A 268,885-nucleotide genomic window follows, 5' to 3' on the forward strand; every position below is an offset into this window, starting at 1 on the left:
AAAACTCATGGGGAGGTGATTCAGTGGCTTGGCAGTGCTGGGTTGGTGGTTGGACTTGGTGGTCTTAGAAAGGTCTTTTCCAACCTAAACAATCCTAAGACCTTAAGACAGAAGGGGCCTGGATGTCCCTCCTGCCTGGACTTTCAGGATCCTGGAAAGGGACCCCATAATTCCATAAATCATCACTGCTGCACTGAAGCCAAGGGAAACAGGACACTCCACAGCAGTTAAAGAGCTGCCCTCCAAAGTCTGGCACTTTGGAAGATTAAGTTAAAACATTTAACTCGTAGTTCAAGTTTGTTGCAGCTTCATTTCCCAAAATGGGATAGAGGGAATTTCACTCCAAACGCTGTCTCTGTGATCAGGTGCACAAGCAAAGCTCCCATAAGAGGGAACAAGAGCAGATATCTCCTGAACTGCTCTGCACCAGCCAACAGCAGGAATTTGGCTGAGGATGCTCTCACTTGGAAACAAAGGGCATCAAAGTCTTCAGGCAAAAGCTGCATTTCTTCTGTTTCCCTCAAATATTCTGGTTTTGACGCCAACCTTGGCAGTTGCACCTATTTATAACTGTTGGCCAACAACAACAACAATGCAATTTGAAAACCAAATGCATCCCAGTCCTTTGGAGACAGCTCTTCCTTCACCTTGAGCTCCTTAAACAAAGCTGAGTGAAAGAACAACATTCTGTAAGGCCAGAAGGGGACTGATGGCCTCTCATTTTCTACGCCATTCACTTTGCTCCAAAAATACATGAAAAGTCAAAGCAAATCATGCTGAGCAGCCCACCAAGGGTGAGAAGGGAGGTAGAGCCGTTCTGGCTCTCCAAATGTCACACTCCAGCTCTACACCGAGTTACTGCTCATCTCCAGCCCCGTTAGCTGAGGGTCTGCAGCGTTTGTTAGACATGAAATCACCCCAGAGGGATTCCTTTGACTGCCCACAGCTGATTGTTCCTTTCACACGTGGGCTCTCGTGGTTAAAGCCTGGCAGGAAGCTCACTAGATTTGCTCATCCCTGACCTGGGATTGTGATTTCCCCATGGATGGTTTCCTCCACAGATGCACAGCTCTGCTTATCCTCAGGCTCTGTCAAAGGCCGAGCCTGCCCACACCTTGCATTTGTGTTGTCTTTGTGTCTTATCCTCTTAATATCTTCCTTTTGTGACCCTTTGGGTCCCAGCAGTGCCAGAGAGAGAGACCTATTCCCTGATGTTCTCCTGGGAATGCCCTGATCCAGCAGATCTCAGCTCATTTTGCTTCCTGCCCCGTTTCCTTTGCAGAGATGCTCCTGCACTTGGACTGGGGAGGCTTTAAGGGGTGCACGTCACCAGTGATGCTGCTCATGGCAGGGGACTGGAACTGGATGATCTGGAAGGTCCCTTCCAACCCAAACCATTCTGGATTCTATGATTCCATGATTCCATGATTCCATGGTTCTGTGCTCTGGGCTAGCTCTCCAGGACAAGGCTGTTCCCTGTATGGCCTCGGAGTGGTTCTCCAGAACCACTTACTCGTTAAAAGGGCAACTTTGACTCCACTAAACACCAGGTTTTGTACCAGTGCACCAGTGACCCACGAGCAAAGCTTCCAGCTCAAGGATCCCTGCCCAGAGGGCTCGGGAAACCTGGTAAATCCCTGGAAAGCTTTTAATACAGAGTTACAAAATCCTTGTGCCAGCTCTGCTCCTTCCACCTGAAGGGCCAACACAACCCTGATGGCAGATGGCTCCAGTTCCAGCTCCAGGGAGGGAAGGCAGAGGGGGCAAGGGCAGGACAGGCAGCACCCTCAGACAGACAAACACACACTGTTGGTGTGGCAGAAAGTCCAGAAGGGTGAAACATGAGGAGAACTCATCTCCAGAGACAGGACTCAAGGAACAGGCAGGGAGCTGTGCCAGGGCAGGGTCAGGTTGGATCTCAGGGAAAGGTTCTTCCCCCAGAGGGTGGTTGGCACTGACCAGGCTCCCCAGGGCAGTGGGCACAGCCCCAAGGCTGCCAGAGCTCCAGGAGGGTTTGGACAACGCTCTGAGGGACAGGGTGGGATTGTTGGGGTGTCTGTGCAGGGCCAGGAGTTGTGCTGGATGATCCTTGTGGGTCCCTTCCAGCTCAGGATATTCCATGACTCTGTGATCCCAGTCTCCTCTGAGTATTTCAAACACGGGCACAGCCAGTCCTGCCCCAGCAGACCCATGGGCAGGGATGGGGTGCAGGGACCTGGCACAGACCCAGGGCCAGCCCATGGATGGTTCTCAACCAGCCTCAGTGGCAGAGGAGCCCTCAGCACTGCTCTTCCTAACGAGAGCTGATGGCCCCAGAAGCTCCAAACTAATTTTCTGATGTTTCTCCACCCTTGTACCCTTCAGGCTACATCTTCAGATAGGATGAGAGATGCTTTCCTCAGTTTAATTTTGCTCCCAGACAAGGCAAACTAAGAAAAGAAGCCATGACAAGCCCTGCTGTTCCAAATAAATGACAGAGTGAGACTGTCTTGAAGCACAGAAGTTACATGAGTATATTTTCTTGCCAGAGCAGAGTTTAATTTTCCATAAGGAAGTGGCTGAGAAATGTTTCTGGGAAGATGTAGGGAATGAAGGATTTATAAAGGCACATTTTTTCTGCTTCAGCTGCTGGATGCCCCTCCACCAACCTTTCCTTCCCTCTCCTCTGGGCCCAGCTCTCCAACTTTACCAGGAGCTCCAGTGCTGAGTTATCTCTGATGTGCAGCAGCAAAGCACGAGTTTAACAAGCTGGAGTAGGAAAATAGGCACATTTATTACTATTAGTGGCACTGCTGGTTAAAAGAGGGATGGGCAGAGTGCTGTGCAGAGTGAGGACCTTTAAAAATATCCTCTTCTGTGTTGCCATGCATTTCAGGAGTCCTTGTGCAGCACAGCAACCAAAGAGCACACTGAGGGAGCTGATCATCTCTGCCCATCTCTGCCTGTACAGCTGCTATATTTAACCAGGATAATCCATAACCATGCCCCTGTCCTCCAGGGACCCACAGTGGCAGCATCTCTGGGAGCTCCTGGGTCTGGTGTAGTGAACCCTCCTCAGCAGGTGCAGATCTTGCCAAAAAAGAAAGGTAGTGGTTTGTACCTGGCAGGAGCCTGTGCTGATGGGGATCCACTGGCACTAATGGGAGTTCCTAGGGAACATCCATAGGATTTGGAGTGGCCTGTTTCCCTTTCTCTGAAAGGTTCTTCTTGGTGGTCCCAACTGACAGAACAAGAGGCAAAGGGCAGAAAATGATGCCCAGGAAGTTCCACCTGAACATGAGGAAGAATTTCTTTCCTGTTCCTGTTCCTGAGCATTGGAACAGAGACCAGAGAGGCTGTGGAGTCTCCCTCACTGCAGACATTCCAGAACTGTCTGGACACGATCCATGTGCTCTGGGATGACCCTGCTGGAGCAGGGAGGTGGCACCAGATGCCCCACTGTGGTCCCTTCCAACCTGAACCATTCTGGGACTCTGTGTGTGAAAAGATCATCCAGGCTCTCCCTACAGCTTTTTTCTGGATTCCTTCCATTGTCACCCAGCTCCCAGTCAAGGATATGGATCATTTCAGCTTTTCCATGCTCTGCTTTTGCTCATTCCAGAATTAACAGCATGTTCCAGTGTGCCCTCCTACAACTGCCAGCTTTCCCCACTCCCACCAACACCACAGATAGGATTCCATCCAGGTTCCTTCACCCAGGCAGCAGGGCATCAAGTACAGCTGCAAAGAATTCCTCATGGAGAGGGATGAGACCCTCTGGAAACAGGGAGTCCAGAAACTGCATTTCTCCTCACTCTTGTGCAGCATCCCAGTTGTGTTAAGCTCTGGATTCTCCAGCTTGGTTTCTTTTCTACATGTCACTTTTTTTTAAAATTCTTTTGAATTATTCCATTTTCATGCTAAGCATAAGGAGAACCCCCATTCATTTCATATATTTAATGTATTTGATATATTAATTGTGTATTTCATATGCTAACTGTGTAGTTAATCCTCTCACCACCCCACACTAACAGCATCACTCCAGATTCCATGCTCAGATGTGTCCTGGTCCATCTTCACTGGGAAATGACCCCTTCCTGGTGCATCAGACCATAAACCTCCTCTTTCCAGTGATTCCCACTGCATGTGCCTTTCTCCAGCACATCCTGCAGCAGTTACTGAACACCTCCAGCCCTGTGCTGGGACAGAGGCCCCTCTGCCCTCCAAGGGGAGGGCACTGCCAGGCCAGGAGAGCGCAGTGATGTCGTGCCCTGCACAGCTTCACCCTTGGAGCATTTTAGGAGGTCTCAGTCTTGCCAAAAAGCACTTTATGGCCCGTATCTTGCACCCCTGGGCAGGGGAGGTGATGCCAGCACAGCTCTGGAGGCAGCACAGCCACACCACTGCATTTTTCCCTCTGCTGGAGCTGGCCCAGGTAAAACCCCAGTGGTGGATCCACTCAGAATTAACTCGATTTGACTCATGAGTAGCTTTGCTCTTCCCTGACTCACTTTCCTTATCCTTAAATGCCTCCCTCTCTCCTCTCCCACACAGACAACTGAGCTCCTGGGGTGTCTCCTTCTAGGCAGCTTCCAGAGCAGCTTGGAATTTCAACACAAGCTTTTGAGAACCAAAAGGAAAAGCCAACAGGAGTGGACTTTGCTTGGCTTTTTAACTAATAATTTCTGGGTTTTTTTAGTTTTCAAGGCCCTTATCACTGAAAAAAAAAAAGGAGAAGGCAGAGAAGACATCAAAGTCTTCATCAGATCAGTCCTGAAATCTCAGAATTGTATTATAAATAAAAAGAAATCACTTCTCCTTTCTTGAGTGTGCAGATTTAAGAGACTGAATAAACATTTCAGCTTTTAATAAAACATCTCTTTTCCAGTCTTGTGGTAGCACAGAGAATTTGGAATCACAGAAATGTTCAAAGCAGACAACTTCAGGGTTAGATCAGGTCATTCAGTGCTTGTCCAACTGTGTTCTGAAACCCTCCAAGAATGGTCAACCACTGGTGGTGCTTCACAACTCCAGGGGCTGAACAGCTTCACCCAAGTCTGTACCAAAGGTTCAGAAACCTGCAGGTAACCAAACAGAAATGGCAAAATAAATTGCTTTACAAAAAAAACCCATGTGATTAAGGGAGCCTTCATCAACATTTGCGTGTAAAGAGAGATGGCAAAGCAGGTCAAGCTGGTTCAGTTTTCCTTTGTCATGAGTAACTTCAAAAAGATAAATATCTGGTTATCTCACCAGTTAAAGTGCTTTAGCAGTTGGTTCTTCTGCAGTGTTTCATTTTCCTTGCAGCCCATACCATCTTGGCCAGTTTAGGTGGACACCTCTCCAGGAATGCCTTGGAATCTCTCAAAGGTATCCTCACTTTTGAGGAAGCACAAACAATGTTATGAGGGTCCAACTTCACTCTGAGAGCTCCTTGTCTGTCCCCCCAGCACAAGGCTCTGCTGAGGGGCCAATCCAAAGACCAAGGGGATCTGCTGAAAGGCTCTGCTGCCCTCAGAGATCCCTGGAAAAGCCACCCCTTGCTGGCAGCCATTCCATGGGGCAGCAGTCCCGAGCCTGTTTTGATGCTCTGATTAATGGCTTTGTTCTTTCCTTTCTCAAGCTGACAGTTCATTTTTCCCTCCCCCAGGTTCCTACCATCACACAAGAGAATATTCACAGCCATTATTCCCCATGCCTGTGCATCCTCCCAGACAACTCTTCATGGGACATCCACTGTCCCTGAAAGGAGGCAGAGAGAAATGGAAGCTGAGGAGTCTCTCAGGCTGCACATTTCCCTTGTGCCTCCCTTAATTTTCTCCCAGCCTCTCCAGTGTATGGAAAAAAAAGGAATACAGATTAAAAGATCTCAAAAGTCATCTCTGATGAGGAACCCCACAAGGTGGGGACAGCATTCAGGAGGAATTTCCTCATGGAAAGGGTTGTTAAGCATTGGATGGAGCTGCCCAGGCAGGTTTGGAGTCCCCATCCCTGGAGGTGCCCAGGGAATGACTGGACATGGCACTGAGTGCTCTGGGCTGGGGGACAAGGTGGGGATGGGGCACAGGTTGGATTTGATGATCTTGGAGGTCTTTTCCAACCTGAATGAGTCTGTGATTCTGGGACTCTGGGGCTCTCAACAGCCAGCTCTGACACAGGTGCAGCTGTATCCAGGTGTCAGGCTGTTGGGAAAGAGCTGGGAGGGCCCTTCTTGGAGCCTCTCACTCTGCTCCAGCCCTTGTCTTTGGCCCCAGCCTGGCCTAACCATGGGTAAGCCTGTGGTGCATGGCCTTGGGTCTGGCTGACCCGGACTTGGAGGGGACCCCAGGAGGGGTCTGGACCCACTGCTCTTGGCCAGGCCCCGGGGACTGCAGCAGGACACCACTCCTGCCTTCCTGCTCCCCACTCCTGCCTTGTGTTCCCCTGGGAAGAGCCCACTCCTGCTGCTCCCTGCCAACTTATAACCAACTCCATTTGTTGGAAAACACGGCTCAGAAAAGGGGGCAAACGTGAGAGAGGATCCCCTTCCCTCTTGTTATAAAACAGAACGTGGTTTTGCAGAGCTTGTTGCTGAAATTTTGCTTCCTGTGCTTTTCTTTTAGGCTCCTCTAGTCAAACCAAAAAAAGAATTCCACCCCTTTTGTCAGAAAGGAGCCAATTGCAGGGTGAATCGTGCCTGTGGATTCACACTTAGGTCTGTCTGTCACTCTGGTGCTGTCCTTCTAAGCTGGGAATTGGGATGTGCTGTTTTTAATGCAGGACAATCCTGGAAAAAGCCTGTTCTGCTGGCAGCAGTGACAGTGCTGGGACACAACACACCTCTGAGGACACCTCAGCCCATATCCCAACCTCTCTGCTGCTGCAGATAGGAAGACTGAATGGATGTTTTGTGCAAAATAGGACATTAATTTTACTGACAGGGTAATAATAAGGCTACTAAATCAGTACTAGGATTTTTGTGTTACATACACTATTTAAATTACTTGTCATCTTTACAAATTGTAACCTAGATTAATGACCAGCAGAATGTTTACACATGTGACTTGAAATTGAGACTTTCTAACCATGAAGTGGCATTACTGAAGAAAAATGTGCTGGACAGTGATAGTCCTCAAAATACAGCAGTGTGGCAACAGGATGATTCACTCCTGCTGAACGGGAACTGTCTCTCCTGAAGTGCATTAATGCTATAATCAAAATGTGACCTCCTGAGCCGCTGCTTAATCTACATCAAAAAGGGAAAATTAGGAAATGTGCTTCAGGATCCTATTTCTTGCACCTGGAAGCAGGTGCTTGCAGACCCCAGAGCATTCAGCCATGAGATGCCAGCTCCTCCTGTCCTCAGCAAGGAGGGTTTCCAGCAACCAGCACATTGCTCCAAGCAAGGTCCAGCCCCTGCTCACCTGCTTCAGGTGAGGTGCAGGGCTCACACTGGCTTTCCAAAAGCAGAAGCAGCACAGTATGTTCCACAGAAAGGAATTATGGTGGTGGGAGTTGCTCTCTGAGATCTTGAAGCTATTCTGACCTGTGGCTGGTTTCTGCCTTGCAGGGGAGTGAGTCCTGTGAGAAGATCCTCCCCTGCAGGAGTTTAGAGGGAGCACAGGCAGGTCCCACCATCCAGGGCTGTGTCTGTGGGCAGGTGACATTTTAGTGTGCAAGGCAAGGATTCCTGGCTTTGGAGGAACTACAGAATCACAGAAGGGATGAGGTTGGAAAAGGCCTCTGAGGTCATTTAGTCCAACCTATGACCCAACACCACCTTGTCAACCAGACCAGTGCCACATTCAGTCTGTCCTTAAACACCTCCAGGGACAGTGACAACCACAGCATCCTGCAAGAACAGCTCAGGGCAGACTGACAGAACACACACACAAGGACTTATCCCTTATCTTTTTGAAAGGTCAGACCTGTTCTTTCTTTTTTCTTCCTGTTGTAAAGTCCAAATTGTGAACTGAGCTCCCTTCCATCAGGGGATACCCAGGCATGATTTGGACACAGCAAACCAGCAGCTCTGGGGGCTGATCCTGCCCCACTCGAGAGGAGCAGTTTGTTTTCCACAGGAACAGATCCTTGTGGAGGGCAGAAAAGAAAAATTTCCATTCTTCCCTGCCTGCTGGACCAACAGCTCAACTAAGGGACAGGGAGATGTGCATGAGCTGACATTTATACCTCTTGATCTCTGTAATGCTCTCATAAAAGATCACGCCTTGATATCTCTCCTCGAGCACTTGGAGGGCATTAGATGAAAGATTTATGGGGGCAACACAAAGTCCTTTTCCATGGAGTGAGTTTTCTTCTATTTAGTGGCTGAGTTAAGTATTCCAGGAGGAGACCTGCTTGAAAAAGATGTTTCTTTCAAGCCTCCCATCTTAAGCCATGTGAAAGCAGCAAATGTAGAGAAAAGTGTGACCTGTCCCAGGGAGCACATGTTTGGTAATGAGGTCCTGAGTTCAAACAGTTTTGGCAGCAATGACCATGACCTGCAGTGGCAGAGCCCTCTCACATCCTGCAAAATAACTGTCATTTCAAGGTTCTTGTGTGGATAACACCTATTGCTCATTTTAAGTCACTTAGAGCTGTCACAGAGACTGGAAGGAATCACTCCTGGGACAAAAAGATACTTGCAAATGGTTTGTTGGCTCTGCTGAAAGGAGATTTGGGCATGTCCAAAGAATTGTGTCCAGAGAAGAGCAGCGAGGCTGGGGAAGGGACTGGAGCACAAGTCCTATGAGGAGAGGCTGAGGGAGCTGGGGGGGCTCAGCCTGGAGAGGAGGAGGCTCAGGGGAGACCTCCTGACTCTGCAACTCCCTGACAGGAGAGGGGAGCCAGGGGGGGGGTCGGGCTCTTCTCCCAGGAACCAGCAGTGGGACAAGAGGGCTGGGTCTTGAGCTGTGCCAGGGGAGGTTTAGGTTGGATATTGGGAAGAAATTCTTTACAGAGAGGGTAATCACCCATTGCAATGGGCTGCCCAGGGAGGGGGTGGATTCACTGTCCCTGGAGGTGTTTAAGAAGAGACTGGATGTGGCATCAGTGCCATGGGCTGGATGACAAGGTGTGCTGGTTTAAAGGTAAACCAGCAGGGGAAATGAACTCAATTCAAAGGAGAGACTATAAGTCAAAATAACAATTTAATAAAATAATACAATAAGTATGATTATACAGACAAACAATTGGTTTTAACCCACAAAACCCAAATGTATAACCCAGCACCCTGGGGCATGAACAGAGTGGTGTTAGTTGGGCCCCCCCCGAGTCCAAAGTAAAAGGAGAGGGAAAAACTTGTTGCTGAGAGTGCTGGTGCAGTCTGGTCAAGAGTGGTGGTTGCAGTCTGGTTGAGAGCGGTGACCTGCAGTCTTCCTCTGGATCCCACGAGTGGTTAAAAAAGTCCCAAGACTCCAAGACTGTATATCCTCCAGTTCAGGCAGGAATGCTCAGTACCTCCCTCAGGGCAGGGAGTTCCACAATGGGTATGAGGACAGGAGCATCCTCTTATCTTGAAGGCCTCTTAACACCCAGTTTATAGCCTGAGGAGTCAGGGCTGCTCTGGGCAGAGAGTGCAAGTAGTCTATTGATAACAGTTTCTGGGCAATGGCATGGAAGGCTCTAGAATCACAGTTTTGGGTTACACCTATACAGTGATGAACTGGTCCCAGCAGTTCTAACTAGGACACAAGGTGGTGTTGGGTCAAAGGTTGGACTTGATGACCTCAGAGGTCTTTCCCAACCTGGCTGACTGTGTGACTCTGTGTTTGGTGAAGCAGGTCTCCACTGGAAATTCCTGAGGGAGTAGAAGGCTTTGCTGCAAGCACAGCAATGAGGTGCCAGGATTGCCCTCCCCATCCTTGCCCCTGGCTCACCACCTCTGGGACAGCCCCATGGTGGGAAGTTCCCTCTAGTTTCCTGCCTTGCTCTGCCACTTTTCTGTGTGTGGCCATGCAGAAGTCACTGTCCTTTCCTGCCCCTTCACATCCCTTTCCTATGGGACACAGCTTTTGGGTATTCACTCCCTGGGCAGGGACTGTCTCCAACAAACAGCACCAGGGGGACTTGGCCTGATGAGGTGCAGCCCTTGACTGAACAGCAAATCCTTCCTATGGGAATCACTTCCTGACTCCTTTCTTTGCCATTTAAGAAATTTCTTTGCCAATTTAAGAAATCCTTACTCAGCTGCCTCTTTTGAGTAATACACAGTAACAGTGTGACTTCATGTGGACTCTGCATCTAAGACCTTGCTGGTTTGCTCCCTGTTCAGTCTCTATATTAAGCTGCAAATCTTTGATTCACCAGCCTTCCTGGGAAGTTTCCAAAGCTTCTTGCTTCGAGGCTTGTGCTGTGGCAGGGTTCCTGTTACCAGCCAGGAAGGTTTGGGAGTTCAGAACAAGGTAAAGTTACACAATCTGTATTAAAATAACACCACAGCAACAAGCTCTGCATTTCCAGCCTCAATGACAACCACTCTGTTCTCTTCCAAGAGAAAGTCTTGCTTAAGTTTTCTGGCTGCACGAGCCTGAGCCCCTGGTGTTAATCCCCAGCCTCTCCAATCCCAAATTTCAGGCTGTTGCCTTGTCTGGCAGTTCACACAGAAAGGCAGCAGGGATTTTTTATGGCCACTCAACCACTGTGCTCAAGTTCCTTGGAAAAGTCTGTTGCCCTGACTGAGACAGGAGCAATTCCTTTCCCTGCCTGTGTCCCCTCCAAGGTGGGGACCCAGAGCTGAGACTTGGCCATGCAGCACAGCAGGGACAGGCTCAGTCCAAGGGGAACATTTTCCTCCCAGTAAACCCCGAGGAAGCTGAAACACTTCAGTGACAAAACACCACAATAAAAAGGAAGGATTTGTCTTGCTGCTGTGCCACAAACCCAATGGAGCCTCTGCACTGAACAGCCACGAGTATCCACTGCATTGGACAAAAGATCACAGAATGTCCTGAGCTGGAAGGGACCCACAAGGATCATCCATCCAACTCCTGGCCCTGCACAGACACCCCAATAATCCCACCCTGTCCCTCAGAGCGTTGTCTAAACCCTCCTGGAGCTCTGGCAGCCTTGGGGCTGTGCCCACTGCCCTGGGGAGCCTGGTCAGTGCCAACCACCCTCTGGGGGAAGAACCTTTCCCTGAGATCCAACCTGAGCCTGCCCTGGCACAGCTCCAGCCCTTCCCTGGCTCCTGTCACTGCTCCCAGAGCTCGGTGCTGCCTCTCTCATTGCCTCACTTTCCTTTCTCTTTTTCCCCTCCCATCTTTCTTTCTCCTTTTTTTCCACCTCTTGCCTGCAGCTGCTTCACTTTGACAAACTCTGCACAGCTCGTGCCTCCCCAAGCCCCCAGCCCAGGCCAGCTCAGTGCTGGCTCTGCATTTCCCAGCCCTCCCTGCCCTGCCAGCTGCTCCCTGAGCACACCCCAACACATTCCCCAGCCCTCGCAGTGAATCGGGCCGGTACTTACAGGAGCATCATGTTACAAGCAACGGGGCTGCTGGCACCTCAGCTGTTGCTGCCTTAAAATAAGCAGAGTTGCTATGTCTGGTGGTTCTGCACCTTGTTGTGACAGTGGGGTATTAAAGAGAAGGTCCCAGCAAGGTTTGGATTCTGCTCTCAGCAAAACGCTGCAGGAGAGCTAAGCTTAGACATCATTTAACCACAGCTTTATGGACCTCTTAAAGCACCAGGAGAGAAATATGTTCCTTAGCCAAGGCAGTGCATTTTATTATGCTCATCCAACAGCACAACCTCAGCTTAACTCCAGGTTAATGAAACTTAGGGCAGCACTGAAGGAATAAAAATTGCCAATGAGCAAAAAGAATCCTAAATCTACATTTTTGAGGAACAACTAAAAGTTGTATCACCTTAGGTTTGACCTCAGGAACAGGGTTGCAAGAGCAAAAGCCACCTGAATTATAATCTTCACTGGAGAGTTCAGATTTATGCTGAATGCTGTGGGTGTGGACTTGTCTTTCACTGTGTAATGAACAGCTCACAATGAGACTTTATTTCCTCTCTTTACATCACAGTGTAGAGAGGAAATACAACAATTACCCACCAAGCAGGGAAGAGATTTCTAGAGCACCACTTACACTAAATACACTCACTCCTTCTCCACTAAAATATGCCAGAAAGACTTTCCATGAGAAACATTTCCATGGGCACTTTTTAAATGAGCACAGCTGTGGAAGCTGGGAGAAACCTGCCTGTTCTTGTCTCAGCCATGTGGTGACCTGAGGACTCTGGTGGTTAAAGGCAGGAGACCACATGGCTTCATGTCCTCTCTGTGTCTGTCACCATTGCAGAGCCTGTCCCTGCTCAGGAGCAACCCCTGGAGCCCAGAATACCCAGAGCTACCTGATTTCCAGAAGGAAAACAGAGCACAGGGAAAGCAGCCCTTGCCTTCAGGCTGAGTCCTGGTCCAACACTGGGACCACACTGTGCTGTGGTGTCCTTCCTTTGACGGGTCACAGCGTGGTTGGGGTTGGAAGGGACCTTAGAGATCAGCTCCCCCCTCTGCCATGGACAAGGATGCCACCACTAGATCAGGTTGGTCAAAGCCCCCTCAAAACCTGGTCTTGTGCTGCCCACAAGCTTTAACTCCCCACGCCTCTCCATCCCAGCTCCTCCCTGAGCCTCCATCTCTGAGACTGAGGATTCCAGAGCCCTAAGCTACCCTCTACTCCAGTCCCACACTCTCCTTGGCCACTGAAGAACCCAAAATGTACCTCCCAAAATAACCAAACCACCCTAAATACATCCCAGAGCTACTCCTGTCTTCCCACTCTATCCCAGATAACACCACTATTTCCAGCCTCTGGCCCCAAATCCATCTGTGACCAATGGAGTCCATCCCAGCAGCCCGGGGCACCAGCACCAGCTCAGCTCCAGCTGCAGCCTCCCCCTGGGAGCAGAGTGGCCATGGAACTGCCTCCTTAGGCCTGGGGACAGTTTATGTGAGAAGGGGACGTGAATTGTGACACACTTGGCTCTCAGCTGATGTCCCCAGCCTTGTGGCTTGCTGGGAATGAGGATCTCTTGGCTGACATTTCCGTGCAGGAATGCACAGCAGAGCTCTGGGCTCAGCTCACCAGGCTGTGCAGGAGGTGTGAGAAGATGTTTTGACTGTGGAGAGGCAAGAGTTGCTGCCCAGTTCCAGGCAGAGGAGCAAACAGCCCCAGCTTCGTCCTGACCTGATGGGAAGGGCTGTGGAGCAGAAAAGGAACCAGCTGTGGTATGAAGGGTGCTGAGCTGAGCTCTGCCAAGCTCCCAAGGAGCAAAAAGCCTTTCACAGACCAGGAGGTGCCTGCAGGAATCCTTTCTATATTCATGGAGACGAGGAGGCTCTGGGGAGATCCCTTTGAGGCCTTCCAGTACTGGAAGGGGACTTAAAAAAAGAGGGAGAGCAACTTTGTGTATGGGCAGAGAGTGATGGGACAAGGGGGGACAGTTTTAAACTAAAAGAGGAGAGATTTAGATGAGATGTTAGGAAGAAATTCTTCCCTGTGAGGGTGGTGAGGCCCTGGCACAGGTTGCCCAGAGAAGCTGTGGCTGCTCCATCCCTGGAAGTGTCCAAGGCCAGGTTGGACGGGGCTTGGAGCAACCTGGGCTGGTGGAAGGTGTCCCTGCCCATGGCAGGGGGTGGGATGAGATGATCTTTAAGGTCCCTTCCAAACCAAACCATTCTGGAATTCTATGATTCTACAATAATACCTTTGTTCTTCCCCTATCATTGCAACCCCCAGACTAACCATGACCCTGTTGGGGTGGTTTTATTTTTGCAGTGGGTCAGGATGAGCCACTCAAGCCCTTCAGCTCAGGACACATGATCTGCTGGGTAATTAGTGGCCATGGTTGGGCTGGCAGGGGGTTGAACCTTTCCCATCCCTGGGCTGCACTCCTGGGAGCACAGCCCAGACACCACAAACCAAAATCCCTGGGAACTGAGCTCTTCAGACAAGTAGCACAGGGCAGGGCTTGGGGAACGTGAAGAGGGCCCTGTTAGCACTTCTATTTCCACAAAATATAGAGAAACCTGGAAAAGGGAAATGTTTGCGTGGATGTGATCATTCCTGGGGCTTTGGCAGAGTCTGTGAGCAGGAGCCCAACCACAGCCATAAAGAACACAAGTTCCTGACCCCTTTCTCCTGTTGTTTTTAATTTTGCCTGACTTGTTTTCCCTGGCAGTGGGAATCTGCTTTACTTATTCCCACACATGAGCAGCATCAAATTTGGGAGGACGGTGCTTGTCACCCAGCTGAGTTCCTGTATCTGTGGGGTGCTCATGGTTTACATTCACCCTCAAATTACAGAGTGCCAACCCAAATCAGGGCTCTGTTGTGCTCCCAGTCAGGAACAAACCCTGTCATGCAGAGTTTACAACCAATATGTGAGAGACAGCACATTTCCCACTTTATAGAGTAGAAACAGAGTCATAAAGAGCCTGTTTAAAGCATATTTAAGCTCCAGGAAAGGCTCTCCTTGACTTCCCCAGGTTTTGGACCGTGCTCAGGGAAATTAAGCAAGGTGCCAAAATTCACAGAGTGAGTTTGCAGAAAAGCCAGAACCCCAAAGCTGGATTTGCCAAGTTCCAGCATTCCTGCTCAAACCATCCCCACACTGGAGGTGCTGGAATGGCAACAACAATCTGCTGGAGTGTGAAATTGGAGCTGCCAACCTGGCAATGCTCTTAGTTCCCTGACCTGTTCCATTGCTCACATCCAGGATTTTCCTTGAGCAGAGAAGAATTACAGAGAAGACTTGGCCAGGCTCTTCCACGTCCTTGGTAATCCATTAGCCACAGAGAAGAGGGAAAGAAGCTCATTTTCTGGGATTGAGACAGACATTTGGGTCACCAGGGGGCTTAATGGTGACCCAAGGATGCAGCTTTGTGCAGCTCAGGCAGCAGCTTTTCAGGCTGTGAGCTCCCTGATGGATTTGCCTTCCCAAAGGCTGCATCCCAAGGATATTTGCTTTCCCCTGTGCCAACCATGAGGATAACCAGCCTGAGGCAGACAGCAGGCATTCTGCTTGCTCCAGTGCCCCTCACCCCCACTGTGAGAGGATGAGGTGATGGACATTGCCTGGGCAATATATTAATTTCATGACACCAATTAAGTCCTGAGATTACCCCTCTCTTTCACCCACAAGTGAGTCTGGCAGTGTTCTGTTTGTTTGTTAAGCTGCACATTCCAGCTCAGGGGCTTTCCCTGAAGAAAAATAGCTGCTGCTGTGGACAATGGATTATTTGGAATCACTTCCTATATCGACAAGGTGCAGCCTTTTCTGCAGGGAAATGCAGCAGCAATTTAACAGCAGTGGCCAGGAATGAAGACAACTACAGCAGTGAAAACTGCAAAGAAAAGTGAAGGTACCTATGCACATGGAGACACTTGATTTTGGCCAAGGTATAAGTCAGTTGTTAGAAAAGCATCATTAAAGCTTTTCTGACTAAATGTCCTTTAGTTTTGGATCAGATGAAAACATCTTTTGGAGAGAAGGAGAGGTGGTGAATTTATTCGAAGCAACAAATTTGAAAATAGAGTATTCTGAGGGGATTTATTTAAAGATCTTGCCACTGTTCCGGGCTCTGAAGATCTATTTTTATGCCTTTGTTTTCATTTGAAAGAGAACACATTATTCCAACTGCCCTATGACTAGCAAAGATGATTATGAAAAAGAAAAGAAACGTGCAACTCCTTCTCCTCTTGGCTGAGGAATTTGCATGTTATAATAATGGGTGTAAATTTAACAGCCTAACAAAGCAGAAAGCCCAGACATCTGCAGGGTGTGGTGGCCTCTCCCCCCACCCCCCTGCCTTGTGTGCAGGATACAGGAGATCAGCAGGAGCACTTGAGAAAGGGCACAGATCTGGGGACAGTGTGCTGGGATTTGAACCACACAAATGGTGCAGAACCCCAGCCCTGCTTCATCAGGACAAGGCTGGCTTCAATCCTGATTTTAGAAAGATAAACCCAGTGTGGATTCCCCCCCTGCTCAGAGGAGCTCAAGGGATGTCAGAGCTTTAGCCTGGATGGGGCTGCCCAGGGGAGAGTCCTGTTTGAGAGGCAGCTTTAAAATCAATCATCTGACGGTGTAAATGTGTGTTATTTCTACAGTGCAATGGTATTTTACACCTTTTACTTCAACATCTTATTATTTTGGCTCTGTGGCCACAGGAATTGGGTGGATGGAGTGGGCAGCAGGTGTCACTAAGCAGTGCAATGTCCCAGTGCAAACCAGCACCTTCCCCCTGCCAGGACCTGCCGTGTTCCCTCCCAGCCCCACAGCACAGCTCCCACCAGCCTGGCACAGATTCCCAGAGCAGTGATGGGGAGGGGGGTTTTCTCCTCCTCCTACACAAAGAGAACAAAATCATGAATTTATCTTAGAAAAGGAACGAGCAGCAGGTTGATCAGAGTCCCGAGGGAGCCATGAAATGGAGAGAAAACACTTGGCTTTGCTGCTTTCCAACACAGGAACACGTTAAAAAAATAATAAGGGTTGAACTCAGGAGGGGAATGTCCTGTCCCAAATTGTGGCAGCTCTGGGGGAGTCTCAGAATCAGGGTGTCCAAGGCTTTGAACTTTGGAAACAAGACAAGACTTGATACTTTAATGAAGTGTGAGTTCAGCACTAAGGAGATTTTTTTTTTAATGAATATTAAATCTTGTTTACAAGATGCAAACATATCTCAGTTATTAAACTAGAGGGTTGAGCACTTCATGGGGTTTGTTTAGACTCTCAAACAAACAGTGAGGGAGCCTTGGACTTGCCTCTTTTGCAGAAGAAAAGATGCAACTGAAGAAGCCTCAGGAGTTCCCAGCTTGGGCTAAATCCATTCCTGGCAAAACCAGGCATGATGGTGCATCTATGTGTTATTTCTACAGTCCAATGATAAATTACAAGTTTTACTTTAACATCTCATGTTTTTTGGCTAAGAGGTACCAAGAGGTAGATGAGGTGATAACATGGAAAAGTGCTGAGCAGAACTAATTTGGGAGCAGAGGTGCCGCACCCCAGCGAGGTGGCTGCTCGCTGTCATCACAAGGTCTCTTTACAAGTTCTTTGATTTCTTTCACAGTGAGCAAATCCTTCTAATAAAGTATCTCAGTGAAGAACTGAGAGTATCTCAGTGAACAATCAATAGCCTGCAATGCATGTCAGTGTGGGCTTATCACTAAGAGATGCAAGCAAAATAAAGAAGGGTAATATTTGGGGAGAAATAATATTCTCATCAAACATTCTGGTTTAAAATAATCAGACCTACATGGACTTGGACTGCAGCAGCAACTGGTCCTGAAGAAAAAGCCAAGGGAGGTGGATATTTTGTTTCAAGCTTTTCTGGATTAAACAGTTTGATTTTTTTTCTAACTGGTTCAGAAAACATTCTTACATTTGACAGACAGTGGCAGAACAAAAGCACTGTGTCTGCTCCAGTTGGAAATGTGTGCTGTCAGGAAGGCAAGGGAAGGATACATTCTGATTGTCTCCATCTAAAATACTCCAGATTTGGGCCACAGAGTTAAAATTCCAGGATCTCAGCAGAAATGCAGATAAAAGAGTGGCTTTGGAGGGTTTTCAGAAGAATTTAATGCTTAGAAATAGCAAGTCACAGAATGGTTTGGGTTGGAAAGGATTTTAAAGCTCATCTTGTTCCACCTCCTGCCTTGGGCAGGGACACCTTCCACTAGCCCAGGTTGTTCCAAGCCCCGTCCAACCCGGCCTTGCCCTCACCCTTTCCCAGTCCTCCCTTGGAGATGTGCCCTTCAGAGCCCCTGAGGGCACAGCTGGTCAGAGAAGTGCTTGTGGGCACCCAGAGTATGGGGAGGTGGTTTTTACGTTTGGAAACACTTAGAAAAAAGCGGAATTCCCAAGTCTACCTCCCACTTCCCTGCGGCCTTGCTTGTGTCTCACACAGGGACTCTGCAACCAGGGAATGTTGTGTTCCTCCAGAACCATCCCCAGCCGACATCCCACACCAACCCCACCAGTCCACAAGGCTCTCAGCAAGGCAGAACAACGATGCTCAATCCTTCAGGCTCTCCTGTTTTACAGAATCCCTGAGAATCACACAGTCAACCAGGTTGGAAAAGACCTCTGAGATCATCAAGTCCAACCCTTGATCCAACCCCGCCGTGGTTCCCAGACCATGGCACTGATGCCACATCCAGTCTCACCTTCAGCACCTCCAGGGATGGAGGGTGGTGATTCCATCACTTCCCTGGGCAGCCCATTCCAATCTCTGTAAAGAATTTCTTCCTAATATCCAACCTAAACCTCCCCTGGCAGAGACTGTGCTCTCTTGTCCTGCTGCTGGTTCCTGGGAAAAGAGCCCGACCCCCCCCTGGCTCCCCCCTCCTGTCAGGGAGTTGCAGAGTCAGGAGGTCTCCCCTGAGCCTCCTCCTCTCCAGGCTGAGCCCCCCCAGCTCCCTCAGCCTCTCCTCACAGCACTTGTGCTCCAGTCCCTTCCCCAGCCTCGCTGCTCTTCCCTGGACCTGCTCCAGCCCCTCCATGTCCTTCCTGAGCTGAGGGCCCAGAGCTGGACACAGCACTCCAGGGGTGGCCTCACCAGTGCTGAGTCCAGGGGCAGAATCACTGCCCTGCTCCTGCTGCCACACTGTTCCTGAGCCAGGCCAGGATCCATTGGCCCTCTTGGCCACCTGGGCACACTCTGGCTCCTGTTCAGCTCCCTGTCCATCCCCACTCCCAGCTCCCTTCCTGCCTGGCTGCTCTCCAGCCCCTCTGTCCCAGCCTGCAGAACTGCAGGGGGTTGTTGTGGCCAAAGGTCAGGACCCAGCACTTGGCCTGGTTGAACCTCATCCCCTTGGAATCAGCCCATGGATCCAGCCTGTCCAGGTCCCTCTGCAGAGCCCTCCTGCCCTCCAGCAGATCAACACTCCCTCCCAACTTGGTATCTGCAAATTTGCTGCAAATTTCTCTTTGTAGGACAGGCAGAGTCCCCCAGGTTTTAACAGGGCAGAGCAAAGCCAAGCCACTGCCAGCACAGGCCTTGCTGTGGGTCAGGGAAAGGGACATTAGAAGGCAGAGACAAAAGGCTTTTACAACCACCATGTAAAAGCTTGGTCCTGAGGAAGGTAAAACACACCCCTTCCAAGCTCGGCCATCCTGAAAACCCAGCTCTGAAGGTAAGTCCTGATGCTTTCCAAGGCACAGAGTGACAGGAAAGATCCTGACTCACCCAACCCTTCTGCAAAGGGCTGCAACTCTCTCTTGGCTTTCACAGAGGCTCCTTTCAAAGCAGCAAACTTCAAAAGCTCTGATGAAGCACAGCTTAAAGGCTTCATCTCTTCCAGCTCTGGGTTCAAAATTAATCTGCTGCTGGTCTTCTTCCACTCCTCTCCTGCTATTTCCCAGCTGAATAGCCAGGAGAAACTAGAGCTCAATGCAGAAATGGGATTGGGATGGTGAAAGAAATCCAGCTATGTGAAGTCCAGGAAGGAAAGTGTATTCCCAGGAGAGAAAGGAGCCCTCTCAGGGAAAAGAGGAAACAGGGAGTGATTTTAATAAGGTGCATCAATCAGATGCACAGCAGAAGGAGCCAGAGCAGACTCTCACAGCAAGAAGAGCAGCAAAGGCATCTCTGGGGACTCTGAGGCCTCCTTCCTTCCTGGAGCAGGACAGCAGGACCTCAGGGAATGCACCCAAGAACCCACAACATTCCTGCCGTGCTCCTTCAGCCATGGCTTTCCCAGAGCTGAGCCAAGGCAGCAGGATCAGCTGGGTAAAGGAAAATGCCATGTCTTTGGACACAGAGAGGTCTCAGTTAATTCTCATGGTCATCCTGGCTCAAAACAGGGGCAGGATTCCGAGGACAATAAAAGATGTTGGAAATGTTCATAAAGGGGAACTAAAATGAACAAGGTCGTTGCTCAAAAAGAGACACGAGAGATTTAATTGCAAATATTCTGCTCTAAAGGAAGGAATAGGTGGGTAACAGAACATCAGGAAAATTAAGGAGTTCTGCTGGATAACATACAGAAAAGGGAGCAGTCCAAGAAGTCAAAGGTGGGAATTCTAAAGGATGCAAAAGGCATCCAGAGCCTCTGTTTCCATATCTTGTCCCAAGTGAGCTCGAGCACAACCAACACTCCCCAAGACAGGAGAAACCCAATGATTTGAAAGCAATCCTGATGTTTCCTTTCATAGAAAGTGTACTTAGAGGTATCAATCCCAGCAGCAGCACTGTGGAAGGGGGATTCATCTTTGTACATCAGGGCTGAAACTAAATGATAATTGTTAAAGATAGGGAAGATGGAACGTGTGGGCGAGTCCTTCCTTACCTGCTTCCATTAAGTTCTTACATTCTGCTCTAAAGAAGAAACTACTTTTAATTTTAGTTTTAAATCACAACATAAACCTCAGTAAGAAGGGTCTGATCCAGCCTGGCAGTTCTCCTGTTCCTTCATTGGTTATACTAATTTGCAAGGTAGCTTTTAAAGTTGCATTCTTATATCAGTCCTGAGCCTTTAGATACAACCATTAAGCAAATTATCTGTGAGAAAATCAGCCCTTCAGGTTTGCTTAAGTTACACTGTGCTCTGTGCACCTCTGTCCAAAAACATTTGCTTTCAGAATTGCATTGTTTGGTTTTAAGAACAGGGAAACCTAAAATGGGATGTACAGAGTAGCTGCTTGCCCTTTTTTTTAAACTTTCCAAGCAGTTCTCATTCCGTGGTGGCCTGCAAGTCATTTAGGAGAGGGCTGGATTGAAAGCCCAGGCCTGGCAGAGGAGAGAGGTGAGTGATCTGCTCTGCAGAGCCTCCCTGGGCTCTGTTTATTTGCTGCCAGTTCTGTGCTCCATCACCAAGGCAGTTTATTGACATCCAGGCATCTCCACAGACACCCTCACCGACTGCCCAGGACTGCAAATGAGGGGATGGAGATCCAGGAGACATCCTGAGCGAGGAACAGAGCACAGAGGAGCCAGTGCAGGGTGGGAATTCATCGAGGGGGGAGTCACAATTATCTCAGCACCTACAGCACACCAGACAAGTCCAGGACATGCTACAAGCTCCTTAAAATACCAAGAAATCAGTGTTATTCTTCTGTTGCATAAGTGACATTCAGATCACGCTCAGCTGCTCCAGAGGAGATCAGTGCAAGGACTGGTGATGATGTGACATCTGTCCCATCACACCCCCAGCACATCACCCACGGAGAGCAGCACAGGGAGCTGGTGGCTGGGGAAGGATTCAAGGACAGCACTTCCTGACCTTGCCTCTCTGCACATCTGCTCTCGGGAGATGAAGGAGAAAGTGCTGAGCAGAGCCATGGAAAAGGAATCAAGGAAGATCTGTCTCGGATTTGCTTCTTTTGAACACTCGGCGACAGCTGCAGAAGTTTCCATCCCTAAAAGCACAAGAACTCCAGTCTAGAGAAGCCTTTATTTCTGGTGACACAACGGGAGCCATTTCAGATGCAGAACTAAACAGGAAAAAGCCAAACAAATCCCACTGCCCAAGTTCTCAAGTCAAGTCTCCCCATTTTCTAGCAAAGCCCAGCTTCATCTTGTCAGATGCCAACAAACCCTAGAATTACCTACACTAAGGAAACAGGAACACCTGCAAATGCTGCCTCTTCCCCCCAGTCTGACACATCTCCTGGATCCAACACAGACAAGTCAGAGCTCCTTCCAGAGCTCCCATGGGATCACCAAGATTCCTTCTTGTTCTGCTGAGTTGTGAGAACAGTTGCAGAGAGGGTTGTCCTTACATCCAAATAAATGCTAAAGCCCTAATTTTGGAAGCCAAGACCATCCTGCCTGTCCCTGCTCTCCCACAGAGGTAGAACACACAAACACTTTGGTCTCCAAGGTCAGCAACCCACAGTCACCACCCCAGGAAGCAGGTTGTGCAATGCTGGTGTTCACTTGCTCTTCAGCACAGCTATTTTTAGTGGGTCATTTCTTTGAGAGCAAGCTCTGGGACATATCCACGTCCTGGTCCTGGGCAAATTGGGTTGTATTTGCTGCTCACTGATTTTCTAAACAAAATATCTCTGCAGGGAAAGGAGAAACGTGAGGGAGGCAAAGGAAACCAGCCCTCCAGGTCCCCCTGATATCACAGAGCTGTCACATTTTAATCTGCTCCCCTCCACCTCTGCATGAGTTCTGCGTGGCCGCTGACCACATGTTGCACCCAGGCTCATACTGCACACATTGAGGAGAGATGAAGCAAGCAGGAGGGACTGTGTGTGTGTGAGCAGGAAGGTGGGACATCAGTTCCAGTGTCTGACCCAAAATCCACAGCTGACTGAGCTCAGACTCCTTATTTCCCAGTACAAATCTTCAGCTGGAGGACAATGGCAGACAATGGCAGACTTGCAAACATCCAGGTCACACCACTTGGGCAGAACTGCCTCCTGCTTGGGAAAACCTAGCCTGTGCTGGGCCATGGAGGAGGGAACTGCACAGCAGATGTCCTGCAGCAGCACCCTTTGATGGGGAGTAATGGATTTACCTCCTGAACACCACCAGGAATTATTCAGACCTTCCTGCCATTCCAGCTGTCCCTCCCTTTGGAGCACTGAGTTGGTCTCTGTGCTCCACCTTGCACCATCTCCCTGCCTTCCAGCCCACAGAGGGACAAGCTCCCCGTCCATCCCTTACTACTTCCTCCCTCAAACATGTCTTCTCTGCTTCTCCAAGTCCTTCCCACCTCCTCTGAGGTTCTCATGAAGGACAGTCAAAGAGCTCCCACATCTCAGGAAGCCATTCCTGCATTCCAGGGTTCCTGCCTCTGCCTCTGCAGCTGACCCTGGGAGCTCCTCCACTGTCCCTGAGCAGCAGGAATGCCAGGGAAGGTACAGGGGCAGCCCCTTTGGCTGATCTTTCCCTCCCCTGGATTCAGTTCTGCAGCTCATTAGTGTAGTCAGTGAGATACACTCAGTGCTGTTTTTCTGAATCTTTGTGGGTAAAAAAAGAAGAGAGAAGAAAAAGGCCCAAATCTCAGCCATGGTTTTCTGATTCCACACTGAAACCAGAGCAGGGGTGTGGATGTAAAGCTCGAGCTACATCGAGGTTCAGTTTTCCATCACTCTCTGCTGCTTCTTCCTCTCCAAAAGGACTCAGCTCTGAGGTTTGCCACCCTGAGTCCCCTTTGGCTGGCAAACACAGGCACTGAATCCCACTGCCACCTCCTGTCTCACTGTCAATTCTGCATTTGTTGACAGGACAATTAGGGGAACACAGACTTTTTCAGACTCAGCCGAGGGCAGGAGATGTGAAGGCAGAAAACCTCCTGGACCTTTCCAAGGCAGAGTCTGCTCCTTGGACACCACAGCTCTTCCCAAAATCCCTTGTCTCTCATGCTTAAAGTTTCTGGGGTCACTGACATGTTGAAAATAAGGTCAGGTGCCACGTATGCCAAGTCCCTGCCACTTCCCTCCAGACATTTCCCACCCTTACCCCAACAGGAAATATTTAAGGCAAGCTTTCAAACAGCCTGTTTGAATAAAACTCCAGGATTTTCCTTGCTTTCATCACTGCTCACTTTGTTCCTTGCTGTGTGGCACAGACAGCAGGCAGGAGGGCGAGCTCAGCACCTTGATGCTCCCAGATCAAGAGGCATAATTTGAGCACATCAGTTCTGCTTTGTTACATGGGCTAATTGAGGAAATATATATGAATATATATATATATATGAGCTCCTATCCAAGGGAAAGGATCCCACATAGCATCTGCCTACAGTCAGTGTCCAGAAATCATAAAAAGCATAAAAAAAAAAGCAATGTAGATTTTGCAAATATGAAATCAAAATGCAACTAAGACAACTAGGGAGTCAAAGAAGAAAAGTCAAGGAGAAAAAATGAAAATCAAAATGCAAGTAACGACAACTAGAAAGTCAAGAAGATAAAGAGAAAATTCATACTTGATCCCATTTCCGAGGGATGGGACATCAAAAGAGAAGAAGTTCTGTAGAGAGATGAACAGGGACAATGACACCCCTCCAAAGGTTGTATTTCACATAACTCCCTTGGAATGTGTCCTGTAGACTCAGGGATATTTTGGTCTCCAGTCCTCCTGGGAGCAGCACTGGGGGCTGCAGGAAGGGTTCTTGTGCCTGAGGCATCTGTGGCTGCAGCTCTGTGCTCAGACAATCCCTGGTTCCTCTGTCCCATCCATTCCCTTCCATGTGTGGAGGGCAGGATGGAAATTTAAAAAAAAGACAAACAACCAACCCATGGCTGTATCACAGAATCCCAGAATGGTCTGGGTTGGAAGGGACCTTAAAGATCACCTCGTTCCACCCCTACAGGAGTGACTGTCCCTTCCTGCCCAAAGCCCTGCACCTCCAGGAGACACCTGCAGATCCTTCCCAGCACACACAGATCCATTTTGTTCCTCACAGACTCGGGTGTCCCAGCAGGAGATTGGTGCTGAACGAGCAACTCCCCTAAAATATTCCCATTTTCTGATGAGTAAGATGCTGCCTGCAGCTGCCAGTCAGTGCATCAGCCTCTTCATTGTGCTTTAAAATAGGAAATAAAGGAATCCACTGAAATGTCAGGCAGCAGCCTCTCATCCTGCCTGCTGTAGAAGAATAAGTTTAAAATAATAATAAGCAATAATAAAGCCCTGTCAGCTCTGGAGTCCCCACCCTTATGTGAGGCTGCATGTGACAGGAATTACAGAATGAAAACCCAGCCAGAGACAACACAGCCCAACCAGTGGCCTTTGGCAAAGGCTTTGTCACAAAGGGACCTATCAACACCTTCCAGAACCCCCTTATCACAGACCCCACTGTGTCCCTGGGGCATTCCTTGAGGATATTCCTGCTCTGTCTCAGTCCCAGCTCCCAAAACACCTCAGGGAACTTCAGAGCAAGGGGAGCTGCCAATGTCTGGGTGAGATTAAACTGCTGGGAGTCCCAGGAGGGGACATTAAGCAGCACAGTGTTTACAAATAGCCACACTAATTACCAGCCACTGGGACAGTAAATCAAATTCACCAGCTCCATATTTCAAAATTTGCACCAACACAGTCTTGGCAGAAAACCCCTTTCTTTGCTTTCATTCCAGTTTAATGAGATGAAAGTCCAGCAGGAAGGTCTCAGGACCTGATCCCGTGGTGCTGCTCAAGAGGGTATTTGCAGAGTCAGGGAACCATCAGTGGTTTGGACATTTATTCACTCAGACTGAAGCTCTCCTTGATCAGCCTTGAAAGGAATCAAGGTATTGGAGGTGCTGGGAGCAGATCTGAGGTACCACAAGCAGTTCAAGGGCTGTGAATTAAGCACATTAGTCTAGGATTCAAACCCCTAAATATCCCCAAATCGTTCAAATTACCAGAATGTTTAGATCAAACATCAAAACAGGCAGTGGAGACAATTTAACTTCTTTTACGCTTCATTTCAAAGCGCTGGGATTTTCAAACTGATAAAATTTGACCATTTGAAATTTGAGCTTTGTGCAGTACAGCAGCAAGCCATGCCAATTAAAAGATGAAAAAAAGAAAAGGGGTTTGTCATTTTTCTGAAGATATCAGAGTGGCAGCTTTCTGAGGAGAAGATGATTCGAAGCAAAAATATTATCAAAACAGCAATGTGGCAAAGCTTCAGCAGAACAGCCTCTGGCTACAGAAGCATCAGAGCTCCTGCTTTGGGGAGTTTGCTTTTCTAGAGAAGTTCAACTCCAGCCCAAAGGTCTGAAAGGGCAAGGACCTGACTAACACATCAGCTTCTCTTCTGAACAGAAAATGTCTTGGCTTGAGGTAGATGTTGACAAGCACAAATTTCAAATTCAGCTGAAGGAGAAAAGATTAAAAATAGGCCATGGAGGTAAATGCTATTAATCAGTGTTTTGTGTAAGTGGCATTTTTCACAGGAATTCCCTGGGTCTTCTGCCTTCAGTGAGAGGAATTCAGCCTTTGGTTTAACTACTTTATCAAGAAGACAACCAAGAAAATCAGCAGGACAGGACAGCACTGCCAGCAGTGACAGTGCCTGCACAGAACCAAGAGGAACCTGAACACAAGAAAGATTTGGCCAGACATGGCAATGGTGCAAAGGGAGGCAATGGCTGAAAAGAGAGAGGGAAGTACCAGCTTAAAAACTGCTGAGATTTGCAGCATCACACCTGAAGCTGAAAAAAAGAAAAAAGAAGCACTGCCCTGAAGCTGAGGGGAAAAAAAGAAGCACTGCCCTGAAGCTGAGGGGAAAAAAAGAAGCATTGCCCTGAAGCTGAGGGGAAAAAAAAGAAGCATTGTCCTGAAGCTGCAAAAAAAAAAAAAAAAAGAACTGCTTGTTACCAGAGCCATTTGAAAGTAGGAACACTGTCAATGCAAGGAAACATCTCTTTCATTGGGGTTATCTAGCACTGGTTGGGCATTAGCAAAAGGGGAGACATTTTCTTCCCCAATTGGATACATGTCCCGTGATTTATATTCTTTACAGCGTTTTTATGAGCTTCCTTAGCACATCATCCAGTGTAATAACAGCATGGTAATTGTGTTGGCTGCATGTCCTGGCACTTAATTATAATGCTGTCATTGTCATTTCCCAGCTTGTCTAACACAATAACCTTGCCACGTGGCTGACATCCAATTAAGGGGAAGGGGGGAGAAGGGAAGAAAAAAAATGTACAAATATTATATCAATATAAAAGATAGTTGTTTGATGGCTTTGTGATAAAGTCCTTGAGTTACAGCTCTGCACAGTGTCCCCTTCACCTGCAGGCTCCTCACATGGGTTTCTGTGTGCAACAAGGACCTCCTACAATCCAGAGGCTTCGTTTTCTTTAAGATGCCTCTTCTTCCTTTCCTTCTGGACCAGCACAAGTCAAGCTCCACCCTCATTTTGGCAAATGTTTGCTGTGCTCCCGTGAGTGGAGCTTTCCCCCTTCCCTAAGTGCAGGTACAGCCCCAACCTTTGAATACCTGTCTGAAAACAGGGGAAAAGCTGGCTGGAGAACGAAGTGACACCTCAGAGAAGTCTCAGACTGAGTCAGGAGGCAGTAATGAGTTAATCCTCCTCATTTTCTAGCTGAGGTTTCTGTTGTAGCTCTCCCTTCCTGCTCCTGCTGGCTAACACAGCTGATGGGGCTGGCACCCTCCTCCAGTCATCCTCACTCACCAGCTCCCACCCAAAATCCAACTGAGAAAATCTGGCAAATCTGCAATATCTCCTCTCCCACCTCCAGGATGCTCAGTGTGTTCCAACAGCCAGATCACCCTCAAGGCAGCAGCTCTCAATCAAAGCAGAACTGAATTCCCTCTGGTTATCCAGCCTGGCCCCTCTAGCACGGGTGTTCCAAGGGAGTTTGCTCTGGGATCACTCTGATGCCTTAAAGACCCTTTTAGGTTTTTTGATTTTGCTAATTTTTATAAGCTTTATATGTAATTATAGTAGAAGTAGATTTTAGAAGTAGCTATATTATATCCCTTACCATTTAGCACAATAGTTTATACATTCCTCTACCCCATCACCCCATTCTATGTTCCCCATATCAATCCTACCCCTGAATTCCAGTAGAAAATGTTTAGTCTTTGGTCAAGGCAGGCCTCTTCTGTTTGAAGACATCTAATCCTGGCCTGAACTGCAAAAGTACACTCAAGAACCAGGTGACCGTGCACCCTCTGTGCTCTGAAGAAGATGAAGGTGATGAAGAGGTGGCCCTGAAAAACACCCCAGACCCAATTTCCAGGGGGTGGGCTGGGGGTGGACCAGAGCAAAAGCTACGGGGTGGAAACACTTGGGATTGGACAGACACTATTGTAACACCTGATCTTTATGCCTGGGCACAAATTAAACCCTTTTCTTACCTCATCCCCAATTAACTGCTCCGGAGTTTTTTTCCCTCAGCTCCTAACAGGCAACAACTCACACAGGTAAGTTCCCAGCAGTGGTGCCCAGACTGAGCTGCTCCAGCCATCCCCGTGGTTGGACCTCACCTCCAACAGCTCTTACAACAGCTCTGCTCCTTTGGGGGAACTCCTTCGTGTGGCAGCCCCACAGCCCGGGATGTGCTCTCCAGAACAGATGGATGCAATGTTGATATCATCAGAGCCAGGTATTAGAAGTGCATTATTAAATGATCATTACCTGACCCCATAGTTGAGCATCACAGGAATTAAGGAGACACTGCAACTGCTTCCCAGCTGTAGCTATTCCAGCCCTGGAAACCTCAGCGAATGGAAGATTGCTGTGTTCTTGATGTCCTTTTCTGCAGTTATTATTCATGTAACTGGGATTAATAGACAAAAAAAAAAAAGCTGTTGGCAAATAAAATACCTATAAAATAACAAACTGCAGTGCTGTAAGATATTAATTAAAATTCCTCACTGCTGAGCAGTTCCTACACAGAAGTTTGCCCTGAGAAATTTCTGTAGGTATACAGGATAAAATTTCCTCTCCCTCTTTGCTCTGTGAACAAGAGGTGAGCACAAGGATGCCTTTCACAGGCTCCTCTTGCTCTTGCCTTCTCCCTGCCCCTGCCAGCAGGGCTGTGCCAGACTCTGCCAGGCCCTGGGACGTGGGCAGAGGGGAAGAGTGAGAGCAGTGTGGCACTGCAACCACAGCTTTGAGATTTAATAAGTTGTTGTGGCTGTGTTTATTCTTCCCAGCTGAAAAAAAAAAAAAATCCTGAAAACTAAATTAAAACAATAACTGAAGTGTGAGAACTGTGGGGTTTGGGGAGGCTGTTCCACTCACAGCACCCAGTACAGCTTTTGGCACATGGAGTTTCTGCAGGTGGGAGAAGGAGCAAACAGGTCCTTTTTCCTCCCTCCCAGGACTAGTCACAGCTTTACTCTGAATTTTGGAGCATTGGCTTCTCTCCCCAAGAAGCAGAAGAAGTCCCACAGTCAGCAGAGTAGGTGGGCTGAGGGGACTGGGAGGGAAACTCTGAGTAGGAAGGTTTAAGTGAATGAAGTGTGGCAGAGAAGAAAGGCTTGTTTTCTCCCTTTCCATCCAGAAAATCTCATAAAATCACTGAATCAAAGCTGGGCTGACAAGAGACTTGAGGTGAGAGCACCAGCATTTGGGGAAGAAAGGTGATGTGCAGCTGGCAGTGGCAAAGCTGCCATGGCCAGGGATCAGCACCTTAGAACAAGGTGGGACACCCCGGGGGGCTTTGGGGCACAGCCCAACAGCCCCGTGGCAGCTCCTGTTCCACTGCTGAGGCAGCTTTGGGCAGGACCCCTCCCCAACCCTGCACACAGCTCCTCTCCCTGAGCTCTCCCCAGGCATCCAGGGCTCATCCCTGCTCCTCTGGGGCTCGGCAGCACCCCAGTGCTCGGGCTTCCCTTCCAGCTGCCTTCCCTGCAGGGCAGCTCCGTGCTCCTGGTTCCACATCCAGCCCCTGCAGCAGCTCCACAGCAAACAGCCCGTGCTGGAGGGATGTGCCACGTCCCAGGGAGGCTGCAAAGGGTCACTGAGAATTGTTCCCTCTTGATTCCTGTTTTTGTTTAAAAGGAACTCTGCCGAAGTGCCGCTTTAATGTAAATTTTCCTACAACTCGCATTTAAATTGATTTACGAGCTGCACACCGAGGGCTGCACCAGCTTAACCGAGGCAATTAAAAACCTGATGTTGGCTTAATTGGTTGGAGGTTTACTACAAGCAGAGCTGAAATGCTGAGCTGCCTGTCCAGGAGCACAGCACACAGGCTCATTGGTGTGCTGCTCCAAAGGCACGTGTTCACTGCTGTCCTTGGGCCTTGCTGAGCAGAACTGAGACCAGACACCTGTGTGAGAGCTCAGGGCTCCTCAGGGGGGTCCAGTTTTTCCAGTAAGAGCCACGTGCCCCAGCTGGAATCAGTTCACCTATAACATGACCCCAAGTGTTGCCCTTTCCCGCTGTTACAGCAAAGCCTCAGTAGCTTCCTTAATACAAAGGTTAAGATCCAAGTTCATGAACATCCCCAATTCTGATCTGCAGAGGCTTCAAGAAGAAGCTTGTGATTTAGCCCATCTTTCTCAGCAGCTTGATAACCTGATTTTTTTATTGTTAATCAATTTTTTCTGTCCTGCAAACAACCTCCCCTTCCCTCAGCACAACATAAGCACCTTAATTAAATGGATCTGAACCTGTGGCAGGGGTGAGCACACCAAGCTGGGAGAAATAACATCCCGTGCTCCACTGATCTCATGCTCATTTGCAGAGCTGAACAGGAGCCAAGGCTTTCACAAACAAGCCTTTACTGCTGTTTCACAGCAATTGCTATGGAGCACTCACTAAGTGAGATCACTAAGCAGGCATTTCTCAACTAAAGCACAATGTTCTTAGCCTGAAAATATTTTTATCTGTGTAGCTAATCTACAGTCTACACATGAGACCATTTCCCACCTTCTTTGCTAATCAGAAGCATTTTCCTGAAAAAAAAAAAAAAAAGGTGATTATTTGATGCTAAGGTGGGAAGAAAGAAACTTTTAGTCTTGGTCAGGTAAAACCAAGGTGAAAGAAATCTTTATTAAAGCCAAATTCAATCTGATTTCTTTAAAAATTCCCTCATGAGCACTGTCTGATGACTATTTCCCATGTATACATTTCCATTTGATACAAGAATCCCATCTGATTTCATTCTGCTTGGAAAGATGATGGTACCATGTGGGGCTTTGCCTCCATCCAGGCACACTGAAAAATGAAACAGCCCTTCAGAGGCTCCTTCTTGAAGTACTTCTAGAAGTCCTTAAAAATCTTCAGCTCTTGCAGGATTGCCCATCCAAACTGTACAATCTCCAGCATTTTCTCAGGAAAAGAACTTGCTTTTCCCATATGCTGTCTTGATCTGCACCATCCCTCTATCCAGAGATCCCCAGCACAGCCCCATCCTCTCCACCCTCCCTACTCTGAGCTGCCTGTTTGTGGGAGCCAAGGCATTTGCCTCAGATCCATTTATCTTCCAGCAACCAGGAGGATTAATTAAAACACCAGTGACATCAACACACACACTTTGCTGGGCCAATTTGCAGGCACTGAGACAAGAAAGAGGAAAAAGAACTTAAGCAACCAAGGAGGAGGTAAAGCAGCAGCTCATCTGCCCTCAGGCAGGTGGGAGCAGTGAGGATGCAAACATCAACCCCCAGGAAAGAGCCAGGGAAGGACAATCCACCTGCCCATGATAAAGAAGTTTTGCCATTATTTTGCACTGTCTCATATCAAAAGCAGAAATACAGCTCCTACTCAAACAGTTATCAACAGGAATTGTCTTTGCAGTTACCATTTCAGGTTTTGCACTGAGGTTTTGTCTCACTCCAGAGCCATCACCTACATGTTTAGAAAGCTCTCCTTACCCTGGCCTTGCACTGAGGATTTGTTGTGTTTGTATCTCTTTGATATCTCAAGTATTACTATCCTCCATCACCCCTGCTTTTCTCTTTACCCTATTTATTTAAGGGGACTTTTTCCACCTGACCCAGGCAAAAGCCCTTTTAGCAGCTGGAGATCAAAGCTAATTTACCCATCTCAAAGGGCTTCACAAAAGCACAATTAAAGGCATTTTGTCCTGGTTCAAGCTGCATTCTCAGACCTGCAAACAGGGGAGACAGAAGCAGCCCAAGAGTCCCCTCCAGCAGGTTCCTGCTGGATGCAGGCTGGGATCCTGCTGCCAAGGCCAGCACACAGGGACAGGCAGAGGAGACCTCTGGGGGAAAAAAGTGATGGAGATCCCCCTCCATAACTTACTGCATCAACCTTCCATCACCTTCCCTCACCCCAGACCTGGATTCTCAGATGTGCCATTCCAGACCTGCTTTTCCAAGGACAAAAGCTTTATATTTTGGAAGACCTCAAGTTTTTTCAACAGCTGCCAGGGGTGTAACTCAGCCTCAGGTGAGGGCAGTGGGGCTGCTGTGATCACCAAAATCTGACAGGAGATTCTCAGGAAGTGCTACTGAAAAGGACTGTATCCAGTATGATTTGTGGCATGGAATTCTGCTTCCCAGAATTACTCCCAAAGCCAGCCAGGTGCTTTTTAAAATGATTTCTTAAAGTGAAATTTTCTCTTTTATTTCAATGATAACTCTTGTTTCATCTGATGTTGCCCCACCTGAGAGCAGTTTTGCAAGGAAACCTCTGCACTGGAGGGCAGAGAAAATCTTATCAGAACTTCCTTATCTTTTTATGCCCCAGAATCATGAAGGTCTCCATAATGGACCTCCCTTTGGTAATGATCCATGTAGCCAGGAGGCAATTTCCAGGCTTGAGTCCAAGCACAGAAAGCTCAACACTCCTGTCCAAACTTTTAGCACAGCTCTTACTGTGCTGCTCTCCTCAGCTCCCAGAGTTTTCAGACAAGAGCTACAATTTTCCAGGATCAAGAAGAAGGGAGAAGCCAACAATCCTGAGCCCTGCTTCCTTTCAGGCAAGGCCTGGGACTCTTCCCACCTGGTCCAAAGGCTCCCAGCAGCAATGAGCAGCCTCTCAGTTTGCCAACAGCTCCAGGATGGACAGTGCTGGAGGTGTCAGAGGATGAGATTTTAAGGGACAGTGAGTAGGGGCAGAATGTGTGGAGACTCACAGTAAAACCAGGCCTGAAAAGCTCCAGTGTTTCCACCCCCCCTGGGCTGTGGCCTCAAGAGCATCAGTTCAACATCAGGGGAAATTTGCCTTTCATGGAATTACAGAATCAAAGGTTTGGATTGGAAAGGGGCCTTAAAGCTCATCTTGTCCCACCCCCTGCCATGGGCAGGGACACCTTCCACCAGCCCAGGTTGCTCCAAGCCCCATCCAACCTGGCCTTGGACACTTCCAGGGATCCAGGGGCAGCCACAACTTCTCTGGGCAACCTGTGCCAGGGCCTCCCCACCCTCACAGGTAGATTAATATCTAACAAGCAGATTAATATTCAACCTAAACCTACTCTCTGTCAGTTTGAAACCATTTCCCCTTGTCCAGTCCCTCCATCCCTTGTCCCCAGTCCCTCTCCAGCTCTCCTGGAGCCCCTTTAGGCACTGGAAGGGCTCTCAGGTCTCCCTGGAGCCTTCTCTTCTCCAGGTGAACCCCCTCAGCTCTCCCAGCCTGGCTCCAGAGCAGAGGGGCTCCAGCCCTTGGAGCATCTTCATGGGCTCCTCTGGACTTGCTCCAAGAGCTCCACGTCCTTCCTGTGCTGGGCACCCCAGAGCTGCAGGTGGGGTCTCACCAGGGCAGAGTAGAGGGAGCAAAGTGTTCTCCTCATTAAAGGCCATGAGACATATAAGGGAAAAAACCCCAAACAAGCATCAGATGAACTGCAATGTGCAGAACTGACAGTCAGGCCATTGAATTGCCCTCCAAAAATCAGCAGCCAGGTGTACACTGTTGTTTTATCACTCGAAGGACTGTCCATTGCTATGCTGTGACACTCACAGGTTGCCAGCACAGCCCAGCTCTTTGGGAGAAGAGGGAATGGAGCCCTGGTTCAGGGCATGTTCACCATGTGGGAGCTGTGTTGGTGTCACTGAATGCCCTGAGCAACTCATGCCACCCTTGTGTGCCTCAGTTTCCCTCCTGGTGACTGGAAGTTATCAACAGCAACAAGATGTCCTGAGCTGGTGTTCACCACGAGGAATGCTGGAGGAAATCTGCTCCAGTTCCCCACGAAAATTAGGTCCTGACTGAAGTGAAGCAGCCCAACAGACTCCAGATAAACCACTATAAACCAGTCAGGGACAGGCTTGTCACAGCCACCAAAGCAGCCACTGCAGCTGTGTCACTGCAGGAGACAGGTCTGTCCATCCCCCCCAGTGACACACACCATCAGTGTTGTCCTTCCCTGCTCCCCAGCTCCCGAGGGATTCCCTCCAACAGGCACAGCAAAGGAAAGGACAGACCTTTTCCCTTTTCCCTCAGAGTACGGGCACTTGGGCTGGCACTTCTGCTTGTTCCTGGGCACTGGCACTGCAGGGCCCACAAGCACTGCCATGGACAGGTTCTTCTCCAGGGGGAAAAACCAGAAGCTTCTTTTGCACTTCTGAATGATACCACGATACCTCCTGGGACAGAGGTGTGGAAGACAGCTGATCCCACAATCCAGGGCATCCCATCTGCCCTGTCAACATGCCAGCACACCACCCCTGCCCTGTGCCAGTCCCTGATGGACACCAGCTGGTGGAGAACATCGACCTGCAGGAGAAAAGACCATGGCAGCCCTGAACTCCAGCTCCCAGGAGTCACAGTGCTGCCATCCCAGCTCCAAACCACCCCTCATCCTTCCTCGTGCTTCACTTTACAACCTCATCCCATCAGCCTGCTGGTTTAGTGCAGCCAGGTCTCCCTCATAAAAACATGGTTTATGAACATTTCGCATAATCAATACAATTTTCTGTTTCTTTCTAAAGGGCCTGACCAGCATCAGGATGAGGAATTGAGGTCAGGTCACTCAGTTCGCTGTCTATAACAGCAAAGTATCATCTTCAATAAATATTAGTGTACAGTGAGTGCTCTGGCAACCTCTGCCCCCGAATTTACAGCCCAGAGTTAATTTGCAGGTTGGTCCCTTTTCCCGTAAGGCTCTTTAAATAGGTATCTAATATTTATATCTGCATATACTGTACTTTGCTGGGAGCAAATAAGCATTTTTTTATGAGGCAACAACAAAGTGCATTCACTTTATTTGGTGCAGTAACTATTTCCTTTGCAATGATTTAGTTGATATTGTGATTTCTGTTGTCTGCTCAGGAGTTTCCACAGAAGGTTTGTTCATTAGTTAGAACGTGTTACCAGCAGGTACAAACAGGGAGTTCTGAAAATGCTCCCTGAGCAAGGCAAAGAGAAGGAACAAGGTCAAGATGCTGTTGCAGGGCTTCTTCTGGAGAAACGAGGTTGGTTTATTAAAGTCATAATCCGTGCTGGGAGTTTATATCAGCACCACCTCTTGGGTAAAAATAAAATGCCCCTTGCCATGAGTTCAGCACTGCGTGCACAGACATCTGTGTGCATCAGCATTGGGTGGGGCTGGGCACTTTGGGAGCAAAGGTGGCAAATCTCCCCCTGCAAATGTTCCTGCTGCAAACACGTCCTGGGAGCAGGACTGTGACTCACCAGGCCCTGTGTGAAAGGATGACACAAACTGTGCCCATGGCCTGGGATCAGTCTGAGCAAACAGCTGAGAGGGGACCAAAATAGAAGGAGGAGAAGAATGGACTGGAGGCAGGATGCTCTGAATTGAATCACTGGGCTCCTCGTCTCATGGCAGAGAAAAAGAGGAGAAATTAATAAATGACAATAATAATGTTCTACATAAACAATGTTAAAATCCTACGTGACTTCCCAGAATGCAGGAACACACATTTTGGGGGTGATTCTGACATGCTACAGATGGATTTCATGAGGGATGAAATCAGTCTCCACGTGGGCTTCTCGAGCAAGGACATGAGCTCCCAGAAATTGTCCCTTTGCCAGGAGATCATCACTAAAAACCCCAGTTCTGGGCACAGATTTCCATGGATTTCAAACAACACCGTGCTCCCGGTGCTGCTGCAGAGACCCTGGGTGAGGAGGGAGGGGCTTTGCAGGAGCACAGAACACAACAGCTGAGGCTTGGAAATAGATTTCCCACCCTGCTTTTGTGCTCAGACAGCACCATGTCACAATTAGTCATTGTTTCCTTCACAAAACTCGGGTCAGGATCCCAAAATACAAATTCTTGTGGTCACAGGACACTTGCAAGGCTTTTGCTGGCTGCTCTGATCTCCAGGCCTTTCCTTTCAGAGCTTCTCCTCTGGACAGGAATTTCGCAATGCTTTTCCTCTCCCCCTCCCACCTGTGTCTCTCCTCTTCCTGCTCTGGGACAGGAAACCAAGGAGCTTGGCACAGCCAGGCCCTGGGGAGCATCCCTGGACCCTTGGAGAGGCCAGAAGTTGTGGTCAGCTGGTGTCAGGGGAGTGCAGTGAAGATGCAGCCTCCTCTCTTGAAGGAGGAGTTTAGGACAGTGGGTTTCACGGATCTAGAAGGAGGAAAGAACCAAGAAGGAAGAGGTGACCTCACCAGGCAAGAGCAGGATAGAAGGAAATGTCTTCTGATGGTGACAGGCCCAGAAATGGGAGCAGAGCATTTGGGAGGAAGAACATTGGCATGCAAACAACATGCAGGGTTAGAAGCAAATGTTGTTGGAGAAGCCAGTCCAGACCTTGGTTGATTTATGCTCTGTGGAGTTTCCCAACATCAGGGAGGAGTCTCAGGCCAAGCCAGGCTTGCACAATCCCCCCATCCCCTCCCCAGCAAACACACCATGTGCATCCAAATGCCACCGGGCCTGGGAGCTGCTGCAAACCTACCTGGGGACAGCTCTGCCCTTTCCGAGCTCTGACTCACTGTTTGTCTGGCAACTGCATTACACAAGCCATGTGAGAGCCCCTCTGCAGGAAGTGCTGACGTGAGGGAACTGCTCTCTTCATTTTTCATGAGATGTCTGCCCAGGAGTGCTTCTGGTAACTAAAGGCCCCCGAGGAGCCAGGCTCCGGGAGCAGATGGGCAGTGTAAAGCACTGGGTGGTTTCTGCTGAAACATGTGTACAATGCTCACCTCCCTCTGTCCCTGAAGGCAGCTTAGCCCAGTTTCTTCTGCCCTGAAAGAAATATTCGTCTTCAAATGTATGGCAAGGGAAAAAAGGTTTTTAGAGGCAACCTGCAGTTTGGTACCAGAGTCCCACCACGTGGCAGGAGGAGACGGGTTATGATGCCTCTGTGTAGCCTCTGAATTTGCCTTTCTGTGATTCCTAAAACGTTTTTCCGAAGTACCACTTGGCTTTGTTACTTTTATAAAGGAGCACAGCTCGCCAAGAGTGTGGGAAAGGGAATAGCCCCACTATGTACTGTAATCTGAGCTTCTGAAGAATGATTTTTAGAGCCACCTTTTTATCATAGGTTCCAGGTGTGTATTAAGACATTTTACAGATGAATAATTTTCAATATTCAAACCAAACTCCACCAATTTAGCATTTGAGTAGGTAATCCCAAATAAGACAAATAACAACAGCAACTGTATGTTCTACCCAAATCCCCAGAGAAAACTAGAAGTGGGCAGAAAAAGGAAGGGTAAAAATGATACCATGGGCATTTTGGGCACGGCAGAGACAAAAGTGTTTAAAGCAGATCGACCACAGAATATACAAAGGCAGAAATAAGCAAACCTAAGAAGTTAGGATGTTCCCTTTTCCCTCTACTCTTGCAGAGAAGCTGTGAGATGTTAAGGAAAGGGAACACCCCCCATTAGGACACTCCACAGGAGGTACTGCAGCACTCATCTCCTGGAGCCCTGTGATTTAAAAATGCTGCTGCTGCTGCCAACACTCATTTTCCAGCGCTTGCAACTGCAAAGAAACCTTCAGAAAGCATTTCATTTTCCCCAGAATTTGAGGTCTGCCTCATGGCAAGCCCACAAAGAATTAGAGCAACCCTGCCCTGTGCCAGCAGCCACCTGTGAGTGATGGGAGAGCATTTCTGGCTGTGAGGTCAGAGCTGCGTGGAGCCCACAGAGCTCTGGGACCCTTCCACGTGGGAAGTGTTAATAAAGCCAGGTGGAGCAGCATTGTTATTATTTTCTGCTTTATCTCCTTAATTTAATTTCATGCTTCTCTTTTGTTTTGTTGGTGTTTCGTGCGCTGGAACATTTATAATCAGTCATTATTCTGGTTGATAGAGAATGCATAATGTTTTAGGAGTGATATGACATTTACATTCACTTGTGAGTTATTAGATGTCTTCTTATAAGCAATGAAGAATGTCAGATCTTGACATCTTGTATTTTGCATATCCCTAAGTTTCCTTCGTAGCTTCTTCTCAGTTTATTCACTATAAAATCACAGAATGACAGTTATTCACTATGAAATCACAGAACTCTAGAATGGTTTGGGTTGGAAGGGAGCTCAAATATCATCTCATTCCACCCCCTGCCATGGGCAGGGACACCTTCCACTAGCCCAGGTTACTTCTACCCTAGGACAGAGGCAATCACACCGACTTCATAGCATGGACAGAAATAATAATAATTACAGCATCCATCCAATAATTACATTTTGCCTGGACAAGACTAGATTCTGCATCTTTGTTTATGTGGCTGATGTCTTTAAAGTCAAGGAATCTACTCCTGTGAGAAAGTGCTACTCAAGGTTGTAAAAACAGATCTTGAATGTATTGTAAAGTAGAATTATAGAGCTACTTAACTCCCAGTTATAAGCTGGAGCCTACAGAGTAAGGAAAAGGGTAGCTTTGTCTCTTTATAAAATATTACTGTCATTACCAAGCCTGAGAATGGTTATTAAAATCCTTTTGGCACCACTAGTTACCTGCAGGTCCTGCTCTCCTCTGTGGCCAGGGAGAGCCACTGACCCAGCACAACTCCCAGGGCAATTTTTCCATGGGGGATCAGCCCTGGCATGAATCCGTGCCTGGTGTTGCACAGGGGCTCTGTGGGGACATCAACCATGTCCTGGACAAGGAGCTGCCTCTGTTCCTACAGGATCCAGGAATGAGGGATTAAACACAGGGAGAGTGCAAGATAGATGGAGAGAGATTATTTACATGGAGGGACAGGACAAGGGGGAAGAGCTTCCCAGTGCCAGAGGGCAGGGTTAGATGGGATAGTAGGGAGAAATCCTTCCCTTGAGGGTGGGGAGGCCCTGGCACAGGTTGCCCAGAGAAGCTGTGGCTGCCCCTGGATCCCTGGAAGTGTCCAAGGCCAGGTTGGACAGGGCTTGGAGCAACCTGGGCTAGTGGAAATGTGTCCCTGCCCATGGCAGGGGGTGGAACTGGATGAGCTTTAAGGACCCTTCCAACCCAAACCATTCTGTGATTCTATAATCCCTACTTATACTTCAGTGTTGACCTCCCATCCTAAAGTCTGAGAAGTTATTTTTAGAGTGTTTCTAGATGGCATTTTTCCCAGAAATTTACTTCTGAGAGAAAGTGAGATCTCCATTTTGATCCCGTGTCATTTCAACAGTGCAAAAAAACCCCACTGAGAAGGATTTCCTGTTGTCTGTAGAGTGTCTGCCTTCTCCTAGGGGTTAAACTGCATGAAATTTTCATCAGAAGCATTTAAACAGAGAGTGGCAGGAAGGAAAACCACACACCAATAGGATACACTGTCACTTTATCTCCCTCTGTTCCTGCACTGAGGAAGGAGCAGCGTCTCAGGCTTAATTGTGTATAACCAGGCTCCCAGACAGGCTGATAAAGCAGCTCAGTCCCCATCCCTGCTCCAGAGTGCCACCAGACAAGCTGCACTTCGACACAACTCATTTTTCTATGTCAAGCAATTTTCTCCAGCCTGCTCAGCTGCTCCATGGCTTTGATTTAAAGCACTGCTCCTCCTCAGGGGAGCAGCCGAGCGGCCTTTCCCAAGGCTGGGGATGCTCTGAGCACTTGGGGGCTGCATCCATCATGGATCCAGGCATGACAAACAGTGCTGGGAAACCTGCTTGGGAGAACAGCAGGCAAACAGGGAACAAGGGAAGGAAGCAGAGCACAAAGGAGCCAGAGAAGCAGCTCCATGGGTAACCTTGCTGAGCAGGTTGTGTCCAGGTGATCCCTCTTCACTGAAAAGGGGTTTTTTTCCCCAAGTCAGTGTGGCAAAAGCTCTCCCTAATTTCGTACCAAAAGGTGGCAGCAGTCTAACCACTTAAAGATTTAAACCAGTCTAACCATTTAAAATTTAATTTGGCTGTCCCTCACCCTGCTTCTCTTTCCCAAGGTGCTGTAGAGAAAAGGACCTACAAACCACAGCTTTTGGAGTCAAGCAAATGTTCCCGTGAACTTACACACCATTAAAGTAACTTTTTGTCCTGTCACAGGTTGGTGAATGGGGACCAGCACTTCTTTAAAATACTTCATTATTCAAAATAAGGAAAACAGATCAAGGACAAGCATCAGTTAAAAAGCAAACAAAGTTGCCCAGAGAAGCTGTGGCTGCCCCTGGATCCCTGGAAGTGTCCAAGGCCAGGTTGGATGGGGCTTGGAGCAACCTGGGCTAGTGGAAGGTGTCCCTGCCCATGGCAGGGGGTGGGATGAGATGAGCTTTAAGGTCCCTTCCAACCCAAACCATTCCGTGATTCTGTGATAAGCAAAAAGATAAAAGAACTAGAGAGCAGCCCAGAGATCTCACTAAAAATTCATCTTTAATTCAGATTTCGTTAGAAACTCAGGAGCAACCATGTGCAAGGCTGACTGAAACTGGAGGCAAAAGGATTAAGAACACACAGATTAATAATACAAACACCAAGAGCAGCTCAGTCAGTGTTGGGATAATCACCCCACCGACTGTGGGAGAGGGAGGGGGGATGAAACAGAGATTGTAACACCTTGGCATCAGAGCATCTGAGATCTGTATGCAAACCAGGAAAACAATCCAGAATTCTAACCAGTTGATTTTTATACTTCTATTAATACATATATCTCCATTCAGAGTCATTGCTTTGCCCTATTTGCTCCATTTTCTACTAAAGCAGCAGAGGCAGCAGTCCCTGGCCCCAGCATAAAATCCTGCACAGTTGTTCAGTCACAGGACTAAGAAATTTGGCTCTATTTTGTTCACAAACTGAGTTCACAAGTTCTGCTTGAAGAGTTTAAGGTGAAACCTGACACTGTTGGAGTCAGTAGGTGCTTTTTTCCCGCTGCCTACCCTAATGACATAATAAATATATTAATTTATTAATTTATTTATTCATGAACTAAATGTTGTAGGCAAAAGCCATCTAAGCCAAGGATTTCCTCAGAGTTCATTCGATTTGAATATCAGCTATTTATTGCTCACAGAGCTTTTTCAGTCAACTGAGACTACATTTGCACCCACTTTTGTAACTGGAGATGTTGCAAAACTGTGCCAAATCCACCAAGATCACATGCTGGGTACCTGAGTGCTTCTCCTCCAGCTTTTACACGTACACTTGCATGTCACTTCTTGTAATTCCTATTAATATTCAAATGCTCCTTTTCTCCCAGAACTTCTCACAAACAAGATTCCCTTCTATGAATGCTGATGAGGAATGGCCAGAAAGGATCAGAAAATGCTGGAAAATGTGTTGTTTTGATTGGAATAAGTGTTCACACACATCTCCTCACTCTCTCCATTCAGGCACACACTTGCAGAAGTCGTCCTTTTTATTATTAATTGGTTTTAGTTTCCTGTATTTACTGAAACCACCTTTTTGCCAAGCAGTACAAGCAGCAAGTCAACACGACACCATTAGCAATAATTACACCTCGGGTTTGGCACTGAAATAACTTATTACTCTGGCAGCTGAAGCAAAAATATGTCAGTCACTGGGAGTTTTACTTCCAAGGCACTGCAACTCCCCCCATCATCAAAGCACAGCAGCCTGTGACTGGCGTGGGATTCATGTTGTCACTTCAGCAGCCTCTGGTGACACCCTGCAAAGTCCCTGACACTGCTCTGTGTCCCTCTGAGATCACACACCATCAAAGGCTTCTCTGAGGTCACTGGGGAGGAAAAGAACCTGTGCAGCAGGATCATTACACTGGAAGGGTTGGAAGGAAGAAATTAGAGCTGATTAAGAGAGACCATCAGCAGTTCTGGGCAGGGACCAAACTCCTGTGCTGGGCAGGCTGTTGTGGCACAGGCTGTGGTGACAGATACTCCTCAATCAGCTCTTGAATAACTAGATATCAACTATTCTACTCCCCCTGGAGAACGTGAAGTTGCTCATGTCCCCTGGGGCTCCAATCTAGACCTCCTTTGGGACACAATTCCCAAACACATGCTGAAAGAGTTGTCAGTCAAGGACAGGGATGTGGGCTCTCAGTTAATCAGCCAGGCAACCTCCTGAAAATAGCTGATAGAAAATAGCTGATAACCAAAGCCCTGCAGGAGCTGTGCTGGCAGGAGGCAGCACAGGCAGGTGCAGGTCAGCTCTTGCCTGCACAGCTCATTAAAATGAATTGCATCATTCATAACCAGAGGGGCGAATCTGGGAGGTGCAGACAGTGCCCAGCTCCTGAGATCTTTGCTTTGCCAACTTACAAATGCCCCTCAGCTCGTGGATTCTCATAAAAATTAAAAGCTGAGAAGGAAAAAAATATCCTACAGTTCAGCAGCACTGATTTCTCCCACATTTAATCAGCAGGATTTGGATGTTCAGCCCCACAGCAAGTCCTTCAGCTGAGCTATAACGAGGAGCAGGAGGATGCTGCTGGGGCTCTCATGGACCTCCAGGACAGAGGGATGGAGATGGTGATTATCAGCTGTTTACTAGACAGCAGAGATAACTGCCTGATTAATGGCTCCAGCTCCATGTGCATTGGGAACTTCTCTCTCCAAAGTCCTCTTCACAGCCCCTGACCATCTCCCCACTGTGCTTCTCAGCAGCTCCTCCCAAATCACCTCCCACCTCTGTACCTGCTTTTTACGTGCAGCTCTTACCTATTCTCTCTTTCTCTCTCCTCTTCCTCAATAATCAAGCCCCAAGAGGCTGATTTTATTGGCAGCTTCCTCCACTGCCTGGAACAAAAGGTGCCTCCAGCCACCCAGCATCTCCAAGTCTAAAATGGCTCTCCTAAATATACATTTAATCTACTCCTTGTGCTCCCTATAACACAAATACAGCCCTTTGGAGAACGTGGCAGTGCTCACATACCTGTCACAAGGAAGCTGCTTTACCCACGTGCTGAGCACAAGCTTTCACTCAGCTCCTGCTGGATTTTAATGCCATATTTGGACTTTTCCCAGTTGGCACATTCTCCTCCTGTACCACCTTGGGGGTCTCCAACGAGCTTCCAGCAGGCCTTTGATGGGGAGCTGCCAGGCTGCTCATTAGCTGCTCATCAGTACCTCTCCCGAGCTCCCCATCACTCCGTGGTGCAGCTGCAGTAATTGGGCTGCAGGTTTGCCAGTCCTGGGTTTTTCTGGAGGTTTTTTCCGTCCTGGATTGTACTGCAGGTTTGTCAGTCCTGGGTTTTATTGCAGATTTTTCAGCCCTGGGTTTTCCTGCAGGTTTTGCAGTCCTGGATTAGCATGCCCCAAGCCAAACCCACCCTGCAGCACATCCCACCTCGGTGCCAACACAGTGGCTTTGTCATTGTTTTGGGGTCCTGTTTATTTGTCAGGCAAATGGAGGAGTTTTAACATTGGGCTTGGGGACTTTTACTCTGGGCTCTGCTCCTTGCCTTGCCTGCCCCAGAGGAGGGTGAGAGCAGGGATTGCCTGTCCTGTTCCAGAAGCACCTGGTATGTGCTCAGGGTTGAGACAACTATGTTAGAGGAAGAAAAGCAAACTTCAGACCTGGCCAGCAAATATTTAAAAGCTTCAGATACCTGTTAAAAAGCCATTTTCATGTTAGTGGGGATGGCATGGAGAGGGATCCTGCAGTTTAAAGAAGCAGCTGGTCCTCTCTGATTGCAGCACTGAGAAGCAGGCTCTTGGTCCCAGCCTGCCTGAGCTCAGCACACCCTGAGGACAAGCCCTGCCCTGCCCTGCCCTGCCCTGCCCTCTCCTGCTGCAGCCTGGGCAGCAGACCCTGTGCTGGGGCTGGGCATGGACTGCCATGGCTGCCTCCTTCTCCTCATTGTAGTTACAACTTCCCTGTGAGGAGACAAGGAGGGGCAGGCCCTGAGCTCTGCTCTCTGTGACCAGGGACAGCACCCAGGGAACGGCCTGAACTTGTGCCAGGGCAGGGTCAGGTTGGATATTAGAAGAAGGTCCTTCCCCCAGAGGGTGGCACTGACCAGGCTGCCCAGGGCAGTGGGCACAGCCCCAAGGCTGCCAGAGCTCCAGGAGGGTTTGGATGATGCTCTGAGACACAGGGTGTGACTCCTGGGGAGGGTCCTGTGCAGGGCCAGGAGCTGGACTCGATGATCCTTATGGGTCCCCTCCAACTCAACACATTCTGTGATTCTGTGATTCTTCCCCAGAGCTGCCAGAGGGCTTTGTCAGCACCACTGCCACCTTTCATTCCAGCAGCTGGAATCCATGAAGCAGGCAAGGCTCAGCAGGAGAGGAGAAGGAAACACGGATCTGTAAATAGATCCAGCACATGGTGGCCACAGGGTCTCTGCCAGGCAGCTCCTCATCCTCATCCAGCAGGGCTCTGGGCTCAGCTGGGTCTGTGGAGTCTGCTCCAGGCTGTGTGCCATCCTCCCCTGGCAGACAAACTCTTTCCAAAGGGAAATGGGCAGTTCATGATGGTTCTGGCCCAGTGAATGGGATCCCTCACCCCTGTGTCTCCACTGCCTTAAACTGCACGTGACACCTCCTGGGAGGGGACAGGATGGCAAACCCAGAGCTGCCCGTGCTGGGACACACCCTGGGGAGCACAGTGTGGCCAGGGAAAACTTCATCTAGACCCAGGAAAATCAGAGCTATCACCCCTCTCCTTCAGCCCAGTTCTTCCTAAGACGAGCTCCCTGTGCTCTGCAGAGCCTGTCCAGTCACTTTGTCTGTCCATGGGATGATGGAATCAACCTGCTCCTGCCTGGTTTGAAAAGCAAATCCAACAGGATCCAGCAGGGTGATCTTCCTGCCACGGAGATGCAGCAGAACTCTGAGTGTTCAGGATATTTCTGCTTTAGCCAAGCTTTGATACAAACAAAACCCCACTTTCCACAAGTGATTGGAAGCTGGGTGGGAAAGCTCCAAAGCCCAGCTCTGGGAATATGCAGAGTTGTTTCCCATTCACCAGTGCTTCGTTTGCTTTATACCCCAGATACTAGATCTAAAACTTACAAGTGAAATTTGGGGAAGTATCCTTCTGTGTGGTGAGGAGAAGCAGCCAAGGCTTTTTGAGTTCCATGAGCTCAGGTGAGCTGGAGGGTCACAAATTCTTAACCACTGAAAATTAAATTCTAAAACTCATCAAGCTAAAATAAAATTCCTTGCAGAGGTGCTGGAGAGCTTGTTACAAGCCAAGATCAGAGCAGTGGAGTTTGCCATTTCCCCTACAACTGCATTAACAATAAGTCAGAAAAGGAGGAAGTCACTTCCAGCTCCTATTTTGTAATATTTTCATTTGTCACTCTGAATTTTCTCTGGGCTTTCAACCTTGGGCTTGGCTTGTGAGCTGCTCAGGGCTGCTCAGGCTTGTCACCTGCACCAGTGCCAAGGCAGAGAGCTCAAACCTGCCTCAAAACTTCCCTACAACATCCCAGAGTGTGGGGAGAAGGACAAGAAAGCAGCCACTGAGAGGGACAGATCCGTCCCTGTCATGGTCCCAGGAACACGCTGGAAAGGTTGAAGTTCTTAGGTCCAATCACCACTGGGGAAGTTGCACTTGTTTATTTACTGTTTGCCCTGAAGTTTCTCAAAAATCATAGAATCATGGAATATCCAGAGCTGGAAGGGACCCACCAGGATCATCCAGTCCAGCTCCTGGCCCTGCCCAGGACACCCCAACAATCCCACCCTGTCCCTAAGAGCCTTGTCCAGAACATAGAGAGAAACTGGGTTTGTTGAGCTGGGGTTTTGCTGAAGGCAGGTAGGTAAGAACAAAACAAATGTGTCAGAGATACTTTCCACCCATATTTAGTAAAAAAATCCCCGTGCTTCTCAACCCATCCCTTACTGCCATGCAGCAGTGTCAGTGGGCTCAGAGGGTGGGATGCAGGGATGAGAAGATGCCTATGGAGCAAAACTGTGCTAAGGAAGTAGGAATTCCAGAGCTGGAACAAGGCCACATCCCCATTGACCTGGAAGGACTTGGCAGGCTGGATGTCACCTTCCCAGCAGTTTTGGTTCAGGCCACATCAACAGCACAGGCATTTTGGGCTACATCTAATCCAACAAGCTCTTGTGGGGGTCCTGCTCTGTGCCGCTTCTCCTGGGTGTTGGAAACCCACAGGTTGTTCCTTTCTTTGTTTTCCTTGGCACAGTGCTGGGCTGGGCCTGAAGGTCTGAGCATATTTGTTGTGAAAACAGGAAAAGAGCCATTCCCTGCTCTGGGATTCCCAGGACACCACCACAGAAAACACACTGCCCTGGAGTCTCCCTGAGCCATGAAAACCACTTCACCACTTATGCCCCATATGTGCAGGAACTGAACAGATCCAAGGGGAGCACTCCAGGAGGGGGATTTGTACCCAGGAGCCTCACAGAGATTAAAGATAGAGCAGAACCTCAGAGGGGCGTGTGCAGGGAAGTGACAAATCCCTGCAGGGCTCATTCCTCTGGCAGGCTGCTCCTAAAAAATGGGGACAACCCACAGCAGCTAAAAGGAGAGAGATTGATGGTCAAAGATCAGAAGGGACTGTCAAAGAAGCTTGATAAATACAACCCATCACAGATCAGTAGCATATGAATGAAGGGCATAAAAGCATGTTTACTAAACCTCAGCCATCCCAAATGAAGCTGGAGAACTTTGTGCAACTCCTGCACTCTGTTTTCTACCTGCTGTGTTTCCTTCCCAGTGTGTCCAGTGGAGGAGGGAAAGCATCTTTCTCATCAGACATTTCACTTGTTCCCATAAGCCCCTTTTCAAGAATCCCCTGTTTTCCTGCTCTGCCTGAGGAGCGAGATGGGCAAATTCTTTTGCTCTCTGTGTTTCTGTTTTCCCACAAAGGAGCCTCACTGGGAAAGGTCTCCTGAGCCCAAAATGGACCTCAGTATTTGCCCAGCCTGTCTCTGAGCAAACATTGTTAATAATCTCAGCTGACCCGAGTAATTAACAATATCCCATATGGGAATGTTCTCCATCCGTCACCTCTGCACAGTCTGAGAAGGTCCCTGTGAGAAGAGGGTCTGTGTGTGTCTGCTGTGGACAGAGGATAAACTGTTAGTTCATCATCCCTGGGCAAAGACATCCTGACAAAGTGAGGGGGTAGCCAGGCAGGAAAAGTGGAACGGTTTAGGTTGGAAGGGAAATCATCTCATTCCACCCCCTGCCATGGGCAGGGACACCTTCCACTAGCCCAGGTTGCTCCAAGCCCCGTCCAACCTGGCCCTGGACACTTCCAGGGATCCAGGGGCAGCCACAGCTTCTCTGGGCAACCTGTGCCAGGGCCTCCCCACCCTCCCAGGGAAGATGCTGCAGCAGCCAGCCTGTCTAAATGTTCTCCTCAGAGAGGACAAAGGTGACTCTTTGTCTCAGGGGTGCACAATCCAAGGTACCCCATGCTCTGTTGTCCCTGGATCTTACAGCCTTTCCTGGCCATGCACTTCCTGCACAGCAGAGCTTGGTTTTGCAGAAAGAGCAAAGAAAGGGGGGCAAAGAAAGCCTCCCCTGCTCCCAGATGTGGGGCACAAGAGCAGGCACCAAGTATGAGCAGCAGGCACCAGCCCAGCGTGTCCCAAAGGAACCCTGACAGGGGGCTGTGCTCGATTCTGCAGAGGAAAAGAACCCCAGGGATGCTTCCCAGCTCCTCCATGAGCACATGCCCAAAGGGACCAGGGGAGCCCTGAGCAGTGGTGATGCTGCAGAGGAAGGCAAAAACACCTGGGGGCCAATGTTAATCTGTCCCAGGGGAAAATTCCTCCCTGACCCCAAAGCTGGAGATTGGCTGTTCCCTGAGCCCGTGAGCAGGACCTGCCTCCTTGTCCCACAGGCTGGTCACACCTCCCAGGAGACGCCCAAGACCTGTTCCCCCTCACACTGGAGCCGTCTCAGGGCCTTCCAAGTGGCAAAATCCCCCCAGTCTGATCAACCTTGAGAGCAGGAATCCCCCCCATGCCTGGCAGGACACCAGTGGGTGCTCCAGAGCACTGGGACCCCTTGTCCACTTGTCCATCCCACTCCTCACTGTGCCCCTGGCTCTGGGGGGAGGAGGCTGGTGAGTTCTCCAGAGCTCCTCCTTGGCATTCCCTTGTCTCACCAGTGCAACCCAGCTGGAAAGGCCTGAGAGCCTTGGGCACCTCCGGGGGCAGGAACTGTCCTCCTTCCTCTGTCAGTTCTGATCTCCTGAGGGCTGACAGCTGTTCCCTGAAGGATGAGACAGGATTCCAGTCCACAGAGGAGCTTTAAAGATGGTCCTGCCAGGAGCTGGCCTTCCAGCAGAGCACCTCATCCAGCCTCCAGCCTTTTACCCTCAGCCCCCTCCAAGTAATTCCACCGGCTCCTCTCAGAATTCCTCTCCACTGCCCTTGGGCTGCCCAGGCTGGCTCTGAGGGTGAAGTGGGCAGGCTGGCAGTGCAACAGGGAGCAGATTCCCCTGCTCCTGCTGGACAGGACCTCTGTTTGCTCCTCCAGGAGTGATCTCCTTAAGGACCAAAGTGAAACCCCCTTTTTGTCCCGGAGCTCAGTGATGCCACTTGTGTGTGCAGCACAACAGGAGCTCCTGCAACTCCAGGAGCATTTCCAGACCTTTCCATGCACACCTGCTGCAGGCTGGGGAGCTCAGCTCTGCTCTGTGCATTGGACAGGTGGACTTGCTCAAAGGCATTGACTGAATTGGAGATCAATGTGCTGAAAATGGAACCCTCAGCTTCTGCAAAGTGTGACATACAGTGGCATTTAAGGCAGAGCTGGGGAGAATTGCTTCTCTTGCATTGCACAGAATACTAACAGGGATTGATTCCCCCCTGTGAAGGCCTGGGTTTGTTATTCAGTGGCTGAGGGGATTTTTGGTGGTTGTCACCAGTTTTGAATGCTTTGCCTAATCTCATGTTTGAAGCAGGTGAGAGGTGCCCTGTGTAAAATCAAGCCAAGGTTGCACAGACAAGGAGAATTCAGCTCCAAGACAGAAGCTGGAGTCCAAACCAACTGCTTTTATCTCTCCCTCTGCCACCTCAGTGCTCTCTCTGAAGCGAGAGCTGCTCCAGTGGGATGTCCAAAGCTGGGCAGCCCTGGTTTGTGAGGGCATCCCAGAGGAATACACGCTCTAGACAAGCTGCTCATAAGGCCACATGCCTGGCCCTGCGTGTCCTGGGGACTCTGGTGGCCTCTCCAGGTTCCTTGTGTGAGGAACTTTCATCCTCACCTCTCACAGAATTTTCCTTCCAGGGTGCTGCAGGCAGGGTCTGATGAGCAAAGCCCACAGAGAACCTGTCTGAGGAGGCTCCTTTGGCTGCCCATGGAGGAGGAGGATAAACCACTGCCAGCGAGGGGTGGTGCCACCTTTGTAAGGCAAACCACAGGGGCACAAAATGAGCAAACCCTCAGCAGGGCTGGGCTCAGAGCACTGAGACTGAGCAGGAACTTCTCAGCTTTCCCATCTCTGCTCAATCCTTGTCCAGGTCAGCCAAGGGTTTGAGCCCACAGAGCTCCTCCTGAAGGATATTGCAGTAACCACGTGAGCCAAAACCCAAAAAATCTAACCCAGTGCCCACTGGGGTTGGTGGAGGAGCTCTCTGTGACTCTGCAGAGTGTTTGCTGACTGCAGATCATTTTTTGGGTGCTCAGCCATTCCTAGAATCATAGAATATTAAGGGTTGGAAGGGACCCTAAAGATCATCTAGTCCTAACCCCCCCTGCCACTGGCAGGGACACCTTCCAGCAGCCCATGTTGCTCAAGGCCTTTTCCAACCTGGCTCTGAACACTGCCAGGGTTGGGGCATCCACCATCTCCTTGGGCAACCTGTGCCAGTGTGTCACCACCCTCACAGCAAAGAATTTCTTCCTAACATCTCACCTAAATTTCCTCTTTCAGTTTGTCCCCATTACTCCTTGTCCTATCCCTACAGTCACTGAGCATGTTGTGGTGCTCTCAGCTTTCCCCACATTACAAATCCTGATCTGCCTGACATCCCTGGTGCCCAGCTAAGAACTGACTGTGCCCAAGATGCCAGGCTCCTGTTTTCTTGAGGGGATGGTGCATTTTGGTCATAGCTGAGGCACACAGTGGAAATCCATACTGCTCCTGCTGTTATCCTCCTTACCCAAAGGTGTAACTCCAGTCTCACAGCAGAGGAAGAAAATGACTGTGTCTGGAGATAATTTTTTTGCCTTATCTAATAATGATTTGCTCATCCTTTTGTTCAGAGAACATTCATTAAACAGGGAGCAGGGGCAGGTGGAGCACTCCATGTCATGATCCAGAAGGGACTCGTGTCAGGGAAGTTTGTCTTTCCCACATCACATCTGTGGCACTGTCTCTGTCTCTTCATCCTCTGATGCTGTGGGAGCTCTTGGGCCCATCACTGACTGGGTTCAACAGACACCTAAGAGTAGGTTTAGTCCCAGCTTTATCTCATCAATCTGGGCAGTGCTCCAGTCTCACTTCAGATGGATGTCTTCATCTGGGATTGTGCACACGTCTTTCTCCTGGACTGCAAGACTAGAGGAAAAGGTGGCTCAGTTTCTGCAGCCCCCGAAGCTGGAGTCTCACTTCATCCAGACCCACAAAAGCCTGGAGTCCCTCCATCAGTTACACTAATTCCAGCTTGCCCAAAATCCAGTGGAAATCCAGCCCCACGAGGGGTGGGAACACACCTCTGCTGTCAGAAGTGGGTCCAAATAACCCACTTCACTGATCACCCCCCCTGCATGATGAGAGGCAATACTGCCCAATACTCTTGCTCAGTGTTCCCCACGGACACTGGAGCTGCTGTGCCGAGTGTTTCCAGAGCTCAGCTCTGCAAAGGAAGGGAGACAGCAGTGCCAGTGTTAAAAAACTCCTCCTCAGAGTCTCTGCTTCAGCTGCCCAGGGATTGTAAGGCCAGAGCAGAGCAGGACGATTATTGAGCCTGATTTTCTGATAACCCAAAGTTCACCCCAGGATTTCCACACCAAAGCCACTGACTGGCAGCAGAACTAAGTGTTTCAAAAGGACACTGGACCTCAGTTCAAAAGCCTCCATATCCATCTCTCAGTAACCTGGCTCAGTGATTTAAGTATTGCCACTGCCCAGAAGTGAACTTTATTTCTATCTGAATATTTTACTCATGGCCACATTCCTGTTATTTACAGATTTTTACAGGGTAACTTCTGTTCAGTTGCATCATTTCCTGCAATAACAAATGAACCTACTGTTTTAGCAGTTATGGATCACACCTGCTTGTCAAAAAAGGGAAATTAGAAGGCATTTTAGCTGACAAAAGATGAGTTAGAGAGTGCAGGTCGCCTGTGCCAAGTGCAAGGACACTGATACTTGGAGCAGTGGGAAGTGTGGGAACAGAGCTTCTGTGGTGGTTGTGAAGATCATGATTGATACACGTGGGATCCAGTGAAGGGGAAATGATGGATATGTTTATTGTTTGAAGTTCAGCTTCAATCATTTTGACTCAGCCTTAAATGCATGAGGGTTTCTCTCCACTTAAGGGAGACCCAGCTCAGCTAATTGTGTCTGGAGGCTCCGACTGAGCTTCAGGAAGGTCCAGCTCCAAGCCTGGAGGAATGGCCAGGCAGGAATTAGCCAGGCTCTGCAGCAGCACAGTCTGTTTCTGGAATGAATAACGCTCAGGAATATGCAGCAGCACTTTCCCTCTAAATGGGATATTGTTACGAGAAAAATAAAACCGAAATGGGAAAATAAAGTCGCTTTTTCTACATTTGTAAAGCTTTTTAGCCAAACAATCCACCACAATCACTATCAAATGTTTTGTCAGACAAAATCAGATTTTCACAGCAGAAAAAAAAACCCCAGGCTTGGGTTAAAAAACTTTAAAAAAAACAACCTTGCAAGGGTTAAATACACTTTAAATTTCTCTGTTGTGTTCTCTGGGCCACTGATGAACACAGAGTTAAAGCTGACCTTCCCAGATTTTTAAGACAGTCCTTTGGGAATCCATGATGAATGTATAATCTTCCTCATGAAGCAGTTCCTGCTTCCACACCACCATCCTCACAAAGGTTAGTCAGCTAATGAGACTTCACCAAAGCTGTGAATGAAGGGAGGAGGGAGATGGCTTCAGCTGTAAATGGCTGCAAACAAAAGAAGGCATTTGCAGCAATTCCGCAATTTATTTACTTCTTCAGAAAAAAAAAAAATGTTCAGTCTCCTTTAAGGATGACATATCTGTGACAGGATTTCTTTTTAAATGCCATTTTGTTTAATAAATCATGTAAATTCCAGCGTGTAAACTAGAGCATTACAGACAGGCTTGTAAATAATTAACTGCTCGTTTGCATGAAGGGGGAGAAAATACCCAATTCAGCAAATCAGGCAGGCAGTGGAGGGTTTGCCCTCCTGAGGGATAAAAGGTTGGCTCCTAAAATTCTTGTGAGTGTGCTGATGTGATGAGAGACATGGTTTTTGCTCAGGATATTGGTTGGAGATGGGGAATTTAGTGTGGTTTGAGCTGGCTAGGAAAGTGCTTCTGTACCTTTAAGCTTTGTGAAGGGGCTGTAATAAAGCTTACAGGGTTTGGGGGGCTTGGTTTGGGGTTTTTTTGTTTATTCTTTCCTCAACTTTCTGATGTGGGAGTGATGGGGTGGGGGATATGAGCAGCAAGGGGATGGTTAAAGTGGGCTGATGGTTCTGTAGTAAGAACAAAGCTGAATTATTGATGAACATCTGAACCCAAAAAGTCATGCTAAAACATAAGAACTCGCTGTGTCTTCCTGGGGCATCCTTTACTGAGTTTAGTAAAGGAAATAGTTCCAGTTCTCACAATGGTGGTGCCTTCAGCAATGAAATCATCCAGAGCTCCAGGGAATCTGTGCAAAAAAAACCCTCCTCAACAGATCTGTCAGTCCCTCAGGAAGCACCGAGGTCTGTATGAGGCTTAATTTCAGGAATGATGGGTTTTGGTGAAGGGCTAAGTCAGTTAATACTAAAGCTACTAAAGTTTTCTGGATCTTTTCTCCCCTTTGAGCTTCCAGTCTTTGAACCTGTTATTAGAGTAGCCTCTTATTTGGACAACTGAAAAAACAACTAAATAGGGAGTTAGGCAGGTTAGAGGACACAAATCTGCCTTGCCTTTGCAGAGCTGTCTGCACAAATGCCCGTGGACACATTAAAGTGAGATGTGCCAGCCAAAGGTGCCACCTCTGCTGTTAAATTGCTGCGATGTGATTTAGTGGATGGAATCACAAGGGGCTACCAGGCCACTTACTGTAACATCTCAGGGAAAACAACAAAATTAGCAAGAAGCAAAAAAACCCACATTAGTCAAAGAAACACATTAGTCAGAAAAACTTGCTGCTGCCTAAAGAAGTCCTTTGTGAGCAGACCCCGTTCCTGCCCCCGGGGCAGCACTCGATGCTCTGTAATGCTCGAGCCCATTATTGGCACCGATTGGAAGCTGGATGTGGGAATGAGCAGTGGTATCACGCCAGGCTGCCTGTAAAATGGGTTGTTCCCGGGCACAGCAGCGTGTGCAGCGTATCTCCGCTGGAGCAGAGTTGTATCTCAGCATGACAAAGCTTTGCCTTTCTGCAGTGCCCAGTCACTGCCGGTGAAAGGCGGCGTTATTTAGTCTGTGCCTAATTCCAGCCCGGTCTGCTGGGTCAGTGTACTGGTGCTGCCTCGGGAGGACAGAAATAGGCCACGAGGTGATCTGGGGATAGAGCAAATGGCTGGGATCGGAGCTCCCACCCGCTGACTGTGGGTGCCCCATCCCCTGCCCTGCACACCCTGAACTGGGGGCTGCAGCACCCAAAGGTGCCCCTCTGCCTCCGAGGGGTCCCTTTAGACAGGGAAGGTGTCACAGCACAGGAGAGCAGCCTCTGGATCCCTGTGCCATGCCCGGGGCACATCGAGGTGGATTCCTGGAAAATTCCCTTCCTTTGGGAGCTCTGCCCTGCTGGAGCCTGGCACTGGTGACAGTGTGCCCTGGCAGCCAGGAGGGACAGCCCTGTCCTGGGGCATCAGGGAGGGGATTGTTCTGCCCTGCTCTGCCCTGGGGCGGCCTCACCTCAACAATGGGGCAGTTTGGGGGGACACAATGGAAGGAAGATGTTCAGCCATCAGAGAGTGTGCAAAGGAGGAAACGAAGATGGGGAAAGGCCTTGATTTGAAGCCATGGGAGGACACTGAGGGCACTTGGTGTGTTCAGCTGGAGCAGAGGAGACTGAGGGGAGACCTCAGTGCAGTTCCACCTTCCTGGGCAGGGGCAGAGGAGGGGCAGGGACTGAGCTCTGCTCTGGGGGCACCAGGGACAGCAGCCAGGGAACGGCTGGAGCTGTGTCAGGGCAGGCTCAGGTTGGATCTCAGGGAAAGGTTCTTCCCCCAGAGGCTGGTTGGGCACTGCCCAGGCTCCCCAGGGCAGTGGGCACAGCCCCAAGGCTGCCAGAGCTCCAGGAGGGTTTGGATGATCCTCTGGGGCACAGGGGGTGACTCTTGGGGATGGGCCTGTGCAGGGCTGAGGGTTGGACTGGATGATCCTTGTGGGTCCCTTCCAACTCAGCATATACTGTGATTCTGTGTCAAATACTTGTATCTGCTTCTCCACAGCATTTTGTGCTTTCTCTGTTCCCTCCTTCCACCTGCTCTTCCAAGGGGACCACAGTCCTGCAAGCGAGATCAGTCTGTTGCTATGGAAATGGTTGTCACAAATGAAGACTTCACAGCAAGGCAGTGGTATTAAACCCAGACATTTACATTTGCCTCTGGCTCCGGGGGGATTTGGGTCTCCTCACTGAGCACACAGAAAGATGAGGCTGCTTTCCTGTTCTACCCAGGGTGGTGCTGGCCAGGGAGACACAGGGTGGTGGTGGGATCCAGGGAAGCCTTCCCAGTGCCTGTCTGCTGGAATGTGGGTCAGCAGCCAGTCCTGCAGCATTAATGCCTCCTCCTCAAAGCACTCAGGCTTTCCCTCTGAAGTGCTGCACTACAGAGCAGCAATGTCAGCAGCCAGGAGAGAGAAGTCAGGGAAGAGTATTGGAAGTAAACGTGTAGGGAGGGTGGCTCTGGAACCCAAACGTGCTGCAGGGCCATGCAGTCTCCTTGGACATCACTGGGGGGATTAAAGCTTCCCCCTGGGAAGGGGGCTAGGGGTAACAGGAATAATCCAAACATGGCATCTTGGCATTCCTTCCCCTAAGCGTTGCTAAGTTTAGCTGCACTGCTTCCAAGAAGGACTGCTCAGCTAAATCCCAAGGCCTGGCTTTGAAAATTTCAGCACGTCCCCTGTACTGCAAAATCAAAGCTTCTCCCCTGCTGAATACACCTTTGATCAGAACTGTGAGAAATATTTGCAACCATGTGAAACTTGAATGATTTGGGGTTTCATTACACACTTGAAACTCAGACCATTTTCATCAAAGGCATTGCTAAAGTTCACCAGCCCTCCAAGAGAACCTTTGATGCTTTAAGGCTCGCGTTTTGTGTCAAACTCGCAGGTTTGCTCGACTTTTCGTAAGTGAGACTGGCTGAGAGTGGCTTTGACTGCTTTTGGAGAACTGAGCTCCACAGAAAAGGCAGCCAGACGGATTTGGTTGCGTTCAGAGCTGCTGTAATCTTGCAATAAAGGGTAATTCTGTTGCAAACCAGTGTTCGGGGTTTGGGGCTGTACCTGGTGAGAAGGGAGCAGGGAGTGCTGGTGTGGCTGTGCTCTGCTCTGCACTCTGGGCTGGAGATCCCATGGCAGCAGCAGGGCTTGGTGTCAAGAAGACTGACATTTCTCAGTGCTGGCAAGTGCCCGGGGCTGCATCTTCCACCAGAGCACTTAGAGAGGGCCCAGCTTCTGGAATGTGGGACTCCATGGAGAACAACCTCTCCTTGTCCAGGTTCTGTCCCCAACAGGGTATTTTATCATCTCTAATGGTTCTGTTCCCCAAAACATGCCCCACTTGTTACTCCCTTGCCCCATCACTAATTTTTGCACCTCCCTTCCCAGGCTGCTGCACCTTCCCTCCCACAGCCTGGGAGCTCTGACCTGCCCCTGCTTGTTCAGGACTGTGTTCTCTCTCTGGCAATGAGGTTCCTTCCCAGATTGGCTCATCCCAGAAAAAGCCTGGTCCAGGCAGAGTAGTGTCACTGGAGGGGAAGGGGGATCTCTCACTGAGCTCAAAATTCTCCAACTGCAGCACTGTCCTGGTCAGCTGCTGCACTCCTGCTGCCCTTGCCAACCAGCAGTGAGAAGCACGAGGGGAAAAGCAGTGGCTTGTACTAAAGGGTCAGTCACAGAATGATTAAGATCAGAAAAGACCTCTAAGATCACCGAGTTCAACCAAGAACTAGATGGGTAAATGTTACATTGGCCATTTCCCCGGGCAGTCCCTGTGTGTGGACTGTATTTGCATTCTCTCCTGGAAATCACTGAGATGTTCAGGGCAGCATTTCCTACCTGGAACCACTTGCAAACCTTCAGAAGCCAGAGCCTCTGCTACATGTTTCCATCTCACCTTTTATTTGATGGATCTAACATCCCTGTGGAAGAGCTGGAAGTTGGTTATGGTTAATCCTCAGTCCAAAGGCACAAAGCTGAGGAAACTGAGGAGTTCTTCTTCTCCTCTGCATTGAAAAAGAGCTGGGAGAGTTGCATTTGCATTACATGTGTCTATCTGAGAAGTCTTTGCATGTTTAGAAGCAAACTTTTGATTCAAGTGAAATATAAACCTTGGAAAATCACGTGTGTACAATACATGCTGCCTGAGGCAGCTGCTGGAGTGCCTCAAGGGATGCCAGAGGTGTCCAGCACATTGTACTTTCTGTAACAAGTGACTTCTTGGCCATGAAACATGACTTTTGTCAACATTTCATTACCTCCCCTAACCCAAGTACCAGAATTTGGAGTTAATTATGGGTGTGCTAAGCAGGAAGCAAAGCATCAGGCTTTGAAATGCAACATTTGGGTTGAAACATGACCTGAAATGGAACCTCTCTGCTGCTCTTAGTGCTGTGGGGACACTGTTTCCTGCTTTCCTTGCCTTTTTCTCCAGTTGCTTGACCACCCCACTCCCCATGAGGCTGCTTCTCTCCATTGGAGTTGCAGCACAGCTCCAGGCATTCCTCTGGTGGGGAGCCAAACAGAGTAAATAAATAGTGAGTGGTGAGAGATAGGCCAAGTCTTACACAAAATTCAGGGCTGAACTCGTTAAATCTTCATTGGAGCAGGCAGAGAATCTCATCCCTACCTTTGTCCACCATGCCTGGTGGATCCTGAGCTCTCCTCACCTCCCCAGGAGTCAGAGGGGGCAGATGGAAGCCAGATCAATGCTACATGATGTGGACATGGCTGCAAACCTTTCCTCTGGCATCCTAAAGAGATAAAAACTAGGGAAAAAGAAATGAAAAATGCCTCTTTGACTGCATCTGACCAAGTGCAGTCCTGGCCCATCACCTTTTCTGTCCTGGGGATGCCCCTCCAAGAAAGAGCAGCTCTCTGCACACACACAGTGCACAGCCATCAGTGTGGGGGTAGCTTTTCCAGGGGTGGAGGGAGGAGTCAGGCAAGGATAAATTGCTCTGCAAACCTCAGAGCCCGGGGAAAGGCAGGAAAAGTAAAAGAAGAATGAGGGTCAGTTGTTGCTGGTCAGGCTGCCCTGGAGTGGTGAGATGAAGTGGGACAGTTTCTGGGTTACCTCACATGCTCTGCACTCACTGGGGTGTGTGGAGGGGGCACCTTGGCATGGCAAGTTAGAGATGTGAGGGCATGATGGGCTTCTTAACCTAGTAAGAAGACTGGGGACATGGTCTATCAACCAAAATGAACATCCAGGGTGGGTTCTGGGGTTCTAGAACACACAGAAGCCCCTCCTGTCACCGAGTTCCTGTGGATGTTGGCTGGGCTGGGGAGATCAGAGCCAGCAAGCCAGGCTGCCTGAACTGCATTCCCGTTAGATCCCTGCCAAAAGGGGTGATCTGGCCAAGGAAGGAAGGAGAGAGCAGCTGAGGAGCTGTGGAGGAAGGGAGAAGGTCAGGCATGCAGGAGGAAGCTGCTGATACCAGCGATGATCCCAAGACAGAGGTTCCAAGAAGGGCACTGAGACTGGTTGGACTCAGGATCTGAAAACTGGGACTAGAAGAGAATTTTTGAGAGAAGTTACTGACCCAGAAGGTGCTAACTAACATTTACAGCCCAGGCTGTGTCCCAGCATGCTGGATGTCTGTCCACAGCAGCAGAAGGCAGTGGGAGCACATTGCCCAGCACTGCCCGTGGGCAGGCTGGAGAGGGGGAGAGGGCACTGAAGCATCTTTTATCTGCTGCTCACACAGTGCTGTGCCATCCCAAATGTGAGAGTTCAGGGTGAGGCCACTCCAAGGGAAGCTCAGAGCTCGGAGCTGGGCCAGGCTGTGTGTGGGTGTGCACACACAACGTGCTGTGTGTGTGTGTGTGCTGCTGACTGGTGTGTGCAAACCATATGGCACGTGAGAGAGGGTCAACACAGGCATCATCAGGAGGCCAGGCAGGGACAGCCACCCCCTGTCCCCTTGTTGAAGGGTTTGTGCCCTACCTTATGCCAGAGGAAAGACACTCAGAAGGAGCTGCAGGAGCAGCAGCTGAGAGCAGAGTGCCTGTCAGGCTTGGAGATTAAATGGAAGCACGACAAAACAGGATTGTTCCTGCCAAAACCAACTTTCATTACTTTATAATTCAACATGTGTTACCAGCTCCTATTATTAGAAAGCCAAACTTCCTCCACTGTGAGAAGAGGCTGAGATGGAGCTTTCTAGCCCTGTGTAAGTTAATTACAGTACACATGTTAAAAGCAGCATCTGTCTTAGTCAATCTAGTTGATTATTGCAGCACTTTATTTTTAGTTATTATCGAGGTGGAGGATGACACTAATATAAGTGGAGAGCTTTGCACAGATATTGCTCAGCTGTGTGTTCTCCAAAACCAGATCTGGTGGGTCTTGTCTCCTGGAGTTGGGCCAGGCAAAGCCCTTGATGGACTTGTAGGAACAGAGTCCATGTAATGTGCTTTGCCTTCAGAGTCACCACAGATACTGAGACCTGGCTGTGAAAATCAGCTGTGAAAACAGCAGGGCTGGTGGATCTTTGTAGTACTCCAGTGGCCAAAATCTTTGATGCTTCACTTCTATTCCGAGCTCCCTCTGATGCAAGTATTTCTGGCCTCATGACTGAATGCTTTGATTTATTGCATAACAACACCCTGTTCATTCCCTTATGTGTAATTCTGCTCCCTGGTGTTGTTTCAGCTCCTGGACAATGTGTGAGTGTCAAGGTGATCCTGGCAAAACCAACAGGAGCATGCCAGGAGAGTTTTCCTTGTGAATATGGGAAGCTTCTCCTGAACAACTGTGAAGCCTTAAGGTCTTTGAAGCTGGCACTGGCACCATTCCTTGTGGACTGGAGACCTGGGGAAACCTTGGTTTGCTTCCTATTCACAGCACAGATGAGAAGAATCTGTCTCCTCCCCAAGCTCAAATGAACAGGTAAACAAGAAATGAGAAATCTTAAACAGAAACTCCCTCTGGGTTTTAGAGCAGCAGCACTTGGAAAGCCCAGGGAATGAGCAGCGTGGAGTGTGATGGCAATGACTGCCCCCAGGGATGGTCCTCCTGGGCCTGCTCGGTGATCTCATGGCCAGGAAACCTAATTAAGTGGGGATGGAGAATGGAAAGAGTATTAACAGACCCTCATCACATTGAAATTCCATGGCCCTGTGTTTGTTCCCTTCAGGACACTTCTCAGAGGGCTTGGACCTGTGTTTGTTCCCTTCAGGACACTTCTCAGAGGGCTTGGACCTGTGTTTGTTCCCTTCAGGACACTTCTCAGAGGGCTTGGACCTGTGTTTGTTCCCTTCAGGACACTTCTCAGAGGGCTTGCCTTTCTGAGCCTGTGTCTGTAAGAGCCTAAAGGGTCTCCCACTGTGTTTCTGTGGGAGGTTTCAGAGTTCCTGCAGGTGCCAGCTGTGGGGTTTGTGTGGCAGACAAGCACACAGACACCTTGTGCAGCAGATCTGGTGTCTGTTTGCTGGATCAAAGGGAAATTTAAATGTGCTGACAATCTCTGTCCTGCAGCAGCATGGGAGGCTGATGCTGTGTGAGAAGAGAGCAAACTTCCCAGGGGTTTGTGCAAGGACCATTGCCGGTGTGTTTGTCATCCTTAGAATTCCTGGGGGGTTTTTTGAATTGCTGCTTATCTTTCCAGAATGACAGAACAAGATGTAGCTGGAAAAGTGATGCCTGATTTATTACTCTAACGTTGGATTTTAAATGTACAAGGGTTATCAGGGGGTGGCCACGATTCCTGGTGCTTCCTCCCCACCTCACCCCAAAGAAATCCTCACCATCACCACTTCCAGAGACAGGGAGTGTTGGGGGCAGGGTGGGAGCTTCAGACAGAGTTTATCAGGGAGACCCTCCCATGGGGGCAGAACCACCAAGTGCCTTTCACTTCTTCAGGTCCCCATCCAGGGACTGAGGCAAAAGCAGTGTCACCCTCCATGAATTTGGTGCTTCCTGGGATGCACTGACTCCATTCACCTCTTTCATCTGGTAACCCAGCAAGGACTGATGGTCCATGTGTGGTGGAGAGTGTGGTTTGTTTGCAGTGACCAGTGCCACACCTGATGGGGCCACGAGTGAACATCATCCCCAGGTCACTGCAGAGCCGAGAGCTGAACAAACAGCTCAGGGCTTGGGAGAAGCTCTTTGGGTATTTCTGGCTCAGCTGGAGTGGTGCCCCTTGAAATACTTTGAGGAGGGATCATCAAACACTTCAAGGAGCCACCAGCTGACTTTCCAGAGACAATGCAGATAAAGTGGGTTGGTTGGGAGGGGAATTAATGTCCCTTGGAACACTAGAAATGTAAGATACAGTAGCCCTGTCCCCTTCAGTCCTTTTTAAAGAGGGCCTGGGCCCCATACCAAGGGTGTCTCTGGGATCAGTACCACAGGAACAGCTGGAGCAAAGCACTGGAGCCGTTGTGTCCGACTCCCCCTGCCCACCGGGCAGTGTGCTTATTCTGGAACAACTCATGGCCGTGTGATCAGAGAGAACTATTTCTCAGTGGAAGATCGCTTCAAAAGGTCACAGTTGCTGTATGTTTACTCCCAGGAGGTCTGTGGATCCCCTCTGGAATGAGGGATGGAGGACACCACGTCCTGGCTGACCAAGGGGACGCTCCCACAACACGCCCGAGGTTCCTCCTGGTCCTTCTCCTGTTCTGCCTGTGCCCCCAGGGCAGGGGAGCCTGTTCCTGCCGTGGCTGGGGTGGTGTGGGGCGGGCAGGGCTCCTGTGGGTGCAGGGCAGGCAGGGAGCTGCCGGCAGGGGCTGTGTGTGGGTGTCCCACTGACCTCACCGTGACCAGGAGGAGGGACTGACGTGCTGAAAATGCCTCTGCTCGGCCTGAATCTTTGTAGTGCTGCAGCCCGGGGATAAAGTGTTCAAACACACCCCCCGAGGGAGCCTTTTTTCCCCCCCTGACACAAGCTGGAGTTGTTTGCAGAGGCTCCTCACCTGTGGCTGGAGCCCTGCCTGCTCCTCCCCTCCAGCTGAAGGCACAGGAAAGGCTCCTTCTCCTTTGGCAACAAAGAACTTCCAAGGCCCTTCCAAGAGACTTTCAACTTAACTGCTCTCTTTGCTGCTTTCATGTCTCCTCTTTGTTTGGGGAGTGCACTAATGCAAGCCCCAAATAAGCATCTGTGCTCATAAGACATGAACAAATAGGGAGAGGATAATAATACCCAAAGGTTTTACAGGAGAGGTTAAAAAGGGAGCCAGAGTACAGAGGCTGCTCAACAGTGGTTTGCTTGACTGATGTTACAAAGGCAAAAGGCAGAAAAATCCTTGGAAAATACCTCTGAGTGGTGATTGCTTTCTCAGAAAGCCTTGCAATTAGGCATGAAAGGAGTCCTTCCAAGCTTCTCAGATGTATTAAAGATGGTATTATGAAATAATCGAGCTACATGGAACAATTTGAGATCCTCTCTGTCCCCATCTGTTGAGGTCTTTATGTAGAGGTGACATGACAGGTCTTAGCAGCCCTCAGACCATTCAGATGCTCCTGGCTCCCAGTGCTCTGCCCAAACTGGACAAGAAAGGTGAAAGGAGCTCTGTGTGTTAATGGCAGCATCCTAAAGCACAGCCCTGCCCAGCCAGAGCCCTGCCAGCACTGACTCCTGATCTCTGGAACTGTCTGTGACCTCAGGATGCCCCAGAGCTGCTCCCCCTGGCCCCATGTGGTCACACTGCCCCCACCACACAGGGGGTCTGTGCTGGCCAGCACCTCTGTGCTTCTCCAGGGGCCTTTGCTGGGGTGTTTCTGAGCACAGAAATTACAAGGCTGGATTAATTCCTTCTTAAATCCATCCAGCAGCTGATTGGTATCTTCTCCAATTCATCTTTGCCATGTTTACTCTGCTGCTGAGAATGGGAAGTCAGTGTTTTCTCAAGCAAATGTTGTATGTGACTGTGTTTCTGGGAAGCTAAAAAGGAAAGACTCAGTAGCTTGAAAACCCAGAATGGTGTCAGTGCTGAATTTGAGCAGTTATTAGTGTGAGGCTTTCCTTGTCCTTCCTTACTGGGTGCTCCATGGGGACCCAGTCTGGGTCTTCCCAGGAAGGCACAGGCTGGTCCAGAGCAGCTCCAGGGGCCTGTGAGGTGGGAGGGGCTGCAGGCAGGGATCCAGGAGCTGTGGATCCATGTAGGAATGCTGTCCTGAGAGCTGGGACCTGTGAGCATGGACATAACATGGTGATAGCTGGGATTTTTTCACTCCCACTGGCCATCTGATGGGTTCCCTGCAATGAAACCCTGCTGACATGGGATAGGATGTGGCAGGGCCAGCACTGGTGTGTGTGGCACAGCAGGGACCCTCTCACAGGCTGTTTGGTGGCCAGGCACTGCATTTCCCTGTGGATCCCACCAGGATCCAGCCTGGGGCTGTGTTCCCGTGGTTCAGATGTGAGTGCTGGGAGGTGAAACACTGCCAGGGAGCTCAGGGTGCTGATGGGGGAGAAGGAACCCCCCAGGGAGGAATCCTTCCCACTGTCCTCATGGCTGGGCAGCCTTTAAACCCCAGACAGCCAAGCCAGAACTCTGTGAATAGCCTCGTTCACTGACAGTTGCATTACACAGCTATAAACTGAATTATTAAACCTACAGGAGCCCCATAAAACCAGGGAACAAGCAATTAATACCGTTTGACTCCACATTCCACTCTGGAAGAGAATTAGACAGGGCACAATCATGCTTGGTACAGAAGGTGAGGGGCAGCTCTGTTCACCCCATGGAGTCTGAGCTCTGGAATTACACTTGTGACTGCTGACATTTCTTAAATCTCCAGCCTGTTAGAGCCTCTCTTTGTTCTTTCTCCTCCAAGCTCAGTGTCAATTTGCTCCCAGTGTGGTGTTATCCTGAGCTCAGTCTGCCTCAGAACACGACAGCTCACCCCTTTCTCCCCAGTCCTAGGGCTGCCTGTACAGGGGGAGGCTTTACTCGCTGTGGAGCCCAGCAGTGTTTCCAGGAGCACTGACTGAGCTGGCACAGCCCCTGGACATGCTGGGATGTTCTCCTGGCTGTGGCACTGCCTGGAACGTGCAGAAACCCTTGGTGTCATTTCACACCACCCTTTCCAACCCTCTCCCTGTCCTTTCCCGTGGGTCTGCTTTTCCTTGGAGATCGGGGTAGTTGAAGGAGCCACTCCCACACCACCTGCCTTCCCTTTGGAGAGGCATCATCTCCAGTGACTGCAGAGTGTCTCCAACCCAGGAGCTCCTCCAGGAGTTCCTCCTAAGCAGAAGGGGCTCAGCCCTGCTCAGAACCTTGTGCTATTGCCCCCAAAGCCATGAGAAGCTGGTGGGAACACCCCAGGCACGAGCTGGCCCTCAGGGAACCCCCCAGCAGTGCTGCATCCCCCCTGTGCTGGGTCAGCAGGTGCCCGAGAACCCCTGGTGAGGGTCTGAGATGGAATGGGTTGGGTTGGAAGGGACCTTAAAGATCATCCCATCCCACCCCCTGCCATGGGCAGGGACACCTTCCACCAGCCCAGGTTGCTCCAAGCCCCGTCCAAACCTGGCCTTGGACACTTCCAGGGATCCAGGGGCAGCCACAGCTTCTCTGGGCAACCTGTGCCAGGGCCTGCCCACCCTCCCAGGGAAGGATTTCCTCCTTCTATCTAAGCTAAACTTCCCCTCTTTCAGTTTGAACCCAAGGATCAGCTCCTCCAAGGAGCCCCTGGCAGGACTGGCAGGCATGGTTGCTAATCCAACATCCATCATAGCTGGAAAACCGTGGCAGTCAGGAGAAGCTCCCAACAGCTGGAAAAAGGGGAATACAGCCCTCATTTTAAAAAAGGGGGAAAGCAGAAGACCTGGAGAACTACAAACAAGGCTCACAAGGTACCAGTAAGGTACCCAAGCCCTGCTATGTGTTTGAGGAAGAAGTTCTGCACTTCTCTGCACTCCAATACTCTCCCTCTCCACCAGGAACTGCACTGGGTGATGGTCTTTCCCAAGTGCATTCCTATGAAAAGCAGTGGTGCAGAACCTGGAGTCCTTACCCAGGGCTTTCACCCTCTTGAGCTCAGTGGGCTGAGAGAAGAACAGCGTTTGAGACAGAGGATTTCACTTGAGGGGAAAACCAGAGAAGTTTCTTTCTGGGATTTGCTGCTAAGGAGATCTGTTCCAGACCAGAGGAGTTGTCTGGGTTTCCCAATCTGATATTTTCTTTCATTTATTGAACTCAGCTGAACTGTGTGTGTTGTCAAGCATTTCTTTTGTAAATGCATGGATTAATTAGCTGAAGGACTTAATGTATGTCCTGAGAAAAACATTTTCTGCTTTCTGGTGCTGCCTTTAATGTAAAGTCTCTTTGACAGGAGGTTTCAGGAACATTTTCCTGATGACTCATCCAAAGCACAGGGGGGAGTCTGCATTCCCATTTACCTTGGTGGAGAATGATACCCTCCTGTCAGTGTGTGAGCAGGGTTTGATCAGTGCCTTGAAAGGAAATTTCATCCCTCCAGGAGATCTTTAGTCTTTAGAGCAGGACTCAGTGATCTAAACTAGGTCCAGCCTTCTTCAAGTGAGAGGTGATGCTCCCAAGCCCTGGGATGGGAGCTGGGCAAGGCACCTCCTGCCAGTCCCTGAGCCCTGTGCTTGGCACCTGGAGATGCTGCTGCTGCTGGACCACTGGCAGGACTGCTCAGGTGTGGGTGGGATAAACCATCCTCTGGGACAGCTCTGTGCAGTGTCAGGGGACTTCCTCCTGCATCAGCCAAGAGCAAAAGTTCATCTCCAGCTGAGAGAGATCCATCTCCAGCCATGAGACATCTCAGGAAACAGGTCCTGGAGGAGCCCTGGGGGAGAAGACACAGTTTGTCTTATCTTTAACCCTGCAGAGGTCCAAGCAAAAGGCAGCATCAATGCAGAGAAGCAGCAAAATGTCCTTCCCACATTGGAATGTGATGGAATTGAGGACCAGGCACCCCTTGGCAGAACCTACTGTGATAGATTCACCTACTGAGAGCTCGGGGTGCAGCTGGGCCCCCTGGGAGAGAGACAGCCATGGAGGGGCTCTTCATCCCCACCTTGTTCCCTCTGGATCTTAAAGAAATGAAAGACAATCCTAAAGACCTCTTAAAGAGATGGAAGACAACAGCAAGGAGCTCCTTGGTCCATCTGCCTCGTGCAGGGAAATGTCAGGAGGCACCAGCAGGACCTGCCAGGCTGTCACTGGTGCCAGCAGCAGCAAGGACTGATGGCCAGCTCTGGCAACTCGTTATTCCATGGTCCCAGATCACCAAGGGGAGAAAGCTCATTTCAGCACAAATAGCTCAGGAAGGCTTGGTATTAGTTTAGATGAAAAAAATTAGTTTCACCATCAAAAGGCCAAGAAACCTTTCCTTTCCCCCCCCTCCCTTTTTTTTTTCCCCCCTTCACTTATTTTTAATGAAAGCTTCAAGTCTGAAACAAAGAACAAAATCCATGGGGATGCTCTAAACCCTCTGAATGTGTGGATTTTATCCACGCTTGAACATTTTGTGTGCCTCTGCCTGTGCAAAATGAATTAAAGGTTTCAATCCAGCTCCTGGTGGAAAAAGTGCTCCCATCACAACTGGCACTAATTGGCTCCCTTGTTAACAGCCCGGAGAGGAGGTGAGGAGAGAGCTCCACACAGCCTGAATCCCAGCAAGAGCCCAGCTCCCACCCCAGCAGCTCCTGGGATGGGCTGGGAAGTCAGGGAAGCAGGTCCTGACGTTTTGCCTCTACCAGGGAACATCAGCCTGTGCCTTCCAGGCCTGCCAACTTAGCATTAAATTCCCCTAAATCTTGTTTGTGATGGAAGCATCACCCTGACAGATTAATTGAGCTGTAAGATATGCAAAGTTACACGAAAAAGGGAGGCAGTTGCATTACCCAGTGTTAATGCTGCAAATAGACCCCACTACCTGCAGTGCTGGCTCTCCTGAATGCTGAAGGATACCAGGCCTGGCTGCAGCAAATGAGGCATTTTAATGGGGAAAAAAACATCATTTTAGGCTCACCTACAGCTGAAGGAAAGGGAATCACATCTGGGAAGGGGCTCTGTAGTGACTACAGCGCTTCATCCATCAATATTAATAATAACACATAAAACTGTGGCTTGCATATTATCTCCCAATGAGCAGAAGGCAGACACTGGGTTCCATGTAATTTAATTTCAATTAGTGCATTGGAGCTTTTTAAAGAATGGACTATATATTCTTCTACAGTTACTTGCAGACTATTAAACACAATGCAGAAAAATTTTTATGTAAATGAGAATTATCTTATTGGCTTTAGTATCTTTCTCCCTTTTCCTTCCCCAGGTAATTGGGTAGGAATGTGCTGGGGAAAAAAAGCAGGTGATGGGGAATGTGAATAATGAAATCTCCACAGCATTCCCTCCTGTTAGATGCAGGAGCCCAGAATATATGTGTGTGTCAGTTTAATTTAATTTGCTGTTAATTAGCTTAAATGGCAGTGTTACCTTCCTCTGCTTTCACTGCATTTCTGTCCAGCTCTCATTAGGCAGCAGGATAAAGCAGGTGCTTGTTAAAAATACCATAAGTGCTTATTTACATTACAAAGCCATTCCCAGCACTTGTGGTAAAGGAGCTGAAGTCTTGTCCCTGGATACAGCTGGGAGAGGGGAAGCAACACCCTGTTTTCACATGTTTAAACACTAGAACATTAATTCCTAATACTAGTAAGATGATAATTTAAAATACAAGGGGCAGAAGGTTGGAAGGGACCTTAAAGCCCATCCAGTTCCACCCCCTGCCATGGGCAGGGACACCTTCCACTGTCCCAGGTTGCTCCAAGCCCCGTCCAACCTGGCCTGGGACACTTCCAGGGATCCAGGGGCAGCCACAGCTTCTCTGGGCAACCTGTGCCAGGGCCTCCCCACCCTCAAGGGAAGGATTCCTTCCCAATATCCCATCCTACCCTGCCCTCTGGCAGTGGGAAGCCATTCCCCCTTGTCCTGTCATTCCGTGCCCTCCCTCATCCAAATCCTCTTTCCAGCTCTCTCAGAGCCCCTTGAGGCACCAAAAGGCCACAATTAGGTCACCCCAGCCCCTTCTCTTCTCCAGGCCAAATAATCCCAATTCTCTCGTGCTTTCCCCATGTGAGAGGTGCTCCATCCCCATAAATCCAGCAAATAAGCAGGTGTGGAGCTTCCTCCAAGGCCAGGTGGACAGCAGGCATTCACAGATCTGCCTGGAGGATTCAGGTGTTCGCTTTTTAGTCCACACAAGGGATTGCACCTCTCCAGGGATATGGAGATCTCCTTTCAGTGGACATCAGAAGAGGAAGTTCCCAGTTGTTTAAAAGGAAACGTAAAATCTGGGGTTGATTTTTATCAGCACGGATAAACCTGGGAGAGAAAGGAGAGGTGGGCAAGAGGCAGCAGGGATGGAAAGGGGCACAGAGCAAGAACGCGGCGTAGGGGAGTGTGCTTTCAAATATTGACATGGGAAAGGTATAAATAGAAACCAAGGCAGGCTCGTGGAGCTAATAAAGGGCTTGTTTACAAGGGAGCAGGAGGTTCATTAAGAAAGAGAACGAGCACCTGCTCTGAAAATAAAGGAAATACTTAAACACTGGGAGGGTGGAGAAAGGGATTTGAGTCCAAGTGTGCTCAAGGAAGAGAGGAGTTCAGCAGCTCCCATCGCTCACCTTCACCATTTGCCTGCAGGGTCCCACCCCAGGGGCTTCCAGGAGAGCCCATTCCAGAGCAGAGCAGTGGGGGAGGCACGGGGAGCTCAGGAATGGAGTATCTCGTTCCCAGTACTTTATCCCGAGGAGTATTAAATCCAAGCACAGGAAACAAACACCTCAGCTCCTTTCTTATTTTCAATTCAGCAGCTTCTCCAGCCTTTTTGGGTTTTTTTGTTGTTTTTTTTTTTTTTTCACCTCACTTATTTCCATCCAGAGAAAAAAACCAGAGGCAGGGAGCAGAGTGTGAGCTCCCTGGCAGTGTCCTGGTTCCACTCGTGACACAGACGTTTCCAGCTGCCCCTCAGCTCTGCAGGGTGGGGGATTAGGTTGTGGTGCCATGAGGTTAAATCCTTCCTTGTATCCAGCTTCACAAGGCCCCAGCTCTCAGGGTGTGCCCGGGCAGGGACACCTGGTGGGGCTGTGAGATCTCAGTGCTGGCTGAGAAGGGAGAACAATGGTCAAATAACCTCCAAGAGTCACAGAACCTCCTGAGTTGGAAAGGACCCTCAAGGGTGATGGAGTCCAACTCCTGGCCCTGCACAGGGCACCCCAAGAATCCCACCCTGTGCCTTGAAAATAAGCATGGAGGTGAATAGGGAGGGTGGTGAGAAAGAATGGCTGTGTCTTCTCCTCTGACCTCCCTCCAGAAGAGCTCTCTGGAGCCTGCCCCCCATCCTGTCGTGGTTTCTCTCAGGCTGTGATGGACCCCAGCTTTCTTGGCCTGGACTCCTGTGGCTTCACAGATGCAAAGAAGGCATTTTCCTGCCCAGGTCTGTCTGACCAGAGTGAGGAGGAATTTAAATGGGTGGTATTCAGTGGGGCAGAGCTGTTTGAGTCACCTCCTTTCTGCCCCTTGCTCCCAGCACTCCTACACCTCTCACCTCGAAAGGAGGGACTTCTCTTGAGTTTGGAACCAGTGCAAGAAAGATTCCTTGTTCCATTGAGAGTTCTCCTTCTTCCTCCCTGCCAGCCTGGTACAGACCGAGAAAATAATTTGAGTATGACCCTGGGAGAGCTGTGGCTGCTCCTGGGAAGGGGGTTGAAACTGCTGGTTGGCAAACCAGGCTCTTCACCAACTCACCTGCAACCTGACATTTGGGGTGAGGATAATCATAACATGGAGAGCAGCCTGGAAGCAAGCCCTTGCTTTCCACAGGGAATAGTTCAGTATTCCTTGATGGCAGGGAAGTGGTGTCTGAGGGGGAGAGCTGCTGTCTGAGCCCTCATTTCTTCCTGCACTGAGAGACAAGGAAGGTCTGTGCCCTGAGCTGACCTCTGCCTGCTCCCTGGGAGGGTCAGCTCTACCCGCCCCTGCTGTTTCCAAAAAAGCCTTGGAGGCCACTGCAGCAGAGGTACCCAGATAGCCAGTTCAGCACAGTTTGATCCTGCTCCTGGGACCAGAGCAGCAACCCTGAAGCTCCTGCTAAACTCCTGCCTCAGCTGGAGCTCTGCGGGGGGAGAGGAGCCCCGGCTTTGATGGTGGGGCTGCTGACAGCTGGGCAGGGCTTCAGGCACTCAAACCCATCTCTCCTGGGCTGGTGCTGCCCCTCCCAGTGCAAGTGCCCCCAGCCAGGCAGGCACACACTGTCTGCTTCCCCACTCCTCTCCTCCTGGGATTGCTGGGATTATCCCAGGGGTGTCTGCCTGCTCTGGGAAAAAGGAGCAGCCCTCCCTGCCCAGCACTGGGTGTTTGCACTCAGGTGAAGAGGAGCATCTTCCAATAGCTGTGTCTGCTGTTTGGCACAGAGTGTCCTGATGTCCATGAAGGCCATCTCCCTGTCTCTGCTGAGCAAAGGGATCAAATCACACTGTCACAAGGCATTGGGAGTGCAGGGTGGGAGGGTTTGGCCTTCCTGCACATCCCCTCGGGGTGGGTTTGCAGTGCAGATGGAGACAGAGCTCCCTGGGCTGCCCCAACAGCCCCGTGGTGAGGACGAGGAGTAAAGAGCCCATTTGTTCATTCTCCCAGCATGATCTGATTTCATACTCTGTGTTTAGCACAGAAGCTGTTTCCCCTTGAGCAGAGTTATGCACTTTGCAGTTACTTCTTTAAAATGACTTAGTTATACATTTGCTCCATGTTATTTTGAATTCTCTTGAAGATCAAGGACGCTACAAAGCCAGCAAGATAAAATTAGCATCTGAGCTGGAGCCTTTGCTTGGTATAAGAAATGCAGATCAGCCTCACTTGCAGTGAGTGCTGGAAGGTGAATTTGATTTCTGTCTTCCTCCAGCAGACCTAGTTCTGCCATCCCTGTTTGCTTTGAGTGCCACCACAGCCCCTGAGCTGTCCCGGTGGTTTCTGTACAGCTGCTTCCAGAGAGAAGCATCAGACAGCAGCAGGAGTGGTGAATTGGACCTCCAGCTGATAAGAAATCAGTTTGTTCCAAATCAGTTCTTACCTACTCCCAGTGTGATCCCTGGGTGTTCCAACAGGGGAGCAGCCAGGGTGGGTTCAGTTCGGGTACAACTCTTAACCCAGCACCAAACCTGGGGGTGTGAAAGCTGTCAAAGGGGGGAGTGTGGGTGGAGAAGAGCCTCAGAAATGACTTTAGGGTGGGAGAAGTGCCCTGAGGTGGGGGCTGTGATGGCCTGTCAGTCTGGGATGTGTCCAGGCCCAAGAGGCACCTGGCTGTGATGAGCAGTGCTCTCTGAGCAGACAGCAGTGCTCTTGGAGGCCCCTGCAGTGCAGCAGAGAGAGGCTGAACAATTGCTGGCACATGTTTAAAAGGTGAGATTAACCATCAGGAGGAGTGGCCAGAATGGTGCCTCAAGAGCTCCCCTCAACACCTTCCCCCTGAGGCAAATTTCTCACTCAGGTGCTTTCAGGGAGGGGAATTTCAGAGGATCCCAGATTATCTCAAGCTGGAGGGGACAGACCCATGAAGACCATAACACCACTCTCCTTACAGGTCTACCTAGAACTAAACTGTATGATTAAGATTCTTGTCTGAGTGCTCCTTGAACTGTGGCAGCTGTGACCTGGGGAGCCTGATCCAGTGCCTGACCACCCTCTGGGGCAAGGACCACTTCCTAATGTCCAATTTGAAGTTCCTCTGATGCAGCTTCATTCCATTGCCACACGTCCTACCACCAGAGAGAGGAGATCAGCACCTTCCCCTTCACTGCCCCCTTGAAGCTGAACAAGTTTAACCCTGTACAGGTCCTCAAAATGGCAACAACTGAGCAAAATCCCATTGCATGTTCCAGACATCCAGGGAGAGGATCTGCCCAGCACCACTTTGGCACAACCTGACCCCTTCCAGGCCTTCAGGTGCAGGGTTGGAGCAGAATGGACCATGTCATTCAAAGTTTAGATCCTTCATTTTTTATCCTTTGGCCACCATTTGAGCTTTTATCCATCATCTCTAGCCTTCATCTCTCTTCCCGTGGATTTCCTGATATCTCTTTGAAATCAGACCTCAAACTGACAGCCTTCCCTGCGTTGCCTTGGCCCTGTTGGGTCTCACAGATGAAGCCTTATCTTCTCACCCTGGAGCAGGAGGTGACTCCAGGTGCCCCTGGAGCTGAACCCCTTGGGCTCTGCAGCTTTCCTGTCCTGCAGCTCTGGAGCTGGAGCAATGACCCCTCCAGCAAAGGTTTCATTTGAATCTGGCACATCCTAATCTTTTATTCATGGTGGGTCACCCACAGTGACAAAGAGTCAGAGGAGGAGGAGGAGGAGGAAAGATTAGAGCAGCAGCAGAGCTGCCTGAGGATGCAGATGGGACAGTCAGGATTAAGAGATCCATTTTCAAAACCGGCGAATTCCTTTCAGTGCTTCCTGTTTGCAGATTCTTCACCCAGAACCTGAGGAGCTCCACATTTCCAGCAAATTAATTCCCCTGAAATAAGGGCTGCGTTTTCTGTCTGTGTGCTTGCACACATTTCAGAACAATTCTGAGTGTTTCCACAGTGTCTGAGATGATTTACTGAGTCAGATCTAAGCTGGGTTGTCAGTGAGCATGACTGGGTGCCAGGCCCTTGATCTTCATTGATTTATATCCATTTATGCCAACACAGGATTATTCTTTCAAGAAAGTGGCTACAAATACCTAGGTTTTAAAGCCCAAGTTGTTTTAATTGGACTCATAGGCAGAGTGTTTCATGTTTCTGAAGTGAGCACTCAGTGGGATGAATTCAAAGACACTCACAGAGTTACTGATACAAATTAAATGTAGGTGTTTGTGGGAACAGTGCTGTCGTTTCTGCTCCTGTGTTTACAGTGAGCTGCAAGGAGCAAAGCAAACACAGTCCATCTGGATCCACTGGCACCAGCATCCACTCCACAACAGCAACCAGGGAGCTCTGGGTGCTTCAACAGGAGTTGAAGTGAGCAGCCACACTCTTTGTTAAGGTAGGTAATGGTGTGCATCAAGCTGAAGATGGACATGTGCCACAAACATCCCCATCCAGACTTCACAATTTGGGATTTTCTATTCAGATTCTTTTGTCTGTCCCATTAGAGAGGTGAAATTTAGCTCTGGAAACAACTTCTGCCCAGTCTGCAGGAGGTGGGAAGGTGGACTCAGGCTGGACCAGAACACTGTGTCCTTATTGATGAATCCCCTGCTGGCCCAGGGAGGACAATCCTGCTCTGCCTCTGCTCACGGGACATGGAGCAGAGCAGTGAGGAGGAGGAGCAGGGCAGGTGCTGCTCCCACCCAGCCAGGACTGGTCTCCACTGCTGTGGTTACAGAGGAGAGCTCAGGATGAGCTGTCCCAGCAGGAAGAGAGGGAGAACTGATGGGCTGCTGACATTGTAAGGATTTCTGCTGGTCCAGTCCAGCCTGTTCTACCTTGGGAAAAGGACAAAGTCCTCAAGGGCCATGGATGACTGGGACTTCCAGAATGTTGTAGTAGTACCCAGCAGGTTTCCTGCCTTACTGTTTCCTGCTGGGGTTAGTATTCCCAAACAAAAGAGGCAGGTCACTGTGCAGGACTTTAATTTGTGGAACATAGAAAATTAAGGAGCCTGCAGTTTTCTTGTCTTCTCTTCCAATGCAGTTTTCTTGTCTTCTCTTCCAACCCTAAAACAGAAGATCAAAAGGAGGGATTGTATTTCACCTCTCTAACATCTGCCTAAAACCCCCCTGAAATGTTTTGCTTGGTCTCCAAGTTACTCTCATTTGAGGCTTCACACTTTTCTTTCTGCTGTTATTTTACGTTTCGTTATCTCGGTGTTTGCAGATGAAAACTCCAGCAAGTCACTGCATGGGTGTTTGCCCTCTGCTGCACACACAATGCTTCCCTGTCCCTCCCCAGCACCCAGCCCGTGGCAGCAGCAATAACCCTTTCATTAAATGGGTCAGAACCATCCTGCACCTTCTGTATTGGTTCCCCCCCTGATGCTGGTGTTGATGTGAGGCTGATTTCCATGAGCTTCTTACCTGTCCTAAAGCAAAATGTAGACTTGTGTGGGTACATCCACGTGCTGCTTTTCACCTCCTGCTTCCAAGCTGACGTGGAATCTGCAGGGAAAAGACAGATGTTATTTGCCTGTTGGGTCTACTAATTACGGGACGTGTTTTGGGGAGGAAAAAAATTGTTTTCACTTGCAGTCTTTCCAATCTGTTTTGAATTAGGAGACACTCAGGATTAGAAAGTGTTTTCTCATTAGAACAAATGTCACAGATTTAAAAATCTCTTCATTTAAATTCCTCCTAATGTTCTTTGGCTTGAACGAGTGAGCTCTTAATGTCCGTTTTAATTAAAGCATTTCAGTGGGATTTCAGCTGGGCACCCACTGACAGCAGGGCTGGGGATGTGGTCCAACTAGGAAGGGGAATTCTAGGATGAGAACTTCAGCAGAAACTGTCCTTTTGGGGCTTTTTAGGGAGCATTGCTAAAGGACACACCAATTAAGGTGTGGACAAATGATCCCACAATTCCAGTGGCAGAAACACTGCGTGGTTTGGGAGCTGGGTTTGCAAAGGGATTGATCTTACACTTCCCAAGCCACTTGGAATTTCTCTCTTTTTGCTGCTGTTTGCAGGCCCTCAGCAGAGGCTGTGGCAGCAGAGCAGGATTGCTGGGCAGCTTTGGCACCTGCCTGTGCTGGGACATCCCTCCCTCCCCCCATCCACTGCCCCCACATTCCTCATTTCCATTCAGGTGAGTGTTTGGTCCTTCCCCTGCTCCTCAGCACCTCCCATGGTGCTGGATCCGTTTGAGAGCTGCCAGTGAGCAGGACATTGTTGGCTTTTCTGGGAAACAAATCCTTTGAAACATCAGATTTCATTGGGCAGGTCTGATGGTCCAGGAAGGCAGTGGAGTGCTGTGAGCATCCATCAGGCACATCCACATTCCCTTCCTGGAGCATGGCAGTGGCAGTAAGAAGCTGATGGGGAATAGGATTATCCAGCTTTTCAATGTTCTTCTTTTCCAGCTGCTCCCTGGCCAGCAGCAGTGCTCCCACTGCTCCCTGGAACAGCCTGGGGCAGCACAGAGGGAAGAGGCTGGTCCCTGCCTCTGCCACACCACGGGGATGCCATCCCAGGGGATCCATGGACAGGAGAAGGACCTGAAGGCCCAGAGCCATCAGACAGTGGGAGCAGCATGTGGGGAGTGTTTCCTCATAGTCAGAATTGAAAGAGAAACAAACCACAGGGCCAGATGTCACTGCTGGAAATCAGAGAGCTTGGGAAAGTCAGAAGCTTCCCCTGGGTTCACACCAGTGCTGTCTGGCTCACTCTGTCCCTCCCTGAGTGATGAATAAACCTGGAGACAGTTAATAATGAAAGACTATTAAGATAAGATTTAGTCTTTATTGTTCTCGTGCTTCCTTCATTTGTCAAGCACTCGAACCAAACAGAGGAAACGTCGATCTGGGAAATGCTGTAGATACCCAGAGAGCAGCAGATTTATTGGTGCTTGTGCCCAGGCACTATCTGAGCAAGGAGGAGCTCCCTGGGCAGGTGTTGCCTGGTGGGATCAGCAGCTCTGCTCCCTTCCCTCAGGACAGTCATTTAAAGCAGCCACCTTCACCTGGGAGCTGATAAACAGTGGCACTGCTGGAGCTGGGCAGCATCTCTGGGCCAAAAAGCAACTTTACAGGAAGAAAATCACAGAATCCCAGAATGGTTTGGGTTGGAAGGGACCTTAAAGATCATCTCATCAACCTTGCATGGGCAGGGACACATTCCACTAGCCCAGGTTGCTCCAAGCCCCGTCCAACCTGGCCTTGGACACTTCCAGGGATCCAGGGGCAGCCACAGCTTCTCTGGGCAACCTGTGCCAGGGCTGCTTAACCACCACAGTTCAGACAAAGAGGTTCATTTTGAATGCTCCCTGGAAGTAATATTCTTTATTTGCTTCCCCCTCACCACCATGTTAATTGTTTTTCTTTCTTATTGCAGAGAATCCCGTTTGTGCTCCCTCACAGACTGTGAGTTGCTGTCTATCCTGGTGAGGTGGGAGGGAGTGTTTAAGAGTGAATCTTTGACTTCCTCACTTTAACAGCAGCAGAAAATAAGCAAAGAGGTTTTTTTCAGCCCATCTGCAGCTGCATGTAGTGTGTATTTTCTGGAAGAAATGGCACCTGGATACACACAAGGCAGTGGGCACGGCCCCAAAGCTGCCAGAGCTCAAGGAGCATTTGGACAGGGTGGGATTGTTGGAGTGTCTGTGCAGGGCCAGGAGTTGGACTGGGTGATCCTTGGGGGTTCCTTTCAGCTCAGGAGATTCTGTTCCATGATTCCATGATTCCCTAACAGGTGTTTCTGCACTCAGGGAAGCAGCAGGAAACCCTTCCTGAGACAACAGTGGTGTGGATCCAGCACGGCCACCTTACAAGCATCTGCTTTCTGGGATCATGTCCTCTGAGCTTTTCTCCTTTAACGTGGATGAGCCCTGCCTCCCCCCCTCCAACATCCCTTTATTGCTTTTAGACTGACTTTGAGAGAGGGCAGGAAAAGAAATCTGAGAGAGGTGAGATCCAAGGTCAGTGCTGCTCACCCCGCTCTGTCATCCCACTGAGCTCAGAAATTGGTGTTAACACCTCCTGGAAAGAACAACAAATATCAAAAGAGAACCTTGCTCTCCCACTGGGAAGCAGACCCATTACTGGAGCAGGAGTCTGGCAGGACAGCAAATCCACTCCAATTCCACCCCCTGTTCAGCCCAGCTGTGCTCCCCCCCAGCATCCTGCCCATCTCCCACACAGGCAGGAGAAATCGGCCTTTTTAGGCAACCTCTCAAAGCACCCGTGTGTTTCTTGTTCCTCTGCTATCAGAAATCTCCTCTTACAGAATGCTCTTTTTTTCCCCCCCTTGTTCTTTAACCAGCTCCTTACAACAGGGCTTCGTGGTGTGGAAAGCACAAATAAGTTCAGAGCCTTTGAGATGCTCCCCCACCCCCTTCATTGATGATTCTCCTCAGAGGGATTCATAAAATCTATTATTGCTGCTGCAAATTGGCCACGCTGTGACTTTGGAGAAAATTCTGTGTTGACACTGTTGCTTCCTTGTTATTCTTTCTGTACCAGTGGAAAAAAAAATGAAAAATTCATTAAAAACAGAGAGAAAAATAAAAGGAAGGAAGAAAGAAACCCACTGGCATTTCTCTATCTCCCAGCACAAAAATCAAATGTTTGAGATTGGAATCAGGGTGATGGGGAGAGAAGGGTGAGAGGGTTAAATGTCTGAAGGATTCACAGCCACACATGCAGTGTCCTGGACAAACAGGCCAATAAAAAGGACCTGTCATCTCCTTCACAGGGTCCCACTATCAAATTTGGAGCCAGGAAAAGGTCTCACAGGAGGATTTGCTGTCTTTGGGATGTTTCAGCAGGCAGGGACCCCTTGGAGGAGCCTGGGAGCACATGGCCCCTGGGAGCTCCCCATGCAGGGGGCTCTGCCTTTGGCCCTCCTCTCACACAATCACAGAATAGGGTATGCTGAGCTGGAAGGGACCCACAAGGATCATCCAGTCCAACTCCTGGCCCTGCACAGACACCCCAACAATCCCACCCTGTCCCTCAGACCATTGTCCAAACCCTCCTGGAGCTCTGGCAGCCTTGGGGCTGTGCCCACTGCCCTGGGGAGCCTGGTCAGTGCCAACCACCCTCTGGGGGAAGAACCTTTGCCTGAGATCCAACCTGACCCTGCCCTGACACAGCTCCAGCCCTTCCCTGGGTCCTGTCCCTGCTCCCAGAGAGCAGAGATTGGAGCTGCCTCTCCTCTGCCTCTCTTAGGAAGCTGCAGCCCCTGATGAGGTCTGACCTCAGCCTCCTCTTCTCCAGCTGAACCAGCCAAGTGCCCTCAGCCACTCCTTGGGGGCTTCCCCTGCAGACCCTCCAAGCCTGGCAGATCCCCACACACCCCTTTTGCAGACAGGTTGGCACCCACAATCCTCACACGACCCCGAGTTCCCCCGACCTCCTTTCCAGCCTGGGCTGTCCCATTGCTCCAAGGAGGGAGGCCAGGGCAGGAGGGGGTGGGAGAGGACAAGCTGAGGGAAGCTGAGGCAGGGACAGGCTCTGCAGCAGTGGGACCCCAGGACCAGCTCTCCACCACACAGATGCTCTGGTGGGCTCCCAGTGCCTCCTCCCCTGGCAGTGATGTTGGCAAGGGGAGGCTCTGCAGGCTGGAGCTCCCACCCACCCTTTCCTGGGATGAGGTGGACAAGGAACATTGTCCTGGTGATGGAGGTGGACAAGAAGGATCATTGGTGGTTCCTTACCTGGAATCCCACCCCACCCCACGTTCCTTGGTGCTGGCAAGGGCTTTGGCTCCCAGGGCATCCTGGCATTCAAGTCAGGACATCACAGTCCAGAGGGGGGGCTCTGTAAAGCTGTGAAAGACTGGCTGGATACCCCCAGGGACATTAGGGGTGGGTTGGACTCTACCTGGATGCCAGTGACAAGGGGCGAGACCTCCCCTTCCAATGGGAAAACCCCTCAGGGGTTTTTCCTGAGACCTGCCCTGATATCCATAGCAACGACCTGAGAAGGACAAAATGCACCTCAAAATGAGACCCTCAGGGTCCCTTCCAACCTGAGCTCTCCAGGGACCTCGAGGCTCCCCAACCCCCTTCCCAAATACGCTGCAGGTTTGCTCCGCAGCTGCAGCTTTTTATTCTCATGACAGGTCTTGATCTCCACCACTATCAGGGTGTTATTTTCCATCTCACAAAGGGGACACCCCCCAAAATAAACATCTAAATATTTTTTAAAAATAAAAATGACACAACATTTCCCAGCATCTCTGCTGAGGGGTGTCACGGGGGAAGAAAAATTCCTTTTGTGATCAAGAGGCTTAACTTCAAAACACCCAAACTGCACATCTCCACGGGGCACCTTTCTGCAGGGTTATTAATAAGAAATAATTGTTTTAAATGCAGAAAAGTCTGTGTACTTTTTATTCCCTTCCCAAAGCCCTCCATCGCTTGTCCTTAATGAATAATGAAAGATGCTTTTGTATTGCTTCCCAACCATAGACTTTCAAGTGATTTTTAAGCAATAAAAAATAGGACTTTAAAGAAAACCAGGGTTTGATGGAAACTGAATTCTGGACTAATATGAGAAGCACCTGCTGTTGCACAAATTTATAGACATTCCTGGGGCTTTGGTGGGTGGAGAATTTTGGTGAAAGCTCTGAATGTCCCAACAGTGAAAAAACATCACTAAATGACTCTGAAATGCTGTAGCACAGCTCCACAGGAATTAGAATTTGGAGGCCCTTGATCCTCTTTCTGGAAGGGAACCAGGAGACTGCCTTGCCCAGGATATGCACTTTGCTACCCTGAACTCAGCACTGCTGTGATGCCCTGTCTCCCCTCACTCTGAGGGGGAATCTTTCATGGCAAGCCAAACCTGAGGTGGACATTGTTCTCTGAGGAGAGAGGCAGCACAACATCCCATGTCAGACTGGGGTATTTAGATTTCATGGAAAAACAATGCATTCCACTGGGAAGCTGCTGTGGCTCTCAACCCTTCCATGGGAAGCCCTCTCTGAAGGTGAAAACTGAAGCTTGGAAGGGATATCACAGAATCATGGAATGGTTTGGGTTGGGAGGGACCTTAAAGCTCATCTCATTCCAGCCCCTGCCATGGGCAGGGACACCTTCCACTAGCCCAGGTTGCTCCAAGCCCCATCCAACCTGGCCTTGGACACTTCCAGGGATGGGGCAGCCACAGCTTCTCTGGGCAACCTGTGCCAGGGCCTCAGCACCCTCACAGGGAAGAATTTCTCCCCAATATCCCCTCTAATCCTGCCCTGTCAGTGGGAATCCATGAGTTGCCCAAGAAAAACTAAGCTGAAAAACGCACTTAATTCTTCATGCTGGTCTTGCCTTGAGCCCACAGACAGTTAGGTCTGTCTTGATGTTGGCAAGAGAATTCACCTCACTAAGGAGTCTCCTACTAGTGACCAACCCAACCTTCAGAGGTATCTTCTGAGCACCTCATCACTCCCACCAGTCTCACCAGGAACAACCACCAGGCTGGGCAGTTTTGTGTACCTGAGCACTTAAACACCACCATAGTTCGGTTGGGATCAGTGGGGAAAACTTCAAGGGGGATTTGTCTCTGCCTTGATTGTCAGTTGATCATCCCTGCTGTGGTTTTCATCCCAGAAATGTTGTAATGGGGAAAAAAAATTCTTCATGGAAAGGGTTGTCCAGTGTTGGCACAGCTGCCCAGGGCAGTGCTGGAGTCACCATCCCTGGAGAGATTTAAAAGGTGTGTGGATGTGGCACTTGGAGACATGGCTTAGTGGTGGGGGAACAGTTGGACTCGATATTATGGGGCTTTTCCAACCTTACTGATCCTGTGATCCTGTGGTTCTATGATTTTATGGCCCTGTGCACACTGTGATGGGTCACTCCTGGTGGTGGGCTCCTGCTCTTCACTGACACACCGCAGACAGCGGTTGCACAAAATTATTTGCAGTAAATGTCTCGGTGACCCGAACACCATTCCCGTGAGCCGGGACCGCCCCGCGGGAGCTTCTGGAACCCGTGTGCCACCTCCGACTGATGCTGTGCCTGCGCTACTCCCTGAACCCCTCGGCGTGTGCCCGTCCCCCCGGTGCCAGCGCTCTTAGCGGGGCTTCCCACGCCTTTATGGAATGACGAAATGCCGCACGTTCATTTTGGTCAGGAAACATCGGATTCCCAAGAGAATCGTTCTCTTCCCGGTGAGTGCGGAGGAGCGGGCGCCGAATGGAGCAGCCGAGCTGAGGATCGCTGTGTTACCGAGAGCACCGGGGCTGGACCCGCCGCTCGGCTCCGCGGGGACGCTGCGGGTGCGAACTTCGGCTGCGGCGCCGGCGAACCGGGGGTAGGGAAAACGCGAGCGGCTGCTCTGCAGCTCCGGGGTGCGCCGCGGGACCGGCCCCCGCCGTGCCCGGCCCCGCCGTCAGCCCCGCACCGGGACCGCAGCGGGACCCGCCGCCCGGAGCATCCCCGCGCCCCGGCCCCGCCCGGCCCCGCCCCGCTCCGGACTCTTCCACCGCTCCGCCCGCCGGGCGGGAGGGATCGGCACCCGCGGCACTCGCGGCGCTGCCCCCGGCCGAGCCCCGGCGGCGCCGCCCGGCCCCGCCCGGCCCCGCAAAGACCTCTCGGTGCGGGCCGCGCCGCGGGGGCACGGCGGGCGGGCGGGGCCTGCCCGGGTGTTCGCCCCCCTCGCCCCGCGTCCCCCCCGGCGCGGGGCCGTGGTACGGTCGGCGGGAAGGAGCCGCGGCGCGGGGCGGCGCGCGGCACTGAGCCGGCGGCTCCCGCGGGCGACGCGGGACGGGACGGGCCCTCTGTCCGCTCCGCCAGGCGGCCCCGCACCGCAGCCCGCACCACCCGCCCCGCATCCCGGCACCGACCCGCCCGGTGAGTGCTCTGCCCCTTCCCCCGGCTGCTCCCCCGCGCTCCTTGCCGTGCGGTCCCGCTGCTAGCGCGGGTCCCCCCTGCCTCCGCCAGCGAATTACCGCCGCGTTAGTAATTAATTTTGATTTTCAGTTTTCTCTTCCTCCGCTGGTTTTCTAGCGTTCGGCTCGGTTCTCCCCCCATCCTGCCCCACGTTTAACGGGAAGCGGGAAGGAGCGCGGGGATGCCGGCGCCCGCGGGATGGGGAAGGCGCGGGAGCGGCTGCCGGTGGGTCCCGTCCTGCCGGGGCCGGGGGCGGCTCCGGGGCTGAGCCCCGCGGGTCCCGCACGCTGGTGGCGGCGGTGCCGGGGAGGGATGTCCGCGGTCGAGACTTACTTTGTGTCTCCTGCCGCCCGGAGATGCTCCGGGGCTCTGGCGAGAGGGGCCGGGAGCGGCTGCAGAGGGATGTCGAGCCCGAGCGGCGGGATGAGCCGCCTCGACCTGCGCGGGTGGTGCCCGGCTTAACCCCGCTCCCCGCGGGTCCGTGCGGAGCCTGCGAGCGGTGCTGGAGCCTGCGGAGCCTTCCCTGTCGGGATTATGTTCAGGCTGCCGGTTTCCGTCGGTATCCGTGTTTGGGAACAGGCTCTCCTGGGAGTCACCGTCCCTGGAATTGTTAAAAACGAGTGGATGTGACACTTGGCGGTGCGGCTTAGTGAGCAGGGGGGCACTCTGTCAGAGGTTGGACTTGATGGTCTGGGAGGTCTTTTCCAACCCTAAATGATTCTGGGATTTGAGGTGATGTGTGAAACTCCAGGTCTTAGTCCTGGCTCTGCCAGAACGGCTTTGGTGGATGTGAAAGAGTCAGATTTGGCTGTGCCTTTGGGAGGGTGTCCAACGACTGATTCCTCTTGTTAGACAGCCCAGAAGGCTGGGACAGAAACTGCCGGGATGGAGAACAGCATGGATGTGCACCTTTGTTTTCCTGACTTGCTCCTGAAGAGCAAGAGCCCACCTGCAGGAACGACCCTGGCTGCTGCAGTGCTTCAGCACAGAGCCCTGGAATCACTAGGGTTGGAAAAGTCCTCCAAGATCACCGAGTCCAGTCGTTCCCCCAGCACTGCCAAGCTCACCACTAACCAGTATTCCCAAGTGCCATATCTGCATATCTTTTAAATCCCTCTAGGAATGGTGACTCCACCACTTCTGAGGATAATTTTTGGATGCTTTTGGTGTGGGGCAAGGCTGGGCTGGGCTGTGGGGCTGAGCTGGGAACCAGCCCACGCTGAGCTGTGGCTCTGGGGCCTTCCCACGCTCCAGTCGCCGCTCGGGTCTCCGGGAGCTTGGGATTTTGAGGAGGCTGAAGTCAACAGCAGCACAACTGACTTGGGCTTATTTTTAAGGCCAGAAAAAAACAAGACCCTCTTATTTCATATTAAGGAAATAGTTGTCTTTCCCCTGCCAGTAAATACCAGGGTGAGTGATGGCTGGTGCCAGCGCTGGCTGGGCACTGAGGGAGCCGGGGTGGCAGCACTGCTGCCCCTCCCTGAGCTGGCAGGGGCAGCACGAGCCTTCAGCCTGGCATTTGCTGTGGATCTCAGCACCCAGGCAGATCCTGTTTTCTTTGGCTGTGTCATCAGAGGAGCTGTCACGGTGTGGAAGGGGTGGACTGTGTCACAGGACCCTCCTGGTTGTCCCTGCTGTGAGGAGAAGGGCTGTGCTCTTCCACAGGAGCCTCCACTCTTGGTCCCCTTTTAGCAGTTAGGGGGGAGATGGTGCTTTCCCTTTCGTTTTGTCCTGTCCTTTATTCTGCAGTTTGTTGGGATATGTGCCCTTTACATGATTTTCTTCTAAAGGACAGGGAAGGAGCTTGGTTTCCAAGCGAAGCAGAGCTCGAGATGAGGAGCCTGCACTGATGGGCTGTAAAGGGAAGAACTGCTGGTTTTGGGGAGGTAAAGAGCCTGTGCCATGAGGGAAACCCCAAGTTAAGCCACAGCAGCCTGACCCTTGGTGACAGTTGTCACCAGGTTTATTGCTCACATTCCTGGAAGTCTTTTTGTGACTCTTGTTCTCAGGGAGCACTTGGCCGTGTGTGAAACCTTCCTGCAGGAGGGCTGGGTGTGCAGCCACACTCCTTCAGTTCACTGTGCCCTGGGGCATGGCTGGGGTTTTACTTCCATCTCCAGTATTATCTTGACAGATTTCAGGGGAATGGCAAAGCAGACGAAGGTGGGTCTCCTAAGAACCACTTCCTTTAGAAAAGGCAGATAACAGACAGCGAGTTTGGGGAGGATGTTTTATTTAGGGATTGAAAAGGGAGGATTAAAGCTCTTGACAGAGAACAGTTTATGTGGAGTAAGTTATGTGACTTGATCATTCAGAAAAAGAAGACTCTTAACGTGTTCCCATCACTGAGAGAGCTTTCAGCTCTCCTTGTCCCGAATCATTCAATAAAAGCAGCAGAACTTCTTTTGATTTGAGTTCTTTATTGGTGGTTGAATAAGGAGTTTTCAGACCTAGAAGTAAACTTGCATCTGCCCAAAGAAAATGGCTTATGGCTATAAAAATCTGTGATATGCTGAAGGTGCTGTGGAGTTACCCAAGGTGTTAATTACAGGCACTGGAAGGAGCTGTGTCTGTCTGGGAGAATTGCAGCTTTTCCTTCCTTGCCCCTTCCCATTAAGTCACTGCCTTGCCTGGCACAGGGCTGTGCTCCTGGATTTGCAGAAGCACAAAGTCACTGCTTGCAGAATTACTGAAATAAAGTAGGTTTGTGGAGGGGAGAAGAAAATAGGAATCAAATTTTAGGCTCAAGTTTTTATTCCAAAACAAGTCACTCATTCTTCTCACAGCTTGAGGTTTGTGATGGAAAGGTTGAAAACACCCAGCAAGAAAAACAAGCTAGAAAAAAATATCTGAACAAGCTGAACGGAGTGAAATTCAGAATAAACTGTCATCAGAGAGTGTTTATAAACCTGCTGGAGAAAAGGGAGGGAGGAACCATTCAGATCAATAACAAGTTGGTTTTTTTTTTGTAACTGTAGAGCCTTAATCATACAGTTTTAAAAAATAATCCTAAATGTGTGCTTTTTATACCTGTGCTGGTAGCTGGGGCTAAATCTGCAGAGTTCCTGCTGATCTGGGTAATCTGAATCAAGCTGAATAGTAAAGAGGCTCTTAGGAGGATCTGAAACCCAGGAGGCATTTTTCAAACCTGAGTTATGTCACTTTTTTTAGAGGTGCCTCAGGCAATTGCATTTTAAGAGGACAAAGCTTTTGTTTTCAAGCTGGCCTAGAAAAATGCCAAGGATGAATCCAAAGTAAAGGCTTTCAGAAGTTGTCATTTGTGATTAAGTTGATTTTGCTGTTGTGCACAGAATGCTCTTCCTTCCCCTGTGCTGTGAGAACTGGGGCTGTTTTTATTTTTGCCACCAGTCCTGGTGTACCTGTTTAATCCAAGTGAGTACCATCACACAGCAGGGTCTAACCTGAAAGTGTGTGTTTAATTAGAAGGTCGGGTGTCTGCTGGCCCCATCTCCAATATAAAATTAATTGTGTGTGCTTTATAAAAGGCAGAATTGAGATGACACCAGGGCAGAGATTGACTTAGGTGGGTGTTCTGCAGAATTAACATTGGTCTGTGTTCTGGTTTTAAGATTTAAGATGCTGGAACTATCAAAGCCAAGGCTTGTAGCCATGAGCAAAGGCTGTTTCCTTTGGCATGTCTCAGGCAATCCTTGGCTTGCAAGGAGACAAGCCTGCATGCACATAGTGAATCTAAAGCTTTTCTTGGGGCTTCTCATGTTTCTTGCAGCTTAAAACGATCAGGAGGAGTATCCTGGGCTTGCCAGGCTGTGGGCAAACAAGAGGAGCTGGTTCTGCAGAGCCCGAGCTGGCAGATATTGTGCAGGATGGAGCAGGTGATGCTGGAGCATGGATGTGGAGAAGGGTGTTGCCTGCAGTCTGTGCTGGTGTGAGCTCCCAGCAAGGTCCTCCTTGTTAGAGAGGTGAAATCCTGGGAGTGCTGTAGAGACTTCATTGTCTTGAATAAAATGAGAATGGTTTTTGTCTTAAAATCTGACCGTGTTAAAGTGTGCCCACCCTAAAGCAGTGCTGGCTGCTCAGTGCCCAGGGCTGTGCCACCTGGGCAGGAGGTGTCCCTGGGGCTCACCTCACCCCGAGCTGCCTCCTTATCCTGGCATGGCCCTGGATAACCTGGGAAGAGCTATAAGGGCAGTGTGAGTCATGTTTTTGGCTCATGTCTGACACTGTTGCACACAAACAATGCTGTTTGTTCTGCTGCCTGTATTGTCCAACACGAGGAGGTGGAAGAGTGAATGGACTCTCTTGCTGAGAGGGGGACCTGCTGAGCTGCTTTCCAAGCAGGTGGGTCCTGCAGGTCTCACACTGGCACCTCACAATCGTGATATTTTATTTTTTTTTAAAGCAAGTCTTGAGGAAAATGTGTTGCAGCCAAATCCTGATTTAGAGCAAGTTGTGCCGGGGAGGAGCCTCCGAGGCAAGACTTGGCCTTGCCTTTGCAGGGCAGGTCCCTGATTGATTTAAGGCCTGCTGAGCTCTTGCTTCTCCTCTGCTGCTGGAGCTGCACAGCAGGATGTGCCCAGCAGGATGCCCAGCTCTGTGCCAGCAGCATCTCTGCACCTGCAGCAGAGGATTTCCTTCACTGAACATCCACAGACTTGGCTGGTGATGTTGCCCAACTGTCCTTTTTTTTTATTTGTTCCAAAAAGTCTGGTTTTAAAATAGAAAACACAATGCCAGGTTGTTTGTTTTGTTTTTTTTTTTTCCTCCCTAACAAGACTGAGGTAAATAGCTGAACCCCTGGGGGCTGTGTCTGTGTGAGTTCAGTGGTTCCCAGGTGATGTCTGCAGCATCACCTCCATGTGCTGAGTGATGGTGCCAAACAAAAGATGCTGAGAAGAGCCACAGCTTTATCTGATGCTTTTGCAAGCAGCTTCAATTCCAACAAACACAGCCACAGTGGGGATAAATGTGAACTCATTTTCTGATTGCTCCTACAAGCAGAATAAGAATGGGCAGGTTAAATGTATGAGCAGGAGCAATAACTGAGGCAGTGCAGCTCCTGCTCCTGCTGTGGCAGGATTAAGTGGCTCCTGCTGTGTCCCACCTTCCCTGGAGGGAGAACATCCTTCAGCTGGGGGTCTGCCTGCTGGCACTTAAACATGGAAGTAGCAGAGCCAGTTTCTGCAGGAGGAGGTGTTGTGGGAATGGTGGCATTGGAGACTCACCTGGAATTGCTGTCGCTCATTTTAACGTGTGAATTCTGAGCTCAGGACTAGGCTGGCAAAGGACACGAGGGGGACAGAGAAGGTGGTTGCAGATCTTCCCCACCTGGGCTCTTGATGTCTTTATTAGTCTGAATCTTGTGCTTTCCTTCTGTCTTTAGCAAACTGTTTTTTGGAAAACTGTCTAGGGAGCAATTCTGGGAGAAAGAGTTCCTTTAGCAGGACGTGGGGAGCACTGGCTCTGTCAGCTCTCCTGCACAGGCACAAAGTGCTCGAACCTAACGTGTGGCTGAAGCCCAGTCTTGAAGAAATAGGGATAATTTGGTGCTCCAATGAAGAGATTTGGACCTCAACCACATGGGGCTTCATGGTGACAGCTGCTGCTGTGGCTGTGGTGTGACAGTCAGCTCTGTGAGTGTCCTCAGTGTTCTTGGTGCCTTTCACCTGCCCTTCAGCTGCTCCTGGACTTGCCAGGACTTCAAGGTGATTCTTCTGGCCTGAGATGTGGCCCTGGTGTAGCAGACTGCAGGTGGCTGCTGCTCAAACATACTTGTGTTTTTTCAAATGTAGAAACCCTTCTGTGGTTGCTCTGGGGCAGACATCCCAGGGCTGGTGGTGCTGCCTGGCCTGGCTGGGTGTGTTCCTGCTCAAGGACAGCACTTGGTGGTTCAGCAGGTCCTGGTTTCTGTCCCTGGAGCTGGATCTGCTTGTAAAACAGGTATTGCTTGTGACTGTCGGTACTGCAGCAACCTGCAGTGCTTGGAGCTCTTGCAGCCCCTGAAACTCTTTCTGGAGTTGTATGAGCTACAAGCTCTGCAAAAAATCTTGAGCTCCTCTAGTAAGTTAAGGTTAGTTTTTTTTATATTTTATATTTTTTAACTTTTGCTCCAAAGTTCAGTGTGCAACACACGTTTCAAGAGGTGAGTAAAACATCTTTGGATTTGTGAGAATCACAGAATGGTTTGGGAGGGACCATAAAGCTCATCCCATCCCACCCCCTGCCACAGGCAGGGACACCTTCCACCAGCCCAGGTTGCTCCAAGCCCCGTCCAGCCTGGCCTTGGACACTTCCAGGGATCCAGGGGCAGCCACAGCTCCTCTGGGCAACCTGTGCCAGGGCCTCCCCACCCTCACAGCCAAGAATTTCTCCCCAATATCCCACCTAACTCTCCTCTCTGGCAGTGGGAAGCCATTCCCCTTGTCCTGTCCCTCCATCCCTTATCCCCAGTCCCTCTCCAGCTCTCCTGGAGCCCCTTTAGGCCCTGCAAGGGGCTCTCAGCTCTCCCTGGAGCCTTCTCTTCTCCAGGTGAACCCCCCCAGCTCTCCCAGCCTGGCTCCAGAGCAGAGGGACTCCAGCCCTGGGAGCATCTCTGTGGCCTCCTCTGGACTTGCTCCAAGAGCTCCATGTCCTTCCTGTGCTGGGGACCCCAGAGGGTCTCATATTCTCCCTGAGCCTGGTACCCAAGTCCAGGACAGACCTCCCCACTACAAAACTACTGAAAAATCCTTGCTCCAGCTCTTCTCCTGCAGCCAGTGCCCATCCTTTACCCCAGTGGCATCTTGGCACCCACAGGTGATGACCAAGAAGAGCATCCCATGGTAAACTCCCCTGGAAGGATGTGCTGTGACAGTGATGCTGTGGAGCATCTTCAGCACCTGGGGAGTGACTCCCCATCAAAGGGGGGCTTTGTGTGTTTTCTTCCTGCTGAGGAGCCGAGTGCTCTCCTGCAGTGGAGCTCCCCAGCCCTTTGCCTGCAGCTCAAACAGCAATTCCAGGGAGGGCACGGGAATAAACAGGGCTTTGTTAATACCTCCTGTGAGCACAACCACACCTCGTGGCAGGAAACAGGCAGGAAGGGCTTAGATGCTTTAATTAAAGTTGTCGTGAGGGAGAAATTAAACTTGGGCTCTGGCCCTGCCCGTGTGAGGAGGGGAGCGAGCTCAGCCTCTCTGAACTGAACCATCACTTGCCTTCTGTTTGCCTTGGAAAAAAAAGGCAATTTCTCCTTCAGCTTTTCCTGTGGCTCCTGGGCCCCACTTGCCTGTTTGTCTTCAGCAGCTCCCCCAAATCGCTTTGAAGGTGCGCTTAAATATTGATCGTCTCTGACAGTCCTTCATCTGTGTTCTGCCAGCAGACATTAGAAAAGATATTTTAAATTACCTCTTTTCCCCTAAATGGACGGGCTGTGTGTATGGTCTGGGAGAATTAAAGCTCTTCCAGCCCAAGTAGAAATCAGCTGCTCCCATGTTTGCTCCCCCAGCAGCAGGGATTCCAGGAAAGAGAAAAGCCAAAGTGAGACTTCATGTCAGGGCAGAATCCACCCAATGCTCCATTTGAGGAGCAGGATCCTGGTTAAAAATGACTTTCTCTCCCTTTATTGCCCCAGGGGTATCTTTTGCTCTTCCTGCTCCCTGGGGAAGGGCTGGGAGGGGTCTGTGGTGATGGCAGAGGGGAGGTGATGCCTGGCACTGGATCTCTTTCTTCCTTTCCTATCTGAGCACTGAGATCTGGGGAAAAAATACCCCGTAAGAGCAGAACATTTATTCTGTGTAAAACAAGCAGAAGACAGCAGAGGTGGCTAATTCAGCACAGAAAAGCTAGAGCTGAGCAGGAAGGAAGGTTTAATAAATCATATGTAGCGTGTTTCTGGGGCTGCTTTATGCACAGAATGTCTTTTTTGGGGACACTTTGGTGGTGGCAGCTCCCTCTGACCCCTTTCCCAAGCTGACCTGGAAGGCAGCACATCACTGATTAGTTATTTAGGTGCACAATGATCCTTGTTCCTGGTGCATGTTCCCAAATCCTGGTGAGAAGAGGTCCTGGAGAGCTTGGGGTGCAGAGCTGTGCTCAGGGAAGTGGGGGTGCAGCAGCCTGAGCTGTGTGTGTGCATTTGTGATCCTCTGCACTCATTGCATTTGTTATCACTTATCATATCATAGAATCCTACACTGCTTTGGGGTGGAAGGGACCTTAAAGCTCATCCAGTTCCAGTCTCCTCCTGCAGTTCAATTGGCAGGTTCCCTCTCACCAGTTCCGTGTGCTGATGGTTTGTGCCTTTTCAGATCCTGGTTTGAGGGGGGAAATCAGTGTTTGTGACCTCGGAATAAGTAGGTTTTAGCAATATATGTAGCATAAACATCTATATTTTGTTGAGACATATTGATGCCTGGGATTCTGGCTCAGCAAGTCAAAGGCTTTTACCCACTCAGCCATGTGGGTAATTTATGGCTTGCCCCAAGTCTGCACAGCTGGGTTGCCAAACTGCAGCATGTTGAGGAGTAAATATTGCATGTTTACACAGAGCCTTTTCTCCCCAGGTCCCAAAAAAGAGGCTGAACCACACTTCAAGAGGCAGCTCAGGCTGTGGAGGTGCCATGTCCTGGGGCAAAATGCACTTGGACAAAGCAGCCCAGCAATACCTGATAAATATAGTAGATTTGGATTTACTGAGCATCTGCACAACCTGCAGTGATGTGACAGTGAAAAGCTTTGTGCCCTGATGGGAAACAGCCTTTAGACCCATGGAGTGGCTGCTAAAAGCAGGTGCCTTTGGAAGCTGATGCCTTTGGAAGCTGATGCCCTGTGCCCATGCTGGACTGCTGTCCCTGTCAGTAACAAACAGGCTGATGCTGCCAAGGTGCTCCTCCCCAAACACTGGGGGTGAGGATTTGTGCAGCTGGGGGCTGCTTTATAAACCTCCAGATCAAATCAAGCAAGAAGTTGGGAGGTTTTTCTTTCTTACCCTGAAGTTGGTCAACTTTTTATTTCCCTTTCAGAGCCTCACAGTCGTGAACAAGGGGAATCTCTGGCAAGTGGGCTATGTGATAAAATTGATACAAACCAATTAATTTAGTTGATTAGAAATATAAAATACCCTGAGCTGGAATGGACTCATCAGGATCATCCAGTCCAACTCTGACCCTGCACAGACACCCCAACAATCCCACCCTGTCCCTCAGAGCATTGTCCAAACCCTCCTGGAGCTCTGGCAGCCTCGGGGCTGTCATAATTTCCCTGAGTTCTTGTTTATCCCTTGAATTTTGTTTGTTGGAAGTTTTCTAGTTAGAGTAAAGGTGACCAGGAAGTATTGCTAAGTCTTCCCACCCTGCTTTTTGTCCTCTCCCTGAAAAAAAAAAAAAAAATCTATTTTTTAACAACTCTGAACAATCTGGAGGACTTTCTAGCCCGTCCTGCCACTTTTCCTTGCAGTGGGATGGTGTTGGAGCTCTGAGCTCGCAGCTGGTGAGCAGCAGTCGTGGCTCTGGAGTTTCAGCTCTAAATATATAACAGGTAGGAGGGCATGTGACTGGGCCTGACCTTGGGCAGCAGCAGAGCTGGGAACAAGGCCAGGTCCCCCAGCTCCCAGTTCCCACTCTCTGACGTGGGTTCCCTGAGCTCTCTCCTCCCCCCAGACCTGCCTGCAGAGCCCTGACCTGCAGCTGGGGGGGGGGGGATGCCTGAATCCAGCCTGCTGCCTTCCCATCCCATTCCTGGGGGCTTTACCCTGTCACAGCTGATGTTCCCAGAGGGACTGGCCTCTGGGGAATGCCTGGCATGTGATCCTCACCTCGGAGCAGGCACATAGCAGCCGTTTTTGCAAGGCTTAGTGTTGGCCTGGGAGGAGATGACCCTTCTCTGAGCACCTTCCTGGAGCGCCTGGATTTTGTTTCCTGTTGCTGCATCTACTCATTTTCCTGCTTTTTTCGTCTCAAGGTTAAACTGTGAGATTCTCTTATGGCAATAAACCCCCAGAATCACAGAGTCATTGAGGTTGCAAAAGACCTTTGAGATCATCCAGTCCAGCCATTAACCCAGCACCGTGTTCACCAGTAACCCGTGTCCCCAGATGCCACATCCACGTGGTTTTTGAGCTCTTCCAGGGATGGTGACTCCATCACTGCCCTGGGCAGCCTGTTCCTGAGCCTGACCACCCTTTCAAGGGAAGACATTTTCCCCAGCATCCAACCTAAACCCCTCCTGGGGCAACTTGGGGCCGTTTCCTTTTATCCTGTCACTTGTTACCTGGGAGAAGAGACCAAGCCCAACCTGCCCAAATGGACCTGGGCTTTTGGCAGGTCTCCTGGGTGCTGCAGGAGTGTGCAGCTTGTTTGAAATGAGGCTGTTTGCAGTGGTGCTGGTGGTGGGACAGCTGTGTCAGATGTGTCAGTCCCTCACATTCCTCCCCAGGGTTACAGGCCTTTCAGTCTCGATAACAAGAGCTGTGTCTTAGTCTGGAAAATTATAGAATCCTACATTAGCTTGGGTTGGAAGGGACCTTAAAGACCATCTTGTTCCACCCTGGGCCAGGTTGCTGTCCAGCCTTGAGCACTTCCAGGGGTTGGGGTGTCCACAACCTCTCTGGGCAACCTTGGGAGGGGTATTTAAACAAAAAGATGGACGTGCAGCTCCGAGTGCCCCCTGGATCCTGGTGCAGCGCTCCTGGGCACAGCTGCCTCCTGTGCCTGCACGTTCCCAGGCAAAGCAGGTGGTGTTCCATGTTTTTTGCATTACAGCCCTGCTCTGTGGAGCGGTGTGTGAGGCTCCTCACATCTGTGCACTCTATGTAGGTCACATGTGGAGTTGCTTCTTTACGAAGACTCAACTTGACAGCGTTTCCTCTGCGCAGCCAGCGAGGGAGGATCACAAAATTCACAGGCTGGCTCCAGCAGGAGTGTCCTGAGGGAAGGCCCCCGAGGGGCTGTGTGTGCAGGTGAAGTTTGTGGGCTTCATCATGTGCTCCAGGTTTGTCACAATGAGCTTTATTGGTGAAAGATTTATCTGAGCCCTGTACCCGGGGTTGATGCAGTGTCAGATCAGATTAGTCTTGCAGCTGGAAATACTAAATGCTTCCCTGCCCTTCTTCCAGCAGCTGCCTCTTGCTTTGCTCTGACTAAAAAGCCTGTTTCCTAATCTCTCAAGCCTGTGTTTCTGTTGCTGTTATTTCTTAATATGCAAATAGTTCTCCCTCCCCTTTCCTCCCCCCAGCCAATCCTGTTCTGGTATTCCTTGACCTCTTCTGACTCTGGTAGTGGTGGAGGATAAAATGAGCTGGGAACAGACAATCTGTCTTGCCCAGAAACCATTTAGGGACCTGATCTCACACCTTTTAAAGCAGCTGCCTCCCTTTGCTCTGTGGATGTGGCCTCAGATCCAGATGTGGTTGGTCCTGTGGAAGATGCTCTACTGGGCTGAAACTAGTGGGGATCAAAGGAATGGTTCCTGCTAATTACCCACTCCTCAGGGTCCTCTGGTCTCCTTGGTTTGACTCCAGCCCATGAAGTTGGGCACCTAACCCAGTCTGCCTGGATTCTACATGTTGGGGAGTTTCTTTGTCTCCAGTCCTGAAGTTCTGTGCTGATGTGAGAACTTTGTTTCTCACACAAGGAGCTTTGTGGAGGCAAAACTTGAAAATGGGTCCCTAAGCATCCATTAGAAGCAGATAAACAGAGGATCTGGGGTTTATTTTAAAGCTGGAAGGAACTGCTTTATTTTTCCTTAGCTGAGGTGACCTTGGAATTCACCACATTTGAAGCAGTGGCAGAGGGGGATCAGAGCTGATCAGATGGATATATGGATGTCCTTATGCAACCCAATGCAGGGTGAGAGATTTCTAGTATTAAAACTTCTCTGCTTGCTCTAAAAGTCTATTAGGAACCTTTGAAGTGAAAGAAGGGCTCCACCTGCCACCTCCTCCTTTAGCAAATAGTCAACATCTGCAGATGGACATCACCCAGAGCTCTTCCTTCAGCAAAGGGGTGATTGTCCACGAGCACTGCCAGCCTCCCAGGAGTCTTGGAATGGGGTGGGAAGTTCTGAGCTGAAGCAGCAGGATGAGTATCCAGCACTTTGGGATCTCTCAGCAATGAGCAGATCCTGGTGATTTGAGCAGTAAATCGTAGTAGGTGGAGCCCCCAAAGCTGATTTGGCTCTGACTGATCCATGGATTTAGGAGGATTGGTCTGGGAATGGGCTGTAGCAGGTTTCCAGGGGGAGGAAATGGACTCTGGGCTTCGTAGAGCTGCACAAAGTTACATGGAAAAGAGCAGTGCTGGGGCACTTGAAGGGAAATTGGAATAATTGGCAATTGTCTGTCCTATTCTGTGAGAATTCCAGCTGGAGTCTTGGTTCTCAGTGTATAAATGTGTGAAGAGAGGGTGTGAGGACACCTCAGTACAGATCTTTCTGCTGGAGAGACCACCCTGCTAATTGCTCTGTTGCTGTGCTCAGCAGGAAATCCAGGGATGAGATGTTTCCCATGGCTGCTCCTTCCCTTCTTCCTAAATAAGTTGAACAGTGCCTTGTTAGGGAAGCTCCAGAGTGCAACCAATCCCTTAAATCCCTGCTGATCAACTGAAACTAAGAGGAAACTAATGAAAATCCCTGTTGTCACAACATATTTGTTTTGACCTTTAAAAGGAAAATGTGCTGGTGAGTCAGGAATCCCACTGGGAAATCTGTTCAGCTCCTTTTGGGCAGAAGGTGAGTGGAGCTGGAGGAGGACAGGAGCAGTTTAAAACAGAGGGCAGAGCAGGGCACAAATGTGCCATGCTCTGGGTTATGGTGAGCTCAGAACTGGGCTCCCCTGAGCTGTTGGGTGTCTCTCAGCTTTTCTGTTTGTGAAGCAAAGAGAGTTATTCAAGTATTTTACAGTTTTTTCCTGGTATGATTTTAAAACCAGTGTATAAACTCCTTATTTTTGGAGAATAAATAAGGGAGGAAGAATGCTGGTCCCTGCCCTGCATTTACATCAGAAGTGAAAGGACTGTTTTGGTCAAAACAAGTGATCTTGAACATTTTTATGGCAGTGAGTCCCTCTGAGAAAGGTCTGGGTGAAGTCTGTGCTTCAGGGCAGTGCCTGGCTGAGCCTCTCAGGCTTGACAAAGCCTTTATTGATTTGATGTAAACTCGGAGTGAGATGGGAGAAGATGGGCTGGGTTCGGGTGCTTTGAGGAGGTTTTCCTCCTGAAAGTTTGGAGGCCCAGAGGGTTTTCAGTGGGCCTGTGCCTTCAGCAGGACTAGGAAGCTCCTCCCAGCAGCCTGTTTGTTCTCTCCCTCCTTACAACCAGCATTAAATCAGTCCTCTGCTTGAGCTGTTGGAATAATTCCCATGACAAACAAGTGTGACATCTCAGGAAGAGCCACAAGGGCCACAGAGGTCCCAGGACTGTCAAAAGGCTACCAAACTGTGTCTCTGCCCCTGCCAGCCACCCTGAGTGCCCCAGGAAGGAATTTATTAACCTTCTGCAGATATTTTCTGCCCACATGCTCCTGGTTCAAATCAGGCAAAGCTGGGTGGGAATTAGGATGAAAGTGCCCCTGAAGCCCCGTTTGGGCTCCACACCCTGCCTGCCTGGAGAGCTTCTCCACTGGACCTGCCATCATCCCTGGTGCTGATCCAGGAGCAAACCTTCATGGGCAGGGGTCAGGAGGCACCTTTGTAACTCCAGGACTTCAGTGAGGTTGTCTCTGTTAACTTGTAGTGTCAAAAACACTGGGTTTGTTCACCCTGGAGAGGAGGAGGCTGAGGGGAGACCTCACACTGTCCACAGCTCCCTCCTGAGGGGCAGTGGAGGGGCAGGCGCTGATCTCTGCTCTCTGTGAGCAGGGACAGCACCCAGGGAACGGCTGGAGCTGTGCCAGGGCAGGCTCAGGTTGGATCTCAGGAAAAGGTTCTTCCCCCACAGGGTGGTTGGCACTGAACAGGCTCCCCAGGGCAGTGGGCACAGCCCCAAGGCTGCCAGAGCTCCAGGAGGGTTTGGACAACGCTCTGAGGGACAGGGTGGGATTGTTGGGGTGTCTGTGCAGGGCCAGGAGCTGGACTGGATGATCCTTGTGGGTCCTTTCCAACTCAGAATCACAGAATATCCTGTAATAAAAAGACCAGGAGCTATCCCTGGTGCAGGGTGGGCAGTGATGTTGCCCTGCCACCCCCTCTGCTGCCACCAGCGCTGGGCTTTGATTTGCCTCCTTGCACACACGGCTTATTTTGATCTTCAGCCATCTGGGAATGCCACAAGAGCTGGAAATCCTGCATCCCCTGCTTGCTGCAGTTTATTAAAATCCCACATTCATAAACAATAACTCTTCAAAGCTCCAGGAGCTGCAGTGCTGGGCCATGTATAAAACATGATGCTGGGAAACCCAGGCTGGGCCTCTGTGGGCAGCTCAGATGTGGCCAGCCTTGAAATAATGCTCCAAACAAGGTGTGTCCTGTCTGTTCAGCAGAGCCTGAGACTCCTTTAGATTGGAATGTGACACTGGATGTTGTCAGTGGGATGTGATTTGTCCCTTGGAATGGGAATTATTTCCTGGCTGATGTCAGCAGTGCCTCTGGCATGGTGGGATTTAGCTGCAGATTAGCAGGAGGTACTTGGTTTGAAGGAAGGCAAAACAACCCACCAGCCTGAGCAATTTGACCAAACTTTCTATTTATCTGTGTTGCAGGGACAGAAAGGAGCTCCCCCAGCCCAGGCTGGAGCTGTCAGTGCTGTGGCTGTGTGTGGCACCCTGTCCTCACTGGAAAGGGGCTCAGGAGGTGGGAAAAGTCACATTTTATGCCTTGAGAAGGGGGAGAAACGTGATGGTTTCATGTGATGGTTCCACGGTGGCTGAGTGGTGTGAACTGGGGAGGGCTCAGAAGTCAGATCCTTCAGCAGGAGCTCTGCACATCTGGACTGTCCTGTCACTATTTCACATTTCCCTTGGGTGGGATTTCATACTCTTCGAGGTGATAAATTGGCACAACCAGCTAAAAAGTTGGATCAAAAAACCATTCTTCCTACTTGTGGTACTCCCTGACTAAAATATCTTCCATTAAACTTCTCCTCTCTGTAGACACATCATAACATTCTTGCTGGGTTTTGTTACCCTTTTCTGTCCCAAGATAAATTTCCCCCAAATACCAAGCGGTCTCATGATTTCAAATTCTGTGTTATTTTTTTGAGTGTTGCACTTTTCTTTCCTCTGTTACCTTTTGCTGCCTGAACTCCTCCAGGGATGTTGTTTTCAGGATTTATTCTTGCAGCTGTTCCAGCAGGATGGGCCAGCAGCAGGCTTGGGAGGGGGGGAAAAACCCTCAAAAACCTCAGGATTTCACATTGCTTGACCTTGGGAGCCCCAAGGGTCAAGAACCCAATAATAAACACTGCTAAATCTTGGAATGCTGAGCTGCACCTTTGCACCTGAGGGCCTGGGAATTTCTCCTTTTTTAATTATATTCTGGGTTAAGCCCCAAAAGCCTAAGAAATCCTTGAAGTTCCTTATGGCTCCTCTCTTGTGAGTGCTTTTTAATTTCTATATCCTCATTTGCTGCTACAGCAATGATCCTGGAAAGGCAGCAAAGGGAAAATGACTGTGGGAGATATTAAAAAAATTCCTACCTAGAGTTTGAGGAGCTTTGGGGTGTGGTGGAGGTGCATCCTCAGCCATGGGCTCTGTAGGACCAACGTGTGTCTGTGCTTTGGTGTGAAGTGTCTTTTCACACCTCATATATCCCTGCTCCCAGCTGGATTTGGCTGTGCCATGAGAGGATCACAGGATGCTTTGGGTTGGAAGGGACCTTAAAGCTCTTCCAGTCCCACCCTCTGCCATGGGCAGGGACACCTTCCACCAGCCCAGGTTGCTCCAAGCCCTGTCCAACCTGGCCTTGGACACTTCCAGGGATGGAGCAGCCACAGCTTCTCTGGGCAACCTGTGCCAGGGCCTCCCCCCCCTCACAGGGAAGGATTTTTTCCTGATATCTAATCCAAACCTACCTTCTTTCCATTGAAATTCATTGCCCCTCGTCCTGTCCCTCCACCCCTTATCCAAACTCCTTCTCCAGCTCTTTTGGAGCCCCTTTAGGCACTGGAAGGTGCTGGAAGGTCCTAATTTTTAAAGATGTCCCGAGTTGTTGGCTTTGTCTCTCTGGCAGTCCAGTTTGTCTTCAAAACTTGCCAAGTTCCTGATCTTTATGGTGGCACCTCTTTGCTCTGGCAGAGCAGTCTCCAGGCCAGATGTGTCCCTTATCTGTCCCTGATGTGCTGGAGTGGCTGGACAAGCCCTCCTGGTGTTCAGGGGGACTCTGTGCTCTCTCCATCCCCTGCCTGCACTGTGGGCAGGCTGTGATCACCTGCACTGCTCTTCCCCTTGCCCTGGGTGTGTTTTAGAAGCTGGGGAGCCCTGTGCCCATCCCCAGGGGGCTCCTGCCCTGTCCTGGCAGAGCCCTGTCGGGTCATGCCGCTGTGGGGAGCCAGGGATGTTACACAGAACAAGGGATTTCCTTGGAATGACAGGATGTCATTCACTGGGTGGCTTTTTCCTGCCAAAACACTTTTACAGCTGATGAGGTGAACTTGGCTTGCTGATATCCTGGGATGAACTGGGAGTAATTCTTCTGGTTTCACTGCACTGCTTTGATATACAGCAGTAGGAGAATGGAGCTCTGTGATAAATAGGGCTTTTGTGGGGCAAGGATATTGGCAGACAGCAGACCTGGACCACACAGCTCAAAAGAAACCTTCCTGACCTCACGAAGTAGCCTTAGTGCTTTGTTATTGTCACAAACAAATCCATGTTTCTCCTGTTCTTCCCCCTGTGCAGGCTTGTCCAAAGGTTTCCCTGCGGTGTCAGCCCATGTATTTCAGGGGAATTTCCTTGGATAGCTCCAGACTTCTGGGGTGCTCCACGTGCCCCAAATTTGTGGGGTTACCAGTTTTGTCACCTCCCCAGTCCCAGCTCTGTGACAGCAGAGGGAGCTCAGAGATGATGTGCCAAGGTGGGCACCCAGGGCTGTGGGGCAGCTTTTCCATGGGGTTTGTGCAGCCCAGCCCTGGCAGGACTCACCTGCACTTGCAGGAGCTCTGCTTGTCCCTCTGGGGCTCCTTGGTCTCTGCTGGGATGGTCCCACCTGCCCACTGTTGGACCAGCAGAGGCGGCGGCGCTCCCCGAGCCTTTATTTCACAGGATTATTTAATTCCTTGTTTGGAATGCACTGGAAGGGTGTGAGTCCCTCTGCTCCAAAGCTGCTGAAGCCTTTGGAATGCCTCTCACTAGTTCTTGGATGCGAGTCTGGCTGTTGATGGAAAATTTGAGGATTCTCTGCCAAGCCGGTGCAGGTTGGCCCAAAGTCCATGAGCAGGAATTCTGCATTCCCCTTTGGAAGCCTCATCCTCCAGCACCCCTGGAAAAGGCAGGACCAACCAAACATGTGCTGAGTTCTCCAGGTGCCTCCTCTTCCCTGGGGCACCTTGGATATTTTCCATAGGGGAGAGGGCCACACTCAGCACCAGCAGCTTCCCAAGGAGCAGAGTCTGTGGAATGTGAAATCCAAGAATTAAACCCCTGCACATTCACAGACACCTGTGTGTCCATCCAGCCCAGCTCTGCTCAAAGTCGTGTCCCTTCTGCTCCTGCTGATGCTGAAAATCCAGAGCTATTCTGGCATCTACAATTAATCAAGGAAGAATAGTTGATTATTTATTTTCTTTAAAATCATGTTCACCCTCATCTTTAGGGAGGAGGGAGCTTGGTGAAACTTCATTTCCTTGAGTGTCTTTGCCCTGTGGTTGATAATTATTTTTAAACTGCCCATCATGTTGTGAGTGGGGTTGTTGTAGAGTTTTTTTGCAGTTGTCAAAATGTCAATTCTAATGAAAATCTCCACAGACACGCTGTACCTGAGTGATTTAAGCCTTTAGGCTAAACAGGCTGCTGGGAGCATTTTCAGATGAGTCAGAAAGGTTTGTGTGTGTCTTTTTTTTTTAATATATTTTTGTTTGCTTGGAATGTCTTCATCAAAATCGGTTGTTGAAGGTGGTTTTTTTTCCCTTTTTAAAGGCTAAGCTGCTGCCTGTCAGCTCACCACAGAGCTGTTTGGAATTCAGCATCTTCCACAGCAGTCACATTTGGGAAAAAGGAAGTTCCTGTGTAATAACAATAATTGAAAATTAATAGTAGATTAAATTAATACATAATTAGAAAACACTAATGCTCCCTGTGAACAAAAGGCTGATTCCTAGAGGAGCTTTGTGAACTGAAGAGGGAGAGTGTGTGATGCTTTCCCTGGGCCCTGTCTATTCCAGCCTGCAGATCATTAAAGCAATTATAATTTCACAGAGGTTTGATCTGGAATTGATTTCTTTGTGATAATTCAATTTAGAGCCCTGCTTCCTCCAGGGGGGGAAGATGACAGAAGATGAAGTGTGTAATTCCTGAGCAGTGTCCACAGGCACGTGTGGAGCTGGAACCCAGCCAGGGAGGGACTGAGCTCTGCCTTTAGGGTGGATCTCAGGGAAAGGTGGTTGGCACTGCCCAGGCTCCCCAGGGCAGTGGGCACGGCCCCAAGGCTGCCAGAGCTCCAGGAGGGTTTGGACAACGCTCTGAGGGACAGGGTGGGATTGTTGGGGTGTCTGTGCAGGGCCAGGAGCTGGACTGGATGGTCCTGTGGGTCCCTTCCAGCTCAGGATATTTTGTGATCCTTGACAGGGAGCTTTGCCCATCTGTTCCATGGCCCAGGTCAAACCTTGGGAAACAATTCCTGAGGGTGTTCTGCCATGTGAGCCCAACTTGGTGTTTCCCAGCCTGAGCTGTTTTGAGCTCATCCCAATCACCAGAAGCCAACATGACCTTGTCTAGAGGTGGTAAAAGCAGGACATTGGGCCCTGATGATCATGGAATCCCAGAATGGTTTGGGTTGGAAGGGACCTTAAAGCTCATCTCATCCCACCCCCTGCCATGGGCAGGGACACCTTCCACCAGCCCAGGTTGCTCCAAGCCCCATCCAGCCTGGCCTTGGACACTTCCAGGGATCCAGGGGCAGCCACAGCTTCTCTGGGCAACCTGTGCCAGGGCCTCCCCACCCTCCCAGGGAAGGATTCCTTCCAATATCCCATCTAACCCTGCCCTGTGTCCCCCATTCCCTGGGCCATGGAGGAGCCCCCTGGGGATGCACAGTGTGCTGTCCTGTTGCTTCACTCAGGGCAGAGCACGATGGGCTTCTGAGGGCTCTTTTTTTGGTGACCAGACCTGTGGGTTTTGATGAAATGAGCAGGGAAAGAGATGAGGAGGAGGAAGGGAGGAAAGAAAACAAAGCAGGGGACAGCAGAATCCGTGGAGACACACTGAATCCAAGGCAGCAGGGAAAATTGGGACTTCCTGAAAAATCATGCCAAAGTTTGCTGAGCAGCTGCTGTACCCCAGCCCTCCCCTCCCAATTAGGCTGATTAGTGGCTCCTGGGAAGTACCTCAGCCTGCTGAAACTCAGAGAGGCAGAAAGAACCATTCCCCTGTGGATTTGCTTTCATCTTGGCCCAGCACAGCATTTAACTTTTATTTTTGTAGCTTTGTGCACAAACCAGCTCTGTTTCCCTGCTCTTTGAGGTGTGTGTTTGGGAATCCTGCAGGAATGGCTCCTCGGGCTGGGGGTTTGTTCCTGCCTATCCAGTTCTGTTTGTGCAAGTTGTGACTTCAGTCACTGTTCCCTTAAAGGGCTTTAAAAGAAAGAATAAATGGAACCTGTTCAGAAGGGAGAGAAATTAAGAGACTTTTAGCTTTAATTGCATTCCTTAGGCCTGGTGGTGATAATGAAGGAATGTCAGGGAAAGATGACTAAAATAAAATCCATTTTTTCAATCAGAGGTAGGCAGGAGGGGTTCATGGTTGATTACATAACACTTCTGAGGACTGAGTGCTTATTCAATGACTGCATTTGCTGTGATCTATCTTGTCTTTATGTTTAGTGAGAGGGGAAAAAGCCATCTCAGCCCTGCAGGAGTTGTGCCTTTGAGTTATAAATCACAGAATGGGTTTGGGTTGGAAGGGACCTTAAAGCTGATCTCATCCCACCCCCTGCCATGGGCAGGGACACTCCTTCCACCAGCCCAGGTTGCTCCAAGCCCCATCCAGCTTGGCCTTGGACACTTGCAGGGTTCTTGTGTGGCTGCTGTGGGGACACACAGAGGCAACACCCCAGTGGGGTCCCACGGGGTGGGTGCTGTGGGTGGGGAGCTGGGGGGCTGCCCTGCTCGCCAGGAGGGTCCCCCAGTCCAGCTATAGGGAGGACACAAGATCCTTCCAGCCTTGGGGTGATGTGGGAAGCCCCAAGAGGGGATCTCCAGCCCCCAAGCCCTGTCATTAGGGGTTATCCCTGCTCCCAGGTGCCAGGGGATTGGGATGGAGTGATGTGGCACCTCCTGGGGCTCCAGGGCTCTGCCACTCCCTGCCAGGGGAGGGTCGGGCTCTTCTCCCAGGGAACAAGTGACATGATGAGGAAACGGCCTCGAGTTGTGCCAGGGGATGTTTAAATTGGACATTTCTTCCCTGAAAGGGTGGCCAGGCCCTGGCACAGCTGCCCAGGGCAGTGGTGGAGTCCCCATCCCTGGAGGGATTTGAAGATGTGCAGATGTGGCACTTGGGGACAGGGGTTAGTGGTGGCCTTGGCAGAGCTGGGGGAATGATCCTGGAGGTCTTTTCCAATGTAAATCATTCTCTGATCCTCTCCCTGTGACACCTCCTTGTTATAATCCAGCAGTGGGGCTTGTGGTGTCCCAACCATTAAGGAACCAAACTGTCTGGACCTGCAGTGAGGAGTTTGGAGGCTGAATGTCCTCTGCTGTAGAGGTGGGCCTTTTTTCTCATCTCTTCTGGATCCCTTTGGAAGCATCTCCCTGCCCTTCCCTAGCACAGAGCAGGGCCCTGTGCTGGGGGAAGGTGTGATGAGCAGCCCTCCCTGCTGGCTGTGGGGGGCTCCTGGAAGTGGGAAATGATCTGTAAGAGATTCTAATGCTTCAGTGTCTGACACCTTGACAAGAACATCTGACAGACTGAAAGTTGTACTCGCAAAATAAAAACAAATTGGGAGAATTTGGTGTTTTCCACTTCACTCTGAGGGGTTTTGCAGCATCATTCGTGTTGCTGGGAGTGTCAATAAAACGACATGTAAAAATGGGGGTTGGTTTGATGCTTATTTTGATGCTTTGAAATGCTGCTTCAAAGGAAAAAAATGATCAAACCCTTTTTTGCTTTCACATTTCTCATTAGAAGAAAACCCCTCTAACAGTACATTTTCCTTCAGGAGGATGGAAAGTTTTGTTGAGGATTCTTTAATTTCTGTGAGACCCCAGTTGCTGAGGTTGCTGCACATTTGGGTGCTGCAGCTCTGGTTTGCATCATTCAGGTGCAGTGATTTCACTCTTCCAGTGCAAATGGGCAGAGCAGGACTATTTCTTTCACAGAATCAGAGAGTGATTTGGGTTGGAAGGAAACTTCAAGCCCATCTCATTGCACCCCCTGCCATGGGCAGGGACACCTTCCACTGTCCCACATTGCTCTGAGCCCCGTTCAACCTGGCCTTTCTTTCTGCAGATTAAATGTGTCCAGAAAAGGAATTTTGGTCTGTTGCTGGATTTAACATGCATGGATTTAACAGTCTCATTGTGCAAAGGGCATCATTAAACTCAGGTTGTGTCCTGGTCAGGGAGCAGGTGGGATGGGAAGAGGTGCTGGGTGTCTGTACATTTATTTAATCTACAATCAGTGCAGGCACACAGGTTGTTCCTGGCTGGAGGAGCTGCAAACACAAGGCTGGGCTCTCCTCCCTGGCTCTTTGTGCTGAGCACGTTGGCACCCCCAGAAAGGACGAAAATTCATCCCAGAGGGTCACAGGTCACACCTGCTCTGAGACAGCTCATTTTTTACCTGGCACCAAGATGGATTTGTGTGATAACGAGCTCCAGTGTATTAGAAAAATCTTGCTTAAAGCATCTGGGTCAAATGGAGCTAATTGGCTCTAACCTCATAAATTCAGAAGCCCAATTAATTTGGTGTATTTTGAGGAAGCTGGGGGAGGGCTGGGCTTTGCTGTCCTCCAGGGCACAGTCCAGCACTGGATTGTGGAAAAGCAGCTGGATATTGGGCAAGAGCTTTGGGATCAAAGTGAGTGATGGCTTTATACACAGAGCTGCCTGTGGCTGAGGAGAGACTACATCAAACCTGCTCTTTAAGGACAGGCAAAATGTTGGTGACTATCTCAAATACAAAATCTGGGAGGCTGTTTGCTCAGAGCCTGGGATCTTGGAGCTCCCAGATGTTAATTCACACTGGACCCTCCCCAGTTTGGGACTGGGATAAGCACAGTGCTGCCCCAGGCACTGTCTAGAGCTATTCCACATTTTTCATCCTAGAAAGTACCTGTGGAAAGAAACCATTGTTGCTTAGAGGTTCTGCTTCTGCAGAGGGATTCACATCTGCAAGGACCAGTGGCTGTGAGTGGAGTCCTCAGGCTCCTCATGGAATTCCAGGTGCTTGGGTGGTGTCTCTTGCTTGGAGGTTCCTTTCAGTGCCTCCTTCAAGCCTCCAAACCATTTCCTCGGGCACTTCACCCTCCAGACAGACCAGGGAGTCTTGTAGGAACACGTAGGAATATGCAGCTCTTCCCTTCATCTCTGTGCGTGTGGGGTGCCTGGCTGGGTTGGATGGAAACAAGATATTGTGCTGCTGGAGGCAAGATTTGAGTTGGATCCCTTCACCATGGGGTAAAATGAGAGGTGGATTTCTTTCTGGAGAGATTCCCAGGTGGATTCCCCACACCAGCACCCTGGGGAGGCAGGTGTGATGCTCCTGGCTGTGCTGGCACGTTTGCTTTGCTCTGACCCCGTCCTGAGGCACAGTGTGGGTACATTTCATGGTCTGAAGTGCTGAGCTGCTTTTAAAACTGTTCAAAGATGGGGAGAATTGGAAGATTGTAGGTTTGGGAGCTGAATCCTGCCTGGCTGGGGATGAGGCAGCTGAGCTTCCAGCGTTTGGGGTAGATGAAGGGCAGGAGCTCAAGGACCTTGCAGGGGTGCTCTGCTTGGCACCACCACTGAGTTGGGAGAGGAGGAAGGAGGGAGGGCCTGTGGATTTGAGGGGTGGGACATTGAGAGCCAGGAGCATGTGCTCTTGCAGTCACAGAACCATAGAATATGCTAATTTAGAAGGGACTCATCAGGATCACTGAGTGCAGCTCCTGGCCCTGCACAGACACCCCAACAATCCCACCCTGTCCCTCAGAGCGTTGTCCAAACCCTCCTGGAGCTCTGGCAGCCTTGGGGCTGTGCCCACTGCCCTGGGGAGCCTGGTCAGTGCCAACCACCCTGTGGGGGAAGAACCTTTGCCTGAGATCCACCCTAAACCAGCTGGATCGCTGGGACAAAGCCTCTCAGCACAGTTCCCTGTGTCTCCTTGTGCAGTGGGTGCTTTAGGGGGCTGCTCAGAAAAGCCCATGCCCTGTGTGTGCAGGGCTGGCCCCGAGATCTGCAGTGTGGGTGCTCTGCTCCTGCTCTCCCTGCACTCTCAGCTCCCTCCCCTCTCCCTGCCAGGATCCTCTGCCCCCAAATCTTCTCTTTCTCTTCTTGCTGTGCCCTGGTGTCTACATCTGCAGCCAGGGAGGTGGCATTGCCAGTCCCAGGAATCTCTGCCTTGGGTACCAATTCATCCATGATTCAGCATCACCCCATTATCCTGGGCCTGTTATCAGGGACCAGCCTGAGCCCCATGGAAGCCTTTTCCTGGTCTCCCAGAGGACCTGCAGGCTCCTGGTGTGAGGGAGTTGCTCATCTGCACAGCTCGATATCTGGCCTGGTGGAAAAATCCTCATTGGAGGCTGCTGAGCTCATGGGCTGGAGTGGGAACAGTGCAGATGTGCCTGGCACTGCCGTGGCCTTTCTGCATCCCTGAGGAGACAGGCAGAGATCACAGGGAGGTTTGACTGGCACAAAAGTCCCCAGGAATCCTCTGCTCTACTGCAGATTTTAAGGAGACATTACAGCCACAGTGTGGGTGAAAAGAATGTTTCATATTGGGTGATCTTTAGAGTCCAGGGCAAATTTAGCAACATTTTTCCTCTGAGAGAGGTGAGGTGGAAAGCATCTTTCCTATGAATGAGAAGAAATAAAGAAAACTTGGAGGTGTTGGGGAAACTGCAGGGTCTCTGTGGACCTCTCTGGGTCATAGAGGAGATGTAGTTCTATTTCAGAGGAAATGTGTGAAGCCTTTGTCTGCTCTTTCCTGCTTCTGGGAGCCCTGGGCTCCAGGATGGGGCTCAGCAGTGCCCACCAGTTCATCCTCTGTGCTCTCTGACACTGGTTAATCTCTGGAGCAGCCCAGCACAGAGCTGATGCATTTGGATTTTTGTCCAGTTTTGAACTGGCACCATAGTTTATAAGGACTAAAAGTTATTTTGTAGAATGAGAGAGAACAGTCTTGCAGGCCCACATGGCAAGGGTGGGTACTGATGCCAAAGAACAACCACATTTGGAATTGTATGACTTGAATGTGGCCAGTGACTGGCATTTAAATCAGAAAAGAGGGAAGCAGTTCTATGGGGTTTAATATTTTCATGGTCCCTGTGCTTCGTCTTTAAAATAAATGAAACTTATACCCCATAGAAACACCAGAGGTGTTGGATTTTATTTTGTTTGGGGTTTGTTAGAGTAGGGAATAGCTGTTTGTCTGTAATTGCTGTTCCTGCTGCCCATACACCCCAGAAAAGAATCTTGAACTGCAGGGCTGGGTTTGTGTAGAAGGGACTTGGTGCCCAGTGACCAGATGGGTTGAGGAACTTGGCTGGGCACGACATCTCCTGCCAGCTTGTTCCTGTTGGAACATAACGCTGGGTTGTTCAAGAGGAAGGGCCACACAGGCAGCAGGACACACCAGGGGGGTGATGGGGATGGGGTGGTGGCACCTCTGCTGTGATCTGGGGGAGGTTCTGCCCAGCTGTTGTGGGGATGTGACCCCCCCCAGCCCAGCTGTGGCTCTGCAGGTGAGCACAGGGCAGCAGTGTCAGCTGGCAAAGGGTTTGAGCTGCCTTGGAGTGAGAGGTGTAATGTGAAGGGATTTGATGTGTGTTTAATATGCTGTGTATTTAATATGTTTAACAGCCAGACTGTCAGTGGAGCCCAAGTTTCTCACTGACTTGTGTCTCACTTGCAGCTGAATGAATTCCAAGGGTGTTGGATCACCTGCACTCCCCAGGTGTTTTTGAAAAGCCAGGCCTGACAGTGGAAGGGAATCACAGAATCCCAGAATGGTTTGGGTTGGAAGGAACATTAAAACTCATCCAGGTCCTTCCCTGGGCACAGCAGGAGCAGGGAAGGAAAGCCTCCTCTCCATACACAGAGGGAGGAATCCCAAACTGTTATTCCTGCCTCAACAGGACCTGTCTATTTTCCAACCAGCACAGATCTGCTTGGCTGCAGGAATCAGAAATACTCTTCCAATCTGTTTTCCTCTTCCCTTAAGAAGCCAGTGGGAATGGGAAATCAATTTAGGACAAATTGGGCTAAATGAATCCAGGGAGGATGCTCTTTGAAATCAGGGAAGTGCTTGTATCTCCTCCACTGGCATCCTGGCCCAGAGCTGGTCTTGAGGGCATTGGTCTGGGGGCTGTGGGGTGGGTCAGTGTGTGCTGAGCCCTGTTTGGGGGATACACAAACCCCACTGCTGTCTGGGGCTGTTGGAGGATGGGCACAGCCCTCACAACTGGATCTGGTCAGCTTTTCTCTCTTGGGACAGGACTGCCCAGGAAAATGGATGTGACTGAGAGTCTTCCCATTGCTGCAGGGGTAATTCCAGAGGGGATTTTGGCTGGCAGGATCCATTACTAGAGCAGGACATGGGTGCAGCCCTGGAAGGTACCTTCTGCTGTAATTACCCTGAGGGTAATTACCTTTCTATGAGGTAATTGCCACCATGTTACACCTCCCCATCTTTCTGTGACACTTCCATTCCCTCAGACAAGTACTTAACATCCCTTTGGTTCCCGGGAGACAAGGCAGGGGTGGGCAGTCAGCCTCCTCAGGAGGAGGTGGGAATTGTTCCAGGGCACCATGGAGCTGCTGTTCCATGTCTGCTGGCTGCAGGAGGAGAACCCATCAGGGGGTGACCAGTTCCTGTTAATCCATAGCACCCCCTCCTCTGCAAGGACACAGCAGGGCTGTCATTGCAGGGCTGCCTCTCCCTTCCCACTCCCAGATAGTATTTCCAGGATCCAAGCTCTCATCCACAGCCCTGTGTGAGATACCACAGTGATCCCTTGTTCTGTGCTGAGGAGGAGCCTGCAAAGCAGGGGTGCCCAAAAAGGGGGGTTTGGGGGTAACTGGGGTGTTGGCAGAGCAAGGAGGAAGGTGCTGGGGCTGTTCTGGTGGCTGGGGGGGTGTTTGGAGCTGCTTTGGCAGCTCAGGACCTGAGTTAAATCCTTCAGAGTGGTGGGAGATCCTTGGTACAGGGGAGCAGCTCGTGTTGGGGTGCTGCCTGAGGGGGACCCTCCCCAAAAGATTTGGGGGTGTGCTAAGCCAGACAGAGAGGGAGCTGGGAGTGTGGATTGACAGGAAGCTGAACAGGAGCCAGAGTGTGCCCAGGTGGCCAAGAGGGCCAATGGATCCTGGCCTGGCTCAGGAACAGTGTGGCAGCAGGAGCAGGGCAGTGATTCTGCCCCTGGACTCAGCACTGGTGAGGCCACCCCTGGAGTGCTGTGTCCAGCTCTGGGCCCTCAGCTCAGGAAGGACATGGAGGGGCTGGAGCAGGGCCAGGGAAGAGCAACAAGGCTGGGGAAGGGACTGGAGCACAAGTGCTGTGAGGAGAGGCTGAGGGAGCTGGGGGGGCTCAGCCTGGAGAGGAGGAGGCTCAGGGGAGACCTCCTGACTCTGCAACTCCCTGACAGGAGGGGGGAGCCGGGGGGGGTCGGGCTCTTCTCCCAGGCAACCATCAGCAAGACAAAAGGGCTCGGTCTCAAGTTGTGCCAGGGGAGGTTTAGGTTGGAGATCAGGAAGAATTTCTTTGCAGAGAGGGTGCTCAACCATTGGAATGGGCTGCCCAGGGAGGGGGTGGATTCACTGTCCCTGGAGGTGTTTAAGGACAGACTGGATGTGGCATCAGTGCCATGGGCTGGGAACCACAGTGGGGTTGGATCAAGGGTTGGACTTGATGATCTCGAAGGTCCCTTCCAACCCAGCTGATTCTGTGATTCTATGATTCAGGCCACCTCGTCAGCACCCACCTGCCTCCATCTGTCTGGGCAAGGAGGAGCCACCTGTGCCCCGTGTGAAGAGAGCCAGGAGGGCTCAGCCAGGGGCTGCTGAGCAACAGGGGACAGCTCAGCTGCCCGAGGGCTCTGCTGACCCCAGAGTGTGACCCACAGGGGTCACCTGTGGGACCATCCCATCCCGCTGCAGGGCTGGGTTTGGGGTCTCTGTGCAGTGGAGGAGTCACAGCAGGGCCCTGAATCCTGCCCATCTGCACAGTGTGACACTGAGGGCCTTGGGAAGCAGCTCGTGCTTGGGATTTTGTGAAGGTTTGGAGTTGCAGGAGCCAGGGGAGGGGGGGCTGCACTGATTCCTGCACTGATTCCTGCAGCAGGGCTTGTGTTACACCCAGGACATGTGGGGGGGTGAAAGAAGGGCTGAGGTTTCCTTCAGGGGTCTGTCACTCCCCACTTTGAGCAGAAGGATGGTCAGGAGGCAGAGGGTGTTACTGCCCCTCAGCAAAGCCACTTCTCCCCAGACTGCTCCAATTCCCTACCTGTTGTTCTGCAGCCTGGGGAGTGACTAAATGAGACCTGTTCTTTCAGGAAAGGCAAAATATTGGTGACTGTCTCATATAAAATTTGGGAGGCTGTTTGCTCAGAGCTGGGATCTTGAAACTCTCAGCAGATGTTAACTCAGGCTGGGCCCTCCCCAGTTTGGCACTGGGATCAGCACAGTGCTGCCCCACAGACTGGCTAGAGCTGTTCCAGATTCAGGCATCCCATGGCCAAGAGGAAAGTCCTGCCACCCCAATACACTTCTGCTGAGCTCCAGAATGGAGCAGTTCAGATGGGAGGGGACCTCTGGAGATCCCTCATCCAGTCTCTGAGTGGAGAAGCTGAAGAAGGTGTTTTAGGACTGGAGGGAGAGCTGGGAATGGTGGTGTAGGTTGGTTGTCCTGACTTGGCTGGGCTGGTGTTTTCCAACATATTCTCAGGGGCTGCCTCCTGCTTGACCCCTGGGATTCCTCCTCATCAGGGTTCTCTATCCCTGTCCCAATGGTATTTTTCCAAGGATTTCTTCCCAAAACCTCCCTCTGAGCCCTTCTCCCCTTTCCATCCTTAGGGTGTAGTAACGCTCCCAGACATGCCTAGAGCATGTCCAAAGCTCTGAGGTTCCTCACCCACCACGGTGGAACTCCAGAGGGCAACATTCCCTTTGCTCATCCCACTTGGATGATGTTCAGCAGCTCCATCCTTCTGGATCCTGTGACTGGGAAAAAGACGTGGACAAACCTGAGAGGGATGAAGCCCCCTGAGCTCCCCAGCAGCTCTGGGAATTATCTGGGACAATTTGTTTCCATCACAGCAATTAAAAAAAAAAGAAAAAAAATAAAAAGAAAAAAAATGAAGGAAACAAAATTCCTGAGTGCACTAAAACAATAAATAAAAGATGACCTTACCAGGCAAGGATTTTTGACAGGGACAGACCTATTCTGGTGGCCCTGTCCCTGACATTCCATGCCCTGTGGGCTGTGTTGGGAGCCTGCTTGTCCAGAGGGTGTGAGAAGCTGTTCTCTCCTAATCACCACCCCCTTAGCACCTCTAGGTAAATCAATGCTCACTCACCATTGCAAGGTAAGAAGAGGTCCTGAATGAGGAGATCTTTTTCATAGAATAGCTTTTTTTCATCAATTTGGAAACATTTGGGAAAATACAGATGTGCCAGGAAAAGTGTTGGACAGAAAAAAGTGTTCCACTTAAAAGTCTGCTTTGAAAATTCCATTTCTTTGGTATAAATTTTGGGTTGTGATCAGGGATTTTTTTTTTTTAATGTTTGTTCTATTATCAGGACATCGTGGTGAAGTCCTGGAACCCATACTTTATACCAGAGGAGAGCAGAAGAGAAGCTGAACACCCTAAAAATGTAGAGGTTTGGAAGTTTGAGTATGGACAGTCCATACTTATTCCAGGATGTGGCAGATTCAAGTCCAAGGTCCATCTCAGATTTCTGCTGGGGCTGTTTCTCAGCAGTAATTTGGTTGGCTTTCAAGTTAATTTTCATTTTCCTCCGTTCAAAACCAGTCACCTCACATTTTGATGAGGAGTTTTGGACTAAAAGTGAAGGAGGTCTGCTTTTAAGTGAAGTGAAAATGAACTTCTGTCCCAAGTCCATCGACTCTACCCCCATTCTTGGAGTGTTAGAGGACCACCATCCTCAGAAACCAGAATTTCTCCTTACCCCTTGGGAGATTTGCTGTAGATCCTGATGGATCAGGTTCCTCTGCTGCACCAGCTGCTGCTCCAGACATGAGTTTTCTCCCAGGCTTGTTCATCAAGTGGTTTTGATGAAGAGCTCTCAGAGTTGTTCCACTCGAGGCAGTGTTTGAAATTCCTGCTGTGCCCCTCGTCTGGGATTGGCCTGAGGAGCTGGAGGGTTCCTGAGAGTCCCTCAGGGCTGTGATTGGAATGAGCACCAGGAGCACTTCCACACCAACACCCTGCAGGTGGGCAGGAGAAGTTTTATTCCACCCACAGGTCTGGGAGAAATTGGAGCAGCAGGGAGCATGTACCTGAGGGGAAGCTGGGGAAGGTGAAGAAAACAAACCACACAATGTCACTGTCACCTGGGTGTGCAGTTAAACATCTTGTTTGAATTAGCTCCAGATATGACTGCAAACATGTCTTAGGGTCCTTCAGATGTTTGTTAAGGACCTCCTTTAATCAAATGCTCTTATCCTTGTGAGTGAGTTGGTGGTGGAACTGGTTTCCCCTTTTCCCACCTGCCAGTGCTGCTGCTGGAGAAGCAGTTTAATGGAAAAAACTCTTCAGGAGAAGCCATGATTTTTGGAGTTGTTGTCACCTCCACTTTTAGAGCTGCTGTTTTCTATCTCTTCCAGCTTTTTTTCAAATCCTGCCATAACTTGTCACAGCTGGGGCTGAGCCAGGGTAGGTTTTGCCTTCTCAGAAGCTCTGGGCCCTTCTCCCAGCCCAGGGAAGGTGTGGATCATCCCCTTGGGTGGCCACCTTGGCCTTAAGCTGAGCCTTGCCATGAGGGCTGTGCTGCACTGTTCCTGCTTAAGTGGGAGCAGTTACTTCAGGTGCAAACACTGCTCAGAGTAGTCAGGCATTGTGTAAAAGTGATAGTAAAGCTGGCTGTCCACTTACCAGCAGATAACTCCACGTCTGGGGGCTATTTCTTGTCTCTGCTTCATTTCCCCATCTGTAAAAATGGTCTAATGGAAAAAAGCTCAGGCTCAAGTCTCTCAGGAGAGCATTTTCTCCTTGCTTTCCTGGATGCTTTGTGTGTTTTCCCCTGGGTGCAGAGAGCACTCAGCCCATTGCAGGTGCCTGGTGCCAGTGCTGTGCCAGCAGCTCTCCCAGAAGGAGGAGCTCAGGGAGCCTTTTGGAGCTGCAGTGCCATGGGGTGAGTCCAAGTTCTGCTCTCACTGTGCCACAGAATGCTTTTCTGCCTTGGGGTGAATTCAAACAACTTTGGATTTCAGTGGCCTCACCTGGCTGGAGTGAAGGCATCTGGTGGCAAGCTGGGCAGGCCAGGTTGGACAGGGCTTGGAGCAACCTGGTCTCATGGGTGACATCCCTGCCTTTGGCAGTGAGCCTGGAATGAGAGGATCTTTAAAGTTCCTTCCAACCCAAACCATTCTGTGATTTCTCTGTGTGACAGTCTCTCCTTTAGTTCAGATGATTTTCCATCCGACCTGATGCTTTCCCTGTGGAAAGCAGCCTCTGTCACCTCTCAGATCTCATTTCTAGGATAAAATAGCCAAAAACGGGCAACCAGGTTCCTTGATCCTTCCCGTTGGTGCTTCCCAGCTGGGACCCACCAATCTGAGTCCTGTGGGTCTGCACCCCCCTCTGCCCGTCTGGCCTTTTGTAAAAGCCTTCTGAGCCCTTAGGATTTCTCCAAATGGAGACATTAAATGACTTCAGCTCACTGCTCCACCAGATCATCTGCATAGAGCTGGTTTAGTTCAGAAATGTTTGGTGTCAGGAGCTGAAACCACAGTTGCTCATTATCCAAGCAGCTGCTTAGGATGAGGTGCCTCATCTGTGCTGCAGTGGGGCTGTCTGACACCAAGTCACTCAAGCCAACACAATTTTAATTCAGTCAAAATAATGGTATCATCAGGCCTTATACACTTACAAGAGTGTCCCTGCTTCCACAGGGAATAGCAGCATTTGGTGCTACAAATTAGGAAACCAGCTATCCCAAACAATGCCAAGGCAGAGGCAAAAAAGCTCAGCTCCCATGATGACCCTCTCCTGGCCTGGCTGGGTAGCAGGTGGCACTTGGTTCTCCAGAAAATGCCAAGAATCCACCTCAAAATGGTCAATATCACATCTTCTAACTATGAAGTATTCATTTGCTATGGGTACCTATGAAAACAGTTGCCCTTAAGTTGGCATATTCTGCATTTGGAATATGAATGTCCCATTCCTGTGTCCCTGTGGTGGTGACTTGGGGCCATTCCACCTCCTGGTCCTGAGCCCAGCTGGGTGCTTGGGGCTGGTGCCTCCAGGGCAGCACCAGGGGCTGCAGCAGCAGCCTCCTGACTGCGCTGGTTGGCAGGAGATAAAAACACTGCCTGGAACTGGTCATGTTTTCCACATTTCTCGCCTGAGTTCTGCTTTTTAACCATGCAAAATGGGCCTGATGTTCAGCATTCTGCACACCTTGTGAAGGCCCCAGAACTGAAGATGCCATTTGTTGCAGGTTATCAGTCAGCTCTGGGAGCTACAGAGAAATCCGTCACCGTCTCATAAACCCCCATCCAAGCAGTATTTGTTTGCCACTGTGTGAAATAACTCAGTGAATTTCTAATTACACAGCTCTAATTAAAGGCTGGATGGAACGACTGTGCCTAATCGGGATGATACACCCATTTCATTACAGGCAGGGAACTGCTTGTGTACAACAAACCACCAGCTCAGGGGAGGATTAATATCCCCTCTCTGGAGCTGAGGGAGTGCTGGGCAGTGGGGACATCCTTGGCAGCTCCTGGGGAGTCTCATGTGGCTGCACTGGGAACACTGGCTCCTTTGGAAGGAGGTTCTCAAGAGGTGTCTGTGATCATGGGGATGAGAAAGGACCCTCCCAACCAGCCAGAGCTTGGAGGGACCATGCTCTGTGCACCACGACCAAAAGCATCCAGGTGGCTGCTGAACTGGGATTTAGTGGGCTTTGTGTCAAAGCTCACACTGGTGGTAGAGCAGCAGAGGCTCCTTTCCTTCTCTTTCATACCAGCTCTCCCTGATCTGATGTGCTCTTGGAGAACAGAGTAGCACAAAAAATGAATTATCCCACGTTGGAGATCTTTTCTTCCCTGGATTTCGGCACTGGAGCCAAGAGCATCTCTCTGATGGAAGCCTGATGGGGAAAACCTTTTGGATCCTCTGTTCCCATGAGGTGCCTCTGCCATCTGCAGTGAGATGAAAGCACATAACCCCTGCAGTGAGCGGGCAGCTGCCTCCAGCCCTGCTGGCTGAGCCAGGTGCTCACCAGGCTCTGCTGACTCATGTCCTGCTCAAGTGATCCTTCCTTTCAGCCCTGATGCAGTGCCTGCAATCCCAGACTGGTTTGGGTTGGAAGGGACCTTCCAGGTGATCTAGTCCAAACCCCTGCCATGGACAGGGCTGCCTTCCACTAGAGCAGGTCACTCAAAGCATGGCCTTGAAAATCAAGTACCCGCTTATCCAAGAGCTCCACCAGCATTCCTGTCACAAGGAGATGTTTCTTACAGCAGGACATGGACCTTAATCCATGTTGAGTGCAGGTTGCAGAGGGAACAGCTGCTCTTAAAGGTCTGGAGTTTTCTATTCATATTTTTGCAGCAGTTTGATGCTGAAATCTCCACTTGCAGGAGAAACTCTGACATTATCCTTTCCTCACCTTGGAAGTTTGTCCTGCCTGAATTCCTGTCAGATGTCAGGGTGGAATCAAACATGAGACAGAGGGAATAACAGCCGGGCTAGAGGTTAAATAGACAGATAATTGATTTCTCTCAGTGCTGGTCTCAGGTGTTTGTCCATTGTGCTTAATGAAGGAAGGCAAGTGGAATTGAGGAGCCCTGGGTGGGAAGCTCAGCCTGGCACGTGCCTGGTGCCAAAGGCTCCTTGTGGTGCTCCTGTGGTGTTGGAGTGGCTGCACCTTGGTGTCACTGTTCCTCTTTCCACTGGCTGAGCAGAGCTGAGCTCTGACAGCTCCAGTCATGGAACAGGTTGCCCCGAGAAGCTGTGGCTGCCCCATCCCTGGAGGTGTCCAAGGCCAGGTTGGATGGGGCCCTGAGTAGCCTGGTCAAGTGGAAGGTATTTAATAATTGAAAATAAAGTAAAACGCAGTAATAATGGCAAATAATAATAATAATGATAGTAAAAAATGGAAAAAAGAAGTGATGCTCAATGCGGTTCCTCACCATCCACTGAGCAATGCCAGACCCCCCTTCCCAAACCCAGGTCAGCCCCCAAAATACAGAGGTGCTTGCAATGCTGAATGTTTACACCAGGTTGGTGCCCTGAGCAGTGACACCCTGAAGGAAGAGCCCAAACCCCCTGTGGCAGGCACCCAGGGCTGGGGCAGGGCAGGAGCCCCGGGGAAGGTGCAGTGGGGGCCCTGGGGGGAGCACAGACCAGCCCAGTTCTGCACCAGGCACTGGGCATCTCCCACCCAGCTCAGGCTGCTGGTAGAGCTTCTGGGAGATATTTCCATCTTGGATCCCACAAACTCTGGGCAGGTTTGAGCACAGACCCTGCTGGTGCTTGGATCCTGAGCTCCCTCTCACAGTGGAAGGGGAGAGGCTTTACCAGGGTGGTGATTTCCATTTCCCTCTGCTCCTGCACCTTACCCTGCTTTGTGCAGCAGCTAAAAATAGAGGAAGGAAAGGTATGAGGCTGCTCTGGGGGAAGGGCAGAGGGAAGCCCTGTGTGTGTGAGGAACTGGACTCGTGCAGCTGCAGGAGCGTGTCCGTCAGGCAGGCACCGTGTGTGCAGCCTCTCCTGCTGGGTGGGCACTGGCCACAGAAATAAACAGGCTCTGTTTTCGGGCACCCCACCAATGCCTCTTGCTAGCCTTGACTTTTTGGCTCGTCTCTGTATTTTTAGCTGCAGGACACCCTGTCCCCAAGCCTGGAGGGGGGCTGTGTTTCTCATACCTCTGCAGACGTGTGAAGCCAGCTCTCGCACTTCCCTGCTCCCAGTTTAGCAAGGGGAGGGCAGCAGGGGGGCTGAGCTGAGGGCCTGGGATGTGAATATCCATTTGTCCTGGAGCTTATTTATGGTTGGGATGGATAAAGTGGTTGTTTAGTGTGGAGAAAAGGAGGCTCAGGGGGGACATTCTCACCCTCTACAACTCCCTCACAGGACAGGGGAGCCAGGTGGGGGTTGGTCCCTTCTCCAAGCAACAGGACAAGAGGAAATGGCTTCAAGTTGTTCTGGGGAGGTTTAGATTGGATATTAGGAAAGATTTCTTCCCAGAAAGGGTGGTCAAACACTGGATCAGGCAACCCAGGGCAGTAGTGGAGTCACCACCCCTGAAAGTGCTTAAAAAACATGTGGATGTGGTGCTTAGGGACATGGTTTAGTGGTGGCCTTGACAGTACTGGGTTAATGGTTGGACTCAATTATCTTAGAGGTCCTTTCCAACCTTAATGATTCTGTGATTGTAAGTGAAGGGAGAAAAACCCTACAGATCCCATTCAGCACAATGCACTATTTGTGTTTCACTGAGAGGGGGATGAGTTTGGGAGTTTATTCTCTTTTATTCAGAATTACAGAATGATTTAGCACAATGCAAAATTAAATGTCACTTTGAATAAAGGATCAAATGTTCTTCCATTTGCCAAGTGCTGGAGAGAGCACATGATTCATGGTGCACTACTTCAGTCACGCTGAATCCACCTTTGCATCCTTCTCTACTCGTGTGGCAGAATCCACCCTTGTATTAACCTAGTCCTGCTTTGGGAGCCTCCTGCCACACCTGAGCATCCCCACCCTGGTCCTTGTCACTGTCTGGGGCAGCGAGGCTGGGGAAGGGACTGGAGCACAAGTGCTGTGAGGAGAGGCTGAGGGAGCTGGGGGGGCTCAGCCTGGAGAGGAGGAGGCTCAGGGGAGACCTCCTGACTCTGCAACTCCCTGACAGGAGGGGGGAGCCAGGTGGGGGTCAGTCTCCCAGCAGTAGGGCACAGTCTTAAGCTGTGCCAGGAGAGGTTCAGGTTGGATATTAGGAAGAAATTCTTTACAGAGTGATCAGACCTTGGAATGGGCTGCCCAGGGAGGGGGTGGATTCACCGTCCCTGGAGGTTTTCAAGAAGAGACTGGATGTGGCTCTTAGTGCCATGGTTTAGTAGGCCAGGTGGTGTTGGGTCAAAGGTTGGACTCGATGATCTCAGAGGTCTTTTCCAGCCTGGCTGATTGTGGGATTCTGAGATTCTGTCTCATTTAGCCTGCGGGTTCAGCTGCTCTGAAATCCTCACTCAGGTGCTCCCTTAGGCGTGGACTGAAGTGTCTGAAGGGCTCCCTGGATGGCATTAGGGCTGTTTGTGTGCTTGGAGTGAAGCACTTTGCTGGATGGGGGCACAAAAGCCCACAAGCTTCAGCAGAGCAGGTTTGCTCAGGCCCTGGGGGCTGCCAGCCCTGCTCCCCGGCCCTGTCCAGTGTAAGATGAGCTGGGGATTGTTCCGGGATTGTGGCAGCTCCGTGCCCTCCTGTGACAGGCTGGATGTCCTGAGATCTGTTGTTTGTGCCCCTCCTGTGACAGACTGACTGTCCCAAGGCCCGTTGTTGTCGCCACGCTGACGTGTGTCCCTGGAGGATTGTATGACCTCCTTGTCCCTGGGGAGGGCCACCCAAGGTCACAGGCTGCTGGCAAACCTCAACACCCCTGCTATTGATATGCTGTGGAGATGCTATTTTGGCTCCTCGAGGGCTCCCAGGGCAGGCAGGGACCGGGGGTGCTGGAGCCAGTCCCAGGCAGGCGCCCCTGTATCCCCATCCCCAGCTCACATGGGAGGCACGTGCCAGGGTGGCTGGGTGGGAATTGTGCGGTCAGAGAGAGGAAAAGCAAGACAGAGCAGGTGCAGGTGCAGGTTTTATTCTCTGTGAGCAGGCTCCTGTGCATCCAGCTGCTCCCCAGGCCTTTGGGAAGGTGGATCAGGCTGCCCTGTGCTGCCCTGCTGGGAAGTTTGGTAAGGACGGCTTGAGCTTGCCCTTCTTGTCCTCTGCCAAGAGAGGGTGGTGTGGGCTTAGCATAGAATCATAAATCCCACCATGATTTGGGTTGGAAGAGACCTTAAAACTCCTCTCATTCCACCCCTGCCATGGGCAGGGACACCTTCCACCAGTCCAGGTTGCTCCAAGCCTTGTCCAACCTGGCCTTGGACTCTTCCAGGGATGGGGCAGCCACAGCTTCTCTGGGCAGCCTGTGCCAGGGCCTCTGGATTATGCTGTTATCCCACTGCACACCAGGCTGGGAGAAGGCACTGTGGGCTGGACAAGGCTTAGCTGACTTTCATTAAAGCAGAAATAGGTGCATATTTTGGGGGGCAGCCACACAGCTCCTTACAAGAGGCTGCTGCTGGATTTTCCTGGGCATTATTACCTGTTCTCCCTGTGCAACTGGTGCTCCCCAAGCTCCTAATTCCCTGTGCCAGTGCCGAGATGAACAGCTGAGAGATTTTGCATTTTTTAATGGCCCTCTGCTGTGCCTGAATTAATGGGAAAATGGACTGAAACGAAGATGAAGGTATTGAAGGGAGAGGATGACAAATTGGCTTTGGAGCATGGCAGCAACGAGCACTGTCAGGGGTTCACGCACTGACCTTTATCTAAACAGAACTGTGTGTAACAGATAAGAATATTTAACAATAATTAATGTCACATCAGCGCAGAGAACAAAATGACTACATCAAACGGGCAAGAAATCCACTGCAAATTACTCAGAAGAGAAATGTCAGCTCCTTCCTATCTGCAGCCTCCTTGTGCTGATGGGGCTGGAATTAGCTGGGAGGGCATGGGGGGAGAGGGGCCATTAAAAATGATTTAGGGACTGGGTGATATCCACAGGAATGAGGGAGAGGAAGCAGGAACAGCAGCAAGTCTGCTGGACCAGAGTCCTGTGAAATCAAACACTAAACTGAGCTGATAATTGGGTGGGGAGGAATGTGTACAAACCAATTATCTCCACTGCTGAAGTTCTGACAGGCAGCTCAGGGCTTCTCTTTCCTTCCACCGAGGTGTCCCAGTGTGCTGGGCTTCAGCAGACACTGCCCTGGCTCCTGAGCCTCCCTTTGTGTTTTACAGAAGGGAGAAAACATTGCTGGGCAGGGATGTTGGGATGTTTTTCATTCTCTTTCCAAGCTGGGGTTATCCCAGCTTCCCAGGAGCTGGGATGTGTGGAGGCAGTGTCAGTGCTGGGGGAGTGATGGGGGAAAGCAGCTGGGCCCCAGGGGCTGCCTGTGCTCGTGTTTGGGATGGGGACACACTCTGCAATTCCTAAATTCCTCAAAATGAAGATGGTGCATGGACTGCTCTCTGGATTTCATCCATCCAGGTAACAGAACCAGCTGAGTGAGGAGGAGTTAACCCCTTCCTGACCTGCCTCCTGCTGTGGAGCATCCCCTGGCCCTGGGCATGTCATGGAACCACAGGATGGGTTGGGCTGGAAGGGACCTTAAACACCATCTCATTCCACCCCCTGCCATGGGCAGGGACACCTCCCACTAGCCCAGGTTGCTCCAAGCCCCGTCCAACCTGGCCTGGGACACTTCCAGGGATGAGGCAGCCACAGCTTCCCTGGGCACCCTGTGCCACTCAAGTTGCTCAGCCCAGACATTGTGAGAATCTCCAGCTCATGCACAAGTCTGGTGAAGAGCCTGGCTCTGTACAGACCAGATTACAGCCATTCTTGGCTCCATTCCCCTGAAGCCGGTAGTGGTGCAGGGAAAACACATCCATTTTTATTCTGAATGGGCCCATCATAATGGGTTATTTTCTGAACGTGAATTAATTTATCTGTGTGGCCACCCTTGGGAAGTGTTATCAGCCTCAGGGAAAGGAGGTGAGCACAGAGCTGAAGCCCAAGGTCATGAAGGGAGTGCAGGGAAGCGCCAGGAACCGCTCCTGAATCCCTGGAATTTTTGGCTGGTACCCTAAAGGCCAGTGCTGTCTGTCTGGAGCACCTCTCCCCCCCAGGTCCTGCTGCCCACTAATTACTTTCATTGTCAGCGTTTCCCAGTGGGAGCAGGCAGCCAGGTGCCTCTGGATTAGCAAGGGTGTGAAAAATTGCTTTCCAACTGGCCTGGTGACCTTGTGACAGCAGGAGGATTGACAGGCAGGAGATGGAGACGTCATGATATAAAATTAGGAACGATGGGGAGCTGTGCCCGTGGCCCTTGAAGAGGAACCTGTCCCTGCTGCCATCCTGGGCTGGGACGTGGTTCAGGGTTTCATGTCTCCATGACAGAAGATGCTGGGGCCTGTTTGCCTTGGGCAAGGCATGTTTTGTTCCCAGAGCTGGGTGGGTTTTGGAGTGGGATGGTGTGGGAGAGAGGTGGGAGCAGAGCTGGTTCCCAGAGCGCTCCCTGAGCACCATCCTGGCCAAGAGGTTTGGTCAGGAAAAGTGTCTGATGTGCTCAGTGGCTAAAGAAACCCAGCCCAAGGCAGGATGAGCAGATCAGTGACAATTAGAGGGTCTGAATATCCTGCTTATGGCAAGGGGTTGGAATGAGATGATCCTTAAGGTCCCTTCTGACCCAAACCATTCTGTGATTCTCTGAATATTAATTCACTGGGGAGAAAACATGACATTTAAGGATCACTGGAAGACTGAAGCCAAACTGAGGTATTGCTTAGAATGAAAGGCTGTGAATTTGCATCAGAATATGAGAGCAGGGCTTTGACAGCAAGAGGCAACTAATTAAAGTGCATCAGTTAAACGGGGTTCCTCCTCTTTCATCTCCCATGGTAGGAGGTATAGAAAAGGTACCTGTTAGAAAAACAGATTTAAATAAATCCAGGGCGTTACTGATAACACCTGGAAAAGCAGGAAGGGCAGAGATCTCTGCTCTGGTTCACACTTCAGGCATCTCTTTTCCAGGAGGAACCTGCAGTCACTCAGCCCAACCCAGCAGCCAGAGCAGGTGCCTGGGAGTGTTCCCACTCCCAGCTGAGCTACTCTGCTTTGGGATCGAAGTCAAATGGTTTGGTTTCTCCAGGTTTCCTGCTGGTCTCTCCCAGAGGTCCCATTCACCCACTGGTTTTGTGCAGAAGGGGTCTGCATGAGCAGGTCCAAGCTCCCAGCCTGGATGGAGGGCTGGAGGAGTTCTCAGCAGGGAGGGACACGTGAGTGGTGGAAGCTGTTTTGGGAAGGCTTGAGCCAACTGAGCTGCCTTAAATTCCATGAACTCTCCCCAGCAGCTCAAAAGGTGAAGTCCAGGTCTTCTTTCCCTTGTAACAAGCAGCACAACCAATCCATAGGCTCTCCTTGCTCTTCCTTGCCTCTGCTCTCTGAAACCCTCAACATGAACATGGTAGAAGTGAGTTATCACATTGTTCCTCCTGGTGCTGGAGCTTGGAGAGAGGGGCTGGGAGACCTGAGGGAAAGCAGAAACTCTCTCCCACCCAAGTCAGCTCCCAAGGCAAACATCAGCACCTTGAGGTTACTTGACCAGGACAGGACCTGAGGGAACGGCTGGAGCTGTGTCAGGGCAGGGTCAGGCTGGATCTCAGGGAAAGGTTCTTCCCCCAAAGGCTGGTTGGGCACTGACCAGGCTCCCCAGGGCAGTGGGCACGGCCCCAAGGCTGCCAGAGCTCCAGGAGGGTTTGGACAACACTCTGAGGGACAGGGTGGCATTGTTGGGGTGTCTGTGCAGGGCCAGGAGTTGGACTGGATGATCCTTGTGGGTCCCTTCCAGCCAAGGATATTCTGTAAGTCTGTGATTCACTTCCACAGTGGTGCACTCACCTGCAAGCACCCAACCCATGGATGTCTTATCCAGGACAGAACAGGGAGGCAAAGGGATACCCAGAGAGGAAGAACAAGGAGCAGCAGGTTCAGCACTGCCCCCTCTGTCACCTGAACACATGTGGCTGTGCTGATGGACCTCCACTGGCCCATCCTTGTTGCCAACCCCAGCCCTGCCCACATTTCTCAGGGACCATTGCTGTGCCTCAGCACCTGATGCTGAAACAGCCTTCTCTTCTGTTCAGCCCCCCTGGCTCTGCAGAGATGCCATTTCTTCTCACCCATTTCCAAACTGAATTTCTCAGAGAAGTTTGAGAAAACAAAGGAAGGAAGAACCTGAAGGGAACAGGAGTTTCTAAGTTGCACCATCTGATTCAATCTGGGACATGCTGCTGGTGTCACCCTTTTTCATGCACATCCGGAGCTGGTGCCATTCCACACCTGCTCCACACTTGTTTTAAATGACACGTAATTATGACAGGCAGTGCAGAGATGGAGCTTCATCCCCAATTAAATTACACTCTCTGTCTTTTCATTTCCTGCTCCTGTTGAGGAGCAAACCCCTGGAGAGCAAAATCTTTAGGTTTAATGAAGTAGAAGGTGCCTGCACAGTTACAGGTGATCTTGTTTATTAGCAGCAAATCGGTGTTGATATGTAGTGTTTCCAAAATACTGGGCTTGTGTGGTGCCCTGGGGAGTGTTCCAGGTGAGTGGAATGCTGATGCCAGGATCCCAGGTCATCAGGTGAGGGAACATCCCATCCAGGAGAGCAGCTGCTCAGAGGTGTCTCTATCCCCACTCCAGCACTGGGCTGGTCCCTCTTTACTTTTCCTGAAGTGCCCAGTTGATCCCACTGCTGGTGGCAGTGAGACAGCCCTGAGGGGAGAGGGAGGCAGCCCTGGTCCCAGGGGGCCATCCCTGCAGGCCCTTTGGATGAGCAAGAAGGGCACTTCTTGGAAACCCCTCAAAAAGACCATCTGTTTGCAGCTCTTCTGCCCTCAGCAGTTACCAACCAGTACAGAACTGTGGCTTTAGGGAAATTAGAGGCTGTTTTCATCAGGGTCTTCATCCCCACATGAGCTGGGGGTGCAGGGGTGGTGCTGGGGACACACTCCCTGTGCTCTGAGCCCCGTGGGACTGTGGGCACCATGTACCAACCCCTCTGCTGTGCTGGGCACATTCCCTTTGCTGCTTCACCAAAACTTACCCCTTGTGTGGATCCTGCCCTGAGGACGAGTCTTGGGTGTTTAAGGGTCTCTGGTATATCTTAGGCAGTATCTGCACTGCTTCACTCTTTATTTCCTCCCCCAGCTCCCTCTGAACGCCATCCAGACCGTGATTTATGACCCTTCAGTGCCTTTTGCTTTTTCTTGGAGAACTTCTATTTAATTTTTATGCCCATTATCATTCGGGGAGAGAAGGGAAAGGCTTGGGGAGCCCAGAGTGAAAATAAACCAGCACATTTTAGTGCAGTTACTTGGTTCCAAATATGTTGTATTTTGGCAGAGGACCTGCACCCATTCTCCTTCACTTTTGCAACGTGGGTTGAAGTGGTTCTAGAAAAATCAGGGCACGGGGCACTCAGCTCATTGACTCAGCCCTGCAAAGGCTGGACTCTGCTTTTCCTGCTGCCTGAATTCCACAGGACTCACACAGTAAAGAGGACCTTGGTGTAAGAGCAGGTTATGGCTTTAAGCTGGGGAGGGTGGATTTGGATGGGATATTGGGAAGAAATTCTTCCCTGTGAGGGTGGGGAGGCCCTGGCCCAGGTTGCCCAGAGAAGCTGTGGCTGCCCCTGGATCCCTGGAAGTGTCCAAGGCCAGGTTGGATGGGGCTTGGAGCAACCTGGGCTGGTGGAAGGTGTCCCTGCCCATGGCAGGGGGTGGCACTGGATGGGCTTTAAGGTCCCTTCCAACCCAAACCATTCTGGGATTCTGTGATAATTTGGTCTTTCATGTAGCTGTACCTTTGGGAAGAGGGGTTATGGAGCAGCAGAGGTGGACATGCTTTTTTCAGCTCCCTTGATCTTGCTAATGGTGAAGTTTTTCTGTGCCACCCCTTTACTGCTTCCATGTGAGGTTATCAGCCAGCTTTGTGACCTCATCTGGGTGTAACTGAACATCCTCAGGGACACAAAGACAGGCAGGAATTTGGCTCTTGGTCTCAAAGAGGTTGGAGCCAAGAGTAGAACTTAGAGCTTCTGATGCTCTTTGATGTCCCTCTGCCCCTCCAGCTGTGGGTTGTTCTTTGCAGCAGCAGAAGGCTTTAGGAGCCAGAGGAGCACTTTGGCCTCTGTCCAGGTGTCAGGGTGAGTTTGGGAGGAGATGGGAAATCAGAACTTCAGATTTCCAGCAGGTATCACCAGATCAGGCCACGAGCCATTTGCTTTTCCCCTTTCCTAGTGTATCTATGAGAGTTTTGATGTCCAGGGCTCTGCTCAGACATGGTTTGGCCTCCAGTTTCTCCTACTCTCTCCCCTCTCCTGTATCTCTCCTTCTTGAAGGCCCATTCCCAGAGCATTGCTGCAGTCTCTGATTCCAGCACTTTGCACACACATTGAATTGAACTTCTGAGAAATGCTGCCAGACCTCTGGAGAGGCTCAATAAACACGAGTGATGGATCCATTGGAATGGAGGGGAACTGAGGAAACAGCACTGGGAAGTTGTTCATCTCCAATGCTTTGTTGGGTTCTTGGATGACAGGAAACGTGGCCCCGTGGCAGCATCCCCTGCTTTTAACCTCTGTCACTGTGGTGGCTTTTCCATGGCCCCAGTGCAGGAGGGATTGTCCCTGGAGTGTGGAAGCCACTGTGTCATCTCTGATGGGCTCACTAGATCTGTGTGACCTCGGGGTTGGTTGGAGCCCAGGGCTGCAGTTCTCTGTCTCTTTAGCACTTCCTGAGTTTTAATTAAAAGCTTCATTCCAGTTTGACCTTTTGCAGTGCTGTGGCACAACTGGGGCTGAACTGAGCCTCTCAGTCTGGAGAGTCTCTGCTGCCAGGCTGGGAGGAGCTATAACTGTTCAGCATCACGTTTGTGGTGTCTGCAGAAGCCCTGACTGCCCTTCCTGCCCTCCCATGGGATCAGGCAGCCCATGTATCCAAGTATCATAGACCAGAATCATAATCTCAGTATGGTTTGGGTTGGAAGGGACCTTAAAGACCATCTCTTTCCACCCCCCTGCCATGGGCAGGGACACCTTCCACTAGCCCAGGTTGCTCCAAGCCCCATCCAACCTGGCCTTGGACACTTCCAGGGATCCAGGGGCAGCCACAGCTTCTCTGGGCAGCCTGTGCCAGGGCCTCCCCACCCTCCCAGGAAAGAGTTTCTCCCCAATATCCCATCTAACCCTGCCCTCCTTCAGCTTGTAGCCATTCCCCCTTGTCCTTTCACTCCATCCCTTGTCCAAAGTCCCTCTCCAGCTCTCTTGGAGCCTCAATAGGCCACAACAAGGCCACAATAAGGTCACTCCAGAGCCTTCTCCTCTCCAGGCTGAACAATCCCAATTCCATCGACAGAACATTTCAATTCAAGTTTGTCTAACCCAAAGCAAATCCTTCAGTTTCAAACCACATTTTCCATACAGAAAACCAAACAATAAATAACACCACGAAAAGGTTTTACTGTGGGACATTTCAGTTTGAAGAAACTCTCATTTCCCCAAGTAAATCCCAGCCGTCGTGACCAAAAATTCCTGCCTCCATCGGCCCATTTCCGTGTTCTCTGCCAGCATTAACCTGAGGTAGCAGTTTTTGTGGGATTTCTGGTGCCCAAGCTGCCCTGAACCACCCCCAGCAGCTCTCCCAGTGCTCAGCCCTGCAAACACAACCACCTCTGTCTGCTCCCCTTCCAGCTCCCTGCTAAGCAGCTCAGAGTCTTAGCTCGGAAAGTCCCGGCTCTGATCTTTGCAGACATCCAGCAGCTTTGCTTTCCAACACCACACTCCCTGCTCTGCTGAGGGTTAGAAAGTACTGGATTATCCTCTTACCATCCCTCTGTGTCCTGGTTCTTGCAGGGTGAGGCTGAGACTGTCGAGGGGTTGTGCGCCTGCTCCCGGAGCGGTGACGGGAGGACTGACAAACCCCAAGTGCCAGCCAGTCCCGGTAAGTAAATGGATCTTGATGTACTTTTAGATGTGAGGAGTGATGGGAGAGATCCCTGCAATCCCCAGTTCTGTGGCTGGGGGACTCAGCAGTGGGATTTGGGGTGGCACAGACACCTTGCCTGAGGTGATGAGCTGTCCCGAGTGGCTTCGTCCCGGAGTCGGGCGGAAGGTGCTGATCCTGCTGGCACTGGGCTCATCCTGCTGGGAGCCTTCAAGGAGTCAGAGGTTGCTGGATTTGCTGAGAACCTGCCATTGCCCTCAGTGCTGTTGGTGACAGAGACAGGATTAATTACACCCTGCAGGGCAGGTTGGGCTCGTTGTGGACACGGTGGCTTTCGGTGTGGTTGCATTTCTGAGTCCTGCTGCTTCTCAAAGTTACCTTTGCAGTTTGCTGTGGTGAAGGTGAATGTGAGTGTCTAGAGCAGTGTAGAGGTGGACTCTGCTCCTGACTTCCCTGTGCCTGTCCCAGAGCAAGGGGCTGCAAGGAGCAGCTGGGTGGAAGTGCTTCCCACAGGGAACACTGTGCTTGGGATGGGCACAGAGGGTGCCCAGAGCCTGGTCAAACCCCTGGTGCCGCCTGGGCACAGGGCAAGCAGAGCAGCTGCTGGCACAGGGGGTGGCAGGAGCAGGCTCAGGGGATCTCCTTGGACATCAGCACACTGGGGTTTGTTGGTGCTTTGCTCAGGACAGAGGAGTTGCCCATCCCCAAAGGGTGCAGCAGTGTCCTCAGGCCACAGTTTAGGAAGAGAGCCATCTCCCAGGTGCCAACAGATGTGGCACTGTCAGGACATGAGCCTGGACATCCCCCAGATCCATCTTGGCCAGGTAGGCTGAGCTGAAAGCACCTCTGTGAAGAAGAGGTTCTGTGGAAGGGTGGGAGAGGATTTAGGGATGAGCTCCAGTGACAGCATGACCTGAGTGTTGGGAAATGCTGATCCAGAGTGACTGTGGCTGTTGGAAACTTGCTGTGCTCCCTGAGCAGTGAGGTCCATGAGGACCAGAGGTGGGAACTCTGTCTGCTCTGGTGGGAGTTTTGTTTTGGGGAGAATAGAGCAGCAGGACTTCAAGTGAATAAAACCTGGGGTTTGCTTCAGCACAGGGAGAATGAAGGAAGATTCAGACATGAAGATGGAGTGGTGTAACGTTTTCAACAGTGCACTTTCCCTTCCAGTCCCCAGGCAGATGGATAAAAACAGGAATCACAGATTAACAAAATGGTTTGGATTGGAAGGGACCTTAAAGCCCATCCAGTTCCACCCCCTGCCATAGGCAGGGACACCTTCCACCAGCCCAGGTTGTTCAGAGCCCCGTCCAACCTGGCCTTGGACACTTCCAGGAATGGAATCCTCAGTTTCCAGTTCAGGTTTTACAGTCCTGGTGTTTTAATTGGTATCACAATTGTTTTTTTTTCATTGGGAACTTATATAAGAGGGAGAAAATAAAAGTGTGATCAGGCAAAACCTCTCCTCACACAGACAGGAGCTGTGCTGCTGTGTGATGGACCTCGGGAGGCACCGTGTGCAGTAATCCAGGAGTTTTACATTTCTTACTGATTTGGAGGTCTAATCCAAGAAACTCCAAGTGGCAGAGGTGTAAAGAGTCACCTGAACTTTTCCAAAGCCAGATCAGGCAGTTGAGGGAGAAAGGGAACTTGGGTTTGCTTCTGATTTGTCTGGAACCATTTCCTGCTCCAGCTTAGGGTATCTGCCCGTGGTGGTAATGGGAGTATTTTGACACAAAGTAGGACAAAAAAATTTCTGGCATGCAGATATGTTAAACAAATGAACTGGCTAAAAACCCTTTTCTGCATGAATAAGACAACTACTGTGCCCTAATTCCATAGACCAGGATTTAACTCAGCAAATGAAATTACAGGATTCAGCAGCATTGAAGAAATACATGATTTATTTATTATTGACAACATTTTTACAAAAGGACACTGCCAGAAACTTTGAAAAGTTTTGTTTTGGCTGCTGGCACATGAAACAGTGCTTTTAAACTGTGGAGCCTTCTTTTTGTACAAGGAATTTACTGGAAGTGGAGGAAACTGTCTTTTATCTGGTGAGTTCTTCGCTTTCACAGGAGTCCTGAACTCTGAACGCTGTGCTGGTTGATTATTTGCTTTTTCATTTTTCCCTTCTCCCTCCAATTATTGGTGGCACACAGGATAAAGGTTGAAGCTCCTTATTTCTTGGGAGGTGCAGTAAAAACTGTGGAATTATCTGTCATTCAGGCAGTTGGAAAAGAACACTGAGAGCAGAGGAGGAGGGCTGATGAAAATGCCCATTATTCCAGCAATGAGGGGAAGGTCATGAAAATACCTGTTACTGAGTCCATCAGTGCAGGGTTGCAAGTGTCCCATAATGAGAGGACGTGGAGCATCCTCAACAAACACTGGATGGCTGAAGTTTTGTGTGTGTCTGAGATGAACCCCAGTGTCAGAGGGGCCATCCTCGTGTCTGAGCACAAATAAATCCCGACTCTAATCACCTGCTCAGGTGGTTTATGAGCTCCAGCAGTTCCTGTCCTGCCAGGATTAGGGTGGCACTTGGTGGCCCTTTAAGCCACGATCTGTGGTGACCTTCTTAGCACCCCGTGGGCCAAGGAAGGATGTAAGAGGTTCTTAATTTAGAGGAGCTGGCGGGTCAGGGGGAGGTCGCAGGTGTCGGTGCCCGGCGAGGGCAGAGCTGGGCGGGGGCTGCAGTGTCTGGTGTGGGACAGGGACCTCACAGGGGTCAGGATCCACTCTAAACCAGCCAAACTGTGGCACTCAGTTGCCCTCTGTGCCTCAGAGGCCTTTCCCAAGGCAGTGAACGGGCAGTGGGATCGCTCGTGTGTCTCACTGTCAGGCTGGAATTCGTTCCAGAGGCTCCACAGGTGTCCTGAACCATCAGAAACCATCAGAGGTCACGGTGTGGAGGACACAAACAGAAATTCCCTCCAAAGCTAATGCTCCCCAACCTTTATCTACTGTGAAAAAATGCAAAGAGCCAGTTGAAACACCCTTCTAAGCTCTCTGGAAGAACTGCCCATGTCCGTGCTGGCTGTGACCTAATGGAATGTGCAACGCTGAGTGGTTGGCCTGGAGGACCTTCCCAAGTATCTAGTTCATCTGGAACAGGTTTTGTTCTGAGCTAGGATCAGGTTTTCCAGTGAGAGCCAAGTCCTGACCCACTGAACTGCCTTCCTCACTCTGTAGCCTTCAGAGATGGGCACTGGGTGAGCGAGTGGAAGAGGAGATGCTAATTAACCCTTCATTAACAGCCTCCTGGCTCTGTCTCTGTGGTTACCTGGGCTTTAAATAAGCAAATTAATTGCCTGAAGCTCTCAACTGCTCTGCCAAAGCAATAGGAAAAATGCCAAGTGATGGATGCAGGACAGGCCATGGCCAGACCCTCCTGCTCAGGACCTTCCTTCCTGCTGATGGAGCAAAAAGCTGTGTAACTCAGGTGTCTCTTGGTATCTGAGAAGAGCAGAGTATTGGGTGTGGTTTAAGGTCAGCAAGGCTGAACAGAAGATCAACCCCGTGTTCACACAGCAGACACGATCCTGTGCATGGCACTGCACCTGCTTTGGGATGTAAAACCTTGAGAAACCAGAGACACTCCAGCACGTTGTAATTTTAAACCTATAAATTCAATCAAAACACACTCAAAGAAAGCCACGGGTTAATAACACCTTCCCGAGCCAACAATTCATCTCTAGAGCTGAGCTGGCTTCCTGTGATCAACCAAAATGTTTGATTCTCTTAAGAACTGAGCAAGCCATTCATAATGAACACTCAGTTTTCTGCAAATCTTGATCTTCTCGACGTGTGACATTGATTTAAATTATCTGATTGGGGGATTTGGGTTTTTTTTTTATCTTTTCATTTCCAGATCTGCTTTTTGAAATATCTGTTTCTCAGAGGTTCTCAAGACTCGAAGCTTAATTCAGATTAAGGCAGTGTGTGAATGGAAAGTGTCAGATCTTTTCCCAAACACCTGCTTGTGTAAACACCAGCTGGCAGATGATGACATGAGCCCTTCCTTCTGCCTTGGTGGAGGGATAATTCCTGTGCTCAAACTTGGGCTGAAGACGTTTGCAGAACGTTTCTGAGAAGTTTCTGAGTTGCTGCAGAGGGAAGGTTGGAGCTGCCCTGGGTGTTAGTGGTGCCTCACAGGAGCATCCCACGTGTTCACTGAACAGGAACCCACCTGGAGGGAGCTTGGAAGGAGCTCAAGGAATGCTCATGGTGGGAGTGGGGCTGGTTGTATTTATCACCTTAAATCCTTAGAGAAGCAGGCTCATGGCCAGAGGGACTGGGGATGGGTTCTTCTCACCTCTTTCTGAACCACCAGCTCCTCACCATTTGTCTTGTCCTCCCCATCACCTGCAAGGTGTTTTCTGCCTCTCCTGTCAAGAGCCAGTCACTGAAGTACTAAATGGAGGGAAAGGGCAGAGGACAGGATTTAATGCCACGTTTCAGTGTCTGCCTCAAGGTTCAAGTTCTCTCCATAATTTCCCAGATTCCCTGCTCAGCTGGCTGGGCTTCAGCCATCAAAGGCCTCCAGTCAGTGTTGAGGAGCTGGGCCTGGATTTACAATCACAGAATCATGAAGGTTGGAAAAGCCCTCTCAGATCAAGCCCAGCTGTTAACCCAGCACTAAACCAGGTGCAGTTCCCCAGTTCTCAGCAATTTCTCAGTTCTCAGCCCAAAAGAGAACAGTCTTTCTGCTCCAGCTTGAGCTGGTGTTATGCCCATGCAGACACTGCTCCACGAGCTGCTCATACACTGGGGAGGAGACAAGGGACTCCTCAGTGCTGCTCCTCCTCCCTGCCCTCCCCTGCCCAGCTCCTGCTTTCTGGCTGCATCCCTGAGCACTGGAGCTGCAACATGAGTCAGAAAGCAGAAGTCAAGGGGAAGCCTGAGAATGAAAATACAAAAATAGACCTCTCTTTGCACATCTTCTCTCAGCCTCCCTTTGCAGGGCTGGATGGGCGTGTGCCTGATGGGATCTGATGGCTCTGACCTTGGCAGATGCATCAGATGTGACATGTGAGCATGGATTTTGTTATTGGCTTTTTAAGGAGAGAAATAAGGGTTAGCAAGAAATGCAGAGAAGACAAACAGAGACATGGCCACATTCCTTCATCCATAGAAATCCAGGCCCGAGATTTGCTTCCAGCTCGGCCTGAACAGGAGATTTCAGGAAATGAGCCAAAAAGTTGCTTATTTTACCATCCCCTTTCTGCAGCATTTCATTATCAGATGTGCTGCTTCTTGAGGCACTGACCTTTCACAGGCTGTGCTGTGACAAAAGATGTGTGTAATGTGAGGGCCCTTGTGCTGCCTGCAGAGGATGGGCTGGATCCCTTTCCCTGTGTGCTGGGACATCCAGAGGGTGTGGGATGATGCCACACACCCTGCGGAACATGAGGTAGGGTGGGGAGTTTTTTTCTGCTCAAATCCTTTCTTCTTCATTTCTTCCTGAGGGTGGGAGTTCAATTAAAAATGCAGGACTGGTGGATCAGTGAGGATGACCTTGGGATGTGCTGGGTGACCTTGGAGGACCCAGGTGGGTCCCCAGCTTTCATCTGGTAGGTGAACTCTGCAGAGACTCCCCAGGGCAGTGGGCACAGCCTCAAGGCTGCCAGAGCTCCAGGAGGGTTTGGACAACGCTCTGAGGGACAGGGGGGGATTATTGGGGTGTCCTGGGCAGGGCCAGAGTTGGACTGGATGATCCTGTGGGTCCCTTCCAGCTCAGGAGATCCTGTGATTTTTTGAGGCAAGCACTTGGTCATGGGCTGTTCCCAGTCCCTTCACAGGACAGGGACAAACAGGGACCATGACAGCCTTGGTCTCCTGCCTGTTTTTCCTGGAGAAAAGCCTTATAATCAAACCTTGTTTCATTCCTCCACATCTTTCCCTAAAAGGCTGGGTTTGCTGTGCTGGGAACCAGGACATGGTGCCTGCTCCCTGTTCACCTCCCCTGGCTCATCTCCTCAAAGAATCATGGAATCATTAAGGTTGGGAGGGACCTGGAAGATCATCGAGACCAACTGTGGACCAGCACTGCCAGATCCACCACTAACCCTTGTCCCCAAGTGCCACCTCCCCATGTTTTATGAGCACTTCCAGGGATGGGGACTCCACCAGTGCCCTGGGCAGCCTGTGCCAATGCCTGACCACCCTTTCAGTGAGGAGATTTCCCCTAAGATCCAGTCTAAACCTCCCCTGGCACAATTTGAGGCTGTTTCCTCTTGCCCTTGTTACCTGAGAAAAGAGACCAACCCACCCCTGGCTCCACCCTCCTGTCAGGGGGTTGCAGAGAACCATAAGAAATACACCCTTTTCTTCCTCTCTTTACATTACAGCTTCCATGAGAATGGACCTGCTCCCTGCTACTTGTGGGGTGCCATGAACCATCCCTTGGCTACCTACAGTCCTGCTCAGAAGCCAAAGAGAACTTTGTTGAGGCAGAGAGAGGTTTTTGGGCCTCTGAGCTTTCTCTAGTGTTGTTAATTATCCATTACCTCTTGTCCTGCTTCCCTTACAAGCATTCCCTGCCTGACCAGTGTCCCCTGGGACCTGTGAAAGTCCTTGTGCTTCTTCTGGTTGGGTGGCTCTGAATCTGTTCCTCGTGCCTTGATCTTGCTTGTGCTCCTCCTGCTACATCCCAATTTTTTGCTGCATTCTTTTATTTTTCATTTCCTTGTCATAGCTTTGAATGCTCATATTATTCCTTCTTCCCTCCTCTGGCATAGGTGTCTCTGCTCATAATCCTCTTAGCACTGAGGCAGCCTGTTCATCTCAGAGAAAGCTGCTTTAAAGGCAGGTGTGAGCCAGGCTTGGCCCGTTCTTTCTCCCCTCCTGTGACTTGAAGGGCCAGAAAATATTTGTGGAATCACTTCACAGGATCACAGAATTGCTTTGGGTTGGAAGGGACCTTAAAGCTGATCCCATCCCACCCCCCTGGTGTCCCTGGGCAGCAGGAGCTGGGGATGCCTGCAGGGAAGGCTGCAGGGAGCCTGTGGGTTCCTTCTGGAGAGCCAGAGGGGAGTCCTGGAGGCAGCCAGCTCCTCTCTGACCTGCTCACCCCTTCCCTGGGGCTCAGCAGACACACCTGGAAGACACCCAGGTAACCCCCCCCCACCCTGCAGCAGGTGCCACGTGGTGCTCAGCACAGGGGCCAAGGAACACTGTGCTGGTCCTGTGCCAGGGGGCTGGGTTCTGCATCTGTCTTTGGGGGTTAAAACCAGTTTGCTCTCATTGTATTTATTGTAATCTTTTTTTTTTTTTTTAGTAAATGGTAACTCTGACTTGTAATCTCCCTCCAGTTGGGTTCATCTCTCCCTCCAGTTTACTTTTAAACCAGCACAGGGCCGGAGGGGTGGGTGAAGGGAACCACTGGCAGGAAGGAGGGGGGAGTCAACATCTCGCTGCATTTTGGCCACAAAAGCCAAGGATTGGAGCCTGGTGTGTCAGCACCCCCACCCTGGCAATGCTGCCTCTGGCTGTGAGATGCTTCCCTTCTTCTCCAATGGTTTCTTACTTCTTGGAGTCTTGAAAATGCATCTGTGTTGTTTGTCTGACCCTCACAGCCTTTACAGCCTCTGCCCTGGCTCTTATTACACTTTCCAAAGCCTCTTCATTGCCTAGGTCCTCTAATCTTTCCAGCAGCACCCATGTTTTATGCCTTGGTTATGCCTCCCTTCCTCTTAATTAATTTTTCACACTGCCTTGCTCGTCCCTGTTGCCCTCTTTGATTTAATTTATTGCTCACTAGCCATCATAACACCTGGGCAAGCCTTTAATTTATCTCTTCCTGTGGCCCATCACCCCCCTCTGTCCTCTACTGTTATTGATTTCCCCAGTTTGATTTCACCCTGGGCTCTCCACCATCCTCTCCTACCCTTCCCTCCCCCTCAGAATTTTTTGCATGAATTCCCTTCCCCCATTAGTGACTTTGTTGCCTTGTAATTCCTGGCCCAACAGGGCTGGGATTGCTGCTTGTTGGGTCCCCCCCCTTGCTCATGCTTGGCTTCCACCCCAAGTGTCTCAAAATTAACTCTGAGTAATTGCTGTGATAAGGAAAAGGTCCTTTTCCAATGAGCCTCCTCCAAGTGGAAGAGGTTCCATGGCCATGACCTGGTGTAGCTTCTCTGCTGAGCAGGATGGACCTGCTGGGTCACAGAATCCACAGCTGTGACCAAGGAGTGCAGTCTGTGCTCTCAGCAGCCCTTTATTCCTGCCCTTATCCTGGAGATGGGAATGTGCAGCAGAACCTGCCCTGCCGAGCCCTGGCTGCTCCCAGCCCAGCTCTCCTGCTGCTCTGAAGCTTTTACATTTAAATAGTGAGGAAACTGTGGAAAGGAAGAGGGAATAAATAACTTTTCTTTGTCCTTCAGCTGCCCTGTGCCTTCCACAGCCCAGCTCCCTGGGGTTGGCTGTGCTCAGGCTCACACCAAGAGGGAACCTCCAGCTTTGCTCCCTGGCTGGGAGGAACTGAGAGCTCTGATTCACCACCCACAGATGGTCCATTTACTGACAGACAGTTCCTGCCATTACCATAGTGGGTTGGGGAAGCACATTTCTGCAGATACACAGGTTATTTGGTCATCTGTGTCCGTGGGATTCGTCAGCTGAGCCCAAAAGTGGGAGAGGGTCGGAGGATGGGAACCACATGTTTTTGAAGAATGCACAGCAAGGCAAGAACTCGAGCTATTACCTGTAAAACAGGCACGGCACAAGGCCTGCTGTGACTCAAAATTGGGATTATCTACATAGTTCCCTGAGCCGTTGGTGCTAAAAAATACTGTGGATGAAGCTGTGCTTGTATATGGGATTTCCATTTTGATGGGATGTTGTGGAGCTGAGCTGGTTATGTCTGATGAAGGACCAGGGTGTATAAAGGGGGAGTTTGAAACTGTTTCTAGCAAAGGACATGATTGGATATATCCTGTCCTTTCTCAGGGAAAGGTTCTTCCCCCAGAGGGTGGTTGGCACTGACCAGGCTCCCCAGGGCAGTGGGCACAGCCCCAAGGCTGCCAGAGCTCCAGGAGGGTTTGGACAACGCTCTGAGGGACAGGGTGGGATTGTTGGGGTGTCTGTGCAGGGCCAGGAGTTGGACTGGATGATCCTCATGGGTCCCTTCCAGCTCAGGATATTCCAGGATTCTGTGATTCCATCTCCTGACTCCTAGGCCACCAAATCCCTGGAGTACCACAGCCCTGGGATGTGATCACCACCTGGGAAATGAGGAAACACAACGGGCACTGCCTGGGTCCTGTAAAGCTTAGGAGATCTCAGAGAGGTTCAGAGGAACTGATTGAGTATTGTTGGTTTAGTGGGTGGTTGGTTATAAACACTTGTAGTTCCACAGTGAGGTGTGGGAATGGTGAGATTTGGCACAGGAATAAAATATGGGAACTATGGCACTGAAACAGTCTGTGCCCTGGGGGAGCTGCTGCTGCACTCAGCAGAGGTGTGGGATGGGCCCTGAAACCTGGGAATTCAGCTCCAGCCAAAGGCAGACCTCCCAAGTTCAGTGCCACAGCCTCTTGTTGGACTCGATTTTATTCTATTAATTATCTTTTATTCTTCTGTCATTTTAGTTCTCCCTATTTTCCATTCTCCCTCCCTCCTTTGAGTTTGATGTGGTGGGTAGGATCACCCCATGAGCTCTGAAGGTAGGTCATTCCCTGATGCTGTCAGGGAGATCTGTAGGTGTCTGGGAGGTGCTGACCCTTTTCTTCCAAATTAAGACGCTCTCCTTGTCCATCTTTGACAATTTTTATCAATGCATGGGAAAAGTAGACCAGCTTCCTTCTGCCCCTACATGCAGAAATATCCTTTATTCCTGCAGGAGCAGCCCCCCCATCCTTCCCATCTTTACCCTCCCCTACATTTTACAAAGGCACAGAGTGACAGGACCAGGGGGAATGGCTTTAAGCTGAAGGAGGGCAGGGTTAGATGGGATAGTGGGAAGAAATTCTGATTGACTCAGCCTTGCAAAGGCTGGACCCTGCTTCTCCAGCTGCCTGAATTCCACGGGACTCACCCAGGAAAGAGGAACTCGGTGTGAGAGCAGGGAATGGCTACAAGCTGGAGGAGCGTGGATTTAGATGGGATATTGGGAAGGAATCCTTCCCTGGGAGGGTGGGGAGGCCCTGGCACAGGTTGCCCAGAGAAGCTGTGGCTGCCCCATCCCTGGAAGTGTCCAAGGCCAGGCTGGACGGGGCTTGGAGCAACCTGGGACAGTGGAAGGTGTCCCTGCCCATGGCAGGGGGTGGCACTGGATGATCCTTAAGGTCCCTTCTAACCCAACCCATTCAAGGATTCCATGAGACAGCAGTTTGCAGAAGAGATTTTGTTTCCCAGCTATCAAAGGAGACTTTCAAAGATGCTGGAGACCATTTGGTCAGTCAGTGATACAGCCAAGGAGGCTTGAGATTGAGACTCCCTTTGTCATTCAACTCGGGCAAAGCTGAAAACTGCAGAAGAAAGCTGTACTTTGCTGTTAGACCTAAAAAAAAAAGGCTTCTGCTTTATTTTTTGTGAAGTTTGTTCTGAGACAGTAACTGACAGCCCAGGATGTGTTTGGATCTGTTCAGATAATTTATCTTCTATTGTGAATTGTGGTTCTTTTGTGAAGCACCCCAGGCCCCTCCACGTAGGGATTGATTCAATACATCTGCCTTCCCCTGGGAATGACATCTCTTCCCCTCTCCACGGGCTCTGTGCAAACAAGGAGCTATAAATAAACACCAATATCTGTATTTGCAGGGGGTGCAAAGCTGCTCTGGAGCTTTTCCTTTGTACCTTGTAAACAAAAATGGACCGTTAAGGGATTGCTGGAAGTCAGAGCTGGGCAGAAATCAGGAACACACCGAGATGCTGCTTTGTGACATGTTTGTTTTTCAGTGCTGTAAAAGCAGGTGATATTATTTTGTGATTTGAGGAAAAAGCATATAAGGGATGGAGAGTTTTTAGGAAGGACCAGCCAAGCCTTTCAGTGGCTTTTTCTTTCTCGTGCTCACAAGCAGAGTGTAAATGATGGAGTTTGTGGTCCTAGAGGGTCAAGGCTTGATGGACTGGCAGCAGGGATGCACTGGGAGGGGGTGGAGGAAGCTGCAGTTGCCTTTCCCATCTGTGGCAAGTCTGCTGGGACCCTCTGAGAGGAGATCTGGGGAAAAACCTTGTTGTTGCAGGGCCTTGGTGCTGTGAGCTGAGGGGAAGCCTGAGCGGTGCCTCCTGTGTGCAGTGGTGCAGCTGGACATGGGGCAGCAGTAATTGGAGCTGCTGGGAAGTTTGAGGAGCAATGTAAAAATCAGGTTCTTCTCTGATTTTTGGTTTTCAGGTTCTGCAGTGAGAGAATTCCTGCAGGCACCTCACCCTGGGGGTCCAGCTCGTGGGCACCTTCAGCATGGGGAGCGTGTCCAGAGGAGGGAACAGAGCTGGGGAAGGGGCTGGAGCACCAGGAGCAGCTGAGGGAGCTGGGGGGGCTCAGCCTGGAGAAAAGGAGGTTCAGGGTGACCTTATCCCTCTCTGCAGCTGCCTGACAGGAGGGGGAAGCTGGGGGGGGGGGGGGGGTCAGGCTCTGCTCCCAGGGAACAAGGGACAGGATGAGAGGAAATGGCCTCAAGCTGTGCCAGGGGAGGTTTATATGGAATATGGGAAAATTTCTTCATGGAAAGGGTGGTCAAACACTGGCACAGCCTGCCTGGGGCAGTGGTAGAGTCACCATCCCTGGAGGTGTTCAAAAAGAGTGTAGATGTGGTGCTTGGGGACATGGTTTAGTGGTGGCCTTGGAGTGCTGGGGGATGGTTGGACTTGATGATCTTGGGGGTCTTTTCCAACCTTAATGATTCCATGATTCTTTGAGCCTGCAGGATGAGTCCATTGGGATTGTCCTGCTCAGAGCTGGCAGCCAAGTCCCTGGCACTCAGTTAAGAGCTGTTCTGTCACTTTATGGGACTGTTTTTTTAGGAGAAATGATCCCAGAAACTGGTTCCCTGAGCTTTTTGTTGCAGCAGTGGCATTTCTTCCTCATCAGCATTTCCCCCCAGAGCTGTCTCCTTGGGAAGTTGTAATCCAGAGATCAGGAGCTCCATCTTGGAGCCACCTGTGGCATAAAAATCCTTCACCATCTCTCAGCAGCATCCACAGAACCTCTGCCAGCCACTCACTGCTGCCTGGCTGTGCTTTGGCTGTCCTTCTGTCCTGCCCTCAGGACTCCTGATGGTGGCATCCTGAGAGGGATGTCCCCAGGCTGCAGGAACCTGCTGGCAGCTCCACCTGCACACTGGGGAAGCCCCCCCTGGGACAGCCCTGCTTTGGGGCACAGCAGGGCAAGGGGGAGTGTCCAGTGTGGTGGTGTCTGCACTGGGAATCGTCTGTGGAGGCAGGATGGGGAGTGGACACGGAGCTCCTGCCTCTGGCCCTCCCTGTGAGCCCACCCAGAGCCCTGGTGGTGATCCCAAAGTTCCTCCACCCTGAAAGCCTCTGTTGGGGCTGGAGCTGCAGCACCCCCGGGGGTGGGGGCTGAAGGGGTGCAGGAGGTCTGTGATCACAGAATCATGGAATGGTTTGGATTGGAAGAAACATTAAAACTCATCCAGTGCCACCCCCTGCCATGGGCAGGGACACCTTCCAACAGCCCAGGTTGCTACAAACCCATCCAACCTGGCCTTGGACACTTCCAGGGATCCAGGGGCAGCCACAGCTTCTCTGGGCAACCTGTGCCAGGGCCTCCCCACCCTCACAGCCAAGAATTCCTTCCCAATTTCCTATCTATCCCAATATCCCAAGTCCCTCTGGCAGTGGGAAGCCATTCCCTGTGTCCTGTCCCTCCATCCCTTCTCCCAATCCCTCTCCAGCTCTCCTGGAGCCCCTTTAGGCCCTGCAAGGGGCTCTCAAGTCTCCCTGGAGCCTTCTCTTCTCCAGGGGAACCCCCCAGCTCTCCCAGCCTGGCTCCAGAGCAGAGGTGCTCCAGCCCTTGGAGCATCTTCATGGTCTCCTTGCCCTGAAGATGCTCCTCCTTGCCACTTGTTCTAACAGCTCCATGTCCTTCCTGTGTTGGACATCCCAGTGCTGGGGCAGCACTGCAGTTGGGGCCTCACCAGAGGGGAGCAGAGGAGGAAAATCCCCTCCCTCGAGGTGACCATGAGCTGACATTGCCTCGGGCTACAAAAATAGGGCACTTTCTGCTGCCCCACAAACCATTTCTGATGAGTTCAGTGAGACCTCGTGGATGAAGTTGCCCTGTCCCTCAGTCCCCATGCTCTGCCTCACCTCTTTTCATTTGCAGCAGTATTTCTGTGGTGCTGCAGGAGTCCCCCAGCCCCTCAGGCAAGTTTTGGGCTTCTTTGCCTTCACCTTTTGCACCATCTGTGTCCACTCCTGCAGTGCCAGGGCTGCTGTGCTGGGGCAGGGAAGTCGTGCTCAGGCAGCAGCATCACCAAACTGGGATGGCACTGCCTGCACTCAGCTGACTTGTATTTCCTTCTTATCCTTGGCATTAATATCAAACTTGCAAAATCACAAGGTATTAGTTTTTTATGGAGACAGTTCTCTTTGTGTGAGGAGACAGCTGATGGAAGTCTTAAAACTGCAGGTGGGGAGCTGCCAATCCATGTAAAGCTGTGCTGTATTAGCACTCTGATATCAGAAATATCCCTCCTGATAGCAGGAGGATCCCTCCTGGGGAGAGCTCTGGGAAGCAGAGTGCTCTGCCTGTGTGTCTGTGTGCACACAGCTCCGGGCTGGAATCCACAGTCTGGCACATCCACGATGCCCCCTGGGGAATCTGGATATTAGTGGGGGAAAAAAAGACAGAAAAGCACCTCATTTCCAAAAATGTGAGGTTGTGAGGCAGCCCCTGAGGCAGGAGGAGGGGACAGGGCTGGGGGGGCTGTTCTGGGCTGTCCCCAGTGGGGTGTGTCTGCACAACTGGGGGCACTGGGGAGCTGCCAGTCCCACACCATGGAGGTGCTCAATTCTTGTTCCTCTGCCCTGTTCATCTTCTCCCTTTCCTGGTGTGAGACAACCATGGCCAAGTGTGGGGTCCTGAGTTTGGGGAACCTGCCTGGCCCGGGGGCTCAGGTCATGCAGGGCAGACAGTGGAAGGGATATGTGGATGTCTGGAGTGACATTTGGGCTGGGAACTAAAACAAAACCACTGGATTTGTAGGACCGAGAACCTGCTTTCTGTTGGGCCACTGGTGTTTTCCAGTTCTAAAAATAACTCAGAACAGGAGGCAGGAAACAAACTGTATAATTTATAAAATCAAACTGTTGTGGTTGTGGTGGACTGCAACATCTTCAGAAAATTCTTTTCTCCTTTTCTCACTCTAATTCTCCACAGGGACCAGGCTGGTTTTTCCCCACCTTGTTCCAAACAGCAAACACTGCTCATCCCCCCAGGATTCATCATTCTTTTGCCCTGTAGCAGATCCATCTCTTGTCTCAGTGTTTATAGGCAGGAGCCCAGCTGAGATGAAAGGCTGGGAAGGAGGGATGTGTTGCTCTAAAAACTCCAGCTCTGATGATGGAGCAGCTTTCAGTGTGGTGAGAGCAGTGAGGGCAGAGCAGGCAATGAATAAATATGGAATATGTTCTATGGAGTAACTTGGTAATTCCCAATTAATACCCTAATTGCCCCTTTTTTTAATTATTGACTCCAAAATTACCGAGCTGAGTTGCAAATGCTGTGGAATATAAAAAGGAAGGAAGGACTCTTTATTGACATTTTGGAATTACAAATTATGTTTGTTGTGAAAAAACGAGAGACCGTCTGTTTAATTGGTTGTAGGATGCAATTTGTGAGCACTTAGGTAAGAAAAATACAGCTGTCTGGGGGATCATTACAGATCCCTTTCCTCTGAGTCAGCAAAGTGTAGGGCTGGGAAGGAAACGGATCTATATTCCATAAAATTCAAACTAACAAGGAGCCTGGTCCAGGGGTTGCTCTTGGCTGACGTGGGTGGGCTGTGGTGGGATGGACAGAACAGGTTTGGGGGTTCAGACCTCAAAAAGAAAGAGTATTTCCAAGCTAAGTTGGCTTGACCCTACTTCACATTGCCTTGTGGAATGTGGGGCGAGCCCATTGGGTCAGAGGAAGTTTCTGGCTGCAAACAGTAATTTGGGATTCATCTACTGGCTTGAAGCTGGCAGAGGGGAGGGTTAGATGGGATATTAGGGAGAAATTCTTGGTTGTGAGGATGGTGAGGCCCTGGCACAGGTTGCCCAGAGAAGCTGTGGCTGCCCCTGGATCCCTGGAAGTGTCCAAGGCCAGGTTGGACGGGGCTTGGAGCAACCTGGGCTGGTGGAAGGTGTCCCTGCCCATGGCAGGGGGTGGGATGAGATGAGCTTTAAGGTCCCTTCCAACCCAAACCATTCTGTGATTCTGGAATCTCTCCTGAAAAATAGAGGTGAAAGGCTTATCCTGCTTATCCAGGATGCCTCTCTGGTCTGTAAATGAAAGCAGTGATCCCTCCCACCTTGCACGGATTTCCCCCAAAAAAGGAAAATCCAAACTATCTCTGCCTAAAGCAGCTTGTGTTTCCTGCCCCTGTGGAGGGAGGTGAAGGCCAGCACACAGAACAAAGCTGGGACACCAACTGGAGGCACTGCAGGAAGGTGATGAGGTCTCCAGAGGCATGGAATGCCATGGAATATTCCTAACTCCAGGGAATAAACAGGCACGTGCCTCAACACGGGGCGGTGGTCTCTGCTCTCCAGAGTAGTTTCCCTCAGGAAGGGAATGTGGTGCTGGTGACATTCTGACAAAGCCCTTGGAAAGGGCTCTGGAAGCTTGTTAGTGCAGGCAGGTTCATTAACAGCATTAATTGGAAGTGAAGGCACACTCCAGGTGGCAGAAGCCTCTGGAGATTAAAGATCAACATTTGGACTAAGCAAGGCTCTGCTCTTGCTCTTGTGCTGGATCACAGCATCTGGCACGGGATGGCTTTGGGGCAATCAGGGCTGTGTGGTGTCATCATCCCATGGGTGAGGAGGAGGAGGGAGATGGGGAGGGGGTGGGTGGAAGAGCAGGGCAAGGGATGGATGTAGCATGGCAAGGGATGGATCTAAGAAGGGACCTTAAAGCTCATCTTGTTCCAACCCCTGCCGTGGGCAGGGACACCTTGCACCAGCCCAGGTTGCTCCCAGCCAACTTGGCCTTGAACACTTCCAGGATCCAGGGGCAGCCACAGCTTCTCTGGGCAACCTGTAGCTTGGGCAACCTGTGGGAAGGTCAAAGTTCCATCTCTCTGGGTGGGTCCTGTGCCAAGGCCAACGTGGGAGAGGCCACCAGGCACTCTGCAGAGAGGAGGCACATGTGATGGAAGTGGGGATTGCTCCTGGTCCACACCAGGATGCTTTTGCTCCCTCAGTGGTTCTTCCAGCCTGTGGAACAGTTTTGTCCCTTTGGGCCCCATTTTCCTGCTCCTTCAGGCTGTTCCTGCCCCCGGGGCTGGGGCAGAGCATCACCCACTGCCCCACAGGCACTGAGCCCTGACCCTGCAGCCACGCTCACACAGGGCTTTGCCTCTGACTCCAGCCTGGCTTGTGTCGAGCTGGAGATGTTAAACCTTCACCATCCCACTGCAACCCCCTTGGAAACACCACAATTCACAGTCATCCCTCCACCCCGGGCTGAGATTTAACTGAGGAGCAACTCGATGTTCCTCCCATGATTTTTTTTTTTCCTTCTTCGTTTTCCCCAGATCTAATCAATGCTATAAAGGGCAAAGCAGCACTTTTATTTATTTATCATGGGAAGCAGCACAGCAAACAGTCCATCACTTTTCAGTTTGCTGACCAGTGTCCCAGATAATCAGCATTTCTGAGTCTCTTTGCAGGGAAGTCCTGTGGGGTGGGATACATCAATAATGCCATGATCCCAGAATTTGATGGGAAGGCCACCTTTTATGGATTTCATAGCTCTCCAGAGCAATAACATTGGGGGAGTTGGTTCTACAGAAGAAAAATAAAAAAGGGCGAGTTTTCGTTCAAGTTTTTTGGGTTAAAAATTACTTTTTCAGTGCAGATGGACAGAATCATAGAATCACAGAGTGGTTTGGGTTGATAGGGACCTTAAAGATGAGAGAATGTTTGGGCTCTAAGAGACCTTAAAGCTCATCTTATTCCACCCCTTGCCACTAGCCCAGCTTGCTCCAAGCCCCATCCAACCTGGCCTTGGACACTTCCAGGGATGGGACAATTGTCATAGAAAGGAACTCATTTTGGAGCTGCCACATTTTAAATAAAAGAATGAAAGCTGTAACATTTAATGAGAAGCAGTGAATTGTAACTTGGAGTTTTAATCCAAGAAAAGGGCCACGGTTGATACATTTTTGTATGAGCTTTGTCATCCTATTTCACATATTTCACAGAAAACCCTTTCCCCTTCCTCTCCAGCTGCTCTCCAGGCAGGGGGTGATTTGCTAATAGAAGTGGGAGGATTCCTCAGCAAAGCCCCCTCCATGTGGCAGCTGTTCATCCCAGCCCAGGATGCTGTGTCCCTCTTCCCAAAGTCCTGCAAACCCTCGTGCATCTCATTTGGCCACATCTCCTTTCACAGCACAGGCTTCTTCCTCAAGGGCAAAATTAGCTTTCAAGCCCTGCCAGAGCAGCGTGGGCTGCTGGAGATAAGGGTGACAAATTGGCCTGTGGGGAATAAACTTGGGTCCTTGAATAAACTTGGGTCCTTTAACGCCGTCTCCAGCCTTTGCTGGGATAAAACACAGCCAGGGCACAGCACTTTGGCAGATCACTTATTAAATGCCCTCCTTAAAATGCTGAAAATGTTGGCCTTGACTCCCTAAAAGGATGGTTCACCCTCTGCCCTCCATCCTCAGTGCCAGCCCATGTCCCCACAGCCTTTCTCCTCAGCCATTCCCTGTATATCCACCTCCTAATCAGCAGGAATTGCTCTGTCTCTGGGGTGGCTGGGCTGGAGTTTTCCCTGGATCCCAGCACAGGCTTTCCTGTCCCTGTGGCAGGGCAGGAGCCTGATGTGGGGCAGCCCCTGATGCCCAAATCCAGCAGCTCTGGCAGCTCCAACCCCTGGGCTGGGATCAGCAGGAGTGGGCAGGAGCACCCCCAGGCACAGGGAAAAGGGATGGATTCCACTGCTGCCAGCAGTGCCCTCTGGCACTTCCCAACTTTGGGAACAACTGCTGTCAGTGCAGACCTGCCCCAAACCTGCTGTCTGCTGGTTCGAGGAGCCGAGCAGAGCCTGGCCCGGGAGGTTTCATGGGTTGTGTCAACAGAAGGACCTTCTTAAGCCTCTCCCTTTGAGCTGGGCTTTTCCAGAAGGGAGTTGTTAGACCTCAGTTGTGTCCTCTCTGCTCAGGGCTGGATTTGAGGGAGTCTCAGCAGCATCATTTCATTCAGGACCAGCCACGTGGCCGCGAGGAGCAGCCTCAGGTTCCCCCCAGGAGGGTACCCTGAGGTGTCCCAGGCATGTCCCCCTTGCCCCACCTGTGGAAAAAAAGACCTGTTGGCCTTTGCTGGGGCTGTGGCTGTCGAGGAGCAGCCTCAGAGACGCAGCTCCCCATTGATCCACCTCCCAAGGACAGTGTTCTCAGCGGGACTGTCAGGGTGTAGCACACAAATATTTGCTCTGTGAGAAGCACTTGGCAGCCTGTGGGTAAATATTATTAGAGGAGTGAGGAGCAGGGACTCCATTAATGGACTTCAGAGACAGGGCACAGCCTCTGCATGGAGGAGCCCTGGGCTGGGCTGGCACCCTGTGCCCCCACCAGCTGAGGGTGGGGCTCCCCAGTTCCCCCCAGAGCCACTCACAGACCCTCATGGATGTGTGTCCTTGGGGGTCAGGGAATGTGCAAACCTTCCCTTGCTTCTTCAGCCCCTGAGAGATAACCCCCTGGGTCTGCACTGCCCCTGGAAATGGTCTGGAGAGGGGAGAACCCCCAGAACAGACTCCCCACTGGTTGAACTGGGGCTCCCAGTGAGCACGGAGCCCCTCACCAGTATCAGTCCGTGGTTCTCCCAGGACAGCCCTGGATGGAGGGTGGCACCCACGTGCAGGATCTCAGCCAGGGCTGGGATGCCAGTGGCCTCAAGTTGCACCAGGGGTGGTTTAGTTGGGATATTAGTTAAAATTTCCTCATGGAAAGGGTTGCCAGGCAGTGAAACAGGCTGCCCAGGGAGGTGGTGGAGTCACCATCCCTTGAAGTGCTCCCAGAACAGGTGGATGTGGCACTTGGGGACACAGGGAACAGGGTGGTGGTGCTGGGGTGATGGAGAGGAGTTTCCCAGCCTTAATGATCCCATCATTCTGTGCTGGACAGCGAGCTCCAGGAGCAGGTGGTGGCCATGCCCTGGCATCAGTGGGTTCCAGCTGGGGACCACCAGGAGTTTGTCTGTGGGGGTGAGAGGAGCCGCCTTGGGAAGGGGCTCCCCCGGGGCTCCCTCTGCAGTTCCTCCCTCAAAGGAAGACCCCGGTGTTTCAGCAGGAGGGTTTGCCCACCCTGGAGCTCCCAGATCAATAAGGTGATGTGCAGCAGCTGCTGCCAGCAAACTGTCCACGAGGCTCATTACAGGGCTGATGAGAGCAGTCGAGTGTAATTGCTCTCTGTGCTTACAAACCGGCTCCGGGAGGAATTGCTGGGATACATTCCCTGGGTGTGAAGTGCTGGGAATAGTGGAGCTGAGGTCTGGACGTTTGTATTCAGAGCAGTATTTAAAAAAGCAGAGCTGTGATCTAAGGCAGCAAATAAAACCTTTCACCTGTGCTGCAGTTTTACACAGACAGGTTCTTACGGCCTCTTCTGCACAGAGCCCGGTGGCAGAGGAGGGAATGTGGCTGGGCTGGGATTCCCCAGGCTGGGGTCCCACAGCAGGCTGGCATCTCCCAGGAGTGCAGCAGTGTTCAGCCACTGCTCTGAGCCACGGGCAGGTTTCCCTGGGGATGGGTTTCCCTCAGAAGAAGCCTGGAGGGTCCGTGGGGTGTTGAGATCAGCCCATCACCATCACTCCACCGTCCTGGTGTTCCCTCACAGTCCAACCCAGCTCAGCCTGGCAACCTGTGAGTGATTAAAGTGTCTCTCTCAAACACACACACGGTGAAGATGTCAACAGTCAGACTCCCTGTCCCCCCTGACACTTGTGCCAGTGGTTAATCATCTCCCTGTTATAATTTGTGCCCTTTATCTCATTTGAATTGGTTGGGTTTCAGCCTGCAGCCATTTATTCCTGGTCTGTCTTTACCCTTTTGATTAAAGAGCTTTTTCCTATATGGTATTGTCTGCACATGAAAGTTCTTACACAGAGAAATCACATCACCTTCCCATATCCCTTTTGATAACCTAAACAGAACAAAGTCTTTCATTTTCTCTTTGTCAAGCATTTTCTCCAACCCTGGAATCATCTTTGTGGCTCCATGCTGTACTTTCTTTTTTTTTTTAATCTGTAACATTTGGATGCTGAATTGGGTGTTTCAGTTTTCAAATCACAAATGCAAAAGTCCTGCCACACCTCAAGCCCTGAGTGTGGAGTCTGACCATGACTTGGACCTCACCTCCCAGCGAGCAGGTCCAGAGGAGGCCATGGAGATGCTCCCAGGGCTGGAGTCCCTCTGGAGCCAGGCTGGGAGAGCTGGAGGTGTTCAGCCTGGAGAAGAGAAGGCTCCAGGGAGACCTGAGAGCCCCTTGCAGGGCCTAAAGGGGCTCCAGGAGAGCTGGAGAGGGACTGGGGACAAGGGATGGAGGGACAGGACAAGGGGGAATGGCTTCCCACTGCCAGAGGGGAGGGTTAGATGGGATATTGGGGAGAAATTCTTGGCTGTGAGGGTGGGGAGGCCCTGGCACAGGTTGCCCAGAGAAGCTGTGGCTGCCCCCCCTGCTGATCCCTGGAAGTGTCCAAGGCCAGGTTGGACAGGGCTTGGAGCAACCTGGGCTAGTGGAAGGTGTCCCTGCCCATGGCAGGGGGTGGGATGAGATGGTCTTTAAGGTCCCTTCCAACCCAAACCATTCTGGGATTCATTTTATGATCCATCACGTGCTCACACCCATCAGCCTCTAGCTGAGGAGGGTGAGTCTGCCCAGAGCAGTTCTCAGCAGGCTGAGCTGCAGCCTCTCCAAACCCTCCAACCCTCAGGGATCAGGGTCAGGACAAGTGCCCAGGGGCATTTCCATGGATCTGCAGCTGGTTTCTCCTCCCTGGTGCTCTCCTGATGGGACACCTGGCACGTCCTGGGGCCGTGCTGGGGTGCAGGGATGGGTTCAGGTGGGCAGTGCCCGTGGGGAGGTGTTCACCCAAACCCTCACCAGAGCCCCTGTGCCCCCGGGGCCACCAGCACTGAGGGCACCTCCAGCTCTCCTGGGGCTTTCTTTCTGCTCCTCCATCAGAACATGCAGGGGAGGAAAGGACACACCTGAAGTGACTGAGTTTCCTGAACCTTTGTTGAAGTCTCCACAACAGGAGGCAGCACTCCAGCAGTGCCCGTGGAAATCTGGGGCATCCTCTTGAAATCAGAGAACCTTTGGGACCCTGAACTCACTGAGGATCACTCCCCTAATAAACACACTCCTGTCACTGTCTCAGAGCCATTCCAGATATGTTGCATCCTCATTTCTTTGCAGCAAACCTTACAGTCGACCCAAGGGGGGAGTTATATTTGCATAGTCTTCACTTTCTTTTATCACTCTCTCGTGTTTCTTGAAAGCTTGGATATCTGAAGCACTTAGCTCTGCCTTGAGTGGCTCATTAAATTTCAGAACCCTGCTTTCCCTGGCTCTGTTAATTAAGCACTTGATTGAAAGTCTAAATCTGAAGGCTTGGGTGGTGAGTAGAGCTCTGCTAAGCTGGGCTGATCTCAGCTCAGTGTAGTTCCAGCTTGCCCAGCCAGTTTGTGCATGTCCCTCACCCTTCATCCCCAGGATGACAGGCTGCTGCAAACCTTGGGTTTCCACATGGGCTGGGGACAGTCCCTGAGGTTTATTTTAGCTCTGGAGCTCTGTTGTCCCTGGAGTTTTCTGCAGCAGTTGTTGGTTAATAAAGCCTGCCTGTCCACTTAGCAGGCAGCGCTTAACAACCAGCAAGAATTTTGTCTGGAATGCTCCAGTGGCCTGTTGGTTTTTCAGTTGTTTGATTTTTTTTTTTTTTAATTTTATAGAGTATTTCATGTATTTGCATAACGAGGAGCCCTCTGTCAGAGGCCAACATGCTTTTCATACCTGCAATTTAAGCTTCAGTGTGTTCACCTGCCTGACATGGGGTTGTTTAGGGCCAGTCTCCAGTGCTGCTCAGCTCAAGTGTGATGTCCCTGCACGATGCCAGGCCAGGCTGTGCTGCCCACCTTGCAGGGACCACTTGCTGCTAACCCTCTCTGACCCTCTGCTTGGAAAGGAATGAATGTCTGCTCTTGTTTCTCTGGATTTGCCTTCTCTACCTCGTAATTCCATACTTTGAATTGCCTCCTGCAACTGGTATGTTCCAGCTGCTCCAGTATCTGCTCCAGGTGGTGCATCCTCCCATCCCTGGACACTTTTCCTTCCCACTCAGCTCTCCCCAGATCCCCACTTGTCTCAGCCAGCCCTCCTTGGTATGCCCATTGCATCCCAGCCAAGGTGGCAATCAGGGTCGACTGTAATTTAATTGAATTTGCTTCTGAAGCTGTAAGTGGGATAATCCTAAAGCTTAGCTTTGCCTCTGAGTCACAGCCTTGGTCACTTGTGAAAGGTTTCTTTTTATTAGTTTCTTGGTCTAATCAGCACCTCTCCTCGCTGTCTTTGCTTGTGAGGAATGTTTCTGACCTGTTTGTAGGCAGAGGATTGCTGAGACCACAGAGAGCAGCTCTGTGCATGTGTGTGCATGGGCAGAGAGGCTCAAACGTGGATTTGGAGGGGAACAACATTAGTGCTCCGTGCAAAAGTAGCCTTTTTATTCTCTGAAGGTAACAGGCACTTTCTGTCCTTCTCCCCCCAGTTCCAGAATTTAGGACATGTTAAAAGGGACAGTGGTGCCAGTGTGCTGCAAGGTACAAACCTGCACAGAAATGTGGCCGAGATAAAAGAAAAAACAAAGCACTGAGCAGCCCCTGCTGTGGCTTGGCTGTCATTTGTTGAGCTCCCGGGGCAGGATCTGATGTCCCTGTGCAGGGGTGGCAGTGCCCTGCAGTCACCAAGGGTTAATGAATTAGCAGGGACACGAGGCAGCTGCATTAGCTCCATTTATAGATGGCCCTGGAAAGGTTAAATACCTGCCTGGGGTGGCACGTGAGGCTGGTGGCTGAGGGAGGACCTGGATGCAGATCCCACATTCTCCTCTGGCTGTTCCCAGAGCTGGCTCTGCCCCCAGGATGTTGGTCCTGACCCTGGGGGTGGTGAGGCAGGACCCCCGTGGGGACTCACCCCCTCCAGAGCTCTGGGAGGGATGAGTGGGGAGATGTGTGCTGGTTTGGGATGGACTGGGATGGATGTGTGGTGGTTTGGGATGGGTGGGGGATATGTGCTGCTCTGGGATGGGTGGGGGATGTGTGCTGGTTTGGGATGGACTGGGATGGATGTGTGCTGCTTTGGGATGGACTGGGATGGATGTGTGCTGCTTTGGGATGCACTGGGATGGATGTGTGGTGGTTTGGGCTGGGAGAGTGTTCATTTTCCTCCCAGAAGCTGGAGTGGGCTGTGGTTTGGATTAGTGCTGGGAACAGTGTAGGTGTTCCAGAGATGTTGGAGTTACTGCTGGGCAGGGCTGACACAGAATCAGGGGCTTTTCTGCTTCTCACCTCACCCCAGCAAGGGGGCTGGGGGTCCACAAGGAGCTGGGAGGGGACACAGCCAGGACAGCTGATCCCAGCTGACCCCAGGGGTGTTCCAGACCATATGGATCGTGCTCAGCATGTAGAGCTGGGGGAAGAAGGACGGTGGTGACGTTTGGAGTGATGGTCTTTGTCTGCCCGAGTGACCATGAGATGTGATGGGGTCCTGCTTTCTTGGAGGTGTCCTGGAAGTGTCCAAGGCCAGGTTGAACGGGGATTGGAGCAACCTGGGCTAGTGGAGGGTGCCCCTGCCCATGGAAGGTGTGCCTACCTGGGGCAGGGGGATGGAACAAGATGAGCTTTCAGGTCCCTTCCAACCCAACTCGTTCTGTGATGATTCTGTGATGGCTGAAACCTTCCTGCCCATGGGAAGTGGGGAATGAATTCCTTGTTTTGCTTAGCTTGCATGTGCAGCTTTTGCTTTCCCTTTAAACTGCCTTTATCCCAACCCAGTTTTCTCACTTTTACCCTTCAGTTCTCCCCCACATCCCACCCAGGCAGGGAGGTGAGTGGCTGCCTGGGGCTGAGTTGGGGTTGAACCACAACAAGGTGAAATGATGCAGAAAGTGGCTTGGGATGAATGAAGAACTGGGAGAATTCAGAGCATACAAATTTGGGGAAACGTGGTAGTGTTGATGTGCAGAGCTGGGTTCCCAGTTCAGCACTGACCCCTCACAGTGACAGTGTGTTCAAAGCAGGCAGCAGCCAAACCTCCTCCAAACCAGCTGCTGGTAAAAAAGAGCCATGGAAATGCTGGTGGGAACATGCAGGAGGAAGTTGCCATCCTGTGGGAGCTGGGAGTTCCCAGCACAGCCAAGAGCTTGTGCCAGCAGCGAGGGCTGGAGGTGGCACGTCCCTGCCCCACCACCACAGCAGGAGCCACCCCGTGCCCACCACCCTTCCTGCTCCTTTGGGGTGCCTTGGCCTCTGCTGGATTGGGGTGTTTTCCAGTTGGTACTGGATGTTTGGGATGTTTGTCTCCATAGTTTGATTTTCAAGGCCACGTTGGGCAGGGCTTGGAGAAACCTGGAGTGGTGGAAGGTGTCCCTGCCCATGGCAGGGGCTGGGAATGAGATGAGCTTGAAGGTCCCTTCCAACCCAACCCATTCCATGATTCTGTGATCTCTGGGGAATTAGTGAGGGTTTTTTGGCACAGGGTTTGCAGAGGCTTTCAGCAAGGCCCACGTTTTTGGGGCAGTCCCTGCAGGGTTGGCAGCAGTGCTGGTGAGGGGTCATTATTGAAATCTTTGCAGCTCTGCAGGCTGAGGAAAGATAAATAAAGTCATTGTGGCTGGGAAGAGACAGAGATTTTGGGGGATTTATTCATAGGAGGAGGGTTGGGAGAGAGAAGCTGGGGGTTGCTGGTAGGTTGGGATAATCCCCCTTTGCCATCCTGCCTGCTGGGCAAATTCAGCACCTCCAGATTGGGCAGAAACCCCATCATTGCACACCCAGTGTCTGTCCTGTGTCCTCTGCATTGCTGCAGGGGAGCTCTGCTGGGGATCAGGAGGTGGTTCAGCTCAGCTGGAGGTGCTCAGGGGGATGCAGGGGCTCCTCCTGGGAGGCAGCAGCTCAGGGACCAGCTCTCTGGTCCTTTGGGGCATCCAAAATCAGCAGGGTCACACAGGCTCATCCCTCCTTTGAGGGAACACAATCCTTCCATTTTTTTCCTTTTTGACTGCAAAGACAGGACAGGGTTGATCCCCTTTTCAGTTCCCTGGCGGCACAGTGTGGTGGGCAGAGGAGGAGGGAGCCAGGGGCTGTGCACATTGCTCCTCCCTGCCTTCAGACCACGGCTCACAGCATGAGGAATAGAAATTGTAAACTGAGGAGGGTATTAAATAAAGGCTACATTTCTCCCTCCCTCCTTCTCTGTCAGAAGAATTTAATCAAAATCCCTCTGTCTTCTGCACAGAGCCCCTGGCTCTATCCTTTCTATCAGGGAGCTGGTCCAGCAAAACACTTAAGCTGGAGGGGTGTCCCTGTGCATCTAATTAGGCTGCTCTTGTGCTCAGAGTTAAACAAATAATTAACTGATTGCCTAAACCAGCACCAGGGTACTCAGCACCTTCTGAACTGCCCCTTCTTCGTGTTGTGGAGCAGAGCAGTCCCCAGGGATGGACCCAACCTCTGGTGACCAGGACCAGGACCCAGGGAACGGCTGGAGCTGTGTCAGGGCAGGGAGATCAGGCTGGATCTCAGGGAAAGGTTCTTCCCCCAGAGGGTGGTTGGCACTGACCAGGCTCCCCAGGGCAGTGGGCACAGCCCCAAGGCTGCCAGAGCTCCAGGAGGGTTTGGACAACGCTCTGAGGGACAGGGTGGGATTGTTGGGGTGTCTGTGCAGGGCCAGGAGCTGGACTGGATGATCCTTGTGGGTCCCTTCCAGCTCAGGATATTCCATGATTTTTCTGTGGTTCCTTTCTGCAGCTGTGCTGCCTCACAGAGAAGGAGAATTAGTTGAGAATCCACAGCAATATTCACAGGGAATGTTTCCAGCTCCTTCCTCAGCTCCTGCTATGAGACTGCAGGATATGAGCTCGGAGCTCCCACCTGGACTCTGGCAGCAGTTCCCAGCATCACACACTGCTGGGAGCTGGAGTTTGAGCCAGCCTGGATCAGAGGGGCTGGAATTCCATCACAGCCACGTGGTGGGTGTTCAGTGACCCGGGTTCAGTGATTGGCATCACTGCAATGCAATTGTGAGCGTGTGTGAGTCTGTATTTATCAAGTGGAGTTCATAAATATGCTCACTTTCTGGGTTCCATGAGTTTTTCACTCTCTGGGAGGAATGGAAAGTGCAGCAAATGAAGGCTGTCTTGGTTTTAATGGAAGTTTTGTGGAAATGTTTTCCCAAATGCCTGTACTTTGGGGAATGGTGCAGGTGAATGGTGCATTTGCTGGGTGCAAAGCACACGTGGGGAGCTTTGGGAGGTGCTGCTGGCAAGGGTGGACAAGACAGAACATCCATCAGGATCCAACAGGACCACCAGGATTATCCTGTGGATAGCAAGGGTCAGCTTATAGCAGAGAGTCACTTTGACTGGTTCCACTGGAGGGCTCTGAAGCTGGTGAGATGCTTCATCCCAGAATATTCTGAGACCAGAATTAGGCCACAGGCTGAGCTGGTGGCACTGCCCAGCTGCTGTGCTAAAAACCACGGGAATTGATGCCAATTTAAACACTCCAGGCTGCAAACAGCAGCTGTGGAGGTGTCAGCCACTTCTGTTCTCCACCCGGGGGGGCTCCAGCCTTCAGCCTTACAGGGAAAATCCGAAATCAGGGGATTCAGACCTCCAAGGAGAGGTTTGGACCAAGCAGCACTTGAGCCCAGGTGTTATTTTATGGCTGAGTCTGGGGCTGTGTTTTACTGTGGAAGTTGCAGGAGCTGACATGCAGGGAAGTTTCTGAAGAATGGATGTCTTAATTTTTACAACATCCTACTGAGCCAGGAGTGGATTTGGCAGAAATGATGCCATGTTGTTTGGGATCAGAGCAGCACCTGGACCTGTAGGTGGTTAAACTGAAGTCCAGGTCCATGGTCTGGAGCCCGTGAGTTCTGGTGCCCAGGGCCCTCCAAAAGCTTAGTGCCAGCAGAAAGGGGAGCTCAGGGCTGCAGTCACCTCTTCCACCTCCTTTGCCACGTTTCTTGTCCCCACAGGGTGGTTTGGGTTGGAAGGGACCTTAAAGCTCATCTAAATCCAACCCCCTGCCATGGGCAGGGTCACTTCCACTAGACCAGGTTGGTCAGGGCCCATCCAACCTGGCCTTGGACACTTGCAGGGATGGGAATGTTCCTCAGCTGTGTTTCTTCAGGTCCTCTGTTAAATTATGGGATGCATTCAGTGTCACCCTGCACAGCCCTGCCCCGTGTGCCACCCAGGCAGCTGGGCTGGAGCTTTGCTTTGACCTGGGCCAGCAGTTTGGATGCTCCTGTGGTTGTTGGTGCTGGAAGGAGATCTCCTGTTCCTCCAAGAGGTTTTGAAGCTGGCTGGTCGTTTCCAGCTGCAGTTCTGGGGGGCTGAAGGCCCCAGCAGCTCTGAGTTCCCGTTGAAACCCAGTGAGATGGATGGATGTACACATGGATCCTGTCCCTGTGGCCCCCTTCTCTGGCCATCCTTCCTGGGGTTATTTGCTTTACACAGGGCCTGGAAACATTGGGGTGCTCTCTGTGCTTTGGGTGCTGTGCTGTCCCATATCACAGTGGGGTGACCTGCTCAGTCAGACCCCTTCCTGTGGGAATTCCAGCAATGATCCCATATAAAGAGGAAGAGCTCTTTATATCCAGACCACACTGAACAGCTCTTTCTACATAACGTGCCTGCAAAAATCCCTGGGTGTAGTTTGAGGAGTCGGTGGGAAGTGCAGGACATTTATCTTTTTCCTTTGTAAGCAATAGCTCCAAAATCTGTATTATCAGGCAGCAGGAGAAAGCTGCTCCCCAGAGCTTTTAGCTGGGCCATTCAGCATCTTATCTGAGTGAGGGAAATGAGAGCTGAGCAAACACAGGGTCAGGCAGCCTGTGGAGTGTCTGGGAAATGCAGAACAAAAGCCTCTTTGCACTCCCAGTAAATTGGTCCCACAGGAATTTTGCTTTGAAATTCTAACTGATCCAGGGAGGAAAATGATTTCATGGACTTTGAACTCATTAAAAAACTCCCATCATTCACCTGCAGTTTATTCCTGACACCTAATCAAAAGAAATGTGATGATCTTCCTAACAAACCTGGTGTAATGTTGTTGGGATTGTGTCTGCTCTGAAAAACACGGCACTGACTGAGAGTGGAAGGTGTTTATTAACTCTGTTTATCCTCCCAGGAACTCCAGAAGTTTCCAGAATTAGGAGCAATCATTTTGACATCTTTAAATCACAGGTTTTGGCGAATTTGTGGAATTCCATCTTTTTTGGAATTTTGTAGCTTTAAAATCTTCTTTTATCCAAATATAACATGAGAAAAATAATATATTGCCATAAACCCTGGATTACAGAAATGTTTAGAAGAGAATTTTTTGAAAGCAAATTTGAGTGACAGTTTTAAATCAAGCTTCGAGTGCACAGACATTAAATTTCAGGACATTCAGAGCAAACCCCCCAGTCCAGGCCTTGTGTTGGAAGCATCTCTGCTCAAGAAAGCATTTTCTTATGTGGCCAACTTGAATCACAGAATGCTTTGGGCTGGAAAGGACCTCAAAGCTCAGGTCATTCCCACCCCCTGCCATGGGCAGGGACACTTTCCACTAGCCCAGGTTGCTCCAAGCCCCATCCAGCCTGGGACACTTCCAGGGATGGGGCAGCCACAGCTTCTCTGGGCAACCTGGGCCAGGGCCTCCCCACCCTCTTCAGAGAGAGAAGATGGTTTTTACTCAGGAGGTTCTTCAACGAGATACAATTTTAGGGAAAAAATTTACATTTCCTGCTCGGACTTGGCAGACTTAAAAGACCTTGTTTTTAGGTGCCTTCTGATGGTGGGTTCTCTTCTTGAGCAGGTGGTGTCAGACTTGGCAGTGGTTCTATACAGGATGAACTGTGCAGGATTGGACTTTGGAGGACTGGAATTGCCTCTAGTCACCCCCTGTGTGTCCCAGGATGCCACGTTTCACCCCAAATCACGCTGCTGTGCTCACCCCGAGGTCACAAGGAGCTGTGGAGAAGGTGCCTAAAACACGGCCCCACGGTTTTCACTCATCCTGAAAGTCCAAAGGTTTGGAAATCCTTTGGTAGGTTGTAAATCCTGCTACTTCTGTAGTAATTCCTTAACTGGGTGTTGTCACCTGGCAGTGTTTTCCAGAGGGTGAATAAAACCAAATGAAGTTCTCCTGGTGTTTCCTTAGGGGCTAATCCTGCTGCACTGGAGACTTTGGGAAGTGCAGGGCAGGCCCTGGAGCTCCACGTGCAGCTGGAGCAGCTTTTGCTCTCAGTTCCTGGACTTTTCAGCTGAATTGTGCCAAGTTTTCAGCACAGGCTGAGCTCTTCCTTGGTATTGGTGGGTCTGAAGTGGGAGTGCTGTAATGGCAGGAGGAGGTTCAGCCCTCACACCCCGCCAGGCACCGGAGAGTCTGGGCAGGAGGAAATGTCTGAGTGAGACGTGGATTTTCTCCTGGATAATGGACTTGGGCTGAAAGGTTTTCTGCAGCTGGATTGTTCAGAACCTCCCACTTCTTCTTGTGGCTCCTCTGATGGCTAAAAAGGGTTGTGCTCATGTTGGAGTCTTACCCAAGAGGGTCACTAAGACCTTCTTAGGGGTGGTCTCTTCCCAGCCACTCGTTTTTAGGAAACTTAGAGGAGTTTACTTCTCAGGTGCAGGAGCATGAGCAGCTCTCAGGTTTGTCAGTCTGTCCCAGTCTCATCCTTCTGTCCTGGATTTCGTCCTTGGCTAAAGAAGTCAAGGACAACAAAAGGGCTTTTTCAAAAACATCAATAACAGAAGGAATACTGAGGATAACTGAAAGGAAAGGGGCTCTGGAAACAGGATGCAGAGCAGTCAGATAAACTGAGCACCTGCTTTGACCAACCCTCAGGGATCCCTGACCCAGGAGAGCAGGGAAAAGGAATGTGGGAATGTTGGAAGGGGGTCCTAGGAACCACCATACAGCAGATATGAGATGAGAGGTGATTCCTGGAAACCCACAGAGACCCTGGAGAGACACATCTCCCAGTGCCTGGGGACCCTCCAGTGCAGATGTGGGGTCACAGTCAGTGCAGATGTGGGGTCACAGTGCAGATATGGGGTCACAGTGCAGATATGGGGTCACAGTTAGTGCAGATATGGGGCCACAGTTAGTGCAGATATCGGGCCACAGTCAGTGCAGATGTGGGGTCACAGTTAGTGCAGATTTGGGGTCGCAGTCAGTGCAGATGTGGGGCCACATTGCAGATGTGGGGTCACAGTGCAGATATGGGCCCACAGTTAGTGCAGATATGGGGCCACAGTCAGTGCAGATGTGGGGTCACAGTGCAGATATGGGGTCACAGTTAGTGCAGATATGGGGTCACAGTGCAGATATGGGGTCACAGTGCAGATATAGGGTCACAGTTAGTGCAGATGTGGGGTCACAGTGCAGATATGGGGTCACAGTGCAGATGTGGGGTCACACTGCAGATATGGGGTCACAGTGCAGATGTGGGGTCACAGTGCAGATATGGGGTCACAGTGCAGATGTGGGGTCACAGTGCAGATATGGGGTCATACTTGCTCTTTCCTGGGCACAGCAGAAGGTCTCACCTCCCCCTGCCCCAGCTGTGCCAGGACTCCCCCTCCAGCACATTACACACCCAGTGAGAAACAGCCCCAAAGCCCCCCCAGAGATCCCCACCCTGTGTCACCACAGTTCTTGGGGTGGAAGCATCCCCCACAGCCCAGAGGGTGTCTGCAGGAGGGGATGGGCTCACATGGGTGTTCTCTTTGAGCCATGTGTTGGGTTTCCCACTGTGACTGCCCCTGACCTCCCACTGCCACTGCAGGAGCTGCCCTGGCACGAGGGATGCCCTCGGCATGAGGGGCCTGCTCCCAAGTGCTGTGGGCACCCTGATGGCCATATTCCACTGCAGCACATTTGTGTTCACTCCCAATACCTCTAAAGTCAAACCGAGGCACTGCCTCTTGCCACTGATCCTCCCCCCGGGTGCCTGGGGGTGCACGAGCAAAAGTGAGGCTGGGAGCCAGGTCAGGAGATAGAAAATGACACTTTCTAAAGAAAAAAAGTGCATAAATCTCATAAAGTTTCCTTCCCCTGTCCCTGCCTGTGAATCCTGCCTGTGCTGGGAAGCAGCAGGGTTCCCTTCCAGGGTCTGAGCTTCTCAAAATGATGAAAATCCCTCAAAGGCAAATCCGAAAATTATCGGGGCAGGAGGAGCATGAAGGGCTCTGCAGATCCACAGGGGCATGGGCAGGGTCAGGAGGCACCAGGGGGTTGTTCTGCCTGGCAGGGGGTGGCAGGGAGATGGATGGCCCTGCTCCTGGAGGACAAGCCACCCTTGGCCACGTGGGCTATGAACTGCAGAGCCATCCCAGGGGTAGGGAGGTGTTTCCCCCTGGAGATGGACACAAAGGGAAGGCTTGACCTGAGGGGTGTCTTTTAGGGGGTGTTCTTTCCTCTCCCTTAGAACAGCAGTGCCTGGTTTTGTGTTGTGTTTCTTGTCTGGATGTCTTTACCCAGACAAATTAATTCTCTTTTGGGCTTTAGGAGAGTGTGACTGATTCAGCAAAGTGCCGTGGCAGATGAGACAGCCCAGATGAGCATCACATCACATCCAGGCTGGTGTTGGCTGCCTCCAGCAGCTGATACCATCTGAGCCCTGCCAGCTTTCACCAAGAGGGAGATTGTCCCCAGATAACCAGCTGGGTCCCCTTCAATAATCCTTGTGTCTGATCCTGTATAAAACCCCAACCCACTTATATTTCCTCTAAATGGAGACATTTCTCGTGCACATCCCACTGCAAAGCAGCATCATTATCCATGTGTGCTTGGGCACAGAACTCTCAGATATATTTTGAGCATCTGACATTTTTCCAAGAATAAACAATGGGAGAGTTGTCAAGTGTTTGCAAACTTTCCCTTCCCGCTTCCTAACCCCACAGAGAGCAAGCAGTAAATATTCAGTCCTTTAATTAAATGTTTATGGATTCATTTAAATGCTAATGAATTTTTTTAATTTTGAAATAAAGAAAGGGAAAAAAATACCAGCCAGGATGATTTCCCTCCCCAGCTGGTGCTGGGACTCTGTCTGTCCATTCTGCCAGCTCAGTCACTTTGTTCCTTTCAGCTTGGTGAGAAGTTTGTCCTGTTGTCCCATTGCTGTCTCTGCTGATGGGTTGAGTGGCTGAACTGCTTTGAACAGAGGGTAGTAAAGTTTACTCTGGTCTTAGCAGGACCAAGTGAGTCCACAGTGGAGGTGGTACAGAGTGAGGAGCTCTGGGCAGGACTGGGGACACTCAGCCCTCTGAGGCAGGATCTGTCCTCTCCTTATGCCTCATTTGCCACCTTGCCCTCACATCCCTTATTGTGGCTCCCAAAAGCACCATAATCAATAACCAACAATCAGCTGGAATGTGGTACTTTAAATTTAAAATCACAAAAAGCAGCAGTGCTGGGCAAGTCCATCTTATTCCTCAGCGTTAAGCAGAAAGGAAATTGGTTTTATCATAATTTTATCCTAATTTACATGTGGATGTGGCACTTGGGGACATGGTTAGTGGTGGCCTTGGGGAATGGCTGGAATCAATGATCTAAGAAGCCTTTTCCAACCTAAGTAATTCTGTGACTCTCTAATTACACTCAAACGTGGTCCAGCTCTGGTCAGAGTGTCTCTTCTGGCCCCAGTTTGTCCTGGAAAAAGACTGTCACTGCCACCTTCGCTTTTCCCTGCTGGATTTGGGGTCCTGTCAAACACATCCCAGCACATGGAACAGCCCAGGCCCTGTGGGGAGTCCCCGTGGCTGTGAGGTGTGGTGCAGTGGAGGGTGGGACCTGGACCTCCCCTCTGTGCTGGTGCTGGGTGTGCATTCCCGTGTGCAGCACCCGGGCTCTTCCCGTGGTTTGGGCACTGATGGATCAGGTCAGAGGAGCCAAAGCAGCCTCCAGGAGAACTGAATCGGGGGAAGGGATTGGTAAATATTGGTTTGTTGTTGTTATTGCTGCCTGTTTGGTCTCTGTAGGGGCTGCAGGGTGGGGATGGGCAGCACCCCAGGGTGGTACAGGCAGGTTGTGCTGCCCTTGGAAGAGCCCAGCACTGGCTGAGAACAGTCTCTGTGCCAAAACCAAACCCCAACCCCACTGCTGTTCCAGCACTTAAGGGATGTCTGTCTGCAGGGGTCACCCCACTGGAGAACAGTGTCTCCAGCCCGTTGTACAGGTGGGCAAATTGAAGCTCAGAGCTGCTGAGGGACTCCCTGGGGTGCCCAGGGCACTGGGGGCCAGTTCTGTGTCTCCTGAATCTCAGGTCAGGGCTTTATTCACTTCATTCCACTGGGCATGAAATCATATCAGATAATCACAGGATCATTTGGGCTGGAAGGGACCTTAAAGCTCATCCAGTGCCACCCCCTGCCATGGGCAGGGACACCTTCCACTAGCCCAGGTTGCTCCAAGCCCCGTCCAGCCTGGCCTTGGACACTTCCAGGGATTCAGGGGCAGCCACAGCTTCTCTGGGCAACCTGTGCCAGGGCCTCCCCACCCTCACAGCCAAGAATTTCTCCCCAATATCCCACCTATCCCTGCCCTCTGGCAGTGGGAAACCATTCCCCCTTGTCCTGTCCCTCCATCCCTTGTCCCCAGTCCCTCTCCAGCTCTCCTGGAGCCCCTTTAGGCCCTGGAAGGGGCTCTCAGCTCTCCCTGGAGCCTTCTCTTCTCCAGGTGAGCCCCCCCAGCTCTCCCAGCCTGGCTGCAGAGCAGAGGGGCTCCAGCCCTGGGAGCATCTCCGTGGCCTCCTCTGGACCTGCTCCAACAGGTCCCCATCCTGCTTGTGCTGAGGACCCCAGAACTGGACACAGTGCTCCAGGTGGGGCTCCCCTGAGCAGAGCAGCTGCTGTCCTTATATATCCAAAGCTTTAGGCTGTTTTGGCCTTGGAATAGTTTTGTCCAAGATTCTTGATGGGATCTCGGGAGGATCTGAGCCAGTTTTTTTAAGTGGGATTCTTTAATCCAGCAGTAAACAGAGCATCCCTGCTGCAGGCAGTGTCTGCCCCATTAGAGAGAGATCCCCTCACTGCTTTTTTCCTCTGTCAGTGCTTATGAAAGAAAAAGAAATGCTGTGGGATTCCTCCCCTAATGAATAGACCCGTGTGTGCATGAATGTAGTGCAGCATCTTACAAGTCCATCTCAGTAGTTTTTAGGTCTGAGAATGAAAGTTAAAATGAGGAAAATATTGATTTCCCATAAAAGGGCTTTAATCAAATGCCCTGACACCCCAGGGGGGACAGAGCTCTGCTACAACACCAAATTGCACTTCATACACCATCTATTTTTCAAACAGTGTATAAATGAGCCTGCCCAGTGGATATATGAGAGTTCCCAGATGTCATACATCACAGGAGCAGGGAGAGCTGTGAGGAGAGCCAGTGCTGCCTGCCTGGGGAAGGGGGTGCTCTGGCAAATCCTCTGTGGGGAAAGCAAGGCTTGTTCTTTGAATGCAGGACCTGCAGCCAAAGGTCTGGCAAGAGGTGCTTGCTCAGGACTTTAAAGCTCTCGTGACCCTATTTCTCCTAGAGTGTGGGGTATTTTTTTTCCTTGGGGCTTTAAGGCCTCCCTGGAACCTTCTCCAGGTTGAACAACCCAAACTTTCCCAGCCTGTCCCCAGAGCAGAGGGGCTCCAGCTCTCAAAGCATCTTCGTGGCCTCCTCTGGACTTGCTCCAGCAGATCCACGTCCTTCGTGTCTTGGGGGCCCCAGAACTTGGAGGGCAAACACCTTTCTGGGTCTGGGGTTTGATCTGTGCCACCACAGCAGCAGAAAGAACTTCTTTGGTGCTCAGGAGTCAGCAAACTTGAGAGGAGCTTCAAGGTGATGCTGTTGACCCCGAGGTTCACACCTCAGGGAAATAACAGAGCCCTGGAAAGCCAGATGAAAGCTCTGCCTTCAGGGGCCATGTCAGGCATTCCTGGGAGCCAGTCAGTCTCAGCAATTTGCATTATTAGCTTTAGCTTTCCTTGCTTCCATATTCCTGCCCACCATCCTCTCCTGCCTCACCTCACAGTTGGGAAGTTCTTATTTATGTTTTGGCTTAAATCAAATTGCCTTGGCTTTGTAGCAGGGAGCCAGACAATATTAGCACCAGGGAATCAGTATTCCAGAGGTGCACTGCCTGCTTCCTGAGGACTTACTTATCCATCCTGGAGGAGGGGAGGGTGTGCAGTGTCTGTGCCTCCTTGTCCTACCGGGAGCATCCTCCCAGCCCAGTGTCACCCTCCAGGTGGAGCTGGGTGCCCCTGACAGGGTTCTTCCAGGAGTTATCTGAACTGCTGTTGATTTGATTAGAGCAGTTTGTCCTTCCCTGCCACACATAATTCCTGTTATGATGGCTCATTTTTCTTGGCTGTAAGTGGAATTGCAGCAAACAGATAAGTTGTCTTGCCCTTCCCCGCTGATGGATCATGCTGCTTCCTCCCCATGTCCTGCCTGCCCTGGGCTCACTGTCACTGCTCCACAATAAATACTCCCTGTTCCCAGTGCTCTGTAAATCTCACCCAGAGCCTGGAAAGTTTTAGAAGTGCTCTGTCAAGTCACTCTGTCGTGGCTGTGGGAGCAACCAAAGCAGGAGGGTTTCAGCCTCCTCTCTGAATCACCAGCTTTCCCCAGGCTGGGCAAGGCTGAGCACTGCTGACCCCAAGTGGAGTCTGTGCACACACCCTGAGCACCTTTAGAACCAGAGAGGCACAAGAGCCACCCCCAGGGCTTGCCCCCGAGGGCCCAGGGGACTCTGTGTGCTCAGCCAGGGGTGCTGGGTGCCACCCAGCACTTGGAGTGGGGACACCCGTGTTGGTGTCACTCGTGGTGTGGTGGGGGGGCTGCCCCTCTGGCACCCGGGGTGGAAGGTCACTGCCTTCAACCCTCGTGCTCCCCAGAGCCACCAGCAGCTCCTGAGGCAGCTGGAGAGTGTTTGAAAAGCAGCAGAATCATAGAATTGTTTAGTTTGGAAAAGACCTCTAAAACCATCACATCCCACTGTTCCCCCAGCACTGCCAGTGCCACCCCGAAACCATTTCTCCACGTGCCTTCTGAACACCTCCAGAGATGGGGACTCCACCACTGCCCTGGGCAGCTGTGCCAGGGCCTGACCACCCGTTCAGGCAAGAAATGTTTCCCTGTACCCAACCTAAACCTCCCCTGGCACAGCTTGAGGCTCTTTCCTCTGTTCCTGTCCCTTGTTCTGTGGGAGCAGAGCCCGACCCCCACCTGACTCCCCCAGGCAGTTGTGGAGAGCAAGGTCCCCCCTGAGCCCCCTTTTCTCCAGGCTGAGCCCCCCCAGCTCCCTCAGCTGCTCCTGCTGCTCCAGCCCCTTCCCCAGCTCCCTTCCCTTCCCTGGACACACTCCAGCCCCTCAATGTCCTTCTTGTCATGAGGGGCCCAAAACTGATCCCAGGATTTCAGGGAGGGCTTCATCAGTGCCCAGCACAGGGGTTGGTCACTGCCCTGGTCCTGCTGGACACATTATGGCTGATAAATTGGTGACAACCTCAGGAATAAATCAGGAGCAACTCATAGAAAGCAGCAAAGTCTTGCCACCTCCAAAATGAGGGTAATGAGGGAGAGCCAGACCAGCAGCACTGATAGGGAATGATTACAGTGACTATTGATTTTTCTGGAGGAGTGAATCACAGATCAGATTAGGAGGTACAGCCCCTCTCTGCAAGGCACAGTGCAAGTGATCCAAGGGACAGTCTTGGCTCCAGCGACCTTCTGATCATGGTCAGGCTTTGGGAGCTGGAAACCCCCGTGGAGCATCCTTGCTGCCACCTTCTCAGCTTTACATGGGGGATTTTGGAGTTTAATTGAAACATCTGAAACCACTGGATTCCGTTAACAGCCCTAATCTGCCTTAATTTAACTGTGCATGGGGGTTTTGAAGTGTAAGTAGGTTAACAGGTTTAATACTCCAGTTCAGACCCTCTGGCATGGACCTGTTTTCGTTCTGGTTTCTGGCATTGCAGGGGAGCCTGAGCTCCATAAACATGTCTGTCAGGATTTACACCTCTCTGCACCCCTGTTGAGACTTCAAAACAAAATCTGAGTTCCCTGTTTGCAGTGGGCTGGTTGTGCTGGTCCCAGCTGGGAGCCAGGAGCACCAGTGAGGGCTCTGCAGTGCTGAGGGAGGTTTAGCTCTGCTGCTGCTCCCGGTGTTGGAGCTGTCAGGGACCATCAGGGGTGTGTTCCTTGGTGGGATTGCACATCACACACCTGCCCATCACCCCAGGAGACTCAGTGCTGTGTCAGCAGTGTGGGGAGGGAGGGATTGGATCGAGGATGTCGATGTTTTCTGGTGGAAATCTGGCTGTGTCTGTATTGGAACAAAACTCCTGAATCAGTTAAAAAACACTTTTGTGCATCTCAGGTTGTCAGCCATTTTTATTATAGAGACCCAAACCCTTCTCACTTGCTCTTTCCCTTTAGATTCATGTTTGCTTCCTACTACTCTGCACCAAAGCACCTGGACTGTGGGTGGATTTCATGAGCAGAAGGAAAGTGTGACCCCAGTCCTGCTCTGCTCTGTGAGAGAGAAGTTGGTTACAGACTGACACATCAAAGATCATTTTAAATGGCTTTTTGCCTGACCATTACACACCTCTCCTCCTCCTGATCCAGCCCTTGCAGTAATTCAGAGGAGCTCCAGGGGTGGTAGGTGGTCCCAGTGCCATCACTGCAGGGCTCTGCCTGTGGCACAGGGACACCAGCTTGGCCCAGGTTCAGTTGTACCAACCTGTTCCATGGCTCAGGGAAGTACCTGTGTTAGGGGAAGAGCCCTTCATCCACCCAAACCTGCCTTCCAAGCACTTGGCATCTCCCAGGAGTGCATCCTCCTGTCTGTGCGTGCCAAGAGCACGTGGCTGCTCTGCCTTGGTGACCTGAGAGGGACAAGGAGTCACCTGTAGGAAAGTCCCTTCAGCCCTGGGGGTGTGAATCTCCCTCTGACCATCTTGCTTTGTCTGTCCAGTGCAAGGGAGGCTGGGTGTGCTCTGGTGTGGTGCTCGTGGGGGATGGTGGACACAGCAACTCAAAGCATCTGCACCTCCAGAAGGTGTCAGGGCTGGATGGAGCACCCTTGGGAGCCTGGGCAGAAGTGACCACCCTCTGCACTGTGGGGTGGTGAGGGATGGCACAGGTTGCCCAGAGAAGCTGTGGCTGCCCCATCCCTGGAAGTGTCCAAGGCCAGGTTGGACAGGGCTTGGAGCAACCTGGGGTAGTGGAAGGAGTCCCTGCCCATGGCAGGGGTGGGATTGGATGAGCTTTAAGGTCCCCTCCAACCCAACCCATTCTGTGGTTCTGTGACATATGAGGCACAAGCAGAGCAGATGCCTCCAGGGGTTGGGGCTGTTCCAGACTGTCTCAGGAGGGTTGCAGGGAGGGGTCTTGCTGTGAATCCCTTTTAGTGCTGGGCCTGAGGGGATGTCCAGAAGTGCTGCAGGGTGTGCAGTGCTGGGGGGAATTTGGAGATGGTCTCTACAAAACCCACGAAGATGGGGAAGGGTCTGGAGGGGCCGTATGAGGAGCAGCTGAGGGCACTTGATGTGTTCAGCCTGGAGAAGAGGAGACTGAGGGCAGAGCTCATCAGGGGCAGCTCCAATCTCTGCTCCCTGTGAACAGAGACCCAGGGAACAGCTGGAGCTGTGCCAGGGCAGGCTCAGATTGGATCTCAGGAAAAGGTTCTTCCCCCAGAGGGTGGTTGGCACTGACCAGGCTCCCCAGGGCAGTGGGCACAGCCCCAAGGCTGCCAGAGCTGCAGGAGGGTTTGGACAACGCTCTGAGGGACAGGGTGGGATTGTTGGGGTGTCTGTGCAGGGCCAGGAGTTGGACTGGATGATCCTGGTGGGTCTCCCCCAGCTCAGGAGATTCTGTGAGGATGAAGCTTTCACTGGAGGCACACACACACTGCTGGGCTTCCTGGGCTTACAGGATTATCTGGGCTGCACAAGTCAGCAGGGACTGAGGATGGAGAAATCCAGGCTGGAAATGGCCAGCATAGAAAAGCAGCTGCCCTGGGAGTCACTGCTCCCTCTGCAGGAGCTGCATTCAGGGCCAAGGAGAAACCTGCAGAACCAAGGGGGGACATCTCTGGGAGCTGGTCCCCAAGGCCAGGATCCTGCAGCCTCTGCAGCACCACCAGTCCTTCTCTTCCCTTCTCTGTGCCTGGGGAGAACGGAGAGGGAAGAACATATTCCTGACTTGTAAACCCCAGTTTGGAAAGTCTCCAAGAGTTCTTTCCACCACCTGCTTTTTACAGGCTCAGTTAAATTTTGGTTTGACCAGGGCTGGATATTTAACTGGCCCGAGATACCAGTTAATGTGGGAAAAGCACAACCCTCCCAGGGACAGGGGGGAGGGTGAAAGGAAGGAGAGAGCTTGGCAGGGTGTTGCCAGTGCTGAACTAAAACACTGCCCATATGTCTGTGAAAATAAGGTATCTGTACTTTATTCCTTCTGCAGGAGCTCCAGTGGGACCTTTTCCATGCTTCGAGAGTAGTGTTCAGCCTACCCCAAAATACAATTTTTAGTCAATGAACTACTCATCTGGAAATGTTCTTCCCAGCTTTACTCTAGCAGTGCTTTGTTTATTGTGTTCATAAAACCATGTTCTCTGCCACCCTGATACCCTCATTCACTCTCTTCACCTCATTTACAAAGGAGCAGAGGAGAGATGCTTTGCACCATCTAAAGTATATATTAGTACTTCCACATGGCATGGGCCAAGCATTTTACTGGTCAAATAACCTTGCTTCAGGATAAAATTTTCCCACTTTCCTGTAGGAGAAAATCCTCGTTTTTAAACACCCGTTGTAAATTAAGACCTTGGTATTTTCTAAAGCCCCTCACTTTCCTGCCTCATCATTTATAAGCTTCTAATCCCTTTAATCTTCCTAGTCAGGAGAGGTTCAGGCAGCAGGGAGCTTTGTAAAGGTGTGGGGATCTCACCAAATTCCTGTGTAATGCCCTCCTACTCCGTGCTCTGGGTGACTCTGAGGTGACACTTTACCCAGCTGAGGGAGGGAGATCACGGCAGGGCAGTTCCCAGAGGGTGGGATAATGATTCCATGAGCTGGAAGCTGGTTAAGAACAAACCAGCTTTCTAAACCCTTTCCTCTCCCATCTTCTGGGAGTTTTACCCATCTTCACCATGGCACATTTGGGATGGACCATCCACCTCCTTCACTGCACAGCACCAGGGACAGGGACAGGGACAGGGACAGGGACAGGGACAGGGACAGGGACAGGGACAGTGCTGCTGTGCTGCCCTTGGCAGGTCACAAACTCCACGTGACAAACTGGAGGCACAATCTGTGCAGAGCATCAAGGTGGCCAAATTTGAACTTGGCTACAATTTCTACATCTGGACCTATTTAATGCTGGTATTTGCCCATCTCCTCCTCCTCCTCCAGCCACATTTCATTTCCCAGAGGTTTAAACTGATCAGCAGAGAGAACAGAGCAACTTCCAGAGGTGTTGTGTTGCCCAGATGGACAACTAACTCGAAAGGGTAGACCTGAAATGTGAAGGTGGCAGGAATTGTCTCATCCATGGCTCAGTCATGGAGCTTCTGGTGCAGTTCTGGTGGTTTTTCCAGAGGTTCTGTTTCCCAGAAGCAGGTGCCTCCCTGGTGGGGCTGGCTGGGTGCTGCTGGAGGGACACCTCCCTCTTTAGCCAAGTCTCCATCCAAGCTGATGTTTTACTGTTCAGGTTTCATAGTGAAAACATGTGCCCTAAGTCAAACATCTTAAAGGAGTCTGAGATTATTGATACTCTTGCCACCTCTCTAAACCCAGCTTGGGATCTTGCTGTGAAATGGTCTCTCTTGACTGAAGGTGTGCATGAGGTGAGTGGCATTAGTGGTCTTACAGATTTTATCTACAGCAGTTACCACTGGCACCATTTGCATTTACAGGTGGCTTTTCAGGTGGTTCACAGCCATGAAATCTCTGTGACTTTGTCTTCAACCCAAAAAGCAGCTCCTGTGGACTGTGGCACGGGGAGGTTGCAGATCACAGTGAAAGAAGGAGGATTTCTCCCAGAGTTCCCATGTAAGGTGCTCCAAAGGGTGAGGTTTCCAGCTCCTTACATGAAGGATCATCACCCTTCATGCAGAGCCCTCCCAGTTTCAGCTGTGCTTCCAAACTGGCAGCCAGTCACAGGGATGAAATGTGTGTGAGGCACAGAGACAAGAAATTAAATAACTTTTAGGAAGTGACTGCAGGGATATTTATTCCTCCCCACTCATGAGCCAGAGGTCCTCTGGGCAAGGACTGCTGTGGGAAACACCTCTGCAAAGCCAGGAAGACCAACACAACTTTGGGAATTCTTCCTTTGGAAAGCAAATGTTTTGGATGGCCTGATATGCTAAAGCTGGTGTGGTGCTCCATGAGCTGGAGGTAGCAGAAAACAAGGCATCCTTCTCTCCCCATCACATCTCTGGTACATCCCAACACTCCCACGGGGCACTGGGCTCATGGAGCTGCAGGATGTTCCCATGGGTGGGAATCCTCAGCCAGGGGGGCTCTGTGGGGGACCAGTTCCCTCAGGGCAAGTCGAGGCAGACCCCTGAGGTCCAACATATTCAGTAGGTGATGAAGAGTCTCCTGAACCCACCTGGCCTCCTCCAGAAATCCAGAGGTTTCTCCAAGCTCCTGGAGATCCCCTGCCTCACAGCAGCTGATGGAGAGAGTTCTGGCCTTTACCTCCCTCACCCTCTTCACCACTTTGGTTTTTAAAAAAATGAGCATTTTTCAAATAAACACCCTTTTCTCTTTATTCCTGCCGTGTCTGAGGGACGTGGTTTAGTGGTGCACTTGGCAGTGTTGGGTTAATGATTGGACTCACTGATCTTAGAGGGCTTTTCCAACCCAAATAATTCTGGGATTTTAAGATTCTAAAGCGGTCAGGGGACCTTTGCTCTTGTCCACTGCAAAGGCATCATGGGAGTTGTGGTTTGCAAAATCCAGACAGGTTTCACAGCATCACCTGGTCCCCAGTGGGTTCCCAGTACAGTCATTAAATGGGAGTGCCAAATGCTGCCCCGCTGCCACTACAGACTCCACCCGCAAAGAACCAAGAGCTGCCACTGTGACCTAACAAAATTGAAGTCTTGTGGGTGAAGGAGGGTTAGGAAAACGCTTCAAAATGGAATTTCCTTGCTTTCTCTGTCTCCAGCGTTGGTGTGGTGCAGTAGTGAGTCCCTAAGCAATAACCACGTGGTGTAGGGAGCTGCTGGCATGTCTCAGGCTCCTTTATAAAATATAAATGCATAACATTATAAAGCCTCCTTGCCTTTCCCAGAGCCAGACTCTCACCAGAGCACAAGGGCTTGTGGGTGCCATGCCTGGGGATGTATCACTGTGTGTTCCCATGCACATCCAGCACCCTGGCAAGGGGGAAGACGAGGGAACGGCTGAAACCCCAGCACAGTGAACCACAGAGTTTCATAAACCACCTCAAATTCCCCATTTGACTTCATCAGTTCCAGCTCATCAGAGAGCCCGTGCTGGCTCAGGGCTGCGGGCACAGCCATGCCAGGAGCCCCCTGGTTATTTATGGCGAGGGGCAGCAGGAGGACACAGTTCACAGGCAGCTCATTCAGCACCTGCACATGAGCACTCACAGAGGGAGCCAGTGTGGGTTGGCTGCTCAGGGTTTATCTGTGAGGGTCAGTAGGAGATTCCCTGTGGGGATCATCATCCATCACACTGGAACAAGCCCTGGGCATCTGAGAGCTGAGCCCAAGCCTTGAGCATGCGTGGAGCTCTGGAGCAGGAGCAGCCTTCCTGGTGTCTGCCCTCCTGGGGGATGGAAAGAACGGAGGCAAACTCATCCAGGCAGGGCAGGGGGAACTCAAGGTTATGAAAATGAAATCATTCTTCTTCTTTTCTTTTCCAATGACTGCTAGTGTTAAAATGAGTAAGTGTGGAGCAGCCGTTTCCAGGCAGATCTGTTCCTGCTCACAGCTCCTGGTGACACTCTGTGCAGCCAGGAAAGCAAACAGAGCTGAACGTCTTGGGGGAGACCTCAAAGGTCTGTGGGTCAGTGGTGGGAGACACAGTCCCAGGCAGCCAGTTTTACTGATAAAAGATCAGTTTTGATGGGGTTAAATAGGATAAAATAGGGTTAACAGGATAAATGCCTCACTGCTTCCTGTGCATGGGCAGTGAGGGTGGATGAGGGATAATCAGACTTTGGGCATGAGGGTGTCAGGCACACACAGGGGACCCAAAGGCTGTTCTTTGTCACCTCTACTGGTGTTGCAGGCAGTAGTGGGGTGTTGGCCACTGCCAGATGCAGCACACAGAGCTCCTGGCACAGCCATGTGGTCCATGGTGGCAGCCCCACAGCTGCAGTGCCACGGCCCTGCTGTGCTGTGGCTCCTCCAGGGCACCTCAGTGGGCTCTAGTGGGGGAAAGTTTGGAGAGAAGCTCATCTCAAGGGTTTAAGTGACACGTTTTGTTGTCTGGGAAAGCAAAGTTTGCCACTGTGAGTGCTCCCTCCACCAGGCCCAACAAATTAAGGCCAAACAGGCAGTAAATGTCCATGGGCCATTACCCCTCTCACAGAGGAGGCTGTGTGATGAGGGCCAAATTGCCATTTAATGGAATCTAATTGATTTTATAAGCTGTTGTGTTAACAAGAAGCTCTCCAGTGTCCCCTGCCATCCCCCAGGCAGTTTGGCATGTGGGCTGTGCCCTTCCCCAGGGCTGGGAGAGCTCTGGGAGAGCTCTGGGAGAGCTCTGGGAGCTGCTGACAGGCACCTGCTCTGCTGTGACCCCACCCTGGGGCTGGGGGCTGCAGGGGCCTGCAGAGCTTCCACCTCCCAGCCACGGCTCAGGGCTGGTAGCCTGGCTTCCCTGTGGGGTTTGGGAGCCTGGTGTGAGTGGGAGCAGCAGGAGTGCCTGCCTGCTGCAGGGAAGCTGTTCAGCATCCCGTGGGAAGGGCGAGGTCGAGCCGCCTGTGTGGGTGAGGAGTTGCAGGGTCCTCGTGGAGCAAGGCAGTGCTTGGGGCCAGCACTGGCCCCTGCCCTGGCAGGAAAATTTGACTTTAAGTGGATGCCTCCATCAGGATAATCCATGGGGAGCATCCCCCATCCCAGAGCAGAGCCAGCAGGCCGTGGCAGTGCTGCTGGCTGGGGTGACAGAGGTGGCCCTGGCTCTGGTGCCACGACAACACCAGCTGCTCTCCTGGCAAACGGGCTCTCCAGGCTTCATCCTCCTCCTCCTCCACAGGAGAGGGGATGCTGGTCGTGTCCCCTGGCCCCAGCCCTCAGCTCCTGCAGCCCTTTCAGCTGTGTCTCCCCCTTGGGAAGGCGGGAGATGCTCCTCCTCCCCAAATGGAGATGCTCCTCCTCCCCAAAGGTTTAATGAACGCTGATAAAGCCACATGCAAAGTGTCTGTTGTCCCTGAGTCCCTCAGCCTGGTACTGGGGCAGGGACCCCCCAGCTCTGATGGTTCCAGCAGCTGTGGGGGTATTTCAGTTGGTTTTTATTTAGGAATTCGGTGGGTCCCTGGTAATTGGAATGTTGCAACTCCTCACACATAACAGATGAGATGGCCCTGGAGGGGATTTGTCACTGCTTCACTCCCCTCTGGCAAGAAGGGTTCATAAGTCACAGCTGACAAATCTTTTAATGACTTTTAAACTTCATTTACAGAAAAGAACGACCATAATCAACAAACAGTGATGAGCTACTAATCTTGCTGTGTTAAAAAGGGTGCCTGTGTCTTTAGCCCCTGGCGTGGGAGCTGGGAAGGGAAGGGAGGGGTGATGCTGTCCCACAGAAGGCCTGGCAGGGTGTGAAGGGATGAAAACAGGAGTCCCAAGAGTGCTGGCAGTCCTGAGCCATCCCACATCGTGGTATGCACGACTGACAGGGTGATACTGATGGAGGATGAGAGCACAGATGACGTCCCTTCATCCCTGGCTTTGGCCCAGCACCCGCTGACGTGGGTGGGAAATCCCCAGCCCATCAGTGTGGAGGGTGGCACAGCACCCAGGAGCAGCTGTGCCCTCCACAAAGCCAGGCTTTCCTTTGCTCCCTGCATCCACAGAGAGCTGGAGAGGCACAGAGCAGTAGATGGGGAGCAGGATTTGTTGTTTTCCAGGAGGAAAAGGAATGGCTGCCAGCATAGGTCTTGAGTTGGCACCTGGAGCAGCTCAGCTGCTTTCCAGGTCTCCCTCCCCGTCCCTGCAGGCTGCACCCCATCTGAGGTGCTTTCCTCGGGGAGAGGGTGGAGCCTCAGAGGTGGCATTCAGCAAAATCCCACCTCAAGTGAAGTGGGAGCCACATCCCAACAGCTCTGCAGAGATTTGTGTCTTAATCATTTATGTCATTCTCCTATTGAATGTGTCTGAAATAATTTTGAGAGGCAAAATTAACTCCGAGAGAGGAGAGGAGGATGTCAAGCCCCTCAGCTGGTGAAGAATTGATGGTTGCTGTGCCAAGGACCTGCAGCTTCCCCTTTCCTGTGCTCCCTAAGGCTCCTCATCCCGTGTCCTGCTCCCACTGCCACCAGCCCAATCCCTGGAAGTCTGGCTTTGGTGACACCCATGATGTGGAGTCCTTTAGCAAGTGAGAGGACAGTCAGGTGGTTTGGAAAACATGGACAAGCATTTTGGAGGAGCAGTCTGGTCTGGGTCCCAGGGACCCCTTTGATGTGCTCCCCCAGGATCCTCAGCTCAGGACTTTGCTGAGTCTCCTGGTGGTTGGGCCTTTGCTAAAATCCTCAGGGGCAGGAAGCACATGGTGACACAGAAATTCTGATTTCTGCTCATCACTCAGAAGAACCAGGCAGAGCCCTCATGGCTTGGAAGAGGCAGGGCTGGGGGATGAGCAGGACCAGTTTGGCTGGGAACAGCAGCACTGGGGTGTTAAAGAAGCCATGGCATCACAGTGCAGGACTTCAGCTTAGGGGACGGGGCTGGTGGTTGGACTCGATGATCTGAGGAGGTCCTGTCCAACCCCAGTGGTTCTGTGATCCTTTGAGACACCAGCAGAGCTCAGGCAGAATGGGGTCAGCAGAGCTCCACCTGCAGCAGCTCCTCTTTGGGAGCTGGGTGGCCCTGGCAGGGGATCAAATCAACTGGTGGTGGGTTGGCAGCATGAAATGGGGTCCCTCCTGGAGCCCAGGTTTTCCCTCTAGTTCAGTGTTGCCCCGTGGTAAGAGATCCACGTGTCCTTCCCACAGGAACCTGCGTCGTGCCCGGGGTAAGGTGGGACATGGCCCAACACTGGAGCCTGGGAGTATGAGAAATAAAAATGCCTTTTTTATAGGCATATAGTGAAGTTGTAAGATATCCAAGTTCAAAAAAAGCCTGGACTTGAGTATCAGGGTCTTTTTCACCAGATAAGGGAAATGCAAGAGTTCTTAAAAATCTTTTGGGGCCATTTTGTACGAAAGGGTTCTTTTCTCTCTTTGGGCTAAGAACAAAGGAAGATCCATCATCCTTGACAGGGGACACCTTGCAGCCAATCAGAACAAAAGGAAAGCCCCTTTTCAGAGAAAAGAAACCTTTTTAGGCAAAAATGAATATATTAAACCTACCTGAAAAAGAGTGGGATTTTGTGAAACTATAAAATGTATAAGATGTAAGGCCAAAGGGTCTTTTCCCTGGAAACTCGGTGAGGGAAAGACCCGGCGCACCACATAAATTCTTCTTTGTTTCTTTGTTCCCCGAGTTTATGCCGTCTTTCTAAATTTAAAAGAGGAGTATTTCTCCCAGGAGGACTCTTGGACATGGCCAGAGGGGTTTGGGATGAGGAGGAGAGCACTGGGCTCATGGAGTGGGACACGAGGCTCCTCTGGCCAGGCTGGGAGCCCTGCTCTCCCACCCCTCCCTGCCAGGAGATGCTGAAAGCAGCAGAACAATGGCAGTTCATTAACAGCTGAGAAAGTTCCCGGCGACTTCACTTGTTTTTCCTCATAAATAAATCATTTGCTGTTAAAACAACAATTGGGCTGCAGGGGGGGGTTGGTCATTAAGGAACATCAAGTCAATGGGCAGCTGATGAGAACCTGTCTCCACTGTGTGCCAGTGGGAGGGGGGGCATGGAAACGTTGCCTTTTCCTGTTAGGCTGGGAATGATAAAGAATTAAAGAATAATTCTCAAGAAATTAGTCATGACCAGCCATTAATGAGCATCTCAGTAACACACTAATGAGCTGGCTTCAGATGCCTGTAGAAAAGGCCTTTAATTAGATTAATACATGTAGCATTGTCCATCACCCTGTAGGTAATCATCAGGTTTTGCACCAGTGGGAATACAGATGATATTCTGTTTAATTGCTGTTGCCTTTTCATTCTCTTCCTTTCTTTTTTTCTTTTAAATATTCTTTCCTCCAAAGAATTCTGTTTCTGTTCTCGAACATAACCTAAATGTTATCCATGGAATTCTGCATCTGAAAGGGCTGCCAGACTGGGCTTATCTGATTCAATTGACCTTTAAAATTTATTTTGCTGCTGTCAAAAAGAATGTTGGTCTATTCAGGAGAGATTTCCGGGGCGATTAGAAGCAGAGACTCCAGAAAACTCTACTTGTTGCACAGGCTGCAATCAGAGGACAGTCTTAGTTGGGGTGGGCTTTTAGGAGAAAAGTGCCTTAATTTAAAATATGTTTTCATGGAAAATCAGAGTCCAGAAGAGTTCAGTGTGAATGGGGAGACCATGTTCAAGTAGACAGTAAAGGAACTGCTGAGGAGCTCCTTCTCACAGGGGGATGAAACCCAGGGATTGATCCCTGTAGGCTTCAGAAGATGCCTTCATTCTTGCTTCTAGCTCAGTGCTGACAGGGAGATTTGTTTTTTGACCTCATATCCTGTCAGGACTCCCATGTTTTAGGTGCAGTTTTGTTAGTGTGGGAGTGGAGACACAAATTTAACCCCCCAAGGTTGCTACCTGCATGAGCATCCTCATCAGAGGATGACAGACATCCTGGTTTTCAAAGGAATTCTGCTCTGAGCTGCAGGGCAGGACTGAGGCTCAGGGCACTTGGGGTGCTCCTCACTGTCCCATTGCTCTGCTGGTGGGACAGTGTTGGTCTGATGTGGCCCAAAGAGAGGCTTTGGCCTTGTCAAGCAGATGGAGATGGTGGATTCCCCATCCCTGGAAGTGTCCAAGGCCAGGTTGGACGGGGCTTGGAGCAACCTGGGCTAGTGGAAGGTGTCCCTGCCCTTGGCAGGGGGTGGAACAAGTCAGTCTTTAAAGGTCCCATCCAACACAAACCATTCCATAATTCTTTGGGATAAAACATTACCTGCAAAGGTGATGTAGAGGAGCAGCTCCAGCAGGACCCCACACCTGAGCAATGAGCTGTGCAGTGTTTGGAGGGAGCCCCAGATCTGTGGAGACACACAGGGAGAGGAGCAGGGCTGCTCCAAGGGCTGCCCGGATGGATCTCAGTGTCCAGCTGAGGTCATCCCTTTATCACACTTATTAGGAAGGATTTAAAGCTCTAATGAATAGATTTTTAAGCTTCTACAGGCATGGATAATATGTTGGACAGATGGTAACGAGCCACAGCTATAAACTATGTGCTTGACCTGATAGACTTTGTGACCACTGCACCTTTAACAGCTGATTAAATACTTATTACAACAGCTATTGATTATTTATGGCTCCTTCATGAAGGATTTCAGTTGCACTGAAATTGAAACCAGAGCCAGGTTTTCAAAGGATTGGCAGGATTTCTCTGGTTCAAAATGACTTGTTTTAGTCAAAAATTAATAAAGGGAGACTCTGCACAGCAAGATGGAGAGTTGAGGGAGGTCTGTGAGGGAGCTGATTCTGCTCACACACAGTCTGAGTGTGTGGGATGTGCAGCCTCCACCCGGGCAGGGGAGGGGGACAGGGTGGGGAGTAGCTCCCCCCTCACTCACCCCATAAACTGGGAGCTGAGTGCTCAGTGGGGCAGGCACTGAGGGCAGTCAGGAACAGTCCCAGGAGTTTCCAGGTGCTTGCAAAGGCAGGAATGTCTGGATGTTCTCCCAGGGGGTGCAGAGGCACCGCCACCTCTGTCCTTATGGGCTGTCCAGAGCTGGGACGGTGCTGGTGTCTCCCTTCAGGGCAGGTTTTCATTCTTCCAAGGAAAACAGAGTGGAAACAGGGCTGAAACTGGGCTGAAACTGGGCTCCCTGAGCTGCCTGCTCAGAGGGGGAGCCTCTGCAGGGGCTGGGAGTGATGGCCACTGACAGAACCTGACAGTGGGGCATAGGGGCTTAGCCAGGTGGGAGCCTGATGGCCTCAAGTAGTGCCAGGAAAGGCTTAGATTGGATGTTAGGAAAAAATTCCTCATGGAAAGGGTTATCAAGCACTGGGACAGGCTGCCCAGGGCAGTGGTGGAGTCACTGGGAGTGTTGGAATAGCCCCTGGGACATGGTTTAGTGATGACCATGGAGGTGGTGCTGGGTTGATGGTTGGACTTGGTGTTTTTAGAGGTCTTTTGCAACCCTAATGGTTCTGTGATCTGCAAGGTGGAGCCCTGGGAAATGTTTGGAAAAATTCCCAGACCCTTGTCTGCCTGGAGGGGGGACAGCCCAAACCAGCACTCAAGGACCCCCTCCCTCTGCAGTGAGAGGATCCTCCCTCACTGGGATGTGCTTGGTTGCACTTTACAGGGGGAACAAGACTTGCAAAGGGACCCCACAGCTGCAGACCCAGCTAGTCTGGCTCCTGCTGAGCTCATCTCCAGCTCTCAGCATAGCAGAGATTCCCCCAAAAGACAGCCCTGGTGCTGCAGAACCGGTCTAAGAATTGTGACATCTTTGTCTGTGCCCTTTTTTTAATAACTTCCTGGTCCTTTAACAATTCTGTCTGGTAGAATCAAAGCTGTTCTCCCCAGAAAAGCCAAGAACTGGTTTCCTCCCAGTTTCTTCTATTTATTGAAGCTCAGCAGTGAAGAGGGTCCTCCTGCTCTCCTGAGCCCTCCGGGTTTCTGTGCAGGACTTGGGGACTCAGATGTTATTAAAAAGATTGCAGGGTTTGTGTTGGTTATTAAACCAACATTTCAGAGCCTGGCTCTGCTGTTTGGGGACTCACTAGCAAATTACTCAGGGCTCTCTGGGGGGAAGATGATTGGCACTGGAGCTGCTGGAGCCCGTGATTCCGAGCTCATGTGCAGTTCTGTGCTCTCAGTGGGGCTGTGCAGTGCCATCAGGGGAGTCCCTCTGTCTTGCAGCTGGCCATGTTTTTCTTTAAAACTGCCTTTTTTCACCTCAAGGGACCGTTTTAGTCAGAAAACAGGTTGCCCAGAGAAGCTGTGGCTGCCCCATCCCTGGAAGTGTCCAAGGCCAGGTTGGACGGGGCTTGGAGCACCCTGGGCTGGTGGAAGGTGTCCCTGCCCATGGCAGGGGGTGGAATGAGATGAGCTTTAAGGTCCCTTCCAAACCAAACCAGGAAGGAAGGAAGGAACCAACCAACCAGCTCACTTCTGGCAATCTCATCCCTAAGTCTCCTTATTTCTTTGGGGGCATTTGGCAGCAGGAAGTGTCACTGTGATGTGTCTGTGGCCCTTGGTGAGGCTGGTGGCACACACTCCTCCACCCCAGACCTCTCCTGTCTGAGCCTCAGTTTCCCTTGCAGAAAACAGGGGTAATCCTAGTACTCTGTCCTTGATGTTCTCTGGGGTCCTAGAGGGAAAGAACCCCTTTGTACATTCATTTATTCATGTTCAAGTGCCATTCCTAGTTGCCTTTTGTCTTGTTCTCTTTTCCAACTCAAGTCCATCTCGTTGCAGTTGTGGGTTGGGGGCTGAAAGGTGAAAGGAGAGCTGTGGAAATGCATCAGCTGATGACAGTGATGGTTGTGAGAATGTCCATCTATACCCAGGAATAGGTGTCTCTGCTCTGTGTGTGGTTTTAAGCAGACACATCACCAAGATGCTCAGGCTCTCTGCTTTTTGCATGGCATATCAAAGCTCTAGTGGCTGGAGAGGACACTGTTCCACAGCTGAAGAGCTGTGGAGGGGACACTGAGCCACCATGGTGGTGGCTGTGCTGGATTTAGTCTGGACACAGCACAGAGTGCCCTGGAATGCAGGGGGGGGGAGTGTGAAATGTTGACAGTGATGACTAAAATGTCCTTCTCCAGTTTTTACAGTTGGGGGCCAAGAAGTGGTGTAAAATAACTATTGTGCCTGAGAGGAACCAGAAACGAGTGGGACAGAGAAGACAAGGGAGGCTGTTTTCTCCAGGGAATGCTGGGCTTGCACGAGCAGCAGAAGAGCCCTTTGCACGGGGTGTTTGAGCACTGAGGGGTTTATAACATGCAAAGTGAGACTTGGGCAGGCACTGGGAGACCCCAAAAGCTCTGAGCAGTGCTGTGCTGGAAGCCCCAGCTCCCCAGCCTTGGCCTTCCCAGCCCTCCTTGCCAAATCCCTGCCTGTGCAGGGCCAGCAGTGTGTGGGCAGATGGCCCTGGGAGAGCATCCCATCTGCAGAGGCGGCGGGTTCCCACTGGCTCCTTCCCAAGCCCTTCCCAGCAGCACAGCCCTCACCTTGCCTGACCTTGGCTTTGCCATCTGGTGGCCCCGTCCCATCGTCATCAACTCCAGGCACAGCTCCTGCACAGACCTGCCGTGTCCTGACACGGCCCCGGAGCCACCGGGGCTTCCAAGGGAAGGCTGTGCCCAGGGAGGGGGTGCTGAGCACCCCAGCCCATCACCCCTCCCTGCAATGAGGGGTGGGAGTCACTGCTCTCATCTCCAGCCTCCAGGGCCAAAGGCTTTATGGCATTGTTGGGACTGAGCATCCCAGGTGGGGAGGAGAGGAGACAGCACAGGAGAGACAGCACAGTCACTGTCACTGCCATGTGACATCCCTGAACCCCCAGGGACAGCCAGGGGTCACAGCAGGGCTGCTGTGTCCCTGGGCTAGCAAGACCACCCAGGGAACAAGCAGAGCACTTGCTGGTCCTGCTGCAGGGAGCGTGTGGGAAGGTCACAGGAGCCAGAGGGAGGTGGGGATGGGCAGCAGGGACCTGGAGAGCTGCAGGTTCCCTTTCACCCCCCCACCTCCATGGCAGCCAAGGTTTTACCTGGGAGATGCCTTAGGAGATGTCCCTCTGCAGCTGAAGGTCCATCTGGTACCTTCGTGCCCCCCTGAGAAACAACTTCACCCAGGTCTTTAATTTTTAAAGCAAACCTGTCCATTGACAGCTGCAGAGCTGGCTCATGTTGCACCTGCTGAGAGGGGACACACAGCTCACCAGATCTGGGGGGAAACACACCTTTATCCCCCCATCCTACCCCATCCTGCCTGAATCCTCCAGCCAGCCTGTTCTATCCCACACACAGAGGCAGCTCAACCCACAGCCCTCCTACACAGGCTGAAGGAGCTCAGCCCCTGGTGGAACTGGAGTGTGCAGCTGCAAACAGCTGGGCAGAGCTTCAGGCTGTTGTGGATAACACCTGGCTGGGCTGGTCAGTCCTTGGGAAGGGTTTGGGCTTCCCCTGATTTGGGGGAGCAGCAGTAAAAAGCTCTTCAGTGATGGGGTGTGAAAGCAGAGCCAGGAGTGTGTGTGATTGGAACACTGGATTTAATTTTGAGGAAGAGAAAACATTCCTCCTACCTGCAGCTGGGCCACACCTGGAAATGGTGTGGCCAAATTTGACCAACCTCTTTGCTTTCTGTGGCAAAGTGTGTGGCACACACCACTCCACCCCAGACCTCTCCTGTCTGGGCAGTTTCCCTTGCAGAAAACAGGGATAATCCCAGTTCTCTGTTCTTGGAGTTTTCTGGGGTACAGGTCAAGAACCCCTTTACATTCATTTATTCGTGTCCAAGTATCATTCCTGGTTGCCTTGACATGGCAAGTTGCCTTGACACTTGCCTAGGATGTGGCATGGTTGGTGTCTGCCCTAACTTAGGAAGGCTTTTGACATGGTCTCCTGCAGTGTCCAGATGGGATACAAGCCTGGATGGGTGGCTCCCAGAGCAGTGCAAGCTGGATGGTGGGCTCCAAGGGCAGGGAGAAGGGCTCATACTCTGCCCAGAGGCCAGTTGTGAGGGCAGCTCCTCCAGGAACTGGGAATGGGGGAAAGGAGGGCCGTGGGTACACAGTAAAATGGGTGGGAGACTTGCATAGAGTCTGGCAGATAAGCGAGGATGGAAAAGTGGGAATGCATCATCTGGAGGGGAGGCAGCTAAGAGGGGCCAAGGGTGTCGGTGTGGCATGGCCTGGGGTGGGTGACAGAGATGCCAGGGTAGGTTTGCTCTGAAACAGAAGATACAGGCAGCTACAGCTGGGAGCTCCAGGAGTGCCCAAGTGTAAAGCCACGTGCTGAGGTCACTGTGGAGTGACATCCCTGAATCCCCAGGGCAGGGACACCAGGGGGTCACAGCAGGTCTGGTGTGTCCTTGGGGTAGCAAGACCACCCAGGCCACCTGGCTGCAGATACCCCACATGTGTGCAGGCTCTCTGAAGGTCCCACACAGCCCCAGTCGGTCCCAGCACGTCTAGGATGGAGATTCCCTGGGGACTGGCCATGCCAGAACAGCCTCCAGCTGGGGTTTGTGCAGGTACTCGGGATTTCTGTCCTTGAGGCTCAGGCTGGGAACCCAGAGGGACCAAACTGCTGGAAACCCCCTCCATTTCTCTCCATCTCCACCAGGAATGGGGCAGTTTCCTTTGTGAATCTCTTCCAGATGGCACTGCAAATATAAATTAAAATAGAGACCATTAAACAAAGGCGAGTTTCTGGTTTGGAAGTTGGAGCAACCTGAAGAAGTTGGGCACCACTTGCCAAAGGTTGAGAGTTGAAGTCACTTAGATCCCTTTAAAAGTCCTGTCCTTTGGCTCTTTTTCCTGGTGTTTTTAGGAACACTCTGTCTGCCAGGAACTGTTTTGAAAGTAATAAAACAAAAGTCTCTGGCTCTTCTAATCCATAAGCGTGAAAGGGAAGATGCAACAAGCCAGAACTCAGACAAAGCCTAACTCTTTTTTTGATTGGATTTAGCAGGAAGATTATTTCCAGTCTCACTGGCAGGTTAATGGAGTCTCAGGGGTTGGAGCCAGATGAGATTTATTGAGGAGTCTCATCCTCACACAGAGGCTCAGACTTGCCAACTGTCTCCAGTGCTCTGGACGGTTTTAAAGGATGAAAGGGATCGAGTGTGCAGCTCCCAGATGGAGAAGGTGGAGGTGTGCCCGTGGATCTGGGCTGTGCAGAGCTCACTGGTGGGGTTGCTGTTGCAGCACCCTGTGGCTCCCCAGGTGGGCTCTGCCTGTGGGGTGGGTGACTCTCCTCCCTTGGCTCTGTCCTGGACTGAAGTTCCAAATCCTGGGAATACAGAGCAAGTGCTGCTGAGCCCGGACCCGCTCCGCTGCTGCTTTTGTCTGTGTGGGTGCAGCTGCCCTCGGGCAAAACGGGGCTGTGGGCAGGAGCAGCCCCTGCTGGGTATCCCGGGGAACAACATCCATCACCCGAGGAGCCGAAATGGGGCTGCCCTGGCGATGGGTGTGATGATGCTCTGCCCCCAGACAGGCGTAAGAGGAGACAGAAATCCTGTGGGGAAGATCTGTGCAGGAGAGGACAAGGAAGGAGGAGGACAGGGGTTTTTGGAAAGTGTTAGATGCAACCCCAGATTGTTGTGGCTTTTTCCCAGGCTCTGCCTGCCGGGTGGGAAGTGTAGGAAAGGTAACTCTGGTTTAGGCTCAGCACTAACTGGCTCGGTGTCAGTGCCTCGGGCAGGCTGGGCTGTGGGCAAGCAGAGCCTGCCAGGGCTTGGGCACAGGGTGACAGGGTCCACAGGGGCTGCACCCATCCAGTCAGGCAGCTGCCACTGTCCCCAGCTCGGACCAAGCTGCTCAGACTTGGGCTTTGAGCCCACAGAGCCAAAACCCCAAAGCCAGGCAGGGCTGTAGCTCTGCCCCAGTGCCAGGGCAGACGCTGGGGATCACCAGGGAGGGCACTCCATGGTAGCAGTGCATCCCCTGTGCCAGGCTTGGGGACCTCCAGAAGTTGTGGGCACGCTGGTGGTGCTGCCCTTGGTGGTAGGAGCACCTGTAGGTGCTGCTGGAAGGGGATGGGGAAGAGCAGCACCTCAGTGTGCATTGTAAAGCATCTTGCCTGGATCCCAAGTAAACCTGCAGCACAGCAGTGATCCCAAAGCATCCCCGTGTGTCTGGAAGGTGAAAATGAAGCTGATCTCTTTGGCCAGCTGTGGGTTTTGCTGCAGGAGAGGGAGCAGGCAGCCTTAGAGCAGCCAGCCTGGCTTTGATTTCACACAGCGTCCAGTCCTGTCCCTTGGTCCTCAGTCCTCGGGGGGAAACCCCCTTCTCAGGGGCTGCCCATGAGCCACTCGAGGCAAGAAACTTGGAGTCTCGTGCCGTGCAGCCACGGGAAGGGGTTGGAGTGGCTCCCAGCCGATCTGGCTGAGGGCTCTGGGATTTCCAGGCTAACAGTGACACCTCCTGTTTGAAGCACAGAACCCAGCTCGAAGCCCAGGCAGTGCCGTGCAGGTGCCACACAGGAGCACAGGGGCTGCCTCACTGCTCAGATCTCTTTGTTTGCATCCAGAAAACTCGAGTCCTCTTCCAGGTGTGAGAGGGGACCTGTGGGGACAAGGCTGTACCTGTGTGTGATGAGAGTTGGGCTGTACTGGGAGGTTGGTGGCAGGGGAAAGGCTGCAAAAGTGGGCATGAACCAAGGTGCTGAATGCAAACTGCTTCAAAAAGAGCAGCTCTTTGAATGGTAATTAGGTATAGAGAGGTAAAAGCTTTTGTATAATGGCATTAAAGATGTAAAATTTATTTAAATCTTGCTTTCTCCCCTAAAAACCTTAGAATCATAGAATACCCTGAGCTGGAAGGGACCCACTGGGGTCCAACTCCTGGACCTGCACAGGATCAGCCAAGTGTCAGCCTCATCAGTGGGTTCCCAGCAAGAGTTTAGAACTGACTGTGCTGGTTGCCTGGCAGGAGGGATCCCCTGGAGGTGGGATCCCCTGGAGGTGGGATCTCCTGGAGGTGGGATCCCCCAAAGGTGGGATCCCCTGGAGGTGGGATCTCCTGGAGGTGGGATCTCCTGGAAGTGGGATCTCCTGGAAGTGGGTTTCCCTGGAGGTGGGATCTCCTGGAGGTGGGATCCCCTGGAGGTGGGATCTCGTGGAGGTGGGATCTCGTGGAGGTGGGATCTCCTGGAAGTGGGATCCCCTGGAGGTGGGATCCCCCAAAGGTGGGATCTCCTGGAGGTGGGATCTCCTGGAGGTGGGATCCCCTGGAGGTGGGATCCCCCAAAGGTGGGATCCCCCAAAGGTGGGATCTCCTGGAGGTGGGATCCCCTGGAGGTGGGATCCCCTGGAGGTGGGATCCCCTGGAGGTGGGATGCCCCTGCTGTTGAAGTTGAAGAGCTGGTTGAAGTTGTTGCTAGTTGAAGACCAGCTGAAGCTGAGGAGCTGGTTCCCTCACTCCAGGCTCACTGAGAGATTTGTCCCCTCTCCCTTCCTGTGAGCCACTGGCACTCCCCTTGGCACGCCCTCCTGACCCCCCAATTCCTTCTTCCAGGCGTCCAAGATGTCACTGAAGGTGCAGACCAGCAACATCACGAACAAGAATGACCCCAAGTCCATCAACTCCCGGGTGTTCATCGGCAACCTCAACACGGCCGTGGTGAAGAAGTCGGATGTGGAGACCATCTTCTCCAAGTACGGGCGGGTGGTGGGCTGCTCCGTGCACAAGGGCTACGCCTTCGTGCAGTACTCCAACGAGAGGCACGCGCGCGCCGCCGTGCTGGGCGAGAACGGCCGCGTCCTGGCGGGGCAGACCCTGGGTGAGTAGCTCCTCAAACCGCTCCGGGTGCCCGGGGGCAGCGTGGGTTGGTCCTTCTGTAGATAGAATTCGATAAAACAGCCCTGCTGTGGAGCCACGAGGGGCGGAAGGGACTGCCCTGCTTTCTGAACTCCTCGGACAGGAGTCAGGGCGTGGCTGGATCCAGCATCGGCCTCAGGTTAGCATGGAATCAACCAGGTTGGAAAAGACCTCTGAGGTCATCAAGTCCAGCTTTTGACCCAACACCACCTCGTCTGCTAGACCATGGCACTGATGATCCAGTCTCTTCTTAAACACCTCCAGGGACAGTGAATCCACCCCCTCCCTGGGCAGCCTATTCCAATGGCTGAGCACTCTCTCTGGAAAATATCCAACCTAAACCTCCCCTGGCACAGCTTCAGACCCAGCCTTCTTGTCCTGCTGCTGGTTCCTGGGAGAAGAGACCAACCCTCCCACCGGCCACAACCTCCTGTCAGGGAGTTGCAGAGTTATGTCAACATTTTGAATTTAAGGAATTACAGAGGTGGGATTGAACCGCTTCTGTCCCGCAGGTTTTAATGACTGGCAAAATGAGAATATTTATATAAAAAGAATCATTTATCATTACAAGGGATCAGACAAAAGATCTTAATCAAAATCATTTACTACACAATATAAAAGCTAAAACTACCAGTAGTAAGATAAGATAGGACAGTGCACTATGTCGAAGCAATTACTGAGGCAATTATATTAAAGCTGGCAAAAAGAAATAATTATTCAGTAGGGGTTTGATGTAACTCACCCAGACCAGTGGTGGCACAGTTCCACAGGGGGTGGTCAAGGGGTGGCCAGTGCCAGGTCAAGCTTGGACGTGGATGTGCAGACGGTGTCCAGTGATGGTGAGCAGGTCACAGATGACCCGGGGATGACCGAGCAGGGCCGTGGTGACAAGGCAGGTCTGGGGCAGGGTCAGCAGGATCCATGGCTGTGGCAGAGCTGGAGACCAGCACTCCAACACCACCACCCAGGCAGGGGCCAAAGGCTCCCGTGTGGAATGGGGTCAGAAATGAAGCTGCTCGTGGCCAGGCAGGCACATCAGTGCCCTCAGGGCTTTGACATTGCAGCCCAAAAACTCACGTGTGGGCTGTGACTGTAGAAGCTAAAGCACAGTTCTGAATCTTCCCATCTCCTTGTCCTGGAACTGATGGGTGGGAAAAGACATTGCGTGGTATCAAAGAAAGGACAAGGGGGAATTGCTTCAAACTGACAATGCAGGGTTAGATGGGATATTGGGAAGGAATCCTTCCCTGTGAGGGTGGGCAGGCCCTGGCACAGGTTGCCCAGAGAAGCTGTGGCTGCCCCATCCCTGGAAGTGTCCAAGGCCAGGTTGGACAGGGCTTGGAGCAACCTGGGCTGGTGGAAGGTGTCCCTGCCCAGGGCAGGGGATGGAATGAGATGATCTTTAAGGTCCCTTCCAACCCAAACCATTCCATGATTCAATGATTCCCTTCCTGGACCAGGCCTCACCCTTAGCCTGTCAGGGGAGGTGATAGTCTGACTCAGCCCAGCTCAGCCTAACTTTAGCCAGCCCATGTTAAATGAGAGAACTTCCCCCATGTTGCACTGTTGTGGGATGAGAACTAACAAGCAAACCCCCTGGGCTGCTCCCAGCTGCAGCCTTGGTTTGCATATTGCTCTGAAGTGTCTCGTGCTGAGAAGCTCTTGTCACCAGCTCCAAGCTGAGAATTGGAACTGGAGACAGTATTTTTAATGAAAAGTGTTGATTTCCAAGGCTGCTGCAGGCAGTGGGCACTGGGCACCAAGGAAAGCAATTTGCAGCCCATTCCCACCCTGCTCCTGGCCCAGCAGTCTGAAATGAGAAGCTTCCTGCTCGAGCTGATCTGTGAAACAATGTGCTGCTCCAGCTGGGGGTTATCTGGAGAGGAGAAACTTCTTTTCACTTCTCTAATGGTCCAGAGAGCGGAGCTGCAGCCAAGGCCAAGCACATGTGCCAGGGATGCTCCCAGCCCAGGGGATGCCCACATGTGCAGTCAGTAGGTAGGATGGAGAGGGCCTTGGGGAGAAAAGGAGCTCCTTGTGATGCTCCACAGAGATACAGGAGACAGGCAGCACTTGCCCATTTAGCTGAAGAGAGAGATGAAAAGTTTGCCATGATAGGAACCTCTTTCTCCTCTCAGTGCTGGTCCCAGAACTCTGGCATTCCAAGGCAAAGGACTGTATCAGAGCTGGGTGTTCTGTACATGTCCTGGACAAGGTGGAAATTCAGCTCCCTTTCATCTGCCTTCCCTTCATGGGCCACTCTTGCCACTAAAATGCTCAGCAGGCTTCCCACTGCTGTCCTTGGGGGAGTGTAAACACTGGGATACTCCCCTTCCAGGAGAACCCAGCAGAGAAGGGCTGAGCAATGTGATTGGAAAATCGAGGTTGAAAGTCTTCCCCTAAAAGGAGAGGAGTGATGGTCGTGCAGGAACATGGAGGGGGAGGACAAGGTGGGACTGGCTGAAGAGACTGTCCCTGCTTCTGTTCATGGCCGGGTTTGGGGGTCCTTTGAGGTGATGGTCAAAGTTCCCTGCCCAGGTGGGCAGCAGGAGGGTGAGTGTTGTGCCCTGGCAGCCCCAGCCAGTGAGTTCAGCAGGATGAGCTGTGGAAGAGCTGCAGCCCAGCCCTGCCAGGTTGCCTTTGGGTGTGCCAGGAGCTCAGGGGGGATCATGGCCACACAGTGGGACAGCCTGGCTCCAGGGCCTGGGGTAGGGGCAAAGCACCCCCAGCCTGCACAGGGGCAGCAGCTTGTTGGTGTGCATGGTCACCTGTCCCCAGTGCCAGCTCGTGTCCCTGGGGTGACAATGTCCAGCACATGCCAGGGTGGATGAGCAGAGCAAACAGCATCCTCCTGGCTCTCATCTCTCATCTCAGGCTGAGGCCTTTAGGAGCAGTTCTGCCATTTCTTCTTTTATTTTCCTTACCAGATATGCAAGCGATCCAACTTGCATTTTAATTGATCAACAAGTTACTGAAAGCATCACAAAACCACAGCTGCAGCCCCTCCTGTGCTGGGACATGGGCTGCTCTGCCAGGCAAGTCCTGGCAACCTCTGTGCCTTCTCCAGATGGTCCCAGACCCCCCAGTCATTGCAGGAGGCAGGTGCCATTCCTGTGGGGAGCTCTGCACTGGAAGGTGGGCCCACACCATCCCTCACCCTGCCCCGCTGGCTGCACAAAGCACAACCTCCCTGTGGGAACAAGTGCCTGGATATGAGCAGGAGGGATCCATACTGCCTTTGGGTGGGCAGATGGATTCAGGGATGCAGAGGAGGCAACCAGAAAGGGAATGAGATGAAAAATCTGTCCTGGGTGATGTGAAGGCTGAGCTCTTATCTCTCCTTTTTCACTATCAGGGGAATCCTGTGGGATCTGAGTGCCCATCACCACTAGAGCTGAGAGTATGAATTCCCTGCTCAGGCTGCAGGTGGCTGTGAAGGCTCCACAGGGCTCTTTGCAGCACTGGGGAACACCAGTTGTCCTTCTCCACCTCTGGGCTTTCACTGCCTCTCCCCTGAAGGTGTCGATCAGCCTGGTGCTGGAATTACCTTCCCCGTTCACCAGAGGAGTGAGTGGCAGCTGGCAAGATGCACCCTGATGGCAAAAAGGGGTCACAGCCAGGGAACTGGGGCTGGGCAGGGTTCTGGGATGCACTAAGGAAGGCTTCATTCCTCTCTCCCTCAGAGCAAAGAGCCCTGCCAGCAGCACTGTGTGGCTCAGCAGGCTCAGGAAGGGGATCGTGTGCCTGATGTTGGCTCTGGCCCTGCCCTGTGGCCATGGACAGCCTTGTCAGCATTCAGCCCAGCTCTCCTGCACCCCCTGAGCACTGGGAATGGGGGATGGAGAGACAGAGGCAGCAAGGAGGAGAGGAGAACGTTCCAGAGGAACACTGGGTGTGAGAGCTGAGCGACACCTCAACATGTCCTACAGCCTCACAGACAGGCTGAGCTCCAGCCCCAGCAGGAGTGGGCTCTGGCAGACCCTGACAGGCAGTCCAAGGAATTGCAGGAGGCATTTGGGCAGTGGGAGCATGTCTGTGCTCCTCCAGAGCCCTGTCCCACTGTGCTCCTCCTGCCCAGCCCATTCCAGCAGTGCTGCAATTCCCTGCTGCTCCTGGAGGTGATTTTCTTGGTTAATAACAAAGTCAGTAGAATGTTCCTTTGGATCACTTTGCAGGTGCTTTATTTGATGGTGTGTGGACCAGCCTGTCCACATTTCTCCATAAAGTGCCTCTAGACAGTGTGGGAAAAAAAAGGTTTAAATGGCCTGACGTGCTGAAAGCTGTTTGGATGCCCCATGAGCTGCAGGTGGCAGAAATCAAGGCATCACTAAAGAAACACTTCTCTGGGAGGGTGGGGAGGCCCTGGCACAGGTGCACAGAGAAGCTGTGGCTGCCCCTGAATCCCTGGAAATGTCCAAGGCCAGGTTGGACAGGGCTTGGAGCAAGTGGAAGGTGTCCCTGCCCATGGCAGGGGGTGGGACTGGATGAGCTGTAAGAGAAGATCCCTTCCAACACAAGTCCCTCACCACCCTCACAGTAAAGAATTTCTTCCCAATCTCTTCCCAATCTGAACCTGCCCTCTTTCAGTTTGAAGCCACTCCCCCTTGTCCTATCACTCCATACCTTTGTAAAATGTCTCTCTCCAATTATTGTCATGTTTATTTTCATGTCAGAAATGTCTGGCTCTGAGGCCAAGGAGAGAAATTTCCTCGTGGATTAGAGGAGCTCATTCTCCCCTCCCCTGGTGGCAGATGCTCCTCTGAGATGAGCTGCACCCCCAGCAGTGCCCTCCTGGCTCGTGCTGAGCTTTCCTAGTCCTTGCAGAAGGAGCCAGGGATGGGTTGCCAGCAGTTATCAATGGGCAGCAGGTTTATATGTTGTCTGTGCTTTGTCACAGCAGCACCAAGTTCTCCCCAGACCTTGTTCTGGATCCGTGTGTGTGGATTAGAGCATGGGCAGGGCCTCTACTGCAGAGTGACCCATAGTTGGCTCTGTAAAGGAAAAGGAGGAGGTTTTCCCAGTGCAAGAATTTGCCTTCTTGTGGAGGTGCAGCAGACCCCCAGCCGTGCCAAAAGCAGGTGGAGATGGGGTGGGAGGTGTGGAGGAGCCCTGGCAGGGGCTCTCCCTGTGCTTGGGGTGGGTGAGGGTGAGCAGGGCCGTGTCACAACTGTGTGTCCCTTCCTTGCAGATATCAACATGGCCGGGGAACCCAAACCCAACAGACCCAAAGGGCTCAAGAGAGCAGCCTCTGCCTTGTACAGGTAGGTCTCCACAGCATCGCCTCCCTTCAACAAGGTCTCCAGGTTGGTCTTTGCCCACAACCACCACCCTGAGCTCCCTGCTCCCCACCCCAGCTCCTGGGACATCCAGGTCTCTTCCCAGGGCTCCTGGTCCTTTGCAGGGCCCTCAGTGCTTGGCTGAAGGGAAGAGAACCAGCACAAGGCAGCAGTGGCTGCCCCAGGGTCGGCCAACTCTGCCTGGGCAGGGTCCCACCTATGCAGAAGCTGTTTGGAAAGGGTGGGCAGGACCTGCTTTAACCACATCAGAGACCTTGAAAGAGGGGCACCAAGAGGAGCCCCCTCTTCAGCCCCAGAGCCTCCAGCCAGGGGGGCACAGCAGTGCTGGGAGTTGGGGGAGGGCAGGGAACAGGGATAATTCAGGGAAAGATGCTCAAAAAATGGGCAAGAGAAAAAAGGCAGGGAAAGGAAGAGAAGAAAAGGAGAAAATTGGAAGCCTCTGAGGTGACAAACCAAGGAGGTGTCTGGGGGAAGCCCCAAGGGAGCCTGGTTTGAGGAGCAGTGACCAAGGGATCAGGGGAATGCAAGGGACAGATGGGACATGGAGTAGGTCTGTGGGGGATGTAACGTGTTACAGATGTCAAAAAGAGCCTTCAGCTCTACAGACTTCACCACAATTTTCACAAGAAGTGAAGATTTTCGTTTAAGCCCCAGACTGGAGTCATGGGAGTGGGGGAGAAGCCCAGTTAAGTTTTTGCTCCTGTGGTTGCAGAAGGGAAAACTTAAAAAAAGGTGTTTGATGAGCACCCTGCAGGTTCAAGAAGCCAAAACCAAGTAACAAGATCCCCAAATGTGCTTTATTTATAAATTCTCGTTGTTTTGATGCCAGTCCCGTGGTGTGGGGACTGGGGAGCTGAGTCAGGAGGCAGAAGGTGTGACGTGGGGAAGGAAAGACTAAAATGAGTATCAGGATTATTGGTGGGTGTAGTAAAAATGGAAATCATGAGAGAACTGTAGATTTTTCTGCAAAAAGGGGAAAAAAGGGAGAGGGCTGAGGAGAACCCACAGTTCAGACTCAGCCATGTGGTGTGCTGCTGGAATGACAAACCTTGGGGGTGACAACAATGTTGTGGCACAGACAGACCCACCTGAGCCCCAGGAGCCCTCCCACCACCCCCAGCGTGTCTGTGGAGACCTTCCACAAGTCACAGCTGAGACTCTGCAGCTTTCAGGCAGATTTTGCCTCCCACCCTGGGCCAGTTTGGACCTTCACCAGGACGTGGCCCTCTGGATTCCCACTTGAGGGGAGTGGGACTGTGCATTCCCCACACTGGTGGAAACAGAGATGACACAAATCCTGCTGTTTGGACAGCACATGTGCAGCTCAGGTGGGGCTGGGCCATAACACACATCAGCTCCCTCCATCCATCTTGCACCAACAAGCATTTCATTCCCTGCTCATCCGTGCCTGGAGCTCTAATCCCTGTCTGTGGAATGCCCAATATTTCAGACTTCCAGGCTGCTGAGAGAGAGCAAACAAGAGATTTTTGTTCCCTCCCACAAATATGGGTATGCTAAAAGATGGGCCAGAGAGCTGCACTGCTCTGAGCACCAGCAATATTTCATCCCAGACTGGCTGTCAGATTTAAACTTTGCCATCTGGACTAGCAGAGCTTCCAATGTCTCCCAGAAAGCAGGGAATGCAGGTTTGCAGAGGGCTGTGATTACAGCTTCCTGAACCACCATCCATTTCTCTAAATGTTAGACTTCAAAAAATCACAGCACCATAATTTATAGAAATGCTGGGTTAAACACAGCACAGGAGTTTTCCAAAGGTTGGAGTTTCCTTTGCCTCAATCCAAGTCTGTGTGAGAGGGGAAATGGGAAAGGAAGGGAAGGGAAGGGACAAGATCTCCTGGGGCATTTGGGGCCATGTTCAGGGCAGTGCCAGTGAACCCACCTTGCTGGGAGCTGGTGGGAAGGGAAGGTGGCTCTGCCCCAAGGCAGCAGGGGCTGCCAGTGCCCTTTGGGGGCACAAATCCCTGCCCTGCCCTGCAGAGCTGGTGCTGACACTGCTCTGTAGCCAAAGGCACGGTGAGGACAAGCCAGGAACTGCAGGAGCAGCTCAGTGGCCCATGGAAGGGTCTCTGAAGTGGTGACAGGCACAAACTGATCGTCACAGGCAGCAGATGCAGGTGGGCAGTGCCCTTCCAGCTCACTGGAATCTAAATCCCTTGTGATCCTGTTACAATCCCTGCAATCCCTGCTGTCAGCCCATCTCCAGACACTCCTCCAGGTCCTGGCAGTGGTGCTGGGAGCAGTGACACCTCAGGGCCAAATGCACCCAGGCAGGGCTCAGAGCAGCCTCAGGGCACAGGGGAGGTGGGCAGTGGTGCCCCAGCCCAGCAGAGCCAGCACTGGCAAGGGATGTCCATGCCATCCCAGCTTAGAGCAGCCCCAGCACCTTGGGAATGCCACATTCCTCCCCAGTTTCCCACTGTTTGCTGGAGGAAGGAATCTCACAGCAGCTACACAGGTTCGCTCTTTGGTCAACACCAGATTTTCCAAGGAAAATCCAGCAGGTGTTCATGGAGGCTGTGCAGCCACGAGCAGGGAGGGTGGCAGCTGAGCACAAATGTGTCCCTCATAATTATTGGCATCAGGCAGCAATTAAAGCCCAGATGCTCCAGTGCACATTTGCCTGATCAGAGCTGGCCCCCCAAACGTGGGGCAGGGGCAGCACGTACAGACAGTCACCCTCCTGTTCTGAACAGTTGCATTTGGAGCCTTGGGGAGTCGTTAGGAAATGTTATTTAATTGCTAAAGGAAAACAAAGCAGGAGCAGTGCAGCAGGAGGTGGAAGCAGGGTGTTACTTGGAGCCTTCCAGCCTCTCCCTCCAGTTGTCCCAACTTTATTTTTAAGGGGTGCAATGTCACCAACGGATTGAAAAACAGCAGAAATGGTTCCCGTGCACAAAGTCAGGCCTGGCAGGTCCCTGGTAAATGATCCATCAGTCTCAGGAGGGTTTATCCCACGTGCAGTGGAATTTTGAGGCACACATAAATCACCAATGCAAGAGCACTCTGTGCAAGTTTGGAGTTGGCTTCCTGCCAAATCTCCGAAACTCGACAACAGGGTCTCCTTCCCAGAGAGGGAAGGAAAAAAAAACGAAAAACCAGGCAGCCAAAGTTCTAGCAAAAATATATATATATATTATGTATAAAACAGAGATATACAATGAGAATTATATATATGAATCTGTGATCCCAAATAGCTTCCCGAAGTCGAAGGGAAGAGGGGGAAAGGGAGAAGGGAAAAGGATAAAATAGGGTGAAAAGGGACAAATAATAAAACAGATCTACACAGTCTAAAAACCCAGCAAAGCTGAAGAATTGGCAAGAGCTCACCACTTCCCTTGAAAGAAAGCAGTACGTCTGGACACGGCCCAGCACTCCCCCCTCACGCGTGGCCGATAACAGCAGTTACTGTAGGCCTCAGCTCCAGATAAGCCAGGCCCAGACAGGGACCACCGTTCTCCAACCTCGCCGGAAGAGAAGAGCGCGAACTCTCTTATCAATGCCTTATTTATACCCTAGGTTACGTAAAGGAATAGCATGGAATACTTCCTTGGTCACCTTCCTAGTTCCTTCCTGGTTACAAGCTGGTTTCCAGGAAGGCCTAGACTGAAACCATCACACACTCCCTTTTACCAGCCTTTTCCCTGGGTTGATACTGGAAGAGCTGCCCTGTGCTCAAAGCCTGATTCCAAAGGTGAAGCTAAAAGCACCCAGGCACTGCCTCCCTGGCACTGTCTGTTGAGCCATGACTGACTGGGGTGTTATAGCAGGGTCAGACAGCCACAGACTTATTCCCTTATTACTCCCTTATTATTCCCATATTCCCTTATTATTCCCTTGTTCCAGCCTGCTGCCTTCCCTGAAGGCTGTCCCGTGGTCAGCAGGTACTGAAGCATCACTGCCAGAGGCTGGGATCAGTGTTTTGGGAAGTCAGGACCAACTCCCCAGGACAATTATGCCCCTACTTCCCTTTGAAGCAGGTGGAATTGTCTCCAATCCCATAGAAATTCGGGGCCAGGGCAGGAGTTGCTCCCAGCCTCGTGCTTTGCACCCACAGATGTTCTTGGTGCCCTGCCCTGCAGTCCAGGCCTCTGGGAACACACTGCAGAACTGGGCCAGGAGTGATTCCCACCAGGAAAATGCAAGGCTGCCCTCTTTAGTCACACATTCCCAATGGAAAAAGGGAGTAACACAGCAGAATAACATTTACAGGGTTCATTGGCCACTTCATCCAGCAAACTGCTGTTTGACTGGTCTTGAAAAAGGCTGGGGAGTTCACCTGAGCTTTCAGGCTTCTCCATCCTTCTCCAGTCCACACCAGGCGGGACCTACAGGTATTTGAGGCCAGGATTTATCCTGCTGGTGCTGGAGCTGAGCCCAGGAGTGAGGTGGAGGTGCCCAAATGCAGGGCAGGGTAAGTGATGGAGAGATGGAGGGTGTCTGCCCTGCTCAGGGCTGCAGTCCTTGTTCCCAGATGCCAGGCTGTGCCCAGGACAGTGCTGGCTGCAGAGGGGCAGTGCCCCTGTGATGGAGTTGGAGCTTCCCAACCAGGATGGGGCTTCCCTGGGGAGCAAAGGCTTGGAGGAAAAGCTCAGCCCTGGAACGTGAATGGGATCAGGAGAAAGGAATGTGGCCATTTCAGCATCTTGCCAAATATCCCCAAGCTTTGTGCTGTTTATGAACAAATGCCCTAAAGCTGCCTCGTGGTCTCCAAGCCACAGAGAACTTCCTAACTGGAGCCACTCCCCATGGAAGGGGCTTTAGCTGGGAATAAAGACACTGCTTGCAGAGAGACGCCACTGGTTTCTCTTGCCTGTGGCCACAGAGAACATTGGCTCCAAGGCACTGCTGGAGTAAGTCAGAAACACCTCATCAGAGCCTGTCAGGATTGAAAATATTACAAAATTGCAGCAATTTCATTTGAGTGAATCTAAGGAGGGAAAAAAAAATCGAAAAGGGGGAGTCTGACAGTGTAGAAGCATCCTAGTTCAATTTTCCTTTCAAATGACTTCCTATTTTGCTGGTATTCTGTGTTTGTTGGATTCAAGCAGGACTGGAGTCAAATACCCTCGGTGATCAGAATAGATTGGCAGGCTGAGGGGAGCTGTTTTCTTGGAGATTTTCTGTATCTCCAGGTTTCTTCCCAGGTTAGAAAGAAAATCAATTTACCAGTCACAGAAACCTCATGAAGGTCCATCTCGTTCCATGCTGCCCATCTGGTTTATTCCAGCAGGAGAATTACCTTCCCCTTTCAATGCAGAAAAGGGAATAAACAAACACAGATTGTTTATTAACCCAGTAGCTGGGACAGAGGCTGCAGGATATTCCTCTGAGCCCAGCAGAAATTTTGGCTACAACTTGGGTCAGAAGGGGAGGGCACCAAGACTGAAAAGAATTTGAAATTCACCTATGAGGCTGTAAAAAATGGCTGGTTTTCCTCAAAAACTCGGGATTGGGAAGGGCTGTGGTGATAACACCTCCATGATCACGTCTGCCCTCCCCCAGCTGTGAATGCCACAGGCAGCAGCTGCTCAGGGAGAAGGTCCTGATCCATAAGAAGTCCCTGGCAGGGTCTGGTGGTGGCAGCAAAGCCCAGATGAGGCAGTAGGTGCACATGCGTTGACCTTAACCCCTCACACCAGCTCTGGGTGCCTCCAACCATCCACACTGTGCTCAAGGCCCCCTGAGGCACAGACTGAGTCTCCACATGTGCCACAGGTGTCTAGGGAACCCAAGGAGCATCCAAGGAACATGGAAAAATCACATTTAAGAAATCAGCCAGTACCTGAAACTCAGCAGTGGCTGGGAAGCCCAGTGCCAGCATAGACAAGACAGACTTGTTGGGTCCAGCCTGGAATTCCTGGTCCAAACCACACTTCCCACCAGCCTTTCAAGCCACACATTCTTCTTGTCACTTCTGCTTTAGATGCTGGACACCAAATTTACTCTCAGCTACATACTTGAGTGCTGGTCCTTCCCTCTGCCCATCCCCAGATCCTCCTGGCTCGGAGTTCTTCCCTTTTCCCATCAGTCTCTCTTCCCATTAGATTTTTTTATAAGCCAGTTCAAGGAGTTTCAGGAAGCAGGACAGACTCTTTGTTTTCAGGGGCTGCAGTAGCCCTTCTGTTTGTTGGGAGCAGAGAGAAGGGACTGTCACCATCACTCCTGACCTGCCCAGGCTGGCTGAGCCTCAGCACAGCGGGGAGGTGGGACAGCAGCTCCCAGTGTGGCTCAAACCACCTGGGCTGTGCTGCCTTGGGAAAAAACAGCTGCAGCAGGAGGGAAAACCAGTTCCTGGGTGTCCAGGGAGTGGGAAAGGTTCTGACTTTGGGTTAAAATGCAGCTCAGGCTTAAGAAAACAGGCTGTGGGCATTGTCTGGCTGGTGGTGGGAGAGGTTTAAACACCTTTGAAAGCAAAGATGTTAAATTAATAAATATCCCCTTCTTCCTGACTTCTCTCCCTGCATATCTTCTCACTTGTCTCAAGAGAACCAGGTTAACACTCTGCTGCCATCACCCCTCTCTCCAGTGCCTTAAGCCCCCCCCAAATCTTCCTCCTGGGCTCAGCCCAGGTCTCTGCAGCCCTTGCAGCCGGGAGGACGAGTGTCCATGTCCTGCCAGGTGAAAGGACAGAGGGGCCCTTATGGAGGGGGAGCAATTTATTTATCCTTTATGGCCCTGGGGGTGCTCAGCAGGCAGTGGGGGAGCAGTAGAATGAATGCCCAGCAGTACTGAACCTGTGCTGCCCTCACTGTCTCCGCAGTGGCTACGACTTCGACTATGACTATTACAGAGACGACTTCTACGACAGGTGAGTGGGGCAGGGTCAGCCCAGGGGGGGGTTCTGTGGGGTAACACCTTCCCTGCAGTGTGGGGGAGGGAGGTGGGTGCAGAGTGGTCCAGCCCAGCCCCATGGTGGGCTCTGATGGCCGGGCTGTGCCCTGGATCTTCACCAGCACCCCCTGGGCTCCAGCTGGGTGTCAGGGCAGGGCTGGGGGTGCTGCAGGGCTGCTTCATCCCCTCCATCCTTCCCCCCAACTCCAGGCTCTTCGAGTACCGGGGCAGAGTGTCCCCAGTGCCCAGGGTGGTCCCTGTGAAGAGGCCCCGGGTCACCATCCCCCTGGTGCGGCGCGTGAAGGCCTCGCTGCCCGTGAAGCTCTTCGCCAGGTCGGCCGCCATCGCCAACAGCTCGGCCAAGCTCAAGTGTGAGTGTGGGATGAGGGGCTGGATGGTGCCCAACAGGGTGGGGATCAACCAGGCCAAGGGCCGGGTCCTGCACTTTGGCCACAACAACCCCCGGCAGCTCCAGGCTGGGACAGAGTGGCTGGAGAGCAGCCAGGCAGGAAGGGAGCTGGGAGTGGGGATGGACAGGGAGCTGAACAGGAGCCAGAGTGTGCCCAGGGGGACAAGAGGGCCAATGGATCCTGGCCTGGCTCAGGAACAGGGTGGCAGCAGGAGCAGGGCAGGGATTCTGCCCCTGGACTCAGCACTGGTGAGGCCACCCCTGGAGTGCTGTGTCCAGCTCTGGGCCCTCAGCTCAGGAAGGACATGGAGGGGCTGGAGCAGGTGCAGAGAAGAGCAGAGAGGGTGGGGAAGGGACTGGAGCACAAGTGCTGTGAGGAGAGGCTGAGGGAGCTGGGGGGGCTCAGCCTGGAGAGGAGGAGGCTCAGGGGAGACCTCCTGACCCTGCAACTCCCTGACAGGAGGGGGGAGCCGGGGGGGGGTCGGGCTCTGCTCCCAGGAACCAGCAGTAGGACAAGAGGGCACAGCTTGAGCTGTGCCAGGGGAGGTTTAGGTTGGATATTAGGAAGAAATTCTTTATAGAGAGAGTGTTCAGCCATTGGAATGGGCTGCCCAGGGAGGGGGTGGAGTCATCATCCCTGGAGGTGTTTAAGGACAGACTGGATGTGGCATCAGTGCCATGGGCTGGGAACCATGGTGGAGTTGGATCAAGGTTGGACTCAATGGTCTCGGAGATCCCTTCCAATCTGGTTGATTCTGGGATTCTATGGGTGTGCACATGGACCCCCTGGCCCCAGGCACCCACCCACGGGCAGGGTGCTCCCAGGGAAAGCCTTCACCCCAAAACATCTGGAAACAACAGCCTGAGCAGCTGGGGAAGGGTTGGGCCAAAGCCTGGTGTCAGTCTCCACAAGCTGCCTGGGCAGCAGACTCCCAGGCTTTTTTGGGTGCATGCAGCCCCCTGCAGCCCCCAGCAGGCAGTAGGGACTGAGGAGCAGTTTCCAGCGTGGGGTTCCTCCTTGTGTTTTCACCCTGCTCAGCAGTTGGGGTTCCTCCATGTCTGTAACCCTGGGCCGGGGGGGTGAGGGCAGGCTCTGCGGGTGCTCTGCAGGGCACTAAAGGCCTTTTTTTCCCCCCCCTTCCTCCCTCCAAGTGAAGAGCAGTGAGCTGCAGACAATCAAAACTGAGCTGACACAGATCAAGTCCAACATTGATGCTCTGCTGGGCCGGCTGGAGCAGATTGCAGAGGAACAGAAGCTGTCTGCAGGTCAGTGGCGTGGGGGAGTGCCTCGGGGCCAGCCCCGAGCAGCACAGCTTGGAGCATCCTCTGGACTCTAACAGTGAAGGGTCAGCCCCCAGGATCCAGGGGAGAAGCACAAGCCATAATTACACATCAGAATTCCCCAAATTATGGACTTGGGTTCAAAATTATGAGATTTTTTTTTTCTTTAGTCATATGGTTTGTATTTTCTTAGTCTGCTTTTTTTTCTATTATTCTGTTCTACTCTTCTCTGTCCTATCCTAGGCTAGCCTAGCCTATCCCATCCTGTCTGGCTTCCACACTCCCTGGAGTGATGTAGAATCCACTCTGCTCTTTCCAAGGTCTCTGGGGCAGTTTCCTCAAAATCAGCAAAACTTCCCTTTGCAGAAAACCCCCGAGATCATTATTTACCCACCGAGTGAATTCGGGAGCCCTCTGCACTGGTGTGCCCCGACTCTGGCACTGCCCCCAGCCCCTGATCCCTCTGCACTGGTGTGCCCAGGCTCTGGTGGTGCCCCCGGCCCCTGATCCCAGTGCTTTTGCCCCCTCAGAGGTTCGGAAGAAGGCTGAGAGCAGCAAAAGTGAAGTGTCCCAGGAGGACACGGCGTCGGAGGCCGAGGCCAACACGGAGGAGCCGCTCAACGGGGACGAGGGGGAGGAGGAGGGTCTTGCACGGGATGAGTGTGAAGATGAACTGGTAAGAGAGCTTGGATGATGCCTCCTCCCAGCCAAAGGAGTTCATAGTGGACCACAGTTTTACTGGAACTTGCTAAATCCCTGGGAAGAGTAGTTTTCCCTTCCTCCAAAGAAATCAGTGTCTTTAAATCCTGTGATTGTTCTCAGCTCCTTCCTCCCAACTGTTCTGCTGCCCTTGCAAATGCGTGGGGAGATGCTGAAGAAACATGCTTGGTTCTTGAAATTCAAACCACATTTGCCTTGATTTCACAACTAGTAATTGTTTAAACCAAATTGCTCTGCTCCCAAGTAATTCTTGGATGGATTTGAGCACATGGCAAAGACAGGCCGTGGTAAATTAACTGCACTTTCCTGACTGTGTGCATTTGCAGTGCCCTTCCATCTGACCAGACATCCATGGAATCACAGGAGTTGGAAGGACCTGAAAGCCCATCCAGTTCCAACCCCTGCCATGGCCAGGAACACCTTCCATTAGCCCAAGTTGCTCCAAGCCTCGTCCAACCTGGCCTTGGGCACTTCCAGGGATGGGGCAGCCACAGCTTCTCTGGGCAACCTGTGCCAGGGCCTGCCCACCCTCCCAGGGAAGGATTTCTTCCCAATATCCCATCTCTCCCTGCCCTCTGGCAGTGGGAAGCCATTGCCCCTTGTGCTGTCATTCCATGCTTGGGTATGGCAGTGCCATACAGGGCACTGTGTGACCACTGGCAGCACTGTCATTTATCCAAAATTAAGACTTTTATGAGAACAGGATCATCTCCAGACCCAGGTCAGGGCAATAGGGGTGGAAGGACTGCCCTGCTGTCCACAGCCCTGGGAAGCTGGGTTGGCTGGCATGGCAGGGGCAGGCCCTGAACCTGCCCTGAGTGTCCCCTGGTGCAGGTCCATTCCTTCCCCACCCTGGCACTGAAGTGGTGGCAGCAGAAGTGAGGATGAAGCTCAGCATCCCTCTCTTATTCCTCACCCCTCATCTGTGGGGTGAGCTCACAACACACCCCCAGCACTCCTCCAGTGGCCAGAGAGCTCCTGTAGCTCCAAACACTTCCCAGGAGAGCTGGTTTGTGCTCTCCTGCTCTGTCCTGCCTGAAGTCAGGATGGATGAGGGGGCTGAACAGGGTCTTCCTTCACTGCTGCTAAATCCTGGGAGAGCTGATGAGGGGGAGACATCATAGAAGGTACTGGAAGAAGAAAGGCACAAGCTCTGTGCCAGTTGGATAAGGAAGGCCAGGTTTCAATTACATCAAGGGAAACAGATGGGAGAAATTAAGGGGTAACTTGCTGATGTTAATGATGATAAAGCAGCACACAGCCTGTCAACAAAAAATATGGACTTCTCTGCCAATGTTGGGATAAGAAAACAGTGAACAGACATCTGCTGGCACTGGTTTGGGAAGAGCTGGTCTTCATTAGGAGATGAACAGGATGACTATTTCAGCTCCCTTCCATCTCTGTTTTCTGTAACTCTCTGGTCCTGAAGTGGCTTTGAGACCAGAAATATTTCCCTCCCAACATCAGACAGGCTCCCATGTGCTCTCCTGGGGCAGGTCAGTGTGTGCAGGTCGTGTGAGGGTCTCAAGCACTGAGAGGCAGCTCCCCAGAGCCAGCCTTTGGGGTGTGCTCCTGACCTGACAACACTGAACAGCTCTGGAGTCTTCCCAGTTCCTCAGGAGCGACTCCTTTATCCCACATCTCTTTGGCTCACACATATCACTGTGGCCATCACCATCTGCTGTCCATGGACATGGTGCCCACACAGGTTCCTAAAACCCCTTTGGCTCTGCTCCATCAGGTCTGTGAGTGACCTCTGACTCTTCTCCTGTAACACCCCCACCCCTCAGAGCCAAAGGGATTTTTTGGACCACCAGTCCAAGTGCACTTGTTAAATACTGAGCTCTGAGCAGTGAATTTAGGTGTGGAAAATACTTGATAAGCGCAGCATAAAGTGGTTGATTCATAGATTTTCTGCTGTGTTAATGCAGTTTTGGCTTATCAGCACAAGTCTGAGGGGCAGCTGAGAGGGAGCTGGGGGGGCTCAGCCTGGAGAAAAGGAGGCTCAGGGGGGACCTTCTGGCTCTGCAACTCCCTGACAGGAGGGGGGAGCCGGGGGGGGGTCGGGTTCTGCTCCCAGGGAACAAGGGACAGGAGGAGAGGGAACGGCCTCCAGCTGTGCCGGGGGGGGTTTAGGTTGGATATCAGGGAAAATTTCTTCCTTGAAAGGGTGGCCAGGCATTGGAACAGCTGCCCAGGGAAGTGAACACAGAGGTGCTGGGTTAATGGTTGGACTTGATGATCTTAGAAGTCTTTTCCAACCAAAATGATTCTATGAATTCTATCACTTCAAAGCCCAGGAGGGAATCCCACATCCCAGGTCTGCTTGGCAGAGCCATCCCAGAATAAGAAGCCAGAGGAAACTTTTGGTTTTGCCTGCAACTGTTGTGTGCCAGAAACCACCTCCAGGGCACCTGGTGGCCATGGCCCGTGTGTTTTGTAGCTCCTCCCTCACCCTGAGCATCCTGGCACTGCTCTCCCACCCCAGGGCACCCGCTGGTCACCACGTGAGAGGTGTCACAGCACCCCAGGCAGGACAGGAGGGATGTGTGACCCAAGAGCCCTCAGCCTTTCTCCTCTTTGTTCCTCCTTCCTGGGTTTATCCAGTTTTCCTGGGACAGATGGGACTGAAACTCAGGCAGCACTTTATTCAGATCTGATGTGTCCTGCCCACCTCCTTCCCCTCCAAAACACACCCCCACGTGGTGATCTCCTGTTTCTGGTTCCCTTTTCCCTGCAGGAGAACAGCCATTACACAGATGTGGAGGATGCCAGACTACAGTAACCAGGTACAGCTCCTGCACTGCTGTTTGGAGGCTGATTCTGAGCAAGAGCTCTCCTTCTGGGCATGCTGGGGTGGGGGGTTGCTGCTTCAGAAGATGCTCTTTCCCACTGATCCAGGGAGCTTGGCTGCTCAGCTGGGTCCCTGGCCAGCCCCTTGCTCCCTTTCCTAAATGCCAAATCTTTGGGGTTCAAGGACAATGATGTCCCTCCCCCTTCTCCCCTCACAGCCCTCTCAGAACAGCAGTGAGCAACTGTGTGAGGAAAGCACGAGGCTAAACCCTGTCCTGGCACGTTGAGCAAGACAAGCTGAATGGAAGTGCTGCTGTCATCTCTACCTGGCATCCAAAAGGAGAAACATGGCCCGACATCTTCCATCCATCTGTAAAGCAAAGACAAGGAAAACTCATCATCCCAGCGAATCCCCACTGCCCCTGCAATGGATTGGGAGCTCTGCAGCCAGGGGAGGCAGGAGCCCACCCTGCCCAGCCCAGAGCCACCACGGACTGGAGAACAGGAGAGTGGTGTCCCCAGGGAGCCCCAGGGGTTTGCAGGAGAGCGGGGAGGACTCAGCCCAGCCCAACACAGACGTTTTTCCCCATGTGAGGTGAGAGCCAGAGCATTTCCTGACTGAGGGGAAAGTACTGTCTCAGTGTGGATGGTTTGTGTTCCTGCACTGGGGATCCTGGTGAGGAGGAGGGTGTGGGGTGAGCTGCCCTCCACAACAGTCACCTCCTGTCACGGCTCTCCTGCCCCATGAACCACCGTGGGCCCACAGGCACTGCCAGGTGGGAAGGAGTTGGAGCTGGAGCTTGTGCTGTGCTCTGGAAGCTGCTTGGAAGAGGGAAGGGGAGAGGAAGCTGCAGGAAAGCAAGTGATGCCAAGCAGGAGGAACAAAGCCCACGTCATCTTCAGTGGTTTGGTCTCCTCACTGTGCACTGGGAAGGCACCGTGTGGAGGCTGAGCAAGGCTCTGCAGAGTGAGGGGGGGTGAGGGTGAGACCCTTGGCTTGGTCCAGCTGCTCCCTGCGAGGGATGGAGAGCACCCACTTCTGCAGCCCAGTGCCAGAGACATCAGCCCCTTCCCTGGGGAGCCCACAGCTCCTCCTGCCCCCTCTCACACCGACCTGGCACGTCAGGAGAGCTCCAGCAGCTCCTGTTCCTGCCGTGCTCCGTCCCAGCCCGCGGGGGCCGTGCAGTGGGACAGCCCCTGGGAACAGGGAATGCTCCCAGCACGGTGCACGTGGGGGTGCAGGCACCTCCCCTGCTCCCCACATTGCAGCGGCTCCTCAGGGGTTCCCCTCATGCCACAGCCCCCGAGAGCTCTCAGCCTTTCTCCTCCTCCTTCCTCCTTCCTGGGCTTACCCTGTTTTCCTGGGCTAGATGGGACTGGAACTCACTGCAGCACTTTATTCTGATCCGACGTGTCCTGCCCACCTCCTGGCCCTCCCAAACACACACACACACCCCCAGTGCTTTGACTCCAGCCCGGTGTCCACACCCTCTCCTTGGTCAGACCCTCCCACCCCACGCATGGCCCCGGGTCCTTCCGAGTGCTCCGACCTCATCCATGGCATCTCTGAAGGGTGAAGGGGAAAACAGGCCTGGGGGCAACACTCCAAGCCCCCCAGGGCCACCCTGGAGTGAAGTACAAGGTTTGATTTGCATTTCTTAGTTTGGAATGTTTGGTGAGGGATCAAAGGGATAACAGAGCTTTCCCCTCCCTGTGCCGGTTCCTGTCCAGTCTCCTCTGTTGTGCTGAGCCTTGTAGAGCTGTTTTCTAGGCCTGGAGAGATGAGCTGCAGTTTTTGCTATGAACTGACTGTGATGCTGATGTTTGGGAGAAAGGTGACCTTGTACATACGATCCTGTATAATAAAAGAAAGAAATCTAATTTCTTTCCCTCTCTTCTCTCTCTGTCTCATACACACACACACAGTTTTCTTCTACTTCAGACAAGTCTTTCCCTTTCTAAGCCTCAGCTCTGCCCACAGGATTTGCTGTCCCTTACACAAGGTGTATCCCACTGGGCTGAGCAAAACATCTGGGTTCACAAGGGCTCTGGGATTTTTCCCCTGGAGGCTTGGAAACTCCTTTGATGCAGGAGAGCAGGGGACAAATCCAGGCCTTTAATCTCTGGACTTTGCACTGGTCCAGCTCATAACAGACCGGAAAAATTTGGCTGCTGTTCCAGTTTGCACAAGGCAACAATACAACTGCTCCTGAGGCACAATGTTGACACCAGAGCAGTGTCAGGAGAGACCAGTGATCACCATGGGGAGAATCAGAGGATCCCAGAATGGTTTGGGTTGGAAGGGACCTGAAAGCTCATCTTGTTCCAACCTCCTGCCATGGGCAGGGACATCTCCACCAGCCCAGGTGGAATCCAGGTGCTGCCAGGCTTTCAGTGCGTTTGAAAGGTTAATTTTGAGTCCTAAAAGGTTCTCTGCTGAGCCTGGTCTGAGCTGTCACCCAGCACTGGAGGGCAAAGCTGCCTAGTGCAGCTGGTCAAGAGCATGGTGAGTCTGAGGATGTTTGAACATCCATCCATCCATCCATTCATCCATCCATCCATTCATCCATCCATCCTGGCCTCAGTCACCAGTTCACTTCAAGATGAGGAATGCAGCAGCTGCAATTAGTGGTTGCATGTCCTTGCAACAGGGAAGGAGGAAATGGGGGAGGGAGAAAAAAAAAAAACAACCAAAAAAAAGGAAGTCAGAATTGCTCTAAAGAAGACAAAAATCAGCCCTACCTTAGCTCTGCTGAGCCAAGTACCCAGCTCAGAGTGGCTGTGGGGCAGTGCCTGGAGGCTGGGGCTGGGTCACTCCAGCTCCAGGCCATCAGAGCAAGGCTGAGGTCTCCAGTGAACAACTGCTTTGATTTTATTAATTATTTTGGGGGGAGAGCAAGGGACTTTGGAAGCTCCCAGGCAGCCCCCTGTGTGGTCATTAACTTTGCTCTTGGCTGTAGGTGGGGCCTCAGTGAAATGAGTCCTGGGGTTTTGGTGCTCACTGGGTTCTGCACCAGCCAGTGACCCACATGAGATGGGAGGGTGCAGCAGTGGGTGGGAAAGGGGACACACACACACAGCCCCCTTCACCCCTTCGGACCTTGAATCAGCTGCAAAGTTCTGACTCCTTCTGGCTCCACTGGTCCCTCAAGAGAGGGACAGGGGGACAGGAGGTGTCACCCCTCCCCTGAGCAGGGGTGGCACAGAGGGCAGGGGATGGGAGGTCCCCACTGCCAGGGCACAGGGGACACTGCAGGGACACACAGAGTCACTCCCTGCCCTGCTGGGGTGTGGGAAGACGAGGGTTAGGCCAGTCTGTTCTCCCCAGAACATCCCCCAAGGCAACAGTCAATTCAACATCTGCATATTCTGAATTAAAACGACCAACATAAACTGAGCAGCAGAACTGAACTACACACAGTTTCCACGGGGTGAACTGAAGAAAAAAAGCCTTTGTTAAAGGCTTTCCCCAGTCCCCCACAGAGGGAAGATCCCATTACCAAGTGTCCTGGACCTCTCCTGGCTTCCCACATTTGCTGCTCTGCTTGTTGCTGTCCCACTGTTGCTCTCCTGTGCCCAGAGCAGCGTGGCCTTGGTTGGAAACAAACCCGAAGTCTCCAACCCCACTGCCATTCCTGCACCTCAGCAAAGGAAACAGGGAGTGTCTGGGGTGGCCAACACACTTTGGGCTTGGATGTGCTGCTCTGGCTGGGATGAGCAGATGTGCAGGAAGCTTTGGTGCTGTTTTTCACATGCTGGTCTGGGCACCCATTAGAGCAACAGAGCAGGGTTACTCCATCCCCAGATCCTCCTTCCATGTGCTTCTGGACATGGAAAAACACTCTGTGGGGCCAGAACGCCTGTAATTGTTCAGTTTGAGTCAAGAGATGTAACAAAAGCCTCCAGTGATTTCATAACTTCCATTAACTGTGATGAGCATCACGGTTCCAGTCCAGCAGTGCTTTGGAAACACTTCAGTTACTGCAGCTGAAACAGGACCATCCTTTGGGGAATTTGTAAGAGCCAGTTACTGTCTCTGGGACAGTGATTATATCCCTCCTGCATTGTCCTTCTGTTATCTGCAGGACATTTAATTCCATCTTTTTCCTCTTCTCCAGAAAGTTTCAGAAACCTTCGGAGATGTGGTCGAGAACCCCAAGGGCTCCAGGTGGAGTCCATCCATCCCCTGCCAGGAAAACACACCCAGGGCAGGGGCAGTGATGCTGAAAGGACTCAGCCAGGAGTCCATGGATGTGCTGCTCCAGTCCAGCAAGAAAACCCTTTATAACACTGGTTCAGCACCTTCCTGGTGCCATTTCAGGTGGATAATTTTCCCTGCCAGGCTCGGGATGCAGGGGGGCAGCCCGGGCAGGAGAGGGGAGCAGGGCCACAGCAGTGCAACACTCCCCATGTTTGCTTGGAGCTCCCTCCTGCTGGATGATCCCGAGCCATTCCAGGTGAGGAGGACAGGCCTGGCAGCTCAGCTGGGACATCCCCTCCTGACCCTCACCCTGCGCTCCGGCTTGGCCCCTCCTGCTGCTCAGAAGACCCATTTCATCCCCAAAGGCCAAAGCATCCTTGCTTTTGGCCAGCTCAGGAGGCCCCTGTGTGCCCACAGCACCCCCCGAGGTGCAGACAGGCCCCCAAGCCCCAGCACACTCCTCACTGTGCAGGCACAAGGGTTGTCCTGGGCAGGGGCAGGGTTTGATGGCACCTCCCTCGGCCAGGGCAAAGTGGAGAGGGAAACAATGTCCTTCAGCACACAGCTGAAATGGATTTGGGAGAGTGGAGAAGGCCTGGAATTATAAACACTCATGGACAGAACATATTGGAGACCCCCCAGCCAGCCCCAAACAGCCTCTCACCAACAGGGAAACCTCAACAGCACCCACAGCCCAAAGCCTAAATCAGCACCCCCGAAGGACCCCAGAGGAGGATCCCACTCCTTCAGAACAGAGAAAGCAACTCCTCCTCCCTCTGCTGGCTGAGGGTGTTGGGAGGTGCGGGGACAAGGCAGCAAAGAAAAGTGTGTTTTAAGCTCCATTTTAATTTTTTCACACGTGTGGTGTGAAAGCCTGCTGTGACAGGCTGTGAGGGCCCTGAGCGGGACAGAGACACGGCAGGCCACAAAACAAAAAGTAGCTGGAAATCTTTTACTTGCCCTTTGTGCCTAATTCTCAAAATTAATCACATCTGACTGCTCTCCCTGTAACGAAGGCAAGAAATCTCCCTTTTCCTTTCAAAATGAAAATTAATATCAGCAGAGGACTGTAAAGCCATGTTAGAAGCACCAAGATCCTACAAGAAAACTGGAGAGGGACCTTGGACATGGGCCTGGAGTGACAGGACACAGGGCAGGTTTAGGTTGGACATTAGGAAGCAATTTTTTCCAGAGAGAGTGCTCAGCCATTGGAATGGGCTGCCCAGGGAGGGGGTGGATTCTCCATCCCTGGAGGTGTTTAAGGACAGACTGGATGTGGCATCAGTGCCATGGGCTGGGAACCACGGTGGGGTTGGATAAGGGTTGGACTTGATGATCTCGGAGGTCCCTTCCAACCCAGCTGATTCTGTGATTCTATGACACGGGGGAATGGCTTCCCACTGCCAGAGGGCAGGGTTAGGTGGGATATTGGGAAGAAATCCTTCCCTGGGAGGGTGGGGAGGCCCTGGCACAGGTTGCCCAGAGAAGCTGTGGCTGCCCCTGGATCCCTGGAAGTGTCCAAGGCCAGGTTGGATGGGGCTTGGAGCAACCTGGGCTGGTGGAAGGTGTCCCTGCCCATGGCAGGGGTGGAATTGGATGATCCTTAAGGTCCCTTCCAACCCAAACCATTTTGGGATTCTGTGATCCAGCCATGTCACCTGACACTGGTGACAATCACAAGGTCCTGCTCCACCCCCAGTGAAATGCTTCCACATGGGAGAGAGAAATGCATGGAAACAATGGGATAATTACCCAAAGCAGGGCTGGAGTAATTAGTTTTAAAACAGAGGTTTTAAAACTAATTTGCTTTACTGCAGGACGGAGAATTAAGGAAGCTGCCTCTGTTACAAACCCCAAAACCTCTGTGAGCCCAGAGAGCCACTGAGGACGATGCAAGAGGCTGAAGAGGGAGGGAGGTTCCACACATTTCTGCTGGGTATTCCACTGAAAAATGCCTCCTAACCCAGATGGAAAGGGATGACTGTGTTATCTCAGAATTCTGCCCTTGTTTGCAGTGTGCAAAAAGGATGAACATTAAGGAGTGGGCCTGGTCTTAGAGACACAAGCAGAAGGGAAAGGAGAAAGTATTTCTATTCCTGCAAGGAAAGGCCGATTTTATCAGTTTATCAGGCAGGAACCTGTTTCCAGGGCCAGCTGGAATTTCTACTTCTGTGGCTGCTCCCTTGGGCTTGGGACAGAGACTGACAGCACAGGCTCAGCCATGGTTTTACACAGAATAGATGAGAATGGACAGTGTATATGTGTATGAGACCTGTGTGAATATGTACATAGAGCTTATCTATATTCATCTATGGTCACACACCTACAGCAAAAGCAGTGTCTCCCCAAGCTCTTTCTGAAAAAACCAAGACTGGCTGAATTGCCTCTGGAGGCACTTCCCTGTCTTCACCTTTGGAATAGTTAAAATAATGAAAAAGCTGAAATAATTAATAATAATGAATAATAAAACAGCTAAAATAAGCAAAGAGCTAAACCCACCAGATTTCTTAGCCAAGGAGCTGGAGCTGGGTGAGGTCCCTCTAATCCAAAGGCTTGTACAGATGGAATAGTGCATGTTAAAGATCAGCAACAGCCCTTGAAGCTGTTTGTCTTGGGGAAAGATGTTTCTCTTTAGGAGGAAGATACTTCAAGTAATATCTTCTTTCAAAAAAGCCTTTTCCCTTCTCCTATCACGAGGCTCAGAGCAACCCTTCTGCTCCCTCAGCTCTCTGCACCTGAGGGAAAGGACACCTGGAGCTGTGCTCCCTTCCCTGCCATGGGATTTTGCGGCTCATCCAAAATCCTTTCAGCCCAAATTAGAGCCTCTTGAGAAGAGCCCTTCCAAGGTGGGCAGACAGCTGGAACTAGAGTGAGCTGTGACACAGGGGAAGTGCCAAAATGTCTCTGTATATGAGGGCAGAGCCAGACAGGTCCAACCAAGCCCAGTTTTGGATCCCCATGAACTTTGTGGGAATACAAGCCTCTGCAGATCCCTTGGCACTGCTGGAAAAACCAAGGAAGGCTTTCAGGGGTACAGGCTTGTCCTGATACCTCCCCACTGTCTCTGACCCAGGTAATCTGCTCCACAGACAACAAGCACTGCCCTTCACCACGGCAAGAACAACTCAGGAACAGAAAAGCAAACAATTCTCTTGGAAGCTGATGTGGCTTTGCAGTTTGCTGTCTGTCCAGGCTGAAGCTGAACTGGTAGTTCTTGTGCAGCTGCTGTCTTCTGTTCAACATCTGCTTTCAATTGTGTCTCAAAGCTTGGCCTCTCACTTCCTTGGATGCTCTTCCAGTGATCTGGAATAAACCTCTAGGATAAAACTGAGCAAGGGGCAGAACAGAGAGCTGGAGAAATGTTATGGGAAAGATTAACAGGTAAGTTCTAACGATCTTTAGCTGCCAGAATCACACTCAACTTCCTTTTTTCTGGACTTTCAGAGCTTTCCTGCTGTTTCTATCTCTGTCCCTCCCTCACCAGACACCATCACAGGCACTTTCACCTGATTACAGCACAAACCCCCTGCAATTCCTGACTAACCCTGTCCTGTTTGCAGCAGCTTGGAAAAGCTGCTTTCTCTTCTCCTTGCTTACATTCCCGGGTGCCCAAACCTCCCTGACAAGCTGCCCCCCGGCTGACACAACCCAGGGATCCCGGGGTGTGGTGTCCCTGCCTGGAGGACACAGCACACAATGCCTGGGAATGACCGGGAATGCCCCGCCCTCAATGGAAACATTTTAGAAACTGCTCCTCCTTTACACCATTTCTGGTTATAGAAGTTGATTAAATCCTTGTTCTGGCCAGAAGCTTCCAGCAAAAGAGCTCATTCTCCCTTACTCTGGTGACACCCAGCAGTTATTTCAGCGGGACAGAAGCACATGAGGGCAGCTGATCCCACTGGTTGTGCTGAACAGGCCAGGAGAGGTTGGGTTGTTCCAGTGCCCTGAGCAAGGCCCCCAACCCTCTGAGTCACAACCCTCTGACTCCACAGCAGAGACAAAAGCATTTACCTGGCAGAAGGGGGTTGTAAAGAGATTATTCTTTGAAGAGTATCAAAACTTCAGGCTGCCTGACCACAGCACAACTTCTTTTGTTAAGTTCTCCCAGGAAATCCAGAGACAAGACTCAGATTCCTCTGTCCTGGCTGGAAGATGTTTCACCTTTGCTGCTGGAACAGACCTACAAGAGCTCAGACTAACTGGGTAAGGTGAAGGAGAGCTGGGCAGGGCAGAAGCCATGGAGAGAACCAGCCCAGCCCTTTGTTCCCACAGGGACTCCATCCTGCTCCCCAGTACCTAAAATCTGCCTCCCACATCTCCTTACAGCCAATTTCCAGCTCAGAGAAAACAACCATGGGGAAGCACAGCTCTGTCTGCCTCCCAAAAGATGCCTGCAGGCAGAGCTGGGGCAGACACAGCCACCCCCTCCTGACAACCCCCTCCTTAAGCTGCTTTCTCAGAGCCAGCCCAAGCAGAAACTCCTCTTTTTGCCTCCACACTCCAAGCTCACATCAGCCTTACGGGCAGCAAGAGGCATTTGTGTTCATACACCACTTTTGGAATGGACACACTGAAAGGAGTTTTTTCTAAAAAAAAATGAAACCCAACTGGTATCTGCTCCTGGAAATGACTTTTCCTGCATCACTGAGGTTATTCCAGAGCCTCCACTCAAGATGTTGCACTCCAACATTAGCCACCAGGATTTCACAGTCTCAAAACCCATCTATAAAATACACCTATAAAGCTCTCCTTGCAAGCCAGAGCTCAAAAGTAGGAGGTTTGAACAATTATTTATTCCTTTATTAACTTGGATTTGTTGATCCAATTATACTGAAATCAAACTTTGTATTTAATGCACTAAAATACAGCAGCCACACTGTATTTAAGTATGTTAAAGGTATTTGACCCAGGGAAAAGCCAGTTAGTAGAAACAGAAAGTATCATTTTTCTTCAGCTATTTTAGTGTGTCCCAACAGCAATTCACCAAAACAAAAAGGCAACTAGCACTTCTCCAGAAGGTGTTACTCCCAGCAGGAGGAGTAGAAACAAGAGGAAGAAACAAGAATACAACAATAATGTTACAAGAGGCACTGATCCTGGCTTTATTCACTTTAAGATACATCCAACATTGTTATAGCTCACTTGAAATTCAAAATGTTTTTAAAGAAACCAACCATAAAACCTTGATTCTTGCCTTACAGTGCTGTCCAGTTTGCAAACAGCGAGTGACTTCCCAGCAAGGCTGTGCTCTGTATTAACAAAGGTTACAACTTAGTACAAACCTTTCAAGTTCCTGATTTTGGAGGAATTGCATCCAGAATGAGCACTTTCCCTGGGGAGGAGGCTGCTGTGCTCACCTGCAGGGGTGGGTGCTGTGACACCTTCCCCTCACCCTGGGGCACTTTGGCAATCAAGTGACAACTGACCCCCCTTAAGGTCCCCAGGAGGGACTTCACTCCCCCTGTGCATCTTTGTGCTTGACTGGGAAGACCAGCAGGGACAGCACTGAGTGTGTCCCCTCGAGATTCCTGACAGACTGTGAGCAGAGGGAAGTGCTCAGGATGATCCCGAAGCAAAATGTGTTAATTTGGAACTCAAACTACTTGGCAGCATCTTCTGTAAATTCAAGATTTATAGAAGACTGGGTCGCAGCCAGCACACAATGACATTTAGACCTACTTTTGTTTTTTTTGCTGCATTTAGATTCATTTTAAAGTGATGAAGAGTGCAGGACTTCAGAAATATAAACATTTCTCTATTAGAAATTGCAAACTTTAGTACTATGACACTATGAAAACTTACAGTACAGTTTACTGATTCTGTGTTAAGATTCAGCATCAATCTGGTGTCTGAAGTCTCTCAGAGCTACTTTTTGCCTAAGGCAGCAGTACCAACAAGTCCTGCTGTCCCTGTCTGTGCACCCAAGGGTGTAAAAGCACAAGCAGGTCTCATGCTGGCACAGCCCTGTGACTCTGGGACTGGTTTCTCTGTTTAATGACAGCCTAACTAAAAATCAGCTTGTTAGGGAAAAGCAAAATAACCTCTACCTTAATCTTCATTCTGGGTCTCGGACATAGTTCAGTGACATGATCTGCAGAACAACACACCAACCGTTCCCACCAGCGTGAGAGAGGAAACTGAAGGAAGAATCCAAATCCAAGACACTCACTGTTATAGGATCTTTAATTTATCTCGTCTTTTACACAAGTCTGAACGGATTAAAAAGCACCTCCTTTCCCATCACGTTCCTTACAGTTGGTAAAATATATTCAATGAGCAAATGTATGTGAACAGCTTGAGGATCTGCATCTTGCAAGGGTTTCACAGCCCAACCAACCAAAAGCCAAATTTCTCGTGGTTTTTACAATCTCGTTTTAACGCACCGGTCAATCCGCTCCTGGAAACCTGTCCAGTGCCACCTCCCCAGAACACTGTGCACAATCCAGTGGTGATTAGCAGACTAATTAGCTTTGGCACGGAGCTGGGCTCTCTTGCCTGTGACAGCCTGGAAGCCTGTTTTGATGCTGGCGACGGAGCAGCGGGAGTGGCAGGTCTCGCACTGCAGGAAGTATAACCTGGTGTCCTTCTGCAGGATGGTGTCCGGGGAGCGACACGTGTGGCAGGTGACATACTCCTCTGAGGGGAGGAACACAGGGGCAGTTAAACATCAGGCACGTGAAGTCATCACTTCTTGAGAGTTTAGGCCCGGGACACTGTCAAAATGCACCTGCTAACTCAGAAGGGCTTACTATGAAATCCTAAAAATTGCCCCCCAGTTCCCAGGTTAATAAAGATGAGGTTTCATTATGGACTTGTTACCTAAGATTGAAGAAAACATTCTCTGGACAATTTTAAATATAGGGAGGTAAAGAGCAGTTTTTTAAGGGCACAACATACATAGTGCCCCCCACACAGCAGAGGCCTCACAATTTTAGAACACAAGCTGCTTATAACATTTAATCATCACATCACAGGTTACACCCAGTTCCCAAACAGTCCATCCCATGGGACCTCCCTCAGGCAACACCTCCTGAGTTGGGTCAGGGGTCTCAAAAGACCACTCCTTCCCCCCACCTTCATCTTCATCATGATCCTCTGCTTGGACCAATGTCAAGGCCTCTGGGTCCTCTCTGAGTAGTTTTGACTAGGTTATATCAAGCATTGTGTCCTTTCTAGGTACATTCTCTACAAATAAGATGTTCTCTGCCTTGCTGAAAATCTCTATTGAAATCCTTGACAAGAAATATTAAACAATATTTCAAAAATTTGGTACAAAGGGTGTTTACCTAAAGGTTCTAAAGTGCTAAAAAGCTGTGCTAAAATCTACATGTGTTCTAAGGCATCACACTGACACTGGGATTTTCAAAATAATAACCAGTTAAAGCTTCCCACTGTTGTTCCCTCAGCATTCCCAGGTGTCAGCAACTCTGGGGCAGGCACAGCACTAAATATTTTGTTACATGTAATGTGGACATGAGTCTTCTGCCCAGCAGTGACACACACACTGCATCTGCTAATTAATGTGTACAACAGACTTTAAAATTAACAATTACTGTTGATTGCCATAGTCCTCATCACAGCCAAGAAATGAAAACAAGCAGTTCTCAAATGCTCTCACTGTTTTCCTTGGCATGCTTTAATGCATGACGGGGTATGACATATGTGGTTACTGTAACCCTGGCAGAGCCACCAGTATTTGAACTATTTCATAAATTATTCCATATTGCATAAAGTTGTGGCTGGTTAGCCCAGACTGTCCACTGTGCCCACACACACGGGTCTGAGAGAAATCTGTAGTGGCAAAGGGAGTTCTACTTACTGATATATCTTCTCAAGACATTTTCTATCTGTTTTTGCTGGAATCTTCCTTTGATTACAAGCTGGTTGTTACCATCTATTGAGCCACTAATTTAAAAGAAAAAAAAAAATCAATGGGTTGATTTGCAGAAGATGTGAAGTGTTAAAACAAGTCATGAACACGAAGAGAGGTAACTGTGTTCTTCAAGGGAAGAGTAAGACTGAGTTGCTTTGGGGGAAAAAAATGCAGAATTCTGAAGGCATTTAAAATCCTGCAGGAAGTTTTGCCCAAGCAAAAGCAAACTCCAGCACAGTTAAGGTTCCTAATCAGAAGAACTTCGAGCTGAGAATTAACACAGCTCTCTAGTAAGGTGTAATCTGAGTAATAAGATCATCTTCTAAACATTCTAATGTAGTAAATGGAATGTTTTGTCACATTCTGGTTTCTAATTTTTTAAGTCATCTGGAGCACAAGAGACTCCAAAGCCCAATCAAATGGGCATTTGTTATGTATCACTCTAAAACACAGCCCAGCAGCCTTACCTTGTACCCAACTCTGCCAACAAAAATGCCAGGAGATGTTTGGGCTGACGATGTAATCTAAAAACAAAGGAACAGTATGTTTAGCCTTCCCCTTCCAAGAAATCTGGTATTTATACAGGAATGGCAGGGGAAAAATTACCAAGTCTAAAAGGGGGCAGTGCCAGAGGGTCTGCACCAAAGACAGTGGCCAAGGACACAAGAAACCTGACCAGTCCACACAAAAAACCCTCCACCATTCCCCCCAAACCAAACTCACAATTACAGTGACTATTGAAAATAAGTTTTCTATTTGAGATTTTCCATTCTTACTCTCCCATCCCCTGAAAAAAATGCCAGTAGCTACCATTAAAAATCCCTTTTAGTACAGTGCCCAGACCCTCAGTGGGATTTCAGCAGGACTGTTCTCTGGCACACACATGGAACCAATCAGAGCTGCATTCCCAGAAGTGCTCACAAAGAACAGAATTGCCTTCACAAGACATAATTAAGACATAGAAAGCACTGCAGAAAACAGTGGGAAAACATTACTGGACTCCAGACCATTTACCAAGAGAACAGTATTTGTAGTCAGCTCAAATTAGAAAGAACTTTCCCCACCCTCCTGCTCAACACTTGCAAATAAATATCACTGGTGACTGGACTTGATAAAGGTCAATGAACTCCCAAAGTTTCGGTCCAAGAGGCCCATGTAGTAGCCCTGCCACTGTCCTAATTTAAGTATAAAATAAGAAATTATCTCAATAAATCATTTTCATAAATATCTTCTCCCAGAGGGATGGAGAGGTAATGACTAAAATAGCTTCTGATTTGCCAGAAAACATCCCTTCAACACCCCAGCCACGAGCACAGAATCCATCTGCTATTCTTGGGAAGTCCAAAGAGCACACTTACAATTTGCAGATATCTGTGAAGTTGACAAAAGATGTTTTCTTGGTCCCTACTCTCACAACCTGGGGAGGCTTCATGACAAATTTCCGTTTTTCTCCAGCCACCATGTCCGGGTTTTTTTCCCGCATGATGTTAAAAACTCTATTGAGCAGCTGCAAGAGAAGGGATTCACAACCATGAGCAGCTTGGATTTCTCAGGTGAGCCCCTCACTTCCAAAAACACCTGAACCAGCATCCACAGTGAGTATCATGCTGTCTTTGCCCACCAGCATTTCCTCATGTGCTCTGGAACACACTTCAGATGCTCTGATAAATGCAAAACTGACACACTTCAGATGCTCTGATAAATGCAAAACTAACACACTTCAGATGCTCTGATAAATGCAAAACTAACACACTTCGGATGCTCTGATAAATGCAAAACTAACACACTTCGGATGCTCTGATAAATGCAAAACTGACACACTTCAGATGCTCTGATAAATGCAAAATCTAAACACTGTTTCCCCCAGGGTTTGCTTCACAATGACCAGCACCCCAGCCCCCCTGCAGAGGTGTCTGAACTATCACCAATACTGCCCCCTGTGATAATTAACTGTGACAGAACACTGATGTTTTTCTGTTCCTGACCCTCTGAATACAAGTCCTTTAGGTTAAAAATAGGCAAGATAAGGCTCTACTGATGCAGATGAACATGGACAATGTTTTTTAGAAGCCTCTGGAACGTTACCTCATCATATGTGTAGTCCCTTTCCGAGCCTGCCCACGCAGGTCCTGACTGAAGGCTAAAAGAAATTCCATCATCTTTTTTGCTGTCTTCATCCTCAAATGCTGTAAAGGAAGGTTTTGGGGATTCATTAAAAAAAAGAAACATTGTTTAACTTCATGCTTACAGCATTTCTAAAAGGGACATCAAAGAAGATTCCACTGAGGTGTGGACTCAAGTCCTCTCTGTCTACAAGGGACACCAGCACTAACGGGAAATTCATACAGGACGTTTTTCTGATAAATATAATAATAAAGGTAGTAAAGTGACTTTTGGAACAAAAAAGGCACTTGAACAGAACTTATTCACCTACAAGATGGACTACATTTCCCTTTCAGCACCTCACTGAGCTAGGTTATACTTCTACCTTCATCCTTCTCCATTATCTCATCTTCATCTGGAAACTTCACATTCTTCTTTTTCTTCTTTTTATTGCCCAGCATGATATCAAGGTCATCTTCAGGTTCTACTGCCTCTGGCACATCTCCTTCAATTTTCAATTCCTGCAAAGAAGCAGGACTACAGTTTAGAGCATTAAACACCAATCCCCACTGCACAGCATCACAAACCCCACGAGGGGCACACTGTACGAGGTGGGTACTGGTAACACCCACCACAGCCCTGGAGCTCAACAGGGAACAGTGGAATTAAGGATGTTGAAGAGAGTCCTGCACTCCTACCACAAGCAGGGCCAGATTTTTACCCTCTGGTCTGACTTCAAGGACAAGGTCATGCTATACTCAAAGGCAACAGCCATTTGAGGGCATAAGGGAACTAAACACCCTCCCCAGCAGGGAAAGCTGTGCTTCCTGCAGTTACCCCAGCTTATTACCACAGTCCTGCACGTGGGGAGAACACAGAGCAAGTGTTTTGTCTGTCTGGGGCAGATCAGAAGGACATTTCCTTCCCCAAAGGGCAGAATCTGAAGTGGAGGTTTACATGTAGCATAACATTTCTCTGTCCTCTCTGGGCTTGCCAGTGACATGTGATACAAAACCACCGCTCGGAATAAAACTCCAGAAGAGTAAAAATATCTCCTACACCTTCTGGAACATGGCACAGGAGCCAATCCTTCCTAAAGACAACACCAGAGGGAAAACAGAGTTCTTGGCAGGTGTGTGCACTTCATTTGCAGGGCTGGCCTTTAGAGGACTGTTCTGTGCATGGCTTCTGACAGCCATTTACTTCTCTAACCCCAAAAGACAATTAACCTGGAGGCAAATCAGCCCTTACTGCAGATTGCAGAACTACTGCTGATTGTGCAGAGCAGTCAGGTTTTGAGCAACGTGTTCATCAGAACCTGCTGCATGTGAAAGATATGTAAAGTTTCAGCATGGACACAACAACAGATTTGAAACAACCCCTGCACTGCCAAGCCCAAGAAAAAGAAAGCAAGAAAATTTTCACCATAGTCAGGATGGCCTAGTTATGCAAACAAACCTTTACACCTTCTTCTGCTTCATCTATATCAAATATCTTTTTTGTTTTTTTCTTCTTTTTCTTTTGATTGAAGAAGTTTAAGTCATCCAAGTCATCTGTTGTATCTAAAAAAACCCAAAAGATTGATTAAAACAGTATAACTGAAGAAACAGTTCAGAACTTAAAGTTTCTAATTTATATCCAAATCTTCAAAACATTCCAGTAAGACATGAGTAATGATCTCTATGGATATCCTCCAGGTTTATAAGAGATTGTTCCCCTCTGACCCAAAATACCTCAGTACTGTTTCAGTTTCTGCACCTTCTAACTGTATCTTCTGATTTTTAAGTGTTTAATCTTTCTTTTTATTGTACAAGAGAAATTAAGTCACTTTTGTCATTACAGATGCTTGATAAAAATAAGAAGAAAACTGTAGGAGGAAGGTATAGTTTCTCTGGTCTTCAGCAGGAGCCAATTTTACCAACAAACTGGATTTAAGTGAACAGAACCCCCTCAATCAGGTCATCTTGAAATGCCATTGGCCTCAATTTAAAAAGTAAGCTTTATACACAATTTAAAAAGTAAGCTTATATACACAATCACATACTTATTTCCTGAAAGATTCCAAAGAACGCTCCAGTTATCACACTCACACTTATCAAAAAAACTAGAAACCTTTTAAACCATGTTTCTGTTATTCACACTATTGCTTAATCATTCCAATGAAAAAGAACCGTAATTATGGAATTACTGCATGTGGAACATGTGAAACTTCACCCTCACTCTTTTGGAGAGTCTCCTTTCATTGCCTCACACAAAAAGAAAATGGAAATTACAGAAGTACTGGGATCTTGGTGGATGTCTGTGAACGTGATTTCAAGCAGGAGGGAAATGTGCCCTCTGAACAGGCAGCAGAGATCACTGAGAACAATCCAGGGCTCTGCAATTACACCCTGGGATGCCAAGGCTTGTAGTCTCAAAATGCCACTGTGGAGGGTTCATCTTACCTTTCTTCCTGCTGTCTTCTTCATCTGCTTCCACGTCTTTGTCTTCTGTTGGCTCTGGTTCAACTTCCTTTGTTTCTGATTGCTGAGTCTCCTCTGTTTGTGTATCTCCTCCTCCTTCCTCATCCAGCATAAAGGGCTTCTTCTTTTTCTTCTTCTTCTTGCTCATAGTAGGGTCAAAAATCATCTGGAAAAGTCAAAGAGTTCCTTAGTTGCACAATAATCACCTGTCACTTCATATTTAGAACACCTGGAAGTTTCTCTCACCATCCCCTCATTTCCCAAACTGTTCCTTGCCTTCAATCTCAACTGTTTAGCAGTTGCAAGGGAAGACCTGCTTGACAGTTTCCAGCTTCAGCTGCTTTTCCTGTAGTCCAAGTTTCCTGCCATCCAGTAATTAGTATTATCTAGTTATGAGTTCAGCTGAAAATCCATGAAAGCTGTGACTCTTTGACAGCCTGGCTACCAGCTCCTTCTCCATTTTATTACCATTCTGGACTCCAGTTTTGCACTAAGACTGTGCACACTCAGCATCACTGAAGCACAGAGTCTGATCAGGAGTCACTTCCACTTGGGAGACACGTTAACTTCCAGATTTATTAAAGGCAGGATCTGGCAACAACTCCCTTGACAAGGACACTCTGGACTAGAGGCAAACCTACAAGGGGCTGGTGACACAGACCTGCCTCAGCTCCAACACCATGAAATGGCAAAGGTCTGAGCTCTTCCCCCCGGGGGAGAGACTGAACCTCAGACACCAAGGGATTAAAAGCTGTTAATGAGCTCTTTAGCCAGCAAAGCAGCTTAATTCCCCTAGTCTGACTGTGAGGAAGGCACTGACCTCAGAGATTCACTTTTAACCTATTCATCATCTGCAGACCTGAGGTGTTTTACACACCAGCTCTCCAGTTTTCCATTAATGCTTTAATTAATGTAACACATTAATGCTTCTTAGTTTTGTCATCTCAGTGCAAGGTGACATCAGCTGTTGGCCAGCTCTGTTACTCACACCTGCCCATACAGTCACCCCAGAGTATGGATTTAACACTACAATTTTAGACACTCAGTGAGATTTTCTCCAGTGTTCTTCTCATCTAGTAATGGAAGAGTGTTCTCACAGAGTTCCAATTCAGCATCACGAACAGCCTCACTCAGGAAAGTGAGGGTGCACTTCACCAAAGAGCAGCTCTCTGACTTCAGTTACACCCTGCAAGTCTGGTGCTTTCCCTCTCCCCACAAAACCATTTTTTCCTTGCACTTCTCATTCTCCTCCACAAGACATTCTTGTGATATTCTTCCAATTTTCTGCAAAGTACATGTTTCATAAAGGCTCTACTAAAGGCAGTAAACTGCACACAGGGGTTTCTGAAGCACAGCATCCCAAAAGTGTCCACATATTTGGCACACTGAGGCTTTCACACTGCTCAAGCGTGTCTTTAGTTGCACACACTGTGCTAGAAGGATCTTCTAAAGAGTTCTGCCAGAGGGCTTTCCTCTGATGCTTCCTCAGACACTGCTGTGAATCATGCTCTTGTAATGCACAGAAATCACAGAGTATGTCCAACTGGTTACACTGTCTGTAACCTCCCCAGCCTGCTGGGACACAAGGAAAGCTGCTCCAGCAGCAGAGTCCACAGCTTTGGGAACAGGCACAATGCCTGACTCATTTCCATGAAGATGCTTTGCAAGACTGAAGAGGTTTTTATTTCCTCATGTGAAGCAAACATAAGATCAGACGTAAGAGTTTCTAAGAAGGAAACTCAGATCACTCTTCCCTTTGTGAGGGGAAAGACACCTCTCACTCTGAACCACCACAAAGGATCTCTTGTGTCTGCAGAGACAGGCTGTGACTTCAGCCCAACCACACTAAACTGCAGTCAACACTCAAGGACAACTCCTGGATGCAGGAGAGTGGCTTTCCAGCACTAAAAACAGGCACTGGCCTTGGGCAGGGCACTGCTCTGAGGGGCCACCCCAGCCAGGGCAAGCCAAGCTTCTGCAAACCCAAGACTTACTCATAACATGCCACCTGCTCACAGGAAAGTGATGTAAGGCCCCACAACCCGAGGAGGAAGAGGAGGCCTGTGCCTGAAATGTTTTGTTCATCAAGGGCAGAGCCTTAGGTCACACAGGCTTAAACAAGTCACGATACAAATCATCTGGCCTGACAACCAGGGCACTCCATGTCTGGGCTCTCTGAGCTGGATGTTTCAGAACTTTCTTTGTTCCTTTTCTCTACTCAGTATGTTTTGTTAGTTATGATGCCATTGAAGTGTTGAAAGTTGGAGGTTTCTTACTGAACTGCAGCCCCCAGTCCAAACACACCAAACATCCGTGCTCTGCCTGTGCAAAAAGGTTTTAAATTCCCATCCTGTTTCTGCTCTCAGAGCCAAATTCCCATATGGGGTTTTCTCCTCTGTAGACCAAATGGTTCTTTCTCACATCCAGCTCCATGTTCCTGCTCCTTATTTCAAATGCCTACAGTCAAAATCCTAATGTACACACATTAGCAAGTGAAAGAAAAGAGGGGAAAAAAGTATCAAAGATTCACAGTCCAAATGCAACTGTCAAGACAGAAGCCAAGGTTACTCTGAACTGCTGTGACAGTGGCAAATGCTGGAGATTCTCTCACGAATAAATCCCATTTCCTCATCTGAAAAAACACAGGCATGGGAAGCAAACAGCAACCCTGCCCTGATCAAGTGAGCTCAGGAATGCTTACACTACACTGACTTATGTCTATGATGAGATGCAAAATTATTAAGACCAATCAGCACCTAAATTTTCTCAAAACACAGCAATCTCTAACACTATTGCCTGGAGCTTCACAAAAATACAGGATCTAGAGAACTTTCCCATCTCTGGTGGGATTACACACATTGCAGGATCTTTAATAAACCAAACAGATGTTAACAGACTGATTCCCCTCACAAACCAGGCCTGTGCTGCCCCTGCTGTGCCACAGTTCTGGGCAGCACCCAGTGGTGCTCCTACCAGGGAGCTTCATTTGTTCACAGCTCTGAAAACGTTAAGCTACAGTTCAATACTATGAAGTTTGTACCATCTACACCGGCTCAAGGTGCCAATTTGTCTCGATACGTCTTCACTCTCCTTAACTTTATAGGCTTCAAAAAGTTTCACCAACTTACCATCAATACCAAACTATCCCGCTCCCAACAACCAGACGTTGGGAAGGCACACAGACTCCCACAGAACTGTCACTCTGAGTTCTTCAGGTTCAACTGTGTTACCTGCTATTATGTGTCACATAAAGCAACCCACAGAGGTAACTTCACTGTCCTACAGATTGCAGGAATCACCTCAATGGCAAAAAAAAATTCATTATGCAAGAAAAACAGTCTTGCTGGCACTTAAACTAAACCCAAAGCAGGGCACTCCATATAAACTCCATGGTCCTGGGATCACCTGAGTCAGGAAGCACCTGATGCAAGGATTGCTGAGTGCAGAGTACAGCCCAGCCATCACAACTGCAGCTCCAACGACACATGGGGCACAGAAACGCAGCATATTCATTCTGGATGTTAAAGCAGCTGAGTAAGCCAGTCTCAGCTCCTTTTAAAACTATTAATAATTTTTCTTCTTTATTACGAACAACAAATTATGACCTGCCTATCTCCAAGGCTTGGGTGCTCACTTTGCTCTGAAGGAAACAAGCCACGCGGGTATTTGAAACACCACCTGAGAGATGACACAAGCCCAGGAGCAGAATCCATCTCATGGATGAACCCATCTCATGGGTCCAGCCAGGGCACCCCAGGCCACACAGTCACCCATCACTTCACACTCGTAAAACGGGCCTTTTCGCCACGAGAGCGAGGGAAATGAGGCCAGTGAAGGTGCCAACACACGGCACCTACAACACCCGAAGAATTTCTCAAAGACAAACGAATCAGCTCCCCTGGAAGTGTGTCCGAGCCAGCACCAGCAGACCCGGAAAGCGTGAAGTTATCGCTTGTTACGATGGAGCTGTTTAGTTCTCTGGGTTATAGACCAAGATTTAAAGCTCCATAGACATGGGTAAGTGAACCGGCTACATGGTAGAAGGGCACAGAACACAACGAGAAGGGCTGGCGGGGCCCTCCGCCTCCCTCCCCGGCCTCCTCCCGCCAGAGGCGGCCGCCGGCGGCACCCGGGGAGCTCCAGGCCTCCGCAGCACCCGCGGCCCCTTCCCACAGCCGCGGTTCCTCCGCCCGTCCCGGCGGGACCCCCGGCCCGCCCCGGCCCCGCGCGGGGCGGAGGCCGCGCCCGCTCAGGCCTCAGGCCCGGCGCCCACATGGCGGCGGCGGCGCCGGCGCGGCGCAGGGCCCGGGCGCGGCTCCCCCGGCGGTGCGGCGGGTTCTTACCTCGTCGCCGGACATGTCGGCGGCCGGGGGGTGTGCGGGAGGCCGGGGGTGGGTGGGTGGGTTGGTCGCTCTGTCGGTCGGTCTGTCGGCCTGCGGGGCCCGCGGGGGTCAGTCCGTGCTCGGCTCTTGCATCAGCGCCGCGCGCCCGCCCCGCCCGCGCCTGCGCGGTGTGAGTGTGTGTGTGTGTGTGTGTGTGTGTGTGCGGGGCGGGCCCGCGCTGCGCACGCGCGGGGGCGGCGGCGGGAGCGCTGAGGGGCCGCGGGACGGAGGGGCCCTTGGGCCGCGTTCGGACAGTCCCGGAGCCCCGCGGCGGGTCAGGCGGGGAGGGAACGCGGCGGAGCGTTAATGTGAGCGTCTGACTGTGGCCGGCAGGATATCCCGCGCTGTGACACGGAGGCGCTGGGGTTGCCGTGCTCGCCGCCTTTACCCATCACAGGTCCTGCCTTTCGTCGTCCCTCATCGAAGAGTCCTCAGCCAAAGTGCGTCACTCTGCACTTCATCATCGTGGCTGGGCTTCGCGAACGAAGCTTTGAGAAGGATTCTATCCATGCTTGATACAAACGCGCTGGTGGCTGAAAAGGCCAATGCGACACAGACAAGTCCGGTTGCAAAAGGCACAGCGGAAAGTTTGCTTAGGCGGTGTTGGCAAGACACGGTTCTTTCTGCGTTGTCTTTTCTCCTCAAGAATGATCCTGCGTGTGTTCTCAAAAGAAACAGCAGCGTTATAGATGGTGTGTCTCCATGTCTCCTGGTTGGAGGCCAGAGCAGACCAGTTACGGTGATCAATATGGCCAAGGCTGAGATGTTGTTTCAGGGAGTCCTTGTATCTCCTCTTTGGGGCTCCTCTCTTGCAGCAGCCGGTGGCAGGTTCACCATAAAGCAGGATCTTAGGGAGGGGGTGGTTGGTCCTTCATCCTGGAGACGTGCCCTGCCCAGCTCAGCTGTGTTCTCAGCAACATGGCCTCGATACTTGTAATCGCTGCCTGTTCAAGGACAGACATATTAGTCATGTAATCAGTCCAGTGGATGTTTACAATTGTATGGAGGCAGTGCTGATGGAAGCACTTACCATTGGCCAAACTCTGAAACACAGGATTTCTGCAGTTTAGGGGGTGTGCTCTAGTGAACAGGAGCTCAGCAGATGCAGCAACTTGCTGCCATCCCCAAAATGACTGGCGTGGAGTTTCCTGATTTCAGTGGATGTCTTTGTTATTCACAAAAGCACCTTCTGAAACTTCTCTCTATTGCAGTGCAGTAGTGATAAAGGTGACAGAAAGTTAAGGTGTTGAGGCAGAAGTAGGTAATGCTCCATTCCAGATCACAGAACGGATCAGGTTGGAAGGGACCCCAGAGGGGCATCTGGTCCCATCCCCCTGGTCAAGCACATCCCAGAGCACGTGGCACAGGATTGTGTCCAGAGGGTTCTGGAATATCTCCAGTGAGGGAGACTCCACAGCCTCTCTGGGCAATCTGCCCCAGTGCACCATCACCTGCACAGCACAGACATTTTTCCTCATGTTCAGGTGGAATTCCTGGGCACCAGTTTTTGCCCGTGGCCTCTTGTCCCATTGCTGAGCACCATGAGGTCCATCCTCTGCCCCCTCCTGCAGCCCCTGACACACCCTGGGGAGGGCCCCTCTCACTGTCTGCTCTGGAGGCTGAACAGCCCCAGCTCCCTCAGCCTTCCCTGCTCCCAGAGATGCTCCATCCCTTGGGCATCTCCACAGCCTGTGCTGGACCCGCTCCAGGAGCTCCGTGTGTGTCCTGTGCTGAGGAGCCAGAGCTGGACACAACATCCCAGCTGTGCCTCCCAGGGCTGAGCAGAGGGGCAGGATCCCCTCCCTGTCCTTCTGGCAATGTCCTTCCTAATGCACCCCCAGATCCCTTTGGCCCCTCGGCCCCAGGGCTCACTGCTGGCTCAGGGGCAGCTGGTTCTCCCCCAGGACCCCCAGGTCCTTCTCCCAGAGCTGCTCTCCAGCAGGTCACCCCAGGCCATGCTGGTGTCTGGGGTTGCTCCTCCCCAGGTGCAGGACTCTGCATTTGCCCTGGTTGAATTTCAGACAGTTCCTCTCTCCCATCTCTCCAGCCTGTCCAGGTCCCTCTGAAGGGCTGAGCCCTCTGGGGGATCGGCCACTCCAGCCTTGTGTCACCAGCTGAGGAGGGATTGACCCCCTCATCCCAGTCATTGTTGAACGAGTTAATGAGCAGTACTGGGCCCAGTCTTGAACCCTGGGGGACACCACTAGGGACAGCCCTCCAACCAGACCCTGTGCCACTGTTCTTTCTGACCAGCTGGGGGCTGGGATGTTGTTGGTCCCATGCAAGTCTCCCCTCTCTTTCTGAGCTTTTCCTGACCTTGTTCTGAACAGAGATTCCCACCATATCCTTGAAGTGAGCCCATGATGTCTCTAGTGGGATGTGCCATTGTAAATGCCCCATTTTTCAGAACATCAAGGGCTCTTTTGCACATAAGGACATGCATTCTTCTGCTTTTTAATAATGTGAAAACCCCTTTGGGAATCGTGGCTCCTGGGGCACAGTCAGTTCCTGGGGCAAGGAGCCTGTCCCCACTCTTGCATACAGAATTACAGAATGAATTAGGTTGGAAAAGACCTCTGAGATCATCAAGTCCAACCTATGACCCAACACCACCTTGTCAACCAGACCGTGGCACTGAGTGCCATGTCCAGTCTTTCCTTAAACACCTCCAGGGACAGTGACTCCACCCCCTCCCTGGGCAGCCCATCCCAATGTCAGGTACCAGCTGGAAAAGAGAGTGACCTGCATGAGCTTGTGGCTGGTAAAGGTTGGTTGCTCAGCCTCTGGCTGATCTCTGTGAGCAGCAGTTCCAAGGACAGGGCAGGAGGTGTTTATCCCTTGCTTAGCTTTGTTACTGCTCCCCAGGATAAATCCTGGGGAATCCAGGAGGAGGTGGAGTGCTGTTTGAAGGGTGCTGGTGCTTTTTGGCTGCAGGTGAATTACGGTGGGAATTTCAGGTGTATTTGAGGTTTATGCATCTCAATGGTTTTCAGTCCAGTTGCTGAATCTATTTGGAGTTCCCATGTGAACATTTCTTGTTGGCTTGGCAGTTCTCATTGTTGAATCTGCTTTCTCTGCAGCGCTCTCTAAAAGGCATGAGGGGGATAAGGGGAATAAGTAGCAGAGAATGGCAGGGCTGAGGCACAGGGGAGAGGGAGAACTGGGTGGTTGCTCTGATCAAAGTAAGGGAGAAGTGCAATACTGCCTTGTCCATCATTACAACAGCAAATCTTCCTTCTTTCCCCAGATCTGAGGACTTGTGGGTGTAGGGAAGGACTCTGGAAAGTGTCTGGTCCAACATCCTTGCTCACAGGAGCAGCAGGAACAGGTTGCTTAGGAACTTCTGCTGGGTTCTGAGCATCTCCAAGGATGGGAACACCACAACCTCCTTGGGTGACTTCTACCTTCACAATAAAAAAGTTATTCTGTTTTTAAGCAGAATTTCCTGTATTTCAGCCTGTGTCTGCTGCCCCTTCTCCTGTCACCTAGAAGAGCCTGGCTCTGTCTTGTTTAGCCCCTCTATACATATCAATATGATCCCTTGAGCCTCCTCTGTCTAGGTTTAGCAACCCAGGCTCTCTCTGCTTCTCAGTCAGATACTCCAGTCCCTTAGTTACAGAATCACAGAGTGGTTTGGGTGGGAAGGCACCTTAAAATCATCTGGTTTCAACCCCCTGCCATGGGCAGGGGCACCTTCCTCATTCCATTTCCCTAACACTTCCTGATAAAAAAAACATGGCACTAACAACAAAAGTTATATGCCACAAAGTGTTAAAATCCTGCCTCCCAACCAACTCTGGAATTTAAAGGTCATCCATTTCATGCAAGATTTAGTGTTAAAGCAGACAGAGCCATCGGCCCAAACATTGTTACAGGGTATTTAACATTTTAATATTTCCAAACCATTTGGATTCTTGGAGGCCATCATTTCCCATTCCGTGGTGTGAACCTGTGGGAGTTTATGCACACTGTATCATTGATCTTTGTCTTCCCCTACAAGAAATAACTGCCCATCTTTTCTAGCCTTGGTCTTCCTTTCATGCACCTTCCTCGCTTGCCTCGGTTGGTAATGAGGGCACTCAGCACACTCCACAAGCAAAGCCATGTGTTTGGAGACATAGCAGGCACCAGGACAGGACAATTTTCCCAGGATTACTACAGAATTTTTCTGTTAACCCCCCAAAACCCAACTTCAAGAGATTACTTTTCTTTCTTGCCTCGTCACCACCACCTTTCCCTGGGTATTTGCCCCTTTTGTGTCTTTGTCACTTGCCATTATATCGCAGGGATTCCATGGATTTTCAGGTACTGCAGGCAGCTGCTCTTTAAAGAATATCCTTGGGAAGGGACCCACAAGGACCATCCATCCAGCTCCTGGCCCTGCACAGACACCCCAACAATCCCATCCTGTCCCTCAGAGCGTTGTCCAAACCCTCCTGGAGCTCTGGCAGCCTTGGGGCTGTGCCCACTGCCCTGGGGAGCCTGGGCAGTGCCAACCACCCTCTGGGGGAAGAACCTTTTCCTGAGATCCAACCTGACCCTGCCCTGGCACAGCTCCAGCCGTTCCCTGGGTGCTGTCCCTGCTCACCAGAGAGCAGATGCTGTTGATCAGCTGAGCAGACGTGTTGGGTGTTGCTGTAACACTGAAAATGGTCTCCCACCAAATTCTTCTTCCTTCTTTTGCTGCAGGTGTTTGCTCTGCTATCCCTGTCACATGAGACTGTTCGCACTGGGACACTTTTCCTTGGCATGAAGCCAGAGCACAGGGGTTGCTGATGGCTGTGGTGGCACTGCCCCAACACCCTCCTCACTGCCCAGAGCTCACTTAGCCCGGCCTCCTGTCCTGAAACACTATAATGGTTTTTTTGTATCATCCCCATTCTGTGTGTTTGTGCTGTTCTTAAAACCACCATGGACAGAGATTCCCTCTGCAGCCTCTTCAAGTGCCTGACAACAAAATTTCTTCACCTTTCTCACTGTGACTTAACCCAGTGCCTGTTGTGGTTGTCCCCGAGGACACACACGCTCACTGTTCCCCGTGTGATAACCCACAGGCCTTCAGAATACCACTGTGCCCTTCTTGTCTTGTCCCCACAGTTTTCTTTTTCAAAAGCTGCAAATCCAGCCCCTCCAACCTTTTTGTTCTCATTTTCATTGCTATCTCCTGCACCTCAGTCACTTATGTCCATAGTCCTGCAGTTTGGTGCCCAGTTCTGGACACTTCCATCAGATCCTGGGCAGTACCAAACAGAGCTGGGTAATTCCCCTAATGCCTCATCCATCCTGTTGACACATTCTAGAGCAAGTTTCTCTCTTTTCTTTGTCAGTAATACTTGAGGACCATGTGTATTACTGGTGACAAATACCCTGAGATATTCAATGGTCAAACCCCCTGAGATTCCCTCCCCCTGGGCTGCCCAGTGAATAACATGTAACATAATGTTGTGTATGATACACAATATTTGGAAAACCTCAGTGGAAAAGCTGGTGGGAGCTGCCAGAAGTGCTGGACTTATGACCTGATGTCCAGATAGAAACCAAAACACTGTCTTTGAAGCTCCTGGCTACAGACACACAACATCAAAGGCACGCTGGGGACATCACCTTATATCAATTTTTCCCCCTCCTGTGCTAACAGACTGTTCAGGATGCAGAACTTTCCTGTTCTATTTACTTCTGTGCTCTCCTTGTGAATTAAACAACTTCCAGAAACTGAAGAGTGCTGGTGCATTAGTTGATAATTAGTTGTTACCAATTGCATTTGGCAGAGACCAAACTTGTATCTTTGAGCTGATATTTGGGGAAAAGAAATCCTACATGAGTTTTTGTGAGAAAAGCCCAGTCTGGGTTGAAGAGCTTGCAGAAACATCCAGAATAAAAGGTTTCTTCTTCTTCAATTTGTTGGTGAGCAACAGTTGACATATTAAGGCAGAGACATATGAGGCAGCATGTCAAGTAGAATTTTAACTTCAGTAACTAAAACTCTAATCCTTAAAGCTCAGAACTTGAGTGCACTGGAAGGACTGTGCAGTCACCCAAGTTCCAGGGATGAGCAGTCACAGCCTGGGATAAATAAACTTCAAATACAACCTTGAATTTGGGGGAGTGGCCCAGGGAAAATCACAATCATGGGAAACACTCCTGTGGAGGCTTTGAGTGTGTCTTCCCTCTGAGTATTCCCAGCCCTCCAGACAAATACCTGGTGAATTTGCCTTGCTGAATTCTGAGCCCTCTTCTAGAGCTCCCTGCGGTGCTGAAGCATCACCCAGTGCCAAAACCTGAAGACATCACATCTATCTTAAGTAGCTAATACACAAAATCAGGTTATAGAATGGTGCATGGCTGTTCCATCTCTGCTGTGTTTGTAGGATTTTCTGGGGAGCAAAAGGAAGGATTCCATTCTGGCCACTGCTGGATGATGGTCAAACATCTCTTTCTGCACAGAGTGAGGTTCACTCTTCAAGAGTGTTGGTGGAAGGCACATGAACATTGAGTTTTAAAGTAGATTTTGCTTTAAGTGTATCAGTTAGTTTTTACTAAGTCTATTCATAGCACTGAATTCTGCTCTCAGTGAGTAATTTAATTTTAAAATGTTTAGTCTAAAGATTGCTGTAGAATTAATGGTGTCAACAGCTGGGTGTAAACTCCTCACACAGATTTAACCACTCCCCTCTGCTTAAATATCTGTAGGAGAGAACTGTAGCCCTGTTTCCACCAAAAGAAGAGTGAAACAGCAATGAGGACCCACGATGGAAATCTGGAGCAAACAGATCTGTGTTGCTGGAGAAGCTCAGGGAATGGGTAAAGTAGGTTTGGAGAAGCAAGTGGTAGTTTGGAAAAAGGAGACTTTCTGGCAGAGCAGCCCAGGCAAGCAGGACCTCTGTGAGGAGGTGCTGGGCAGACCTGCAGGGGTGAGGACAGACATCTGCACAGCCCATAGCCCAGCTGGGAGGGGCAGGAGGGGTGGAATTCTGGCTGTGCAGAAGAGGAACAGCTGAAAGGGTTTCAAACCCTCCCCATGGGTTTGCTTCCACAGCACATCTTTTTGAAAAGCCAAATTTGCATTTTAATCAGCGTGTTCCTACAGTGGGGAAAGCTCTTCCCAAAGGGATGCAGCACGTGGTCAAAAGGCCTGGTTTGGAGGCTTCTCCCAGCATCATGCAGGCTCAGAACAAGTTTTCTTCTTCCTGCCTTTCACCCTGCTTTTATCCACCCAGGGTGTGAAATCCTTATCACTCCAAACCCATCCTCCAAATCCAACCTGACTCCTTTTTGTCAGAATACTCACAAAAACGTCACAGTGCTTTATGCTGGTGTGCTCCATTCACTCTCATTATCTTCTTTCCCATTCCTCTGCTGGGTTTTGTATTTTTTCTGGATTTCTGTTATTGAAAAATAATAATAAAATAGATCCTACACTCGCTTTCTTTGGAGGCAGATTGTTCACCAGTGTTTTGAGAGAAAAATGGAAAATAACTCCCAGAGCACCATTAAGTTGTTTATTAGGAAGTGGAATGTCCCATAATTAATCATACAAAAATCCATTTTGCACTCTAAAAAGGATCCTGCATTGTTTCCAACCTGATTAAAGAGTAGAATCACTCTCAAACAACCTAAAACAATTAAGGGAATATTACATTGGGCTGCAGTCAAATGAAAATGCACACAAAGTGAGAGGTTTGAGCCTCGTGGCACATTTTCAAGCAATGGGTTTAAATTAGATAGTCACTTCGGGGTTGTTGGAGAAAAAGAGAGACAAAAGCAGCATAAAAAAGGGTGACAGTTATAGCCCAAAGCTGAACTTCATGACAATTGACAACTTAGGAGAATAATAAGCCAAAGGCTGGGGTCTTACAGGAGAAAACTCTAGTTACAGTCAGTTATCTGACTTCCCTGCTCTCTGGAATCCAGGAATTAGGCAGGCTACAGTCCTCCTGCCAGTCCATCCTTGCCTTGCTTTTCCCTCTCAAATCCTCTTAGTTCCTGTTTCCCTTTGGTTCCTGCACACAAAGCATTTCTGCCCAAATGCTTTCTCAGGTCTGCAGGAGAACTCACCCTCTTCTCACAACCAGAGATGAAATCCCCAAACCTGCCACTGTAATGTTGTGTATAAAGTCTCCTTTCCTGAGAGCCACACTCCCAGGGCTGTGGATGTATTTGCTCCTTGGAGCAAGGACATGTTAGGCCACACCTTGCAGGCATTTATGGTCATCAGCCATAAATGTCTTCTGAGGTTTCTCCCAACTGTAGTCCTGAGGGGACTTGGTCCTAAAGCCTGTAGTTCTTAAGGGCTTACTGAAAGTGTTTTACTGCAGAAAAGATTCTACTCCTAAGTGGGGTCTAACCCTGCTGCTCAAGACTGCAGTGATGCATCTCTTTAAGCTCCTGAGGGGTTGTTTGCCACCTCCCCATGTTGGTGATCCTGGGATTTGTGGCTGTGGGCTGTCTGCAGGGAAGAGAAATAGAGAACAAGGTGATCATCCCTCCCACTTCATACCATTTTCTTCCTGGACTGGGTTATTCTCTGAACCTTTTCCTGTATCCGATCCCAAATAATCTGTAAATCAGGAAATACAATGATTGTTTTCTTCCCTCCACTTCATGCCCTGAGGGCTGGGATGTCCCTTGCACATTGAACACCGAATGTCCATCACCCTTCTTGCTTGGGAGCTTTTCTGTCTGCTCAGCTGTTTGTGTCACAGACAACGGTCTCCATGCAGAGATTAACAAAAGGATGGGTTATGTCAAGATTTATTATGGGATTGGAAGGGTTGGTTGGCCTGAAGTAATCAGAGCACAGGTGCTAGAGCACAAGCTGCATGTCTTGTCTCACAAAACATCTCCAGAGCCGCTTCAAGTGCTGCTCATCTGCCAGTCTGTCCCCACGAAACTCCCCATTCTGGTGCACCAAGAGCTGGACATGACCTGGCAATGTGCACCCACAGCCCCAAAGCCACAGGTGTCCCAGGCTGGCTCCAGAGCAGAGTGGGCAGCGGGGCAGGGGAGGGGATTGTCCCCCTCTAGTCCACTCCTGTGAGATCCCACCTGCAGAGCTGCCTCCAGCTCTGGGGGCCCAGAGTAAGAAGGACATGGAGCTGCTGGAGCAAGTCCAGGGGAGGCCACGGAGATGCTCCAAGGGCTGGAGCTCCTCTGCTCTGGAGCCAGGCTGGGAGAGCTGGGGGGGTTCACCTGGAGAAGAGAAGGATCCAGGGAGAGCTGAGAGTCCTTCCAGGGCCTAAATGGGCTCCAAGAGAGCTGGAGGGGGACTGGGGACAAGGGATGGAGGGACAGGACAAGGGGAATGTCTTCCCACTGCCACAGGGCAGGGTTAGGTGGGATATTGGGAAGGAATTCTTTCCTGTGAGGGTGGTGAGGCCCTGGCACAGGTTGCCCAGAGAAGCTGTGGCTGCCCCATCCCTGGAAGTGTCCAAGGCCAGGTTGGACGGGGCTTGGAGCGACCTGGGCTAGTGGAAGGTGTCCCTGTCCTGACAGGGGGTTGGAATGATAATGATCTTTGAGTTCCCTTCCAACCCAAACCATTCTGGGATTCCGTGATCCCTGTGGATTGCGCAGTGAGGAGGCTGCATGGGAAGAGCCACGAGCACAGCGGTCCCTGGCCCTGCCCGCGGGGAGACGGGCACAGCCCGGAGTGCCGGAGGGACGAGGTGTCCTCCCTCGGAGCGCTCCCGATCCCGGCCATCCATCCCTTCCACGGGGGAATCCCAAGGGAAGGCGCGCAGTCCCCGCCAGCGCCGCCAGAGGGCGCTCAGGAATTCTGAGGGGACGGCCCCGATCCCGGGAAAGGGGACCCGGGAAAGGGGACCCGGGAAAGGACATCTCGGGAAAGGACATCCCGGGAAAGGACATCCCGGGAAAGGGGATCCGGGAAAGGACATCCCGGGAAGGGAAATCTCGGGAAAGGACATCCCGGGAAAGGGACATCTCGGGAAAGGACATCCCGGGAAAGGGACATCTCGGGAAAGGGGACCCGGGAAAGGACATCCCGGGAAAGGGACATCTCGGGAAAGGGGACCCGGGAAAGGACATCCCGGGAAAGGACATCCCGGGAAGGGACATCCCGGGAAGGGACATCCCGGGAAAGGACATCCCGGGAAGGGACATCCCGGGAAAGGACATCCCGGGAAAGGACATCCCGAGAAAGGACATCCCGGGAAGGGACATCTCGGGACAGGGGATCCCGGGAAGGGACATCCCGGGAAAGGACATCCCGGGAAGGGCATCCCGGGAAGGGACATCCCGGGAAGGGACATCCCGGGACAGGGGATCCCGGGAAGGGCATCCCGCGGGATCTGGAGCGAGGGTCCCGCCCGGGAAACCCACCGTGACCGACATTCCTCACGGATTCCCCGCAGCACGGGCACAGAAGCGCAGGGCTGATGGGGTGGGGATATCCCCTTCTGCCGCTCCCCTTTCGGGAAAGGGGATAAGAGGGGGCCTAGCGGCTCGTGGTAGAGCTCAGAGCAGGTTTTTTTCCAGAACACTGGAAGATCAGGCAGCTCTCCGTTGGGATCTGCCAGCGACAGCGACAGAGGTTTGGGGTTGGAGCCGCATGTGCGTTCCATGAAAAGGAAAGTTCAAACACTGTTTTAAAGGGGGTAAGGCAGGACCTTGTTCTTCTCCTGGCTGTCTCCCACTCTTTGCTGTTTTGAACATGGTGTTTGCAGACATTTTCAACAGTTACTGAACAAACCAGGTACTCGAAATCCACCCAAACCTGTGGGTGTAGAGAGCCCAACTCCCCCCGTCACAGCTCAGTGTTCTGAACTTCCTCCCTGGATAACCCCACAGAGTGTCCTTGAAGGTGAACACTCTGTCCGGGGTGAGAGAAATGCTCGGGTTAGGAACTGTAGCCCTTGCCATGTAGCTTTTACAGCCACATTTGTGCCTCCCTGCTGTGGCAACCACAGTGCAGAGCCCGCCTGGGAGCTCCCTGGGGGCCTAAAACACACAATGTCACTGTCTCTGTCCCTCCTATAGCACTGCATGACAAAAATCACAGAAAAATCCGTTTGGGAATAGAGTTACATGCAGACAGAACTTTCGAAAAGTATCATTTTCAATACAGATGGAAAAGAAGACGAGAAAGAGAGGAAATGTTTGTGTGTTAAAAAAGCCCGGAAAATGAACACACCCCCTGGACCAGCTCTACGTGTGGCTGAGAAAGAGCAGGTGAAAATAGGTTTGGTCCTGAAAGCCAAGAACGTGGTTCATGTTCAGCTCCTCCTGCACACACAAGAACAGAGGACTCTGCCTTTCACATAATCAGCATTCCCTGTCTCCATCAGCCTTTTCTCTTACAGAGGTGCAGAAACCACCTGCAAGACTCACGTTTTCAGAGGCATCACTTTTTCCACTTAAGACTTTCCTGCACTTGAAGGTTAATTGAGATCAAAAGAATTTAAGGCATTGTTGCAGTTCTTTAATTACATCTCACTCTGGAAGCATTGTCAATAGGTTTGATCCAGAACACCACCATGTGTACACAACATTTTAATTGCATCTATTTAAACAAAGAGTAAATCCTGCCTTAGTTTCCAGGAAACACTCTGTTCCATGTCTGTATTTCAGAAAGTTGCATATGGATAAAAATGTCAGAGGTAAGTCTAGGAATGATACAAGAGCATAAACAACCTTTTCCAGATCTGGTGGAAATGCCACCTTCTGTCACCAGTTGTGATCAGGCAAATACAGGAAGCAAGTGGATACACATGGACATATGGCTTGGATTATTTTCTAATTGCAGCCCCTTGACTGGAAGTTGACACACACCTGTTGGATAATTGGAAATAGGAATCAACAGCAGGTTTTTAGTGTTGACAAACCCAAATTGCATCAAGGTTCCGGAATTCCAACAAAGCCCTTGAAGAAAGTAAAAGCCATTAGATCCACTTCTAACCTGTCACACAGGCACAGATCTGTGAATGCAGACGTTTCTCTTATCTTTCTATCACCTAATTTCTAAGCACTTGACTTTAGGCCCAAGTTGCTGAACTTTTTCCTCAGTCTGGCAGTGAATTGTTTAAGATCCACTGTGATATTACTTTTATATATCTATATATAATATATATTATATATATTATTACTATATTTATTTATTATATACTATATATTATTTATTATATTTTATTATAGTAACATTAATTATATATTATGTTTATGTATTTATATATAATAAGATAATGTATATTAATCTATAGTTTATATGTTGATTTATTTAAGATACTGTGAATTGTTAAGGATTCTGTGAATTGTTTAAGAATCAAATAGCTCAAAATAATGTTTGATTCTTTCATCTTACTTTCAAATGCTGATATCACACAAGCAAGCTGGACGTGCCCCTCCTTGACAGCGTTGGGAAGACCATTCAGTCAATGAAGATTGGTGTATCTGGCAAATTTAAAAGCAAATATCTTGGCTTAATGATGGCAGAAAACCCAGAGTGAGATCAGAACCATTCAGTAAATTACAAAGGAGCTGGTCTGGGTAACATGGAAATGGTTTCTTTCATCAGTCACACGTTTTGTTAGGTTCCAGTGCTTTGGCAGTCACTGTCATGGATGATCAATAGAGAGACTTTTCAGACTCCCTGTGTGCCTGTACCATCCCAAACACATGGGGAAACACACCTTTTGCTTCACAGAACACCTTACCTGGCTCTGGGAGCAAGGAATGCTGCCATTATGAAGCTGTTGGTGCCCATGGAAAGCCAGGAAAGGATTTATCAGAGCTTTTTGCTGGGGCTGCACAAGTGGCTCTTTGGCCTTTACAAACATGGAGCCAGAAGGAAACAGTGGGGCTGAGGTGTTGATGGCATTGAGAACATCTTGAAAAGCCTTCAGATACCTCATGGAAAAGGAGGCAGCACGTTTCTTTCCAGGCTTTGTATCCCAACCTGCCCAACTGTCTGTACAACACAAACCCCTGGAAGTGTTCCAGGCCAGGCTGAACAGGGCCTGGAGCCCTGTGTGTTGTGGAAGATGGGCTGGGACTAGATGGCCTTTTAAGGTCCCTTCCAACCAAACCATTCTGGAATTCAGTGATGTTTTTATGAAGCAAATGACCTCAGGCTGGCTCTGGTGGGACCCTCAGCCCCCTGTGATGTGTCCAGTCTCCCAACAAAGCACACAAGCAGAGCAGGAGCCTTGGAACCACCCAGCATGGTGTGACCACAGGGCAGCAGCTCTGTCCCCCACAAAGCCAGAGCTCTTGGGCTGTGGGAAAGCAAATGGTCTCCATTTCATTCCTCCCCCCAGAGCACAGAGTTGCTCCTCATCCCCCATTTCTCCAGCACACGCCCCAGCAACGGGGCAAAGGGACAGCAGGGCCTTCTCTGGCTGCCTTTGAAGCTGCTCTGCCTTGCATAAAACACTGAAACCATCCAAGCAGAGGTGGTTGTTTGCAGATCTCCAAGGAAAATGCTTTTCCCACTGGCCATCTCTCTCATTCCCTCTGACTCAGCGGGTGCTGAGACCCTCTGAGGTTGCACTGCAGCAACAGGGGTGACTGGGGAAGTTCACTGCTGAAAAACTTGGGCAGGGCTCAAGCCAGGATTGAAGGATCTCAGTTCTACTGAAATTTCATTTTGCCCCAGGCTCTGTAAAGATCTTAAGTGCCTAGCTCCCTTTATTTCTCACTCAGGCCTTTGCTTCTCTGCTTTTTCCTTATCACCTTTCCTCAACCCTGTAGAAGTTGATGTGTTGAAGGGTCTGTTCCTAAGCACAGGTGGGGCTGTGCAGCCCCCACAGCAGGTTCACCAGTGTGCTCAGCCTTCCTTGGGAACAAACTCTGACAAACGGGCAGTCATTTAAACAAAACGCAAATCGTAATTTTTTGAGTTATCCAAGAATTCTGAGAGGCAGGAGAAGGTGCTGAAAATATGAAGAATAGCTTTGTAGAACAGCCAGAAGATTCAGTTACACAGTGAAACAGGATAAATGTGTCTCAGGTAAATATCAGACTCAGCTTTCACTACAAACAATAATATTTTTAGCTCATTAGCTTCATGAAATTGCTGTCCAAGCCCTTATTTCAGGCCAACCTGTCTTCAAGACACTAAGAAATTTAAAAAGATGTGTTGGGCGCAGAATGCTGCTTCTATTTCTTAGGAGCAGCATGAAAACAAAGGCACAAGGACTGTTTGCAGCAGGGCATGGCTGTCATTAAAATCTGGCATAAGAGAAATAACACTTGATTTGATACAGACACAGCAGAGTTGCTGAACCTTGAGCTGATCTTTGGGAATGGACAGTGATTCCATTGCCTGTTGCCACCACAGAGACAAAGCCTGCAGGAGCCAAACATCTTGGGGGGGTTATACCCCAGCCTGTACTTGTGCATGAAAGCAAAGAAGGATCACGGAATCACGGAGTGGTTTGGGGTGGAAGGGACCTTAAAGCTCCTCTCATCCCAGCCCCTGAGATCTCCTGGGACACTCTCCACAGGGACAGTCGTGGCTGTATTTGCTTTGCTGAGAGCACCTCTGGCAGAACCAAACTTAGCACCCAGCACCCCAGTGCAGCTGTTGAGCTTTGCCTCAGGGAGGGGTGAGGGTTTATAAGCACATCTGCATCTGGCTTGCCCTGGGAGGTGCTGGATCTCCACCCTGCTCATGGTGGGCAGCCCCTGCAGCTGGGATCATGACATCCTGGTCACAGTAACTGCAGGTATGATCCAGCTGCAGCTTCCTGGGAGTGGGAATGCCAAAGGCAGCCTCGTGTTTCCCTCCCTCTCTCACCTTTACACGCTCTCACAGCAGCAGGTCCTGTGCACTCAGCTCCCTGACTGTGGATTTTAGGGAAGGGAAACCACAAAACTGTTCCCAGTTCCATGTTTGAGGGAAACCTGAATCCCTACAGAGCAAGCATCCATGCTCCTTGTCCCTCATCTGGGATGTAAGCAGGTCCTGGACTAGCAGGAGCTGATCTCCCCTTCCAGCAAAGGTCATGGCAAGTGGCTGGTTCTTCTCTCTTCAGTCTCTGCAGATGATGGACAGCTGATGAGAAAATATTCTATTTTACAACAACAAGCCAAACAAAACAGAATACTGGTCACAAAGGAAAAAAAAACATTGAGAAAGACACGAATGAGAGCATTCTGAAAAACAAACAAACAAACAAACAAACAAAAAAATAACAAAAAAACAAACAAAAAACCAAAAACAAAACAAAACAAAAAAAAAAGAAAAAGGAAAAAAAAGAGCAATCAATCAGTCATATCCTTGTGGGAACTGGACCAGAGGAGGGGACAGCCCTGTTGGTGCTGTGGGGTGCTCTGCAAAGGGAAGGGCAGAGGCTCAGATAGCCCAGGGTTTCTGCCCACCCATCTAGTGGGGTTTGTCTTTGAACTGCAAACACAAAACTAAACACAAATTGCTTCCCAGCTCTGGGTTTGAACATAAGGATTGTGGTGGAAAGGGGAACCAAGGACCCTTCTCCTGGTCTGCCAGGAGCATCACAGCCTTCCCAGTGCAGCTGTCTGGAAAAGCCTGCACTCCCAAAGAATTGTTTGAGGTTTCCCACAAGTGTTTCTTTCACGGTAAAAAAGCCATGAAATTCTTAACAAGTAAATATCTGCCTTGGTGTAGGATGCTTTTGTTTACATTGAGCCAAGTGAGAAAGAAAACAGAAATTAAGAGCCCAAGTTTCAGAAGTGACAACCACATCTTTTCTCCAAATACCTTGACTTCTAGTCGTCCAAAGACATAGGGAAAGCAGCTGAAACATGCCTGGAGATTTATGGATCTTTGACTCAAATCCAAATGCTTTGTTTCTCCACATCACGCTCTGATTTGGCTGCATTTTCCACTGCACACAACAGACTTTAACTTTCAGTCAGGTTTTAGCATAAGAATACAAGTACTGGGAAGATTTATCCATCCCCATCTCCATCTTAAAAGTGATCAAGTTTAGTTTAGTTACTAAAAGCTGCTCTCAGAGCCTGGGAGGTTTGCCCTGCTCAAAGGCCTCTGTGCCCCTTGAGAGCACCTTCCATTTTTGCTGAGTTCCCAAATTAGGGTGCAACAGCCATGGCCAAGGCCGGACCAGAGCCCTGCAGGAAGAGGGTGTTTGCTTGAAACACTCAGATGAATTGGTCCAGGATGCTGGTTTGAATCACCCCTGGTGAAGGGACACATTTTGGCCCAGGAGAGGTTTCCATGTGGCTGTTTTAGCCTTTTTCTCCCTGACCTGTGAGCAGCACATGGTTGCAGCAGCAGTGGAGAAGAAATAAAATCCCTTTCCACAACCCTCTTTCCACTGAAAAACTCTGCCCAGAGTTGGGAGCCCTGTGCACTAAAGCATCTTGGACCATTTCACTTGGGTTCCACTGCCTTTGGAACACACATTCCCCAGCTTTGCCACCACCAGCACCGGCGTTGTGGCTGTTGTTCTGCTCTGGATTACACACTGCTCCCAAAGCACAGCCTAGAGAACCCAGGGATTCTGATGCTGGACACTTCCCTGCTGTTTGAATTTCCCCCCTTGAGGAGACAACTTGGTGATTTTCTGGGCTTGGTGCCACAGTTCTCACGGACGAGGTGAAGGTGGGTTTGTGCTGGAACTCAGGAACACCAACACTGGGCAGAAGGTAAAGGCAACCCAGCAAGGACCCTCTCAGAAAGAGGTTCTGAGGGGGGCAGAAGCTCCTGCTGTGCCTTCTGTGCAGGCTGAGCTGGGAATCCCTTGTTTGTTGAAAGGTTTCAGCAATAATTGTCTCAAGTCTCTTGTCTGCTGTCCCAGAGTTACTTAACTTTGTTACTTAACTCCCATGAGGGGAGAAAATCCAGTTCACCCGTCTATTGTTACCACTCCCTTTTTCTGGGAGAAAAAGACATGTCTTCTCTTTCGTGACCAAGTTTATGACTTTATTACTGCCACAGCAGCAACTAAACCAAACCACAGCAAACAGCAAGGATTAGTAAACAAGGGCAAAGATAAATAGAGCCCACTTAAAGTCATGTTTAGCTCATCGGCTCACTGGTAATTTTGAGAACTCTATTTCTTTTGTCCCTGACTCCTGCCTTTCCCTTGCACATCTTTCTCTTTTAAGCACAATCTGGAGCTTTTCCTTCACCCAGAGATGAACAGGGTTGACCCTGCTGGACACCAGATGCCCACCAGGCCACTTGGAAGTGCCTGATGTGGCATCCATGTGGAGTGACCCAGAAGGTGGTTCATTAGATAGATCCCCTCACGTTCATGGCTCTGTAAGCACATAGGAAGACAATTCCTACCCTAAGAGATGTAGGAACAAATCTGTAAAGTCATTCCAACCATTTTCTCTTTGGGGTTGCACCTGTGCTTTCATCCCTGTGTTTCATTCAGGTCTGATCCACAGGCAGAAATCCCAGAGTGGGGCAGTTTATCTGCCTGTTCTGTTTAAAGTGGCATTAAAAGAGTTCAGGTGATTGCTGTGATTTTGTACTAAACAGTGAAATTAAGAAAATCCACACCAACAGTTATATTCTTTCTGAACAGACAACAGCAGAAAGATTCTCCCTGGAAAATCTAGAAGGAAGTCTCTCAATATCACAAAACAAGAATCCTCTTTTACGGTGATGATTGAAGCCATTTGTTGCGAGAAACTTGAACCTGAAAGTAGAAATAACACCCTGATCATATCCTTCCCTGGTGAACTTGAACTTGCAGGCAGGAAGCAAACACTTTCTACAGTTTAAACCAATAGCAAGTTTTCTGAAAAATGTAGCTCCTTTCCACACACTTGCCACCAATATCCATTTTTAAACCTCACTATGAAAAATTGCAGCTCAGTGTCGTTTTCCAGGAGAGCTGAGAATTCCCAGCAAGTGGCATTCATCAGCTGGTAATGAAATCAAGTGTTTTTCAGAGGAACATTTTTTCACTCCTTTTGTCGTCATCTTTGGCCTCACAATACAACTTCTTGCTGTAGCTTTGGTACATCTGTTATGTACTTTTAATGAGGTTTATGTGCAACTCAGAGTCCTTACAAAAAACAAGGAAAATGTAACTGTTCAAGGAAAACTGGAAGTACTTCCTTCTTAGCCAGAACACTTCCCACATGCTGACAGCACTGACTGAAAGGCAGACATTGGCTTATTTCCAGAGCACTGTTTCTGCCAGGAGCTGGATCATATCAGCACAAAAACCCCTGGTGTAGGTTTGGTTGTAAAAGGATCAGTTCAAACAGGGTACCTGCAGAAAGAGGGATGGCATGTTTTGGAGAGCACAAGGAGCAGGTGAGGCACAGCCATTCTGCCTGGAGCTGTTTGATATAGTTCATCCCACCTGCAAGCACTCATGCAAAACTCCATTCTTGGGATTATGTCATTATTTCTTCTGAGGTTTCATCCCACTGTTTACTCCCTGCTGTTGTTCAAATGCTTGTCAATGGCTCTCCAAAGCAAAGGGCAAAGAAACCACTGTCTGACATGCTGGGCTGGAAACAAGATCATCATCTTGAGATTGGTACACTCAGGAAACTCCTGAGGTTTCTAATCATCTCTCAAGGAGGAAAGAAACAAATGGGAATCCACACATTCCCTCCCAATATTTAGGACTGCAAATAGAATTGTATCATTGATCACAAATACTACAACAAAAAACATCTGCCCATCCCACAGTTTCATGTGCCATTAGGGGCTATACAGTTTGGGTACCTTCTCTGTAAAAATCACAGAAAACTATTGAGTGTCTGGACAATTTTTCCCTTATGATCAGAAGTATGCTCAGATCCTGCTTTGGGTTTTGAAAATAGATAAAATGTAGTTGAAAGATGGTTCTCCAGACAGTGCCATCTCTGCTTCTACCAGACACGCTTTATAAGGGAATCAAAAAGTCTGTGTGAGGTTTCTGTAACAATTAAAAAAGTTCTGATTTGACAAAATGGTTCCAAACATGAAACTTGATTGAAACAAAGCTAAACAGCTTCAGTTTTCATTCCTCCTTTAATTGCACTCTATTCTCTTCGGTTCCAACCACACTCCTTGCTTCAGTGCAATCCTAAACAAAGCCTTGTTTATTGAGATTTCCTGGAAATAGAACCATCTGCAAAAACAATATGTCAGACTAAAAATACTTCCTTGTGTTCAAAGAAATATGAATGTGTAGCCCAACAAGTGAAAACAGTGAAGTTTCCAGAATTCCTTAGCGTGGAAATGCCCTTCACATGTTTGTTACAAAACCTGCAAAGGTGAAGATAAGGTAAGCTAAATAATTAATGCCAGGAAGAAATTAGAGAACAGGTGGAAATACGACAGACACATGGGATTTTACCTTTTATTGGGTAAAATCAAGGTATCTGGAACATGTCCAGGGAAGGGAATGGAGCTGGGGAAGGGGCTGGAGCAGCAGGAGCAGCTGAGGGAGCTGGGGGGGCTCAGCCTGGAGAAAAAGAGGCTCAGAAGGGACCTTCTGGGTCTGCAACTCCCTGACAGGAGGGGGGAGCCGGGGGGGGTTCGGGCTGGATATTAAGGAAAATTTCTTCCCTGAAGGGGTGGTCAGGCACTGGAACTGTCCCGTTGGAGCTGGTCAGGCACTGCCAAGGGAAGCTGTGGAGGTGTCCAAAAAACATGGATGTGGCACTTGGTGAACACAGAGCTGGGTTAATGGTTGGACTTGAGGATTTTGGAGATCTTTTCCAACCTTAGTGATTCTATGATTCTGTTCAATTTAACTGAAGATCAAGGGAAGATACAACCAAGTGAAGGCAGCGGGTTTCAAACCAACAGTGTTTCCTTACCTTGATGATAGAGATTTGAATTCATAGACATGAAATAAAACTGTCATTAAGAACTTCAGCCCAGACAAAGGCCAGAGAGTCACAAGTCTACCAAGAATATTCATATTTATCAGAAAGAGGACAGACACTGAGAAGATGATGGAGGAATTCTGCTCTGGGAGCTGAGCCCTCTCCAGGTGTCAGGATGAAGCTCCTCTGACCCAGTGGTGATGGAGCCTGGGCTGGCTGAAGCCCTGGCCCAGGGCAGGGCAGCCTGTTTTATGGATTTACAGGTTACTGATGACCCTTCTGTCTTTTCCATTTCTTCAGATAAGGACAAAGCCTCACCTCCCAGTGCCCAGTGTCTCCTGGGTGACTGGTTTTGCAGTTGCACCAGTGCTGATGTGTGGTCAGGAATTTTCACAGGAGATCCTGTAGATCAGATAGTTTTTCAGAGGAGATGCTGCACTGAACACACTCAGGTCTGTGTCGCGACGGAAAGCTCTAGACACCTCAATGTGAGAATCCAGGAACTTCGTTTATTGTAGATTGACAACAGCTTAATATACACTCTATAATAGGTTCATGAATATTACAGAAATTAGGCTCATTATTGGTGCTCAGTTAGGTGGTGATATCATCTTAACTGTCTTTCATTGTTTACACAGGTGGCTCGTTAAGTGTCTCTGTTTTGGTAATGCCTAGCTCCTGTTTTTCAGCCCAATTTAGAATACCCAAGGACGCTGCTGCTTTCTCACGGCCCTGCTATCTCACACTTTCTCATGGGCCTAGTCAGACTGCGTCTTATACTTTAGCAGCTCATCCATAGCCTTAGCCATGTTCATATGTCCTCGCATTTCTAACCAATCCTCTATAATTTCCCCCGTTTTTATTTTGTGCCAACAATGCTTTCTTTGTCGTAGTATTTACACGTCTAGTAATACAAGAAAAGGCAACACGAGCTATTACTAAGATTACAATAACTGTCAATATCTATCGTAGGCCTTCCTTAATATAACTTAGAGCCCATTCAGAATAAGGAATCACTATGGTTCAACAGAATCACGTTACACATCTCTAAAATCTTGACACCGGCAGAAAGTATTTTTAAGTTTACACATTCACACATTCATGTAGCTTTTTTCTTTCACACAACATTCAGGTGGCCACCTCAGACACGCTCCTCAATCACACACACATTTTCAAGTGGTCATTGGCTGTGCACTTCTTGTCAGTTTCATAATTCAAAGGAAATTTATGGCATAGCCGCCATCAGCAATCTGCAAATCCTGCATAACTCTCCATGTAAAAGACAAATATAGCAAGAAAGAACAGAATATTATCTTGGAAATCTTCAACCCTTCTTATAGAGCAATGCTATTTTATCATAAAGGCAATAAAGCTACTTTTGCAGGGGGCAAGACTATATCCCCTTCTGTCTCATCGTTCCGTCTCCAAATCTTCTACCTGCACCCTGCCCCTGGGGGAAACAGCCAAATTTCATGTAAGAGAAGCAAAATTGCAAACTATAGGAAATTCTTAACAACCTTCTGCAATATGCAAAAGCTAAGCACGGATGTCGCGTTATTTCTAATCTTACTTCAAAGGATTTTTCGTCAGTCTCCCCTTCTGTTTTTGAAGAAAACATTTGAGAATGCCATGAGCACACTGCATGCTTAACACCTATTGCTGTAAAAACAATGCAATCTTATTTGATTTATAAGTTGGGATATTGTTAATTTTAAGGGTTTTTTTTTTCTCTTTTCCCTTTTTTCCGTGTTTTACCGTCTTTGCCTCCCCCCACGCTCCTCATTGCCAAAGGACGAAGGAGGGGAAGGAGGGGCTGGGCTCACCCAGAGAGATCAGCAGAAGGAACTTAATCACAGGGTCTGCTTAAGAAAAGACAAAAACATAGGAGAGGGAGAGAACAGCTGCAAACAGGCACATTTCAGAGAAGGGGTGATTGGTGTAACGGGGAAAAAGAGAAACAGCTTTCCCCCTCCCCCGACTGCACCCCCCAATGTTTTTGCTACCGACATTAACTCTAGGAAGAGGAGCAGCACCAGGGAAAAACCACTCGCTGCAAAGAAGGGAAGGGGAACGCACACCCCCGGGACCATGGCTGTCAGCAGTGCGGGGGAAACAGAGCCCCCCCGCCGCCCGCCGCGCCCGGGGCCGCCGGCGTGCACGCACTCGGGAGCACCGCTCCGAGCCGGGGCCGCGCAGGCGGCGCGACCACCGCCACTGCCCCGCTGCTCGGCGCCGCCCCGTAGGCACCCGGCACAGGCGGACAGACCCGGCGCCGGCACGGGTTCACTCAACACGGCGGCATAAGCACACAGCGCCGTGAACACAGCCACAAATGCGCAGCGCAGCCCCGCTGCACAGTTCAGATGAAAAGCTGGAAATGTCTTAAGGTGGAACTCAGTCATAGTGTTCGTAAAGTTCATCTCTGGTCTGTTAGCAGTACTTTCACACTGCAGCCGTCGTCTCCGATCGTCCTGGATACGCACTGCCGAGGTGCTAGCACCGCGTTCATGTTGGCGGGGCCGCTCCGTTGTCTCCGGACCCGCTCCGCGATCTCTGGTCCCGCTCCGGCTCCCTTCAACTCCGCTCGACTCCCTTTTTACACGATTTCTCCGTATGATGGTATCCAGTAGCATCCTAATGTCCTCAGACTGTGCTTTAATACCTTTTACTGTTCCAGATAACAATCGCCAAATTGTAAGGAGGGAAGCAGCAGCTTTTTCTCCCTTATAGGCAGCAGTAAAGAGTTTATCACTAAGTTCTTTCCAAGTAGAGATAGTAAAGGCAGTTACAGTGTTCGCTTCATATCCCTGGCCCTTACATGAAAGCAGCATCTGCCGCAAAGCCAGGTCGTCTTAACTCCCCGCTTTCACAGAAAGCATTGGAGCAATGATAGTGCCGCCTGTCCCTTCATTACCTAAAAAACGTGTTACCACGCTTTGTGCAGCCCTTTCCACGAGACTTTGCGGCTTTGTCGGCGGGCCTCCTTCTTCAGGAGTCGTCCCGGGCGCCGGGCCCTGGAAGCACGGAACTTAACTCTTTCGCCGTCCGAAATCCCCGGAAGGGAGGCGTCCGGCGGCGGCAAGTTGAGCTCTTTTTCTTCCAGCCCTTTCGCCTTCTTGTGCTGCACGGCAAGACCGACCGAAACTCCTACGTCCGACCGTGGCTGCGAGAACCCGACTTGGCTCTCGGGAGTCCGACTTGACTCCGAGTCCGACTTGACTCCGACCCAGGAGATCCGACTTGATCCCCTAGGGACCCCTCTTTGGTCCCTGCACACGGGCGCCAATTTGTCGCGACGGAAAGCTCTAGACACCTCAATGTGAGAATCCAGGAACTTCGTTTATTGTAGATTGACAACAGCTTAATATACACTCTATAATAGGTTCATGAATATTACAGAAATTAGGCTCATTATTGGTGCTCAGTTAGGTGGTGATATCATCTTAACTGTCTTTCATTGTTTACACAGGTGGCTCGTTAAGTGTCTCTGTTTTGGTAATGCCTAGCTCCTGTTTTTCAGCCCAATTTAGAATACCCAAGGACGCTGCTGCTTTCTCACGGCCCTGCTATCTCACACTTTCTCATGGGCCTAGTCAGACTGCGTCTTATACTTTAGCAGCTCATCCATAGCCTTAGCCGTGTTCATATGTCCTCGCATTTCTAACCAATCCTCTACAGGTCTGGTCAGGTTGTTCAGATGGGTGACATAAAAGAACTCACGTAAATTTGTTCTCTGTATTGCAGAGAAAAGAGTGCATTTCCTGTTCCTGATGCAGAGAATTGAGAACAGGGGCGTGAAACAAAAATAACATGCACCTAAATCAAAAAGGCAAGACTTGTGCACCACCTGAAGTTCCCCCAAACAAAACATGGAAGTGGTTTGCTGTTAACTGCCCACTCATTCTTCAAAGCAGACACGTTTGTTCACACTGTGACCTTTAAATCTTGTGTTACAAAAGAATGAAAACAGTGAGGTTTACAGCTTAGCAAAGAACTAAGTCTGTATATTGTACACCTTGGATTTATCAACAAAGGATGTGGCAACCTTACCTCCACATTTATTAAATACTTTATGATGTAATATCCCTCCCAGTAGCTCTTTTTTTAATGCAATTGCCATGGCTTGAGAAAGGCTGCACCAAGAACACTCTCATTTTGATTCTTGCAGTGTATGGGGGAAAAACACGAAAATTAAGTGATCAGCAGTAACTCAGCAGTAGAGTTCATTCTTATTTACTGGGATATAGCACCTGGAAACACATAAAATGGTTTGCTTTGGAAAGGACCTTAAAGATCATTTAGTTGCAAACCCCCTACACATGACAGGGACACCTTCCACTATTCCAGGTTGCTCCAAGCCCCATCCAACCTGCCCTTGGACACTTCCAGGGATGGGGCAGCCACAGCTTCTCTGGGCAACCTGTGCCAGGGCCTCAGAGGGAAGAGTTTCTTCCATCTTTGGCTGTAGGACAAGATGGATCTACAGCAAAACCTTCTGCAATCACAACAATCACAGATGAAAAACAACTAATCCTGGAAAGTCACCCAGTGGAAATGACCCCAGTGACAAAAACCTCTGTGGAAGGCAGAGGACACACAACAAGATGTATTGATGTATTATCTCTGCACAGCTCTGTTGCCTCTGGCAAGTGCAGATTTTTGAAATCCAATTCTATACAGGAAAGGAAAAAATAAGAAAAATGGATGGTGTAAAGAGAAAGAAAGAAGGAAACAGAAACGACGAGGAAAGACCAGACACAGTTTTTTTCTGTAATGAATTTAAACCCCAGCAGATTAGAGAACCTAAAGAATTCTCATCCAGGAAGGGGAAGAGACAGAAGCAAAGATGGGAAAGAGAAACCCAGCTGCAAAGGTTTTTCTTTCCCCTACTCCCCCCTGCTCTCTGCATCTCCAGCCTCATTTCCCAAGCCTTCCCTCAGGTACCCCTGCTGCCTCAGCCACTTCTCCTGAGAGGGATGTGAATGGAAATGATATTTCTGTTCCCAATTTCCATTGCTTCCCACCTGATTTGTGGCCCCATTAGAAATCTGAAAACAATCAACCTCCAAAATGACCAGTGAGCTCATTCAGGTTTAATCCAAGTGTCTTGGCTCTGCAGCTCTGCAGTGTCGGTCCTGCCTCCCACGTGCTTCATCCAGGACTGAGCCAGGGCAGATTCCAAAGGGCTGTAGTAGAAATAATCACTTTCCCTATCACATTTTAACGTGGATGGAATGGACTTTGAGAGGCAGGACACCACTGGAGCACCACAGGCAGGAGAGGAACCATCTGTGGATGCTCAGGGGCTCAGTAGGGCTGTGGCTCTTTAGGCACTGAGGCTTTGCTGGTTGTGGTTCTGCCTCATGTGGCCTGTACAGTCTAACAGTTTAATTTAGATAACAAACTGGGTAAATTTTTGCCAGCTTTTGTTGAAATTTTAGCTAAGAATTTCCTGAGGTGCCAAACAGAAACAAAAAATTGTTTTAAATCTAGCAGATGTGCCTCCAATTACACGTGTATGAACTTGAGAAGAGGGAGGAAATAAGAAAATTATGTACATAGCTTTCTAGTTCATCCTGGGAGAATTCGTGCAGCAAAACTGAATTTAAGCCATTTAAGTTTAGATCTGATGTAGTTTAGCCACCATTTTAAATTATGACCTTAGTTCTTAGGTGACTCCTGAGATCGACAGGACTGTTTGCTCTTCTGAGGACCTCGTTGTGCAGTTTGAAACAGGAAGGCTTTCATTTCATATTCCCAATTCCTTTTCATCAGTGTAATTCTACTTAATTCTGCAGCCCACAGAAACAAGGCACAGACCAGTTACCAAAGGGGGGGTTCTGGGACAGAGGTAAAGGTCAACAACTCAGACTGTGCCAGGAAACAGGTGGGACTGTTTGCCAGCATGGGACTGTGGCTTTGTTTGGGGTTTTAGAGTTGTGAGGGGTTTTCTTCATTTTTTTAAAAAAAGAAACTGAGAACTAGTGGAAGGAGAAACAAATACCATAAACTTAAGGTGTGGCACAACCTACACACAGATACTGCCCCATCATTTTTATTCATAGCTTTGAATGTCACCCTTCTCTGAGGGGACTGGGTGCTGTAACAAAGCAAAGGACATCCCAAATAATTCATTTCTGCTGCTGCTCTTCCCCTAGGGATCTGGGTAACAGCACCCCAACACCTGACCTCGTTCATGGCCTTCTGGCTGGCACAAGACCTTCACCCCCATGTTGGCAGAAGCACTGTCTGCACCAGCACAGCCAGTGCTGCCTCCCGGGGATCCTCACAGGAATCCTGTTGTGATGCCAGCGGGGATGTTTCTGCAAAGAATTCCAGGTTTGGGTGTTTAAAGGTTTGTGCAGACCAAGAACACCGGCCAGGTAATTGAAATAAAATTCGTAACAGATGTAGAATGTTTCTTCTCATGCTGAAATAAGTCATAGATGTTTCCAATATCGTTCAGAAAAATGGACATTTAAAGGCATCTCGTTTCTACTTAGAAGTGTCTGACACCTCATCAGACCTGAAAGCTTTTGACTTTGAATTCTTCAGACAAATTTGAAAACAAGTTCCTCCCAGCTGAATGTATCAAATGTTCTTTTGAAAAGAGTTTGGGTGTTTTTTCCTGGCCCGTGATAACTCCTCTTCATCTTCCTTTGCGCTGCTTTAACTACAGTGTCAGGTAAAAATGGCTGAGAACAGTTCCCTGCCCCCATCCACCCATTTCCCTTTGAAGTGGAAGCAGCAAAGCACCTGGGCTTAGAGAGCAGTACCAAAAACCCCACTTTGGGCAGGCAGGGCTCACACCCCGTGGCTGCTCTGAGGTACTGAGGTGCTTCCAGAAGAGCCCCTGCAAAGCCAGGTCTAACCCAGGGATTAGACTTTGGTCTGTACCAGGTAGATGTTTCCCCAATTTACTTTGAAGCCTGTTTCCATAACTGTAGCTAACACTTGGTTAATTCACTTTTTAACTTCCCTTTGAACAAGTGAAACCACAACCACACATGAAACACGGACTTAGTCAGCTGAGGGTTTTTCCTGCATCCAGATGATGCAGGGATAACACAGCTGGGCACTGTGAGCCCCTTGGTGAAGCTCAGTAAAGCCCTACTACTGTCTTTGCAAAGACAGGCCTGTAGCAACACCACTTAGGAGCAGGGCAAGTAAAGCCTTTGCTGAGTTTTCTCCACTGAGCCGCTGTGACAGTCAGGAACTGCTGGCAATTTATTCTATTTTTTGCTCCAACTGGTATTGTTTGGTGCACAATAGCATTTAATCCTAAAAATTCATTAATAGTCATTGATACAAATTCCTACATTAAAAGTAAATTGGAGTTATTAATACACAGAAAGAGGTTGTCTGGTGCTGTTGCAAAGCGAATTAAATTAGTAGTAGAATGGCTAAGGCTTAGTAGAAGAGTAGGCCTAGAAAGCAACACTCCAAAGTAGCAACTTTGTTTGTGTGAAGTGGAAACCATAATCAAAGGATTTAGTCAAGCATGTATATAACGATTTGTTACCTAGGATGTGGTAAAGGTCTGTTAAACAGTTTCTAGGGATAAGACAACTTAAGCAGATTTATGATTGGAGTAGATGATTATTAATTGTTATCAGTATGAAGTATGAGCTTGTTTGTAACTGCACCTGGTTTGCTGTGGAAACTGTAACCGTTTTGCCGTGGAAACTGCATGTAAACTTGTTTGTGTATAAAAGCTGAACTGAGAATGAGGGTCTTTGGAATCCTGACTTGGGGCGTTAGCCCGCAGGTTCCCGGGGCCCCGAATAAAGCACCGCATAAACCGGCACTCTGTTGGTTTGTGTTTTATTGGATTACGGGCAACAGTTTTCTGGCGACCCAGGTGTGGGACTCCGGGGGTAGCTGGGCGGCTCACGAGCTGATCCACTCCATGCCGGCAACCAGGTGATTTCTGGGGAGACATCGACCCGTGCCCGACCCTGCGCCCGCCGGACGACCATCCAGGTAAGCCCGGAGGTGCTTTATTCTTTTAGGTTTGTTGGTTGGAAGCCTGCCTATAAGACGGGACCGTGAGTTTCCCGCTGGGTTGGGCTAAAGGTACCTCGGTTGGGAAGCCTAGGCGCTGGTCGTAAGACGTAGCGAAAGCCGCGCTGTACCAGCACTCGCCACTCAGAGGGAGAATTGGCGAGTTGGTTTTGGTTCTGGTTTTGGTTCTGGTTTTGGAATAAGTTACTGGTTTATATTGTTGTGTTATCATGCTGGTCGTTAAAAGTATTGTTTTGTATCGTTGTGTTATTGTAAATTTGATGTTGAATTCAGATTGTGGTGTGTGTGTGTGAGTCAGTATGATGCCGTTTAAAACCTTTAGAGCACTGTCTTGTGCAGAAAAAGATATCCCTAGCGATTCTCCGCTTGGTTGCTTGTTACAACATTGGAAGGAAGGAAATTTTGGACAAGAGTTAAGCAGGAAACAATTGATTGATTATTGTAATAATGTATGGCCTCAATATGAGACAGAAGGAATGCAGTGGCCTAGAAATGGTTCATTGACTTTGGAAATTATAACCCCCTTGATGCGATATTTACGAGAGAATGAGAAGTGGGATGAAATACCGTATCTGGATTTGTTTTATTATTTAGAACATAACACTGAATGGCAAAAGGAATGTGGTATCTTAGTGTTGAAAGAACTGGAACTGGAGGATGATAAATGTAAAAAGTGTCAAGAGCGAAGTATAATGATATTGAAAGGATTGGATGATAAACATGAGCGGAAAATACGGTTTTCAGAACCAGAGGAGGATGTGTCTTTGTTAGTGCCCCCGAGAGATAGTCTCCCTTCACGTGAGAGGGCACGGTCACCCTCCATGCCCCCGTTAGAATCGTCCTCGGATGAGGAAGAAATGAAAGGACGAGGATGTTATTTTGATAGAACTCCGCTAGCAGAACGGACTCGGAAGGGGTGAAAAGAAAGGGGAAGGAGTAGAGAAAGGAGACGGGGAAGGGGAAGGGAGGCAGACGGGTCGCTCTCACCCCCTAGATTGATGACCCCTTTGCGGGAGGCAATCGGAGCGGACGGAAAGAAAGTCATGGTAAAAGTTCCTTTTTCACCTAGTGATTTATTAATTTGGAAACAGTCTGCTGGAACATATAGAGAAAACCCGGAGCGGGTGGCTCGTATTATAAAAATGGTTATAAAAACTCAAAATCCAAACTGGAATGATTTACAAGTATTGTTAGATACAATTCTGGATTCAACAGAAAAGGAAATGGTATTAAAGGTGATGGTGGAAAAAGCGAAAGAAAGAATAAAAACTTTGCCCAAGGGAGTGCGGGGAAACGTGAATGATTTTGTACCACGGGAGGATCCCGAGTGGGATCCGGAGGTAGACAAAGATTATAAAAGGTTAAGAATTTATCAAGAATTATTGGTAGAGGGAGTACAAAAAGGAATACCAAAAACGCTGAACTGGTCAAAATTATACTCAGTAAAGCAAGATAAGGGGGAATCCCCTTCAGCCTTTTTGGAGAGGTTAAAAGAGACAGCTCGGAAATATACAGATTTGGATGTTGAAGCTGAATCAGGGAAATTGCAATTAGCATTGATTTTTATGGGACAAGCACAAGAAGACATTAGGAAGAAATTTCAGAAGTTGGAGGGTGCGGAGACGAGGAATTTGGAAAAATTATTAGAAGTGGCATGGAAGGTGTACAATAATAGAGAAAGGGAAGCTACTAAGAAGCAGCAGACAAGCTTGTTAGCACTCCTGCAAGCTCCAAGAGAGAACAATGGGGCCAGTAGCCATAGAGGAAGAGGTCGTGGTAATAGGGGAAGGGGAGGAATGGGTAGAGGATTTAACAATCAGTCGGGATTTGGAAATCAATATGGGGGAGGACGTGGTAGAATAGGACCAAATCAGTGTGCTCTTTGTAAAGGACAAGGACACTGGAAAAACGAATGCCCATTGAATGCTGGAAATGGAATGAATCCGTGGAGTCCTCAAAGCTTTGCAAATCCACAAAACCCTGTTGGTATGGGCACGCCACAAGGTGTCGCCCAAGCATTTATGTTAGGGAATTATGGAAGACAGAGCCGGCTAGATTCAGACTTAAAGGTTGTTTTGGAAGTAGAGGGGGAGCCGACGGAATTTAGGATAGATACTGGAGCCAGTTTTTCGGCAATGAATAAATTGATGGGACCACTAAGCGATTCAACTGCATGGGTGGTAGGAGTTTCCGGACAGATAGAGGAAAAGGCGTTTCTGCGACCCTTAGATATCAAATTTAGAGGAAAAGAACTAGACCATCAGTTTTTGTATATACCTAACAGTCCTGAATGTTTACTAGGAAGAGATTTGCTTTCAGCCTTGCAAGCTAAAATTATATTTGAAAAAGGGAGAGTCAAACTGGAAATTCCGGAGGAGAACTTAGCAAAAATTTTTGTTGTGAAAGAAGTAGAAAAAGAAGAGATACCTCAGGAAATAGAACAAGCTGTAGTGCCTTGGGTATGGGAAACAGGGGTCCCTGGAAAATCCAAAGCTGCTACCCCAGTTAGAATAGAATTAAAAGAAGGAGCACAACCCGTTAGAGTGAAACAATACCAAATTAGTTTAGAAGCTAGGAAAGGAATAGCTCCTATGATCACACAGTTTTTGACTTTAGGGATATTAAAAGAATGTGAGTCAGAATTTAATACCCCCATATTTCCGATAAAAAAACCAAATGGTAAGTATAGGTTAGTGCAAGACTTGAGAGCAGTAAACCGTATTACAAAAGATATCCACCCGGTTGTAGCTAACCCTTACACCTTGTTAACATCTGTTTCTGAGAGATTTCAGTGGTTTACAGTGATTGATCTAAAGGATGCCTTCTTCTGCATACCACTGGCACGGGAAAGCTGGAAAATCTTTGCCTTTGAATGGGAGAACCCAGAGACTGGACGGAAGCGACAGCTTACTTGGACTCGATTACCACAAGGATTCAAATGCTCACCCACGATATTTGGTAATCAGCTAGCAAAGGAACTTGAGGAATGGAAGACTTCTCAGGTAAAAGAATCTCCTTTTTCATATATAATACTTCAGTATGTTGATGACATCTTCTTGGGAGCTGAAAACGAGGGACTTTGTCGTCAATTAACCATTGAACTGTTAAACAGCAGGCTATCGAGTCTCAAAAGAAAAAGCACAACTAGTAAAACAGAAAGTTATTTATCTGGGATGTGAAATCTCCCAAGGAACCCGGCGCTTAGGAACAAATAGGGTTCAAGCAATATGTGCTATCCCTGTGCCCCGAAATAATCAGGAACTGAGATCTTTTTTAGGAATGGTCGGATGGTGCAGACTGTGGATTCCCAACTTTGGACTAACTGCCAGACCCTTGTACGAAGCAGTAAAGGAGCCCAAGCTGACCTGGGGGACGAAGCAAGAGAAAGCGTTCCAGGAATTGAAAAGAGCTCTCCAGGAAGCACCTGCCCTGGGACTGCCGGACCCAACCAAGGAGTTTCAGCTCTATGTCTGCGAGAGACAACGAATGGCTCTAGGAGTCCTCACTCAGCGTCTAGGATCCTGGAAAAGACCAGTTGGGTATTTCTCCAAACGGCTAGACGCAGTAAGTTGGGGATGGCCAGGGTGTCTCAGAGCTGTGGCAGCGACGGTTATTTTAATACAAGAAGCACGAAAATTGACTCTGGGAAAACACATGGTAGTGTACGTGCCCCACATGGTTATAACAGTTTTAGAACAAAAAGGGGGGCACTGGCTCTCATCTAGCCGTATGTTGCAGTATCAAGCCTTGTTAAGAGAACAAGATGATGTTGAACTGAAAATCACTAACCATCTCAACCCAGCAGAATTCCTTAGGTCTACACAGGAAGAAGAAGAAGGTATCCTGGAGCATGACTGTGTAGAGACCATTGAACAAGTCTATGCGAGTAGAAGAGACTTGAAGGACGAGCCATTGACACATCCAGACTGGGAGTTGTTCACCGACGGATCTAGCTTTGTGGAGAATGGCACCAGGTATGCTGGGTATGCAGTGGTCACTGAACAAGAAGTGATAGAAGCAAATGCACTACCCCCAGGTACGTCTGCTCAAAAGGCCGAAATATGGGCATTGGTGAGAGCTTTAATATTAAGCCAAGGAAAGAAAGTTAACATATGGACTGACTCCAAATATGCTTTTGGGGTAGTTCATGTTCACGGAGCACTCTGGAAAGAGAGAGGACTTCTTACCTCTCAAGGGACAGCGATTAAACATCGGGAAGAAATTTTACAATTGCTAGAGGCAATACACAAGCCCTCAGCAGTGGCAATAATGCATGTTAGAGGACATCAGAGAGATCCCGGACGAGAATTTCGAGGTAATCGACTGGCTGACCAAGCGGCTAAGGCAGCCGCAAGAGAGGTATGGACTCAGATGGTTCTTTTGCCTGTTCAAAATAATCCAGCAATACCATATATGGAAGAAAAACCACATTATTCACAGGAAGATGAGAAATTAGCTCAAATGACAAATGCAAGGAAGAATGTTAAAGGGTGGTATATTTCCCCCATAGGACAAGTGATTCTACCTGTCAGAATAATGAAAGCAGTGCTTGAAACAGAACACAACAAGTGCCACTGGGGTGCAGAAGCATTGGTAACATTTTTGAAAAATGAAGTTCTCTCAAACCAGATGTTAACACTAGCAAAAAGGGTAAATGCAATGTGTCCTACGTGTATAAAGAATAACCCAATAGTCAGGAAGCAGGTGCAGATGGGAAAATTACAGATAGGTCAGTTACCGGGAGATTACTGGCAAGTAGATTTTGCTGAGTTACCTAAGGCCCAATCCTATAAGTATTTGTTAGTATATGTCTGCACCTTTTCAGGATGGCCTGAGGCTTTTCCTTGTGGGACTAATCAGGCAAAGGAAGTGGTAAAGACTCTCCTGAGGGAAATCATCCCAAGATTTGGAGTTCCTCTAGGGATGTCCTCTGATCGAGGACCGCACTTTATAGCAGGGATAGTCCAAGATGTGTCGGCTGTATTAGGAATAACATGGAATCTCCATACACCATGGAGACCACAGTCTAGTGGACAAGTTGAAAGGATGAATCAGACATTGAAAGGTCAATTGAAGAAAATCTGTCAGGAAGCAAAGATTCCGTGGCCCCAAGCAGTATCCATTGCCCTGTTGAGAATTAGGATCAAACCGAGAGAGAGAATAGGAGTAAGTCCATACGAGATATTGTATGGCAAACCTTATCATGCAGCTACCTACCAAGGGGATCCTCATATAGTGGGTGATCAAGCAGTGTTTAATTATGTGTTATCTTTAAATAAGACTCTCACAGCCCTCAGAGGAGCGTTGCAGTGGAATCGACCTTTGCCCCTGGAGAATCCAGTGCATGACATTTCTCCGGGAGACCATGTCTATGTGAGAAACTGGTCGGTGGAGCCGCTGAAGGAAACATGGGACGGTCCTCGCCAGGTGATAATGACGACCTACACGGCAGTAAAGGTCGAAGGAATCGACAGCTGGATCCATTATACTCGGGTCAAGAAAGTTCCAGTCTCGTGGTCAGTAGAACCTCTCTCAGCCACAAGGATGGTATTTCGAGCCAACCGTTGAGGATCGTAGTGTTCCTGGGGTTGATAAGTTTAGCAGAGACCACCGTAAGAATTGAGACCCCAGATCCTTATTTATTTGTACCAGAACACGCTGATGTAAATTTAACTTGTTTGTTTTCAGATGACCAGGGAGCTGAATTAAGGGATGTCCACGTCAAGTGGAGACGGAGAGGTCAAGATCAAATCATGACAGAAGGAGTGACAACAGTTTGGGATGCTACACAACAAAAAGGTTACACCGTTCTGCAGGTACCCAAAGTGTCCAAAGCTATGGAAGGGACATATATGTGTGTAGTTTGGATTTGGGAAAGTTTTGATTATGAACATATAGAAATACAGACAATAAACACGTCTCAGAAAACGGTGACCAAAGTGCGAGTTTTACCCCCTAGGAAACAATCAGACATGTGGGATGGTCCTCCCTTAAAAGTCAATTGTACCTTCCAATTTGATGATTGTCAAAAATCAGTTAAAGTAAAGTGGTGGAAATTGAACATGGCAAATCAATCTTGGGAATCACAAAGTCAAGGAGTTAGCTGGTGGTCAAATAGTAAGGGAGGTAAAGGGTGGCTAAATATTTCTAATCCCAGAGTAGGAAAGACAGAAGGTACATTTCTTTGTGTGATCTCATGTGGGGAAGAAAAAGATTACGGGATAAGGACAGCAGTAGCCGTACCACATCAAGGAGTAAGAGTCAGACCAGAACACAGTGTTTACCCGGCCCAGGAAGGAAGAGATCTGATTTTAAGCTGCAAAATTCCAGAAGGACAGTATTTTGAATATGGGTGGTGGTTTAAGGGACGAAACTTGAAAATTGGAAAAAGACATCAGATTGAGAAGAGAGCAGATACAATAGTTTTGAAAATCAAAGAAATACGAAGAGAAGAAGATGAAGGCCAGTATACTTGCTGGATAAGTAGAGATGACTGGTGGGATACTGGAATGACTGCTGTCCACGTAAGGACTGAAAGAATGACAAGTAAGTAACCTAGAGATTCCAGACAGAGAAGTAGAACAAGAAAACCTAGTTGTAGGCCTAATTCGTGATTTTGGGAAAGTACAGAATGTCACAAAAATCACTGCATGTCTCCCTATGCCTCATGCTGCAGGAGATCCAATCCCATGGGGAATAATTCCAGTACCAGAAATCCCTAGAATGTTTAAGAATACTACATGGAATTGCAGATTTATAACTAAAACATGGAATGAAATGACAGATGCATGTTTACTGATAGACAAAATGACTAAAAAACAATGTGAACAGATGCCTGGATATTTTAGTTGGGTAGAAAGTGGGAAAATTGGAAAGTTAGAAGGAAATTGTTTGATCTCAGGTCCAGTAACACACCCATGTTCTAAAGTACAAGTTCAAATAAAACGAGAAAAACAAGAAGAAGTATGTCAAAATATTACTAGCTCTACAACCATGGAAGAGTGGCAAACAATTTGGGGACCCAGCCTACTAGAGACTTATAGTTATATTGGAAAAGTACAGTGGTGCATTCACTGGAAGGGGAAAAAGAATCAAACTTATTCTGCAGGAAATAGAGGAAATCATAATTGGAGGACAGAAACACGTGCAAAAGAGAATTGGAATTGTACTCGAATATACACATGTGATACCCCAGACGATGGAATAGGCTTAATGCCGGTCAAAATACTCTTACAATTAGGATGTGAATGTCGGGGATATAATCATACTATTAAGGGATCTGTGAAAAACATTGATTGCCGTACCACCACAGTTAGGAGTCCAGGAAATTTGGTGTGGGTAATGGGACATGGCCAGTGGACCACCCACATGCCCATAGATGGTCCGGTTGTACCTGTCACACTAGGGATACCTACTCTCTGTCCATTCTGGAAGCAGGATAAGTTAACATCAGTAGAAATACAACCACGAAGGAAAAGAGAAATTAGTAAAGATATTGATGACCTGGGGTTGGGAGATTTGCATGAACCATCAGCAGGAGTTAAATTTGGATGGGCATTAGAGTCTCTGTTTGCACCAATCTCAACATACCGGAACAGAGAAATGTTGTTTAAATTAATGGGACAAACTGAAAGGTTAGCAGCAGTCACTAAGAAGGGATTTAAAGATCTAAATTTACAATTACAAGCCACCTCTAGAATGACCATACAAAACCGCATGGCATTAGACCTGATATTACTCAAGGAACATGGAGTTTGTGGCTACCTGCATGCAAAGGACGAGCATTGTTGTGTACACATCCCAAATGTCACTCAAGAAGTAGAAAAAGATATTAGTCAGTTAGAACAAATTGACGAGAATGTTCACGAACTGCAAAAAGAAGCAGAACACAATTGGATAGGACAATTATTCAGCTCCCTAGGTCTTCATGTGTCAGGATGGATATCTTCTGTTATCCAGTACGGAATATTGATTGTAATAATTATTGTCATAGCCATAACTGTTTACAAGTGTCTTTTAGGAATAATTGTAAAAGAAGGTCAACATACGAGACGCATCATGAAAGCTATAACAAGAAAAGAAGTAATCTCACCGCAAAATGGATCACCTCCTGCCCATCAAGAAACTGCAGCCTGAAGATTGCTGTATTTGAGCATCCTTGCAAGCAAAGCCTGAAGAATGCTCAAAAGGGGGGACATGTTGCAAAGCGAATTAAATTAGTAGTAGAATGGCTAAGGCTTAGTAGAAGAGTAGGCCTAGAAAGCAACACTCCAAAGTAGCAACTTTGTTTGTGTGAAGTGGAAACCATAATCAAAGGATTTAGTCAAGCATGTATATAACGATTTGTTACCTAGGATGTGGTAAAGGTCTGTTAAACAGTTTCTAGGGATAAGACAACTTAAGCAGATTTATGATTAGAGTAGATGATTATTAATTGTTATCAGTATGAAGTATGAGCTTGTTTGTAACTGCACCTGGTTTGCTGTGGAAACTGTAACCGTTTTGCCGTGGAAACTGCATGTAAACTTGTTTGTGTATAAAAGCTGAACTGAGAATGAGGGTCTTTGGAATCCTGACTTGGGGCGTTAGCCCGCAGGTTCCCAGGGCCCCGAATAAAGCACCGCATAAACCGGCACTCTGTTGGTTTGTGTTTTATTGGATTACGGGCAACAGTGCTTCCAGGACATGCCAAACAGGATCCCTATGGGCATTGTACAACTATTCCTTGCCCTAAGAAGCCCCTGGAGGTGGGCTCCTCACTTCCCACTGTGGCCAAAGATGTTTTGACTTTCTCTGGGACAGAGGATCAGGATGTTTATTTCCTAAAATCCAGTATTAATTCATTTTCTCCCAAAAAGGCTGGAGGCAGAAGGACTTGCTCTCACTCCCAGCATTAGGCTGTGCACAAAATGTTCTAGTTCCTCTCCTGAAGCCAATATGGACTTCAGTAGGTCCAAATTCTTTCCATTTTACCGAGCATCTGGTAAAAGATTGAAGCTTTGTGGTTGTTCCTGCAGCCCCCCGTGCTGGAGGTGGGTGGGCAGGTGCCCAGCATTGTCCTGGTGGCACAGCAGCCCCAGGGCAGCAGGACCCAGCCCAGGATGCTCCTGTCACCTTGGAAATCCCTGTTCCTGCAGGGCACTCTCTGCTCCACAGGCTCTGCTGAAGCAGGTGATGGACACCCCTACTCCAGAGCTGAGGAGATGGAGGCCTTGGGCTCACCTGCCCTGTTTCTCTTCCTGATCTCTGCCAAGGGATCAAGTGGGACATTTCCTGAAGACTTGTCTCATCCTCCCCACCCCCTCCAGGCCATTTCCACGCTGAGCTCGTGTTTCTCCTGTTGCAGATCCATTCCTGGGCTATTTATCTAATGCTCCCTAAAGGGTTACATTATTTTGTCTCTTTTTTGTCACCCTCCTTTTCTGTCCTTCCCCAGGGGAATGTGTCAGGGAGTTACAGCAGCAAAGGCCATTCCTTTTCCTTACAGTTCCCTCTTTTTTTTTTAGCTGTGTTCGTTATTTCCATCTATTCCTGCCTGCCCCAGACCTTCTAACACACCCCATGCTGTTCCTACGTCTGCACACCCTCAGGGTAGACACGTGGACACATTTCTGGGGTCAGGCCATCCACTAAAGTTGTTTTAAATGCCACCTGGTTATAATTTGGAGCCTGTCCAGCCCCTGTCCAGCTGGCGGCCGGTCACCAGTGGTGTCCCCAGGGATCAGTGCTGGGGCCAGTTCTATTTAATATCTTAATTGATGATCTGGATGATTTGAGTCCACCATCAGCAAATTTGCAGATGACACCAAGCTGGGGGAAGTGTTGATCTGCTGGAGGGCAGGAGGGCTCTGCAGAGAGACCTGGACAGGCTGGATCCATGGGCTGATTCCAAGGGGATGAGGTTCAACCAGGCCAAGTTCTGGGTCCTGCACTTTGGCCACAACAACCCCCAGCAGCTCCAGGCTGGGCCAGAGGGGCTGGAGAGCAGCCAGGCAGGAAGGGAGCTGGGAGTGGGGATGGACAGGGAGCTGAACAGGAGCCAGAGTGTGCCCAGGTGGCCAAGAGGGCCAATGGATCCTGGCCTGGCTCAGGAACAGTGTGGCAGCAGGAGCAGGGCAGTGATTCTGCCCCTGGACTCAGCACTGGTGAGGCCACCCCTGGAGTGCTGTGTCCAGCTCTGGGCCCTGAGCTCAGGAAGGACATGGAGGGGCTGGAGCAGGGCCAGGGAAGAGCAGCGAGGCTGGGGAAGGGACTGGAGCACAAGTGCTGTGAGGAGAGGCTGAGGGAGCTGGGGGGGCTCAGCCTGGAGAGGAGGAGGCTCAGGGGAGACCTCCTGACTCTGCAACTCCCTGACAGGAGGGGGGAGCCAGGGGGGGGTCGGGCTCTGCTCCCAGGAACCAGCAGCAGGACAAGAGGGCTGGGTCTCTGCCAGGGGAGGTTTAGGTTGGATATTAGGAAGCAATTTTTTCCAGAGAGAGTGCTCAGCCATTGGAATGGGCTGCCCAGGGAGGGGGTGGATTCTCCATCCCCAGAGGTGTTGAAGGTGAGACTGGATGTGGCATCAGTGCCATGGCCTAGCAGCTGTGGTGGTAGTGGATCAAAGGTTGGACTTGATGATCTCAGAGGTCCTTTCCAACCCAGCTGATTCTGTGATTAAAGACCACAAACAGAAGCTTTCAACCCTAAATATATTTCAGTGCTTTCAGTGGACTTGGGCTCCTCTAGATGATTTTTTTTCCCTTTCATTCCTATTTCTGCTCTTACTTTTGAAGCTTACATGGCACTCTGGCCATTTGCTACCACAGGAGCTGCATTTAATTGAGTTTTTAAAGCTGCTGGGTGAGAAGCAGCAGCACTGCCTTGGCAGAGCTCTCTGGGTCACTCAGTTAAGCTCCTTTCTCACCTAGCAGGATGTAATACGTATGTTTTTGCTTAAAGGACTTAACTGCTGAGCCAGAGCTTTTAATTGTTTTGGCATCAGCTCAACAGTAACTTGTCCCTTCTCTGAAAGTCTGAAGAGCTGATATTTTGATAGACTGGGAAATACCAGCTATAGGTGGTATTTTCACCTTTCTGCCTGTGGTTCCACCCTTTCTGCTTTTACAGCAGCCCAATAATAACCAAGGGTCCAGGATTCATTCCTTTGAATGCTTCCAGCTCCCCAAAGGCAGGAGTGCAGCTCTTTAGGTCCCAATCTCCTGTTTTAAAAGAGCTCCCACTAATCTCTCCTGCCCCCTTTGACACACACCCCACTCTTCTCCCTTCAGTGTCCAGCTTTGGATCTGTCACTGCACTGAGGCCTGAGCACTGCATGGAGAGGAAGGTCTATCCCACCTTTGTTTTACACCATCCAGCTGCTCCCTCTTCGCAGTGGAATTCCTGCCTTTCCCCTGCAGCAGGATGCAGTGGGCTCAGGGGCTGGGATGGCTCTGAGCCCACAGCAGGTTTGTCCCCCACACCTCTCACATGGTCATTGGTCCCCTGAGCCAATTCATGATTCCTGCTCCACATTTAGTACCCTCCAGGCATCCTTCCTCTTTGACAGGGAGCTGTTGGCAGGGATTCCACACAATTAGGAGCTTCTTTACTGAAAAACACTGAAAATACCGAAAAACACCTCACTGATTGCCTGGTTTGAACACACGTGCTGTCACCTCCCGTCAGGACCTGCTGCTTCTCTGGGTCTCATTGCTTTAACTATTAAAAAAAAATAATATCAGTCTTGTTCATGCAACAATATTTACCCAGGCACTATAGCCATGATCCCAGAAGGCAACATGGGATCAGGAACATTAAAATTCTCCCTTCCCATGGCAAGGGGTGGAACAAGATGGGATTTAAGGTCCCTTCCAACCCAAACCATTGTGTGGTTCTGTGATCATGACAGAGACACAGAGAAGGGCTGTGGCTGAAGAGCAGTTGGTTCTGATATCTCATCCTTGCACTGTGTGCAGTCTTGAATCCTTGGAAAACAACCTGCTTCCCTTCCCAAGAGAACTTCTCTGCTGCTGCTTGGAAGAACAGAGTGAACACACCAGTATGGAATCATGCAAGGTTTGTTTGGTTTTTATTTAATGTTACCACGTTATGCTACAGTAAAAGTGAATTAAATACAAGTACAAAGTCAGGCTCAGAATGAAATCCTGGCTCTGCTAAAGTGGGAACTCACCATCTTTTCCACAGGATGCTTTCTGTGCAATTTATCCCATTTACTGTTTTTTTGCCTAAGATAGTCACACCTTCAGTTATGAAGCACTCTGGAAACCTGTGCACCTGCACATGCAGCTCAATGCTTTGCCACAAAACCTGGCATTCTGCTCCAGTTGTTATAATACTTAAAATTGGAACCAAGGAAATTTGTGCAGTTCCAGAGGCAGGACTGCTCCCCTCCCTCCAGGCAGGCACATGGATTGCCTTGCCCCTCATCATGCTGCCAAGAGCACAGGTAAGAACACTCCAGAAGCACCAGCCAGGTAACTGAAATAAAATTCCTAACAAATTTATTGTATTTCTACTTAGAAGTGTCTAAAATGTCTCATCAGGCCTCAGAGCTTTAGGTTTAAGTTCTTCAGACAAATTTGAAAACAAGTTCTTCCCAACTGAATGTATCAAATGTTCTTTTGAAAAGAGTTTGGGTGTTTTTTCCCGGCTCATAATAACTCTGTTTCATCTTCCTTTACACTGCTTTAACTACAGTACCAGGTAAAAATGTCTGAGAACAGTTCCCTGCCCCCAGCAACACACATTCCTTCAAAATGGGGAGCAGCAAAGCTCCCGGGCTTAGAGTGAAATGTTAAAAGCACAAACAATTTTGGCCATACATTAAGAATCTTTACTGCAGAGAAAAGGATTAGAGTTTATCATTAACTCATCTGAAAGTGTAAAACCAGATTCCTGTCAGGTCTACAGATTGTTCTTGTAATTTTTGCTATTAACAATCCCATTAGGTAACACTTTCCTATGAGGACTTTTCCCTCCATGGATGCTCTGATTCAGAAAAACAAGCTACCAGGATCAGACAAAAAATAAGAATCAAATCAAAGCTTTCTTTTATTAAATTCTTTTACACCTCTTTCACCATTCTTCCTCAGTATTAAGAGGCTTAGCTCATCATTCCACAAAGTCAAAATACCTGTTTTTCAGTAGTCACGGTCTCTTTTTGGTTATTAATTTTAGACTGGAATTTGGGCAGGCAATCTTGAAAAGTCTGGAATTTCTTAGAGTTATCTTAACCCTTTCATTCTGGGCAGAGTTATTCCTGTGTTAACAAATTCATCTGCTGCAGATTGCCCAGATACATCTCAGCTCCTCACTCCTGCACCAGTTACAAGCATCCACAGGCAACTGCAGGTCATTCAAGTCTTCTTCCTTCACTGAATTCCCCAGTTGTTCTTGTGTTCCCCACAGGATAAACAAAAAATAGTGAGGCCAAAGCAGCTTGGAAAAGGAAAACCACCACTGCTTTGACATGTTCATGATCTCCAAAGTGCACGAGATTGAAAGAGCATTTTGGAAGAGCCTCTTCCTTTCACAAGACTTCCTATAGAGGAGAATTGGGGGTCTTTCAGATGAGGCCTCTAAATTTGCTGCTTCTTTTTGACTGCGCCACCAGGAGGCCAAAGGCAAGAACCAACAGTTCTGGGGTTTGCACTGGAATTGTTTGGGTATGGTGAGAGTTATAAAATTATAACATTTGTGTTGAGTGGAGACATATTCTCGTTGGCTTTCTCACAGAAAAGCCTCCATTGCTTTTAAAATTTGCCAAAATGAGGAAAATAAGCAGCCTGACAAAGAGACTCGATATTTTCCTCCCTTGCAGTGCTGTAGGAATATGAGGCTCCCCGAGGACATCACCCCTAGCGTGGTTTTGAGTTCCTGGCATGTGGGACAGAAGATATGAGTGATTGCCAGATTTGCCTGTCCTGGGAGGGGCCCAGCAGCAGGGCTGAGCACTGGGGAGCCTCCGAGGACGCTGAAGTCACGTTTGGAGCGCCAGGAAGAGATGGATGTTGGAAGTGTACAAAATGTGCTATAAAATACCCATCTTTAAAAGCTGAGCAGGACAATGTTTGCCATGTAATTAGGGATGCACACAACTCCAAAATAGCACAGCTAAAGGTTGCCTTGGGACCATAAACATGGCTGGGCAGAGCTGAGCTTAATAAATCATTGCCCTGTCAAGAGTCATTTTATGAAAAGACTATTTTTTCTAAGATTTAGACTGTGCTTTGTCCTATTGATTTTTAATTCTGACAGTTGTTTCCCTTCATAATTTTTAGGTCAGACCCATTGACTGTTATCTGCCTGGAGAACTCTCTGTCTCTGTATTTATGATGCCTTTCTGTCGGGGCTGCAATTCTACTCTATAGTCTAGGGTTGAGTAGTGCTTCTCTTGCCAGTCAGCTTTGTTTTCTTCCTGTGTTTGGTGGGGGTTTTAAGCCTTGGGGTTTGTTTGCTGTGGGTTTTTAAAGTTTCTTTTCATGCTTTAGTCCCTTTATCGTACTTGCCTTTGCTAAAAATTCCAAGTATCCAGTTCTCAGGTCATATCTTAGATACCTCCCATATTTCTTCAATATCCTTCCTTTCTTTCCTTCACCTCTTTCAGGCCATGTAATCAAGTCATCTTTCATTATTTGAAAAAGTGTCCTTCATAAGTTTTACTTCATCAGCTTCAGGCAAATGCTGCATCTACACACTCAATACAGACATGGAGAGCTTGAGGCAGGATCATCCCAGGCTTCCTTCTCTTCCTCCCTGGAGGCAGGGGGTCCATGTGATTCTGCCAGCACTTCTGCATGGGCCAGACAATCAGACTGCTTGAAACCACTGTGGGAAATGGTCTGGACTAACTCAGCAACTCATTTGTGACTGAGTGTCTTCTCCTGCACGCTCAGCTCTGGGAGAGGGTGTTCATCCAGCAAGGGATCAGTGAGAAGGATCTTAGAGACCTTTTGCAGGGACAGTCTGACCAACTGACTCTTCTGATCACTGTTATCACGTCTGAGGAGACACTCAGTTGGAATTCTTGCTCCATTTACAGCAGCATGACCTGAAGATGAACTGGGCAACCCTTAGAGAGAATGAGCTTCAAACCAGCACAAAACATCTGCTGTGGCTGCCACCTTGGCCTTCAGCTCCACGTCACAGGGACTCTGTCCTAAGACAAGGATCAGTGACTGTTCAGAAAACATCCATCTTATCCTTGCTTTTCTGTTCTCCATCCCAGTAGAGCTGTCAGGGGCTCACACTCCCTCCAAACACGGGCCGGGGGCAGCTGTAACACCCCGGGAGTGGGAAGCCAGCAGGGATTCATTGGAACACCAAAATGAGGGGGTTGCCACAGGATCTATGAGGAAGCAGCAAGAGTGGGGCTTCCCCAGGAGGGGGACAAGCCGGAGGCCAAGGGGAGCCCCAGTTCAAGCCGTGCCCTCCCCAGCAAGGCCCAGTCCCACTGGGTGCAAACAGGGCAGCCAGGGCTGGGTGCTGCTGACGGGATCAGTCCTGGGCAAGGAGAGCAACAAACCAGCTCCAGGGTCCATCCAGGGGGAGTCCAGCAGGGAGCAGAAGGACTATAACACACACCTAAAGCCCAGCCAGGAGATGGGCTCTGCCTCCAAGAAGGTCCATCCAGGAGAGCAGCTGCTCACAGCGACATCCAGGGTCAATCCAGGAGGACGGTGCTCCCTCAGCCACCAGCCCTGAGCTTCAATGGGGCACCAGAACCCCACGGCAGGACATGTGGGTGGGAGTGTGAAGGGGCCCAGACCCAGCTGTCAGCAAAAAGGAATTTGATCAGCTTGAGCTGTAAACCTTGGGCAACAAGGGCTGACAAAAATCCCGTGATCTGAAGGAGCTGGACCCTTCTCACAAGACCTGTAAAAGTTCAACCTTGTGGATTTGGCCTGGCTCCTGCAGCAGAAACAAGAAAGGACTCTTGAGATAATTGTATCAGACCATGTCTAAGCCCTTTAATCCTCTTCCCCCCTTGGAACCTTGGTTGAGAGAAATATTAACCCATTGGGCAACGGTAGTAAAAACTTGTGTAATTCCCTAATTAACATAGCTCATCCTCCTCATTAACATGTCCTACCCCAAGGCCCTTAAATTGTGTTCTGGCGTTCAATAAAGTGTTCCAGTTTGTACCCCACACTGGGGTTGCTTGGTCTGTGATCCCCACTGGAGTGCCAGCTGAGCCTGCCCAGGGCCATCACACCCCATCAGTGCCCTCAGGGCCTCACTTCACACAGCTGTGCTCAGGGTGTGGAGGCCACAGGCCCCTTTCACTGCTGCAAACTCCTCCTTCTGCACAGCCACGAGCTCCAGAGTCCTCTGCACTACCTTTGGTTGGCAGAGACTGTGGGGTCTGTGAGGCTCCAGGGCTCTTAAAATAGTGGTGAGAAAGGACTCGACGTCCTGGTCAGATTTCCATCACCAAGGCTGGATCTGCAGACCCCTCCATCCCATTTGTCCATCCCAATGGGAATATAGAGCTCCTGTAAGAGGTCAGCCAGGAACTGCCCAGCTCCAGCTGGGAGACCAGGGATGAGACTCACTATGATCCAGTTCCCAGCCAGACTGTGCATAGCCAGGATTTTAGCAGCATTTTAGGAGGGTTCTTAATTTCTTGTAGTGGCAAGGAAGAGGAGAGCACAGGTTTGTCCATAGAAAATGTTACTGACTTTTTTTTTTTTTTTTTTTTTTTTAATAAAGAAAAGCAGAAGAGGGAAAGAAGTGCAAAAAAACCCTCCTGACAATGGCACTGCAGGGGAAAATGTTGAGACTTGGCGACATGCAGAGAGGAAGGGGTGGGGCACAGGAAGGAAGATTTAAATGCCACTTAGGGGGAAATCAAAACTTGGGCATGACCTCGAAGAGCACGATCCCTGCTTGGGTTCCCAGTGTCCTGGGACATCAGGCTGGTCAAGAGCCAAAATTTATGTTCTTCTCTTCGTTTGAACTGCCCAGCACAGGAGCAGGGAACTTCTCCTGGCTGCTGGTGGTGACACCAGTACAACCCACAGCTCCTCCAGTTACAGCCTTCCCATGATAGTTCCTTGTTCTGAGCTCCCCATCCCTTACAACAACCGCAACAACTCCACTTCTTCTCGTTGACATCCGTGGAACAGATTGTTTGTCTTAAGACCAAATCAGTTCCTTGCAAATGTCCAGATCATCCGGGAATATTCCTTGGTTTGTGTTGGGCATCGACTGCAGCAGAACGAGTTCCATGAGCAAAGAAAATCCACAGTGTACATTCCAAACCTGGAGGCAGCAGTGATGATGCAGGGAGGAAAAGCTGGATGGCTGCATCCTTGTGGGTTTAAGGAAGTTAATTCTTCTTTTTCTGTACACCAGTCAAAATAAAACCAGCTTCTTCCACTGGTCCTAGAAAACCTCCTGAGATGGCATTTAACAATTCCATTTCCACATGTCTTATCCTTGATGTGCTTCCCTTTCCTTTCTGGCATAAAACTATATTGTGTTTCCCAGCACTGATGGAATTGGAGGTTGTTTATGCCATAACATGGCTTCACAAAAGATGAGAGAAAATAGAGATTGCTTTGTACAATAGTCTGGATTAGCAGATTAAGTGAGCTGGTTAATGAAAAGGTTTGTAGATTAAATTCATATGTAGCCTACTCTCAAAAGGTGAATTATCTTTCAAAATATATTTTGCCTATAATTGTTTTGACATTATTTACCTGTATCCCTCCCCTTAGATTATACCTGTCCAGTATCAGATAAATTAGAATTTGCAAAGACTGTTCCCTAAAATAAGGTGGGGCAGAAGGGACTAGAGCTTTCAAGAGTGTCTGAAATCACACAATGTAGCCAGGAAACAAAATACTGATATGTCAAAGAAATCACATTAATATTAAACATTTACATCAAGAGCTGTGTGGTCAATAAAAGGAAGAGAAAGCTGAGTTGGTCCAGTTGCTGGGAACTTTTCCAGTTACCAGTGAGAAATATTTGCTAGAGGATTGATTCTCTTCCTGTTTAAGATTGCCAGACTACATTGGAAATGGATAGAAATAGCCTGAAACCATAACATTTCTCTTATTCTTTGCCCCAGACTATATTAGGACAAGCTTTGATTTGCACCAGCCGGTCCCAGTCCTGGTGTGCAGAGGTGGGCCAGTGGCTGGGAAATGGCAAAGCCAGGCCAGCCACGAGCTGGAGCTGAGGAGCTGGAAGGGAAGGGCTGCAGGAATTGGTGACCCCCTGTGACAGTAGCTCCAGCCTTCCTGTCTGCAAACCAAGCTCCCATTGGAGTGGGATCGGCACAGCTGGAGTGACTGAACAGGGAGAGTCCCTCAGTGACTGAACAGGGAGAGTCCATCAGTGACTGAACCAGAATCCATCAGATCCTGATGATCCTGATGATCACAGAATTGGGCAAAAGCCCAAAGGAGGGAAGGCTCTGAAGGAGCCTGGGCCAGGTTGTGTTCAGGTACCACAGGAATGCCACTGCTCCCAGCACAACACCCGGGTTGCTTCTGTGAAAAGTCTCTACTTAGATTTTCACAGGGCCACAAATTAATCAAGATGTCCCATGAATTTCCCCACAAATTAGAACCAGGAAGAAGACCCTGAATGGCCCTGCAGTCAATGCCACATCTGGAGGAGAACATAATCAAGCTGACTATACCCCAGAGCATTTTCTTTTCAGGTGAGTTCCATTTGGAAGCCAGCAATAAAAGCTTCTGAACAGGGAGATGGGAAGGTTGGTGGATTTGGGGGGGAGGCAGTGTGGGTTTGGCCTTTACTATTTTGGTGGTGATTTTTTTCCACCTCCTTTTTATGTTACACTCACGTGTGTCATTTTTGGGGACCTGGTGCCAGATTTCTTATTTCCTGAGAGGCTGCAGCTTCTTAAAGGCAGCAGCTGCTGCAGCTGCATTAGAGGGGATTTGGAGCTGCTCTCTGCTCAGGTAGGACAGAGCTGAGTCTGTTCCTCAAGTCAAGTCCTGTCCACTTCCTTTCCAATTCTTGCCTCTTTTTCCCCAATCCTTTAGTGATGCTGCATGTTGTAAAAAAAGATACCATTTCTTGGTTATTCCAGAATTTGTCTTGCTCTGGATTTTATGTTTTCCTTTTCAGCTGTCAATGTAGAGATTTTGGTGAAGGCTCAAAGTTCTTGTGTGATTAGAAGGAACATGATTCATGTGTACCATATTTCTGAAGTCAATATTCTGGAGGAAAGCTGACTATTTTAATGGCTAAATCGTCCCTCGAACAAGCTGCTGAAAATATCTGTCATTACCTCATAATTTAGAGACATCTATAAAGAGAGGTGCTTATATATCTCAATATATATATTATATCTTGCACTGGTGCTGCAAACACCAAGGATTTCTTCTTGCAATACCTGGAAATCACTTTGTATAAAAGGAATCTCACAATCTTTTAAAAATATATTTAATAGGTCTTCACAGATATAGGTTTGTACCCACAGATCTCGATGTGACATTTCCTGTCTGCCAGGAATTTATCTTTTGTAGGAATTTTTTTTTCCCCAAATAACAACCTGACTTGTTTTAGATTGATGCACCAAATTTGTGTGTGATTATTATCACTAACACAAATCAGAGGAGAAATATATTTCTGTGTTATCCATACAAAGCCACACAAAGCTCAGGTTGATGCTGCACTGATGCTCAGAATCTTTTAATTTAAAATCCATGCTGGTTTTTTGTAGAATATTTCCTTTTTTGTAGTAGCTTTTTTACCTTCTGAGCCATTCTCAATTAAACTTTTATTATTCAGTCATAAAATTTCCAGGTAGAATTTTTTATATCTTTAAAATACAAGGAGCTGATTTGCCAAGACCCTTGGATTGATGGGCATTGCTTAAACTGCCAAAGAAGAAACAAAATTTAAAATTATGGTTTCCTACCAGTGTTTATAGTCACTGTTTAACTCTCAGTTTTATAAGGAAAAATTGTCATCTGCTGTTTTATCTTTGTGCTCACTGAGACTGGAGTGTTTCCAATATGCAACATATATGGACCACTAGTTTTATTTATTTCATGTTAGGAGGGGATGGTAATAAAGTCGAGCTCTAATGCAGCCCTGAAATACAAAAAGCACCTCTTTAAAGCTTTAATAAAAAAAATATTTGGGGTTTTTTTGACTTCCTTTTTTTTTCATTTTCTCAATTATACTTAATTTAGAACATGACGAAACAGGAGATAACACAGCTCGTTTCTAAAAGTGACTGTGGTTCACCAACTGAACTCCCTTCAAGCCCTCTGCTAGTGAAAGTTGGCTTTTCCTGGGAGGGGAAGTGCAGGAATGACATTTGTGAAGCTCCTCAGGTATTTACAAGAAGATAAAAATCCTCCCCATAACCACAGGTGTTTTTAATATTTGGGGGGAAAATCCACTGAATGAGTTTTGGGAATGTTTCAGTAACTGTGCTTCTCTGTAATTGCCACAAATATCTGGTGCAAAACCTATTCCAGCTCTTGGGAAAATGGCAGTTCTCTGCTGATGTTATTTCATGCCCAAAGTGTCTGATTCTAGGAGATTATTTTAAAGAATCCAAACTCAGCAAGTGCCACGCTCATGCAAATTGTGATTATGGTTCTCTTTACCCTTAAAAATGTAA

At 50.2% G+C, this 268,885-nt stretch overlaps 2 protein-coding genes and 1 long non-coding RNA gene across 5 annotated transcripts; 1 reads left to right on the plus strand and 2 right to left on the minus strand.

The window, feature by feature from the left end:
* Positions 1-66,032: 66,032 nt before the first annotated feature.
* LOC135423772 (uncharacterized) lies at positions 66,033-81,341 on the minus strand. Its single transcript, XR_010434951.1, has 3 exons — positions 80,942-81,341; positions 73,141-73,221; positions 66,033-72,780 (listed from the first exon to the last, which is right to left on the minus strand). It is a non-coding gene; the product is annotated as an uncharacterized LOC135423772 (long non-coding RNA).
* Positions 80,009-201,357, plus strand: RALY (RALY heterogeneous nuclear ribonucleoprotein). Of its 3 annotated transcripts, none has more exons than XM_064674317.1 (10): positions 80,009-80,030; positions 124,781-124,868; positions 181,822-182,086; positions 187,313-187,385; positions 194,203-194,250; positions 194,484-194,644; positions 195,835-195,948; positions 196,494-196,639; positions 199,424-199,472; positions 199,661-201,357. In XM_064674317.1, exons 3-9 carry the CDS (start codon positions 181,831-181,833, stop codon positions 199,466-199,468), a joined length of 843 nt encoding a protein of 280 aa, XP_064530387.1. In that variant the 5' UTR covers positions 80,009-80,030; positions 124,781-124,868; positions 181,822-181,830; the 3' UTR covers positions 199,469-199,472; positions 199,661-201,357. The 3 variants fall into 3 exon arrangements, with proteins under 3 accessions (XP_064530387.1, XP_064530386.1, XP_064530388.1); XM_064674316.1 differs by having other exon boundaries at positions 80,010-80,030; positions 199,695-201,357; XM_064674318.1 differs by lacking the exon at positions 80,009-80,030 and adding an exon at positions 80,399-80,569 and having other exon boundaries at positions 199,695-201,357.
* An 8,488-nt stretch (positions 201,358-209,845) lies between these two features.
* Positions 209,846-220,638, minus strand: EIF2S2 (eukaryotic translation initiation factor 2 subunit beta). The gene is made up of 9 exons (XM_064674292.1): positions 220,462-220,638; positions 216,101-216,284; positions 215,115-215,218; positions 214,042-214,177; positions 213,639-213,739; positions 212,912-213,060; positions 212,021-212,077; positions 211,500-211,585; positions 209,846-210,316 (listed from the first exon to the last, which is right to left on the minus strand). The coding sequence occupies exons 1-9, from the start codon at positions 220,474-220,476 to the stop codon at positions 210,141-210,143; spliced, it is 1,008 nt and encodes a 335-aa protein (XP_064530362.1). The 5' UTR covers positions 220,477-220,638; the 3' UTR covers positions 209,846-210,140.
* Between the last annotated feature and the right edge of the window lie 48,247 nt (positions 220,639-268,885).

Source organism: Pseudopipra pipra, chromosome 17 (assembly GCF_036250125.1).
Source record: "Pseudopipra pipra isolate bDixPip1 chromosome 17, bDixPip1.hap1, whole genome shotgun sequence".
In the NCBI taxonomy this organism is placed as follows: domain Eukaryota; kingdom Metazoa; phylum Chordata; class Aves; order Passeriformes; family Pipridae; genus Pseudopipra; species Pseudopipra pipra.

Coding starts and splice junctions, on each gene's coding strand:
- RALY (XM_064674317.1), top strand. CDS start 181,831: ATGTCACTGAAGGTGCAGACCAGCAACATCACGAACAAGAATGACCCC. Junction 182,087..187,312: donor CCTGGCGGGGCAGACCCTGG/GTGAGTAGCTCC, acceptor CCTTCCTTGCAG/ATATCAACATGGCCGGGGAA. Junction 196,640..199,423: donor ATGAGTGTGAAGATGAACTG/GTAAGAGAGCTT, acceptor TTTTCCCTGCAG/GAGAACAGCCATTACACAGA.
- EIF2S2 (XM_064674292.1), bottom strand. Junction 215,219..216,100: donor AGAAGACAGCAGGAAGAAAG/GTAAGATGAACC, acceptor GGGTTTTTTTAG/ATACAACAGATGACTTGGAT. Junction 210,317..211,499: donor TGTCTTGAGAAGATATATCA/GTAAGTAGAACT, acceptor TCCTCCCCTCAG/AGGAGTATGTCACCTGCCAC.